Source organism: Poecilia mexicana, unplaced genomic scaffold (genome assembly GCF_051168715.1).
Source record: "Poecilia mexicana isolate PSO_F unplaced genomic scaffold, ASM5116871v1 scaffold_10, whole genome shotgun sequence".
Lineage (NCBI taxonomy): Eukaryota > Metazoa > Chordata > Actinopteri > Cyprinodontiformes > Poeciliidae > Poecilia > Poecilia mexicana.
This window is the reverse complement of record NW_028263379.1, coordinates 20,471,190-20,751,028: the sequence shown is the minus strand read 5'-3', so window position 1 is coordinate 20,751,028 and position 279,839 is coordinate 20,471,190. Positions and strand designations below refer to the sequence as shown.

Here is a 279,839-nt window from a genome sequence, read left to right as displayed (position 1 = left end):
TGTGAAGTGTTGTTCATCAGTTGAATGACCACGGCTCCTCCCAAAGCTCCATAACACTTTGCTTTGTCTTCTTGGATGCTACATTGAGTTTCATGAGTCTTATCTGGAAAAATTAGACAGACAACCTTAAAAGTAAAAAAAAGTCATGCCTAAGACTCCGCAAACTAAATTCAAAAGAAAAACCTTAGAAATGATTTCCAAGAACTCAGATTAGATTATTTTGAGACATGATCTCAGTGGTGTCACACAGTGAAGGTGTCAGGAACTGGAACTAATCTGGTTCCACAGAAAATGAGCCTGATAAAAAATAAAAAATAAAAATCTGACTCGTTAAAAGAATTTAAGAAAAAAATGTGTCAGATTTTCATTTGACATCGTTTCTTGAGAGCAGCGTACAATTCTTTCTACTTCACCAGTATGTGAAGACATTAAAATTTGTTGCTGCTACACAACAGAGTATGACAAAAAAATAAATAATCCAGTAGCATACCTACTTTTGAACGATCACCTTTTGCATGTTTTACATTACATTTTTTGACTTTGCTCTGCTTTGCACTTGCATCTGATGAATTTGTTTGAAAGACAACCTTTTGTGTCAGCATTTGTGGCTTGTGTGATTGTGTTGTGACCTATCTGTTCTGATAGGTTGTGGTATTTATTCTTGCAAATTAGAGGTCAGCCTAGGTTTTATGTGCCTTTAAATAAAACATTAAAAAACCCGTCCTCTGGTAGATGGCCTACTTTATCTACGTGTACGTGCTTGGTTATAGGAACATTTATTTTAAACTTCAAGCAGTTTAAAAGACTTTGACACTGGTTAACACATGCTTTTTTATGTTAAAGATCATTCTGTGGGGAAGCGAAGCTTTCAGCCACATAGGTCACACCATCCATCAGTGTTAGCACCATTGCACCAACTATGCTCAGAGAAACTGCAAAACATCCACCACTAGAGAGACAGTGAACCACAATCCCATTGCTGATCTAACTAATGTCTAAAAATAATAATTATGGTAAGTGTGAAATTGTGAATTATGCTTTACTTAAGCACCAAAACGAGTAAATCAAAGGTTTGATGCCCAGAGTGGACAATGCAGATGCACTCTAATACATGAATAATGTTAAAACTTTACTCCACCAAGTATGTTTAGATGATGCATACATGCACAAATGCGTACTCTCAAGTTTAAATTGGGAAGTCTATGTATGTATAAAACAAAACTCATCTACGGTTGACGAACCTTCACAAAGAGATATCCTCCTTTCTTCTGAGACACGGCTGATCTTGTTCCAAACCGAGCAGGTCAGGTATCCTGACATGTTTTGTTTCAGAATAATGATGTTATTCACAGGATTTCTGTTCACGATCTCTGTGTCTCCGGTTGGTTGTCCATTCAGAAACCAGGAGTACTGAGGACTGTCCCCACCCTCAGAGAGACAGGACACCTTTAACAACTGAGCCACACACTCCGAGATCATACGCACAGACGACACAGGGGCTGAAAAATGCATATAGATACAAACACTGAAATTAGAACAGGAATAATATGTTTTTATATTTTTTTCAGAATGTTATATGCCTAAGAGAAGCCCATATTATAAACAATAATTACCTAAACGAAATATGGTTATTTAAAAACACAAATTTACCCTGAACATGCAGCTGTAGAGTCCTATTCTCTTTTCTTTTCCCATCTGAACCAAAAATCTCAAGCGTATATTTACCACCGTCGCTTCTGTTCAGGTTATTGATCTTGAATGTTCCGTTATTAAGAATAAAGACATATCTGCTGCTTAAGGCATTGGAAATAATCACATTGCTTCTGACAAAAAGAATAATTTGGGTTGATTCATTCGTCATTGATGCTTCCTTGTTCAAAGTGAATCTGTGTTTTTCTGAGGTTTCGTCCATCAGCTTGAAGGCCACAGTTCCTCCCAAAGCGCCATAGCACTGAGCTCCCTTCTGTCTGGCATCACAGTAGGTTTCAGCTGCTGAAGATTAAAAAAAAAAGGTACAAAGAAGAAAAGCTTTTACCCTTTAGTTACTACAGAATCAAAAACAAAGCGAGCTCATTGGAGCATTTGTGTGGGAAACCAGTTTGCTGAAGCAAGCCCACGGTTTCCAGAACTCTTCTTGTGTGAACATAAAGCAAAGCAGAGGATGTTTTTCACTTATGGCTGAGCTACATTGGTAAAAGACAAATGATAAGTGATATTTAAAGCCCAAAACATTGCTTTAAACATGTCACTCATCAGCATCAGTTACAAATCAATGTCTTCAGTCATTTCCTTCAGGCAAAAGTTTCTTCAAATGTAGTAACTTGCTTTTTGCAATGAAATAAATTAATAAAACTTGAAAAACTTACCATGTGACACTTCCAGGAGCACAATCAACAGTCCAACCACAGCTTTCATGTCTCCCCAGGAGCTGCCACTCTGCTCTGTGCAGGTGAACTACCCAGAATGGTGTAAAATGGTTCCTGTTAGTAATCAGCCTGAGAACAGAAGCCGTGGGCGCACAGATGAAAAAGGAAATGATGAGAGCGTGGTCACTTCTCAACCAAAGACGGAACACCTCCCCCCAGCCAATAGTACTGTTTTGTTATGGTAGTACTAAGAAAACCGAGACTTTCTCATGTCTCTGTGGCCACAGACAGTGTTTTTGCGTCATAAACGTGACTGCCTTGCCGAAGCAGTTTGCATTAGATTGACGAGGCTCAAGATAAAAATATTGAGGCATCTTCACCTTGCCCATGGTTTTAGCTTCTTGAATCACAGCAAGAATCTTTTGAGATTGAACCTCAGCTGAGACCTTCCTGAGCGATGGTGCCATCTACTTCTCACAAATCAAAACATATATGTTAGCCTATTTACTAAAATCCCCTTATGTTTGAGAGTCTGCATGCTTGGTTTGTGTCACTGTAATGAACTCGAGACCTATTCACGTCCTGACGGCAATAGAGAAGAGTGGTCGCCATCTTGTGCAGAGTAAACAATGGATGACTATTCTTTTAATTTGGGTTTTGACCTGTTTTAGACATGTTTCCCCCAGAAACCTGTGGCAGTATAACTAATTTAACAATCCATTAAAAAGGGGTGAACAATTACAACAAGGACAAGCGTGATGTTCAGAAAGTTTTCCATATTTGTTCTTATCCTGTTGAGAAGTACAAGGGTACTAAAGTTCACTTCAACCATCGAGAGGAGGGAAGTGGGCACCGGTCTCGATCAGAGGACCAGGGGGACAAATGGATAAATGTAGTTACCAAGTCACTTAATATCTTGTAAGGTAACAGCAACACAGTGCCATCACATGCTGACTTCATTTCTCTTTCTCTCTCTCTCCAGTTTAGTGTTTTAAGCTACATTTTGTTGGACTTCCTGTGATTTAAAAAAAAAAGACAACCATGCAGCTCTTGTTGTTCCCACTAGATGTCCTCATTGCTCACTTTAGACTCCGTGAACATCCGCTCTGCACGAGTAAAAAACCCAATTGTTTCCATTCGCCAACTCATCCTCCCAGTACATCCGCTCAGTGGTTTCATCACGGTCCATTTCTCTGTTTCCCTTCATCTTATTTGGTTTTCTCTTCTTTTAGCTTGGTTATGTTCACTTTTAACATTGTGTATTATTTTAAAATCAAAAAATTAAAAAGTCCAGTCTTCAGGGCATCTGGATGCATAATAACAATATTCCTCAAAGAACTACGATGTAAAGTTTCCACATCACCAAGTAAATAAAATTTTCCGAAGCATCTAAATCAGGCATGAGATGATTTTTATTTTAGGTTAAGAAATCAACCAATCCAACAAGACTCCAGAGCTAAAGATCACAAAGCCAGTCATGATTTAAATGTCATCATGGATTCAACATTGAATTTTAACAACCAAATATAACCTTTAATATCAACTTTAAAAAAATAAACTTTTTCTTTGCAAAACAGGGCACAGAAAACTGGTGCATGCTTTTAATTTGACTGTCAAAGTCCCAGTTATCTTCAGTAAAATTGTAAACAGTCCTTAAATCACTTGAAAATACAGAATTTCAAATCTTGGTCTTTAAAGCACTGAAGAGTCTTCACCCTAAAAACATGTCAGAGTATCGTGTCAGATATGAACCACGTGCACGCCTCCCTACGATCAGTTCTTAACAAGAGGGGCCAGCTTTTGTTTTTTAAGCCCCTGAGCTTTGAAAATTTGAGATGTGCAGAAACTGTTTGCTTCTGTAAATCAAAACATGCTTTTCTTTTGGCATTTCCATAAAGGCTATTTGTCATTTAAATGCTACGATGTCTTAGCTTTTTATTTGTTTAGATTGTAATTTTGTCATTTCATTTTCAATGTGTATTTTTTGTCTCTGATCTATTTGATTTGCCTTTAGGTCACCATGCAGTTGCAACATTGGAACTTTATTCTAAACTCTTGCTGCAGTATTTTAGCTGGTTAACACCACACTTTTAGAAGACATTTAATTTGAGAAAAAATTGCAGCTGGACCAACATCACAGATATTTGACAACAAGAAGGTAAGGAGGGTCCCAACAGACGAGAAGATGACAGTCTTTAATTTAGTGTGCGTGCTTAACGTAGATCTATAGGAGTCAGATCCATTTGCAGCCGTCATTATATGTGGAAGAAAAACACTTAAGGCAGCCAACTCATGCAGAATATTTGCCATGTTTTTATTTCCCAACACTAACAGTCTTACAAGGACAGAAGACAGAAATTAAAATGAACTACAACAAACAAATAATATCAAAATGAAACAGAAAGAAAATTACCAAAAATTCACAAAAGTTACAGAAATTACCACAGGATGACTCAACCTCTAATAGTATACCCAGTAAAGTGTTGTTTTAAAATGGTACAGATTGAAAGCTCCATGTGTTGGTTACGACAAATGATAAAAGAAAAGCTTGAGGTTATTTTGACATGAGCTGACAGAAGTGAAACAAAGTAAACGTGTCAACACACAGGACTTTTTTCCCCTCTTTTTAACTTTTCTTTCTGTCTCTTGTTCCTCTCAGGCACTGTCTGGCTGTTTCACATTCACAATTATTCTAATTATTGTAGATCCACAATAATTAGTTTCACATTCACAATTATTCTAATTATTGTAGATCCACAATAATGTTTGACCAGTCAGTGTGTAGTGGGAGAAAGAAAGCGCCACAACATAAAATCAAATACATTCACAAACCCTGATCTTTCCAAATCCCATTGCATAGTTTTTGGAAACACCTGGGTGCTAGTGCGATGAGAAAATCAGGTTGAAAATCAGGTTGACTGTTAAAAAAGTCAACATCCAAACTAAAGTTGGACATAAAAACTTAGCTAATGAAACTTTAGGCCACTTGCTCAACTGCAAAATGAGGAGAGGAAAACCACCACAATACAGACTGTGACTTGTGTTATGAGGAATTAAACCACAACAAACTAGCTAGGTTTTAGTTCTACAGATTGCTTTGTTAATGTATGCAATATGCAAAAAAAATCAGATTGTTTTGTGATCAGGACTAAGCGATTGCTTCTGACACTGCGTCTTACTAAAGTTAAACTTTGAAATTAAACAGGGAACATTCTGGAACAAGATACAATAAACACGCTATTTACAACAATTGATGCTGAAGGGCGTATTTAATTTCACCAGTGTGTTGATTTGAAGTGATTTAGGCCAGCAAGTTAAGAATCAATAAAATAGAAACAAAGGTGTGGAGAAAAATAAGCTAATGTTTAGGTTTCAGGTCAGTTCCTGATTATAGATAAAGCAGCTCATGTGGGTTACTATAAGGGGTGTTTGAGGATGTGCACGACTTAGTTTCACTGCCTTTAAACTTTGACCTGACCAGTGAAGCTCAGCAGCTGGTTCAGACAAACAGTGGCAAACCAGTTTTTAAAATTTGGATTGTTGGATTTAATCTAATTTATTGATTCTACCCTCAATGTCAGACTTAAACAGGATTGCAGATCTGGGATGGAAACTATCTTACAGATTCCTGAAACTGAGTTTGTGTGGCAAAGGTTCAGAGTTTGTTGATTGAGATGCAACAAAGTTTCTTTATTAAATAAAGCAGCTCAGTAAATTGTAAGTATTGGAACACCGTTAGAGCCAGGTATTTCTGAGAAAAAACTTTCTTAAGACGGTAAAAACCCAGTTTGGGAGTGGTTTTTAAGAGTCCTCTGGTCTGTGTCCATTTCTGATGGTTGGTGTGGTTGAGATTGTCAATAATCGTAGTCATAGGTTTTGTCCTTTGTCTTTGCCTGAAGAAAAAGACATTTTTTATTTTATTTTTTTTTATTTTTACACAAGACGAAAAGAAGTTCCCAAAACATTTACTGGAATTGAATGATGTCGATGTCGGGTGCTTTAGGTGCTACCTTCAATCTGCAACAGATGCAGCAAATTATCAGCACGATCAGGAGGAGGGCGCCAAGCGCCACAATGCAGGGCACCAGGATAGGATAAATGTTTGCTGAGAAAGTAAAGCACAATAAAAAACATGTTAGGTATTGTATAGCATTGGTGACCTAACATAAATCCACCATAGTGCCACAGATTATTTTGTTGTTCAACTAACACTAAGAAAGTTTGCTGTGACTTTTCTAACAGATTATTAATTAACCAGGACATTTTTATTTAAATGAGAACTTCTGACTGGGTGTCTTAATATAAACAGTGTTAACAGGAAACACTATTTACAAATTTAGATGTAGCAGATATGCTAATTACAAGTTATTTACCAGCATTTTCTTTGCAAGACCTTGGCACACATTGATAGGTAAACTTGAAGTGTTTCATTTGAGATGCTAAATTAAGTTCTGAGATCAGAAACGGTGAACTTAAAACATGAATTACTTCATTTCTCATCCAACATTTTGAAACATTTACTGGAGGAGTGAGCTTGCACAACGCTCATTGCAGGGTTAGGGACGTTCACCCTCAGCTAAATAAACCAAAATTATCCAGTGGCTTCAACTCAAACTGTCACGTAACTGAAAAAAATAAAAAAGCAGAGCTACACGCCCAGAGTAACATCTGCTGCAAGTATCTGTTAAACCAGAGCCAGTTCCTGGGACTGAACCACACCTAACCACCACAAGTTTCACAACTTTGATTAATCCTGACAAAAGCTACAAACTTCTACCAAGTCTGAACAAGTAGAGGTTAAAACATTACTAGAAAATTACTAGAAAAGAAAATGTATTCTAAATTGCAAGAAAAGGCAGAGAAACAAGACTTGAGAAATGTGAACTTGCCTTTAACTTGAAGGTTGAATTCGATGCCTGTTAGATATTTCCCATTATTATCATGTCCCTCCACCACATATCGACCTGCATCATCATAGGCCACTCCGACAATCTTGAGTGTTCCTGTGTCGACTGAGAATTCTGTTCTGTTTTTGTATGCATCAGCTACCTGCACTTTATCTTTCTTCAGAGAAAATATTTCAGAACGATTTGTTTCAGCATAAACCTTGAAGCATTTTATCTTGTAGCCGGTTGCATTGGTCAATAACTTGATGTTGACAGATCCTCCGACAACAGGAGAGCACGGAGATTTAGTCTGGATGGCATCACATTTAGTGTCGGGGGGTGGAAGAAATGCTGTGAAAAGACGCATTTAAATAGCATGTAAATTATCTGGCATCACTGACATTACATCATGCTTTTGTTTATTTGTAATTATTGATGTTCTGTATCTTACCATGACTTCCTGCAGCCAATACAAGAAGAAGAATAAATTGCTCCATGCTGCTGCTCCTTTGTTATGTGGTTTAACCTCTTAGAAAAACCTGAGATGTGACAAACACACAGAGGTAGAATAATGCTATCAACCTTCCATGAAGCTCAGCTGTCAGACTGTGCCAGATACTCACAGGAACTACAAAAAGGTGGGGTGTTGCTGATATTTACAACACGGAAGGAAATGAATTCTTAACGGTCTCACTTCTTGAAAAGTAAAAAAAGTAAAAGAAAAAAGAAGCTGTTGGCCTCATGTCATTGCTACATGGTCTTGAGAAAATATGTCTTGCATGTGACAAAGTCTCTCTTTCCTCTTTACATATTACATCATACATATTATTGAACCTGGAGCCACCCGGGTGACAATATTTTAACCGCATGTTGCCAATCCGTCTCGGATTTTCATTTTGTGTACTTACTCTACGAAAAAGAGGAAGAAAGACAAAGGAAGCTTTAGAGATATGACAAGATGAGATGCTTGTAATGTAGTAAAATATGCACAATCTTACTGTGGGAAACAAGTAGACTTCTGGGTGCATGTCAGTGCCAGCCTAACATTTAAGCCTGTGGCTTTTACTGTTCTACCTGCTTACGTATTGTGCCGCAGTTGGCTGCAGCACAAGACAAGCTGAATTTTTATTTTGCAGCATTTACCTTGAGCTCATGCAATGTGGCATTAACCTTAAAGGTGAACAACTCCTCAAATTACATGGAGGTGCGATTAACTAATTGGATCCGTTAAAATAAAGAAAACAAATATATCCCACAGCATGACGCTGCCACCACCATGTTTCACAGTGGGTATGGTGTGTTTCGTCAGAGAAATACTAGGTCAAAGTTTTCCCCCACTTAGTTTTAAAGGTTTGCCAGACATCTCATTAGAGCGCCTCAAACTTGTATGCATGCTGTCTTCTCTACACTCTCTGTGGCAAACAGGACTTCTTTCAACAATTGCTTTTCTTGTCCCACTTTACTATGTTGTATGAGTTTTAGAATACACAACTATTAAGGCTTTTCTCTCTTGCACAAACCTTTCCTAAAAAGGTTTGTGCAAATTATTATGTCTGGGTAGATTCGCCACAATCTTTACCCTGACATGTTTGTTGTGTTCCCTCATTTTCATGATGTTTTTTGTTTACTAATGTTCTGTAAAGATCAAATGTAGCATACTCGGATAAAACTACACAACTATTTACTAATACGGTTGCTATTGAAAGCAATAGGCTGGTATAGATTTTCAAAAGGGGCATCAAAGTAACTGAGGCTAATGCGTGCCACGCTATACAATTTTGAAAATCGTGCATCTCCTCTTGTCTGCTCTGGGTTAATTTGCCTCTTAAATCCAAATAAATGGCATTGACATTTAAGGCACTGCAGTTCACAGCAGATGTGTGGAAAGATAAAAGCACAAACACACAGGCAGCTTAGAAACCTTTGAGCAGAGTGAGAGAGAGCGTGTGGTCTGATGGTGGTTGGGGTTGGGGTAAATGGCGAAGGCATGCAGTCACAGGTTGGAGAAATGGCGAAGGCATGCAATCAGAGGTTGGAGAGTGTGGGTAGGTGAGGTAGGGTTGCTTTTATTTCACATTATAATGTTTAGTAGCACAGTAAAACAAGTGAAAATAGCTGTAGAAGCTACATTACGGTTAACTTTGACATTACGTGACATTGTTGAGTTGAATATCTTTATCCACTTACTAACAATGTAAAAAATACTCACATAATTTTAGGTTTGATATATTTGTCCTTGAGGCAGTTTTGAGATTGAAAAATCATTGATCTGACTTTTCTTATTTGCTTGGGGAGTGATGGCTTCTTCCTCTGTGAGTGGCCTTTTTGTCCATGTTGGTGCAGTGGTTCAGCCACGTAAATTTCTGTTTAAGTAGAAATATATTTTTAAAGAATGTTGGATGGGTTCCTGCTGTTTAACATTTAATATGGAACAAAAAGTACTGAGGTGGGGGAGGCTTATTACTGGATGTTACCAAGGTGCTTATACTTGTATATCCATGCCCAGACAAATGGCACCTTCAGAGCTCTGGAAGTTTTATTCAAGAATGAACCAGATTTTTGGTGGTCTAGTATTCTCTGGACCACCAATTTCTTTTGATTTTTTTCCATGATCTGACACAAGAAAACAGTGTGTGTGGGGAGACCTATACATAGGGCATCACAGATCTGCACATAAAGTGATGTTACACTGTCACCTGAAAGAGGAATACCTTAGAAAAACTTTAAGCGAAAAAGGAACCTCTGAATGTTGGCAGAGTCTTTGAGGAACTGAAGAAAAACAAAAGTACTGTCGGCACCAGAGTGAGTGTAGATTAGTATTGTCTGCCCTTGCTCCAATTGAGGCCTAAGTGCTTCTTGTCTTTAGGCCTGAACTTGGAGCCGAGGAGATTCTCCAGCATCTCCATCAGAAAATGTTTGCAGATAGAAACTGGAAAAAAAAAAAAAAAAAAGATGTTGCAATGCGTGTGGCACAGAGTGATTTGAAGCCTCATCAGCAGAGGAACTGTTTTGGTTCTGGACAACCACTTTCTGTCGGATTGAGGAACATTTTTGCGTGACAGGACAAATGTTACAAAACTTTATTTTGTCCTATGCTGACATTCAAATTATTACACAATTTGACAATAAAAAGTGACAATGAGAAACAGGACATAAAGTCAAACATTCTGCTTTCATTTTATAATTTATCATACAGTTTAGAAATATACTATTTTATGTAGCGGAGAATGCATAGTTTGCAGAATGCCCACAGTTTCAATACTTAACTTTTGGTTGGGGATTATTTTGTTTTAACAGAATGCATGTAATCTGCCATCCTTTGATATTAGCACATGTTTGCATTACTCTTTAGAGAGTGATGCAAAAATGAAAGAGGTTTTCATTTTTACTGACCATAAAGGCTTAAAAATAGACTGTGTGACTGTGGGTTGAAACTGGCAATGTGGCCACAGTTTCAACAACCTCTATGTTTTTTCTTTTTTCTTTTTTTTTCATTTGCAAGCATCCGTCTGTTTGCTGTTGTTATTAAAGCTTTAGCTTTGAGTGTAAATAAGAAAAATCCTTCAGCAGACATGAAGCATGCCTTTTATTATCACCAGGACGCAGCTGCTGGCAATGCAGCCATTCAGGACCTTTATATATTTTTTTTAAGTGCTTTAATCAAGATTATATATTTTCAGTCACATGTTGGAGGGTTATTCCAAGTGTGATGAAGATTCATTTGTGTCCGAGTGAGGAGGTAAGGTCACATGTGTGAGTTTCTGCAAACCAGCAGAGGGAAACCTTCCTCCAACTAGTGAGTCATGATGTTTTATTTTAAAACCAAAGTTATCTGTCAGAAAATCTGACTCTTTGTACAAGATGAATGCCTTTCTTTTCGCATTGAAGACACAGGAGTGTTTTTGTGTCTGTGTTTTTCACTCTTAAACAAACTTTGTATTTATGTTTATGGCTTTATGTGCGTTATGAGAATGTTTTTGAAAAATTCACTCTATTTTTTTTTTTTTTTCTAACAAAAACATAAAATTAAAGTGGATATATGAATTGTTTATACTTGTTTTCTTATGCATTTGTTATTTTTGGTGAAGGAGACGGCCTTGGTGGCATTACATTGGATGACTTCAGTAGTTTCTCACCAAGGTTATGCTTTTCTACTTTAGTAAGTTGATCTACAGGGCCTCGCCTAAGTATTCATATTATTTAAGCTTTTACGTTACAATCCCGATGATTTGTATTTAATGCACAGACAAAGCAACACATAATTGTGAAGTGGAAAGAAAAAGATAAGTTTTCTACCTGTTTTTACAAATAGCAAAAATGTAACGTGTGTATTCAACCCCATTTACTTTGATAATTCTTGTTAACTCTTGTGCAACTAATCCTTCTGATGTCATCTAAACCGAGGGCACCTGTGTGTGATTTCATTACATGTCACATAAGGACAATAAAGTGAATTTTATTTACTGCAAAACATGGTGGCAGCTGCATCACACTGTGGGTAACGATTCAATGAACAGGAACGAAAAAGCTGGTAACAGATGATGCAGCGAAGCAGAGGATTGAGGAAGTTTACTGAATATTTTTGACCTTTTCTGACATACAGCAAGACACTTCATGTGCTTCTCAGATTCAAAAGTAACACAGTGTCAAGTAACTCATTGTCAAGTGAAAGTATGTAAATGTAATGCAAATGACAATAATAAGTAAGTCCAGTAATACACTGAAGGCTTTGCAACAACTGAAAGCTGTGTGAACAGTTTTAGCTCATCAACAAAGCATCAGTTTATTTCTTGAGGTTAAAAGCCTTTTCAATAAGATTTATAAGAAAGCAAGTGGGTAGTATTCAGTAAAGTAATAAACCAATTTGTTTTACTGCTCATTGGGGGAAAACTGTACAGGTAACTAGTGCCCAAGGAAAAATTGCTGAAATTTCAGAAAATACTTTGAATTTTCTATGATTGACTTTTAATCAAACCTTCTATAAAACAATAAAAACAAAGAATAACTCTCTGAAACGAAGCATTTCTCATGTATTAGGCAAATCGTCATAAAAACAAAGAATAAGGAACAGTCACCACTTCTGAAAATGCCCCTTAAAATAAGCCTCTTGGTACTTTCACTATGATGCATTATGTGTTGTTCAACATACTTCTTGATTAATCCCATCCTGTTTAGTTAAAAACTCAATAGCATGTAAAAAATTTTGAATTACCGTATATAAATCACTTCACTCTGCTTTGCAATTACAAATGATGTCTTTATTATTTCTGAATGCAAATTAATAAAATAAAATGTGAGAAATCAAATAATTGTCTGTGCAAATTCAAAACTAAAAATGAACAAGCAGCAGTTGTTTGAAATAAAACAAGAAAATCACGTTTGAGGAAGAGGAGTACATTAATAAAGAGTTGCACAATAACATTTTTATCAGCGATCTTAAAAGCACATCACGACGCAAAATAGTTAGACTTGATCAAAAATTAGTTGCATTAAATTATCAGACTTAATCATGTTTTTTTTTATCTATATTTAGGCAACGCCTCCATCAGCTGCCAAGAGTTCAAACAATAGTTGATTTTGGTTTCCTTTGGTTAACAAAAACAATCTCTTGAGGATCTGAATAAGGTCCAGGTCATGAATGTTGACATTTATTATGATGGTCCCAGTTTTCAGTGTAACGTCTGATAACCTGCAGAAATTAGAAAAAAATGATAAAACAAAATAATGATTAGTTAAAGAAGAAACTTCACATTTGTCACAACATTTCAGAGTTAAAAAAGTAAAGCTATTAATGGACTTTCCTCTGTGGTCACAAAGAATGAAAGCAGTTTAGGTCAAAAGTTTAAAAGTCAAACCATGATGGGGTGTTAATGAAGAAAACTCTTTCTCTGTAATATTATATTCACAGATAATGAATAGAGTGAACTTTTCACTTCAACATATCAACTGACAGAAACGAGCCTAAAAAATGCAAGATGCTTTCCCTGCCAGCATCTTGCACCCTGCTGTTATGTGCTGGACTGTCTCAGAGGCCTCCTTGCACAACCTACACCTTGGGTCTTGTCTGGTGTGGTAGATCTGAGCCTCTATTGCTCTGGTGTTTAGGGCCTGTTCCTGTGCAGCCAGGATGAGGGCCTCTGTGCTGTCCTTGAGTCCAGCTTTCTCCAGCCATTGGTAGGATTTCCTGATATCAGCCACTTCAGTTATTTGTCTGTGGTACATCCCATGTAGGGGCTTGTCCTCCCATGATGGTTCCTCCAGCACCTCGTCCTCTGTTCCCCATTGTCTGAGACATTCGCTGAGCTATATATTTGGCAATAAGTAAAAGGCTAAGCAAAAATCTCAAAGACTTTGGGAAAATATTTTGTGGACTTCTGAGAAAAACCTGGAGGTTTTTGAAAGGAGTTTGTTCCATTACATCTGACCTACAACTAATATATCAGAAAATGACCACCACAGCTACAGCCAAACATGGTTGAGTGATATTATAGGATTGACACACTGCTGTAGGATCTGGACAACTTGTATTATTTCTGCTCTGAAATAGAGAATCCAACAGGAGAATGTCCAGCCGTCGGACATTCTCCTGACTTCTTAAACTCAGGTTGACTTAAGAGGAAGGACAATAATCCACAGCACACCAGCGAGACCACTTCCTAATGGCTACGAAATCGAAAACAAAAATGTTGTTAAAGTCAACTGAGAAGCTGTGGGATGATCACGAAGAGGCACTGCAATGTAAATGTGGGTGAATTAAAACACCCACATCAAGTTTCTCCACTAAATGGTGAATTGTAATTTTAACATTTATAAAGTTTCATTCCAGGAAATGATCTAAGATATATTTTTAAAAATGTAAAAAGTCACTGGCATTTATTGTAAATCCTTGAAGGTCATCGTTATCGCCAAGGGCGTCCTAAGCAGGAAATAATGGTTACTTTCCAGGGTCAAGAAGTTTTGAATCATTTTGCCTTAAGAAATAAAATAACCTTTGGAAAACAAAATCAATCTTCACAGCACTGTATGGATTTAAAAACCCAGCATGTCTTCATCTTGTCAAGCTGTGTTAATGGCTTCAAAATATTCACGAAACTGAAGACGGCCATTACCATCCAAACACAACTGAACACAACTTTACCAAACGTAGAGCGTCTCATTTGTAATGCTTGCAACAACGAGCAGATGTCACTTTTATTAAACATTACCTGTCCTTCTGCAGGGCTTCCTCTTCCAAACCACACAGCCAACCACAATCAAAATGAGAACACCCGCCACTGGAAAGATTGATATGCTGATGGATGGAATATTGGATTTTTTCCCTTGAAAAAAAAAAAAATTAAAAATTAAAAAAATAACATGACATTTTGCAAAATTTGTATTAATCTTCACTTTCCTTTAAAGCATTGTAATAAAATGGCAGATGCTTTTGAAAGCTTTTATGAAAAAAAAATAAGAGAAATGTCTTACAATTTTCTTGTGTTTACTAAATGCTGAATTGTGATTTTAAAATCTATAAACTTCTATTCCAGAAAAACATCTAATATTTATATTTAATAAACAGGTTTTAGAGGGACAAGATTAACAAAATAAACTCTTTGTGAAGCCACAGGCATCTTTTTTTTTAAAACATAAAAATGGAAATAAAACAAGAAAAATAAAAGTTTAAAGAAAAGGAAAAAGCAAACTGATCAGATTAAAAAGTTAGAATATATTTCTGAAATTTACCTTTGACATTGAGGGTGAAACTGAACATTTTCACAATCATGCCAACTGGAGTGAAGACTTTAAAGCTGTACTGGCCTGCATCATCCATCTGTACATCAGTGATCTTGAGCGTCCCAGTGTCGATGGAAAACCCGACTCTGTTTCTGTAGGACTCACGTATTTTCACCGTTCCATTCTTCACAATAAACACGTTGAAATGCTCATCGGGGAGATCCTTTGAAAACACCAGCACATAACCAGTGGCATTGGTCATCAGTCTGAGGTACAAAGTCGCTCCAGGAACAGGGTCGCATGAAAAAATGAACAGCCTGGCATCACATCTTGTCTCAGGAGCCACAGATAATGCTGAAAAAGTTGAAGAAAATGTACATGTAGTCATGATTATATTCTTTAGTCTTTGTGATGATGGTTAACTTACCATGGGCTGTCCCGGCTAATATCACGAGAAGAAGTAATTGTTCCATATTGCTCTGTAAGTCACAGTAAACTACTGAAATAGATCAGCAGCAATCTCTGCTGTCCACCTCTACCAGATGCTGACAAATGATAGGGAGGACTCTTATATGTACAAGAAGGAAGTGGACTAAGTTAATGCACTTCTTCTTTTAAACTCAGTATGCGGACGTTGTTGTTAGGTGTACTCCATCACATGTGAAGTAACGTTGTCCCATTCTGTTGATTAAGAATCACAGAAACTAAATCAATAGATAATTTTGCCAAATGCAGAACCAGTTTGGGACTTTATTTGGTGTAAATTGTAATAAATTGCTGCAAAGAAATAATCTTTTTTTACTCATCTACATAATATTATTAAATCATGAAGTATTTCCCACAATAAGTGGTCAAAAATTCTGGTTATTTTTCCTTTCAACTATTATAATTGGACTCCTAATCTTTCAATAAGGTCTTTTTAAACAGCTAAAACACTCTAAAATCTTCCTTTCTTCAGCAACCCCATTTGAATTATGAAGTTCTCATGTTCAAAATAGAAAAAAAGGAGAAGTAAAACACTGTCATCTGAACAAAGACATTTAAATCAGAACATATTTCTATTTTTGATGATGGAAAATTATGTGTAGACATAATTTTGCATGGAACATCTAAAGAAGCTCACATGAATACAAAATAATTAACCAAAAATACTTTAATCATGTTAATTATTATCTTTTACGTAATTATTGTTCTATTTTTCTTGTATCTAGAAGGACAACAAACTTTAAAATAAATATTTTTTACAGTACAAATGTCTCCAAATTCACAACAATACAGCCCACAAAGAGAAGATCCACTAAAGTAAAGCAGCTGATGGTGAGTTTTTATCTGCGCTTTATATGGGCAAAGGAAGATATCTCAGGAACCTAAAATATTTAGGTGGATAAAACTAACACGGTATTAATCTCATGCTGTTTTGTGGCAGTAATGGTCAAAATTGTACTCAAAATGTTGGGGAAACGTATAACAGGAACAGATTTGGAAATTAACTCCAATGATTTTCACTCCTGAACATAAGCGGGTCAGCAAAAAGAAGTTACAAACGTTTAAACTGTCAGCAATAAAACTATAGTTGATTATTTTGTGATTTTCCTATAGGGCCTATGTGGAGTCATTCTTTAAATTAATTTTGCCGAGACTTGTTTAGAAGGCTTTGGGACACATTAGCACCAGCTGCATTACTTTGACTGTTTTAATTACATGACATTATGTCAGAATGTAAGTGATATACCCCACCTAGCCAAACTACTAAAACCAAAACTGGAAACAAGACAACTGGCGACTCCCCAGCTCAACCAGCAAAGCCAGATAATAATAGTAAGTTCAACCACATGGTTCACCGGGTGGTGAATGGTTTTTGTGTGGCAGATGTAGGAAGGAGCATGTCAGCTTTGAGGTCTTTTATTTCCTGCTCAGCTAATCAGCTGTGGAAATGAAGAGGCAAATACAGTTAATTCATAAAAGACATTTGGGCTGTGATAAAGTTTTCAGAGTTAAACCATCCACTAAACAACACCTAATGAGACTGTGACAATGAGTTATAACCCCATCATCCTAAAATCCATGACACTGTTTTGTTGCAGTGAAACTTTCTCTGACAGCATTATGCAAATATAAAAACAATCTTAAAATTGTATTATCATTGTTTCACGTCCTCCACATGCCACTCTCCTTTCTCCTACTCATATTCCATGTCACTGCAATTGCAGTCTTTTACCAGGTAGGATGACTAAATCTTTGGCAATTACAACATATGGGTAAATCAAATATCTTAGAGTAAAAACAAATAGGCAAACATATTCCTTAACATCCAACACCATCCAATCAGTGTCTCTACTTTCTCAGGTCTTAGTTGTCTTTTAGCTCCTCTTAAATCAGGTCCCTTAAGTTTGACAAGATTACTCCCTTTGCGCAGTTTTCTCTATCTTCAATAGATTTTGCTCATTAGCCTGCGAAAAGAGAAATACAGATACCATTTTAACAATAGAAATATCACTCTGAGATTTACCTGAAGCTGTTAGTCATGATGCTTCAGTACCTGACTTCCACTTGAGGCCCTGCATGGCTTCCGTTTGCTGCAAACGCAGGAAAGTAAGACCACAGTCAGCAGGACGGCCACTGCAAGGCGCACTGAATTCAGGATAAGCAAAATATTTTCTGAGGAAAGAAATCAAAATCTAATTAGTGCGTCCTGTATAATACTCATCACCTCTGATGGTTCACAGAGCAGATGTGACAAGGTCCACTTGGGTGAAATAATGCTAAACTTTTTTTTAACATTAACTTAAAAAAATCAGGGCAATCCAAGAGAAGATAAACAGAAAGAGCATCAGAGGACTAGACTTCACAATCATTGGCACAATAATGAAAGCAAATTCCCAAATCTCTCAGCCAGAATGTGTTCATGAATATTTATTGTTACTGACGTAACTATTAAGTTCAGAAAATACAAGCGGTGAATTTTGAACATAGATTAGTTTAACTTTGATTTATGAAATGTAAACTTTGAGCATTTTCTTTTACATTTAGGGTTTTCAATGATCAAGGAGCTGTATCGGCTTAAACTACATCCTTTAAGAGACAGACATTTTGGTATAATAATGTAAATCCAAAGCAAAAGCAAAAGAGATCCTGACACCCAAAGTGACATTTGCCAAAATGATCTTTTGAACCACAGTCAGTTTCTGTCACTGGACCACATCTAGCAGTCGATTTTATAATGGCCATTTGTTTACAGAGGCAGATACACTTTCAGTGAAAGTCTAAACATTTGCAACTAAAACCTTGTTAGTAGGCAGAAGAAGAAAATGCACTCTAACAAACTGAGTCAGCACACAGATTACCATGCACAAATCTGAGCTTGCCTTTAACTTGGAGGTTAAAGTAGATGCCTTTATATTTTCCATCAGGATCAAAACTCTCCACTCTGTATTGGCCTGTATCGGTCCTCTCCACATTGCTGATCTTGAGTGTCCCTGTGTCGATCCAGAACTCAACTTTGTTTCCTCTTCAATTCTCAGTTGTCCTCGCTTCAAGGAAAACACCTTAAGATCGTATTTGTAACAGCGTAGCTGATATCCAGTTGCGTTTCTCAATAGAATGATGTAGGCTGATCCTCCGACTGTAGGGAAGCATGGGGACGCAGCCTGAGTGAAATTACATTCTGTTTCAGCAGCAACCTGAAATAATGCTGGAAACATTTAAATAAAATGTGAGTTATATGGTAACAATAACATTACAACGCTATCCTATTTGTCTGAATAAGATCAGGATCGTACCGTGAGTTTCTCCAGCCAACACAAGAAGAAGAAGAAATTGCTCCATACTCCTTTGTTATCTGGTGTGACTTCTAAAATATCTAAGAAACTGCAGACAAGCTTCAGGCAGTAATCTCACAGAAAGTTTGTGAAACTCAAAAGATCCACCTAATCTGATACTACGGCAGGCATATGAAGGAAGGAAATGAAGTCTACGGTCTCTGTTCTCCTTTCAATGAATCCAAGTTCAGGCCGTAAACTACAAGTGAAAATATTCATACAACAGGTGAAAATATTCGGACAATAATTTGGTTTCATCAGCTCAAGAATTTCAAAGAACGGTAAAAGTGGAACCGACTGGAGGTTTGTTTTTATTTTGTCCATTAATTAAAGATAAGCATAAACAGTGGATACAAAGATTTGATTTAGATCTGATTTTATGGCAGCGAAACCACTGGCCAGTGTTGTGTGATACTGTTTGACGTGCAAATAAAGCATTTTACTGTAGAGCTGTTTTGATGTATAGACATTCCAATGTACTAGTTTTACCTGAATGCAACACATAAGGACCACCTGGGAAATGTATGCCTGTTTTTCTTTGTACCAGTAAAATTCACTTCCTGCTTGACATGTCTGAGGTAATATATGAGTTCAACATATATTACCTTGATTCAGTCTACCTTTTTTATTCATCATCGCGATGATTGGTTCTGTTTTTTTTAATCTATTATTTTATGGTGGAGGTAATTATTAATCTTGCTCGTTTGCCATCTCATCATCTTGTGGCATCAAATAAGCTCCTACTGTCATCTGCAAGGCTGTGAAAACGTATTAGACTGAATTACTTCAGATTTTGCTTTAGAAGCATTAAAACAATTGACAGAAAAATTGACAAATGCATTTATTTGTAAGAAAAAATTACAGCCAACAGATCTCATTGTTTAAAACAAAGAAAGTTATTTTTGCAAATCAAACAGCTTTATTTTTGTTCACTAAGTTATATAAATTCATGAAATCAACTTTTAATGTTGCTATTTTGCTTAGTTTTCAAAAAAAGAAAAATCTTAAGCATATTCCTGACATATTCCATACTTTTAACAATAGAAAATAAGACAACTCCTTTTCTGTTATGGATCAACAAGTACAATGTTATGTTTCATTCAATTCACTGGAGATTGTTTTATGATTTTATTTATTCGTATTCAGAAGTGCAGCACAAACATATAACTTTACAAACTGTTTACAAAAACCTCTTTTATCTCAGACAGTAAGCTGTATAACAAGTAAATTTAAAATCTACTTAATAGCAAAAACATTATGATATGCAAAATATCTTTGTTTCAGGAGGAGCAGCTTATGTACAAAGTTTTACACACACACACACACAAAAACATTTTTATTACTGATGAAAAATCAAATTGATATTAAGGTAAAAGAAAAACACTAGATAATAATAAAATTATGATAGTAAAAATTTGAAATTAGCTTCCCTAAAAGGAAAAAAAAATGTGTTTGCTACTAATTTGTCTGAATCCACTGCAAAGGGTTTCTCCAAATTCAGTTTGCCAGTCCAAACTCTCTGTGAAGATCTTTACTTTCAGGTAACAATCACATAACCTGGATAAATAAATAAAAAACACACACACAACAACTAATTACTAAGACATAAGACTTAACACATCATTCTACATTTAATAATAGAAAACTAACTAAATCCTTATATATGAGGGTTGTTTTTTTTTAATCAGAAGAAGATAGTGAAAGAATTACCTGTCCTTTTGCAGGGCTTACACATCCAAACCACAATGCAAACTATAATCACAAGAAGAACAAACCCTGAAGCAGTCATGGTGGTCCCAAAGGAAACTTTTCTTTCTGAAGAGAACACAAATTAGGTAATTAGATGCCGTAAAGTATCCACCATTAGTGGTAAGTAATGTTTTCAAGCTGCAGGTTCAAAGGTTGTCATTGCATCATCTCTCCTCTTACTTGCACATAATAATTACATTTTGAACTTCAGCAACAAGGAAACAGGACATAAGAAACTGAATATGATGGGGGGGAAAAAAAGAAAAAAGAAAGAAGAGTGTTGTTATATTCACCTTTTATCTGAAGTGTGAAACTAAAAGTTTTCACAAGGGTTTTGCTCGGAGTGTAGACATTTAGAGTGTACTGGCCTGCATCGTCCTCCTCCACATCAGTGATCTTCATCGTCCCCGTGTGGATGGAAAATTCTGTCCTCGCTCTGTATTCCTGTTGTATTTCTACCTTCCCCTCCATCACAGTAAACACCAGGTTTTCATCCTTGAGAAGCACCAGTATGTAGCCGGTGACGTTGTTCATCAGTTTGATGTACACAGTTCCTCCAGAAACAGGACTGCAGGGGGCTATGATCTGGGTGGCATCACAGTTTGTCTTAGAAACTGTGGCTAGTGCTGAAAAAAATACACAGATAAAGACAAAAAATGACTCATTCTCAAAGTTAATTCGTCAGTGTGATAATGATGATCTTACCATAAGTTCCTCCAACTAACATCAGAAGAAGACAAGTTTTTTCCATGCTGCCAGTTTAACATCAGAAATACAAAGAAATTGAAAAATCAAGATAAACACAGCAACACATTTGAGATGACCCGGTGTTGTTTGCTTGTGCTAGAGGGCACTGACAGGTACAAACAAATATCCAGGAGCATTTTTATACGTCCAACAAAGGAAGTAACTTTGTTTTCAATTCTGCTTGGCTTTAAGCTGTTGTCAGGAGATCTCTACTGTATATAAATCAATCCAAACATAGCGTGACCATGATTTCACAAAATGTTTCAGCCACTAAATGCCAAACCAACTAGGATTTTCATTTCATGCGCATTAAATCCCAAAAAATAATGGAAGTGAGAATCCAGTATATGGAGATCAGTGGCAGCACTCTTACAGGTTTGAGGTTAGTCTGCTGTGCTTCATCACGTGCTGTAACTTCAATATAGGAAGCTGCAGCAAAAAACATGGCCTGTTCAACATTTTCAGCCCTGTGGAGAATAAGCAAAAGCTTGGTCTCTCCGAATGTTGAATCTGAGCAATCAAACTTCTCGCAACTGTAACTATTTTGTAGTTAATTAAGTCGGATTATGCAGAAATGTAATTTTATTTTTCTCATGTGGATTTTCTTTGCTTGTGTTTAACTGTACTTGAATGGCTACAGATATGAACTCATATTAGGGTCTGAACGCTGTGGGTAAGATTGCAGTAGATGCAATCTTACCCACTACGAGTTCTAATTTGTTTACGTTAGCACAAAAATTACTATTTTGGAGTGGGTTCTCTCTGAGTACGTCCAGGAGTTTTCTAAAGTGGCTATTTAGAGATTACAAATGGCAACCATTAATAAAACACATCTGCCCCACATATGAACTTCAGCAGGCTGCTCTGCCTTAATCCTGTATTCCTATAGGTAAGCAGTGAACCCTCCCACCACTCATGCACAGAAAAACACAAAAATCACTCAAAGATGTAGATATTTTCTTATTTCAAAGTGGTATTTCACAGTGAAACTGTGAGGAACCAGACAAAGGAACCAAAAATTGAGCCAGACACAGAGCACATTAAAAAACTATTTATTTTAAATCTAAAACTGGCGGAAGTCAGAAAACTCCTGCAGGAGCACACCAGAAAGAGAGAGAAGACTCTCTGACAAAACTTAAAACAAAAGCCACTAATACATTTTTTTTTTCGCAACACCTGAAACATGTGTCTAATAAGCTTTACTTTCATTGAGTTCACGTCAATGAACATTAAAATGAAGGAAAGCAGGAACTAAATCCTAAAATTCAAGTCATCAGACTGCTGAATAATACATATAATACATCTCTCTGTATTATATATGGTGGGGAATTATTATTATTATTATTATTATTATTATTATTATTATTATTATTATTCAGCTAGGTTAGAGGTCATATTGAGTTAAAATAACAAATAAGCTAAGCATTATTTAATTGAAAAAAGTTTAGTTTCACATATCTTTAACATTTTTGCCACTTAGATGTATTGTGTTACTAAAATAAGAACAACTGGTTAAAATTTACCATTACCTCAAAAATAGTACTTTTTTGTATACCTCAAATCTGCCACTAAGGGAAAAAAACGGCTGATTCATAAACTTATAAGCTTTTCAGTTCGCAGCCATTTGAGGTTCAGGAAAATTGAATAAGTGGTTAAATATTTTTAAAAAGATATAAAAAGCAAATTAGTACAACAAAACTCCTCAAACCCATCGCTGGCCAATATGTTTGCTGTCTTTTCTTAAAAAAAAAAAAAAATCATCAACCATTTTTGATTGGAATAAGGTTTTAATATTAAAAATACTGATATTGAAATGAAAGGTTTCCTTCCAATGTCTAAGCCAATTTAAACAATTGTTTTCTCAAATGAGAATTTAATGTTTCTGATGATTACATACAGAAACTGTTTCCATTGGTAACATCCACATAATAAGATGTTACAATGTGCCTAAATGTCCACATTGTCATTTAGGCACAATATGGACAAAGAGCTGTTCAGGTTGTTTTAAAAAAGATAACTGGCACTATGTGGAGATTGTAGCAGAACTCTCTTACATATAATAAAAATCATATTGCACATAGTTCCTTCTTTACATTTTGGCTCACTGAAACACTGACTTGAAGCTGGGGAATGTACATATTATTAAAAAAAAAGTTTTTCACATATTTGTTATGTCGTATGTCATCATATGAGAAAGATAATATGTGAAAAAAAATCAAGCTCCTCTGCCTTCTCCCAAAGCTTCCAGTGATAACTACAGAAATACACCACTGAGTCAGAAACAACCAATCACAGCCAGGAAGAGAGTCTTAGCCCCTAGAACCCGACGGACCCACCGGTGGGTCCAGCTGCCGGGACCTCGGCTCGCTCTGTAAACAAAGGCTCCACGTGCCTTTAAAATTTTTTTTATTTTTTATTATCCGCTAAAAGAGGCTTTGATCTTTCAAAAACTATTCCGCATAAAGGTTTTGCCCAAAATGTTTTAAGTTTAAATTTATTTATACCCCCTGAGGGTGTAAGAGGTTAGCACTGAAAATCATGCTTGTGTATGTGCTGCTCACAGTCTCCCCCTTTCTCTCTGCTATGTGACAGCTCCTCTCCATCAGCAGAGCATGCCACAAATGCTCATGCCCTTAGCATGGCCACCAATGACGTTGACGCCATTAGCACATTAATAAGAAGCGCTTACAGGTTTTGAAATGAAATGAAATGAAATGAAATGAAATGAGGTTGACTGACAGCACTAAGACACTTCTGCTTGCCCTGATTGGTTGTTTCTGAATAAGAGTGGAAATAATAGCCCTAGGAGGAGGTGGAAGACCTTGTTTCTTTCATGGGTTATCTCTCATACTGTCAGCACATGTTGACAGTTTTAATAAATATGCATTAAACATTTTTTTATAAAAATGTCATACCTCAGTTCAAAGTCTTAGTCTCTTATGATTAAGTGCATATTTTAGGTTTATGTTTAAACCCAAATGTATTTAACTGGATCAGAGGATCTGGTCCACTGCAGCAGTATCTTCTCTCTTATTGTGGATCCAATTTTAAAATGTCTTGATCTTGACCTACTTTATTCTATCTTTTATGATTTCAGTTATATTTTCAGTTTTTATTTCAGTTTTTTGCTTCTATATTTTGTTAGACATCATCCTTGTGTTGAGTCTTCTAAAAAATGACCTGCTTTTGAGCATCTTAAACTTCCTTTTCCATTCCATGTTTTCTTTCTTGTAAACAGTAGCCCAGTTCTCCTCCTCTTCATCTCCCATCCAGGGACCCCAGGCTCCACCGTTTAGTTGGGGGTCTGCCTCTGGGTCCTCTGAAGGGTACCTTACGGGTACCGCTGTCCTGTTGTAGTACACCAGTCTGGCTAAGAGCTGCTTCACAACATCTGGCCTCTGTTCAGACAGGTCAAAACGTTCATAGGGATCTCCAGAAACATTAAAGAGCCACACAGATTTGCGAGGTTTAATGTGTCTCTCCAGGCTCCAATATTCCCTGGGAAAACCTGGAAGAATAGGAGGTGGGATCCAATCTCCATAGCCAGGGTCTCCGGTCAGAAGTTTCCAGTCTCCTGCTCGTATGGAAGCCTGAATCGCGGTATTCCAAATCCCAAATCCTTTCTGCAGGGAGCCGGTGCGTGCATAGTTGTATAAAGGGTCGATATTGTGGAGTATCTCAAATCTGGGAGATTCTTTTCCTTCACTGATGGCCGCCCAGACATTGTGCCCATCAACCCCCTCAGTAAGGGACTCATTGCCACCTGCCAACCCGACCAGTGTGGGATACCAGTCAGTAATATGTACCAGTGCTTTACTAACCCTCCTTTTCTTCCTCAGGAGAGGGCTATGGACAAACCCTAAACCTCGGACACCACCCTCCCAGTAAGTGCCTTTACGTCCTCGAAGTGGCCAATTGCTGCCCCCAGACAAAGGCTGGCCACCATTATCAGTGGAGAAAATCAGGACGCTGTTTTGATAGTATCCATACTTGCGGAGAGCATACGTTATGTTGCGAACAGCTTCATCTACAATGGAGACCATTGCGGCGTACTTCCTACGTGCAACGTTCTGCAGCTCCTTATACGGGTGGATGTACTCCTGAGGACACTGCAGAGGTGTGTGAACAGCTTGGAAGGACAGGAAGATGAAGAGTGGCTGGGACAGAGGATCATGGGCTGCTAGGATCTTGCGAACTCTCTGAGTGTACAGATGCGTGGAGTATTTACCCCTGTGTCTCCAGGCAACCAACTCGCCCTCATGGAGATCAAAACCACAAAGACTGGGGCCGTCACAGGACTCATACGTGTAGTAGTTCATGCTGCCCGTCAGAGAGCCCAAATATGTGTCAAAGCCTCGTCGAGTGGGCAAGCACTCCTTCTTGTAGAAGCCCAGGTGCCACTTGCCAACCATGTGGGTTGAGTAGCCGAGCTGCTGCAGTCTCTGAGGGAGGGTGACCTGGTCGAAGGGCAGGCAGTTGGGCTGGCGTGGACGGATGATGGAGTGCTGAAGGCCAGTATGAATTTGGTACCTGTAGAGATAGACAATAAGAAGGCAATCAGAAAGGAAGAAGTTTGTTATCAATGTCAAGGAGACCCAAAACACTGCATACTGATAGAGACACAAGGAGATAGAAAATGGAGTTCAGAGCTCCCAGATTCCAACCTCGACCATTTTACGTTGGTACATCGAGATGAAAAAAGTAACAAAGTTCAGGCCAAGAAGTTCTTAGGGAGAGAGTTATAAGAACTGGCAGCTCACATACAGATAAGGTGTACGAAAGATAAGGTGTAAGAAACACACTCTGCACGTTTTGCTTTCCGGTAGGTGCAGTAGATGCTTTGTTTGCACCACAGCAACTGAGGGAGTGAACATTATGTAATCAAAAACAAAAAAAAAATAATAATTAACTCTCATTTTTGGCATGGTTTTCTTTTGAGGACCTGAAAGAGGTAAATATGTGACGCTCCACATTCTCATGAAACATTCTGATAGGTTTAACACAGTCACAAATGATACAGAAGCAATTAGGCATTGCTCTGTCACTTCACAAAGCTACTGGACTCATTTTATCTTTTCACTTCAAGAAAACGTATGAAAAGGTTCCTGCTTTTCCTTGTTTTTTTTTTTTTTTGCATTTTGCATTTTTTTTTTACAAAGATCAAACCAATTTGATCTGTTTACAACCCTAAACAACTGACAAAATCCTTAAGATGCAGTGTTAAATCTACACTAAAACAATGAAATAAAATATTTACCCTACTATAAATATCAGAATGGAAACATATCAGTGCTGATATATTGACATAATCATTGCTTCTCTTAGCAGAGAAAGACCATATGAAAAGCTCCTCAGAAATGGTACATTTAGGGTATATTACAAACACAGCTGCTATTTTAGCATTTTAAGAAAAGAAAACTTAATAGTTTTTTTGAAAGATTAATCAACTACTGCACAGATATTAATAATTTATTGTTGTGAGAAGATCTCTTTGCTCAGTGGACATAACTAAATATCAATTTGAACCATTTTATTTTTTAGAATGACATCTGAAAGTAAATGGAAACATCTGCCAGATGTTTACATATAAGATAAATATCTGTTTGCTTCAGGTGAATAAAAATTAAAGAACTAATAGATAAAACACTACCTGCCGGTGATGAGTTGACTTCGGGAGGGTGTGCAGATGGGCTGAACATAATAATTCTCCAGCTTCACACCATCTGCAGCCAGTTTGTCCAGTACGGGTGTCCTAATGTCAGAGCTGTGATAGCCAATGTCGTTGAAGCCCTGGTCATCTGTCATGATAAAGATTATATGAGGAGGTTGCTGGACCGGAGACCGGTCACTGAAAGTTTGGTCAGGCTCGTTTTCCACCTGATTGGGGCTCATCAGATCCCAGCTCAGGTAGCCAAGGCTCAGCAGGCTCATCACTGAGAAACCAGTCAGGGTTGTTGTCGCCATGGTTTAAATTAAAGAAAGCTTGCTGATATTTTGTATGTCGTCAGTAAATCATTTTTGCTGTAAGAAAATATCCTCTCATTAGATGCTGAAATCGTCTCTTGTTACACTTGAGTTGGGGTTGAGCAATTCATAACCTTCCTAAAGACAAAAATACACCTTCATCCTCGCTGGCTCTCCAAACTGTGCCAGCATAAATGAAAGCATTTCACTTTTCCTAGAGGACCAATCATCCCCGCCCATTTGCCTGGCTGGCCCACTGAAAAAATATGAGGCCCCCCTGCCTCAAAAAAAGAATCACACAACACACATAGAGGTATTGCTGCTGTATCCAGGTGTTCATTCAGACTTTACATCATATGTTTGGAGTTATACACAATTAAGCAACGTGGATATTTCAACATTTTTGCTCTTTTCCATGTAAAAGATGTTTTATTGGCTTTAGAAGTTAAGACTTTAAACATTTTGTTCCACCTATGCTCCTTCAAGGTCATGCTAAAAAAATCCGGTCCAATCTTCACAAATTGCATTAGAAATGTTTCCCTCTTGGGTGTATCCGTGTCAGACAGAGAATCTACAGAAAAAGACCTCCACTCACAAAATACCTGCTAGGGGAAAGTTGGTTCTCCGGGTGCCTGTTGGGGCCCCAAAGCCACAATCCCGTACACTGTTCCCCACTTTGCTCCACGGCAGTCACAAACACGTTCCTACTATTCCTGCCGTTTTACGGGGTTGGCAGACCTGAGAGGAGAGACAGAGCAGACTCCCCGGCCTCTGATAACGTCTCTGAGCATGGCGTAAAAGAATCACCCCGAGGGTCCACAGAGCGCAGCGGGACTGCGGCGCTTCAGCTGCAGCTCATGAGTTGAGTTATTGCGCCACAACATCCCTTCTGTGTAGCCCTTCATAGTGCTGCACATTGATTTTGACTGGGAAGCAGGGAATTTGTTCCAGTGAAACTTTTTAGGTTTTATATACTCTTTTTATTGTGTTCATTTTGATATGTTTCACACACTAGACTTTGAGAGACTAATCTATTTTAATGTGTTCTTGAATTTATAATACATTTGTCATGAGACATTTGGCACAAAGCAAACAAAATAAACACAGAGGAAGCAAGAAATTTCTGGACAGGTTTTAGGTTCTGCATGACATGAGCCAGTGGTCAAACCTAGAAAGGAACTGAGGAAAGTCAATACTCACAAGATCATCACACACAGCAGGTCCTGTCAAACCACCTGAAGTAAGGAATAAACAAAACTAGAAAAAACATCAGAATGTGAAAATAATAGCAAACATGAATGCACACATTGCTTTAAATACAGAAAACATAGAAGTAATTCTATACATGTAAATCCAACACTCTGAAGAATTAGTGTTGGATTTATTGTAAATACACTTTGCAATTTGGACATTAGATTAATAAATATTTCGCAGCTGCTTTTATTCATCTTTGTTTAATTATTTTTGCTAAGATCAAAGCTTTAAAAATATGTTTTTTAGAGCTTACTTGCCGGTACTTAGATAGACGATTAAACTTCTACTGAGATAAAACATCCTGTATCTCAAACAAACTAAAGTAAAAGGAAGCACATCCTGTTGTCATTGTTTCAAACCTTCTACCTTTTTGTAGGTTCAGCAGTGACCGTGTTTGAACTACGACAGGAAAAGCTTTGAGTACTTGAAGTGAGTTAAAACTACATATCTTAAATTTAGATGACCCTGTGGAGCATCTTGAAAGGATTTCTGAAACAACACTACAGGCTGTTGTTGCAGTTGAATGTGAAAGTTAAAAAGTAATTAGTGAACTAACTGTTAAGATAAACATTATGGTGTTGTTTTCTAACATTCGCCTTCAAAAGCTTGGGCAAAACAAATTTTTGATGAGTTTTTGGTGGATGTGACTTATGATCACATTACACTTAAAAATGACTTTCCAATGGACTCGAGAAAGTGAATATAGCTACACTGTGAGACGTTCATGGCCCACTTTGTCTTACTACTGTTATGTTACAAAAAATCAAAATGTAACCGATGTGAAAAGGCTTATTTCTCAGAGTACGCACAGTATTGGGTAATATATCATGTAAAGATAAGTGCAATACACTAAAATGCATTGAAAATTCAAAGAGGTTTTGTAAAACCTCAACCTCAAATATTCTGACATGTAGCATGATACAGAGCATCATATCTTAAGTTCAATGCATATTTAAAGTTTGCATAAGACCTGTATTTTTGCACATTTCTGTTTTGATACGTTCTACCACATATAAAACCTTTCTTGCACCTCAGTGTTACTGAGCTTATACATAGCTTACGCCCACATAATGATTGATCTGTTGAAGATAGCATTTGGTAAACACACTGGAAGGTAAAACATCATCCCCTGCAAATGTTGACATTAGGACTTGTGGGTATGGAGGTTGTTTGGAAACCAGAGGAGGTATGGGCCCATGTCCCAAAGAGAGCACAGCTGCGGTTGGACATGTTTTTTAGCAGTTGCAGCGGCATCTTTGGTGTGGAGTGTCCAAGTCTGAGGCATGTCAAACCTGAAAAGAGCAACAAAAAAAATCATAGTTGTGCACTTTAAGTTTTATATCATTATGTTTACTTCTGCTTTTTTTTCTACACTGAGACTTTCTGAACACAGTTGAAAAATCAAGGCAAAGACAGCATTTGCATTTTGTCAGCTAAACATTATGGTTCTTACATAATCCATCTTTGCAGCAGTTTCTGTGTTAAGCAGTAAGCAGCCACACATCGATCTGACATACTCCACAAAATTATTTATTTATTTATTTATTTATTTATTTATTTATTCCGAGAAAGTAATCTGTGATTACTGTGAGATACACGTGTTGCTTCGGACTGTATATCGTTCATAAAATGGTAAATGACTTGTACTTGTATAACTATTTATCAACTCCATAGGACTCCAAAGAGCTTTACACACATTCACACACTATCATTGTACATATATGGAAGTGCTTCTTGTTTTGGAAGACGTGACTCAAACATGTGCATTTGTGTCAAAAAGGTTTGTTTCCTATCCATTTTGAAAACAATGGAGAATCTGGTTGGGATGTATCTACTTTTCATACCTTCTAGATGTTTTACCTGAAAATGTGATGTGGAAAGTTTTGAAGTAAGAAATGATCTCTCAGTCTTTAGCAGCTGTGTCTGTTTTTGGTATGTGGGCAATAACCTCACTCATCTCTAACACCACAAAAGCAAAAATACTGACCTCAAGCATGTGCTCGCATCCAGTATTTTCTTGTCCTGCTGCACATCAACATATCTCCAAAATAGCCTTAGCCTACTAAGAACCCACGCATTTACCAAGAATGTTGTAATAAAAGTATTCTTAGAAAAAAAACAACCTTATTCTGACACCTGCTGGGAGACTGAAAAAACAAACGCTAAATATATAAAATATTTGTGGGGGTTTTGTCATTTATTTCAATAAATATTTGTTTGTCTGATGCAAGACTAAAATGTTGGAAGTGACAGATATTCTTGAAAACCTCAGTTACATACGTACGGAAATGGCGTGACTCAAAGGAAGTCAGCGGTCATGACAGGTGGCCTCATTGATGTCACTAATGAGACCAGTGTGCAAAGTCAGATCAAACTGACTGATTTTTCACTTTTGATCCATTATATGTCAGTTTTCTTTACAGTTCGTTAATAGAAAGCCTGTTAGTTCACATGTACCGATACTTACTATAAGCAATATCTTTTCAAGTAGCAAGAGAATTAAACATACATTTTTGCTCTAAACAGCTTTGACTAGTTTAGAGTCAAATTGTAAAAGATATATTTCACATTAAAGGTGAAGGAAGCTCCTTCAAAATCTTTATAGATTCTCCCAGTTTAGTTCAAAACCCTTCCTCTACAGACTCAAGTGAACTTAGACGTACTTCATAAAGTCAACATATTTCTAATATAGTCTTTATATCTGCCTGCAGCTCCTGCTGCTGCTGCTGCTGCTGCTGCTCTGTGTTAGTCTTCGCTAGATGTTGGTTTTGGCAGAAGGAATCATTAGTGTTACTGAATGCGGCTGCTCCCCTACACTGTGAACACTAACCCCTTTCTAATCAAGAGAGCCCTGCCCGTAAGCCTGGACATTACTCCCTCTCTCTGCTAATCTGAGTGAGTCTGGTTGGAAGTGCTTCTTCTTTCATTTTTATTTCTCAGCATAGAATCAAAAGCTTTCCCTCATTTCTGTTCATCTTATCTCCATGTTATGAATAGTATATAGTCTTTTTTTCAATTGCTGGCAGTTATTTCTTCTTTTTGTCAAGCGTACTACAGAAAAATCTAATAAAAAATGTAATGTCTTCTTCAAAATTGTGCCTAAGAAAGATAGCACTTTGTTGTAGATACCACTGCAAGAGATGTGAGTTCCTATGTTTCGGCCCAAACAAGGAATCACCGTGCATATGGCGCCGCATCTCAACTCAACATCAAGTCCCTCCAAGCAGGTGAGAATGCATGTTTTGGAGCAGAGGAAAAGCAGGTGATGCCAGATCTGCAGCAGAGATAGAGGAACAGAGGTCGGAGTACCCCAACTGCATGAAGGGCACAGCTCTCCTCCCATGAATGGGGTGAGAAACCGACAAACCTGAGGCATGGTAGAGACATTTCCCCCTGACCCAAGTTCCAGCTCAAGTAAACCTTATTAAGAATTTCACTTATATATTCACTGATATACAGTTTTCAAGTATATCTTAAAAACTGTAAATTTGCAATGTGGCAAAATGACAAAAGGCAGTCATGAAAAAAAAAATGGAAAAAAAAAAATAGGATACATTGAAATGAGAAAAATTTACATTTCTTAAATCCCAGTGACAAGACCAGATGAAAACTGGTCATGGAGGCTTCTAGCATCCTGACAGCACAGTGAACTAGATGTTGGACTTTCTGGCAAGTGCTAATTGTCTCTGTAGTTGAGAATAGTGTACCCCCCCTAACATCTGGATAAAGTACACAAAATAATATAATGTATTCTTGGAGTTTAATTAGTGAAAAGCCTTGTAAAGTTTGCGTGGTTATGAAATAATAGTGTGTGATTTACTATATAAAGACATCCTTTAATGCCAGAAAATTAGTGGTTCAGAAACAAACACTCATGCTTATCTTATAATCAGAGTTGAAAGATCATAATGAGTTTACCCTTTCTAGGAATTTCAACATCCACTCATCAGCTGCTTCCGGGTTGGAGCTCAGCGGTGATGCCCTCTCAGATCCAGACCCTTGAGCTCTCCAGGCATATGTTTAACTTGGCTCTCATGGAGCTGAAGCAGCACCTGGCCAGCGAGGCCAGCGGCAATACTTCATTACGACCTTCTTTCCAGTCGTCTGGATTAAATACTGCAAGGATCCCACAGTGAAATCAGACTGTGCATGAGTTTGTGTGCTTTCTGTCCACTGGCTCCGTTATGAAATGATCTAAGTGTTCACACGTCCGTGCAAGTGTTTGACTTAAACCTGTTTTCTAAATTTACTCAGGTGGCAGGAACGGCAGGCTGCGGTAAGCAGATTTCACTGGTGGAAGTAGCAGGTAATTACCTGCAAAGAGACCACAGATGAGCGATGCTAAACACCTGGAATGCAGATTTATGTCCTGGGCTAACCTGTATAAATGTATCTGTTGTTTTGGGACCTCTTGCTATTAAGGCAAAGGGGAAATTTCAATGTCTTTTTTGTCGTTTCTGCTTCATTAGACTTACTACCTGTTTTGCATCGACGCTTGAATAAAATTGAGCTATAAAAATGTGACACAGCAAATTGTATAAATAGTAGTTCCTCAGTCTAAACTTTTGACACTAAAAATAGGAACCAATTCAGCCATTTTGTCTGGCTGAGCTGATTATAATTGTATTCGATAGTGAGGTTAAAAAAAAAAAAAAGGATTGTGGAAGGTGTTGAAATCAATCTTGGTGAGACCCACTGAGCACCGACATTGAATTTGGAATCCAGTCTGTTTGCCTTTCCTGCGTTTCTGATGAATGGGGCTCTTTCAGTTTGCAGCCTTCTGTGTTCTCCCCTTTAATTTGACCTCAGGTCTCACAACCACCTCTCCCAGCCTGGCATGTTCTCCTCCCAGCTGGCTTTATTTTCTCCCCAAACTAATCAGAGAAGTAAGGGTCACATGTTTATCCAAACACACCTGAGAGAGAGGAGACCAGCTTTCCCGGCAGCTCTCTGATTGGATTGTTTGATTGGGTGGTTTGTTGATTGTCTGGCTCAGGAGTAGGAGATTGTTTTTCTTTTTAGCAAGAGCAGAAAAGGTGAGCAAAGCTGAAAATGTACCTATAGAATAACAAGAGTAAGCTTATTTTTAGCTTGTGAGGTGATATTGTAATCTGTTCTTGAACAAACTCATGCATGTGCTTCACTTTTCTCTTTTTTTCCAAGACTTGAAAACTACTCCAGGTGGCATTAATCAGTCTGTGGACTTGACCTCAGTCTCCCCTGAGAGCTTGACATTAGCTTCAAAATATTTTTGCTGTTAATTTTGCAATGTGCTCTCCTCTGAAAAATGAGTAATTGATTCTGAAAAGTAAATTCTTTTTCGTTTTCCTATTGGCCAGCTAACTGGATATGGCAACAAACTCCTCTGACTTCAAATGTGCAGACAACACACACAACATAAATATGTCGATACAATTCTTTTCTAAACTCTGATGCACCTTTTTGAAATTATTTTTGCCTTGTTACTGCAATGCTCTCTTTCAGAAAGATTGATTTTTATGTTTACAATTTTCCAGAATCAAAGTACCAATGTTTTTTTTAACCAAAGTTGATTACTTTTTCAGCCAAGAGAGAAAGCTGACGAGACCCAAATCAGCAGTCAAAGGAGTTATGAATAGTAAATGTTTAGGGTTTGACCAAGCTGGCTCCTTCTCCAGGCCCATAATTTGGATGTTCTGTGGTGGTACCCTTCTATTGAATTTCTCACTCTGTCCCAAACTTTCCCTCAGACGTAAGAGCATCCCTCCATTGTCTACCAGCTACCCTTGCAGAATCGTGGCGAGGCTGGGAACTATGTTTTGAGCAGTCATTGGCCGAAAATCAGGATACACCCTGGAGAGGACAAAGGCCAGCAGTAAAACACACAGCCATGCAGGCACAGACCAAACAGCAGTGTTCTGGTGCTTCCTAAACACGGATTGAAGATGGTTTAAAATTGATTCAAAAAATAACAACTTGTGTTAGAGTTATCTGAATTATTCAGATAATTCAGTTTTTATCTGAATTTGAAATAAATTTAAAACACATTAATTCTGATCTAAACTTAAAGCAATTTGGTTTCCTTTAAAAATGTGGTTGAATAATCCGTGAAATAATAGAAATTGAAAGGAGGAAGCGCCGACACCATGAACTACATCTCCCATCATGCACTGCAGCGGGAAATACATCCTGTATCAGAGTTCAACATGCGGGTTTCAGTTTGAACGAGTCCGTGTACCATGTGGCTAGTTTTAACGACAAAATCCTCATTTTGTAGCTTTCTGTTTGTTTGTCCGTTTTCGCTTTGATCATGTCCGTGAACGCATCACAACAGGAGCTGAACCAGCTCATCTACCGCCATTTGAAGGAGCATGGTTTCCTTTCAGCTGCAGAGGAGCTTCAGAGGCACAGCCCACAGGTCAACACAGTGCACAGACACACTGTTACGTAGATTACTAACGTTACTATTATTTATTTTGCAAAAATGCGCCAAACTCTGCAAAAATGCTGCGCACTTATGAAACACTAATCATAAGCACCAGTGAGTTTATTTTGTCTTTTGGTGCTTTGCACTGACAAAACTTATGTCGGTTCAAACTTAGCCCTCCGATATTTCAGAACAAATAGTTACTTGGATTTAAAAAAAAATGCTTTCTTGCATTTTCTTTAGCAGTTATTGTAGTAATGTCTTACCAGTTCAACAACACCAGTTCACAAAAACTGTATATCATCAGTTGTGTAAATGTAGCCTATTGGGTGTTCTGCAATGTCCATGGGGTATTCTGTTCAAAGAAAATGTACTATGATTTGCAGGACCGTGTACGTGATCCACTGCAGCTTCTTCCTGTGGAAAGAAGGAAAATGATCACTTTTTAAGATAAAAAAAAAAAACCATGAACCTGTAAATTTAACTTATTCAAAATGAAAAGCTCTTTTTAAAAGAATGGTTCTCGCTAAACAGTTTCATCCCAAAAAAGTGTTTACTTTTGTATGAAGAACCTAAAACTATTTGTCATTCAGGTGCTATGGAGTATGAAGTTGCTTAAAAGAAATAAGATAAATTACAGCGAGTCGAAAGTCGTTCTTAAAACTAATTTTCATGAAAACTTCAGTTTTTAAAAGTACCTTTTATCCGATATTTTTCTTCTGATAGAAGTGTACTTACAGTTGTGCAAGACATGGGAGCAAAGAAACTCCTTCATATAATCTGGTTTCAATCAGATCTGTACTGTGTACATTTCTGGGCTGCCTCCTACTATTGTTAAATAGCTGGGTAACACTTTATTTGAAGGGGGGTGAAGAAGACTGACATGACACTGTCATAAACATGACATAACGTCTGTCATGAACATGAATAAGCCTTCATGAATAGTTATGACTGTTGTCATAAAGCGTCATTCGTCATTTATATCATTACTGATATAAATTTGTTATAAAATAATTACTGATTGCACTTTAAAAATGAGGTAACTTTATGTTATTAAAGGTAAAGTTTAAACAGTAATGATTTCTTGGTTAATGTCAAGTTGTCACAACAAAGACATTTTGAATCATGTCAACTTTGTATTAAAAGTGTCATAATTTACCGGATGACGCTTTATGACAACAGTCATAAATATTCATGAAGGCTTATTCATGTTCATGACAGGTGTTATGTCATGTTTATGACAGTGTCATGACAGTCTTATTCAACCCCCTTCAAATAAAGTGTTACCAATAGCTGTGTGCATTTACAATCAAGTTATTGGCATACAGCGCCTGACCCTAATTTTTGGTACCCCAGGAAAATATATTTGTAAATGTATTTGTTGTTGGAATGGCATAATCACACACTAAAATAACAACGCTGCAGTTGTGAAGAGTTTTTTACCGTCATCAACTTTCTCGTTAAGGAAACTTTGTGTTCTTGTTCAGCTCTTTTGTTCAGAATTTATAATTCATGATTACTCTGACCATTGACATTGAAAATCTGAGATGAGCAGCTATTTATCTATTTCCTGACTTTCAAGCACATGCCTCGCTTGAATGACATGTTATTTTCTCTTTCTCATGTTGAGAAATATTCATTCATTACCCAGAAAGAATGGAAATTGTGAGTTATTTCCCAGACAATCTGATGAACTTAAAAAGCAAATGAGCAACAAAAAAACGTAACAAATGTGCCAGTGAAGGTAAAGCTCATACCAAAACTGAGAATGTGTCATTTAAAAGACCACAATCAAAATATATTGGCACAATGTCTGTCATGATTGGTTTCTGTTGTGAGCAATGAGATTTAAAAAATAAATAAATAAAGATTTCTTAGTTATTTGAGATCTTCTAGTATTGGTTTCAATTTTTAATCTATTAAATACAGTAAAGCCAATTTGAAAGATTAATTTTGTCAAAATGTAGATGCATTGAGCCTGTGGGGGTTTATAATATTACATACAAGTAATGTATTAAGAAAACAGAGTACTGGAAGAACTGCTTTTATTTAAATGATACCAAGTTTGAAATACAGTGTGCTCAACTAAAATCTTGATGTTTTAACTTTGTTTTTTTATTTCCTACAGGGGGACTCAAACCCATCAGTCTCTTTATTAGACATCTACAAATCATGGTTAAAGTGAGCCTTTTTTTTTAAATCAAATTAACAGAACGACTATCTCTGGGGATTTTCCCTGCTTTGACATGAACTCAAACTGTTGTTTTTACTCCTGACAGGGATTCAAAAAAGAAAAGGCGTCGGAAATCAGAAAAATGCTCGAAATCAGGAGAAGGAAAGACTCCCTCTAAAGGTGCAGCTTTTATTTTTCTCTCTTACTGGCATTCATATTTTGGAAATTAATGTGGCTCCTTTTGAACATATTTTGTCTGCTTGTCGTTTTAAGCCAAGGCTGCCTCACCAAGGAAGAAGACGGATAAACCAGCTAAAATCCCAGCTTCGCCAAAGAAGGTAAACCTTTCATCTCCTCCTGTGCCACCTCTTCAATATTTTCAATCAGTATTTATTTTATTTTATTTTTTTTTTTTAGTCTGTTCCAGCAAAAAGAAAAAAAAGCGACGAAAAGCCAAGTCAAAGTGTTAAAGCAAAGAAATCTAAGCCTAACACAACGGAGAAAGCCGCCGGTGACGGATCAGACTCTGACAGCAGTCTGGACATAGAGAAGTGGAAGAAAGTACTGGACCAGTTGACAGGTGGGAGAGTGTTTGTGAAGTTTAGTACGTTTTGGCAATGCCAATATTCTTGCTGTGTGCTGTGCATAAGTATTCCTACCTGGTAAAATGTTTTACACTTTGTCATGTCACATCCACAAACTTCATTTTAACCAATTTGTGAAATGGGAGGAATGAAATTGTTTACAAGTAAGAATATGAAAAGTGTGGCATGCATTTATGGCCAGCCTTCCTGAGTCAATACATTGTAGAAGTACAACTTGTGGTGATTACAACTGCAGATTTCATTTGGGTGTGTTACTGCCAGCTTTGAGCATCTGGAAATGAGTTTATCAGATTCTTTTCTGCAAAATAACTCAACTGCAGTCAGATTGGACGCGGAGCACAGGTGTGGACTTTGCCTGAGCCGTTTGAAGACATGATTGCGTGCGTGTGTGACTCAATCTTGTGTCATAAAATGTCAAAAAATATATTAAAGTTTGTGGTTGTAACACAACAAAATCTGAAAAAGTAAATTCAACTCCCGCTTGGTGTTTGAATCATTCAGCCAAATTTCTGTTTGCTGTGTCTCTGCAGAGGCCGACATTGCCAAGATGGAGACCATCAACGCTCTGACCTCTGAATCGCAACCCAAGAAAAAGAGAGCCAGAAAGCCGCAAGTCAAACCTCTGTCCAAAGCCGACGCTCCCGTCCAGCAGAATGGTGAGACTACTGGACAGGATGAACAGGGCAATGAGAAAGTTGAGACACAAACGCCGACAAAGAAGAACGCAGCAAAAAGGAGCAAGAAAGAAAATCCAGAGCCGGTGTCCTCCCCGAGCAAGCAGAGTCCAAATAAAAGAGTAAAAAGTGAAGGGGACAAGCAGGTTTTGTCCGAACGTCCTGAGAAAGATGAAAAACAAACACAATTACAAGAAACATCGGTCCCTGTGAATGCCAAAGATGAAATGGCACATGAAACCAAGAAAAAGAAGAAGAAGAAAAAGAAAGAAAAGGAGGAAAATGGGGACAGGACAGAGAGGAGTGAAAATGAGACAAATAGTGATGGAAAAGACAGGACACAAAAGAAGAGGAGTGAAATCACCGAGCAGGAGGATGCTGGTAAGACAGAGGGAGCAAGGAGAACGACTAAAGAAGGACAGATGGAAGAGAGAGGCAGTGACAATGAGAACATTTCTGAGTTAAGCTTACAGAAAAAGAAAGCAAAAAAGAGGGAAAAAGACAAATCCAGCAGCGAGGAAGGTTTAGCTCAAATAGACACGAAAATGATGGTTGTTGGTGAAGAAAATTCCAAACAACCAGATAAAAAAACAAAACCAAAGAAAAGGAAAGAAAAGAACAATATGGAGGGTAATTTAGAACATATAAGTGTGGAGGAGGAAGAAAGCGGTGAGCAAAACATAGAAGAGAATGCTAAGGAAATGGTAACGAACGAGAAAACCAGCAGTGAGGAATATTCAGCTGAAATGCATAAAAAAGAAAAGAAGAAGAAGAAAAAGGTGCTTTACAATGAAGGGAGTTCAGAACTGGTAGAAGAAGATTTGAAAGCAAATCCAGAGCAAATCATAACGAGTACAGATGAAGCTGGAGGCGACAAGAAAGGCGAGCAAATCGATCAGGGAAAGAAAGCAAAGAAAAGGAAAGACAAAAGGCTTGTGGAGGAAAATTTAGAGCATGAAACTATGGCAGTACAAGAACATGTTGAAGACGAATACAACTCAGAGCAAATGAGTGGGAAAAAGAAATCAAAGAAGAAGAAAAGAGAGTCTCTTGGCTGCAAAGAATTCCCAGAGGAAGTAGCTCAAGAAAAAAAAGCGAAAAAGAAGAATGAGAAGTCTGATGAAAATGATTCAGTCGAAGAAGAGAAGCCAAAAGACGACGACGATCATACGAACAATAAATCTACATTGGAGACAGACGAGGGGAGTCTGGAAATCACAAGTCCTCTGAAAAGAAAGAAAAGTGAGTCACAAGCAGAATGCGATTATGGCAGTGTGCAGTTTCAGTTTGTTTACCTTCATCTTCATTTTCTTTCAGAGAAAAACAAATTAAAATCAGACGAGGCTCCAGAGGAAGCTGAAATTTCTACGCACAACGCCTCCACAACACAATCTAACTCAGCTGACGTCCACAAAAAGGTACTAAAAACACTCGAGATTAGCAGATTAATGAACTCTAAAATGGTCAGTTTCTTTACTGTTCAATCATACATGTAGAGTAACTGTAACTAACCCCTGATGTTAATCTTCCACAGAAAAAGAAAAACAAGAGGACAGAGTTGTGAGAAGAATCGACTCCTTAACCCAGTAGAGGCTCAGAGTGAAGCTACGCATCATTTCTAACCAGAACTACATGGGTTAAAAAGTCAGCATAAAAAAACTTGTAAATAAAATGGACATTTTAATTTTGGTACCATTTGTACTTTTTACCACGTGAAGGTGTGTTTTTACTACATGTCATGTTTTCTGTCCGATCTTTCACCTGGGAGACTTCTACATTAAATTTCTGATCAGAGTTAACTTCATATGTTAGTTCAAGGACTGCAATTAAAAAAAAAATAAAAAGTGTCCCTGTACATTTTTGCTCATCTGTTGATATTTATTCACTCCTCCACCACTAGGATTCATCCTAGTGGCCAAGAAAACATCTCTCAACTATTTTTTTACCATGTTTGTATTCATAAAAATTTTAACTGTTTAGTGTTTAGGGTATTTTTGAAAACTTTATCATAAAAGTTTATTTTGTAAGTTTTGGTGTACGTTGCACATAAATGTTTTAATACAAAATAAATATAGTTTTGTATTAGACTGTACTCATCTTCCTTCTGGTGTCCCATGTAGAACATGCACATGGTAAATTGTTTTAACATTTATTTTCTACAGTATATGTGGAAATTATCCTGTATTTGGTTCTGGTATGTCAAGAATATTGTATAAATTTGTGACTGTGTGCTTGTTCCTCTGCCAACGGCCCTGGGAACTGAAAATATGTCATTGGATTTTTAGCCACAAAATGATCATGCTTTCTCAAATCACATGTTCCCCTTGTGTGTTAAAAGATTACTTTTATACAATAAAAATTACTCTTTTACATAAGATTGGTCTTTTACCCCTTTTTTTTATTTGCCATTGGTGTCAACAAATGTATCTCCATACTGTAGCAGCTTAAAAAATGTTTAAAAAATTCAAGCGTTGCATTATGTGCGTCCGCTAGGCGGCGATGCAGCCCGTAAAGGGAGGTGAAACGACAGCAGCAAGCAAGAGTCCCGGATGTCATGACTGCCATGGTTACAGTTCCTGGTTACACCGATATGAACTGAGCATCTGACGGAAAGTTTGTTTTTGTAGTTTTATACTAAACTGCGTTTTGCTGCCTCTGAAATGTGGAGATTAAACAAAGTTCGCCACAAAGCTGGTGGGCATGCTAACAGCCTGGAGGAGCTCAGGACGAAGAGGAGAGAAAAAGAAAGAGGTAAGACTTTTGGTAGTGGGTAACCCAGCTGTCAGTGGGTGTACGGAAAACTCAGTATACCCAAACTTATTTAGTTTGATTTAAGAAGGAAAGCCACTACACCTAACAAACTGACCGTCTGCAGGTTTAGCCACCTTATTAATGGAGATGTTTGGAGAGTTTGCTGATCTCCGGAGGCTATAAGATGCCAGGAAGGAAATTCATCAGTAGCATTAAAGATGACTCGTGTTATTATAATTTTGTCATTAACACAAATGCGTTTCTACAGTTCTTCATAAAGACAACACCCCTTTAACATGGTGTTTCCATGCATCTTCAGTCTTGTGTATCTCACTGTTTTGTTTTTATTGACGACTGTTGCGTCAATAAAAACAAAAGCGATGTGTTTCCTTCTTGTGTGGTACTTAATAACTAAAGATTGATTGACCTGAGGAGGGTTTGAAGCAATTTTCAAAAGAGTCCATAATTCCACAGTGGGAAAAGGTGCTTACAAGTAGCAACGTTTGAACAATTGCTAATTTTGCCACTCCAAGTAAACAACATCCCACCAATATCAAAGCAATGTTGTGAAATGACAAAAAGCCTAAGAGTTCAATTTCAGGCTCTGTATGGCTTAGTTATCTCTTGCACCTTGCAATAGTCGAAGTTACTATGATACTGTGAAAGATAAATATTGTCACAAACTGGCCACTACACTGGACAAAAATCCTAAACGCAGCAGCAAAGGTACAAGATAAGTGCTAAACAGAAAATAATGAAGGTGTTGCAGTGGCTTAGTCAAAGTCCGAACATGAACTTTATTAAAAATGTTGTGAAGCTAAATGTTTTTTAGCTTTTGTTTTAATTCATGTAAAATGTGGTACGAATCTGAAAACTGATAGGCTACTCCCAAATAATTGAGTTTTAAAGCATTGTGGGGGTCTTATTGTCCTTTCTGCTTCAGCACTGAGGCAAGCCCGCAGAGACAGACAGCTTGTGAGCAAGAGGCTCCTTCTTAATGAAGATGAAGAACAGGACACCATGGAGGTTGCACCTGGGGAACAGGTAAGTTTCGTTAGCTCTGATTGATAATTTGCCCTTAGTTTGACAATATAAGGATATACAGATTTTCGTTCTCCCCAGGATGTGGTCACCTTGTTCCAAAAACTTCAGCATGGCGGCACAGAAAAAGAGGCCTTCTTAAGACCCTTGAGTAAAGCTCTGCGTAACCCATCAGCTCAACTCACCTTCATCAAGTATGTTTTTAACATCCATCACCATAAAAAGTGAATTCAGTCAATTTCACCTCTGATAAACTGTGTGTGTGTGTGTGTGTGCGTGTGTGTGTGTGTGTGTGTGTGTGTGTGTGTGTGTGTGTGTGTGTGTGTGTGTGTGTGTGTGTGTGGACGTGTCCCATCAGGCTGGAGAACAGCATGCACCTGCTGGTCGGCCTCCTCACCGGCTCTGACGCTCGCTGCCGTCTGCAGGCTGTTCGCTGTCTTCATGAGCTCTCTCACTCCCCCCACACCAGCGTCGCGTCCGCCTGTCTGCCCGCTACTCCCTATCTGCTCACATACCTGTCAGGCCAGAGCACCAAGTTCACAGTGGGTCTTCACATGTTCCTTGTTAGTAGCATCATGTTATTAAAGAGACAGTGTCTAGAGTTTCTGCACGATTCTGTCTGCACAGGAGCTGTGTCTGTACACACTGGGGAATATATGCCCGGACAGCGAGAGGGTAAAAGAGAGGCTTCTGGCTCAGGGAATCATCCCAGCACTGGCCGGCTGCATACAGGTGAGCTACAAATAGTGATGGAAAAGTAACTGGATCTGGAGTAATTTCTGTTTATATGTTTGTGCAAAAACCTTTAAGAGCATCAAACCACATTTGGAAAAAAAAAAAAAAAAAAAACAATATGCAAAAACCTGTTTGTGTTTGAACCAGAAATGACGTGCAAAAAAATCTCAAAAGAGCTTTACAAATACATTATTTTGAAATTGATAGATATTGCTTTGTATCAACAATTATTCAGTTGTTCGTTAGATTTTGCATCAGTGAAATAATTAGAGAGTTTGGAAAAGTCTGGAACTTGCTTTTATCATTTAATTTTCCAAGTCTGGATAAGTGAGGCAAAATGTACTTTCCTTAAAAATTTGCATAAAGAAGAAAATTCTTCCTGGGATTACATACTGAGTTATATCCATTTTTTTTTTTCTTTACATATTGATTTTTCTGTAAATTATCCTTCATTCATTTTTCTTCTTAGTTGTATGATTTGCAAATTAATTTAAAAACAATATTTTTTTATCTAATAAAGAAGAAAATATGTTTTCAAAACCCTCTAAAAGTAATAATAATAATGTGGGGTTTTTTCAAACCGATTTCAAGTGTAAAAAAAATGCAGTTTGAGCTTTAAAGAATAAGCATTTAGAGTTTGGTAATTTAGTCTAGAGTAGACAAACAGAAGTGTTATATACACTGCTCAAAAAAAATAAAGGGAACACTCAAATAACACATCCTATATCTGAATGAATGAAATATTCTCATTGAATACTTTGTTCTGTACAAAGTTGAATGTGCTGACAACAAAATCACACAAAAATCATCAATGGAAATCAAATGTATTAACCAATGGAGGCCTAGATTTGGAGCCAAACACAAAATTAAAGTGAAATGTTCCCTTTATTTTTTTGAGCAGTATATATTTTTAATGTTGCCATAAATAAACCAGTTTTCTCTGCCAAACTGATGAATCACGCTATTTCAAATTTGATAGAGAAATGTTTAAATATTTAAAGGCCTGTAAAATCTCTGAAATTCAAATTGTGGAAAAAGCCACACGTGAAATTTTGAGATGGAAAATGTGTAAATTAAAAAAAAGTCTGTTTTCATTTGACATTTCAGAACCACAGACATAACCTGGCAGTGGTGGAAGCTGCAGGCTTCGCCCTCTTTCAGCTTCTGCAGAGCAATGACGCAGCGCAGAAAGTTATCCCGTCAGTACGCTCAAGGCATCACTTTCCTCTTGGAAAATTACAAGTTCTGAACATTACTCTTTAACACATCTGTTAGAGCTGAGTAGTTTTACTGTGTGCATGCAGGACAGTCCTGGCCTCCAGCTTACCTTCACAGCTGCTATCAGTTCTGACTCCTGACCCTGATTTTGGTCTGGCTCCAGCTATCGAGTGTGCATGGTGTCTGCACTCCCTCACATCCAGGTGAAAGCTTTGATATTCAGACACTGTTTTTTTGTTTGTGTTTTTATCTTTGCACATTTGTTTTTACTTGTGGTAATATTTGTTTTCTATCTTTTCTCAAACTTGCATTTAGCAGCTCTGAGGATCACAGAGAGCTGTTGGCGCAAGGGGCCTTGAGGCAGTGCTGTTCCTTGTTAGTGTCGCTAGGTGGTGCTGTGGCTGACGGAAACACTGACCAAGGCTTGGAGCTGGTGTGTAAATTCTTACTTTTAGGCTTTTATGCTGTCACTTGTCACTTTATACTGGATCCTTTTAATGTTAATTTTTTCCTTTTGTCCTATTGTACTATAATTTTTTTTATTATTTGAAATCTTTCTCAGGACAAACTGGACATCACTGTTAGTTTAATTGAAAAAGTGCATCATATATTTTCTTGCATGTCAGTTAATATATAGATTTAAAGTAGCCTTTTTGGTAATTGGTGAACTTTGTTTTTATTTCTAATACTCAAATGTATCCAAGTTTGTCCTGTTATAACTGATGAGTCAAAAATATCCTTTGTAGCTTGTGTGTCCCCTGCTGAGGTGCGTTGGAAACCTCCTGTCGTCCTGCCCTGCTGAAGCTCTCCACTCTCAGCTGGGTGGTGTTGATCTGGTGGCGCCGCTGTGTGAACTTGTTGTTGCCCTCCTCCACACTCTGCCAGCCCTTGCCAAAGAGACAGCCTGGGTCCTCAACAACCTCACAGGTGTGAGCCGTCTCCGATCTCTCTCAGATAAAGTTGTGGAGAACTTTAAAGCATGGGTTGGCTATTTTACTTTTTTTCTAAGCTTTTATCATCTCTGGGAGCATTGTTTATTTAATCGTCTCCAAAAATGGAAGGAGAATGGCCCGACTGTGATCCTTTCAAGACATGGTCATCCTCGTAAAATGAGAACGTTAGAGAGGCAGTCAGATGTGTAAAGGAGCTGTCGAGCTCCACAGATCACGTCGGAGAGTCTGTTGACATGACAACTATTAATTGTGCACACCACAAATCTGGCCTTTACGAGAGTATGGAAAGAAGAAATCTGTTATTTAAAAATCCACAGAGAGTTCAGTATTGAGTTTGACACAAAAAATAACACTAACCCCTTGTATCATCCTTAATGTACCATCCCCAATGTAGGAACATGAGGGTGTCGACATCATGCGGTGAGGAAATTTTCATCACGAGGGACAGGAGTCATGGTCGAGGTCCACAGCTGTCCTTAAAATTGATTAGATATATTATTTGCGATATAACTTACTAAGCTTTGCACAAAAGCAACTTTTTGCAATTGCATTATTTTACACAAAATTAATTATTCTTATCATGCATGCCACACTTTACAGATTTGTAATTGTATAAACAAAAAGAAAAAAGATATGCATCTATCATTGTGATGTTTTGTTCCTTAGTTATTTAGTTAAAATCTATATAAAATACATTGGAGCTTGAGGTTGTAATGTGACAAAATGTGTAAAGCCTTTGCGAGAACAGTAGACTAAGCAAAAAAAACGACATATTTCCTAAGATCTAAGCAGCCGGAAATATCCAGGCGGCGGTTGTTGTGAAATAGAAGAAATGTGTCCTATTATCCTTTACACATCTGAATGTATTTAATCACTTGCAATGTTGCTAACAGTTTATCAAGAAACTACTAGAAATGTTTGGAATAAATCAGAAGCATCAAATCCTTTAGTTGCTGGTCGGTTTTAATCTGTGTGTTTCTCGCCTCTCTGTTCCAGCCCACTCCACAGAATCTTGTTCTGCTCTCTTAACTTTAAACTTGGTGCCGAGACTGTTGGAGCTTCTTCCTTTTTCTCAAGGCATTAATACTATGGTCAGCAAAAACTAAAGCCTTCAGCTGATATTTATTTTACCTTCTCCTTCTTGTCTAACACATAACAGACGTTGTTTGTGTTACATTTAGGTTCTAAGGGTTTTAGCAAACGTTGCCCATAAGAAAAAGGAGTTCTGCGTCCGGCTGGCGGAGCTTGGACTGCTGTCTGCCCTCACTGCTACTCTAAAAATGGCCGACCAAAACGTGGTGACTCTGAGTCTGGAGGTCCTGTTCATGATAATCGTTAGCTGTCCGCGGGTATGCAGGGCCTAATAAAATGCCAAAACATTTCGCTTTTGCTAAGCTGCTGTAACAGTGTTTGGCCTGTTATTACCTCCAGATGGCAGCGCAGTTTGTCAGCCAAGGTGGGCTTTCAGTTCTAGAAGCCATTCAGTACAACAGCGATGGAGAGGTGAGGCGAAGGGCAACATACCTCCTGGAGCAGCACATACTCACCGAAAAATAGTATGAAATAACCTTTATTTACTTTGACTTGCTTGTGTTTGTTGGGGTTACGTCATAACAATATAAGCTTTTTGTGTTGTAGGTGGAAAACGTCACTGGTTCACCCGACCCAGTCCCAGGACAACTAAAAGAAAAGGAAGGATGTTGAGTGATTTGTCTTAACAAGTTGTCTTGTTTTATATTCTACAGCCTCTACAATGTTATCAAATGGCTACACTTACTTTTTAAGTGTAGATTTTTAATATTTATGTTTTTTTTCTAAATAATGAATTGTACACGTTTAGTTTTTTGCTCTGCACAATTTGTCAAATCCATGAAGATTTGACAAAATCTGATACGTAGTTTATGAAATTAGCTTTTTCTACAATGTGTTTCTGTGCTGGTACAGCATACTCAGTGTAATGTATCTACATCCCCAGTTAGCAATGTACTAATGAATACATTTTCATATAATAAAGGTGAAATATTTAAGTAAATTGTAATAAAAGTGAAACTAAACTTATTCTATCTGTTCATTTTTGTTAACTGCGACTTACAGCTTATGAAAACCCCAAATCCGGTTTCTCAAGATGTTACACAAGACCAACAATTTTTAATATAGAAATGTTTTGTGATGGTGATATCACTGTCTCCATGCTCATGGAGGAAAATGGCTGCTTGGACACTGTGGGCAGTCACTGACTCCCTCCACCAGGCAGCCAAGCCACAAAAGTGCATTATTAAAGAAAATTGAGTAGAAGGTAAAAAGTGTGGTAGAAAGACGTGAGCAAACAACAGAGCTATAAAGAGCTTTGAGAAGGTTTAATAAGCAAATAACTTGGAGGGAAATTCACACGGCGCATACGACACAAATCAGATCTTTAAGCGCCACCACACAGATGTCCAAGACGTCGGATACAACAGCACTGTTCCTTCTGTTTCGCCACTCCGGATTACAAAATGACATGAGCTGGCCAAAGGAGAAAAGGGATTGAACTGTTGAGTGACCTCAAGAAATTCCTGGAGAGGATTTTAATTGGCTCCCATTTTAAGTGATTTGTGAAAGGAGAAACTGCAAAAACTGAGGTTTAAGCACGTCATTAAGGACTTTTAAATTAGTTTCATTCGCATATCGATCATTAATCTGACTGCAGTTTTATTTCATTTCGTAAAACCTTTGGTGTCAGCAAAATAAAAAAATGACATTTTCACGCAAAAAAAACAAATGATTTACATAGAGCAATAGTTTTTTTCATGAGTAACGACTGCCTTTAGAGTTTCATAGTTTTAGTCTGTTAGCCCTTAGAGGAAAATACGTCAGAATTTCACTATTCCTCTTTTTATTCACAAGAGTTCCTTCTTGCAGTTTCACAAAAGAAAACTCTGTGTTACTGTCTGCATTGCTCTGATCTATAAGATCGTTTACACTCCTTTCCAGTAGCAGAAACCGGATATTAACATAAACTGTATAAAAATAAATGTGACTTTTTTTTCTCACTGTCTGACAGTTAGAAAAAACAGAATTATTTATATTTTCTAAATACCAGAAGGATGAGTAAGAAAACTGTGTATAAAGGCAATTTCTACATAAATATGTAGGGCCCTTTAATTTAATGTAGTGTGCATCAGATACCAATTTCAGAGCAATGAACCATGTACAATGTATCCATGTTTTCTTGGAGAGCTCAAAAACATCAACTTCACATGTGAGTTATCTACAAAAACTAATTTGGGCTCAACTAAAATAATACCTTTGGGTTTTTGTTTGCCACTCGGGTAGTAAGCCATGTTATCCACATTCAAAATGACCCATGTTTACTGGATAAAAGCGTTAACAAGCTTCGGTATAGTCAGAATATGTTACTTTTTTTTCCCAACAGGTAAACTTCATCCATCTTCTGTCACCCTTGTCCCTCAGTGGGGTCGGGAGGGTTGCTGGTGCCTATCTCCAGCTCACGTTCCGGGCGAGAGGCGGGGTACACCCTGGACAGGTTGCCAGTCTGTCGCAGGGCAACACAGAGACACACAGGACAAACAACCATGCACACACACACTCACACCTAGGGGCAATTTGGAAAGGCCAATTAACCTGACAGTCATGTTTTTGGACTGTGGGAGGAAACTGGAGAACCCAGAGAAAACCCATGCATGCACAGGGAGAACATGCAAACTCCATGCAGAAAGACCGGGGCCGGGAATTGAACCCAGAACCTTCTTGCTGCAAGGTGACAGCTCTACCAACTGCGCCACCGTGCAGCCCCAGGTAAACTTACAGTTAGCAATTTATTTGTTAGAGTAACTTGTGTTTTCCCTTTCATTCTTTCTTGATTTTATTTTGCAACCGTTTCTTTCTCTCCATTCAACCAAGCAGAATTTTTTTTCTTTTGGTGTACATATGTTTTTCTTCCCAGCTAAAACAAAAAAAAAAAGAAAAAAAAATCTTGAATTAATATTTTAGTCACAAAATTAAGATACCATAGATTATCTGGCAATCACCATACTGTAATGTAACAAACATGTTGTTTTTAATCTCTCACGAAATAAAGTTTTTGTTTTATTTGTTTAATCCATGAAAAATATAAAGAAATTAAACTTAATTTATTTATTGGGTTGCAGTTTTGATTGTTGTGGTCTTACATACTGTTCAGGCTTAGCAGTGAACGGCACGAAGCCCCTCCTCTTGTTGGGGGGGAAAAAAAAGGAGAAATCAAATTTCTTGATTTCCTCTGGTGTCCAACAACAACATCCCCTTCCTGTCGTCTTGCGCACCACATCTTATATTGACCTCTTGGTGAGTTACTTCGTGTTTTGTATCACAATTAATGCATTCTTTGTGGCTGTTTATTACTGTTCTGTGCGCAGTAGGTGTCGTATTTCGTTTTCCTGCCTTTTACAGTACTTCCACGCTGGACGAGTATGTTACAAGACCCGGTACAACAAATCCTTGCTCTCTTTCCGCTACAGTACGACGCGGTTGTGTAACAGCTTGGCAATGGAGGAGGAAACCGAGTCAACTGTGATGGAGAGACCAACAGGAGAAAATGAGAATCAGAAGATAGATGAGAGCCTGTTGTTGTCCAGCAAACCTCTGCACCGTTTTGTCCGAAAACAACCCAGAAGCTTTGGGGTAAATTCATCTCGTCGTGAAGAAACAGGGAGTGGGTGTAAATTCGTGTACAGCTGTGCACACTGATTGAATATTTGTTTTGGATTTTTTTCAGATTGTGATTCTGATGTTTGGTTGCGCTGAGGTTGTGATGGGATTTGTGATGGTTGGCAATGACCTGGGTACCTCACTCAGAATATTATATATTCCCTTCTGGCAAGGAACTCTGGTGCGTATGTTTTTAAATGCTAAAACTCAAGAGCAAACCTTGTTTATACAACATTCACAAAAAAAAACATATATATATATATATATATATATATATATATATATATATATATATATATATATATATATATATATATATATATATATATATATATATATATATATATCCCTGCTTTTAGTTTAACTGTAGACAAAGAAAATAGAAGGAAACTCCTGACCAAGCTTTGTTCACTGCTAACTCAGCAATTTCAAACATTTCATTTCTGACCTCATATATTGAGCAATTAACATTGCTTCTTCTATTCTGTGCATTTTTCATAGAATACAAAACGAGGGGAAAATGTTTTTATTTTGGCAGCAAAAGTGTAACATATCAAATAAGATACAACAAAGTCTGCCGTTGTTTTGAAATAGTTTCTTTGTTTTGCTTGAAGCATTTAATAAAAAGTTCATTTTTTTTTTTTATCTGAATTTTAATAATTTTTTTTGTGTGTCATGCTCAAACAGGTTTGAGCACTGTTTACATTCTTTGTCGTAAATATGAAGTCCACAGGGTTGCCCCTTTTGGAGTGGAGCTTGGAGTGAAATAAGAAATAGGAAATAAGAGAAAAAGTGGTCATTTATTGGTCTGTGTTATTTTGATACAGAAATCAAAGCAAAAATTGTGCAGCTTATTTTTAAGCTAAACAATTTTGCATTACATTTTTTATTGAAATAGATGCTTAATATCTCATTAAATTCTGATGTACAAATTTAAGCCATAACATTGTGACATGCAAAAAAAAAAAAAAAAATGGCATCAGATTTCTAAATTGGACATTTAAGGTGGCTTAAACCTTCACATATATGCATGCAAGCTTTTCATAAATGTTGTTGTAAGACAATTATGTGTCTAGAAACACTACTTAATATTCAGTGCCTTCAACATTTGGATTTGTACTTTTAGTCGCTTTGTATTCAAATACCATTTGATAGAATTAATAGAATACAATAGAAAATAGAAACAGCCTTTATTGTCCAGCAAAGGGGAAATTCAGGTGTAACAGCAGCATCAGGTACAAAGGTTCCCAAAAGAAGTTCTTAAAGTGTTAAAAACAGTATAAAACAAGATTAATTATAACAACAATAATTGTATTAATAATAATGATTCTAATTAGAACAGAAAATACTGTGCAGTTATTAGAAATAAAAGAGTCGGACATGAGATCCAAGGGATGTCCAAAAATCACATGACCATAATGAGCTTAGACAAATAGATACATTTATTTATTTATTTATAAAACATAGTTTATAACAATACATTAATTGTTATATTTCTTTTTAGAATGTTTTTATTTATTTATTTATTTATTTTAAGGATTTATGGCAACTTTTTATCCAGCAGATGGCGCCCTTGACACATTACGCTCTAATATTGAATTTTTGTTTCTCCCATGATGCGATACAAGTACATCAGTAGACTTTGCAGAATCATTCAAAACTACCTCATTGTTGTTGCATACCTTGAAAAAACACAAAAGAAAACTAAAAAAAAAAAAAAATAACCTCATTCTCCAGCTAAAGTATACGTGCACAGCACAGCTGCTGCATCACCCAGCTACTTCAGGAAACAATAGATGCAACTCCCCTGTTCAGTGCAAAAGCAGCTATCATTGCATGATATGCCTATGGATGGAACTGGATAAGTAATTCTGTAGCAGAAAATGATTGGATCTTTTGATTGATGTGGATGTTTGTATTTGAAGTTCATTACATGTGGAGTCCTGTCTATCTACACTGAGTTACATCCATCCAAGAAGATGGTAAGCCTGTTGATTTTTTATTTTTTTATTTTTTTTTATAATCCCTGGTTTTAAGATTTAAATACACTTTTGCCCAACTTTATTGCTGACCATACAATCTTTCGTAATTAAACTCAGTTGTCTTTGTAATCTGACTGCACAGGTGACCTCATGCCTGGCCCTGTATGTGATCTCTCTGTTGGGCATTATTGTCACCATATCACAAAGGATACCCATAATCATTTCCTCCACGTGGCGTAGTTGGCATTACGGCAACCATCTGGTGAGCTTCATGTTTACTCTCTTCCTCCTTGTCTGAGTGAATGAAACCCCGATTTAGTATTTTACAGCTATGTGTTTTTTAACCGCAGGTGGCACTTATTTCGGTGGAAGGAATCTTGCTTGCATCTTCTCTGCTTGTATCAGCATTTCTTATCTTCTTGAGCGCCCTCGCAGGTTACGCGTTAAGATCCACGAGAAGTCAGGTAATATGTTCTTCGGTGTTGGTGCCATTTAAAAAATGAAAAGCTAAAATTCATGTTCTACCTTTCAATGCTGAGCCTCTGCAGAGTAACTAATAATGAGTGGAGTATAATATTTCAAAAAAGATGACAACCTTTTGGAAACTGAAAATTAGTCATAGTGGTCACTTGCACAAGATGCCAACATTTTGAAGCAACCATGGCCAGAGTTCAGATTTAAACTGAGAGTAAATATAAAAGGAGAGTATTTGACTCCAATCAAAGTTTAAATAAAAAGCTTTAACGTGACAAAAGTCTCCAGTTACCCTTATATCATCTCAAAACCACTAAAATGATACAGAATTTTATCTGATGCACTCATTAGTGGAAGGAAATACTTTGTGTCCACTGAAAATGTTTTCACTGTAGCTTGATTTAAAGCACAAGATGATTAATTACATCACACTATGAGTTACTAGTCAGTATTGTGATTATGTGATTCCATTTTTAATTATCTACTTTGAGTTGCTGCTGAACTCAAAGTTAAGTTTACATTTCTAATCAATTTAGGCTTTAATTATTTAAACTGTTAATCCAATCCAGTCAAATTTTATAGTGTTTAAAATGCATACCGTTACTTTTTGGCACAGAAAATGTACATCTTCTTATGTAAAGACACAACCTTTTATTTATGTTACTTGTTCTTGGTTTGTGAAAATACATTTTAATGCAATGGCTTTATTTGCCTGTGCAATCATGTAATGTAAATTGCATCCTGTGCGACTTAATATGAAAAAGTCATACATCTTTTTTTTAAATCAGTGAACAATCTGCATCTCAATAATTGATCAATTCACAAATAAGAAACTGTGCATTTTGCAAGAGATTGATTTTTATTTTTACAGTGGCATCTTATAGAATATTGTATTTCACAAACTTCATTTTCTATAATAAACTCTAAAGCGATGTTTAAATCTATCAAAGGTCTAAATTTCTTTGAGTCCACAGTCTGTATTTTGGAAAATTATATATTTTTTTATCTCGACTAACAGGGAAATAAAATGTATTTTTATTACGTACACAATGAGGTAAACAGTTTGTCAAAAAAATCAAATTGAACTGACATTTGACTATAGCAAATAAATGAAAGATAGAAGAAACTTAACATAATTGTATTAAGAAAACATAGTTTGGTCACATTGCTGTCTGTCAGCTGTTGAGTTTTTGTCACTCATTCCTGTTTTTTGTTTTCAGATTGTTGTACAGCATTTTGTGATGCATCCCCAGAGTGAAGAAAAATCGACCTAGGACCAACGTTCTTCATTACTATCCTTTGCACTCACATAACACTGTTTTGTTCACTTCAGGTGTTTTTAACAATTATGTCATGTACAGTATACGTTTATACGAACAGCCATATTTTGGTGGGTTTGCAGTTGCTTTCTTTCCATTTTCAGGGATACCTTTCTCTAAAACCTCCTGAGGTCTTAGCAGAAAATCTGTATTTGTGCCGAGTTTAAATTATACGAAGGTGGACTCGTTAAAAATTTGGTGATTTTTAAAGAAAGGTTCGAAGACCAGGTATCTTCCACGTTATAATTATGCATTGCTGTGTTGACATATCACAAATAATACAAAATAATCAGAGGCTTATGGTTGTAACATGCCAAAAAAAAAAAAAAAACCTCAGGAGGCTCAAGGGGTATAAATACTCTTGGAAGATGCTCTGACTGGTTAATGCCAGATAGAAAAGTGAAACTTTTTCATTGTATCTAAATTTAACCTACAAAATGACCACTTACACCACATCAGTAATATTAGATTAACAATATATTTTTTTAAAAATGGAATATTATTAGTTAAGTGTTTATTCACTGCTGTTAACCACTTGCTTTAGTTTTTAATCATGTAAAAATTTGAACATCTTTTATGGTGACCTGCTTCACATTTTTAATCAGATTATTTTTATTATAACTGTGAATTAACTTTACTGCATTAACTGATTTAAAAATTTTGCTTAAATAAATTTGACTTACAAGTACACAGATGTATTAAAAAAAATAAAATATGCATCGGCATGTCTTTGCGTCATTTTTGTATCTGTATTGTACAATGTAAATTTCCAGTAGACGCCCTAACAGTTGTCATACCATCAGAAAAAAAAAGAGATATAATAGTATCTAACTTTATCTAGTAATAGTTGTGGCTCTAAAATTTGGACAACCAAAAAGAAAGTCAAAAAGTCACATATTTTGTAATTTTCAATTTATTTCCTTTTGATGTTATCAACTTTTATCAACAAAAGCTCAACATTACGCTGGAAATCCTCTCATGTTATTGGTGATGCAGGGGGGCATCAACATTTGGTCCACGTGTATTTTTTTATTTTTTTTTAGTGTTCATAGTATTTAATAGACGTAGCTGGCGGTGTAAAGGGACTGCATAGCAGCCTGGCTGGCTGGGGTGGCAGGCTTGTACTCTCCTTTGGAGGCCAGGCCGTTGATCTAATGGGAACAGAGGAGAGGAGAGAAGGGCAAAGTCAAACAGTAGCATTAATGATCAGCCAAGTTGCATGCGTCACCTGAGTGCAAGGCCGAACGGACGGAAAGATTTTGAGAAATCAATCATTCACGAAACTGCGTAAAATTGAGTAATTCCAGATAAGAAATATTTAAAGTCCAGAATGGCTAATTGATGATTGGGAACTCATCAAAGGCTTCCTGTGTGTCTGAGGCTCACCTTCGCCCTGGTGAAGAAAGCCTCCTGCGCAGCTTTCTTGTTGGCATCTTTGCCCACCCAGGCTGCAAGAGCGGAGGCCTGGAGTGCTCGGCCGTAAGAGAAGGTCAGTTTCCAGGGGCGGTGGAGGGGAACTTGGTTGATGGCGTTCAGGTTGAGGGAGGCCTCCTCCTCACTCTGGCCTCCAGAAAGGAAGCAGATGCCTGGAAAGGTTGCAGAAAAGAAGCACAATTTACAGTTAAAATGTTAAAGTAAGGTTTATATTTTTTCCAGGAGAAGGCAGCTCTCCTGTTGTTTTACTTTCATCAGTTGTTTTCTATGAGAAAGTCCTTGGTGGTGCACCTAATTCTATCTACCTACAAGGTGAAAATAGTAGTTTTCTTCTCTATAAATAAAAATGTAATCTAAACCTAACAACTAGTTTAAACTAATCTGGACTTAGACTAAATGAGACTGAGAGAGAGAGAGAGAGAGAGAGAGAGAGAGAGAGAGAGATCTGTTGCTTCTAACTTTTTACAAGAACCTCACTTCATAAATTCCTAAAATATTCCTTTAACCTGATTCCTTGTGGTTGGAGGAATCAGCTGCAGAAGGCTTACCTGGCACAGCAGCGGGTACAGTGCGCCTCAGGGTGGTTACTGTTGCCAAGGCGACATCCTGGGGGGTGTATTTCTTAGAGCAGGAGTGTCCAGCGGTGACCATGTTGGGTTTCAGCAGAGTTCCTTCCAAGTACACATGGTGGTCATTCAGAGCCTTGTACACAGCAGCCAGGACCTGCAGATAAATACATACACATCAACATGAATGGGCATTGATGTCATGTAATTAATATATAGATGGTGTGCTTTGTGTCACACTCGCCTTCTCTGTGACATACTGGCAGCGTTGCAGGTCGTGGTCACCATCAGGCAGGATCTCTGGCTCCACGATGGGCACCAGGCCATTCTGGAGAAGACAGGGTTAAAACTAATGACATCTAGGTTCGTCTGCTGTCCGTTACTGCAGCTAAAACTGCGACACAGACCTGCTGGCATATGCTGGCATATCTGGCAAGAACATTGGCGTTCTCTGCAATGGCGAGAGCTGATGGGCAGCCGCCTGAGATCTTGAGCACACACCTCCACTTGGCGAAGTCGCAGCCGTCCTTCTTGTACTGGGCGCACCGCTCCGACAGGCCATCAAGACCTAAAAAGGCACAAAACATCTCACTCTGAATCGTTTTTTTTAGAAATATGCAAACCAAAGTATATGTGTTAATGGTAGTTACCTTGGGTGGTGGTCTCTCCATCTGTTCCATTCAGACCAGCTGTGCCTTTGTCTACCTATGTCAATTAATCACACAAGAGTAAGTAAAATCTAAAGAAAATTGCCAACACTCTTTTATTAACGGTCTCAGAAGTTTGCATGAAGATCTCTTCACCTTGATCCCAACGACAATCCCCTTCTCCTTGACGACCTGGGGGAAGAGTTTGCCGCTGTCTGACTTCTGGTAGAGCGTCTCGTGGAAGAAGATGACCCCGCCGATGCTGTTGGCAATGGAGGGGTCGGATGAGAAAAGGATCTCCCGGAAACAGCGGCGGTTCTCCTCCGTGTTCTCCACATTGATTTTCTGCAGCCTCTTCGCCATGGTGCCTTGAGGGAGGAGCGTAGATTTTCAGTCACACATGACCAGCTTGCAGTCGCTCCCTGCGCCAGAACCTCAACCAAGACCGAGACCAACCTGTTGATTCGTCCGCAGCCAGGATTCCCTTTCCTGGAGCGACGATCCTCTGAGCAATGTCAGAGAGCTCCTTCTTCTGCTCCGGAGAGAGGGCTGGGAACTGATGGGTCATCCTTGGAGAACCATAGCGGATTATTAAAATCAACTTAAAATTTTACAGTGAGAGAGGAAAACACATTGCATTTTTACATCTTATGGCAAATGGCTGCTATTACACATCCTGCTTTTCTTGCACCACCTCTCCAGTTAAATATTTGGTCTGCATGATTGAACTTTGGCCTTCAAAACAGATACGTTATTCTGTTTAGCTATGCAACCTGAGTTCATAGTTCACTTTGCAACAGGTTGACCAACGTTTTTTTTCTGCAGAGCAATGACAGCAAAACAATGCACTACAGCTAAGATCTTGATAATATACATGCAATACAATAACTTCCGCCAAATGATATTTGCGCAAATACTTTTGCACTTGATTTCTTGTCACCTACCACCGTGTCAGAATAAAAACATCAATGCAAATTCATATTTGAAAGGAAATTTAAACATTTCTGTTTATTAGCAGTTAACAACAAACCACCTCTACCAGCCTGTAAACATGTGCAAAGTCGCATGCAGACCAAACCCACTTACGATGTAGCAGAGCTGCAGAAACTAGTCACGTTCTGAACAATCCTCACAAATTTCTCAATTGACCAAATAAAAACGAGTCTCACTTGAGTGTTTTGTCAAACTGCGTCGACAGCTGAAGTGACAGACGGCCTCCTTTTTCCTCCCTGGGCTGATCGCGATGCTGAAGAAGGCAGAAAGTGGGTGAAGAGTTGTATTTATTCCTGTTGAGGGCGGTGGGGGGGGGTGGTGCTCATGATGTGGCGGGGGGCGGGCCCGGGGGAGGCGGGTGTCACAATGGAGACGCAATTGGCCCCAGTCAAACCCAAAAAGGCGGGCTTCATGATGATGTTGATCCGCTTCTGTGGACTCCACAGTTCATCGCAGGGCCTGGGATTGAGTTTGGGTTAAAACATGAAAGAGCGCATTGTGTGAGTGTAAAGTCAAAGTCTGCATGAGCGAAGAAATCAGAGGAGGGAGAGCTCCTCCTTCTTTAGCTTTGCAGAAAATGTAACTGGAGACTAGCTCTGCTGCAATGTTGCAATTCAGGTTTTGGATCCCTTCTTCTGGGGGAATTGTAAACACAAGCAAAGATTTGTATCTTGTAGATGTTTTTTTTAAGGATTCTCAAAAGGACCTTTGTTAAAATAAAGATGAAGGACAATCAGCAGCTGCGTGTCAAATTTTGTTTTCATCACTGTACAGAAAACAGATCAGACATGCAGATCTCTTCTCACCATTGGAAATTCTATTTCCTTAAAGTCAATGCACAGATCGGTTTTAAATATTTGTTTATCATTACTATTTTCTTTTGCATGTTATATTTTCATTGGGTTGAAGTTTCACTTCAAATACGCAATCCATACTCAGAGGTAACTTTTTCTGCACACACAGAAAGTGTGCTTGTTGTGACATTCCGAGAAAAACAGCTTTTTAAAACCTGTGTCTTCATGCAGTTTGCTGTATGCATCTTTTTACACCACTACTTTTTTTTTAAATAACTTTTTTATCTAATCCCAAAAGATGGGGACATTTGCACCCAGAGACTGAGATTGATGAGACAGCTTTTACACAACCTGGACTCCGCACCATGTGCAATGTCCTCTTTCTAATTGCAGCTCAGAGTTCAGCCTTTGTGCGTGATTTTATTTTCACATACTTTGTAGATCTGAAAAGTCATCCAAAGAATCTTGCTTGTCCCAGAGGGTGTACATAAGATGATAATTAAAACAGATTGCAGGGGACAATTGCTGGTTTGAATGTTTTGTTGTAAATCCTTTCTCTAGAGTGTCATTCAACTGGTGGGAAATCCTGAATATCCCTGTCAGCACTGAAAAACTGCATATTTCTTGTGTTATGGCAAATATGTATAACGCATAATATGTACGTTAACTTGTACACATGACCAGAATAATGTTGTTTTCACCAGGGGAAACTATTAAAACTGCAGAGCAACAACATATCTTAAAAAAAATTGGAAAAAAGAAAAGATTCCAAATTATTTCAGGAATCCATGTCACTGAGGCTCAAAATGCCTTTAGTTATGTTATGTGGTCTGATGGTCTGATCTTGCTGAAGAATTCTGGACTTTGGTAGACTTTGAAACAAGCAAAGGCTTTAGATAAACTAGTGAGGTAGAGATTGTTATCTGAGTGTGTTTCAAAAACAGGACGATTTCGTCATGTATTGTGTCACGGGCCTTCTGTCTGGGCCCTCTGAAACTGTTGGCACATAAGTTTTGGACACATGCTTGCTGACACAAAAGCAAATACAATGTGCAAAATATCTGCTTTGAGAAATCATCAGACATAAAATATTTATTTTAAGAAAATTGAAAACAATTTGCTAAATTCGAATGTTTTTAGTTAGATGTTCGTTAAAAAAGATCATGCTGTGAAAATAGAAGCATCAGTGAGTTTGTTGTGCAAATGAGCAGACTGATGAGTTTTATATTCAACCTTGCTCAAGCTAAAACATAAATTGTTTAATCTTTATTGAAGAGGGACATACAAAGTAAACTGGTTCAAGTATGGATCCCTGATGAACTGACTAAAGCTCATCATTTTTCTTACAATTTTCTATGCTATGCTAACCAGAGCAAAAAGTGTCCTCTGGTAACCCAAATTTTAACATAACAAGGCTTTTGCAATATCCCAAGGTACCTCAAAAACTGAATTTATGTAGTGAGCCATCTCGCTGCACTGCAATGTTTTGAACCAATTGTAAGTGAAAAAGGTTGTAATTAAAAAAATAATATAATAATAATAATAATAATAATAATAATAATAATAATAATAATAATAATAATAATAATAATAATAATAATAATAATTTCTTATTACAGTCAGAGTAAGACAAAAACACAACTTTGCCCAGAATGATATTGGCACTCAAAACCAGCACTTGTTTTCAGGAAATATTTCTTTGTTAGAAAATTATATCTACACCCTTTATGAAGCTAAAAAGAAATATTAATCATTATCACCAAAGAAATATAAAAAGAAAAGAAAATAGGCCCAAGTAAGGAACCCTGAGGCACCAGATGGGTGGCTCAATTGGCAGTTATAAAGAACTCGACACATAGATAAAAAGTAAACGTTTTTTGTCCTTTAGAATAAATCCTTATCGTTAAAACCCCGTTTATATAACTGTATTACATTACAGAAAATATTGAGATTGAACGCGTTTAGAGCGGCCTCCTTTACTGGAGATGGCGATAGAGAGCGGATGTCAGGTGAAGGTGGCCCCGCCCTCCCTCCAGAATGCTAACATTTCCGTTTCCGTGCGGGAAGGAGTCGTAACATCAACATTTCGAAACAGATTCGGTCAATAACTGTTAACATTTAAATCGGTAAGGGTTTGGTTATAACATTTCATACTGAACGTGTTATCAGACGGTGGTGGCAAATCGACTGTTCAGCTTTAAATCTCTTCAGTTTCTTTTGCATCTGCCGTTAGCAGCTAGCTAACATGCAGAGAGAGTTTCAGGCAGCTTCCCCAGAGTCTGAATGTTAAAACAGCATTGTTTTTCTACATTTATGTTATTATCACTGTGGAGTATTTGGCTTAAAAAATAAAAAGTAAAGCCGTATTGCTAAATTGCATCTGCGGTAATTGTTTGCTTTTGTTGCTTTTAAGCTAGAAGATGTCGGGGCAGAAGCGTCCTGCTGACCCCTGTGGGCCCTCTTCCTCCGGTGCCCCCCCGGAGAAGCGGAGGGAGCGGGATGGAGAGGACGGAGGTCCCGGTGTGAGCGCTGGAGCCGGAGGGAGCACCGCGGTGGAGACGGTCATCAAACTGGGAGGAGTGTCCAACTCTGTGAGCCTCTCTTTTATCTTCTTCTGCAGATAAGATGCATCAGAAAAGTGTGAAGTTTTCATTATTTTCCGATCTGAATGAAATGTTTTCCAGGAGGAACAAGACATCAAAGCTCTGCAAGCTAAGAACCGAAAGTTGGGAGAATCTCTCGATCTAAGACAGGTACACTCATTTACTTCAATGAACGTTTACAACTCTGGACACAGTCAAAGAAAGCTGCACTGTGCTTCATCTGTTGGTTGATTGGCTTGCAGGTGATTGAGGACGAGCTGCGAGAGCGAATTGAAAGACTGGAGACTCGGCAGGCTACAGATGATGCCAGTTTGCTTATTCTCAACAGATATTGGAACCAGGTGAACATTCAGAGAAAGAACATTAAAGAGGAATGGCTTGGGTTAATTTCTTTTACGTGAAGTAAAAACATGTCACAACTTGCCCTCTTTCAGTTCGATGAGAACATCCGACTCCTCATCAGGCGCTACGACCAAACAAGCAGCGAACCGGAGAAATCTCCAACAGGCGAGGGACGGAGCCTGAAGCCGGAAACTCCAGAACCCGACGGAGATTCAAACCAGGAGCGGGCCAAGGACAGAGGTTATTATGGATCGGGCACAGGAACAGAAAAAAGAACAGCATGAATATATTAAACAAATACTAAACCAATCATTTCTTTCCCTGTTTTTCACCCAGGGCATCAAGGAGAAACGTCAAACTCCTTTTTGGCGACACTGGCAAGCAGCACCAGCGAGGAGATGGAGGCCGAGCTGCAGGAGAGGGTGGAGTCGAGCCAGAAGCAGGCCAGTCGTTTGGTGGAGATCTACAAGAACCTGAAGAGCACCTTGGACCAACTGAAAACGGAGCTTGACTCTGGGGGCGGTGAGGGGAAACATGCAGGAGTTTCTCCAAAAAAAATAAAAAGAGGCAATGATGGCACTGCAACAGAATGAAACTTAATCTGGAAAAAAAAAATTGTGTTTTTACAGACGGTGGTCTGAAGCAAGTCGCAATCAAGCTGAACTCCCTCCTGAGCAGGGAGAACGAGCTGCTCCAGCAGCTGACCGAGAACCTGAAACAGAAACACAGTCACATGACCAGCGAGGTATATAGACTTCCTCCTTAGTGGTTGTTCTCCTCAAATCGAGATGCACCAGTCCTGCTTTTTGATTTGACCAATACGGATGAGATTATTTCACAGAGATGGCACTTTTGAAGGAATTATAAGATCATGCCCATGTGGTGTTTTTTTTTTTATTAAACTTTAAAATAAGTATTTTAATTTTTCCTTGATGAATGCAGATCAAGGAAAATGTATCGATTTCTTTGACAATATTTATAGTGAAGATTTCTGTGTATTTTTTTTTTATCATAAATCTTGAAATTTGTTGCCTGTGAAAATATGTGGGGCATCTCACTAGGAAGACATAAAACGGCAGGATGAATAATTTTTGCCGTTTTACAAAATGTAACTGCTTGAAACCTTGTAGAGCAATCTTAAACAGTTGGCTGCTTGTACTGCAGGGGTCGGTTCTGCAACTTTTACCTAGATGTCTGATCTAATGGAGCATCCAGTCAGGTTCTGCAGAGTCCTGATGAGAAACAGATTATTTAATTTGGGTTTGTGGAAGCACAAGCACATGGAAAAGTTGCAGGACATTGGTTCCTGATGACTGGAGCTTGAAGCCTCTGTTGTAATGAAGAGTCCTGTCTCCTCATCAGTCTTTGCTCTCCTTGTCCTTTGCAGTCTCGGTCTTTGGGTCGGGCGGCCAACAAGGCGGACCAGCGCGTCAGCGAGCTGCAGGCTCGGATTGAAGAGCTCCAGTGGGACATGGAGAAGATCCGCCGTCGAGAGAACAGGCTGAATGCCCACCTGAGCGAAATTCTGGAGCGGGTGAGACTGAATTTTGTCAGTAGCTGGATTAAGATGTATGTTGTAGTTTGTGTTAAACTACAACACCTGTGCTGTACAGGTCAACAGCAAAGGCTACAAAGTGTGTGGTGAGGCCAGCAGCGTGTGTGGAACAATCACGATTAACAAAAGAAAGGTTAGGTTTCTTTTTCCTCTTTCATTTATTTCTTCATTTATTTAGTTTCTCAGATTGGTTCACATTTAATGTTTTTTTTTGTTTATTTTATAGTTTGAGGAGATGAACAGTGAGTTGGAGGAGAACACGGAGCTGGCAGAAAATCGCCTCGTTGAGCTGCAGAAGCTCCAGCAGGACCTGCAAAACGTCCAGCAGGAGAACAACAACATGAAGGTATTTCCGTTGTTGCAGCAACGTTTTCAATTCAGTCTTCTGCGTTTCAGCAGCGGAGCTTTGGCTCCACGTTTTTAAAGCTGAACAAAACTCAGCAACTGCATCAACTCGAGCTCAAAGACACTTTGTTGTGATGCTCAAGATACTAAATGGATCTTTGCTGGGTGACATTTTTATCCAGTCTACATTGCCTTGAAAAAGTATTAATACTTAAGTTTTTTCCAATTTTTTTCACATTAAAATCACAAATTAAAACCACAAAAAGATATTTTTTTCAATATTTAACTGTGACATTCTACCAAAAAGGACACAATTGTGAAGTGAAAGGAAATTGTACAACATTCTTAATTTATTTAGCAATTAAAATCTGTTTTGTGGTTTTATTCTGCTTTCCACAACTAGAGATTGAAGTGGTTTCTCGTTGTTTGCAAAAGAGGCCAAGCTCAGTCAGACTGAACAGAAAGCAGCTGTGAACAGCAGTGTTCAGGTTTCACCGTAGAATCTCAATTAGATCCATGTTTGGACTTTGACTAGACCAAGCTAATACATGAATATGCTTTGATCTAAACCCTGTGAGTGTAGCTCTGGCTGCATGTTTAGGATCGGTAAACCTTCTCCTGAATCTCAAGTCTATTACAGCCTTTTACAGTATTACTTCCAGTATTAGCCGGTATTTATTCTGACGGCATGATGCTGCCACCATGTATCACTGTTAGACTGAGAAGTGTCCCGGGAGACTTTCAAGCCTTGAGATATTGTTACAAAACCTATCTGTGTTTTAAATTTCTCCATAACATTATCCCTGCACACTCTGCTGTTCTCCTTGGTCTTGGTGTTGCTAAATGTTCTCCAACAAACCCCTGAGGTCTTAAAAGAACAATTACTGAGACTAAATTACTCACTTTGTCTTTACACTTCATGTTATTTCGTATTGCATTCGGATGCTCCGGGTTTTATTGACGCGTTGGAGTAAAGCCGGCTTCAAACTTCGAAGCCCATGAAACTTGCTCCTTTAACTTTGGCGTTGCATTATTTTGGTTTAAATTTGTAGCCTGTCAAGATATCCAAAGAACTGAAACTTTTCTATGTCATTTCAACTTATTTTTCTTTGGCTTCGTTGTTTGCTAATCATTTTCTTGGTTGCCAGACGGAGCTGCTGAGTCGAGCTGAAGGTTTGGTCAAAGAGTCCTCAGAGTACCGCTGTCTGCAGTCTCAGTTCTCTGTGCTCTACAACGAGTCCCTGACCCTCAAGGCCCAGTTAGACGAAACCCGGGCTCGCCTCAACACTACCAGGACGGCGCGCCTTCGACAGCTGGAGCACATGGAGGTGGGTTAGGTTGGTGCACGAGCGCGTGCGCGCTCCCTCGCTCATGTCGGGGTTTAAAGGCATCCCTGTCTTAACTTCTGCTCGCTTTCATCGTGTCTTTGCGCAGAATGATGAGGTGGCCCTGCAGAGGAAGGTCCGCACTGAAGTGTTTCAGCTGGAAGACACGTTGGCTCAGGTCAAGAAGGAGTACGAGATGCTGCGCATCGAATTTGAACAGACTCTGGCAGCCAACGAGCAAGCAGGTAATCCACCTATCTATCTGAAGAAATGCACCGCTCCCGGTCAGAAACAACCAATCAGAGCCAGGAGGGAGAGTGTTCTTCTTTCGGCAAATGGTCTTTTATGATTCTGCATTCTCCAGTTAATGATTAATTACTTGATGACTATTTCGGAAATCGATTCATCGATTCATCATGATTAATTGTTTCAGCTCTACTTTTTTTTTTTTTTTACCGGTTCATCTTCTCATTTTAAATCGCGCCTTTTCTCTTAGGTCCCATCAACAGGGAGATGCGTCACCTTATAAGCACGCTGCAGACACACAACCAGCAGCTGAAAGGAGAGGTGGTGAAGTACAAGCTGAGACTGAGAGAGACGCAAGCTGAGCTCCACCAGGTAGGTCAGAACGGGACAGCGAGTCAGAAGCTATGAGGTGAAACACCCGAGCTAAAGACGTCTCCTCGTTGTGTAGATCCGCGCCTCAAAGGGCAGCGCCATCCTCCAGTCGCAGTCGAGCACAGAGATGGACGTGAAGGATGAGTTGACCTCTCCTTCGACCCCGGCTATTTCTGGAGAGCCTGTGGTCAAAACGGAGCCGGATAACGGCTCGTCCACACCGAGCAGCACCGGTAAATTACATTTACAATCACGGTAGTTTCATTTTCCCGGGTCGTCGTTGCTCATTTGGATCCGCCTTGTCCTCCTTGAAAGGAATTTCACTGAAAACGGAGCCCGGCATCGAACCGGATGCAAACATAAAAGAAGAGGAAAAAGATGAGAAAAAAGAGAAGGAGGAAAAGAAAGAAAAAGACATTATTAAGAAAGAGGAGAAAGACAGAGAGAGAGAAAAGGAGAAGGAGAGAGAGCGGCCGACCCGGAGCAGCAGCAGCAGTAGCAGCGGGGTGAAGGAGGAAAGGGAGAAGCCGGGCGTCAGCAGCCATCCGGAGGAGACGGGCGGAGATCGGCTCGCCATGATCGGAGGATCCAAGAGGAAAGAGATGGAGCAGCTGAAGATCGTCCGAGCAGAACTAAAGTACGTTTGGAAAGTTGTATTTCCCATCCGTCTTGTGTTGTACGTATAGTCTGGATCTTTTAATGACCTTGCAAATCAGCATCTAGAAAGGCTTTGATCTATGCAGAATTCCGACTGTAGCCGGATTTTTTTCTGAAACTTAAAATTTCTTCCCAATATGCATCTGTAACTTTGTAGGAAAGCCCAGGAGTCCCAGAGAGAGATGAAGCTGCTGCTGGACATGTATCGATCGGCACCGAAGGAGCAGAGAGACAAAGTCCAGCTCATGGCTGCAGAGAAAAAGACCAAGTCAGAGGTGATCATAATCCTTGAGCTGTTTTAATTGTTGTAAAACATTTTTCCCGTTTAGTCTGGATATTGTTCTTAGTTTTACAAAAAAAAAAAAGAAGAGTTTGTTGAATGCGATGTGACAATGCATCTCCTCTTTATTGCAGGCAGAGGAGCTTCGGCAGAGGCTGCGGGAGCTGGAGGAGAGGGAGAGAAGAGAGGGCAAAAAAATGGCGGATGAAGAAGCTCTAAGAAAGATCCGCTCAGTAGAAGAACAGATAGACATCCTCAACAAGAAGCTGTCCATCGCCAAACAGGTCTGAGCTCCACCAGGTCGTTTACATTCACCAGCTTTCTGCCCGGTTCTCTTTTTTTCTCTGTCTCACTTCTCCCTGCAAAACCCGTCAGGAGGAAGACGCGCTGCTGAGCGAGATGGACGTGACGGGCCAGGCCTTCGAGGACATGCAGGAACAAAATATCCGCCTCATGCAGCAGCTCCGGGAGAAAGACGACGCCAACTTCAAGCTGATGAGCGAGCGGATCAAGTCCAACCAGATCCACAAGCTTCTGAAGGAGGAAAAGGAAGAGCTTGCCGACCAACTCCTCACCTTAAAAACTCAGGTGCAACATGAAGCCACGCCTCAGCAGCTCATCTTATATATTATCTCAAATAAAAAGATGCTTTGTATTCATCGAACACTTTATAGTAAGGCAGTGAAGGCCTCGTTAGTCCCTAATAGTCTACTGTTGACAAATTACAGTGAGATCAATTTACTGTTATCTTTTTCATTTGGTTTTTAACTTAAATCATGTTTGAGGTTTATTAGATTCTTTCGGACTCATTTGTTATGGTTGTGATTGACAGGTGGATGCACAGCTGCAGGTGGTCAGGAAGCTGGAGGAGAAGGAGCGCCTCCTGCAGGGCACCATTAGTACTGCGGAGAGGGAGCTGGCGCTTCGAACACAAGCTTTGGACATGAACAAACGAAAGGTAACATGTTGATCAGAAACTTAATCCTTTAAAACTGTGGAGAAATTAAACATTCTAATAGATCGTGGTTTAAAAAAAAACAACAACACGAGTTTAAGTTGGATGACGTCTGTCGCGGCTGCAGGCTCAGGAGTCTGCGCTGCTGTCAGAGGAGCTGCGAGCCCAGCTGGAGCAGGTTCAGCAGAAGCTGAAGCTGGTCAGAGAGGAGGTGGTGGAGAACAGCATCTCCAGAGAGAAGGAGTCCTTCAACGCCCGGCGAGCGCAGGTAGCGACACACACACAGAGGCTAAACCTGCACTCGGTCTGTCAAATGATGAAATTGATGATAATAACATGAAGTTTTTATTTCAATATCGTTACCACTTGAACTGAATGACAAGCGACTGAAGATTATTTCAAAAATAAAGTCCAGCATTCATTTACTGATGCCAATTATAACGAGAAGCTTTTGTTGGGGATGCATCATATGGGTTTAAAATCGATCCAAATATCCACTATTTAATTTAACGATGATAAAAGAAAAAAGAAAGTATTAAAAAATAAATCTCTACCTTTGACTGTAGATCTAAGTCTGTTTCAGGTTGAGCCTGAAACAGACAAATGATGAAAGGAGCTACTTCACTGCACCAGCTGAGTTAATTGGTGCAATCAGTTTCTGAAATGTAAACACAGCCGATGCTCGCAGCGCTGCGCTTCCTGGTGTGCTGTCTGTTTGTAGAGTTTGCAAACATCATCGGAGATTATCATCATTACTGGATAACTGCTCTTAACCTTTCAGCTTGAATGAAGACATTGTGTGAACTGTTTTCAAGAAGGACGCGTGGATTTTACATTTCAAGTGTAAAATCCTTTTCAGTATTGGGGAATTCTGTTCTGCAGATTCCTTGTTTAAATTTTCTCAGTTTTGCTCATTACTGAAATACTAACGCGTTGAGGAGCAAGGGTTTTTATAATAGCTGTTTATAAAATGAGACGCTTGGGTAACTCTTGGCCAGATGAGGAGCAGTCGTCAGTGTTTTGGTGTTGGACATGCAGCCCTGGACCTTTTTGCTGCATGTCTTCCACCTTTCTTGGCAAGTTATTTTTTTTTTAATTATTAATCACATAATCTTTTTTGTTACAGTGCAATAAAATGATTTAGGTTTTTTAATAACATCTGGAATGATTTTAAAATAGTTTTTTTTTATTCAAATGGTTTAATCCTAAATGTCCCAAGTTCTAATCATTTAATTTAATTATTTATTCAATTTGAATTTTACTTATTTATTATCATAATTTATCGCTCTATCATGACATCTCATCTTATTATTTTATCTTCTAATCAGTGATTAAACAGATTTGTATTTGTATTTGTACTGCTAGGTGCGTAAGCTCGTCTTTTATACCAGAAGATGAAGGTCATTCAGCGCCTCACTTTGTGGTAGATTTTCTTTTTTTTTTTCCCCTCACAGTCGATTGTTTTTCAGGAGGACATCTCCAAGCTAAGGAGAAAGATTGAAAAAGCCAAGAAACCAGCTGAGAAGATCAGCAACGGAGACGAAATCCTGAACGAAGAAATTAACGAGTACAAGGTACGCATAAAAGATAGAAAGCTTACATTTATTACAATCTTGTGCTTGACTAAAACATCCGACATAAAAACAGATGAACAGCCTTCAAGTTAAATTTCTGTTACTTTTTTTTTTTTTTTTTTCATAACACCAGCCACATTTTGAAATACTTTAATATTTTGACTCTAACAGCAGTGTCATGGTCAGATTTTCCTAACATTTGTCTGTAAATGAGTCAGTGGTTTTGTGTAATTATGACAAGTCTGAATGATTTGTGAAAGCCTTGTTTACAAGATTTATGACTCGGCTAAAACAACAAAGCCCTAGCTGCTTTACAAATTCGCATGCCTTCATCTTTAAACCACTCAGCCAAGAACCTTAATGGCTGTTGAAGACATTTCCTCCTCTTCTTCCCTTCCCTCCTGCAGGCTCGCCTAACGTGCCCGTGCTGCAACTCCCGGGTGAAGGACGCCGTCCTGACAAAATGCTTCCACGTCTTCTGCTTCGAGTGCGTCAAGACGCGCTACGACACTCGGCAGAGGAAGTGCCCCAAGTGCAACGCCGCCTTCGGGGCGAATGACTTCCATCGCATTTACATTGGCTAAATCCACCAACTCTGCCCTCCTTCAATTGGGATGAATAGGAGCCGTTGCCTGAAGCAAGAGTCGGCACTGCAATCATGTGGTCCATCCTTTCACAGGGTATTAAGTGCAGCCACAGGATGATTTCAGTGATGCGCCAAGTGGAAGACTTTATTAAAAGGTTTTTTTTGCCCCCCTCCTCCCCCCACATAATGACTGAAACATTCCCATCCAGTATCCACTACTACGCTGATGTTCTCTGGTGCAGAAGGAATGGTTTTATACTGAGTGTTGTGTGTTTGTCTGCTTGCTTTTAAAAACGGCATGTGAGAGCAATGGATGAAAAACTGCAGTGAAAAAAAAGAACATTTCTCTTAGTGTTGTTTATATTAAGTGTCTCTTGTTTATTGTACATTTCTTCTTTTTTTTTTATTAGAAATGATTTTCTTGCCTCTGAATTCTTTAACATTTCCCATGTTGCTTTGGTGTATTTTGATGTTCAGCTAGTTATTAAACTGATATCAAATGTGTGCTTCTGATTCCAGCTCCTAACCTTCCACAGCGTAGCTTACACTCTACAGCGGTCAGCTTATCCAAAGCGGAGTGTAGGTGTTGATGTACGCTTGTGTAGACGCCATTTCATCAAAGGGGAATGGGAGATGGGTATTATGTGAAATTGTTTTTGAGTTGTATATGTTATAATAGTATTCCTGCATGTGTGAGAAATCCTCACATCTCCCATGGCAGCCATCTGGGGGTACCTAAATGCGCTGCTAATCTCACAGAGCACCTCTTTCCTTGGGACTCTTCCGCTCAGCTCCTTCAGACTAGCAGCAGCAGTTAGCAAACACCTGGTGGAACTGCACATCTGATGTCATCATGTCAACTACTCGGTGCAAAGCTAAGAAGAACGGTCGTAAATGGCATAATGTGAAGCCTTGTGAGGATACTCTGAAGGCTGACAAGAGTAAACGCTTCTTAAAGAGACAGGCCCAATTTCAAGGCGTCAAATTTATTCAGTTATGCTTAAAACAGACTGGATTTTCATAAGAACTTAAGGTAAAATAGTTACTTGATTGTCCTGGAAAATGGCACTTTATGTCTGGTCCCTGTAGGCGTCAGTTCAGGCACCGTCACCTACTGGCCAACCAGTGTAGGGTCGCAAAATGATCAATCCTGTAATGAGTTAGTGTCTGGATTGATACTGTTATTTAACAAGTTAAAACGTTTATTATATGTAATGACTACTTTGTACCTAAAAACCCCAAAACATCCTTGTTTGTGAATGAATAAATCACTCTCGCTGTCTATAGTCCATAATGCCACGTGCTGCATTAGAAGTGCAGCACGTGGCAAAAAGACTTCAAAGGAAGATAGCGGGGCTGACGCTTTCTGACCACACAAGAAAAGAGCTGGAGCCTAAATCTATGAGCAGTGCTCACATTTGACTTTGTGTGTGTTAAACCACAAGTCCCAGTGTGCAAATCTCTATTTATCCCTGTGCTGCAGAGCTCTCCTCCCCCTCTTCTTCCTCCTCCTCCTCCCTGAAGATCCAGGCGTGTTTTCTCGTTGGAAACAGTCGTTAGAATCGCTTGAAGGAAGGGAGTGGAGCTCAGGAAGGTGTTTCTTATATCCGTGAAGGTTTGAGGAGCGTAATTCATCGCAGTTTACCGTTTAATGCAGGCAAAGGGACACAAGGAGCCGCGAAGCCTCGCTGGAGCCGAAATAAGAAGCTTTAGGTTCACTCGGGTTCGCCGCGTCACTCCCGTTTTCTCATAAATCTCCCAACCAAAGGAAGCCTTTTCACGTATTTCCGCTGTATTTTCTTTTTATTTTTTTTTCTTCCCTCCTGTATGAACCGCTGCGTCCTGACTGCAGATCGTGTGCTCGGACCCCCCGCTGGAAGCCTTTCAACACCAAATATAGCCGCTGTTAATGCAGGGTCGCTCTGGATCAGATTCTGGCAGCGCCGCCAAACATAATTGTCTGGATAATTTGTGATCCCGAGGGGATTTCGTCTAATTTTGCCGATCACTTTGATGATCAGGACCGGGTTTTCTCACGTTTTCCCGCTTGAGATGCACGTTTGAAGCCCGCTCAGACTGCTCCTCACAGAAGCCATTTTTAATTGAGCTTTTGATTTCCGAGCCCCTGCCTAAGGCTCCCCGAGCTGCTCCGGGCTGCAGCGCAAAACCTGTGCGCGCACATCTTGGCACGCCGTTTCCACACCCATCCCCATTGTTCTCCGACAGGGCCATGGCTCGGGTTTGGCTTTCTGTAGCTGCGCTGGTTCTCGGCGTGTCGCTGTGCTGGGCCGGGGGCCAGCAGACCAAGGCGGAGAGCCCGCCGGTGGTCACCCTGCGCACCGTCATCTCGGGAACCTGCCAGGAGATCCAGCGGTACGCGGAGTCGCTGGTGGGAGCAGGAGTGATCCGCTCAGCTGCTGAGGTACAGGAGGAGCCGCGACACACCATTATACACTCTCGCTTTTTTTTTTTTTTTTTTTAATCTCTATTCGCAAATGCTTGTTTTTTTCCTTTCATTCTTAATAATCTAACTCAGCTGTGATATTCTTGATCAAAAAACGTGATTTACTAATTTTCAGCTGTCACTTTTTCTCTTCATCCTTCACGCTCATCCCTCTCTCCATGCTTCCTCGACTTCCTAATCCTTCTCCTGATCCCCTCAACCTCTATATGAAACCATTCACCCATGCACATGCATAAACTCCCACATCATGACCCTACCCCCACCATGCTGTGGCTCCCTTCTCTTCAGAGTGCTGTGTTGTATCTTGAATCAATGCTGGGTCAGGAGAACGTCCAAGCCTTGGCTATGGTAAGAAAACTCCCAAACACTCTACGTGGCATGGTTCCAACTTTGTAAGTGGCGCCACTGAGGGGTTGGGGGTCAGGTGGCAAAGGTCAATCCTGTGAATTTGGTGGTACCCAGTTGTCTGGATGTCATACTGACTAAATATTCGTCAAGCATGTATTTAAGAGAGGGAAGTGTAAGATTTGCTAAGCTTGCAATAATTTTATTTATTTTTTTTGTAGTTTTTATTTTTTCATGGAGCCATTTCTACTATATACTTCTGGCTACTCTTTCAAATGAAATACGGTCTCATAGTTAGGGTTTGAAATAGGAAGATTTAGAATATTTAGCCACACATACGTTTGTGGGAATCAAGATTTTTGTTTTTCTCTAAATCTCAAGTTCTGCCACATCAGTCTGTTTTAAACGACTAAAACTCTGCCAGGGAGTTTAGGTCCATTGCAACCTTTCAAAAGACTCTGAAACTTTGGAGCAGGGCAGTTGGAGCTAAGCCCATTCAACACCTGTAGTTGAAGCAAAATGGCCTCTGTGAAGTCATCGCCGCCTCATTTGCGATATTTGCATGCGAGCCTGCAGCCTCTCTCCCTGCTGTGAGCTTGTGCAGATAATATTTTTGTTTTTTATGTGTCACTAGATAACAAACTTGCTCACTGTGACTCAGATGGCAGATCTCGGAATGTAAAAATCCACGGTGTGCGTGTGCGCGCACAATCCCTGGCATGGAAATTGCCTCGTTATGCAACCAAGAACACAACAAAAAAAAAGAGCAAAACAACGTCTCTCCAACTGAACCTGGATAAGCGAGGGTTTTGAGTAATAATAGCAAACACAACATCTCTGCATGCAGCTCTGACTCAGCGCAAGTAAACATAATGTAGCAGAGCAACTTCAAGGTCTGACAGATAAAGTTACTGTATTCAGTTCAAGCCTTTCTGTTCTGCCTCCCATCAGCTTTTGATATATTATTAATGTCATACTTTTGTGTCCTTTTGTTGATATAAAACCTTCCACTGGAGTTTGCACAAGCATTCCTCAGGCTACAGTGTCATCCTCCATCCGGCCATGCAGCCCACTGTAAAGCCACACTGTGATATTAAGTGTCAGATGTTAGGACTTGTGCGAACACTGTGCATGGTCCATGTGTCACTGTGCAGTGCAACAGGTGCAGATAAGACCCCCCTCTTCCCACCCTCAGTCCATCTGACTGGGATAACCTTGAGCTTACAGGACAAGACTGTTCTGCATCTGACTCTGGTGTTGTGAGGAGACACTCTAAATGAATAGAGAGGGATTCCTCCCAGCTGTCTCTCCTATCATGAGGAGCAGCACCTCAAGGCCTCTTGCTTTCACGGGCTCGTGCTGTAAATCTCTGTCTCGGCGTGATAAACGACTCTGTGCCTGGCTGTACCTCCTCTTTGTTTTGCCCCTGCTTGATCAGAATGTTGTCTGTCTTCTTTGCCGCGAAAACATGCCTCTCACTCTTCTCCCGTCTCTCTCTCCTGCCCGTCTCCGCCACAGTTTCTGTCGACCGCAATCCGATTCTTGGCTGAGGGAGCAGCCAGCGGCCTGAACGTCATCGCCGTTTACGTCACCGAGATCCTCAGAGTCACAGGATTCGATGGTGGGTACCAGGATTGTTTGCAGCTGAGACACTGGTGTCTGTGTGTTTAGACTTTGCTGCTTTCTCAGCTTCGGTGTGTCGCTCATTACATTTTTTGCATGCTGCAGTGTGATAAGTTTCTGCGCCAATCAGAGTAGAGCTTGAGAGAAAATATGCAGCTGGACCTGTGGGCAGTCAGGCTGCCACACCTTTTTAGGTGCGAGTGCTGGTTCTGTCCTGCTTTCTCCAGAATAAATAAATAGCAAACCCTAAAACGGATTCCTTGTCTTCACAGTTGCAACGCTGCCACGCTTCACCCCGGAGGGCGTGACCGCCGTTGCCCAGTGGGGCCTGGTGGGCCTCATCGCCTACTGGATTCTGACCATCCTTCTCCGTTTGCTGGTTGGCGTCTTCAAGCAGCTGTTTTGGGTTGTGAAAACGGTTTTGGCTCTCTGGCTCTTCGGACTGATTGTGACCGACAAGCACGCCTCCGCAGAGACGACGGCAATTCGAGTGGGAGTCCTGGTGCTGGTGGTCGCCCTGCTGACTCTGTTCACGTCGAGCTCCGAGAAGACTTCCGGTTTGGAGAGCCGGGTTAACAAACTGGAGGGGCGGCTGAGGGCAGTAGAGAGGAGGAAAGAGGAGTAGAGTGGGGCGAAGGTTGGCGTTCATGCTGGTGGGGAGAAGTGGCAACATTTAATGATTTCTACATTTGTGACAACTTTGAAAAATAAAGTTATCTCTGAGATTTTTAATCAGAAATGTCCCTTTTTCCACTTTCAGATAAGAAATTGATTTACAGAAATATTAGAAATATAGACATTGTAGAACTTACCCATGTCTCAAAGTTAGCAGGAAACAAACGTGGAATGCAACCAGTAACTTAAAGATAAAGCCAAACCGTATTCTTAAAAAGATAAACTACAAGTGAAGTGCATGAATGACCAAAGTACTTTGTATGTTAAGTAAACTTTTAAGTTGACTTAAGGCAGTGTACACCAAGTCATAAACCATGATTCAAAGTGCTATACAAGTTAAAAAAAAATATATAACTTAAAAACATAATTGTGCATTTTAGAGATCTGGTAAAAATGCAAACCACAAAGAAATAAAGATAAAAGAATGAAATGAAAGAGTAATCCTTGACTTTTAGCAGAAACCTGCAGTAAACAAAAATGTATTCAGTCAAAGCCTAAAGACCATTCAGCTTTTCAGGAAGTTCATTCCACAACCAGCTCCAGCAGATTAAATGAGTAAATTGTCTGGTAATATTTTCAAGGTACTGGTATGCTGATTTATTGGCATTCATTAAATGTTAAACTTTTAATTGTGCTCATGCCTGTCTCAGCGTGAAATGTGCTGCACGCAAAGCAGTCAGTTGAGCTGGACACGGAGATGCGATGAGTGTACCGCTTTCTTCTTCTCCACCCGAGTCAGATGCAAAAGTTGCAATTTTACTGGCCTCAATTTTGTTTAAATAGAGCAAACAATAGACGCCAAAACCGCCAGAATAATGTTTAAAATGTATCTTTTATCTCACAGATGTAGTTACATTTGCTTTGACAGTACTGGGAGGAGTAGACACAATGGACCAAATAAAAACTTCTCAGGGCTTCATTTGGCCTGAAGAAAAGTTTGCATACACAAAACAAACTAGTTTTAGAAGATTTTTACAGGATAAACTGACACATTTAAATATCCGCAAATGCAACTAAAATGTCTTAAAATAACCTGATTGTGGCTTTATATGCTGCACTCTGGACAGGAAATTGTTGCAAAGACCTTTTAATCTTTGTTAATGCACTCATGACACGGCTTTAACAAGGAGTGCAGCAAAGAGGTACTGCTGTGCTCAAACTCCACATTTCGATGGAAAAATATGTACAGAGATGAAGAACTACAATAAAGCGAGAGAAAAACTCTTCCGTTACAAGTCTACGACTTCCTTAAGGTTTTCCCTTTCAAAAGCTTAATACTGACCTTTCTAATCAAATCTAACAGTTTTGACATGCTTTGGTTTTTTGCCCAATTGGAAAGTCACGTTTCACTTCCTTGTAGTTGTGTTGAAATAAATCTGAAGAATGTGGATCTCAGCTTTGTGAAATGCGGAAGTGCCACAGCTATGAAAACAGTCCCACAGCATGATGCTCCTATCCTCATGCTTATCTATTGCTACAGCATTCGCAGGTTTAAAAACCTCACCTTGAATAATTCAAATATTTTTCTTGCCACTGTTTAATTATCTTTTGACTCATCTCACCATGAAACCTTTCTACCAAACTCAGAATGTTTAATGTTTATTATTGAAAGTCAAAATTGAATATGTACATTTATGTCCAAGTTGACTGTTCGTGACCAGAACAAATAAAAAAAAAATATGTGAGATTTCCATCAAAGCTTTCAAGCAAGAAAGAAATTAGGAAAATCTAAGATCATTGTAAAAGTGCCTAAAGTATCCAGACCAACAAGATCTCAGCAAGATAAAGAAAAATGTATGAAAATAAAATCATTAATATACTAAAATATTCTAATCACAAACTGTTACCATTTTGTATTTAGACAACAAAGTGTTGAACACTGATTATAGAGGGAATGAATTCTTCAGACACATGCAGGCTTTGAAGAAACCAACCAGGCGCGGACTCCGTTAGGCAAAATTCGTCTTGAGGGAAACTCTCCATGTTCTCTGAAGTCCTCCAGTCTTAAACTGGAGACTTGCAGAAATTCTTATCAGCTAATTATGTTTTGATTTTTTACATGGCAAAGGTTTTATTTCCTTGTCGGAGGTGTTTTAGCTGAGCTAACAAAGGGAATGTAGGGCACAACTCCCTCTTGTGGTTGACAGAAGGTATATGTTGAAGATGTGGGAAAAAAAAATGTTGCGCTTGTAAATTAGACTGGTGATATAAAAAAAACTGGAACAAACATGTTTACAGATGCCCTATTTTGTTATGATACAGGCGGAGCTTGAAATGAAAGGGACCCATAAGGGTGAAGTGTGAAGGATTCATCTTTTGTTTGTTCTTCATGCTGATTTAATAACACATCTTTTGACATGTCCTCCAAATACAGTGACAAGTAGTATGTTTGAATGACATTTAATTCAGCAAAGTAAAATGTACATAGTGTGTTGAGATGCAATAGTGTCTTGCAGCTTAGAAAAATCAGAAAAATCAGTCGTCTGTCTGAGAGTTTGTGCTACCAGTTTACCACGGAACCCCTGTAAACTAAGAGGTTCATAAAAAGCTAAGTGTCTTGCCTTTGTTAAGGCTTAAAACGTCTGCAGCTCTAACTGTGACCTAGTTTGCGTGCCTGTGTCAGTTGTGGTATTGGTGGCATGACTAGAGAGGGCTGGGTGCTGTTCAGAACTGGGTTGGTGCTCGGGTGGAGGAGGCCCATCTGTAGAGGGACAGTTTGTTACTGCTGTGTTAGAGGCCATCATTGGTAGAGTTTAAAATGTTGGAGGCAGTCTGGTGGTTTCTATGGAGCAGAGCAACATGGAGGAGTGCCTGTAGTTACTGCAAAGAAAGGTAACCACTTAAAGGAGGCTTTTTCATCCAGCTAAAGAAGCTTTAGTAAGTATTTGATGTGCTGCTTTCTGACTAGTTTTGATTAGCATCAACTCGTTTTATTAGGCAGTACTTGCTTGAACATAATTTCAGTCAAGTGCACATTGTTTTGTTAGAAAGTTTTAACATTATTATTCATATTAATGATAGGATGATCATGAATAAAGTACATAAAGTACAAGAGGAGGAAAATTGATATGTAATGTTTATTTTCTTTATACTAACTATACAATAAGAAACCTTAATGCAAATGTAGTACTTTATCCTTTTTGATAATAGACTTTTACTTAATATTGACTGAGGTGGCTAGAGTAGCCAAAAAGTTTACTCAAGTAAACATAGTTAATACTTCAGCATATTTTTACTTAAGTTGAATACTTTTTAGTATGTGCTAAAAGAACTAAATATTCTAAATATATAGTTATATATATATATAACTAAATATATATATATATAACTATATATATATATATATATATATATATATATATATATATATATATATATATATATATATATATATATATATATATATATATATATATATAGTCTTAGGGATCAAAGAGACTGGTGTTAAAACTATTAATCCCAGAATGCTTTGGATTAAAGCTACAAAATAACTTTTACAAAAAATATGGTTTATGCAAATTTGCTCAAACCGTCACTGTGAAGTCTGAGCAGCACGTACATGAGAGTAATTGACAGCGCTAAGATCTTCCTCGTATTTCTGGTTGGTTGTTTCTGACAGAGCATTTCTGTAGATGACAGCAGAACCACAGGACAAGGCAAAGGAGCTTGATTTTTTTTTTTTTTTCGTTCTACAGATTATTGGCCCCTAATATTATAATGTAACAACAATGATAGTTTTAACAAATATGTAAAAGCATTTGTGTTTTAGAGAAGCTACATTCTGCAGCTTTAACTCACTTTCAGTTCTACGAGGAAAAGGAGGAGTTTCTCTGCATGAATATGTGGCATCACATTTTAACAAGAACTTTATCATCTTATCCATCCTGTACCTTCCTCCACTTCACTGGCAAAAGAAGGACTGCTTAATACCAGAAGCCCTGGATCCAAGTGTATGGTCCAGCATCTGGGTATTCACTGACTGAATCACCCTTTTCCCTGGCTCATTTAAAATTCTGCAGAAGAAATCTGAATTATAGATACACCAAAAAGACACACTGTCCTGAGAGAGAAGAGGTGCAGCTTTACACACTTTACACGTGGGCAACCTGCTTAAAGTATTCAGAAAAATATGACATTTCAAAAAGTGGGAAAAAAAATTATTGTTATAGGGAATTGGAAGGCCAGTTTATTAAGGCTTGAATATAAAGGGACATCATTGCAGCGTTTAAGAAATGTCAAGTAAAATAAACCCGTCACACTTACAAATGTGTTTAAAATTGCTGGATTGCATACACTATTATTTTATGTAACCAAATACATAAAATGTTTAAATGGCACACAAACAGACTTTCAATTGCATTTTTTTGGTTCTAGAGAGGTAAGCAAACTTAGCAACAGGTCCATGCACTGAAAAACGCACAAGAAAGGAGGGGGGAGATAAAGCACCAAAGCCACACACACACCTCAGAGCTTAAACATTTAGAAACACTGTCATCGAAGCTCCACATTCCTGTCATCACATCAAGCTTGTTGACAATTTTACTTCTTTTTTTTTTTCTTTCTTCAATTTACTTGAACATTTTTCTATTCAAACCAAATGATAAATTTTACTTGAGAGCAGTTGATCTCACCTTCAGTTCACGTTCACTGGGTGTTGTTTGTAAGGTCAACATGTCAGATTAATGAACAGTTTTGAAGTTCAATAATTCGATGGAGTAACTGAGGAGGTCGTCTTTAAGTTGAACCACTCAATAATTTTATTTATAAATAATTTTATAAGTAGATATATTTCTATATTCACAAAAATTCAAAATCCTTAATGGTGATTTTCACTGTGTTGAAAGTGAAAATTAAGTCCTTTTGATGTAGCAACAAGTTTCAAAGAACAATAATATACAGACACGAATTACATACCAATGTTGTACAAAAAAAACTGAGTATGGTAAAAAAAAAATTTAAAAAAAAAGAGCAGCAATTAATCCTAACATCAAAAAGTCTCAGAGAAAGTGGTGTATACAGCAAAAAAAAGTAAAACTGTAACAAGGGTAAAAATCTACATCTACGCTCCTTTGAAGGCATTTCTAATATAGTGATTTCTTTTAGATATTCTTTGAGATGCATTTATACAACTGTTAATATGGCAGTTTAAACATAATGTTTTTTACCTGAGAAAACACAATTTAAAAGTAAAAATTCAATACAATCTCATTACATTAATCAGTTCATATATAAACATAGATATACCTGTATACCTAAACTATTTCATAGCTCATGCATCAATTATATTAGCGATTTACAACCTTTTTCTGAGAGTCCTGTTCTTGTCCAGATGATCCCCAGTGCTAGCAGATCTTTTCTAATCTAATGTAAAAAGCTCCATGTTTGACATTTTCTCTGATTGCGTTGTTCCAGCACACAAGCTGATTTATGATGCTTTGTCTACTGGCTACAATAATTGTAGTGAGTCATTGTGTTCGCAGTGAATCGGATTTGCACTTGAAACAGTTTACAGATGATATAAAGTTGATTATTATTATTATTATTTTATTCTTTGGACTTGCCTGATGAGATCTCTACTAAAAATAACGACATGTAAACAGAGTCTGGCGCCATCTGTGGGTGACATCGGAGTGCATGCCGTGCTGTGAGATTGCACGACATTCATGTTCTGGCGAGAGAGAAACGGAGGGTGCCGATATTTACCTTCCCCATCCCGCTTAAGCGGATTATGTGACCTCATACATTCGTCACCTAACAACACACAGGAAGAAAGCACAAATCTTTTTACCAAAACCTGACTACACTTCGATCAGAACACCTTCACCCTGTTAACTTTTAGCTTTCAAATGCAAAAACCAAATGCACAGCACGAGAAAATTCTGGATCAACTGGTGGGTTCTTGATGCAGTCTTGGTGGCACCATCTGTTCCAGATGCAACATGCAATCTTGAAATTGTAGAGGTTAAATGGTTAAACTACTAAATTTGGAAAAGATTTTCTCATTGTTTTTTAGCTGCTGTCTTTTTCTGCTTAAAGATGTCATATGTATATTCTAAAATGTATATGAAGCATTTTTATTTGCTTCAACCTAAACTCCACTGCTGGTCTGGACCAATAGTGGTTTGTCTCAGTCTTGATTAAATTTAACTGAGTCTTGGTGGTGGGCTGCGATTGTACCAAATTCCTGGTGTGGATTATTGCCCCAGTCCGTGCCTGCTTATACCTGATTATGTGTGATTTGTGTCTTTTTATTATAGGCAGCGTGGTCCCTGGATTCTTAGAAGGCCTCTGGAGAAATAAAGCATGAAAAGTCCAGTAGAGGCTGAAACAGCTCCGTCAACACAGCGCTCGGAAGAGTGTTCATAAAAAGTTCAGCTTATCCGAGTTGTAGACATCACAGGTCGGCGCATCTGAACTGAGAGGGGGAGCTGAGGGAAAAGCCAATCCTTTTAGCTGAAATCTCGGCTCGGCATCAGGGAAGAACGCGTCTGAGCTGAACGTGGGAGCTGCTGCAGATCCCTGAGGCGCTGGAGGTCCAAACTGAAAACAGCAGTTTCAAAGAAAAGATAAAGCAGGAAAACAATTAAATGTGAAATGCCAAAAATGTTATTTGTAACTGTGTTTATGTACCTCAGAAAGGGGAGGGTATAGACTAGGTTCAGGCTGTGGTGGGTTTACACTGGCTGGTTGTAGAGGATAGACACTGGCAGGCTGTGGGGGGTACACAGCGGCGTTAGGCTGCAAAGGCTGTAGAACAAAAACAGAAATAGTGAGTCACTACTGCAAAGATAGGGAAAATATGCAAAGATAAATAAATACAATAAATATTTATAAACAGCAACAGGGATTATTGTCCATTTTCAATTAATTTGATTAATTAGAGCAATGGTAATGCAGAACTACTGAAAATGGCACCTATTTTTTTGAATGTTAATGAAAAAGAAGACAACGTAACCATTCTTAGAATAGAATAGAATAGAATAGAATAGAACAGAATAGAATAGAATAGAATAGAATAGAATAGAATAGAATAGAATAGAATAGAATAGAATAGAATAGAATGATCTTTTATTGTTCCAAAATGGGGAAGTGCAATGCTTGCAACAAATATATCATGATATTGGAGAATTTGAGTCACTTTGATATTTCAGAATTTTACGTGATGCTGCTGTAATTTATTAGCAATAATCTACAGTTACTTAACTTCTACCATGTTTTACCTTAGCTCCTCTCTATAAGCTCACATCAAAACAGTCCATTCTCTTTAAATGAACTCAGCAGTGGTTTTCTGAAAAGTTGCTGGATTGTTGGTGGTTGTTCATTAAAAAAAAAATTGTGTTTCATCTACAACTAGAGGTTGTTTTAAGTTTACAAACTGCAGCAGAAACGGACATCATTCGTTAATTAGGGGTTTTAAACTTGGAAGATCATCAGAAGCCCTTCAGTATCAAACCTACCGGTTGTTCAATGGAAACAACAGCTTGTGTGTAGGCTGGAGGGTTTACTGGATAAGGAGTGTAACCTGAAGATGTTTGAATCGGGTAACTTGGTCCTGCTGGCCGACTTGTACCCTGCAATTGAAAGCAGAATATTAAAATAAATCTAAGCATTTTATGTAAATTTACTGCTCCTGCAGTGATTTCTATTTGTATTACAAACTTCTCCTTTATAGTGAATGGAAGTGGGTGTTCGACTTTATGCCTTTATGCACTTATGCACTTATGCTATTGATAAAAATATCTTAAAATAAAGCTATTTAAGCAAAAAAAAAAGAAAAAAAAAGAAAAAGAAACGCTTACATGATAATACACTGCAGGAGGTGGGGTGGCTGAATCAGACTTGTCCTTTTTAGGGAAATTTTTATAAGAGTTTTAATCATGAAGTAAAACACCTGATTTTAGAGTCAATTTAGATAAATAAATAAATAAATAAATAAATAAATAAATACATACATGAAAAGTTACAGCAGATCCTTCTGTAGCTGCAGATTTGTTCTTCTTACAGCAACATTTCCTTCTGCAACAGAAACAGCAACACAGCCCCAAAACAACAGCAACAACAGCAACAACAACATATGTGACCAGGTGATGCGAGACTGTGGGAACACAGAGATATGAGGGCAGACATTAGTTTGAATGATCACTGATTTTCTTTTTTCAACATGAAAAATGTAAATGTGTTGTGCCTCACCATGGCCGTCAACATTCACATGGGCAGATAACGCCAGGTTGCCTTGTGGGTCTCTGAACTCAAAGATACCAGAATCCATAGCTTCTACACGTCTTATTTTAATGCCATCACTTTGAATACTAATTCTCCCAGAGAACCTGTTGCCATTGTTGACCAAATCGCCATTTTCTATTATTGTTACTTGTCCACTTGTTTCTAAATCTTTTTTAAACGTCACGGTCCACGGTCCTCCACTCCATGGGCTCATAATAAGAAGATTCTCGTTCACTTCTGCATCGTAGGAACGAGTGTTCTCTGTTTGACAGATTAGAGTGCAGAGTAGTATGTCATCTGTGCAAGTAAAATGGAAAAATCTTTCAGGATTCTGCAACAAAGATTCTAGTTTTACCTTTCACGGTGAGAAATACCCTTCGACAAAGAATGCCTTCTATGCCTCTGAAGTTATAGTAGCCGTTGTTTGCTTGAGTGACACCAGAGATTGTCCAGAAGTTGCCCTGGACGTCTCCTCTTGTTGGCTTACTCAGAGGGTTGTTTAAATTCCACAGGATTACTGTCTCCTCTTCTTTGTGAGGTGAAGTGTATTCCACATAGTGAGTCGCGGTAGGTAGCCGATACGACCATTCATGCATGTAATCCTTGATGATCTTTTCAGCACAATCTGAAAATAAAAATTAATAAGTTCAACCGAACATACAATACAAAACATTGCTAGAATGCTGCAAGCTTTTAAAAGGTGATTCTGTTTGGAAAAAATCAGTGAATTAAATTTAAATGATCTTGTTAAAAAAAAAAAAAAACATTTGGTGACAGATGATGGTTTCAAACTCGGGGTACAGAAGGACCACCGAAACCGCTAATGGTTGAAGCAAAGAATAAATAACTGGCACACGACTGTGTGCAAAAACTAGTCAGACATGATGATAATAATAAAAAAGGACTAATTCAATGCAAAACTACAAATGGATTCGAGTAAATTCAGCCATTCAAAATGTAGTGACTAGCATGTTAAAAATTTTAAGAAAAAAAAAAAACAGGTTCTTGCATGACTTAAAACAATATAGCTTCAAACACAGATAAAAGTGTAAGTACCTAACTTGCCAACTGTCACCTCAGATTTATGTTTTATTGCAAGTGAAATGTAATCATAAACAGGAGAATAACAGGATGAGGTTTTTGTGGTGGCAATTTCTATTGACTGTTGATAAATGTAATTAAAAAATAAATTAATGAGCCCTGCCGCAAAATGATTTGAGAGGTTAAACTACATCAAATAAAACTTTGAGATTCCAAAAAGTCCATTAAGTCTAATATACTGAACTAACGGGATCAGGTTGCCACCAGTGTAGAGCTTGCAAAAGAATAGCAGACACCAGGTAATTCCTCATATACAGAGAGGCAGAAAGTCTTTGAAATGATTCTTGGTGATCAAAGCAACTAACCAGCTTTTGTTTTTATCTATTTTATACAAAAGAACACAGCAGAATAATAAAATCACATGTTGAGTCATCATTTGGCAATGCAAAGAGAAGTATGAGGTTCTCACCTTTTATTTTCAATTGCAACTCATCAATAATTGTACTGCCATATGTCACTGAATAAATTCCTTCATCCTTTTCGGTTAAATTTGTAAGCCTGGTGTTATACATGCCAAATTTCAGTCGTGGCTCCTGTGCCTGAAAGACAGAAAACACAAACAGGTTTATTTGGGAGAGAGAACACAACCAGCTACACAGACATTCAAAGTATTCATAGCCCCTAAATCTTTCCCATCTTGTCACTCTACAACCAGAATTTTTCCCATTTGCCCTCATTCCTTCATTGTAAAATAGCACAGGCTCAGTCAGTCTACACAATCGAGCAGCAATGGTTTTGATCTTTTAATACACCTAATGACAATGTGAGTGTCAAGTTCATTTGACAACCTCACCATTTGCATGCACAATTATTCCCAGCCTACACCAGAACAGCAACAGGCAGTTCACCTTCCCATTTTCCATCAGTGTTTTCCTCTTGCCTCCATTTCTTGGAGTAAAATACAGCCCTTGTTGAATATTTGGTTGAAGGTGCATGGGAAATTTAAGGTCACTGCCATAACAAACGTCGTTCTCATTTAATGTAGCGGAAGGACCTGATGAAGGAACAAAAGTGTACAGAAAGAGGAAATTCTGAGTCTTGTGGTAAAAACTAAGCAAGGTTGATTAACCAAAAAAATAAAATAAAAACAAAGACCATTATTTCAAGAATGTTTGATCAACTTTCCTGAAGATGTTGTAAACTAAAAGACATTAAGTATTTTTTTTTTTTATTTATCGTAACAATGGTTATATACAACTTTCCTGACACACCCACTAAGGACACTGCAGTAAAATACATTTTTGCTGAGTCAGTGGATTTTTTTTTATCTCAAAATATTATTAAAAATTATCTTAAAAATGACACTTCATAAATAGTTCAACTCTTTACTAAGAGTTTACTACTTATAAATTCCCCTATTGCAGTCGAGTATGATGTTATTTTGATTTATTTTTTCTAAAGTACTAATGAGAAGTATGCTGGCTTATAGCTTATGAAAAAAGCCACTTTAAATATTGTTCAATAAGTTCACAAAAATATGAAGCACACAGTTTATCCAAAATGTATCGTTTTTCTGTAACTTGGAAGTTCCATCAATAATTGTCTTATTTTCTACCACTAGATGGCGCACAGGCAGGTTACAAACAGGACACAGTGTCCTGATCTAAATACATTTTAAAACTTTAAATGGATGATTGTCAGAATTATTATTAACTGTTCAAAGTCCTTTGAATAAATAACTCTTGGACGGTGAATTAAGTTTATCTTAAATAAAACTATATAACAATGTAATGTAGCTTGATTAGTAAGGTTTTCCTCACCCCAAAGCGCACAGAAGACTGTAACCAACAGTATCAACATCTCCTGAAGAGAAAGACGGAAAAACGAGATTTAGAGTGCACTGCGTTTCTAGTTTATTTACATTCCCCAAAGCAAGTTTTGTAACACAATAAATAAGTCTTAACAACCATTTTGTGTTGTCTTCGATGGCCAGATCTTCTCAGATCTTCTTCAAAAGGAGTCCAAAACACCGAGCGAGACAGACGAACGAAAACATCGAAGAACATGTCACTCTAACACATATCCATCCGCCAAAACTCATCCCGGAAGAGGTTGAGGGCCACTGGAAAAAACAAACAAACAAACAAACAAACAAAACAAAACAAAAAAAACAGTTTAATCTCAGAATTCTGAGATCAAAGTCAGAATTTTTTTTTCGGCGGCCCTAATCTTTTTCCGTATTACGTAGATGCGACCACGCCCTGCGGAAGCTTTTACATCACTTACTTTCATCAACCTGGCTGGAGTTGAAAGAGGGCAAAGTAAAGTTAATGAACAAATGAACAAAAAATAGTGCAAACTAAAATTATTCCAAATCTACAATCATCTACAGTGGGTTATTATCTATGAAACTCTTTCCAGTAATTTTCAATAAAGAATGTGGGACAATAATTATGACAGAAGAACTCGGCTAGTGTTCACCATCACAGAATCAGATGCCTGTCTGGAAATATAAAAAAAAATGAGTAACATTTTTTTGAAGGGGTGTGCATAAGACTGACATGACACTGTCATAAACATGACATAACACCTGTCATGAACATGAATAAGTCTTTATGAATGTTTATGGCAGTTGTCATGAAGTGTCATTTGGTAAATAATGACACTTTTAATGCAAAGTTGCTCTAAAAGTTTCATTAAAAGTCCATTAAAAGTCCCAACTTTCCATGATTTTGTAAATTATGATAATTTAATGCAAAGTTGGCATTTTTAATGGACTTTCAATGCAACTTTTAGAGCAACTTTACATTAAAAGTGTCATTATTTACCAAATGTCACTTCATGACATCTGTCATAAACATTCATAAAGTCTTATTCATGTTCATGACAGATGTTACGTCATGTTTATGACAGTGCCATGTCAGTCTTATGCACACCCCTTCAAATAAAATGTTACCAAAATATAGGTATGCCTCGTGATTGTGTAATTTTCTGAAAATTAAAAGTTGCATTAATCGTTTTTTTTTCTAGATTAGATTAGATTTATATATTATTGGCTTTTATCGGATTTATTTATATATATTTGTTGACTGTCTAGTTTTGCTAAATGTATACATGTTGATTATCCAATACAGATTGAACAGACAAAGGTGTTTTTTGTTTTGTTTTTTTTTTTTTGTTTTTTTTTTGTAAATTACTTTAAATATTCTCTTGCAGGTGCTTCATTTTGCACTGTGCTTTGTCTTTTCTAGGCTTTTAATGTTATCGTACATGAATCTTCATTTGTATCTAGTTTTAATATGAGTTTTCTGTATAATACTTGGCATCGTTTGGGAAAATTGTCAATGTTCATCACTGTTCTCAGTGGTTACATTTTGGTTTAGCGCTAAATCTTTTGCGCTATAGAAGTCAAACCGTGTAAATTAAGTTCAACATGTCTGTGCATACACTTTTTACGCTGGCGGTGACGCATGAAACGGGATCACGTGGTGCTTTTGTGTGGCAGCGCCGCTGAGAATCACACTGAACGGCGGTGTCGATCGCCATCAGGGGAGGGTGGTAAGTGCGCATGCGCTTTCTGCAGACGAGGCTATATCATCCTCTTATCCTCAACCATATTAACGCTGGAATATTTCTGCGTAGGTGTTTACATCCAGGCTGCAGGTGAGGCTCTGAGACAGAGAGATCATTTGTTGACCGTCAGTAATCGGTGTGTTGCTTCGCCGTGAGTGATGTTTGAATGACGGGGGAGGGAACATGTTTGACACCTGAGTGCCCGTGTCTCCTAACAGATGATGGAACCTGATGAGTGACAGAGCATGAAGATGCTCTGTGAATTTTTTTCGTTTGTTTGTTTAACGGGGTAGATTGTCTGCGCAGAGAAAACCACAGAGCTTGTTAGTCAGCCCCCTCCTCAGGCAGCTTGTTGATTGATGAAGGCATGCGGTGTTCAGACTGGTCGCTTGTTTTCAGAGCGGAGAGTGCATGGGCATGAATGACAATTATGTTTACCAACGGAACAACCTGCCTTTTGCTGTGTTTTACAGGACAAAATGCACTCTTACGTCTTCTCGATCCTGCTATTTGCCCTTCCTCTTTCTTCAGGTAACATTGCGTTTTCGTTGTGGTTATACTCATTTGAAGACCAGTTTTCATTTGTGACCTTTTAAAATAAAATAAAGAATAATTGTTGCCCATTTACTACATCAGTGTAAGTTGTTTTTTAATTTAACCGATTAAAAAAAAAAAATTATTGAAATGCAGGGCTGGCTCAAGGTGAATGGGGCCCAAATCAGAACCTGATTTAAAGCCACCACAAATCTACCGTGTGTAAATGAAAAGAATAGATATTTTATTGTTACACAGTGAATTTTTGCTCAGTGGGTGAACAAATGACAAACAAAACAAAAAATGATCATGACGGTCTCCTCAATACACTTAACCACAGACAATGTAGAAACAGCATCAACAACAACATCCTCTGCAGTCAGGCCTTCCCTCCATACTACCTAATTATGTTACAATATTATCAGGATGCGTCTGAAATGTGTCCTGTATCATAACACTATTGTTGACAAACATCAATACACAAACACAAATAAGCAGAATTAAAAAAAAGTACACATTGTATAAGTAAGATAATCAGATGACCAGAACCCTTAATGATTAATATTACATGCTTATTTTCAGGATTGACTGATGTACAAAAGCATTTTGCAACTTAACTATATTAAACTGAGGAACTCTGTATAGTTAACCAGATGTTAACTGTGTGTATTAATGATTCAGAGTGTGGTCAGGATTAGAAGGGATGTTTTTGGCTAATCTCACTATAATGCTGCATGTTGTGCATTTAGGATATTATGATTTAGAACTAAGTAGCTAACTAACAATTATTCTTCAAAGTGACTTTATCTTCCCAGTCATTGTGCATTATTAATAAAATAGTCACTGTAGATGGTGGTATTCTAGAAAATGAAAAAGAGATAGATAGATAGATAGATAGATAGATAGATAGATAGATAGATAGATAGATAGATAGATAGATAGATAGATGGATAGATGGATAGATAGATAGATAGATAGATAGATAGATAGATAGATATGAAATCCCCATATGAAAGAGACTTTTTTCTGAATAGTTATATAAAACAAATAGGGCTGTTGTAAACGAATATTTTAGTAATCGAGTAATCTATCGATTATTCTTACGATTAATCGAGTAATCGGATAAAAAATAAAATAAAATGAAATATTGGTAAATCTGGCATAATACCGGTGTTACTATCAGATATCAATATCAGTCCAATTTTTCATATTTGAGCATCCCTAACAGTTGCTTTCTTGTAGTTTAGAAAACTAACCTGTAACAATAATAGCTCACTTTCTAAGTTAACCAGAAGAAAAGTTATAGAAAAATCTGAAATTATATTGAATTTAATAACAAAGAGGCAGGCTCACAAATATGCTTATAAAAAATGTCTACAATCCAGCTTTTAGTTTATGTATTCATCTTCAGTGAGTTTAATAGATTAATTAAACTCACTGAAGCCACCTAACCTGTCACGCTTTGGGTTTGAAAATACGGGAAATGCCGCCTGGAGTGGGAGGAGAGGGCGAATGAACGAACATGGGGTGGAGGGGAGGAAATAGACCAGCGGACTGACGAACAGTTAGACCGGGGGACGAACACGGGGGGAAGCAATACGGGATATTTACGACACCTTCACTGGTCACACTCAGAAACTCATCTACCAGCCATGTACGATGCGCTCCGCCACCCGTTTCTTCAGACCGGGATATGAAATTTATTGTGCGGTTCGTCGGTAAAGCTACATTTACACGGTAAGCATCAGCTACTCAGCCGCCCGCCCTGTTCAGGCTATCCGCTCACCTCAGCGCTCTTCCCGCCGTTCGCTTTCAACCAGCAGCCCCGGAGGAGAAATGCTGCCGTACTCCAGGCATCCCCCCAGTCATTTTAAGGTCGGGCATTATCATCAATCAATAAAATCCCGAGACTTAGCTTTTGTCAACAACTCAGAGGCGGAAGTGAGAGCTCCGCGCAACGCAAATGAAGTCCCGGCCGGAACACAGTGCGCTAACTAATAAAACATAAATTAACGAAGCTTCGAGGCAGGTAAATTTTCCTCGAGGAATTTTAGTAATCGAGGTACTCGAATCATTCGAGGAATCGTTTCAGCCCTAAAAACAAATGAAATGACAACTTATTGTTCTACACATCGAGTCATTTTTATTGTTTGCAAGTTTAGTCCAAAAACTGTAAGCTGCAGCTTAACATAGTTAAACTATGAATTTTTAATGAAATGTTTTAATACATTTATTTAACCTAATCTAAAACAGGATTTTGGTCTTTTCCAAAACCAGATCTTAGGAAATAAAGACTGATTGTCTAAGAACTGCTTCTGGCCTCAAGGCCAAATTATGCCTATAAATAGCATCCCTAATCTATGTGTTTTGTATGACATCTTCACTTTGTGCTTGATAAGATAACTAATAGTGTTAATAATACTCCCTACAGGTTGGGATTTATTAGGTAAGTGAGTATTTTTGTTGCTGAACATTTTCACCTACTGAATGCTTTCTCATTATTATACTTCTTTGTTTTTTTTTCTGTTCTTTAACAGGTGAAAGGGAGAAAGTTCAGACTGTGTGTGTTGGGAAGGAGTTTCGACTGCCGGTGGACTCCACATCCAGAATTGTGACGTTTACACCGGACTCTGAGGGGCCGAGACAAGTCCTGCTTGAAAAAACCACAGTGAGTGGAAAGTGTGTCACTGCTTTCCCCTGTGCTTAAGATACAAACAGGTTATAGTACAGCCAAAAAGTAGAGTGCTTTTTCCCCATATCAGAGCTGTGCTCTACTCATACTTGTTGCTATATTCTGCCGGTCTGTCTGGCATGGTTAACAATCCTCTGCAGTTCTTGTCCTTATTACAGAGATTTTGCCATTTCTAAACAAACAGAGGGACTCCATTCCCAAACAGTAAAGCCAGTTAAAAAATGAGGTGTAGCGAACTCTTCAATTTATCCAACAATCAAAGTTAATATTGTCCATTATTTATATTAATTATTTAAATATTAAATATTCAGATGACGTACATCTTGTTTATTTACTTTTGCTTCTGGGAGATGTAGAGGAGCAGAGTGGACTGTTTTTTCTCTCTCTCTCTTTATCTTCAGGTGAAGGATCCACGTTTTGAGTGGACCAGAGATAAGACGTTAGTCCTGAAAGAAGTGACTCTCAGAGATCAGGGACTTTATGCCAATAAACTGTCTGTTGGCTTCACCTACGAGACCGTTCATCTGATTGTTTCAGGTGTGACAACGTTTAGCCCCGGGCTAAATTAATCCATATATATTTCATCTGGCAGAAGACTCATTAATTATCAGTCACTAGTTCTTTGGATTGATGTATTAAAATGTTGGATTGATTTGGTGTGATGTACGTATCAGATCTACTTGTATTCCTATATTTTAGTCAAATAGATGCTTTTTCTGCGACATTGAGCTACAGTTCTCAAGTTAAGCTGACTTGCTTTCTACCTTACATCTTCAGAATGCATTAAGCCGTACCGCAGGAACTATGGAGAGACCTTTGAGCACGGCATCCCTGAAAATGGCTCTGTGTTGGAGTTCTCCCCTCGGGGTGCGCCGCCTGAGGCCAGGCCCATCGTGTTGTGGAACCGCACAAACCCTGAAACGTCGAACGCGGGACGGGGACGACTGCTGCGTGGGGGCAAGGTCTGGGCGGCAGAGAGAGTGACGCAAGCAGATCAAGGCAACTACACCATAAAAGACGATGACGGGAACGTGCTGTCTCGCAGCACCCTCTCCGTTCGCGGTGAGAGGAAACAAAACGTGACTTGTGTTTGTTGTTTTTTTGTTTGTTTTTTTGTGTGTGGTAATAATCATGTTTTGTCTTTCTTCTTCCATCCTAACCCTAATATTCCCCCGTCTATTCATTTGTCATCCATCCTTCTTTTACTCTGCATACTTTTCAGGGTACTCCTTCAACATTACACGTTTCACCAAGGAGTCTCTAAGCCTACCCTTGTTTCTCCCTGTCCATCATGCCCATCTCATTTTTACCCCAAGTCGAATTCCAGATGAAGCCTCACTGGGTCCCTTTGACCCCAAACCTCCTCGCGGCCCCATTCAGCTGCTTCGTGAGGGCCAGATAATAGACCACGACCTGCGCTACAGAGGTATCATCTCTCTCATCCGGAACGGATCAGTACACGATGTCGTTATCACGAGACTTACGCCAAGGGACGACGGGCTGTATGAAATCAGAGATGGGGATGGAAACATTGTGTCCTCCACCTACTTGCATATCATTGGTGAGCTGTGTTGTGTGTTTCCCCAATTTAGATATTTGAGCTTAAGCTTTTCTCCTAATTTTCCTACTTCTGTGATGCTTCCAGAAAAAAGGGCCACTTGGCGAGCCCTCTTCAAGTCCATCAGTGTCCCTTCTGGCATGTTTGTGTCTCTGGCTGGTTTCATCTTGTTCATGAAGCGCTACCCGAACTGCAGCGTCTCACAGATCATTACCGGCATCAGGACAAACCGCACGCCTCCAGCTAATCCGCCAAGAGTTAACATCCAGGTAGGAGATTCACTAAAATCTGCACGTCATCACTGTGACCGCACTGGCACACCATCCCCACATCATGATGGGACATACATGTTCTCGATTTATGGTGTAAGGATATATTTAGTGATGTACTTTTCAAACAGCGTATGGTTTATTTAGCTTTTCAGATAATCTCAAATGTTGGTACTACTTATGTTGTCATGCCGACATTTTGCGCTGATCCTTGACATTCTCTGCATTAGATGCCTCACCAACCTATTTTAGCATTTAGCTTGGGGAATTGTTTACTGCTTTGAACCTCTCCACAGCATTATCAACTGGATTTTATTTACAGGTATCAGAGTAGAGCGGGTTGAATCCAAACGCATGCCACACATTTCCAATTTCTATCCATTATTTTTTTCCTTCCATTTTTCCTTCCTTCCATCTTTATTTTCTTTCTTTCCTTCATTTGCTCTCTCACTCACTTCTCAAGTATGTACTACTTGATTATCAGTGAGACTTAAATATCATATTAATCCTAGAGAGAATCAAAAATGCTGTTTTCAAATTTGCCCTTGCGATAAAGCTGTAAAACACCCAACACAGCTAATTCAACAGTGGAATGAACTTAATTGCTACAAAGTGAAATTAGATCTAAACTAAAACTGATGCACAAAAGAGAAGAGAAGCAGTTCTTTTGTCTGGTCAATTTAAATGCCACGAGTTCATGCTTGTCTGTGTTTCTTATTGCAGGAGTACAGTCAGCCCCTCCCACAGCCCCCATCCTATTATAGTCACTGCGAACAGCCTCCAACACCAAGAAAATGGACCCCTAGGGCCAGTCCGGTTCATGCTGTAAGGCAGATTATATTATTGAAACAATTTAATCTGAATGAATATTCAGATTAAACATTTAATCTTGAACATCAAATGTTTGTACTTACAGGGTTATACTCCTGTTGGGTCAGGGAGTCCGAGAGCAGACAACCAGGAGGTACAAAGACAAACGCCTGGAAGCTCACCCCTTCGTAATTTGACCACTGAGGTAAAGATGAGCTTTAGTTGTGTCTTCTACATGATATTATTTTTTAAAAATGTGTCTTCATCCTTCCCTAGTTGGATAAATCCAACGAGGAAGACGAGAAGATTTCCTTCTCTATGCCTGGGGGCTCAGACTGCCTCCACTCATCTGAGGACTGCGTCCAGTTCCAGATCAAGAAAGACAGAGACGAGCAAAGAAGGAGCAGATCAAAAGACTTCTTTTCCACGCTGCCGCTGGACGAGGACAGCTCAGAATCCTGCAGTGTTTACACCTCGAAGAAATTGGACTTTTTATAAAACGGGGACGAAGACCAGGAGTTAACGATGCAAAGTACAGATGGAATTCCATTCATTGATTCTAAGAAGACATCATGGCACTATTTGCACAGTTTTAAATCTTTGGTTTGTACTGATTTCTGAACCATGAGGGAAGTGTTGAGTTTCCTGTCTGACTTTGCACTGGTGAATGGTGCTCTTAAAATATCCTACTGTTATCTACCTCTAAACCCTCAGGACAGATATGATCTGCACTGTATTTACTGAGTGTTTGTGTTCTGTCATCTCCAGGGCTATAATATCAAAAGTGTGACTCTAAAGTTGCAATAGAGAATTCAGATCACTTCACATCAACATAGTATGAACTGAAGTGCTTGCCAATCATGCTGACTCTTTCCCTATTGTTGCTACGGTAATCGTCATTATAGATATCCTGTATGTCCTGCAGTTTATGTATGTTTGCAGGTGTAGTGGTTTTACCTTTGAGAAAACTGTAGTATAGACACATGGCATGAATCTCCAAATATTGTAACAGCAAAGCAAGCAGTTAATCTTTGAACCTTGTATACTAGAAAAATAACTATGTCTTTAAGTAATCCTTTATCTAATAACAAAGTCTTATCTCTAAAATAAAATGTATCTTTAACAAACATATCTAAAAGTTATTTTTGTGCATGTGTATTTCAATAAATTATTTAATGGAAAGGTAAATGTATTGTTATAATTTATTTTACTAGGAATCTTTGATGGAAAGTTATATATTTTTGGTGTTTATTTCTGCACATTATGATGACTATGGTCGACAATTAATGAAAATACAAAGTTTTGTGGCCTACACAATCCTGGGAAGCACTTTTGACTTATCTGTTAAACCACTCCTTAAACCATAATGTCCAGAAGCAGCAGAAGCATTTGAGGGCCAAATGAAAAAAGCCCTGAACTGTTGCTCAGTCTTTCGAAGTTTGAAGCCCAGACTGAAGTAAATTTTGTGCTTAATTTTTACAATTAAGAAAAAAATGAAGATGCAGACACCCATATTACTTTTGGTCCAATTTTTCACGTCCAACTTTATTCCCACTGCACATAGCCTGATGATATACTGTTTACACATCTGTGTGAAGCAATCCTTTTTATTGCCCAGTTTTCTGAGAAACTGAGTTTGTGGTTTTCTATAATCATCAAGGCTAGCTAAAATATTTATGCAAAATATATCAGTCTGTATGCTATGAATCTAATACAGTAAAATATTTCACACTTTAACTGAGTTAAATAAATTCCGTTTATATTCTGGTTTATGTTGATTCACCCTTAAAGTGTCGTAACAATTACATTTATCTGACAGTAGAGGGCAGTGCAGAAGCAGAGGTTTGAGTTTTGACGTATGAGGAAAACAGCGTAGAAGACTTGATATCAGTTCCTTTTATAGCGGCAATGAAAGGACAGCGTGCCACTTACGATTTTAGCAAAACATAAGTTAGGCATACATTACCGAATTAAAGCTATCAGGTTCGCAGCAAGCATATTTCACTATTAGGAGGAGAGTATCAGTGCTGTGTTGAGAAGATGTCTCTGGTTTGTGCAAGTAAGTCAAACTGTATCAGTTCGTGAGACGGATTCAGTATGTTAGCTTATGCTAGTAGCTAATGTGGCTAACGTTAGCCGCCATGCAGACCGCCTTCTACCTCGGAGAGTTTTCTCAGACGCGTTTTATGCCTTATTATTGCTGTAGTTTGAGTCATAATAAGTAAATACACTTTTCCCCCAGTCTGCAACGAGGTACCGGAGCACCCGTGCATCTCTCCGGTGTCCAATCATGTGTTCGAGCGAAGGCTAATTGAGAAGTACATCGCTGAGAATGGGACGGACCCGATGAACGGACAGCCGCTGTCCGAGGAGCAGCTGGTGGACATCAAAGGTAAAAGCTTCTGTTTACAAATCCAAATTAAACAAATCCTTCATAACTAATGATGATTGAATGACATTAAATGTCTAAAATTGTTTATAATCAAGTATGTAAAGTGAAAACTCTGTGATTTTTTTTTTTTGTGCGTTTGTTTCAGTGACCCATCCAATCAGACCAAAGGCTCCATCAGCTACAAGCATCCCTGCCATTCTCAAGTCACTTCAAGATGAGTGGGTGAGTGCTGCAGTCAGAAAATCTACTTATACTTACTTATGTTTCAGATACTGCTTTTCATCACCAGTAATTATTTTGCATCTGTAAAGTTTTAAATGGAACAGGAAAGACGAGTAATTTAATACATAACCTTTGTCAACAGTACATGTTACTTGAGTTATTTCTGAAAGTCATGTTAGCAGTTCCTGTTAATGAGCAGCTTATACTAACTAGTATTTTCAGAACCAAAGTAAAAACGGACTCAGTCTCCTGCCTTGTGTTGTGTTGTAGGATGCTGTGATGCTGCATAGCTTCACTCTGCGGCAGCAGCTGCAGACGACTCGTCAGGAACTCTCGCACGCCCTGTATCAGCATGACGCAGCCTGCAGAGTCATCGCTCGACTCAACAAGGAGGTCACTGCTGCAAGAGAAGGTCTGCTTATAGATGGCAGCAGGGATTTTTGTTTTAAACCAGCTTTGTATTTTGGGACAATATGCGTTTGATAAATGTGATAAGCTTCTTGTTTTGTGTTATGAAGGTTCTCTTAGAAACTTTTTCTTTTTTTTAATTTACAGCTCTTGCTACGCTTAAACCACAAGCTGGACTGGTGGCTCCTCAGTCTGTGCCGGCCTCCCAGCCAGCTGCTGCTGTGAGTAGCTTGGAGTTTACTAGTAAAGGGTCTTAATAATAGCCCCTCATCTTCATGATTTTTATTTTTTTTTACACTGAGATTGAATTATTCCTTTTATTTTTAGGGTGGTGGTGGAGAACCAATGGAGATCAGCGAACAGGTGGGAATGACCCCAGAGATCATCCAGAAGGTAAGATCTTTCTCACTTCAGTTCAGAGTTCATTACGGTTTTTAATTTTTCTGATGCGTTTTAATCGTGTTTTCATTCGCAGCTTCAAGACAAAGCTACTATTCTCACCACAGAGAGAAAGAAGGTATTTTTGCTTCTTCTTATGTAGCATTTTCTTCTCCAGTGGAGGTGCAGTCAGTGCTCCCATGTTGTGTAAGCGCTGTACTTTATCTTTCCGTTTCCTTCTATTTCACTAGAGAGGAAAAACTGTCCCAGAAGAGCTGGTCAGAGCTGAAGACCTCAGCAAGTACCGCCAAGTGGCCTCGCATGCTGTAAGTGTGGATTTGGTCTGGTCATGAAGCTCGGTGTCCTCTCTGGATTATTTAGTGTCTTTGATAGCCACAATCTCCTTCTGGTTTTACTTCAGGGCCTTCACAGCGCCAGCGTTCCTGGTATCCTGTCCCTGGATGTGTGTCCCTCGGACACCAACAAAGTGCTCACTGGTACGCTGAAAGCATCTGTCGTCGTTTTGCTTGCTTTATTATTTAACCAGAAATTTTATTACACATTTTTAATTCCCCGAAGACTCTGACGTAAACCTTGTTGTTTTGTTTCCAGGTGGCGCTGATAAGAACGTGGTCGTGTTCGATAAGAACGAAGAGCAGATTGTGGCGACTCTGAAAGGTCATGCCAAAAAGGTCACCTCGGTCATTTACCATCCATCCCAGGTGACTTTCTTCTTTATGAGTTTATGACTTTTATTTAAAAGAATAGTTGGATATTTAGAGATGCCTGATGTGAATTTCATTCAAACCTGTTTTCCTCTCCAGTCTGTGGTCTTCTCCGCCTCTCCTGACGCCACCATCCGTGTGTGGTCCGTTACCGGCGGCAACTGCATTCAGGTGGTGCGAGCCCACGAAGCCGGAGTCACTGGGCTGTCTCTGCACGCTACAGGAGACTACCTGCTCAGCTCCTCTGAGGATCAGGTGGGTTTTGCTGCATGAACACACCTCCAAGTTGTACTGCTTCACTATATTGACCTGGTTGTGTTTTTACGTTTCAGTACTGGGCCTTTTCTGACATCCAAACTGGTCGAGTCCTCACCAAAGTTACTGATGAGAGTGCTGGCTGTGGTAAGTGTCTCTGTGGATGGTTTTATGTGTGAAGTCTCCAGGTGAGCACTGATTGTTCTGCTCTTGGTTCCACAGCTCTCACCTGTGCCCAGTTCCACCCCGATGGTCTCATTTTTGGCACCGGTACGGCCGACTCCCAGATCAAGATTTGGGATCTGAAGGAGCGCACCAACGTGGCCAACTTCCCCGGCCACTCCGGACCCGTGACCTCCATCGCATTCTCTGAGAACGGATACTATCTGGCCACAGGTTCGTTCCACTTTGCACTTGATTGATCTTATTCTTCTTTTTTTGTTTGTTTTGACTCTACATTAGAACTGAAAAGTTTCAGGCACATTTCTAGTTATTAGGAAACATACTCAACACAACACAATGCCCTAGATGCAGCATCTTAGTCTAATAGCTTAGTAGCTATTTAGCTAAATAGCTGTTATGCAACTGTCTACATGTCTTCAATGTCATGCAGACAATTGAAGGCTGTCTGTCTGCATGACATTTGATATTTAGTTTAAAAAGATTAAATGTAAAGATCAAAATATAATAAACAATCTAGCTGTAAATGTATCTGCTTTTGATAAATCTTATTTAAAGTAACATAACTATGCCATGTCCACCCTATCAAGTATTTTGCTAAAATCTTGCCAAGTGTGTACTTTGTGACTCATTTTTATGTAAAGATTACCTATATCTGTTTTAGGGAAAAAAAACACAAGTTACACAGTGAATGTTTACTCCCATGCATTGTAACAAAGTACCTATATATCTTTGAATACTCTTGAGTTTTTCCACATTTTATTTGAAAAAGATTTCCCTTATTTTTCTTTCCAGGTGCCCAGGACAGCTCTGTGAAACTGTGGGATCTGAGGAAACTGAAGAACTTTAAGACTATATCTCTGGACAACAACTACGAGGTAAAAATGGCTAATATTTCTCTTTTCTTAAACATGTCAGTGTTGAGAAATTGCTGTGTTTGAAGAGAAGTATTTCTAGACTTTGTCTGGAGAATTATTCCTATACACAAAGTATGATATTTTGGTTGCTTGCAAAAAGCACTCATCCTTCATAATTGTGACTTGGAAGAAAAATTGTGTGGGTTTTCTAAATTAGAAAGGAAGTCTTTAAGTTGGGTGTTACCAGTTTTTACTAATAACCTTGAAACTAACATAATTACAAATATTTGTAATAAGTTGGAGCTGACTATGTTTTAGTCCCACTAAAATACAGCTGCTTTGTGAAAAGATTAGCAAGGCTCTTGGTTTGCAACAAGTCACTAACGCTGTATAAATCAATTCCACACATGGTGGTGGGGATGATGCAGAGGAAGGGAGGCTGGTACAAGCTGAGAACCTGTTAGAGGCTGTAAAAGGCTTGAAACTGGAGCAGAGGTTCTCTTGGCACCCTGAACACACAGTCAGTGCTGCAGTGGAAACCCTTTCCAATGTAATGTGACCAAATGAGGAGAAACTCAAGCGGTGCGAGTACTTTTACAAGACGCCGTCACAGAAAGAGAGATGGTTTAAACCTGATTCTAAGCAAGTCGAGAGAGCAGAACATATTAAAAACAAAAGGAGCCGTAATTAAACATTATCTGTGTTTTTCTCATGATTGTTTATTAATTGATGCATTTATTGCTAGAGGTGATGCGTTGTGAAGGTTTTTTCTTGTTTAGTTTACTTATTTCAGTAAAAAACATGAAATATTTCAACACTTCATAAGTACACGGCGTACAACATGGGACTGTCAGTGAAATCTCTAAATTGGGCACTGAGGCGTTTTAAAGTTTCCTTGGCAGAAGCATTTTAATCAGTTAAGAGACTGAGTGAACCGCTTCCAGTTCTGAAACGATCCAGCTGTTTTCCACTATGTCACGTTTTTATTTTAAGCTCCACACACTCTGCCTTTAGCTCAGTGTTTACCATAAAGATGCTAGGAAAACCTCCGTCCTCTCCGCCAGCTGCCGGTAACCAAGTGAAAACGCATTTCGGCGCTGCAGCACCCGACTGGTTGTAGTTTTCTATTTTGAAACTGATTAGTTTTTGTTTCTCTTTCAGGTGAAGTCTCTGGTGTTTGATCAGAGCGGTACCTACCTGGCTGTAGGCGGGTCTGACATCCGTGTCTACATCTGCAAGCAGTGGTCCGAGGTGCTCAACTTCACAGGTGAGGAGACGAAGTGCCAATCATCAGCTGTTTGTGACAGTAAATCTAGATATTCAAATGGCTATTATTTTTTTCTGTTTACCTTTCAGACCATACTGGTTTGGTGACTGGAGTTTCCTTCGGAGAAAATGCCAAGTTCCTGACATCTGCAGGAATGGACAGAAGTCTCCGATTTTACAGTTTGTAGAAAGAAAAGAAATTCAGGATGAACAGGGGAGGACAGTCGAGAGACGTGTAACTGAGTAACATTTCCAAGCACAGTCATTTAAAAAAAAAAAAAAAAAAAAGTCAATGTTAACTATACTTCTGATGTTGTGTTTGTCTTTATATCCAGGAAAGCAAGCACATAGAAATACAGCAGTATGAGCATAACATAACTTGTTTGTTGGTTTTGAGAACAGTAGCGATCAGGAAATTTCTGTCCTGTTTGCCAACTGGTTTTATTGGTTTTATTGGTTTTTATTATTTCTTATTTTTGTTGTTAGGGAGGTTTTAATTTGCTCGTGAAACAGTTCAGTGTGCTCTTCCAACAACTATATCTGTTGGATATAGTTGTTGTATAGTAAACTAAACATTGCTTTTTAATGTAGACCAGCTTCATTGCTGTATCCATAGGGAAAGATCAAATTAAATCTGTAGTGATCCTACAGTAAAATACCGACAGATGTAGAAGATTTGTTTTTATCCTTCCCCCTTGTTTGAGTTGTCATTAAGTTTTTGTTCCATTTTTAACTTTTTTTTTCAGTTGTACATTTGCCATTACCTACTGTTGAACCTGATACACCTCTGCCTTTGATGATAAAATAAAATATCTTTTTCAAGTTATGTTGTCTACATTTTAATTTGATGTACATAAATCAGTGACTTTATTACTTTTAAGTGTATTTTTTAAATTGGGGCAAGTTGGTTTGGATAGTTTTTCTCTCTCGTTAAATCATTTAAAAATACATTTTGAAATTATTCTGATATTTTTGTCTTGCTGATCTGAAACAAATTGTGACACGAAAAGACAAAACAAGAAATCTATAAAAGGGGAGAAACTTTGTTCACGCCTTTCAAGTTTATATGTACACCACTGTTAAAAGTGCTTTACAAGAAAAACAGAATTGCGTCCAAAGAACTTAAATGAATATTTAAAAAGAAAAAAATACTTTTTGAATTTAAGCAGTAATATTTGCTTTTTTACTAATATTTTCAGTCTTCATTTTTGCAAGGAGCTGCTAGAAGGTTTTGCACATATAAGGCTCAAGTTATTTCCAGAGGCGAGGAAGAGGAAGATGGCTTCCCGTTGTTTCGTTCTGGTCCTGAGATCGCTGAGAGATTAGGTCTGATGACCTGAGGGGTCTACATGGTTATTCATACCAACCTGTCTTATTAATTGTGAACCAACCCCACCAAAAGTGTAATATGAATTGTTTTTGCAGTGATAAATATCTACACATTTTATATGGTGTTAAAAATAAGTATAGATGAGATTTAAAAAAAAAACCTCATTACATGAAAAATAAAAGTGACCAGGAATTTGATGAATATGTCTTTTTGGTTAATTAAATGAGAGGAGTTACTTTTATGTTGCTAAAATTGTGTTTTTTTTATTGTCTGGAATAAACTCAATTATTAAATGATTGACTAAGTCAAATTAAACGATTTAGAAGGGCCTGCCAAAAGGGGTATCATCTTCCCTTCTTAGGCGACCCATATATTTAAAAATATATTCCATTAATCGAGCTTTTGAAAATAACATGTTTAAAGCAGGTAGAGCCCATGTCCCTGTATTAAAAATGTTATTGGTCTAAAATTACCTGATCTTAAGTGTGTATTCAGTACCTGTAAGTGGAAAAACGTGTCAGTGTGAAATGAATTTAAATAATGTTTTTCCCTTAAATGAATTTTTCAATAATGTTAAACATAAAAGTACAGGATGAAGTATGGCGTTGGCGCCATTACGACAGGACAGGTTATAATATATCACTGCGGCAGAAAACGTCGCCCCCTAATGGTGAAACTAGGGAAGATCAGGAAATTCCTGGATCACGTGAGTCCTGGGGTAACGTGACTCTCATGAACGGGAAATGGGAGCCTAGAGAACAGAACTCACCTCGGAACCTAGAAACACGTCTCCACTTTGTCCAGGTTTGTCCATCGGTACCGTCCAGGACAGCCACAGAGAGTGTCCACAGGAGACACAGAGGGATCCAGGCGAAAGACAGGTGAGACAGCTCTGATTTAGCTTTGTTTACTGCTAACCGGGAGCTACTTTTCCCACCTTAACTGGTGTTATTATCCCATTTAAAATCAATGTACTGTAGATTTTTCTTCCCATTTTTCTCAGTACGTTAATAATGCGGTAAGTTGATTAATTTGAAGATTTTGTTTCATTGCATTGTTCCTCTGGAACTGAGCTATGGTGAAAACGAAACTCAAAGCTGTTATTTGTGAAAGAAAATGTGGGAAAAAAAAAAACTATCGACAAAGTCTTTATCCCCAGAAAAAGTTTCTTTTAAGATTAATTTAGTTTTTTGTGTCTTGTCATGCACCTTTAATTGTATTGGCTATCACACAGAGTTGTTTGTTAAATCAATTTCTGTCAGATGATTTCTGTTACCCACCTTAATCGAGCAGGACAAACCAGACCTTTCAAAACTCCATATATATATATATATATATATATATATATATATATATATATATATATATATATATATATATATATATATATATATAATTAAAGAGACCAAATATATGTTGGTACATTTTCCTCAAACATCTCAATCCAGTTGAGATAGAATAATATACTTTATATATCCATCAGGTACATGATTGTTTTTTTGTTGTTGTTTTTTTAATCATTTTTGGACAATAAACCAATAGAGGAATTACACATATCGTATTATTCACATACATTTGCAAAAATGGAAATTCCACCTGATGATCACCACAGCAGGACCTGCTGCTTCCTGTTTGTAAGCGTCCACCCATAAAATGCTGCCTTGTCAGTTGATCTTTTAGTGCACCAGCCGAAGCCAGATCCTCTTTTTGGACTTTCTTTTTGACGAATCTATGCCTTTCTGTCCTTTGCTTAATAAGAAGCATTCATATTTTTTGCCCAAACAACAGTATTTGGTTTTGTGTTGTGACTTGAAAGTGGAAGTATTATTTTTTTTGTTTTTTTTTTCTCTGTGCTTGCAGTTATGGGGTCCCTGTTTCGAAGTGAGGAGGTGTGCCTGGTGCAGCTCTTCCTCCAGTCCGGCTCGGCTTATAACTGTGTGAGCGAACTGGGAGAGCTGGGATTGGTGGAGTTTAGAGATGTAAGTCAAATACAGTCATCATTTTTACTTTTGCATCAACATGATATAGGATTTTTTTTATTCGCAAGTTGCTGATTGATTTTTTTTTTTTTTTTACTTTATCCTCATTCTATCAAAACAATTTACTAATATTATCATTGTTGAAAGAATTGCCTTCCTTTCAATTACTCTCAGTTGAATGGTTTGTTAGGCACGTCAACATTTTCTTTCCTTCTTTTGTAATAAGGTGAACACAAATAACCCCTCTTGCCATCTTCCTCTTTTCTGTATCTTTCTAGTTAAATCCAAACGTGAATGCCTTCCAGAGGAAGTTCGTCAGCGAGGTCAGGCGATGTGAAGAGCTCGAGAAGACGTTTTGTAAGTACCGACTCATTCACTCATACAGGCACGCTGTGGTAGAGATGCGTCAGAAGTCTTAAAATAGATTCATATATTACACAGGATCATAATCTCACTGAAAAATAGCCTGAGGACAGTCACTGAGTGAGGGGGGGGGAAAATGCCATGTTAGAAAATAAGTAATAATTTTTGAAACCCTGGTTACTATTAAATAATCGCAAATTAAGCATATTAAAAAGTTGAGTGTAGTTTCTGTAGTGAAATATATATTGTAATTCCTCTCTCAACCATTCTTCAAAAGACACGATAACCTGCCTGTTATTGTGTATAGGTCAGTAGTTACTGACCTATAGCTACTGAGAAAGTAGCTACTTGACCTATAGATACACATGCAAACAGTCAGAGTAATAATCGATACTTTTAAAACAACTGGAATGTGAGATCGTTGGATGAGGACCTAAGTCTACCTTCCCACCACTCACAGTCAACAGGAAGTAAAAAATCTGCTGGGACTTTAACTGGAGATGTGTTCTTTGGTCAGATTAAAATTGAGCTTTGCTTTTTTTTGTAACAAAATGTCAGGATCTGGTTCTCTTCCAAAGGCTCAGGCATGTGCAAGAAGTCATGAAATCTTTGAAGCATGCTGACTTTTTAAATAAAGCCACGTTGGGCTCGAGTTGTGAATTACAAAAAGCTGATCACAGGGTCCTTCAGCAGGATATTGATCCCCCATCAGTTGGATATTGGGGCCATGCTAAGGCAGAAATAGTTCACCTACCACAGGATTAACTTTCCTCAGTGGCTGCCTCAGCCCTCGGATATGAATCCTGAAGAGATGTAGCGTGACTCTTCTGTTTCGGGAGTTGTATATTTTAATCTATTTTATGTTTTGACATCGTCCCTCAGCCTTTCTGGAGCAGGAGATCAATCGCTCCCTGAAACCGCAGCGCCCCCTGGCCCCTCCGAGCCCGGTGCCTTCGGCCCCTCAGCCGCGTGAGCTCATCACCATAGAGGAGGAAAGTGAGAGGCTGGCGAGAGAGCTCAAAGAGGTAAAAGGAAAAAAACACGACTGCGAGTTGGTGCTGACGAGCTTCTGTTGCGTCTTTAGCGGCGTTGTGATGTAACGTTTGATGGGGCGTGTCCCGTTTGTTTGCCTCCAGGTGTCCAGGAACAGAGACAGCCTCCGGGCTCAGCTCACGCAGCTCTGCCAGTACAAAGGAGTCCTGACCCAAACGCACTCGCTCACAGCCTCGCAGGTCTTTATACACGTGATATCTAGACAGTGCTATTGGAGTTTCTTCAAAATGACGGAGCAAAAAGTAAAAAAAAAAAAAATTTCCACCTTCCGTTGACAGGCACCACCACCTGTGTTGGAAAGCCACGGCCTGTTTGATCACCGCCAAGATATCCGCCTTAGGTAGATCTCTGCTTTTTCTTCTTCTTCTTCTTCTTCTTCTTCTTCTTCGTCTTCGAGCGATGCACAGATCAATCAGCCAAACATCAAGTTTGGCCAATTTTTCCATTTATTTTATCTGATCTTTGATCTGCAAGTCAACACCTGAAAAATCTTACTTTTTTTTTTTTTTCCCTACTTCATAAATGCAATAAAACTAAGAACTCTGTCCATTTTCAGGCAACAAATCAATCATTCAACAGCATGTGCTTTGGGTTTGAGTTTGAGCTAAATAAAAATCAGAAATGGATTACAGAAACATTTGATGTATGACGGGGATAGTTTTGTAGTTTCGTCATATAACGTTGCATTGAAAGCTGTCAAAGAACACACAGGATATTTTCTTCTGTTTTATGTGTTGTTCTCTTTTTTTTTTTAATGAATCAGCAAGCTTAAAAAATTTGGATACTAACATCAACCAAGAAAACCTTGATTGGTTCCTCTTTAGTTTTTCCTCAAAGATGTTAGATGTTTAAAAAAAAAAAAATCCCATCTTCCTCTCTGCCTCAGCTTTGTTGCAGGAGTGGTCCATCCTTGGAAGGTGCCCTCGTTTGAACGGTTGCTATGGCGGGCGTGTCGCGGTTACATTATTGTGGATTTCAGAGAAATGGATGAACGACTTGAGCACCCAGACACGGTAAGAGCAAGTAAGAGACAGAACCTCTTACTTTAGTTTCATGTAGATGTAACATGTTTCTGCCTCTCGGTCTCCAGGGGGAAATGGTGCAGTGGACCGTTTTCCTGATCTCGTTTTGGGGAGATCAGATCGGACAGAAAGTGAAGAAGATTTGCGATTGGTGGGGAAACCTGTGCATCTATCAGATTCTTTATTTACTTTCTAGTTAAAGTATTCTCTCATTTCTGATCAGGCTGATTTGTTTGTTTTTTTTTTCGTCGAACAGCTTCCACACGCAGACATTTGCATACCCAGAGAGTACAGCCGAGAGAGAAGACATTCTGAAGGACCTTCATGGTCGGATTGAAGACATCAAATCAGTGAGTGTCTTTTATTTGTTGCGGCATCAATACCAGCATTTCCTCTTTTCGGAAACCCCGAAAGTACCAAATGTGTTTAGACTGTGCGGTAATGTTCCTTTTTTTTATCTTCTCTGGGCATTATGTTGCTAAACTCCCTGCTTTCACTTCCTCGTCGCGTTTTTCAGGTGTTGTCTCAGACCGAAGCCTTTCTGCAGCAGCTGCTGCAGCGAGCCGTGGCTCTCCTGCCTCAGTGGAAGGTCCGGGTCCAGAAGTGCAAGGCCATCCAGCTGGTGCTGAACCTTTGCAGCCCCTCCGTGACTGACAAGTGCCTGATCGCCGAGGCCTGGTGTCCCACCGCCAAGCTGCCGGAGCTGCAGAGCGCCCTCAGAGAAGGAGGGGTAAGATGGACGGGGCAGCAAATCAGAGACGTGCAATGCTGCCGGTGGTAAGATTTAGTAGAAAAATAACCGATGCTCTGCCTCTTCTTCCATCTTCAGAGGAAGAGTGGCAGCGGCGTGGACTCCTTCTACAACCGCCTGCCCTGCTCCACCCCTCCTCCCACTCTGTTCCCCCTCAACTCCTTCACAGCCGGTTTCCAGAACATTGTTGACGCTTATGGAGTGGCCAGTTACCGGGAGGTCAATCCAGGTTTGTCTCTGTCATTTTATCCATCGGATGACTCTGTTAAAGCAGAGATGGATCAAAAGCAACCGAGTTGTTCAACCGTTTTCTTCCCTTCCCGTGCCTCTGCAGCGGTGTACACCATAATCACGTTCCCCTTCCTGTTTGCTGTGATGTTTGGGGACGTGGGTCATGGATTGCTCATGTCTTTGGCTGCCCTCTGGATGGTCCTTGAGGAGAAAGACCCCAAACTCAAAAACAACAACAATGAGGTACACTTCATTCTTTAGATTCGTTCTCCTTCGTCTCTGGTAAAACATGTGCATTTAGAGCATAATCCAACTTTTACTTCAGCAATTAAATTTTTTTAATTGATCTTCGTAGAGTCATAGTTAGAAAAGAAGATATGAATGCACATTAACTGGGTCTGTTTCTGCTTTAATAGGTTCTTGAACAGTTTTAGATTTTATCTAAAAGTCATATTAAATGATTTTTTTTTTCATGGAAACTAGAAAAATAAATAAAAAATCACTGCTAAGCTATAGTTATTGAATTCAATTACAAATAAACGCTTTTTTCTGAGTTAATCTCTAGTTAGAGCTTATATATCCCGTCTGTGTTCCATCCATCCATCCATCATTTTCTTTACACCCTAATGAATTGGAAATTGGCCAAATGACACATAAATCCAATCAAACATTGCTCTTCCGAAAGTGGTTTTAATTAGTTTAAGACATTTGGAGTGGGGCATTCCAAGGTTTTGGCTGTAAGCGAAACGTGTTTCTGTTTCCAGATCTGGAAGATGATGTTTGGAGGACGATATCTGATTCTGTTGATGGGCCTCTTCTCCATCTACACGGGAGCCATTTACAACGAGTGTTTCAGCCGAGGCATGAAAACCTTCAACTCGGGGTGGCACGTCAGCCCAATGTTTGACAAGAACCTCTGGAAGTGAGGACAAGTCTTTAAATTTCTCAACAACGTTTTTCTTTGTTTCGTCACTAACCCACCGCGTTTCTTCAGCTCGTCGGTGCTGCGGGGGAACCAGTTCTTGTCCATGGATCCCAACGTGACCGGGGTTTTCACCAGCCCGTATCCCTTTGGGATCGACCCGGTACAGCCGACAGATGCCTTAATCATTTCTTTTTAATGAAATACCGAATGGAAGCCAACCTTATTTTGCCTTTTTTGTGATTGTTGTCAGGTCTGGGGCCTGGCCAATAACAAGCTAACCTTCCTAAACTCATACAAGATGAAGATGTCCGTCATCGTCGGCATCATTCACATGACGTTTGGAGTCTGCTTGTCGTTCTTTAACTATTGGTTAGTGATCTGGTTTATTTCTCTGTTGTTCTTAAAAAAAAAAAAAAAAAAGCCCATATCCTCCTCTCCCATCCGTCTGGCCCGGTTTCTGTTTCCTGCGGAGTTAATTTTCACTTTCGTCTTGGTGTTTCTCTTCAGGCACTTTGGCAAGATCAGCAGCATCTTCTTTGTGCTGCTCCCAGAGCTGTTCTTCATGCTGTGCCTCTTCGGGTACCTCGTCTTCATGGTGGTCTTTAAATGGATCGTCTACACGCCCGCTGAGTCCAGAATCGCTCCCAGCATACTGATCCACTTCATCGACATGTTCCTGTTCACAGACAACCCGGAGAACCCCCAGCTGTACACGGGTCAGGTGTGTGCTCCAACACAACAGCCACATATGTAATGGAGGCCATTGCCATGCATAGACATGCGCTCATTTTTTTTTCAGCACTCAGGAAGATGCTGGATTTATTTTTTTCCTGTTCTGCTTGGGATCTTTAAAGTGACAATATTACATATTGTTTTTTTTTAAATATACATGTGGAGTTTTGATATTTGCTCTGCTTTCCAAAAACTATTTGCATCACTTTACAACCACAAACTACAACGCATTGAGGCTTTATGTGATAGAATAACATGAAAAGATACATGATTTTGAAAGTGAAGCAAAATTATAAATGTTTTTCAACATTTTTGTACCATCAAATTCTGTGGATTCATATCCCGCTGCCTATGTTGTATGTTCTATGTTGTAGAACCGGTAGGAATGATGCATCCAGACGGATGTATGTGGCATTGTGCATCAATGCTGTGTCTTCGCCACGCTTGAGCATTTAATTTTATTTTTTCCGTACTTGTACTTCAATGTACTTCATGCTTGTTTCACTTGTGTGCTTGAGGGTTTTTTATTTTATTTTATTTTTTTCTGTAAACGTGATGCTGTTAATCAGATATCAGATTCCAAGTTTAATGGAAGCACATGAATCCAATTATATGCTCATCCGTAACAGCAAACAGTGCTGCAGTTGTTGCTCGGTTTATTAGAGGGAACGTGTTTACTACTTTTCCAAGGTATTTGTATAAACTAACATGAGCAGATTGGCTGCTGTGTTGTTGCTGTTATTGAACATGTTTTTGTTCTCCATGTGCAGCTTATAGTTCAGAAGGTCCTGGTGGTGCTGGCCCTGTGTTCAGTCCCTGTCCTCCTGCTGGGGAAACCCCTGTGTGAATATGTCGCGTTCAAATCCAAGCGGCGGCGACACATCGTAAGTCTTAAGGGTTCAGCGAGCTTTATCTGTTTTTTTTTTTTTAGACTGAAGTGCATCGTTTGCTAGATTTGGACTCTTTGTGATATCAGGATGAGGAAAGACAGCCGTTGGTGGCCGAAGACGGCTCTGTCAACACTCGGCAGGGGGAGGTGGAGGGCGGACCGGCTGACGAGGAGGTAACTGTGATTGAATTTCTGAAGCAAGATTCAATTTTCTTTGCTGCACTCATGCTTCTAATTTGACGATCCGAACCGCGTCGCCTGCAGGAGTTCGATGCTGCGGACGTGTTCATGCATCAGGCCATCCACACCATCGAGTACTGCTTGGGCTGCATCTCCAACACGGCCTCCTACCTGCGGCTCTGGGCCCTCAGCTTGGCTCACGCACGTTAGTACTAACACACACACACACACACACACATACGACTTCCTCTTTTGGAGTCAAACCTGCCCGGTCTGGTATTCATCTGTTTTTCCAACCAGTCGTGGCTCCGTGACTGTGAGTCACCGGTGTTGTCTCCACAGAGCTGTCAGAGGTGCTGTGGGTCATGGTCATGCGTCTGGCGCTGAGGTGGGAGGGCTACGTTGGGTCGGCTCTGATTTTTGTGATTTTCGCCGCCTTCGCCGTGTTGACCGTCTCCATCCTCCTGGTCATGGAGGGGCTCTCGGCTTTCCTGCACGCGCTCCGTCTGCACTGGTAAGGATGTGAGGAAGGAAGAGAGAAATGCTTCACTGAATTTATTTTTCACAGATCGTTCTGGTGATGATTTGGCAGTGAAATCGGAGCCGTGTGTTTCGTTAATTTTTTTAAATCCTTACATCATCTCTTTCGCAGGGTGGAGTTTCAGAATAAGTTCTACAGCGGGACGGGCTACAAACTCAGTCCATTCTCTTTCAACTCTCTGATCCATGCTTCAGCTGCTGTATGATGGGCCAAAAAGTACAAATCAGTTCAATTAACTGAAGTATAAGTGAATCTTAATGGTATTCTTTTGCCTGTATGCCATGAAATGGTTAAATTAATTTGCACAATAATCATGATGAATAATGCTGACTGTTATTTTTACATCAATAGGAAAAAAAAAAGTGTCCACTTGATTATGACGTTACTGTATGAAAATACACTTTCGGATCCCCTTCGTAATATTTTAAACAGTGTTACACGATGCTCTCTAATTGAATTAATTGCAAACATGAATTATGAAAAGGGAAAGCACATCTGCAGATGAGTCTGTTTCGCTGTTTAAGGGAATCCGACACTGATGACTTGATGAATGTTTCAGTCTGAATGATATTCATAAGCCAAAGACTCCTTCCCTCATGATCATGTCCCAACATATTTAGTGCCTTATTGGAGCTGTTTATGTAGGCGTTATGTTTAGATCACAGCTACAAAACCTTTCAGTTGGCATTTTGTCTTTTTTTTTGTTTTTGCCATTTAACTGTATACATTTAAATAAATTGAAAATTAAATAAAGTTTGTTGTCTGATTACTTTTATGTGAAGTGTTTTTTTCTTTTCTTTTTTCAACCTGTGGACTTGCTGTTAATTCACACTTTCTGTTGTAAAATGTTGGTTTTATCAAGTGATCAAAAATGTGGGAAGTACACAAGTCTGGTTACTGTAACCCTAAAAAAAATAAGTCGGCATTGAAAAATCTTATTGTTCCTACAAAAAAATGCACTGTAAACATTTAAATGTATTTCTTAAAGCTTTCATTGAAGTTGACAAAGTTAGAGGTTGAATCTTGGCACATTATTAGTAGTTATCCATGTTGCCTTTCCTGTTGTTTCTTAAACATTTTAAATTTTACCTTTTTTTTTAACTCGTGTACATAAACGTATTCACACCCCGTGAACTTTCCTAAAGTTTATATTTATTGGGATTTTATGTAATAGTCCATCACAAAGTAGCACATAACTAAGTTAGAAAAAAATATACAACACTTTAAAAATATTTTACAAGTTCAAATCCTAAAAACAATAAGAAGAAAAGCTTGGTATTTGTATTCAACACCATTTGTAGCTTCAGATTTTGTTGCCATTCAAGCTGCAAATCTTCTACGGTATCCTACTACCAGCTTTGCACAAATCGATAAAATTTTCTCCAGTGTCCTTGACAAAGTACACTTAATCAGATTGAATTGAGAGTCTACAAGCAGCAATTTTCAGCTCTTGTCACATTTTCTCAGCTGGAATTTGGGTTTTGACTCGGCAATTAAACATAAAAACATTACTTGATCTAAACCTCTTTATTGTAGTTCTGGAATTATATTCATGGTCATTGTCTGCACCAGGGGTCCTCAAATCCAGGCCTCAAGGGATAGTGTCCAGAGATTTGTTTCTCTCCCCTTCCCCATCTTCATATCAACACAAACCAAACTCCCCTTGAATGATTAAAGAGAGGAATTTCCAAACCATGATGCCCCCACCACCATGTTTCAGGATAGGGATGGTGTTCAGGGTAACAGCGTCTTGCATCCAAATAAATAAATTTGGTGTTAATCTAACCAAAAGGGCTTCCTTATTGTCTGAAGATAAATTTTAAGAAAGGGTAAATTTAAATGTTTTTTTCCACTTGTTTATAAACAATTAAGCATAAAAATATACATATGTTACACAAAGTTATCCCTCTCAAGTCTCTATTTTTCAAAATAATCGACTGTTTCTATCCGTGCTTCTTTTCAAGTAACACCCAGTCAAGTGAACCGGATATTATTGGAGTCTCAAAGATGGCGCTCCCTCTGTCACGGTGAAACCTTATAAAATAGTGTGTATGAAAAGGGTAGTTGGTTTGAAATTATCTAAGGGCACAAAGTGTGTCTAGATGTTCACGGATAAACTGAATTTGACTGTCTAAGCGGAGTAGAGGTCAAACAGAGATGGCTTTGAGGCAAATTAATCGGAGTGTTCGGCTGTTGATGGGTCAAATTCAGCGGTGCGGTTCTGGTGTCGCTTCAAAGCACTCAGGTAAGTCAACAAATAGTGCTGCTGTCATTGAGTCGCTGCTGTTACTAACTGGTTAGCTGTTCCTGGTACCAGCTCGGTGTTTGAGTCAGGCTGCAGCTCGGCCCGAGCCCACCCCGAATGAAAATGAAGCGGTGAACCCGACCTTCGTGAACAGAAATCCGCGGAACCTGGAGCGGATGGCGCTGGCTGTGAAGGACCGGGGCTGGAAGACCACCTGGCCTCACCAGCAGTTCTACCACAGGTAAAAAGAGATCTTTGGGTTCCCCCCACCCCCCTTTTAAAGTGGGAGTTCCCAGTATGTGATGTTGAGGCTATTTCAATGTCATGATGCTCTTTGAATCTACTTTGCCTAAATATTTCTCCAAATGTTCACGGTAAAATACTGATGTATTTTAGAGGCTATGTTACACATTAACTTCAAAGCAATCTCAAGGGACTTTTGACACCTCTCAGGAGCTGGAAAAAAAGGCCTTGAAATGAGACATGAACTACCTGGATGATATTAGAAACGACTTTAAAATAAAATATTATTATATAGAAGATAATTCTTTGTTTACAGCGAGACTCTGAGAGGCTGAAAAGAACAAAAGCCTGGAAACTGAAATGATGAGAACAAAGTTAGAGGATTATTTGAGTTTTAATCTTCCCCAGAATCAAAAGATGGACTTTATAGGACCCTAGAAATAGGACTTGTTTTGAAATGTATCAATAAGGTGTGTATTGGACACACGTACAAATTATGTAACGGAATCCACAGCTATACTATGAAACGACAACTATTATTCATAACAGGGGAAAGAAAATGTTTCTTTCCCCAGTTATGGAAATTTAGCCAATTTTAGTAATATCACCTGACTGTTGATAATATTATTAATACATTAATTATCCATGTAATTAAAACAAAGTATGAAACATATTGAAACAAAAACTGTATGTACCTTTAAAAATATACATATAAACATACATGTAAGCTTGCATAGCATGTTTGTGTTTATTCCATTCATATTAGGACTTTTATAGGTTTTATCCACTCACTGGGGACTTAAGTGTAATATTAATTTTGAATTCCCCCTGATTTAGCTGAACTGTTCATTTTCCAGATGAAGGATTGGATATTTTGTTTGTGTGTGGATTAGAAACACCCATAATAAATGTAAACTTGTGTACCCAAATTAATTTTTTTCAAAGAACAAAGTATGTTGTTTCATCTTGCGAGAATAAAATTTTAAATAAAAAAATACTCTCTACACCATCTACTTCTGTTTTGTTCATCTTTTCAGGTTGATGTTTTCTCGCAGCCAACGTCACGTCACAGCAGAAGTGTTCTCCTGCACTTCTCCCGTCCCAGTGCTGACCTGTTCGACCAAAGAGTGGGCCGTGAAGAAGGAGCTGGCTTCCACAAACTGCGTGGCGGCGTGTCAGGCTGTGGGCGAGGTGCTGGCGCATCGATGCCAGCAGGCGGGCATCATGAGGATGGTGTACCGGGCCATTCCCTGGACGTACCGATCCGAGGGAGTGAGTGTTGGCTGCAGAATCTGATGGATTACTTTGTTTTTGAAAGCCTCGTGTTTTTTTTTTTTGTTTTTTTTGGTGCATTTCTTTGTGTACTAACTACAGGTGCTGGTCATAAAATTAGAATATTGTGATAAAGTTCATTATTTTCCATAATGTCATGATAAAAATTAAATTGTCATATATTTTAGATTCATTGCACACCAACTGAAATATTTCAGGTCTTTTATTGTTTTAATTTTGATGATTTTGGCAAACAGCTCATGAAAACCCAAAATCCCTGTCTCAAAAAATTAGAATATTATGAAAAGGTTCTCTGAACGAGCAATAAAAATAATCATCTGAATCAACAAAGTAACTCTAAACACCTGAAAAAGATTCCTGAGGCCTTTAAAAACTCCCAGCCTGGTTCATTACTCAAAACCGCAATCATGGGTCAGACTGCTGACCTGACTGCTGTCCAGAAGGCCATCACTGACATCCTCAAGCAAGAGGGTGAGAAACAGAAAGAAATTTCTGAACGAATCGGCTGTTTGCAGAGTGTTATATCAAGGCACCTCAGTGGGAAGTCAGTAGGAAGGAAAAAGTGTGGCAGAAAACGCTGCACAACGAGAAGAGGTGACCGGACCCTGAGGAAGATTGTGGAGAAAAAAGCGTGACGGACTCGATTTCAAAACGTTGGAGAAATGTGTTTTTTAAAATACGTTTGTAGGGGAAAAAGAAATCTGTCTGCATGCATCTGTATTCACAGCACCTTTGCTTAGATTTTCACATGATACATGTTCATGTTATTTGACTGTATCTAAAAATAGATATTTCAAATTTAAATTAAAATATAATATAATCTAAAATACAATGACTTGAATTATATTATTGTATATACTAGGTCATGCCTGCAAGTATTTTGAAGATCCAGCAGGTGTCAGTATTCAGTGACAGTATTCAGTATTCATCAATAGTTTTTTCAATGTGTCCAAACGTTTCATGACTCCTCATTAACCAATCACTAATTCACACTGTTTCAAAGTAAATGCATATTTTCAATCTCCTTCTTTTTGCAGGTTCAAGCCTTCAGAGCTGCAATGAAGCAGGGAGAAGTCATCCTCAGTGAACCCAGAAGGAAATATGTTGGGACCTAAATTTGAGCATCATTTGTCACATATATTGGTATCATAAATTTCATTGTATGTAAAACAGGTTCTGTTATTACTGTACAAATAGTTACATTAGAGAGACAACAGCAAAAGGCAATATTATGAGAATTTGAAGAATAATGTCTTTTGTCTGATGAATAAATGTACCTGATCTCTTGTGGTTTAATAAAGAGACTAGATGTTTGGAGTGTGATTTTTTTATTTGTCACTCTGAATGTTTCGTAAACGAGAGTGAGGTGGAGAAAGCCAAGAACTTACAACAGACCAGCTTTGGGTGCAACTTAAAGTTACCAATCACGGTACAGTGCAGGGCTGCCTCAGGCAGTGTGAACAGTGTGGGATTATAAAGTGCATGTAAATGCTTTAAATTTGTGCACATGCAGGTTTAATGAATTACGCCTTAGCTTGGTTGTACTCAATAACACCAGCATGAAATAATGTTCCACATCAGCATCTGGTGGATAATGAACTGATAAAGTTCATATAAACACACACACACAAAAAAGAAACCCTGAACAATTTGGTCTCACAGGCTGGTATATAGTCACAAAAACATGCACCCAGATCACCAGCAATTATATACGGATATTTATGTATTGTAAATAAGCACAATCTCTGGAAGTCACATTGATGAAGCCAAGTGAGACACTGTAGGAAAAAATACAAGATGGGACAATTTCCTCATAGTAAAAACATAAAAACACCAGCAAATATGTCATTCTCAGGTTGAAGGCACTCATGCAGTCCTGGTGTACACATTAGAATAAAAATAAAATGGTCTACAATTGTTCCTTACATTAGCTTTTCATTTAAATATATTCACTGGCATGTAGAAAAACAGTTTGGCAATCAGGCATGCGCCATAAAACTGGCCTTTTAACGTGGTCCGTAACGCACAGCTTAGATACAGTAAAATCCTTCCATAAGACATCAAGAAATATCTTTTGGAAAGAAAAAGATGCGAAGAAGTGGGAGCTTGATGCCCGGTGTTTGCCAGAGAACGAGAGATTACAGGTATTGCATAGAGCTCTCTGGAGTGTTGAAGGGAGAGCTCCATGAGGGCAGAAGGAGGCTCTGGTCATAATGACAGCACTTTATAACCGTAATACCACTTAGACAGACTGTGACATCAGCTATGCGAAATCCTGTCTGCCACAGGTACAGCAATACTGCAGAAAGAACCTCATCAGACCAGGTATTAGTAGGAGCTCAGATGTGCAATGAAGGGCTGGTGAAACGTAAATTATAGCTTCAACAGAACTTCCTTGGCATGTTTCCTGGGTTCATCACCGTTGGGATTTCCTTTATTGATCCCCGTCCCTCTTGTGTGCTTCTGATAGTCCCTCTCCTTGTTCGCATTGGTGCTTGCTCTGACCACTGTCTGGCAGGGAGCGCGGCTCTGGTGACACATCAACACATGCTTTTTGGTGTGTGAGCCCCCGTCGGCCGTGGCTGCGCCTCCGCTGCTTCGGAGAGCGTCTTGGACTGCCAGGAAGCTTTGGACAGAACAAACAGTTTTTTGTTTTGAACGTCTATAATTATGTGGGGCTCAAACCAATGGAGGTCATTTTACTGAAAGAAAAATATATATATACTGAAGTCTTTCAATTATATAAAATATGGAAATGCTCTACTTGGACATTTTCAAATTACATACATTAATGATCAGGAAGCAGGAACAGTGTTTTATCAACTAATCCTGCTTTAAACTTCTCCACAATTTCATCCCTGAACTCTGTTGTGTTCGTTAATCTTCATGATCACCAATATTCTCCAACAACTTCAGAGGCCTTCATAGAACAGATTGATCTATGATGAGATTTGGTAATGGGTTGCACTGGATTTCATTTAGGGGTATTGAAGGACAGGAGCCCTTTTACTTACAAAAAATAAAGACTGTATTTTCTTTCCCCTTTCAGAATGATAAGATATTTTGTGTTGATCTGTTTAAATATTTCCTAATATCTGCTGGTGTGACTTTCAAGTGAAAAAATGTTTGCCAATTCAAAATATTTATACCAGATAAGCTCTGGAAACTATGAGGAACACAATAATTATTCAGTCGCACTATTTTTTGGTGCATTTCTCTGAAGAGGAATCACAGGAAAGCTCTGACCCAGAACAGTTTCACCAAGTTACATTTCCACAGCTGGTGCTGAAAGTTCTTACTTCTGTTTCTGAATATAAAACAGAAACCCGTCCCTAATTAAGTACTAAAACAACATTTCTTTTGCTTTGTTCTTACACAAAGTTCGAGCATTGTGGGTTTTCTTTAACGATTATTTTACGTAAGAAACATGATGCCATAACTGATAAAATTTACCTGTCGGTAGACAAACTGAATCTGTATGTTTGCAGAAAATTCCAACAAAATTTGGCCCCCCAGAAAAACTGAATTTTAAGAAATAATTTTACTGAAACTAAACTGTAATCAGGATGAGAATAAGCATCTTGTTTACCGGTTCGTGTCTGTTATCCATGTCATCTAGTTCGCTTATGGACTGCATGAGGGAGAAGAGGTTCATCCTGCCACTGCGGCTCACACTCGGAACAACCTTTAGAATAAAGAGACGTAGTCAACCATCAACGTCTGCAGCTGCGTCGTAGGTGAAAAACCCTCGTTGGCTCACCTTGTCTGGTTCATTTATAGTGATAATGGGACTTGCTCCTTCCTGCCTGGGAAGTTGCAGGGTGTCAGATTGTGGACTTGGTTCTTCAAACACCTGAATGTGTTTGAGAATCACACGATATCAGTCAGTCAGTTTTAAAATATTGAAGAATTTTTTTTTTCTTTTTTTAGAAATTATGAAATTACTTCTTCCTCTGAATTATTTTTCTCATCCGGGCTGACTGAATCTTTTTCATCGACATCATCCTCCTCGTCTTCATCCTCATCCTCGTCCTCCTCATCATTGTCCTCTCCTCCTGGCTTGTCGACCTCCTCTCCCTTGCTCTTTCGGACTGACTTCTGTCTTGGCTTCCAGAGAGCGCTGTGACGCTGCTGGCTGCAAAGACAAACACATCACAGCTCCTCAGTTTCATTAAATCAGAATGGACAAATATTTATATCAGCTGTTTCGTACGCCGTCGGATCCCACCTTGCGTTCAGGATACCGCTGTAGGTCTGCAGCTGCTTCAGAAAACCGTCATTGGGCTTGACGATGGAGCGCCGATCCCTAACGTAAGAAAGCGCCTCATCCAGAGACCAGTGCTGCTGCTTCATGGCATAGGCGATCACCGTGGATGCAGAACGGGACACTCCCATCTTACAGTGCACCAACACCGCCTGTCCGCTCTTCCTGTGACACACAGAGGAGGGACAATCACTCAAGAGGCTGAGAGTGCTGCAGAAACCGAGGCATGACTACAATATAACAGGTTTTGAAGAGAGATGCCGCTTACAGGGGGAAACTTCTGACGAGTCGGATAAACTGAACTCAGAGTTTCAAAAATCTCTAAAGTAGAATAAGCCTGAAAAATAGAGAAGTTGTCATTGTCTCTTTTAGTGCTGATGCGTAGGCCTGTTACGGCAACAAATTTTACTGAACTATAAATTGTCTCAGAAACAATGATGCTACTTTCTGGAACTGAAAGATATTTTAAATATCCAAAATAAAACACAGCAACCAAAAGCAATAAATTAAACAAAAATAAAAAGCACATACAGTATAAACCATAAATAAAATGGACTATGATGTCTAAACAAAATCACCCTTCAATTTTGTTTTCTAATTTCCATCAGAATGGAAATTATTGAGCTCATTTTAATTTATCAGGTGATTAACTGATTAATTGCTTATTGCGACAGGTTTACTGATGTGTCAGGAGAAATTTCAGATCAAACTACGTTCTGTTCATTTCAAATTGCAGAGGTGGCCTAGATAAAAAAAAAATAAAATTACTTCATACCATCAACGTACTTATGTCAAAGTTTGTCTCAGAGATTATCTACCTGTGCCGAGGGTTCAAATAAACCCAGGACAAAGTCCAAATTGCAACACATCTCATCTAAATGTTATAAACATGAAACGGGCCGACTCGTCGCCTGAATGGAGACGTTTTGTCTGGTCACGGAGCTTCTCAATGAGAATCATCAAAGGGCTTTGGAAATTCATGGAAGTATAAATAATGGTCAGATCTACTGGCCAGAACATATAATCAGGTTTTGTACTTGCCATTTTAAAGCATTAATAGTTTTTACTTTTTGCTAAATAGTTGTCTTTGGTTTGTAATTTAAGAAAGCAGGCTTGTGTGGGACATATTTTTCCACCATATTTGTGGTAATAGTCAAGCTATCCTAATGACTTATCAGGTTTCAAGACAGCAATGAGCGAGTTAAAAAAGTAGCCCAATGTTAAAATATTAATTTAATCTGTTTACAGATGACCAATTCTGCCTAAAAGTTTTTCTGAGACCTATTGTTCACATTTTTGTGTGACTTCCAGCTAACCTAAAATAACAGAAAAGGAAGAAGTGAAAGTGCGTCAACACAGAGGATCACATTTAACAATAAGTTATGAGTAGATAAATTAGTTTTTCCCACGTATTCTTGTCTGCTGGCTAATGTGTTGATTCCAACTGTTTGTTGAACACAAATTAAAATAAATGTAGTACTAAAATTACTCACACCCCTGGCTGTTTGAAATTTTAAATGATTTTCTTTCAACCAATAAGTAATTTATCTTAACAATGGGTTTTGCATGCATTTTCAGAGCAGTCTTCACCCAGAGTGGGTCGAGACTTAAAAAAAAAAAAATGCATCAATAAAACCCTAATTTAATGTGTTGTAAATCCTCACTGATGAGCGCACATATGCTTTATGGCCAGCATGGAGCGTGGTGGAAATACTGTGGCAATAGCAAACCTCCTCACTATCATGCAGCCCGAACTGTGAACTCTAGGTGTTTGACTTTAAACTGTGTTTGGTGAACGAGCTCCACCTTGCAGAGTTGATGAAGTTGTACGTGTCCGGCCAATGAGAGAGCAGGTCGGTGGCCTCCACATCATACACTCTGATGTTCATGTAAGTGAAGGATTCTGGGAAAAAGTTGTCAATCTCCCTTGTGACATTTAGAATGTAGCCGACGCTGAAAAACAAACAGAAGCAGATCAGTGGCTCAGCAAAGCAAAACGCATAGCTCTGAGTTACACACGTCGTTAAACAATCTGACACAGAGACATGTAGACAGATCTGTAGGGATTAGTTGCAAGCAAGAACACCAACTTGTTTTTCTGTAGCTCCTCAAAGTTAGCTGCGTTCCACTCAGAGCCCTGAAACAACGATAATTTCAAAAAGAAAGTTAGTGAAACAGACAAGAAGGCGGAAAGGCTGTCTTCCCTATCGCTGTCGACACACAATCTCCCACAAAGGGGAAGTTAGGGTCATGTGACAACATCCTGGCGAAAGCTCGTTCCTGTCAATTTGTTGACCTCTGTAGCAGGGAAAGCCCTCTTTATGGTGGTAAGCTTTACTACAGCCTCATGGTACACAAACACTCACCAGGTAAAGGTAATCGAATATTTTTGAGGGTTTGTCCATCTGAGCCATGGTAACCAAGATCTCATTATCAATGTACTCCTTGTAGGGTCTCATATCAAACCCTATCCTGGACTCCAAATTAGTGTGCACCTGCAGAAACAAATAAAAAAAAAACATTAACAAAATTTGCACATTCGTTAAATATTTAACCTCCTGCTGGTCTGAGAACTGCAAACCTCTTCTCGGTCCTCTGTCCGCACATCTTACCATTTTGGACGTGAGGTTGTCCAGGTCTTCGGTCCTCATGATGTCTCTCAGGTGCTCTTTGATGAGCCTTTCATTGGAAACTCTGTCTACAGAGCTTTTCAAACAAGGAAAGAGAAGCTTTAACACGCTGTGACATATTTGCATTGCACAACAGGAACAGAGGACAAACAGTACAACTCATTTCAAGTTTACAGCTGCATGGAGAGGTGAAACATGACAAACTAGAAATCAGTCACAAAGCACGATTACAACTAAACGCTAATCAACCTCAATGCAAATAGACCAGTTCAGATGTATTTAAGAACAGTTGCAAATGTAATCATTATCTGCTGTATCTGCAGAGTAAGAATTGTTTGTAAATAGAAAGTGCCTAAATGCACTTTCTATTCAGATAAGATTGTTCATGCATGACCTACTTGTTGTGGAGCCGTTTAAAATGGCTGTATTTCAACCTTTAACTAAGTAAACAACATGAAGACAGTTTCCTGTTCCACCTCTGGCTGGAGTGTTTCAGATCACTAATCTAATATAAAATGAAAGTAAAAAAAAAGAAACAGCCCTCTAACCTTTGTCCATTACTGTCCCTGCGCACCGACTCCAGGTCGTTCATAGCCTCCCACTCGTTCAGGCAGAACCGATCGGACTCAATTTGCCGGGCGTAGTGCTGGGCCCACTCCAGGCCACATCCAGGGATTAAGGCTGCTTTGACTGCCCGCTCGCAGCAGCCGTGCAGCACCTGCAGGATTGACCTTAAAGGAGACGAAACGGGTGGAGAATTTAAACAAGTAGTTGGTGCAAGCAGATAGCTCTAAATACAGATGCTAATCTAAAAAAAAAAAAAAGACTACAGTATAATCTATGACTGCATGGTTGTGCCTGTTCTTTACGGTCCCATTACTGCAAATGCATTCACGCCATTAGGGTTTTTCACATTGGGTCAGGACCAAGCGAGGACTGGGATGCTAATCCTCAGAAAACAGCAGGAAAATCGCTCACTGGGCTGCGAGCGATCGAACAGAATGCAGAAACAATTAGCTTTTAATTTCTTCAAAGAAATGACATAGATCCAAGACTACATTTTTCTTCTGTGGAATGTGGTAGCTTGAGACCAATGTGTTGTTACCACAGACCAGTGGCCACTGCAAGGTGTGAAAACACCTCCAAAACAGGTTAAGAGTGTAGTTGGGGTAACAGGTAGGCACTTGATGAAACTTTCCAAAATGTTTTTGTTATTCCAGTTTGACTCCGTTTTCTGAGAACTGGCATGAAATAAAAAGCACTGAAATGCCTGGGGGGCTAAAAATGAAATTTGAGCTCATCCTGGCCTCTCCCTGAAATTCCTTCTTATTGTAGTTTTTACTTCTGTGGTATCAGCATGAGAACTCACCACATGGTCTGCATTGAAACTGGTTTAAAATTTCTGGTGTCCTCTGCTGACGTCACACTAAAACCACTGCAAAAAGAAAAGCAAACAAACAAAAAAAACAAAAAAAAAACAGATATGAACTCTGATAACAAACTCCAGAGAAGACACAGATAAGGAGGAAGAAAAATCTGATAAGAAACAAATGCTGGAAAAACACAGGCAGCTAGAAAGGGCAGAAAGACGTTTTCACTGCAAATTAATGACATTTCTGGTGAGCAAAGTGAAAAATGAAAATGTGAAGGCAGCGAGAAAGAAGAAAAACCGACACAGCGAGAGGTGTGATCCGGCCTTATAAGGGGTGAACGCGCTGGTGCGACATGGCAACCGATCAAAGCCTCTTGTGTGACACTCAGCATGTGACGGTGGATCGGTTAATACACAGCAGACAGCTCTCGCACCACGTGAGCCTGGATGTTTCAGCCTGTTTCCCAACGCTCCTCTACAGACACTTGAACACTTGATGCTTTTAACGCGACGGCAGAACCACTAAAGCTTTCAGCTGCTGAACTCTCCGTGAACACACGAGCTTCATGTTTATGTAAGAGGTTTTGAGAGAGTGAGCATGTGTAGTTTATAGCAAATGAGTCAACTCTATAAATAACATGTCTCTGGAAGCAATCCCAAATACCAGACTGCAGACTGAATTCACTTCAAGTCCTTCAGTCCTACATTTTTAAAATGTCTCTCACCCATCTCCGTCCAGATACACTTGTGTGTCACTCCACACTGGCAGGACCAAGCCGATGGTGCAGTGAGTGCTGCAACGAGACACGGTGCAGGTAAGGAATTTGGATTTGGCAGGGTTAAAGCAAACTTTGTTATCCTGTGCACTGCCTGTGGAACAGTACACCTACCATCTAAGTTACCCTCACCTCTCTGAGCTGGGGAAATCCATGCCCAGCAGAATGCTCTCCTGTTTGCTTGCCAGCGTGGAGACGACGATCAGATACCTGACTCTGACCGGGCTGACCGACTCCAGCTCCACCGCCTGGGTGTGACAAGACAGAGCCACAGGACTAGTCAATGCAGAAAAATAAATATGCTTTCATGACGCCTGATGGAACCAAAAATATTTATCTGGCTCTACATGTTACAAAGTATCATAAGCTGACTTCTCTCCTTGAAAAACTGTGAGATAAGGTAGGAAAACATCAGGCTAAAGGAAAAAGGAAGATCATGAACCATATCCATCATATCCACAGTGTGAGGCCGCCTGAAACATAGCTAAAATCATAAAGCCATTTTTCCAGAACAGAAATAACAAATTAGCTTCAGCAAAAGCTTTTAGTTTTTTTCAATCAAAACCTCAACCTTGTAGCTGGTTTAATACAAAGTAATAAGCCTAGAAATTGAATTTTTAAGGAGTGATTGTAAGACAAATTCTTCCCATTCTTCAAGTTTTAGGCTTTACTAATTACATAAATAGCTCTGGAAAAAATTAAGAGACCACTGCACTGAACCCCTTTGAAAACCTCATAGTTATTCCACCAAATGTTGATTTCTGAACTCCTCCAGAGTTAAAAAAAATTGGTACTGTTGTTTCTAAATTAATATGAACTTGTTTTCTTTGCATTATTTGAGGTCTGAAAGCACTGTGTCATTTTTATTATTCTGGCCATCTCTTATTTTTTTGCAAACAAACACTAAATTTTTGCTTGGAATTTTAGAGGCATATTGTCAGCAGTCCACAGAATGAAAAAGATGTTCATTTTACTCAAACACACACCTATAAAAAGTAAAATCAGAGAAACCGATCATTTTGGGTGCTGTGTGTAACATGCATTTCAACACCGGGGCTCACCAGCTTGATGGTGTCTTCCGGTCTGAGCTGTTCAAGCATGGCATGGAGGTGTCTGTGCTGTGTCTCTGACGCTCCACTGCCTTTTTTCACAGGAGAAGTCACATCTTGGGAAGAAGTGTCATGTTTGATACCCCGAGCATTGTCATCTTCCAGCAGAAGGACAGCTCCTTTAACGAGAGCAAAGCTCTCTCTGGAAACAGACAGACACAAAGTGATTAGTTTTATATGACTATGTTAAAAAAAAAAAAAAAACATGTTAGGGTTATTGGAAAATGAGTAGATATTTACCTTTTCTGAAGTCGTCCTCTTCTTTGGAAGCTTTCATCCTTCAAAGTAAATACATTCAAAAGAAAACCTCATAAGAAAGGTGGCAGAGTAATATAGTCAAATTCAACAAATTAGAATATACGTTACGACAAAGACTCACTTGTCAGATTAAAAGCACCTTTTGAAAATAAATAAAATTGTCTTTTAAAGTAGCTTGTTGCTTTGATGTAATATTTTTAATTTAAAATGTCATGTTTTCATTCACTGTAAGTGGAAAATCATCATAATTAACAAAAAGAAAGGTTTCAAACATGCATCTGTGTCTAATTAATCTATATAATGTTTTGACCATGAAATAAATGGGCTTTTCAGTGATATTATGTATAGCACCCATTATGCTTGTGCATGCTGGAGTCATTTTCAGCCAAGGTTCTTGGATGAATGTACACGTGTGTTAAACTTTCCCTCCTTTCATTTAATCACGACAAAATCCAAGAATAATACTTTTCTTTTGCAGTTTTTATTATTTCTTCCTTCAAACTCAAAAGTTTACAGTATTTGACATAATTACCTTTAAACTGTATGACTAAAGTCAAACAGTTTGGATGTCCTTCCACAAGCTTAGTGTGCAACATATAATAGTTTGCTGGAGTTTTGCCCCACTCCTCCTGTCAGAACTGAGTGAGGTTTGTAGTCCGCCTCGTTCGCACACACCTTCATTCAGCTCTGCCCACATATTTTCTATTATAGATCAGGGTTTTACGATGGCCACACCAAAACATTTTGCTGTCCTTCACGGGGGCTGCACGACTATAGACAAGCAATATGGAGTGCTATTGGTGAATAATGCCATACCAATATAACAATTAAACAATTCAACAGAGTTTACGTCTTTCTGCTTTGGGTTTGTAGCAAACAGATGTGAGATAATGAGCAGCTGAAAAAGATACATAATTTAAAAAAAAAAGTTTAATATTTCTATCTCTAAAACAAGATTTTACTGAAAAAGTTGCTTCTGGACGATTTGGGAACTAAAACAACCTACGGTTTTTTTTCATGACATAACCACTTGGCCATCTTCTAATACCTTTCTACTCTGCATTAAACAAATGAGTCAGTTCTTTGGGATAAACATGCTGTGCATATTGCACCTCCCCCTTTGAAAGACTCGTTTGTGCCCATGTTTTAACTTCACGAATGAGGCTTTTGATACCACCTTAATATTTCTACGTAATCTGATTTCTTCGTGATTCTATGTATTTTGTGAAGTGTGCTAGTCCATCCTGCCGCTAACTGCTAACCGATTCTGCCACCTCTGTACTTCACAGCTGGAGCGAAGCTCTCAGGTTTACAAGCTTCTCTCTTATTCCTCCAAATGTAACAATGGACATCATGGACAAACACTTTCATTTGGTTTCATCAAACCAAAGGACATGCCTCCAAAAAGTAACACTTGCATTTGCAAACTGTAATCTGGATTTTTAAAAATCTTGCTTGTGGAGTGACGGCCTCTTCCTCGTAGAGAGGCCTTTCAGCACATGCTGGTACAGGACCTGTTTCACTGTGGGTAAAGACTCTCTATTACCAGCTGGGGTTGATTCACACCAAACAGAACCTGTTTCCTTGTGAAACTGTAAGGTGGCAGGACATTTTCAGACTGTTTATTCTTGTCCGAACAGATCGATGTGGCACCTCGAGGAATCTGGAAACCAGATTTGTGGAGGCACTTGTCTTTTCTTATTTATTTAGATTTTCCCAAGCTGCCTCACATGGAAATGGTCTGAATCATGCCTTAACACACATCCACAGGTCTGCCACAACTAATACCAATGTTGTAAATTAAGTTAGCAAAAGCAGACAAAGTTTTAAAAATTGCTAAAGCAAAAAAGCAAATCTTAGTGCGTGTAAACTTTTGACTTTGAAGAAAGTTGAATTCAATTATTCAGTCAGAATAAATGCATTTATGAAATAAAAATAATTTCAAATCCTTTTTTCTAATCCTATCTGAGAATTTGTATATTTTAAAAACAGAGCCCATTGTAATGAATGCACGAAATGTTTTCCCTCTTTTACAGAGGCTAATTCTTACAACACATATTTTCATATATACTGCATTCTCATTTTTATAGTTAGCCTAAATAAAAACGTTACACGTTGATACACACTGCTTCAAGTGACCTCCCATCTTTCTTTTCTGATTAAAGACAAACAAATGGCAAACTAATTCTGCTGTTTTTTTCATCGTGAACATTAAAGAGAAACATATTACTTATATGTAAACATCGTTAAAATGGAAGCTGGAGGTGGGGTTTAACTAAACAGCCAAATTATAGAAGAAGAAGAAGACAAAGAAGAAAAAGAAGAAATATAAAGATGAAACATGTAGCAAGAAAAGAGAAGGGGTGAGAAACAAGAGAGAAGTAGCAGCAGCACTGGAGAAAACGAGTTTACATGGAAAGAAACATGAGACAGTAACGTTACCTTTTACGCAACTGACAAGTCCAGACAGAGTCAAGAAAAGAAAATTAAAGAGAAGTGGGCAGGAGCCAGGAGAGGAACGATGAGGAGGGGTTGAAGAAGGAAAACAAAAAAGAAAAAAAAAAGGAGAAAACAAGTTAAGATAATTGGTGATTAGATTCTGTGACAAAATATGCAAAGAATGAGACTTGGAGCTGGAGTTAAGTCATTTATGGTTTAGTGGGCGATGATAAAGAACAGAACAGTCAGACTTTTGACATTATTTCCATGACTGTGTGACAGAGAGTGAAAGAGAGAAGATAGTGGAAAAACAATGGTCAACAATAATGTGTTTACATGATTATGTGCATGTGCTTACCAGCTTCAAAAAGCATTCAGACAGAAATAACGCTATTCATTTGCTTCCATTAATGTTCTCTGCGGTAAGATCAATCAGTGAAATCAAATCCTTGGTTAATGAATAAACAAAGGGCTCATCATCCTTGTGCGGGTGACCACAAAGGGACACATTCAGGGGGTTGTTTTTTCTTTCGTCTCCCCCCCCCCCACACACACACACAGAGACCTAACAGGTCTCTGCACAAACAGACGCTCCGATCGATAACGTAAACAACTGAATATCTGAGGAGACAGTAAACATGGAGATGGGTAGAGACTCACGGGGGAGGTGGAGATGGATGGGATCCTGTGCAAGGTCAACAGAGCCATTGCACAGTACAAGTCTTACTCCGGCGGGCCAGTGGTTTCTGGCAGGCCCAGACAGGTTCTGCAGGTTCCTCAGCCAACAGCAAGCCGTTGGTGCTAGGGCACTTCTTTCTTTTTTTTTCTCTGAAATTGCAAGCAGATAATAAGGTTAGATTAGATACATTAAATAACATACATATGCTTTTGTTTACTGTGTTTTTGATAACACTACACTATCCAGAGCTTTCAAACGAGTTATATCTTTTTATCTTTCAACATGGCCAAAGGTCTAACCTCATAAGAAATGGCTGAACAAAACTGTCTGGGCAACAACACTCCTGTCACTGTAAAGAGGAAGCCGCTTTTGAAGAACTGATGTCGAAAAAAATGCACAAAGCTGCTCAAGAAAAAAATGAATCTATTGCAAGTAAGATGAGAGCAGTTGGAATTACACAGCTTTTAATGCTAATGTCAATTTTATTTATATAGGACATTTCAAACAGCTCATGCCGCACAAAGTTCTTCACAACCTAGATGCAACTAAGGATAAAATACTTTGCAGTGGTGCAATGAAATATGAAAGAGCAATAACAACAACTAAACAGCTGTACGAAATAACTTTTGGTTCAACACGTACTAAAAGCCAGCACATAACATGAGTCGTCAGAAGTGATTTCATGCGAGGCAAAAAAAAATAATAATCCAGAGTAATTAATGTGGTAAGGCTATGGAACATTATTTTGAAAGATCAGATGATGCAAATTTGCCTCACACATCTCTTACTCTTAAAACCTTCTTTCATAATATGCAGCCGTGAGTTTCTGTAAGATGCTATAACCAGAAATACGCTGAATCTGGGCTGAACCAGATTATCAACTTTCTTTGACGCCTGACCTGTGAATTTCTTTGACTAGGACAAAGAAAAAAAAAAAGAACATGCTATAGTGTGCTTGATACAGGCAAGGACTATAAATCCAACAGAAATTCAAGAAATGATAAAATCGTTCCCATTTATGCAAAGCGCAGATGTCCTAATGTCTATCTGACATTTTTTTAAGCTCAGAAAAAAGTGCAGTGAAGTACATGTTGTTTTTCTGAAATGAAAATGGTGGAAGTTCTTACTAAAAAATTCAGCTTGTCAATATTTTATCTGCAAATCCTCTGTTCAAGGGAAAATTTCCAGACTATAATCTCTGGCTGATTTATCAGACTTTGGAAATGTTGGAGCACTTTTCTACTATAGAGCTATTTCAGAACATTTATAACCTTCATCTTAAAGTGGTCATAATAAAACCATTCCCAAATACTATATATGTTTGAAGATTAATATGTCAAAAGTCCTAACTGAATTTGAAAAAAAGGGTTAAATAAGAATATATATATTTTGAGAAATAAAAACTGATCGTTTGACGACCCTTACTGCACAAGCATGGTGTTGGTTCTATGATGCTTTGGGGTTGTGCAACAGCTGTGACAGAAGGAGCATTATAAGTTGGCAGAACTGACCTGAGAATGATCTTTCAGAGTTTCCCTCAGTATATTATAAGCCTGCCAGGCCACCAGGCTTTACTTGTGCCCCCACCAGGCTAAGCATTGCTTCTTCTTTTTTTTTCAGTCTTTTTAAAATACTTGCATTTTAAAGACTTAATAGTTGGTGTTCAGGTATTGATCTTCCAATATTTTAATAACACATAATTATCAAAATTTTCTGTCAACTTTAAACATTTTTTAGCTCAAAAACATGATGGGCGCTGGATGAATGACTGCCCTAGCACCCAACCACCAGGCTTAGCAAGTTTTGTGGGGGAAACCTTGTCTGTCTTTACAACAATATACTCCTATCACAAAACCTATTGTGTAAAAAAAAAAAAATCCAGACTTCTTTCTGAAACGAGCTTACTTATCACTTTTCTTTTTAGAGTTTTCTAAATATGATTGACAATGCAGCCAGCACAACATCCTAAATGAAAAAGTTTTTAGAAAGAAATAAGGAACATTTAAAAATGGGTTATTCCTTAAAATATTCTACAAATAGTTTGTCATCTTTTGTGTTCTATTATTTGGGATTCAATTTACCATTTGCATATAACAACAACTAAAATGCTGAACGCTGATCAGCAGGTAAAATACTGAAGAACTTTTTTCCTAATTTACTTATTCAAAGCAAACGAAACACATCCTGTCACTTCTGATCTACAAAGGCAACAACAAACAAAATATACTTTGTTGTTTTGAGCTTTTTTCCCCCTCAAATTTCCTATAAATGCACTGCAAATACTGCAGTTCAGTCTTTTAATGCGCACACTGAGTTACAATGATGAATGCAATGCAACTAATTCATTTATATATAACTTTTAAACCATTGGGCAACATTTCTGAGCTTAAACTGACTCAGTTTATAATAGCCTAAATATAACATGTTACAAATAAAGGGAAGTAAAAAAAAAAGGTTACCTATATATTGATAAGTTTACTTAAAGTAGACTGGTTAAGCAAAGGAGTGAGTAATATCGGAGGATGTCAATAACTGGGCAGCTATATCAACAGATGACAATAAATACAGAATTTCCTGGCCAGCTTTCCCCGTTATTCATGCAAAGCACAGTGTGTACTGTGGTCTGCCGCCCATCACTGTATGAGCAGCGGAGCAGCGCCTGCAATATACGGCAGAAATTACGCTTTTTAAGCCCCCGGCCCTGCTGATAAATTATACTCATGTTGTATTGCTGACATTTCGCCGTTTCGTAAATAAGCAGTTTGATTAACAAGTGCGCTAAAAGTAACTCCGGGGTTCGTCACAGCAGCAGAACAAGCACGCAACAAATCAGCAGCGGAATCTGTGAACCAGCTGCAAGCAGGTCGAGCTAACCCAGCCAGGCTTTACTGCTGCTCTCCAAAGGCAGCGGGAATGAGAATCCCTTACTAGAAATAAGTCGATATCCTACCTTTCCAGACTGGGTCCTCCGCTCTAATTTCCTGTTTTGGCGTCTGGGTAAGCCTTCCGTATCCAGAGCTCCTTATTCCGCCCTCTGCTGCCGTCGACAGACCATTTACAGCCGAGCGAGCGGCCGCTGCTCCGCCGGGCTGGGCAGGAGGAGGAGGAGGAGGAGGTGGTGTTGGTGGTGACGCCACTCACAGGAAGCCTTTAAGAATAATGAACCCGTTTAGCAGTCACTTTACTCACTTTTATCAGATAGACGATTCAGACGTTGAGTGGAAGGAATATGTCAAGTGTTTATGTATAAACTTTCATGTATCTTAATGGCATTTTTATGTTTCAGACATTGGCAGAAAATATGTGTTTTCAAAATGCCTTAATTGGAAGTAGAAGTCGAACGTGATTTAGATTGTATTTAGCCCAATGCACCATCTTTTATAGCTGCAAATGTTTTTGGAGCGTCTCCTCCCTGACTGCTTTGTATCGGTGCTTAGCAATCTGCCAGATTTGATAGCGAGCACCAGTGACACACATTGGATTTAGGTCAGGAATTTCACCCTCTGCTCAAGACAAACATATCCTCAGCATGATGCTGCCACCATTGTGCTTCATATAGGAAAAGGCGTGAATGACAAGGAACCTATCAGCAAAAATCCACAAGAATGCTTGAGTTTAACATAACATTTATATTAACGCAGATTACTATTATTATTATTATTACAAAAATAAAATAAAAAGTACAGAATTATTAAAAACGTCTAACATGATATCCTGGAGACCAATTGGAACTAATAAAAATATCTTGAAATAACAAAAAAACATAAATATTGCGATCAAACAACATATTTAAACGTATGAAAGACATAAATATTTACTTTTCATTGCAACTATCTTTAAGTACAAAATAGCCAATTGTGTTTACATAAAACAATGCCGTTAACTTGCTTGCTGTAATCCACATGTACTGGATATCTTACTGATTAAGATAGTTTGATTTCTGTCTGAATATTATGTTTCGGAAATTGCGCAACGCTTTTCTACTCTAATGAGCTCAAAGTGTTTTTTTTTTCCTCACAATCTTCACACACTGAACTAAAGTGGAAGCAATTTGCTGCCACGGGGGTTAAAGACTCTGCGCATGCGCACTAAGCATAAAATTGGGCACTTCCTGTGTCGTGCCCGCCTACCGAAGAAGTGGTGCAGCTGACTGAAGGTTAAATGGTTTTAAAGCTGCAGCCGTCGGTCGTTTTCCACCCGAAAGAGAGTTCAGAGAACTTGTGTTGCTGAACTGTAATGAAAGCAGTGAGGGGACTGATGAAGGTTTTCATAACGAGGCGCATCCCTCAAGAGGGAACGGAGATCCTTTCAGGAGCGACTGGCGTGTAAGAAGAGTTTTATAACAGTCTCAATGAACAAGCAGCATAACAAACTAAAAACCTGCTAGTTAGCGCTCACGTGTATTGAGATAATTTGACCCCAAGTTACATAAAACGTCAGCATGTTTGCAGTGCTTTCATACGATCTTCTACTGACAGTTTTTTCAGCTGAGATGACTGTCTGTGTTCATTTAGTTTACAGTAGTGACAATAAATCCCATTGTCATTTTTACCTTCATTTCTGTCTCCACTCAAACAGTTGTGAGGTGTCTCAGTGGGACTCGGATGAGCCTGTCCCGAGGGCAGAGCTTCTTAAAGGAGTCCACGGAGCTCATGGTCTTCTGTGTTTGCTGTCAGACAAGATCGATGCTGAGGTCCTGGATGCTGCAGGTAGGCATCGCTCTGATAGCAGCACCATGCAGTCATCCTATTCACCTAATCTGAGCAACTATCCACATGAATCTGAGAATAATACATTTGTGTGACATGATACCCAAAGTACATCCCAGGGATCCTTTGTAGCTCTTTAAATGTTGGTTAACCACAAATTATGTCTTTTATTAATATTATATGTTTTTTGCTTTCACTCAAAAGCAAAAGTAGTGCACCTAAACATAGGTAAATGTGGCTAAACTTAAAGTTAGAGGGACTTATATGGTTGTTGCTGAGAATTGTTTAAAAAATCGAACTAAACCATTAAATAAAACAATAAATGGAAAAATATTTTTATGTTTCTGGTATACAGCGACTTACAGATGATTTTTTTCTACAAAAATAGAACTGCATTGCTCATTTCCTTAAACTCTTGGGTTAGTTTATCACGGTGGCAGATGTCAGTAACTCCGTTTCATTTACATTGCCTTGAAGAAGTGTCCATTCAGCTCAAACCATCACAGTTCACATATTACAGCCACAAACTTCAATGTACTTAAATGGATTATATGCGAGTGAGCAACACAAAGCGGTAGGAAAAAGAAACTTGTTTTCAAAAGGATTTCCAAACAAAAATGTGGTGTGAATGTTTAAGAAAAACATTCCCACTGCATGATTCTGCCACTTCTATGTTTCACAGTGTGGATGATGTTTTCACAGCGACGTGCAGTGTTAGCTTCCAGCAATGTAGGAAATTTCAAACTCTGTTGACTTATTAGGTAACAACTGGAGAGAACTGGTTGCACTGTGTTTTATTCAGCGGTATCAGAGTAGATCTATGCAAATGTGTGACACATTTTTAGATTAGAAAAAAAAACCTTTTGAAATCATGTTTTCTCTTCCTTTCACTTCACGGTCGTGTGCTGCTTCATTTCAGACCTCCCCCCAAAAAACACATATAGGTCTATGTCTAGGTCTATCACTCACAAGGCACTGTAACTTATTGAAGAATTTAGTCTATTTTTTTTTTCTCTGATCCAGTGTTAAAACAAAGTCTGCACAACATTTCAGCTGCTCCCTCTCTGATTTTAGGGCCAAACCTAAAAGTAATCAGCACCATGTCTGTGGGATTCGACCACTTGGCTCTAGATGAGATCAAAAAGCGGTGAGCTTCAGTAAATGAAACAAATATACTGAAAGGAAATGTTTCACGCTTTCTCAGCTTTTTTTTTTTTTTTTCTTTCCCTTTTAACAGCGGCATACGTGTCGGATACACTCCGGATGTCCTGACCGACGCCACCGCAGAGCTGACCGTGGCTCTGCTCCTGGCCACTGCTCGCCGGTTACCAGAGGGAGTGGAGGAGGTCAAAAAGTTAGCCTCACTGGGTTACTTATTTATACTAATTACTTTTATTATTTGTGTTTCTGTTACTTTCTAACCTGAAACGGCAGCAGCTGCCTGAATTTACTTTCTTATTAGATAAAGGTGTTTCTCTTTGTCGTAGTGGTGGCTGGAGCTCATGGAAACCTCTCTGGCTGTGCGGTTATGGCCTGTCGGGCAGCACTGTGGGGGTCATTGGACTGGGACGCATTGGTTTGTTTTTCTGTTGCTGCTTGGAAGCTGGAGATCTACGTGGCAGATTCTGTGGTTGTCCAAATAACATGAAGTTATATGACTTGACCTTGTAAACGTGAGACTTTTGGTTGCATATTTTGTGATCAGGTATGGCCATAGCTCAGAGACTCCTTCCTTTTGGGATTAAGAGACTGCTGTATGCCGGAAGGACTGCTAAAGCCCACGCCGCAGAGGTGAATGGAGAGTTTGGTAAGAAAACCATTGGAAGTGATACAAAGTGAAAGTGGGAATTAAGGAAAGTCTGGTGAGGAGGAAATGGCAGCGCAGACAAAGTTAAATTTTTAACCATAGTACCAAGGATTAGTTTAAAAATTAATTTGTGCATTCGATCATCTGCGTTTTACATTTATTTCCGTCTCCTCTTTGTTGGGCAGTTCCCCTGGACACGCTTGTGTCAGAGAGTGATTTTGTTGTGGTTTCCTGCTCACTGACACCAGAAACTCAGGGCCTGTGTGACAAGGCATTTTTCAGCAAGATGAAAAAAACTGCAGTGTTCATCAACTCAAGCAGGTAGACATTTAAAGGCTGCACAGGAGGGCCAGACATGCAGATGCAGGCCGCCTTCTGGTATCTTTGCTGCGACGATACATGAGGATGGCGATGTAACTAGTTCTTTGTTTTAGAGGAGCTGTGGTGAACCAGGAAGACCTCTATGAGGCTCTTAAGAGCGGACAGATAGCTGCAGCCGGCCTGGATGTTACAACACCTGAGCCTCTCCCAACAAACCACCCGCTTCTTACCCTGAAAAACTGTGGTAAGTACAAAAGTATTTATACCCCGTGAACTTTTTTCACATTTTGTCACTGCAAATTTCTGCCAGTAGTGGCAGCTTGGTATCAAGCTAACCTACAAACTGAGCTCCAGATTAGTGGTATAGACAGAAAAATATCTGTACAGTTACGAAAATATTTCTCCCTCTTCTTTTTTTCATTCCTGTTATCTTCTCACAACACAGCTAGTAGTTTCACACTAAGTTGCAGTAAAAAAAAAGGCTCTTGTTACTGTGGGCTTAACTTGTCTTGAGGAAAATTCAGAAACCAAAACATCTGAGGCTAAAAAAAAAATAAAACTAAGGCTTTGAAAATTTGGTCTCAAGGCAGATCTTGAGAACCACAACACTCTCCTTAAACACCCAGCCAGACATCTAACGGTTTACAGCAATTTATTTTCATGTATTAGAATGGTTCAGTCAGACCTAAACCTAAGTCTATCTTATTTAAAAATTGATTTGCACAAATGCTCTCTGTTCAGTCTGCCTGAGTTTAAGCTGTAGGCTTAAATTACAATTACAGTATTACAATTATTGCAATTACAGCCTGCAGCTGTAATTGCAGCAAATCTATTCTATTTAGTCATTGAATCAGGCAGGCTGCATACATACGTGCTACACCTTTCAGATTTTTATTTGCAAAGAATTTTTAAAAATGGCATAAATAAATCATTTTACTTCCACTTCACAATTCTGCACTACTTTGTGTTGGTCAGTCAAATAAAAACCTCCACAAAATGCACTGAAGTTTATGGTTTACAAAAATGTAAATGATTGACCTTCATTTTTCTGTCCCCTTTTCCTTGTGCAGTGGTGTTACCTCACATAGGCAGTGCCACTTACTCCACCAGAGGCGTCATGTCAGCACTGACTGTTCAGAACCTGCTGGGAGGTTTGCAGGGCTTGGACATGCCAAGCGAACTCCGCTTATAGACTGTGAAAAGAAACCGCCGTGCCTACCGCTGCTTCATGAAAACTGTACAGGGAGGTAGAAAATAGTGGTGGGAGTCCTAATGCAGTCTAGACATGTTCTAGCACCTTAAGAAGTTGATTTGATCACTCTAGTAAATGTAGTAAAGTTCTTCGAAAGAAGGTTATGCACACCCTCTGTGTCTAGTCAAAGAGTCTTACTATTCGTATTTTTTTTTAATTGTACTGATCTTTCATCACACCGTCTGAAATAATATAGAAATAAAGTTTTACTACCTTGTTAAGATGTTTCTCTTATAAAAAATGTGCATTGTACATGGTGATCAGTACTTTATTCAGACATTGATGTTGCAGATCTGCACTTACTAAACAGTAAAACGCTCCTGCTCTGCATAGAGACCATTCTTTGAAGAAAAGAACTGAACTGTCATTTAAAAATACAAAATTGGTGCTTTAGCATCTAATTAAGCCATAGAATTAAAAGATGACCAAATACAACATGTCTACTCTCAGTTTTTTTCACTTCTTCTGGTCTGAGTTATGGTGTCTTCATAGCATTTTCACAACATTGCCTTCATTTATAATAACCACAACAAGAAATCATACAGTGTAGAACAGGAAAAGACGTGAATTTATTTTATTTCATATCAGATAAAGTTAAGAATTTCACGAGTTCACTATGATAAATGTTCATGATTTCGAACAGAGTGTGTATTTTTTTTTTAGCACAGATTAAAGCAGAGAGTCTGAGAAGGCCTGATCGTCTTTAAAGTTCATGCAGGTGTTTTTTGAGTGTTTATAGAGGTGGGAGGACTGGCTGAAGCGCTTGCCGCACTTTGGACAGGGATAGGGTTTCTCTCCAGTGTGGACGCGAATGTGTTTCTTACAGTCCGTCAGGTTCATGAAGGTCTTGCAGCAGATCTTGCAGGCGTATTTCTTTTCCCCTTCCACCAGCAGCACGTGGTCCTCAGCAGCCGCTTTCTTGCACTTTGAGAGTACATCCTCAGAAGCTCTAGTCAGGCTTGGCCTATCTGTGCCGTCACCTGCTGTTCCAGAGGGAGTGTCTGTGCAGGATTCTGATCCAGGCAATACTTTAGGGGCGATGCGACGGAAAGCCGGAGCCCCAGAGTTTTTCCCGGCCCTGGAGGGTTGGACGAGCGAGGTGTCCAGACTGAGACTCGGTCTGATGCCGCTCAAAAACCCTGCCAAGGAGTTCTGATTGGGTTGGAGGATGATTGTGTCACTGAATCCAGAGCTCTGAGTTGGGAGAATCTGCTGCAAAGGGACAGGGGTTACTGGAAAAACAAGAGATGAAGAGTCAGAGGGCTGGACAGAAGACGCACTTGCTTCTTCTACCATTTGACTCTGTGTTCTTGCATCTTCGGGAGCTGTAGGAGCATCACTGGCAGCAGCAGCAGCAGTAGCAGCAGCTGTCAGACTAGCTAGAGTATCTTCTTCTCCCAAAGCTCCCATTACACTTTCACTGCTGGGATTGAGAAAGCAGGAAAAGGCAAGTTCAGAGAAGCTGTCCAGGCCTTCACCGTCCACTGTGTCCCCACCCAGATCCCCAGACCCTGTCAGTGTATCTGTGTGAACATCTGTGCACAGCTGTGATGATAATGTTACACCATCAGCCTCTGCTGGGTCAGCCATGTTCATTTTTTCATCACCAATTTGCGCCTCTAGTGGTGATGGAGGAGAATTGTTTGGTATTTTGTCTAAATCATTGGAGTAGGAGCCTATATTTTCCATTTTCACCTCAATCAGTATCTTTGGCTCATCCTGCTCCTCTTCTCCAACTTGAACTTTAACCCCAGCGTCTCCATCTGTATCTTCAGCCTTTTTCCACACTCCTGCCCCTCCTGTGCTGCTGTCTGACTGAGTTGGCAGCTGGATTTCTTCCAACTCCCCCTTAGTTGCCTCATATTTCTCTTCCTTCTCGTCTTCATCGTCACCTCGGTTGTCCCATTGCCTGCCAGTCGTCTTCAGGCAGCCTGATGATGATAGATCTTCTCCACCTTCCTCTGTGCTCCTGGTCACAGTGGGTGAACACTCTTTGTAGCTAAACATCCTCTTCTTGTCACCAAGGAGCTCCTCATCTGACTTTCGTTTTTGTCTCAAAGATGGTGCTGTGAATTGTTCACTCCTCTCCAGGCCTTGGCTTTCATCCTCTCCAGACTGACTCACCTCCATCCCCATATCCTCTATCTCAGAGTCTTCCTCTGTGGCTGAGGTTACCAGATGCTGTGGAACAGTTGCCACCTGGGAGCACAGACTTTGCTGCAGCTGGTGCTGCTGCACTGACCTCCAGCCTTTAGGTGCTGAGGCAGGAAAGTTTTTCCTGGACAAGTGCAGTTTGCAGGCCTTGACCACAGCATTGAGGTGGAGATGGGATGCAGCCAACAACACGTCCATCTCATTGGAGGCCCCTAAGGAGAGGGTGGAGGTGTAGATCATGTCCAGGAGGGTGGAGAAGGCCTCTGGTGTCACAACCTCCGGATCCAGCTCCATCACATGGCGGGCTCCTACTTCCTGAGCTCCTGAGCCCTCATCGATGGAGCTGAGGAGAGCCCTGAAGTGAGAGCTGCTGGCAGCCAGGATGGAGCAGTGGGCCTGGAAGCTCTGACCTCCAACCACCACCACACAGTCACATAGTTGGCCATGCAGGCGCTGGTGGTTGAGCTGTTTGAAAATATGCTGGAAATGTCCTGGAAAGTCCATCACAGCAAGTGGAGCTTCTTAATTAAGAATATTCGAGCATCCGTTGCGTTATAGAAACGATATTTATACGCAGGTTACTAATATTGTCCACATCTCATCTTAATGCTGCTTCCTCAGCAGACTCACCTTCCTCTCTTGTAATGAATAGATAAGTGTTGTCCTCGGCTTTCCCGGAGATGCTGTGGAGTATGGGCGGGCCTGGATCAACAATAACACGAAGGGATGCGGTGCAGACTCGAGCTTTACCTCCAAAAAATAGCAATAGGGTCAGTGTCAGCACATTTCTCTCTGCTGCTGAAACACTCGATTTATATCAAGTCCCATGCCTCTCTGTGATACCATCGCTACTTAATCCAGAGCGCTCACATAATCGCATCCATTGTCTGAGCCTCCCGTCCTTTTGCAGTCTCATTCATTGACTTTCAGCTAACAACACCGCCCCCAAGTGGTAAACTTGAGGAAGTACATCAGAAAAAAAAAATCAATTTTCAAAAGGCAAATAAAATAAAATAAAAAATCGACAAATAGAAGAAAAAATATCAAACTCAAGAAATAAAAAATGTTAGAAATGTGAAATTCTTAAACTTGTGTGGTCAAGCGCAATATATTTGCAAAAATCTACAGTAATATTTGAATATATGTCCCTTAAGTTTCAAAGAAACAAGCAGGTTTGTGAATCTTCAAACTCCTGGAGTAAATTTGACCAGAAATGGATTGACTACTCTCCTTATTAGAAATGGTAGAACCATGAAACTATCAAAGGGGCAGAATCATTCATTTGACCCATAAAACTTTATCAGCAGATATTTGATTGTCTGCTGATTGTCATCAGCAAATTTCAATCTTGATTGATGTGGCTTTTTTTTTCTTGTTTGGCATCTTCTCGATCCATGCTACTAATAAGCTGGGTTGGTTAACTGTGGATGTCAATATTTTGGGATCTTCCAGTTTGTCAGACTTGAGCTCTGGTAGTTTCTGAACATCCTAAACAATGTTCTTTGTTAGGAGGATGACAGTTTGGGTCTGACTGGTGAACCTTTCACACAAATGGGCGTTTTTACCTGATCGCAAACACACATCGCAAGAGGTTTATGAAATGGATTAAGTTAAACTGAGCTTGTAGAATGATCCTTACTGCATGATCTACGCTTGGAAACTGGGTGTGTGGAAAGAAACTCATTTAAATGAACTAACAGAAACAGTGTTTAATATCCAACCAGAATAATACTAGAATCATGTTATTTAGTATCCACTGCAGATGCAACTTCCTAAGGGACATTATGAAAATGTATGGCTGGTCAGTAAAACAACGGAAGCACAATATAAAGTATTACATAACTACAATAATTAATTTCACACCTTTAAATGGACACAATCAACATAGTTTATTTGTTGAATAATCACACTGGTAGACACATTACCAAAAGACAAAGCTTACATATTAGAAAATAAGACTAAAGTTCACAAACTGAACATGAGAACAGCAAGAGTCTCAGATGAAGCCAAGGAAAAATATTGGTGGTTTTCCAGAGATCCAGGAACAGGCCGATTGGCTTCATGAGGAGGTCATCGCCGTCTCTGATGTAGGAAACTGTGGATGGAGGCATGGACCAGGAAACTCGACTCATATGCTGTCCAGTTTCTTTAACACATATGGGGCTGTGAACACAAGAAGCATAAAACATAAATAAAAAGAGAATGAAGGGAGTTTCACCAGCTTTATGCAGCAAAGAGTAATGTGGGGCTACCCGTCTCCCACTTGATGCTGCACACTGCCAACCAGCTGGCTGCCAAAAAAGTACTAAAGTGCTTATTTGCTCACGAGAACGATAGATTTGCCTTGTTTGACATATTTTAGTCAAGAAAAAAATATCAGCTTGCTACAGTTGTATTAGTCTATAAACATCAGAATGATGGGAACACATCTGCGCAATATATCAAGTTCCAAGTTAAGTGTGTAATTTCACAATCGCAAAGGACTGCTTGAAAGCAACATTAGGAAACTTCTTATATTTCTGGTGCAATGCATTCAAATTATGTTTACGAATAGTATAAATGCCAAAATTCACTTTTCCTCTTCTATGTCCACACCAAATGGTCATATTAAAGAAACTAGAATATGAGTTCACATGAGGCTCATTTGTTATTTTAGATTTAAAGTGCCTTTTTGAAAATAACTTTTATGCAGATATTAAACATACTTTTCACTGAGTCCATATTTCTGTTAAAAACTATGTTTTTTAAATAATTTTAACAGTGACTTGATGTAATATTTTAATCTTAAATGTCATGTTTTTATTAGCTGTGAAAGGAAAATCATAACAGTAACAAAGGCTGAAAACATTAGTAATTAATCTGTATATACTCAGTTTCAATTAGTGACCCGAGTAACTGAAATAAATTAACTTTTCAATAATATTCAAATTTCTTGTATGTGTCGCGTCTATATATTTTAATAGTAAGTAGCTAGTGTGGTAGGGACGTCATTATTTGTGGAAAAAAGGGAAGACCCTGGAAAATGTGGGTTTAAATTCATCGCAATATTTAACAATAATATCTCACAGTCGCATGTTTTCCCAATATCATGCAGGTCAAAAACTGGTAAAATATTCTGCCTAAAATGAACATATTGTGCATTTTGATTCAGTATTTGTTTCAAAATAAAAAACAATAATATTAATAATACAATTCTGTGCAAACATTAAACGCACAAAGCTGCTTTTAACTTAGATATTACTTAGAAACTGAAATAGACGGATTCTCAATGCCATTTTTGTCTGTACTCACTGGCTCTGAGCAGAGCGACGTAAATGAGGAAATTTCGTAACGACGAGATGACGTCTTCCCGCATTTTCTTCTTCATCTCCTCTGGGTCCATTTTAGGCCCAAGTCCTTCAAGTTTAAACATTTTTGTTGTGGTTTTTCCTCAGATGTATTATCTGGTTGAAAATTTCACCTTCTTCTGCCTTCACGTGAAGCGGAAACGCGCAACCGGAAACAAGGACACCGAGCGGTACGGTGCGCACGGAGGGACAAACTAATTCCCGTTTTCTTTTTCTGAGAACGTCACTGCCCTCCTACGGTGAACACAATATATCAATAATTATTTTCTCAACAAGTATCATATACGAATTGGATAGTGTCTTTTTGATTATTTGGTTTTTCTCTACTTAACCAAGTAGTTTTCATAGGTTAGTTTGGAAAACTTTTTTGTTTGTTTGTCTTTTTGTTATGAGTAAAATCAAGATATGATTTTGCTCATATGTTTAATTGAAAAATAGCAGATATGAGAAATATGTTTGGGTAAATTCTTTACTGTATTATTGTGTGTAATGAAGTTAAATTGTTACATGGAGATGGAAAAAATAGGCCAATGTGAGGAACTGGTAAATTTTGTATTATTGCTGACACTGACTTCATCTTATTTTCTAAATTTATTATTCAATTCACCTGTTACTGTCAGTGTCTCCTACACATTTACTTTTTTATGTGTTATATTTAGTTTTAGCCTGTTCCTAGCAGTTGTTTTTTTCTTTTTTTCCAAAAATGCCCAAAGTATACTAATACAATTCAACAACATATTGCGGATTTCTGGTGATCAAAATTGGGATGCTGTGTTTTGTCTTTTTTTTTATTATTTTTTGTTTGTTCATTATATTACACAACTACTGGTGTTTTTATTGGGTTCGTTTTTGTGTGTGGATAGGCGATAAATCTCTTCCTAATGGAGATATTACATTTAGGTTTGTAGAATATTTTGCTCACACAACATTTTTTTGAAGTCTTTGAACAAATGGCCTTTAGAACTGAGATCTCTGGCTTTGTGATAACCACTCCCAAACATTGATCTTGTTGTCCGTAAACTACACTTGCAACTTATTTTGAGGTCTTTGCTTATATGTGCAAGTCCCACTTGTTCACAAGCTTTAACTTCCAGGCTGATGTCTTGTGATGTTGCTTCAATAAATCCACATAATGTTCTTTTCTACACAATGTCATATATTTGAAAATGAACTCTAGTACCTCCTGCAAATCAACATACCGTGTTGCAGTCACCTCTGTACTTCAAAGATGGGAACATGCCCGCAGCCTTGAAGGTTTTCCCCATTTCCTATAATATTATGATAATCATTATTACCAAACACCTCAATGACAGCCTTTTTAAAGGCTTTTATGACAACAATGGCCTTTATTTATCAGAAGCTGGAGAGGAGGAAAGGCAGAGTGAGAATAGAAAGCCTTGCTAAAAATGACTTGAGGCTGGGAATCCAACCGAGGACAACATTGACGACTGCTCTGCGTCATTATGAGCGCATGTGAAAACTGAAAGAAGTAATAATATAAACAGTTTTGTGTTTTGCACAAAAATACTTTCATCTCTGGGCCACAGAGAGTGTCGGTTTGAGTAGTATGACTGCAACAGATTAATCTCCAGGCATTTGGAAATTATGGTCAGAAAGACTTGAAAGAAATAATAATAATACTACTAATAAAAAAAACATAAAAGAGAAAAAAATACTTATCAAATAGAAATAATTTAACTGATCTGAAACATGAGAGATTTAGACTGACATAGAGAAAATAAAAAGTCTGTGCGGTTTTTATATTATATGCAAATATCTGGTTCAAGTATGCACAGTAAAATCAAATCGTCTTTAGTTAATTTTGTAATAGATATAACTGGTAAATAATAGGGCATTATTTATTTATCAATTACACATTTATGGTAAGGGGAGCTAATTAATGAAAAGGGAAGCTAATTAAATTAAACGAAGCGCTTATATTTATTCAGTATCATTGAATTTAGCTTATTCGTGAATATTTATTCACTATATTTAAAAGACTGTTTGCTAAAGCAAAGGCGGAGATATGAGGGAATGATATTGCATAAATAAGCATTACAGTTTAAAAGGTATTAAGTTCTCCCAACAGCATGAATTTTATTGTTATCTTTTGGGTTTTATTTTTAGTGAAGGAGGGGCGCGGGTCCTCCGGACAGACAGGGATGGAGGCAGGGAGGAGAGACGCTGACAGAGGGAGGGGGTGGGTTATTTCTGAGCTCAGGGCCGCGGATTAAAGCCGTGAGAGCAGTCCCAGCGCGATGACAGCATCCAGCGTATAGCCACCACCAGAATCATCCTCTGCTCCGGCTGGACGCCGTGGATTTCTCGCAATCAACCACCATCCTCTCACCCCCCTTTTGAAATTCTCCGGATCACCGATCTTCTCGGGAGGGGGATTAAGCCCCCCTCCACACACACCCCGGACCGTCTGTCTGTGTCCTCCTCAGACCACGAGGTGAGTCTTCTCGGTATTTCCCGGTGTTATTGTCTGATGGAGGGGAGCCGCTCGGCTGGACGTGACGCACCGGCGGCACCTATCGCCTCCAATCCTCGCCGTTCGTTTTAACGTTTACGGCGTGGAGCCGGATCACGACGTGACGGTCACTTGCAACACCGACTGCGGGTTACACCCGGTGTGTCTCAGGGTTACGAGACATTTAAATCCGATTAAGATTACAAACGAGCCAACGAGACACTGACCCTTTTCCCCCCTTCTTTCTTTGTTCTGCCCACATTGGGGCCACGGTTGCGCCCACCTGTCTAAGTTACTGTTTGGTCAGTGAGATGAGAAACATGTCGATTATTCTGAGAGCATTATAAAGCATTTATGGGTGAACTCGCTCTCACATCTCGGGTCAGTTAGGTGTTAAATATGAGTCAGAATTACGGGCAGCATTGAGCTGACCAATCAACCATATTTAAATCGCCACATTCGCTAACACACATGGCTGGTGCAGCAGGAACGGAAACCCACGCTCTGGTCTGCGCAGTGAAATCATTGGAAACGCACGGACTAAATCCTGCCGGATCACACATTGTGGGGAGGAAAGGGTGGGATGGGGGGGTGATGTCAGGATCTGGGTTGTAAAACATTTTGAATGGGCGTAGGCGATGTACAGCCATAGTAGGACGGTGGTCCCCGTCTTTTCTCTCCCTCTGTATTTGTAGTCGTATCCTTTAGCTATCAAGTCACATTTTGTTCTTCTTGTGCAACACAACTAGACCGGAACGATGCGTTTTGCTGTTCTGGGGGCCTTCATTTAATGCATGACATGATACAATGTGAGCGCTCACAGCGGTTCAGAGTTCTGCGTCCCCCCCCCCCCCCACACTGCCCCCTATCCTCATCCTCATCGTCAGAGCATGCAAGTCGGTGCTCCTAAAATAAATAAATCAGATCCGCATTCTGTTTTGGTTCTGTCATGCAAAAATGGATGCTCGGTGTTTTGCTTTCGTTCTTGTGTTCCCTGTGTGTGAGCGCGCGTGTGCGCTCCAACTGCTCCAGGCTTTGTGCGGTGTGATTCAGGAATGTGTGCTATACACAGCATGTGATGGGAGGTCATTGTGCCGAAGGAAAATCACGACGGGCAGAACTTGCACATCAGGACAGACTTGATGCTTTCACGGCAGCGTTATCCCTCAATCTACTAGCGCTAGCTCTGTCCCACTTTTTGCAGCCAGCTCTGCTCTTCCTCCCCCTCCCCCGCCCCCCTTCGCTCCCTCAGTCTCCCTCCATGTCTGCAGGCCAGACTGTGAAGCAGGGATGATGATTGCTGCTCCAGTCTACTCAGAGGTAGATCAGCCCAATAATAAACACTCCATACTCCTGAGCAGAACTGGTTGTTGTTTAAAGTAATTTGCTAATCTAATTCATGCAGCAGGGTTAAATCATTGTATTTAATCTGTAGCACAAACTGTGGCAGTTTGACCCCTGTGAAGGAAAAAGGGGGAGATGACCTCATTGATGCCACAGCTTCATGGTGATCGCTGAGTTGACTGGCAGCAGTGGTGCCGCAATGTAGGCCAACTCTGTCTATGACTGGATGACATCTTGGAAATATAAGAGCTTTCACTCATATTGTAAACATCCAGACATCCAGATAAAATAGGTAAAAAATATTAATTTGCTAAATTATTCTAGATGCATGAATTGTAAAGTATAAATAAGTGTCACTATTATGCAGAACAGCTACAAGGATACAGAGAAGAGGAATTACATTTTTAAAAATGAATAAAGTAGAATAACATTTACAGTTAATTTAATTCAAGAAATGAATATTAATTTTTTTTTACACAGACTTATGTTTCAAGTATTGACTTGACTTTTACTTATTTATGTTTATCTTGATCACTAGCTCTCAGCTAACAAAATTCAGTTAGTCAAAACATTTTGTTATTACATAAGATGTCTTAAGATACGCTCATTGTTTAAAGACTTCACAATACAAAAACACAATGTTAGGATCTCTATGATAATGGAAAAGATTGCTGAGTTGACACTTTTCCAACAGACAGTCATCGACACCGTCAACAAAATAAGCAACGAAAAGTCATTGCTAAAGAAGCTGGTTTAAAACATACAGCCTGTATCCACACATGTTAGTGCAAGGAACAAAACATTTGATTGAAAACAATTCTATTAGTGAAAGACACATTAGTAAAATTGGATATGAAGACTTCAGTTATTAAATAAAGGAATTACAATATCGGAATGTGACAAAATAAAGAGAAATGCTTAAAGACAAAAAAGTATACCAAACATAAAAGTTTCATACAAATAAGAAATGATTTCAATTCAAATTATTTTCAAATTCAAAATAAAAGCTAAAAAATAATTTAAAAGTTGAATTATAATAAAGTCAGTTTATTCACAATCCACAAAATAATGTAGGAATGAAAAGCATGTCTCCAGTTTACTTTTAAAAATGGGAACACTCTTCAGGGAGCGGTAATAAAACTTGAATCTCCTGGAAGGTTCGCACAACAGAAACAGCTTCAACAAATAATATTGACTGAGTCCAAAAGAGCTTTATTATCAGGTATCATTGCATTTTTTTCCCCCTCTTTTTCATTTCTGTAAATGTTCTCACTGCTGAGTTTTAAAGTAGCTGTAATTGTGAAATAATTTGCAATAATCCAACCTGCAACTGATCAAGTCATAAAGGCATGATTTAAAAAAAACAAGCTCTGGATCGCCTTCAGAAAGTAATTGGTCCTACTGATGATAAATTACAGCATGCAAACAGCAGAGGTCTAAATTAAAAATTACCCCTTAGTTTTTATACTTTATATAATGTTCCAGGGCCCATAGATCTTAAACTGCCTCCTGCAAACTCAGTGACCCTCATATTTTATTTTCTTCAAGATAAGCCTTTATTGCATAGCTTTTTAAGGATCTCCAGACTTGAAGGAAATTGACACTGGCTAAAATTAAGACAGATACCTTAGACTTGCATCCAAAGACCTTCCTCAGACATCAAGATGTTCTCAGTGTGGGTCTGTCTGCATGTCTTTTCATCAACGCTCAGAACCGCTGACAAGGATCTGTAATGATATGTGTCGCATTAAATAACGCATTATTTAATAGTTAGCTGGGGAAGCACAAATCTTGCCAGGCCGCCAGTGAAAAGGGGAAATGAAACAACTGGCGTACAGAAAGCTCGCCGCCTTCATCAATCTAATGGAGCGAGCTGACGGACTGAACAAAGACGAGAAGATGTGATTATGTCTGGAAAGCAACAGACAGGGAAATAAGCTGCAGAATTCAATAAAGCAACAGTTGCAATCTTTCCACCGATGAAGATAAAACAAGGCTCATAAAATAAATAGAGCTTTTTGCAGATTAATATGTTTGGGACAGTTTTGTGCGATTTAGTTGCTGGAAATGGCAAAAATATGTTCTTCTAATAAAGATAATCGATGCCAACATAGTTTATAGCAGCGACTGAGCTATAGACCAAAGAAAACTGATTATTAAAGTTTCTCACAACCCAAATTGTGAAAAGTGAAATGAAATGAGATCTGGACTTTGACTGAGCCATAACAAGACACGAACATGGTTTGATCTGAGTCTCAAGACTTTTGTGGTCTCTAACAGTTTCTTCTGTAATTGTCCTGCATTTAGCTCCATCTATTCTCCTAACAACTCTGAAACCTTTTTTTTATATTTCGTAATTAAACAACCATTTCATGTGGAAAATTTAACAATACTTATTCTTCGTTTTATTTTGCAACATATTCAGCACAATGTTAACTTACTCACAACAATAAGCCTTGAATAAAAAAAGTAGAAAAGGTGGATTTCTCATTCCTCGATGAGACATTTTCCGTGCCGCCTTCATGTTGTTGCACAGCTCAGCTGCTTCACATAAATTCAAATTCCCCAATTCACCTCTTGCGATACGCATATTCACACGTACTTTGGGCCAAGTGTGCTGCTTCAGGACTCAGTGTTCCCAGAAGTCTGTGTCCAACTTTATTGGCAACAACTGTGAGCTTAAATGAAATGTTGAATTGCTGAACCAACCCCTGCTGCTCCAGCCCTGAGCCTCCTGTGGTGCAGCTGTGTCCGGTGTGTTGTGCTCCACCAGGGAGGGAGTTTACGCATATACGCTTGTTTGTGATTTGTGGGACCTGAAGTCCAAGTTTTATGTCACCATCGGGGCCCGTCAGGTTTGTGGACCCTAAAAAAAAAACAAAAAAAAAAAAAACATCCTGCAAGTTTAAATTAGGCTTTGCGGATCGTGAATTTGTTTTCGTGTTAAAGGAGATGAGGAATGGATTATACTATGGGGTGTCCTCTCACACGTGCCAACACAAGGATTTCTGTACGGAACAGTTTGTCAACACCTTGCAGCGCTCCACATACATGAATAATGTGTCCAAGTCTTGAATAACCTTTTCTTCTTCTGAAGTTTGTGTCAAAGGTATGGTTTTCTTCCATGAATGCTCAAATATCCCTCTTAAATTTAAATACAGGCTTTGAGTAGGCCAATCCAAATCCTTCATATGTCAAAACATTATTTATTTACTTTTATAAATTCAGAGGTGGATTTGCTGAATTTTCCCTCTAAATTGTGCTTGAGCTTAAACTAGTGGTGTGACGTTCTCCTTTAGGATTTCCTGGCGGAGAGACAGATTTATGGTTTTATCAATTACAGGAAAACTTCCAGATCCTGAAACAAAGCAAACCAAGACTAACATTACCACCACCAGCTTTGACTGTCGGTATTGATGTTCTTTTTGAAATGCAGTATAAGTTACACATATCAAGAAACACAACTTTTAGTCAGAGTCACTTTTTGCCTCAACCAGTCCATAGGATATTTTTTCCAAAAGTCTTGGGGCTTACCAAAATACGTTTTGTCAAATGTTTTTGTTAACAGTGGTTTTTGCCTTTAAACTCTCCCACGGATGCCTTTTACTCCCCGTCTCTGTCTCATTGCTGAATCACGAACATTAACTTTAACGATTGCAAGGCTTTCATATTTGATAAAAAGCATCTGCAGGAAGAACCTGAAATTGAACACAGCTTTCCAAAATAAACAAAACAAAACAAACAATTCCAATTAATCCCAGATTAAGCAAGGTGGGAAGTATTATTCTCATGCAGGGCCAGGTTGTTTTGCATGGCTCTTTTTCTTTGATGAATGAATTAATCATTCAGAGACTGTGATGTATATTTACATCTTTGGCTGATAGCAACATTTGTTTACAGTAGGAAAACTGGCAAGAATAATTTGCTTGGAAAAAAGTCACCAAGTCATCATATAGGAGCGCTTTTAATAGACTCCACTGAGCAAACAACAACTAATGAGCTTTTTGCTAGTAAGAAATTGGACATTGATGAGTTATTATTATGCACAAACCCAACACTGGTTCATTTCCCGAGTTTATAAAATGCTGTATAGCAACAATAGTAATAAAATCAACAATAAAAACAAGATTTGAAAATTAAATGAAAAAAGAGAAAAAAAAATCTTACTGTTGAATCTGAAGTAATACAATTTCTGAAGTATATAATCTCAAAAACATGAGATTGTTCAATCATTTTTACACTACATGTAAGGTTTTTTTTAAGAATGTTTAGTTGTTTTTAGCTCTATCTCTTTTATCCTCCTGACTATAGGAGGATAAAAGTAGTTTATTTTTGTCCTCTGTAGAGGACAATTTCTAAACTTGAATATCTCCCACCCCCTGCATTCTACTGAATTAATTCCTTTTGGTATCTAGAGAGGACATTTAGGGCTTTTCAATGATACCACATGTGAAGGGGTGGGAGTTTTGTACCTTTTTCTAATTCATAAAAATGGCATTCAACAGTAATAACACATTTTATGGGAAGAGACAAAGTAAGTGCATAAATATTCTAAATACCTTACAAAGACTGTGGGATTTTACAAAAATGGTGATTGGACAATACTTTTTTTCCTGGTAGTCAGGAGGTTAATGTAGCAAATTCATTTAGCCAGTAATGGAAGTTGGCCAAGGCTTTGTTAAAGAGCAATTTCTTGATGTTTTTTGCTCATTTTAATGGCCTAATTTTACTTCCAAAGACCGCGTCCGTGCAGGGTTTTCTAGCCCGCTGTGACCCCGAACGACCCCGGCAGCACTAATTGGGTTCAGAACAGTTTTCTGTTCAGCAGGCTCCACAGAAACTACACTTTTAGTACCACCTCTGAATCCCCCGAGGAGCGAGTGGAGTCACTTCTATGAAGTGCATGTGTGCTCATACCGGGGGCTGAATCACAGACTGTTTTGCCACAGACAGAGACACATTGTGTGGGAAAATGAGCAGTAAGAGTGGGGGGTTGGTTGTCTCAGAGAAACGAGGCACAGACATAGAAACAAGAGGACTGAGACAGGCTCTGATTGCCGAGGGGCAGATCCAGTTTTTAACCTCCACGTGAAGCTACAGGGAGAACGACCGAGGGAGTCTGACGCAGAGATTTACGAGTGGCAAGCTTGGGAACTTTAAGTCCCGACAACAGAGGGCTACGTCAAGATTGCATATTGATTCGGATGAGGAGCAAACTCACCATATGCTTTCTAGATGCACAAATATACGCGAGTCAGGTTTGAAATATAGGAATGCTAACATATCTTCCATTTCTGCAAGTTCAGAGGAAGAAAGTGACAGTGTTTCAGCTGCGTTTCTACTGTTTATTTACTGACCAGATACTGATTTATTAGTTTCTCTTGACAGGCGCTGTTTGTTCACAGATGTTGGAGCAGTCCTCCCTTTCACAACCCCCTTTTTTCCTCCAGTCCTCCTTTGCCTCCCACTGCAGAAACTTTTGTTCTTTCCCCCACAATCTCCTGTAGCTTTGCTCTCTCAATTCTTTGCCCTGCCCTTTTCACCCTCTTTAAAATTCTCCCCCCTTTTGCTTTCTCGCTCAATATCCTGCCCTTTTTCTCCTTTTAGTTCCCCTAGCTAATTCTTCTTTCTGTGCTGCTGCCCCTTTCCTCAGCCCCTCTACAGTCTCCACCTCTCCATCGCTTTTCTCCTTCTTCAAGCCACTGTCCTTGTTGCCTGTCTTGGCAGAGGGGCAGAAGGAGGCGTTTGGAGGCTGAGCTAGCTGCATTAGGTCCATGTATTATTCATGTGCTCTGCTCTATGTGCGCCTTGGTCCTGCACTGGCTTTTCTAGTGGGACACATGGGCCTCCTAAAGGAGCTGTGTGTGGGCCTGATTGAAGAGTTACATGGATGAGGCAGTCATTTTCTTGATTTGCACCCTTTTTGCACCAAAAGCAGACCTCACCGATGAACATCGAAGGACAAAATTAAACGTTTTCCGCGTATTTATTTTTATTCGGCTGCAAAGCATTCCCCAGGCGTGTTTTTCTCCCCAAACCAGAGGCCAGCTAAGGCTTCAGCCATATCTGCTCTGATGCTTGTATGAAAGATTTGTCTTCTTTCACCCCTGGCCAAGATTTCTCTTTGCCAGCAACTCTCTTTCCTCTAAACTGCATCTTTTTTGGCTTTCCAGAACACTCCCAGTAAAAACTGTTGACTTAAACTGGGTTGTATGAAAATTTAATTTAAGCATCCAGACATTGTAAGACGGAGTGCCTTGTTTCTACAGCGCCGTGCAAAGAGAAAGACGGAGAGGAGGATGAAAGAGAGACAGAAAGAGAGAGAGACAGAGAGAGGGAGAGAGAGAGGGAGAGAGAGAGAGAGCAAGCAAGGGAAGCCTTTGGGACTTAGAGGAGGGGCCTCCTGGAAAACCACAGCCACATAGCTGCTTTGGGCTCACATCTGCTTTGGCTTGACATACTTGCATTTCACCATTGAAAACATCAACAACTGGAATGTAGCTTTGTTACTTATAAATAGGACTCAAATATAAATCAGATATACCTTGTCTAGTTCCAAATATAAGCTTGGACATGCGCTCCATTTATAGATTTTGACGGGTTTTCCTGACAGCCTTTTCTTCCCGCACAGGTGGCAGCGCCAGAATAAGATTGGGGCCCCGATGATTGCAAGGACCCCTGTCCACCCTTTTTCAGCCAGTCCCGGAGGGGTCACAGAGCTGATGTCTCAGAAGACACGGGGGCATGCATGTTTTGGAGTCCTGAAGAGGCAAGCTACATCTCAGTGAGTGACGCTTTCACTAACGTTTAATCAGAACGTTAACCATCAAGCTCTTTGGTGAGACATGTGGAAAAATCTGAAGCTTCTTAGAGAATGTTTGTGATTAAAATTCCCAAACCACATTTCATAACCTTCAGGTTGCTCTTGTAATTTATCACAATTAATTTCAGGGACATGCAGGCTGAAATGCTGGGTCAGCATGCATTTCTTATTAATGCAAGTGCTAACTAGCTGCTTTGGTAAAGCTGGTGGTTTCTGAGAACAAAAGCCACTGCTGGGGTGCATGCATATAAGAAAAGGCCGGCCGCCTCAGCTGCTGCTGCTGCTCCACAGAGACTGACATCGGAGACGACTACCTGACTCTGCAAGGACAGAGAAGGTTATAGAGCAAAAGGAGAAAATGAAAGACACGGGTGAAGAAGCAGCAGCAAAAATTACAGTCTTGCTCAACAATGACTGGTGCATTTAAACACAAAAAAGCCACTTCTACGAATCACCTCTGAAACGTCTTTCTTGGACATTTTCAGAATTTATCACATTTTAACATATTTTAAAGCACTTTTATGACATAGACAAACTCAAGCTGTCACATAAATGTAAAGTGGAAGGAAACATGTGCAAAAGTTTTTACAAAAAGAGGTTTGGTGCGAAATTGCATCTATAATGTGTCACTATTGCTGAGTCCCAACTACTTTTTCCTAAATAAAAATCCTGTCTAAACAATTGCCACACAAAGTCACCTAATTAGCAAAGAGAATCGACCTGTGTGTAATTTAATCTCAGCATAAATCTGGAAGAGCTATGAAGTTCTTGTAGGTTTGTTAGAGAACATCAAGATGAAGACCAAGGAACGCTCCAGACAGACCAGGTTCAAAGTTGCGGAGAGACTTAAAGCAGAGTTAGGCTGTAAAAAAATATATTTTGCTAGTTTCACAGCGTTCTGGTCTGTTCAGTTCAGTTCAGTTCAGTTCAGTTCAGTTCAGTTCATCATCTGACAATAGAAAAAGTCTGGAACAAATACAAACAAAATTAAAAAAAAACAGTCCACTGAATCAGAGCATTAGTCACAGAAGCATCCAGTAGGTCACTGCTAAATCATTGTTCATGATCAATTAGTTTATGTCAATATTGGATATTCACGTGTTAACTTCTTCACATTTTGAAGCGTAAAAACCGCAGTAGTTTATTTAACAAGACCAACAGAAAGTAGTGCATGACTCTAAGGTCAACGACTTGTTTTTCTTTAATAAATAAAATCTGAAAAGTGTGGAGTGCATCTACTTAACCCATCTGTGACCATACTTTGAATGACAGAATCATATTTTTGCTGTGATTTCAGCTCCAAGTGTTTTGGAGTACATCTACCTTTAGTGTCATCTGGACACTAAAGGTTAACCCATCTGTGACCATACTTTGAATGACAGAATCATATTTTTGCTGTGATTTCAGCTCCAAGTGTTTTGGAGTACATCTACCTTTAGTGTCATCTGGACACTAAAGGTTTTGCAAAAATTCCTCAAGCATAGTGAGATTGGATGGAGAGTCTCTGTGAATAGCACCTTCTTAAAGTCTTGCCACAAACCTGAGTGTACTATTTTAAAGATGTTAGAATGCTTCTGCAGCCTCTTTGTGCTGATGTGTTTTTATAATAGTTACATAACATCTTGAATGTCTTCAGTAGGAGCCAGAAAGTGTTCTGCGATCAGCTGCATATGATGCAGATGCCATTATTTTGTGCCTCTTGCCTGATTGAAACCGGCACAAGTGTCCGTGATTACACTCGGTCCCACATGGCCATCTGTGTGTCGTCCCGCCTCACCCAGTCCTCCTCATCCACATCAATCTGCTTCAATCCGGATAAGCAGGAGGTGCTAAAGTGACACCCTGACCAGTTCAGGCCTGTGGCCTATGAGGGCTTTTAATCCTCTTATGGGACAGGACTACTACAGCTGCTAACACAGGGAGAAAAGTTAGTCAGCATTGGCCTACAACCAGCAGAATGAGCTTAAACCCTGCTGTTTGGACTCACAGCAGCACTTCTTTGCATCAACTATTGACTGCTCTGCAGTGTCTACTTTTTTCTTAGACCTCAAAGCACAGTAGGGTAATTTCGCTGAAATACCCCAAGCTTTACTCATTTATTGGAAAAGGCATGTTTTTTAAAATGCTGCGAACAAAAGCGGCACGCCGCCAGAAGTTTGGTGTAAGACTTTCAAGATTTGAACAAAAGGCTTGGCTTGAAGAAGCTGGCCCGCACATTTCTGAGAGCTGATCAAAATGTCTTGGCTGAGTTTCTCAAAGGATCGTTAGGATCCAGGAACGCATCCATCATCGTTAGCCACATTGATCAGGTCTGGGTTGAGTCTCTCACCGTTCTGGCCAAATATTCTGGGTTTACTTAATCTATTGGTGTACAGAGGGCAGTGAAGGCATCAGGAGTAAATAAAGATTAAAAGAAAATAAACATAGCATGTATTTATCCATACGTCCAGAGGCCTGGACGTCCTTTTCTCCAGTCGCTTGGGCCAGCTCTTGCAGGGAAATCCCAAGGCGTTCCCAGGCCAGCTCCAGCGTGTCCTGGGTCTTCCTCTGGGTCCCCTCCTGGTGGGACGTGTCCAGAGCAAGTCATCAGTGAGGCGTCCAGAGCAAAGCCATGTTTTAGTATTACCCTAACCCCCATCCTCATAAACAGTTTTAACAATTTGTTGCATTGCAAAACCTCAAACATCAATTAATGTTGTAGGTGTTTTATTTGATAGAACAACCTAAACTACGGTATAATTTCAAAGGAAAAGAGAAAAGGATGCACATTTTTAAAATGATTTGAATGTATCTGAAAAGTGTGGAACATGGTTGATCAATATCTCCTTCCATTACAATTGCAGCTCCAAAGCTTCAGATGTTCAGGGATTTGTACTTAGAAATGTGGACAATTTGTAAAGTAGCTCAAGCTCAATCAAATTGGATGTTAATGTCTTGCCAAAGATTCTTAATTGGATTTAGCCCTGGACTTTGACTGGGTCAGTCAAATGCATGAATGTAATTTGCTCTGGTTGTATGGTTTGGGTCATTGTTCTGCTGAACGATGAATTTCCGCCCCTGTGTCGAGTGCTTTGCAGCCTTTGACAGATTTCCCTTCAGCGCTGACCTTTAACTAGCTCCGCCCATTTTTTCATCAACTCTGACCGGTGTTCCTGTTCCTGCTGAAGGAAAAAAAAAACATCCATCAGAAGGTTTCACTCTGAGCATCATGTGTTCATGTTAGTCCTCTGCAACACTTAGTTTATTTTTGTGCGTGCTGGTCATAAAGTTCACGCTAGAGAAAACACCGTCTCTAACGTGTTTTCTCCGTGTCCCCTGTGGTTTGTGTCAAACACAAACGGGAACGTTTACGACTCAGTTCTTGCCATTCTTCCACAAAACCCTGGTTTGACGGACAGTCTTCCTGTCAACAGATTCTTCTACCTGAGCTGTGGATCTCTGCAGCTCCTCCAGTCACTGTTGTCCTCTTGCCTTATTGTTGTTCTCTTGTTTGTCCTATCAGTCTTTTAGTTGGTGACCACGTATCGATCAGTTTCACGGAACGGCTGGATTTGTGAGGAGATTAAATTATAGGTGGACTTTATTTACTCAAAAGGCGACTTCTAAAAGCAATTAGTCAACTTTACTTGAGCATATCAGCAGATTTTTATTTGCAAATAAAAATCTAGGAATGATGTATCTGTTTGCTTGTACTCTAAAAGCCACACAATACTTAAGATCCTCTGGAGTTTGTGGTTTTATGGAAAACCTCAAGACGGGTAAATGGTTTTGAATGGCACTGTAAATCTGATTTGACAGCTCCGAAAGTTTTGCTTTCTAACAAAGGCTGAACATAAACATGTGTCGTGTAACGTGCTTTGTAAAGTATATTTTAAAGAAATAAAGAAATGCAAATTAACTATCCGCCGTCTCTGTTGCCGTGTATCAAATGGCTGACAGGAGAGAAAAGTAGTCGAAGAAACAGAGTTGACTTTTGAACTGAAGTCAGCGCCGGACAGCTTTCCGCCCTGAGGGCCAAACCGAGCCCCTGCATCAGTCACCATGTCACCACAGCTCCCCGCTTCAAAGGGCAAGCTAAGCATAAAAATGCACAGCTGCTGAGCTGCAGCAAACATGCAGAGTGTGGCACATTTGTTGACATTTCTAATGCAAATCCTACCATTGTGTGACGGTTCAGTTGCTGCTGATCGAGTCATGTGCCGTTGCTCATGCTAAATAAGCTCCACCCAATTCTCCTGATAGGACTCTCTTTTACATTTTTTTTTTTTTGTTTATAACCGTTTATTTATTGCTCTCAAGCCAGACAACATTTGCTGCATATAAAGGAGCATGGATTTTGAAATGTCCAAAAACAAACCCAATGAGTGGCTTCTAATTGATTTGATCCTTCCAGATTCTTTCATCCTTTTCCCACTTGTGCTTTGATTCTTTGTGGTCATGTCAGCAACTCCCAACCATCTCACCTCACTCTTTTCCTATTTTTTGTTTCAGATAAATGGAGGAGAATGAGCGATGCAGGAGCAGGTCTCCAGCTCGGAGGACCAATCGGGTGCAGCAGGTGGTGGGAACAATAATTCGACGCACTCGAGAATCTCTGAGCAGGTAACGGGAAGAACAGGAGGCAGAGAAGATTGTAAAAACAAAAAAAAGTTTTTTAAACCTGAGAAAATTTCTAGAAACCAGAAAAAAAAAGATAGAAAATAGCTGTGGAACAAACTGTGTGACGGGTGTGTTTGCAAAAGAACAAACACCAACACATCATGTGTGTCTGTAGTTAAAGAAAGGAATCTTTTATGTATTCAAAAAATACGGGGAGCTTCAAATTCTCAGTCCTAGGATCATTTGCAGATGTCTATCGTTGACAGTTTGCTGCTTTGTGTGTTGCAATGCAATGAAGGAAAGACAACAGATGTGACCCGTACGAGGCAATTGTTTCATAATCAAATCAAACTTCCTAATTCCACTTTAGGAAAAGAATCCACAAGCGGAAAACATATTTTAGAAAGAGGCCTGTCTTCCCAGGAGTGGACGTCTCAGCAAATTCAGAAATTTCAAATCACCCAGGAGGAGCCGCATCTCAGCCCCTACAAAGCTTAGTTAGCAAGTTTGTGAGTACAATTAGAAAAAGACTGAGTAAGTAGGGCCTGTTTGGAAGAGTGCCTGTTGAAAGCCTCTTTTATCTAATTAATATGGGAGCTAGACTTAGGCTTGCAAGATTGCATCTAAATGAACGATCAGACATTTGGAATAATGTCCTTTGGACAGATGCAGTAAAACTGTCTGGTGGGTTACAACCTGAACATGTTGCCAGTCCATCACTGGGACATACGGGACAGCCAGTGGTGCACACACACACACACACACACTCTTACATTGGGGCGATGTAAAGAGTCTAATTAACCTGGCCACAAAGCAAGTTTGGTAACAGCCAACTCAGCATTTCAGCAAAAACACAATCAACTGTCAAACGTGGTGGTGGTGGTGCAGCCACAAAATAAGCAAATAAATAATGAACAAAACCCACAAAATCTAACCAAACGATGTTGCAAAGAAGACTGAGGTGAAATTCATCACCAACTAATCTATCCACAAAAGAAAATGCGTAAAATTGTTGCTGCTTACAGACGCTTCTAAGAGCAACTTTATTCAGTTTTGCAAAACTTTCCTCATAACGAAGCAAAGCAGAAACTGATGATATAAAGCTGGGGGAATTTGAAGGCTCGTTTCTTAACCTGGTGTACGCACAGAGTAGATCTCCACCCACACCCATACAAAAAGACGCATACCACATTGCCGAGTACATATTCGATCTCTGACTGTCCCTCTCACACACACCCCTCAGTAAGCCACAAATATGCGTTTAATCGCTCGCCATCCTCTTGTAGTTGTCGGCGAAATGCTTTCTCTTTCTTGGTGCAGGAGGAAGCAGATACCAGGAACTCCTACTGGTAGATGCTCTTGGGAAAACTTTGCCATGTTGTCTTCAATTTGACCAGAAGGCCCAAAGAGAGGATGGCACTGTTAGAGTTGAACGAAGGTGTTTATTTGTCTTTATGTGAACGTGAACTTCATTCTGCTGAGGTGACTCTGTGAACTGCAACATAATTTATGAAATTTAAATATACAGTCAACTCAAACTTTTTGATCAAAAGCATACCAGACATCAGATTCTAATGATTTTCTTCCTTGAAAGTTAAATTCCCTCTTTCTATGTAACAAAATACTTCTTCTGAAGTTTTGTTGACTGAAGTGTTGATGTGAGACAATCTATTGACTCGAGGGCGGCTCATTGTAGACGGTCTTTGTGCATGGAGTCATTCTGCTGTAACGCATTTAGAATGTGGTTTAGCAACATTTTACCAAAGGGGAAAAAAAGAAAGAAAGACTTGCCTTTCTAGATGACAACATGTTGCTCTAAAGTCCTGTTTCTGTTACTCAGCATTAATAAACATCACAAAGCTATGTTTATTTTTTTTACCTGCGGGCATGAAATCCTTGCCCATTTACTGCTTTTGTACAGAGTAACTTTTTTTTTTCTTTTACTGATACTACTGATCACGATAAAATCCCCAAACTATGCCTCTTAACGCAGGGCACGCTGGATGTGTTTTTATATTATTTCCCTGCATTTTATTTCCATGGTTTTGTTTCCTAAAGACATAGCCTCCATTAGATTTTCTGATGTTACTGATTTGCTAAAAAAAAAAAGAAAAAAGAAATAAAAAAGTAGCCAATAATACCTTCCTTTGCATGTTTCGCTGAGTTATTTTGGAAGAAGCTGCTGGCATCAAATTTAAAATAAAAGCTCCCAGATCACATATTCCCCCATCCCAGGCTGCTTTCTGCAATTTGCTTTAGAAGGAATCCTGATTTGCAGTGAATAAAAAAGTTCTTGAGGTTTATTATGCAGTAATTCAGCAAGGCCTAAATAATTTGTTACAAAAATGTATTTACGTTTTTAGCTAAGAGGGGCTGATTCATGTGTGTATTAGTACCACAAACACTCTGAGTAAGTGCTTGTGTAAGTATTTTTAATGTTTAAAAACAAAACAAGTTAAACTTTCCAGCTTAAACATCCACACACACTAAAAACACATAAGATGTGTAAGAAAAGGAGTGAATACTTATATGGGGCAGTGAATTGTTTGCTCATTCTTCTTTGCATTGTGGCTCAAGCTACGTCAGATTGGAAAGAGAGCGTCGGCGAACAGGACCTTTCTTTTTGCCACAAACCTTCAATTGGATTTAAGTCTGGACTTTGACTGGACCCTTCCAACACATGAATATGCCTTAATCTAAACCATTCCATTGTAGCGTTAGCCACATGCAGCTTGTTGTCCCCGTGGCATGATGCTGCCACCATCATGTTTCTCGTGTTGTCAGGATTACGACAAATGTTAGTTTCCTGGAACACGTGACATTTTACAGTAGCATTATCTATCCACCTGTTTCTGTCCTTTTGTTCCTTTTTTTGTGTAGATTTCTAAAGGAGAGAAAAAAAACATAAAGTCATGTTCTGGATACCTTGGAACTGGACAAATGGACAGATATTACAAGATTATTTGACTTTCAAGCAAAAAAAAAAAAAAAAAAAAAAAAAAAAAATATATATATATATATATATATATAACCCCCGCCCCCCCATTTCTTCTGAAACTATAAGTGACATAATTAATTCCCAAATTCTTAAAGTGTAAAGTTTTAAGTGAAAATATAATGCAAATGGTACATTATATAAAAAAAAGAAAATTAAGAAAAATTATAAATATATTTAGTATCTGTGGATGTGTATTGCCACCAGATGACCTGTCCTCCTTTCTGACCTCCTCAGAGAGCGTCTCCTTGGCGATGGGCGGTCGCAGCGCTCCAACAGTCTGTCCAATCAGAGCTTCCAGGCTAAACTGACGCTGCAGATCACCAGAGACCCCGTCCTGGACCGGAGCACCGGACATGGCTTCACTCTCACCACAGACAGCCCCCTGCTGGTCAGGGATGTTGCCCCAGGTACATGCTGAATGATTGCGTGTGCATATGTGTGTGTGTGTGTGTGTGTACATGCATTTGTGAGTGCAGAAACACAAAAATGTGACTTGCTGCAGGCAGAACACAATTGCATAAAGCAGGTGACTATTTGGAGAGAAGAATTAGAAAACAATTTACATTCATCCACATAGACAAACACACGCACGCACGCACGCACGCACACACACACACACACACACACACACCCACACACACACACACACACACACACACACACACTGAGTCTCTCTTGGCCTTCACCCATCATGTTCGGCATTGTGCCAGAGCAGGCCACATAAACAGCAGAGCCACCTGCTCGTCCTTCCTAAATTCAATCACTTTTCATTTAGACCTCTCTGATTGGAGGTATCAGGAGGAGGTAAGACACGAAGATGCTGATCCATCGCTTTGACGTTGATCTTGTAAAATAAGCTGATAAAAGGCCTAGAGGAGACTCCCACCATGCCCTCATCTCTGTAATTGCTGTCTGCTGCCAGAGAAAGATGGTGAGAAGGTGAAAGGGAGGTGATAACTGGGGACATCCAACAGAGAGCGGGATTTGTCAGCAGCGAATAAATTAAGTGCAAACACGACATGAAAAAAAAAAAAGTGTGCGAAAATGTAAAGGACGGCAGAGGGGAGAGATGCGTATCGCCTTTGAGGTGGGAGGAGTCAGAAAAAGAGTGAAGGCCAGAGGAAATTATGAGGAAGAATGACTTAAAAAATAAAGAGGAAGAAAGCAGAGAGATGAGGCTATAGGAGAGGAGGGTGGAGCTGCGCTTCAGTGTGTGTTTGTGCGAAAGCTCGCAGCATTCCTTCAGAGGCTAAAGCACGAGTGGCAGGCAGAGCAGCGCGGAGCCGTGTGCCTGTGTGTGTCGACAGTCCCATATGTTCTGTAGGCTTGGAAGTGACTGTGCGTTTGCTACAGAGTGAGATGGAACTGCTGTGCCTCTCTCTAGCCTGAAGACAAATGAGTATAAATAACTAGAGTAGGCAGAGCAGAGGCGAACTGGAAGAAACCCAGAATAACTGTAACCCCTCACGTCCTGGAGAGCTCAGCCCAACACTGTTGAGTCAGCCCTGTTCAGTGAGCATGTGTGCCATTCTGTGACGTGTGCTTCTCGTGCACGTTTCTGCAGCCAAGGGTTTATGTTCAGCGTGTGTGTATGTGTGTGTGTGTACCACAGGGAGCCCCGCAGATGGGATCCTATTCCCAGGAGACCAGGTGCTGCAGATAAATGATAAAGTGATGGAGGATTTGAGTGCAGAGCAGGTGGAGAACATCTTGAGGTGAGACCATCTATCTAAGGTTTATGGCAGAGCGGAGCGATGACTAAATCCACCATCTGAGCTGCTTCATGGTGACGCTTTCTAAGAGTGTGTGTGTACCATTCACGTTTACATTTGGATGGAAGACCTCTTGCACCTTGGACAATTGTTTATACCCCTTGTGCTTTTCTATATTTCACCACGTTGCAGTATTTTATTTCAAGAAAAGTCAAAGAAAACCTGGTTTTCTTTTTATGCATGAAAATGTAAAACCTGTGCTCAACGTTTTATTCTGTAATACCAATAAATAAAATCCAGTGTAAACAGTGGCCTTAAGAAGTTCTTTAAAGAGTCAATTCAGTCCACCTGTTTGTCATTTAACCTTTATATAAATCCAGGTGTTGTGTGAAGGCCTCAGAGGTTTGCTGGAGAACGTCAGAGTGCAAACAGCACCATGAAGGAGCACAGCAGATAGGTCAGAGAAAACTCTGTGGAAGACATGGATGAAGCAACATGCAGGGGCAGTTCTGGAGCAAAAACCTGTTCAAATATAGAAAAGTTTTTAAAAAGGGGAAAGAGGTCCAACTTCACACAGGACCCTTCAAGCACCACTAGACATACAGCCAAAGCTATTCATGTGTTTGAATAGTCCAAAGTGCAGGTCTAGAATCTTTGTTGAGCCTTCAAAACTTAGTTCATTCTGACTGCATTTGAACTATTTTGCACAGAATAAGCATACATTTCGATCTCAAGATGTGCAAGGTGTTGACATTGACAAAAATGTGGAAAAGTTAAATGTGTACAAAGGTGCAGAAAGACGTGTGCGCGTCCCGTGTTCTTATTTGTTGGTTTTGTCCACACAGGGAATTGGAGGATTGCATTAATGTGACTATTCTGCGGCACATGACAGTGAGTACAAAGAAAAATCTCAACACGTTAGCGAGGTCATTTGACATTTGAAACTGTTTATTTTTTTTTCCTAACATGTGACAGTAAGTTTGCATATTCCCTCATTCTTTAAACCGAATTGCAATGCAGAAAATTATGATTTCTTTAAAACAAGTTGCGTTCTCAGATTCCAATTTTCTTATTTCACTGCTGGCTATACGATAAGCTTGTCTCATTGATAGCTCTTGTTTTGCAGAATCCGAAGTCATCCATAATGTCAGCAGAGAAGAGAGCTCGTCTGAGGAGTAATCCAGTTAAAGTGCGCTTTGCAGAGGAGGTGGTGGTCAATGGGCACACTCAGGTAGAAACACTTTCTCTGACAAAAAAAAAAAAAAAGACCCTACCAAAGAAGAATTAATGAATAATTTTTTTCTGGATGGTTCATTCTCACATTTGAAATGCGTTGTGTTGTTTAATTACATGTCTAACTGCTTCCTCTTTCTTTTTTTTTTCCAATAGGGAAACTCTCTTCTCTTCCTTCCTAATGTCCTGAAAGTCTATCTAGAGAATGGCCAGACCAAGGCCTTCAAGTTTGACAGTACAACCTCTGTGAAGGTAGGGGTTTTGGTTTTCACCATCATTACAGCCCTCTGAGCTCAATGAGGCATTTTCATTAAAGATTTAGACATCAGCTAGTGATAAAAAATTAGGTCCATGTTGTTGCCCAAGAGACCCAGATGAATCTTAATCCTAATACGAGTCAGGCATTTTGAACATTGATATTGTACGTCATGAAACCCAATACAAAGGTTCAGAGGCTTGGGAACCAATTCTGTGATTATTTAGCCATATACTTGGATCATTATCCTGTCGAAAGACCCGATGATTGGCACAGCTTTGGTTTTCTGAAAAAGCACGTCTTTCTTTTTTTTTTTTTTTCCTTTCGAGAAAATCCGGTGAAGGGTTTCGCATGCAAACCAGCGTGAGTGAGTCACTGCTGTGAACAGGTTTCTAAGGGAATGTGGGTGTGTTTTGTAATTCGTAGTATGTTCACTGGCTGCAGTTGCCCAAACTCTCTTGATTATGGAATGATAATTACTAAATGTGTCCGGAAGAGGTTGCATGTTAGGATAATTGTTTCCAAAACTCACCACCAGCGGGATTAAGTTTATTTTCACTTTACAACGTCTCTCCTGCTTGGATTCACTTTTTTTTTTAAATTCCCAGCCAGGGGAAAACTGATGAGGGCCGGGGGGGGGGGCAGGGGGGGGGGTGAGATCGTCCATCTGGCATCAACAGACTGGGAAAAGCAAGTTTGTTTTAGTTGGTTGAAATTTTGTTTTTCCGTGTTTCCAGGACATTGTTCTGACTCTGAAGGAAAAACTGTCCATCCGGGTGATTGAGTACTTTGGTCTGGTACTAGAGCAGCAGTATAGCATCACAAAACTATTGCTGCTGCATGAAGATGAGCTCATACAAAAGGTAAGGGATCTGCACTCTGCAGACAAACCTATATGCACCCTGGGGGGGCAGAGAAGAACGGTCACACTATAGCTGAGTGTCGGTGTAATGCATGTAGGATCTGCTATGTTTTGTCTCCACTAGGTGGTGCAGAAAAAAGACTCACATGATTACAGATGTCTGTTCAGGGTTTGCTTCATTCCCAGAGACCCCACAGACATGCTGCAGGAGGACTCCTTGGCCTTTGAGTATCTCTTTTTGCAGGTCAGAGAAACCTGTCAACAGCACTACTTATATACTTTTTTTATTCCGCTTTAGTGACTAACTTGGAGAAACCTTCATCTATCATAAAGTTAAAGAATCGACTGTATGTACTTTGTTTAGTTCACAACTTCAACCAATGGGCTTTCTTTCAAAAAAAAAAAAATTCCCCAAAACTAAGAAATATAATCATCAAAGCTGAAGGATTTGTTAGAACAGCAAAGCTGCACCGTGAATCTCTCTGATCATTTCAAGACGGCCCCAGTCTCTTATGATTCTCTTCTGTCGTGTAACAATTGCTTTACTCTATTCCTGCACCTCTTTGAGTCTCTAGTAATCTTCACATTTGCTGTTCTAAGCAGTCGCCACTTTGATGACGTAGCTCTGAGGCTTCTTTGTAAAACCAACATATGCGAAGCCATACACAGTCTGTGCATATTTTTCATTGCACAATAAAAGCCACAGGAGTGCCACTTATGTCATGCTGATTTAATGTTTTAAAAACAGTCTTTGCGTCCTGCTGTGCTTGTTTTCCCTGACAGTTTGGAGTTCCCACTGTTGGTTTTACTTAGAAAGACTTCTAGAGTTGCCAATGTGTTATTTTTCCCCCCAACCTCTGCCGTATAGTAGATGTTGGCGGTGCATCAGAGCACAAACAGCTTTTCAACATGCATGTGTGTACGCAGTGTCCGTTCGCATTTGACTGTGGTTGTTGATGATTTCAGAGTGTTGGAGATGTGCTACAGGAGCGTTTTGCTGTGGAGATGAAGTGTAACACGGCGCTCCGTCTGGCTGCCTTGCACATGCATGAAAGACTTGATAGTTGTGGACAGACCCGGACTTCTATCAAGAGCATTACGTGAGTCTTCTGTGTGCGTCTGGGTCAGTTTGAGGTCACAACACGAAGGTCGCTGCTGGCTCTCGTTGATTTTGATGATCTAGAAAGCGAGGCGCTCTGCTGCTTTCAGGATTATGACTGAAGATACTAATTTATTAATACGTCATTTATTAATGTGATGGAGCATATTGGGCATGTGTAATGAGGACAATAGCCTAAATGCACACCAGCCCCAGGGATCTAAAGCTGGCATGTGAGGATGTAATTGTGTTTTTTAAGTGATACAGAAGGTAATGGCCTGATTTTAGGGTTAAGGAAAGGCCAGGAGGTTTATGGGGGATTGTTGGTATGGGGAAATGTCCGATACAAATTCTGGTGTTATCTGCACTCTTTCATTAGTATTGCATATTTAAAACAAAACTTTTTTTCCCCTGATGACTAATAAAATCTAGTAGAGGTACTCTTAACAGCTTAGCGTGGAGCGTTCCGCTTTGCATCTTCAAGCAGATGTTCACGAAAACACTTCAGTTTTTAGTGCCTTGTATAAAGCAAACATTTTCTTCACTCATCCCAAAATATATACTTTCTGTATACAAACAACCCTGAAATCCTCCAGGTTGCTTTATTTCTTTAAACTGATTTAACTCTTAAAGACAAGCGACCATACAATTAGCAGTTTTCCGTGCAATTATGCGAGAAAAACAACATGCTTTACATTTACTGACATGCATGGAAAGGTTTTAACAGCTCAAACTGGTATGCATGCTGGAATCCATGCAAACCTTCTTGTCAAACAAAATCCAGTTAAAATTGCTAACAAGGGTAATGTTAGCTTCAGAAAGCAGACTGCTGAGGGTTTTGTTTTACCACGTAAGAAGATAGTTGCAGTTTTTATTATTTAACTGTTTATTAAATAAGTATGTTGATGTTGTTTTCAATTATAAAAGTGCTTCATAGTTGCCTTTACAATGACATCTTCTTTGTCTTAAGTCCTTTTATAGACATCATTTATTCTTAGTAATAAGTCAAATAGTGCTGGCAACCAGATCACTTTTTTGTTTATAAGTTTGATTTTCATTCCTCTGTGTATGTGTTGTTGGCAGGAAGGAGTTTGGCCTGGACAGCTTCATCTCACCCACGCTGCTGAGCAACATGAGAGAGAAGGACCTGAGGAAGGCAATTAGCTACCACCTCAAAAAAATCCAGTCCCTTCTTGAGCCACGACAGAAGGTAGACAAGGAATGACAGATGACTGACAGAAAAAGCACAGAAGGCCGTTCGTTACAGATCGTGCCTGTATTGTGAAGGCTTTGGGGAGCATTTTATTTTAGCTGTTAATATCCTACGCGATTAAAGACGTTAGAAAATGATAAGTAGTGGGCAGCGGAGTACTTAAGGAGGAGCTTATCTGCTTAGACTGTCAGAGAATTTCTGATTTGATTTTACTATATTTTCTCTCTTTTTTTGTTAACTTTTGTGTTCCAGGTAATATCGGCTACGCAGGCTAGATTAGCCTACCTTACTCAGCTTGGAGAACTCATTTCTTATGGTGGACGGTCTTACACAGCCACAATGATGGTAAGAACCTTTTTGTTCACTTGCTAAAATACAAGCACTAAACACTTTACGGTGTACATCATGGTAGTACTGCGTTAGGCCCTTATTTAGCCTCTGACTTTCACTTTACAATCGTAATTATTTTTGGCATAAGGTAAGGGAAACAAATCTCAGAGATGTTGGTCTATGTTGCCATCGTGACATCATGCAGTTGCAACAGATTTGTCTGTACACATCGAGGCTAAGAATCTCCCATTTTCACCAAAATGTGCTCTGGATGATTTACATCTGGTGACTACGGAGATTTGACACGTGGTACACTAGGAAGTGTTCATCAGAAGCTGGGTACACTGTGGCCATAAAGGGATAGACATGGCCAGCGACAACACTTACGTAGGCTGTAGCATTTAAGCAAAACTCTGTAAAGCCAAAAGATGGTTTTGTATGAAAATCCCAGAAGCTCAACAGTTTCTGATATTCTCAAAACAGTATGTCTCTGAAATCCAGTTTCTTACCAGTTGTGATATTTGGTTTAAGCTTCAACAAGTTGTCCTCATTCCATTTAGATGTCTAAATGAAGTGGTTTGCTATCATATTGAAATAAACAGGTGTGCCTGTTAATACGCCTTATAACTGTGATGTCCTTTTGTTGTATTTTTGTGTGCTTTCACCTTTGCTCAGCTTCAGGACAGGGAAGTGATGGTCAGCTTGCTAGTAGGTGCCAAGTATGGATTGAGTCAAGTCATTAACCACAAGATCAACATGATATCCACATTGGTTGAGTTCAGCAGCATCAGCAAAGTGGAGCTGCTATCCGAGTCGGATAAAGTCAGCCTGCTACGCATTTCACTGCATGATATGAAGGTAGGAAAGACACGAGTGACTCTGTTCATCCAGATGCTGTATAATTCATAAACACGTTGGCAGAGACATTGATAAAGACATGCATATGCACTTAGCGTTCTATTTTTGTGCCAAATTTCATGCTAGAATAAAAGTAGGTCAAGTATGCTTCCTCGAGTTCAGGAATACGTAACCTTTGGGAGCTAGTGTACATGATAATTCTCTAACACAAAGGTGACAGTGTCTCCTTCTTTCTCCCACTTCTCCGCCTTTCTTTTCTTACCCTTTGGCTTTCATCGCCTCCGTTTACCTAATGTTCTCCAATGCCCTCCCCTCTCTCAGCCATTTGCCTTACTGATGGATTCTATGGCTGCCAAAGACTTAGGGTGTCTGCTGGGAGGCTACTGCAAACTCCTGGTGGATCCAAGTGTTAATGTCTTCCGTCTGGGGCGCCCGAAAGTCAGGGTGCACCGGATTCCTGCTGAAGAAGGTGTGTGTGGGAGGTTCGCCGTAATAGAGGGAGTGTGCTATGAATCCCTAACAAGTGAGCAAAAAAATACCTGTTTCACTTAAAACCATCACTTTCTGGCTTTGGCCTTTTTGACATTTTCCACATCAGATGTCAATATACTGTAGCCTCCTGAGACCCACAGAGTTGTTTACAGAGTTATTTTTCTCCTCTGTAGAGGCCACTGTCCTGAGCAGTACAACTTATTAAATGTGTCCAAACTCTAAAATCATATACTGTACTTCCAAATACATACAGTAGCTCTAAAAGGCTTGCAAACACGTTAAAAGGGCTGGTGTTTGTGGTGTAAAAAAATTATAATCAGACAAACCTTTCTGTAAATAATGTAACATTTATCCCCAGCAAATCAACTAAAAAAACAAATCTGTTTAAAGGAAAAACAAAGATGTCATAGTGAATTTTGTCCAGAGTGTAATCTCACAGCATTATATTTTTAGAACAAACGAGGCCTCACGATCATCAAGAAACAAATAAAATATACTTTAGTTGTAAATTTCTCAAATTTACAAATAAATGAGCATTTCTTCCGGGTTTCAGAAGGGTATATCATTAGGCAATACATGTATGGATAAAGATAACTGCTGTGATATCCTATTATAATTGAACATAATTTTCTTCAACAGTGTGCATCCATAAAACTTTAAACTGTGCTTATCTTCGGTTTCTGCATTAGGTTATGTGTCCCGCTGCTGCAGTGATTCAGATGACTCCACAGATAATGACGACCCAATGGATTCTCAGAGTTACAAAGGCTCAGACCCCGCAAGTACAGACTGGGAGGAGAGAAGAAGAGGGGAGGAAGAAAAGAGAAGAGAGGAAGAAAGAAAAGAGAGAGAAGAACACAAAGGCAAACAGGAAGTAAAAATAATAGTTACAACAGAAGGCAAGGAAAACGAGAGCGAAGAGGAAGTAGGTGCAACAGGAAGTGGTCTACGTAAATTTAAAGTTGTGGATGAAGAAATGAACCTGGAGACCAGCTGGTATCACACTGATCCAAGAGTTACCAGCAGCTTCTCCAGCTTGTCCAGCAGTTCCTTGAGCACTGCGTTGGATGAAAGCAACGCTGCAGCCAAAGCCCCCTCTCGCCTGGATGCTCTTCGTGGATCAAGCCCGGGTGAAGATCCTTCAAACATGGATGTGCACCACCCGTACCTCCTTGAGCCAAAGCGTCAAGGGCCCCTGCGACCCACAAACCTAAACTACCGTGGCAATGATAACTCTTTCCTCTGCTTCGCAGAGCTCTCCAAGGATGATTTGTTACCTAGTCCGGCGGGAGCTACAAGTGATGACGATGACGATGATGATGATGACGAGGAGGAGGAGGACCTGGGTATCCACAAACTCAGACGCATATCTAAGATCCCTAGTTCAAGAGATCTGAGAATGATTGACAGCACACCTTTTGAACGATTGCCCATTAAAAGAAAGAAAAAGACTCCTCCCAAAGTCCCAGTAAGAACAAGTTCAATTCCTGGAAGTAAATCAGCACAAGTTGAGCACCGCCTGTCTAAAGATGAGGACAGTCTCTTTCTTACTCCTTCGCCGAACCCAAAACCAGCTCTTTTGTTAAAGGACAACGTCTCAGAATCAGAAGATGAGTTTTTTGATGCACAGGATAGATTTACACCACCAGTTCCAGATTTGTCAGGTTTGTTCTAGAATTTTTTTTTCACGATAAGACAACTTTTATTTCATTCTTTGCGAAGGTCTATTGATGCATGCACAGTCGTTTTAAGTCAAAACATCTAACAATTATTTCTTTTAAAACCTCTTTTAGCTGTATAATAACAGTCTGTGTATCTTCTTTGCTCTTTTTCTCCATCTTTTACAGATGCTGAGCTGGCTGATCGGCGAAATGCCAATCGTTCGAGTGGAACCTGGAATAGTCTTCCATCTTTCCAAGGAAAAGAACCATCATCTCCCCTAGCCAGTAAACCTCGATCACCTAAAATGAAGAAGGATTCTGAGTTGCTAAAAGATTCCACAAACCAACTTGCTCACCTACAACCGAGTGCTTCAAAGTCATGCCAGAAACCTGAAACAAAAGTCAAACCACCGCTGGCACCTAAACCCCAGTTGCTTCCCAAACCTCAGATGATGCCTCCCAAGTCACCCCAAAAAGGAAGATCATATGCCCAGTGCAATGGAGATGCCTCCGGACATTTGTCTTCTGAACTTTTGGAAATGGAGCCAGACACAATGGAGTTCAAGTCTGTCACATTAGGTGGATTGCCTCTTCCTTCATCAATGATTACAGCAGTGAGATGTAAAAAACAGGCAGTAGCCAACACAACACTACAATCAGAGGAAAAGACTAACAAACAGGAAAACAACTTGCAACTAAACAAAAATCTGCTGTGTGAGAATGGATCGCATGTTCTTACTAGTGACAAAACATTCATTTCGGATAAAAAGGAAACAGCAAGAACTGATGAGAAAGTCAATGGATCTAACGTTCTAACAAAAAGTCCACCGAGCTTACACTCTATCCCTCGCTCCAATTCGGGCACGAAGCTAGCTGTTCCTCCACCGGTTCCCCCCAAACCTACTTCTTCCATCGGTTTTCATCCATTATCTTTACCTGCTAGCTCTCCTGTGTCTCCCACTGATCCAAATAAAGGGATGTTTAAGGATACTATCAGTACACCCAATGGGATCCACCCATGGAACAATCGCAATGGCAGCATCCAGTCAGGACCTAGGAGGGTTTCTCTGAGCCATGAGAGCCTTTCACCAAAAAATACAGATGCGCCGCTCACTATTACCACCTCACCCACCTCAGTCGATTGTAAAGGTGTTGGAGGCCTTGACAGCAGAGAACCTGGTCGATCTGGTTCAGGCTCTGATCTGAGAACTAGCTCCTCCAGCCTTGGAGGTAGACTACCAGCTTCTGCTCTGAGAGGAAAGATCCAGTCTTTGCCATGGTACATGACTCGTTCCCAGGAGATTTTAGGAAATCTGGACTATCCTTCCACGAGTACCATCAATGGAGACACATCTGGCTTTGGTTCAGGTTTGTCTGTAGCAAGTGGTTTGTCAGACTTAAACAAAACCCCTGTAAAGGACAAAGAATCAATAACCTCAAAATCAGGAAGTAAAGGAAGCATCTTAGATGACGGAGCAGAGGTTGTCATCGCAACCATCAAAGAGGCTCCAGAAGTAAGTTCACACATGAAAAAGGCCAGTGGAACAAATGGCTCACATCCTAATCTGAGTTTTCGAGATAACAGTCCACACAGTGGCAGTGTTTCTTCAGAGCAGCCGCAGTCACGGCCTCATTCAGCTGTTGGCCTGGGAGGCGTGACAAGCATGCAGATTGGAGGGGACTCACCGACCTCCTCTGGAGCAGACACTACTCCTCCACAGCAACATCGGGAGTCTTGTGGCTGTCGCACTGTTTACGCCAACTGTTTCAGTGGAGACACTGAAGATGGGGTCAGCTTTGACGAGGAACTCACGGTTTATGAGTTCTCTCGCCGCATACGCCCCAAACCTGCTCAGGCGTCCTCTCCAACGACACCCTCTCCAAAACCCAACATTCTGTCCCTTCTGAGGGACAACCCTCGGCCACTGTCTACTTTCTCCACCGCATCCTCTGAACTGAGTCCTCTGGTTTCTTGTCCAGTTTCACCTACGGTTTCACTCAGTGGTCGTCTTCGTTCCCTTACCAACAAGAACTATGGAGGGCTAAGGGGCGGCTTTGCCTCTCTGCGTGAAGATATAGACCAACTTCTTCTTGTATTAGAGAAGGGGGCACTTGACCAGGCTCAACAACTCTCAAAACTGGAGAGCACAGACCTAAATCACAATGGAACAGAAGACAACACTGCTGTAGGACAGAGCTGCACTGGAATGAGTCCCATCATCATGACAGAACCTGAAAGGAGTCTTCTCCAGGCAGAGGCTCGCCGACTAGCGTCTGGATGTCAGCGAGCCACACGTGTTGGCTGGGCTCCAGATGAGGCTCTGCGCTCTTTAACCACTAGCTTCAGCGCACTGGTTCAGCTGTCAGCCGCCTGCCTGAAAACAAACCCCTGTCCTGGTTGCGATATCTGCCATAAAGCAAGACGTGTCAACAAGGATGAGGACGACGACGGGCAGCAGCCTATGGACAAGTTGAAGGAGATAGTTGGTCTGTACCGAGAGTTTGTCGGGGCCGTTGAAACAGCTGGGACTGGTGGTGTGAATGGTGGTAGGAGTGTGGGGTCTGGACAGAGTCAGGGAGAGGAAGATGGAGTGCGGTTGCTTGCCAAACGCTGCACTTTGCTCATCTCATCAGTGTTTGCACTCACACAACTCTTCCGGACATGCACACTGGAAACCACGGACACACCTGGCCGTGTACCACTCAATTTTTGACCCAAACCTTCAGACTCCAAGACAATGGACTCCTGAGGGGAGACAAGAAGAACCTGCACATAGCAAATTGGTTTGCAACGCCAGTATTTTTGTACAAGTGCCATGCACACCACAACAAATTACATACACACACTGACACCTCACATAATGCCAGAGAGAAGTCTGCCTCTCTTTGTAACACATGGACTATGCATTTGTACATATGAATTTTATAATTACTTTATTCTTATTTTATGATACAATATGTGTATGTATGTACTGATTATCCATGTACGTATTTATGTATTTATTTTTACAATGTTTGCACCATTTTCTGCCATGGACAGATCTCTGGTGAGTGAAACTTAAAAAAAAAAAAAAAAGGATGTCACTGGATTTCTTTCTTCTTCTTTTCTTTTTTTTTTAAATTTTCCCTCGTCTTTGAGACAGTATTATGTTACCTTTTGCTGCTTTTGAACAAAATCTTCACTCTTCAAGGTGTAATCTGTAAATTGTCATTTTAATAAGTTTATTATTGCAGTATGGTTACTGACAAGACTTAGAAAATATACTTTATTACAGTTTTCAACTACAATAAATAGCTGTTTTGTTTTTATATGTGTAAGGTTTACACCTTTTTAAGGGTTTGGTTTTAAACCTCACAATCACAAATAGATGTGGTACAAAACTCTATTACACAGCAGGGAGAGCACTTTTGACTGTTACAGATTGCACCTTTTGTGAGACATAACCTTGTATGAAGTGTTTTTTCCTGTCTTTCCCACTCCAGTAGTTTCTTTGTAATATTCCCATTACCCAAATATATGCAGTATTAGAACGTTCTTGTTTTCATCCAAACGCCTCCGTCTATGTATGTTGTCTGGGTATGTCGGGATGGGGGCTTAGGCAGTGAAACAGTGGACCTTATTTATGTAGTTGGCACAAGGGAGACTGTTAAACTCTGTCCAGATGTAGCAAAGATCCAGTCTTAAAAACACTGAGCCACAAATATTCCTTGCTCTTCGTCCTCTTTGTACACCACTTTATCAATAAAAACACTGACAGATGAACTGATTAAGGTCAGAATTGTAGATTTACATTTTGTGTCCAACCTTAGTTTACGCCTATGCAAACATAAACCCCTCGGCCCCTGCACACTGTGTGCCATTTTTTATTTATTTCCATTCTAACATTAAAAGCAACACCACATGCATTATTCTTGTGTAAACACATTGGTTTTTTTTTGTTTTTTTTTACTTTGCTTGGAATGTTGGCTTTTGGTCTTGCTTTGGAGAAACTTTCTGCATCATGATTTGCAACAACTTGCAAGATTTGCATGACATTTGCATTTGTCAAATGTAAAGACTGTTTGTACTGATCTCTGTGAATCGCCGCTAAAAGGATTACACTGCCTGATCAGTTTGCTGATGTGAAGCGTTCGCTAATCAGCTCGCCATTTCACAAGACGTAGCCAGCTCCCTTGATGAGCCATCCACCGTGAAGGATTTACTTGAGCCACTTTTGAACAACAGGAAGGCACTTAAGACTGATCAGTCAGTAGCCGTTCCTGTAAATATGGTAAGGGGATTTGGCAAAATGAAGTCTGCTTAAGCATTCAGTTCGCTGGTGAGGAGAAGTATTTCTATTTTACAAAGTGACGAAGGAAAACGCTAAGGGTATGAAGGCAAATCTCCTGATTGAGACTTCCAGCTGCCATTTTTTCTGGTAGCTTTATCAATCATTGCACAAACAAGCCATTCTATGATGCTCCAACTGTGTTTTGTCTCTTTTTTTTTTGTTCATCAGACCGGCTAAAAGAGCAAGAAGAGTCTGCTACACTCTTCTGTTTGTACGCACATAGTTTCATATGAAACATTTATGTGTCTCTACACAAGCTGTCCCTTTTCCATATTTACATCCAACAAAGTCAATGTAACAAGAATTGTACTGTTTGGGAATAAAATACACACTGACCTTAATGTTGTTTCGTTTTACTCGATGTTTGTCTCTGTTGATGTGTGCATCAGCGAATTCAGGTGCCTGGGATCTACTCGTCATACATCTCATTTATGACATTGTAAACTTTAAACATTTGAAGTGAAAATAACAAGAGGAATGCATGTGAGGGTGAACCTGAAACTTCGCTATCGTGCCGTTTTGACATGTCTTAACCTCTAATGCAGTTAACGAGGATTACTGTTGGCTTTCTTTCCCGGTGTTAACTCGCTTTCCCGTCTGCTAAGGCAGCGTTTATCTGTGAACTGAAGCGTCTCTCTTTATCCTTGGTATCCTTCTCATCTCTTACTCCTTATTCCAAGAAATCCGGGCAAGCATTTTAGCCTTGTGTTATTAAAAACACTCCTTATGACATTGAAGGCAAAAATGTTATCCCTTCAAATTCAAATGACCCCTTGATGACCATGTCAATGTGAGCAGCAACCAGGAGCTGGAAGGCTTTGTAGCTGCAGCAGCTCAACCCTTCTGGAGCCAAAGTCCTCACATCAGATTGTCCTTAATCTGGTTTTTATGTGTTGATGCAGTCACCTGAAGAGTAACGATCATTAATGTAGACTCACTGTCAAAACTTCTTCAGTGATTAAAAAACATCAAATATATTATCACAGCGACGCTGTTTTAGTCATTGTGTCGGGAGTGAGTGCCAAGTCTCATCTTTTCTACGGCACATGGTTGCAGGTTGTGCGAGTGATCAGAAAGCAGGGATTAGAGTGTATCTCAGGAAAAGGGCAGGTCAGGCAGGTGGTGTATTGTACGGTGAGGCTCAGTGGATACAAAGGGTTTGGTATAGATGTCACAAATGCTCAGAAATCTTTCATTTAGTTTCATCAGCGACTTTGCTCTGATTCCTCTCAATGCAATTCTTTAGAAGACTTCACAAGTCACCTAATTAGTTAATATATTTTACAGCTGTTCTGGCTCCTCTGAGGTTTGTTAGAAAACTTTGGTGATCAAACTCCTTTAGGAAGACGAAACACAGCTGACAGGTCAGAAGTAGATTTGTAGAAAAATAAATCAAGGTTAGCTTATAAAACATCTCAAGCACTGTCTAAATCTACAAACCTACCAAGAAGTGGCAAGTCGCCTAACCTGACAGAGAGGCATTATTCACACAAGCGGCCAAGACACTCCTGCCACCTCTGGTGTTGAACTCTAAAAATCTGACACTCATGCAAGAGTTGCAAAAAGAAAGTTTAAATAAAAGCTATATATAAAAAAAAGTCCCATATTTAGAAAACAGCACACCCTGCACACAGCCCCACCACTAACAGTTTCAATGTTGCTATTAGTGGCAACATTATGCTCTGTAGATGTTGTTTCTTCTGCGTTCTAAAGGGAGTCATCAGAATTGTTAGACAAATTGAGCAAAATACTAGACTGCTTCAAAAGAAATGGGATTGGGGTATTTTCAGCAGGGTAACTACTGACAATACACATCCTAAGCTATAAATGAATGGTGTGTATAGAATAACTGTGTTACAATGAGTCAGGGAAAGTCCAGGTCTAAATCCAAATGAAAATTAATGGCAAGGCATGAAAAGTTCAAGTTCACACTCCATCTGAATGAGCTATTTTGCAAACAGAATAAAAGCCTCCAGATGGGACAAACTGGTAAAAGCATAAGGTGATGCAACAAAGGATTGAGACCCACAAAGCCTGAATACAAGTGGATGTAAAAAATATGTAAAAAAATACTGCAAATCATGCATTTTCTTTCTACTTCACCCTTTTGATGTTCGTCACATTAAATCCCACTAAAATAGGTTTATGGCTTTAACATAAAGAGGAGGCAAGAATACTTTAGGAAGGCGCCGTCATGTTCATTTTTTTCCCACAAGAAAATGTAACAATTTTCCCATTTATCCTGAAACGCCAATGCAACAAATCCGTTTTTATTTATATCAAAGACTTGATTTAGCTGCAGTGAATAACGTTACAGTTTCAGAGTAACGTACTGACTTTCAGAACAATTACAGGCAAAGTTATTTAAAACCAGCTACAAAAGCTTTTGTTTGAAAGGAGAAACAAAAAAAAAAAAAAAAAAAACCTCATGTAACCTTGAACATTGAGGGGAGGAGTGAAAGGAGAAGCAAAACATTTGAAAAAATTAGGCCAAACGGTCCATTTTACGTGGCAGCTTGAGCTTTTTGTGCCACTGAACATTACCCTCTGCCCCTGTCTTCACCCTCCGCCATTAATCTTCAGTCTCTCAAATGTCCAAGCAACGTGCCTTTCCTCTTTGGGCTGCCAGGCACGCTCAGAACCGTGGTGTGGTGGTGGCTGAAACTACTCAAGCTTGAAATCTGAGCCCATTATGTCAACAGATGTTACAGACGGGGAGGAGAGTAACCGTGAGGGGAGAATATATCAGCAGGAAAAAACAAGAGAGGTTTCAGAATCCAACTGGGGAGAATGAGCATTCAATAGTACTTATTTCAATGTTTTGCATTATAGAAAGGGTCCAAAACCATTGAAAGGAGCAAAGGTGCACATCGAGATTATTGTTGGGTATATTTTCATGTTGTTCACAAAGTCTAAATATAATTTAATTCCTTTCAAAGAAAAAAAATAAATTGCAAATATGGGTGTGGATTGTTTAGATTCAAAGAACTTTTGCCAGTGGCACTTCAGAAAGCAGGTAAAAAAACAAACAAACCACAGATTAACTACAGACGCACCAATCAACTTTAACAGTTTCATCACTGAGACCTGACTTATAATGTCGATTGAGTTTGAGTTTGTTTTCCCAGAAGACAATAAAAAAAGTAGCTTTGAATAAAAACAGAAAGGGAAGGAATTACAAGATCATTGGCATTAACACCTTGAAGCGTTTATCTTTAATCAGAATTGGACATCAGAGTGTATTTTGCTAGTTAAAGACTGAAAAATCAGATTAGAGTTTTGATGCACTTCATGAAAAAAAAAAAAAAAAAAACTTACAATATTTTGTCCTGATGATGACCAATCAGTTGATCAAGAGAAATGGCTGATCAGAACCAGCCAATTGCACTAATTGGTGCATCCCTAGTTGTAACCCTGACATTTCCATATTTTGTGTCCCATTCCAAAAATAAGTGAGAAATTTCATAGGCATTAAAAATTGTATATTTTCAGCATGAGCTTGTAATAAGCGGCAAGTGAGAAACAAACAGGCAAAAGTCTAAGAATCTCCTCTTGACAAATAGTCTCTGGACATTTCAATGGTCAAAAGCACAAAAGTGTTTAAGTGGCAGAAGTTTAGCTTGAGAGGGAAAGTGCTTTTGGTCGACAGAACAGAGGGATGTCACTTTCAAAACTCCACAGCACACGGCACATACAGAGAAACACATTTTTCTACAAAACAGTGAAGGAAATCAAGTGCTGCTGTAAAAAAAAAAACACTCCTCAGACCAAACAAGGGCTTACCATTTGGACCCTGGCACAAAGGATGTGAAGGCTGAAGTGTGCATCTTGATTTTATTATGATTACAACATTGAAAAGTAACAATGGCAGGTGGTTATCTTACACTCTTAGCTGGCTCCTTTCTTTTCTCTTCTCTCTCAGTCCTGGAATAACAGAGCCAGACATCAACCACACAGACTTTACGTCGCCAAGTCTCTTTCCACACACCTCCCACCTCTTCACGTCGGCGTTCCCTTTGAATACATCTTCTATTTCCTTTCATAAGAGCTTCAGTAGCAGCTCGTAGGTGGCGTTGATGATCCCCCAGGAGATCAGTGACCGGTGGTAGTTGAGATGGGCTCCTCTGAAGAGCATGACCACGCTGCCCCCCCTCTCCCTCCACACCGTTAACAGCACCTTCCGGCACGGCTGGAAGGCTCCGCCGACTTGAGACTGAGCCCGCGCCTTGACCACGTTTAGCGGGTAAAACATAATGCCGAGAGCTGCTCCCAACACCCCTCCGCACACAAAATCATTTACCAAGTGACCTGCCTGGTTATTAGCTTCTGGCAACAGCTCCTTGATGGGCCCGCGCAAGCCGAAGAACAGCACATTGCTGGGACCGTTACGGAGGAGTATGGGCACGAGGCCGCGGTAACACTCTCGGACGCCGTACTCGGTCACAAGTGTCCGGAAGGTGTGCGCTGTGTTGTTGAAGCGCGCATGGTGCCGATGATCCTGCAGGAGAGTCTGAACGCGCTCAAACGGCGTGAGGATGGCTTCTGTGGTTCCTGCCAGCGCCGCGGCAAAGCTTCGCGTGACGAGCTCTGGCACGCCGCTGCCGCCAACGTGGTTTTGCAGTACCCTGGAGAAGTCCTCGTACAGGCCGAACATGATGGCCACTGTGGTGCTCTTCTGGAGCAGTGGGGGGAGCAGGCCCCTGTACAGATTCCTCAGCCCGTCCCTCTGCAGCTGCTGCACCGCCTCGGTAACCAGCACACCGTGCAGCTGCTGGCGGAACAGCACTTTCTGAATGGGGAAGGTCACCAAGATGTTGGTAAAGGCTGCCATGGAGCCACAGACGTAGTGCTTTCCATGAGAACCCAACTTGGCGCCGAGAATCCCGTCAGGCAACAGGGAGGAGCCTCCTTTTGTCAGGCCGGCCCCGGGTTGAGGTGTTCGGGTCGGCTCGGAGTCCATGGTGCTGACAGCCATGAGAGGCTCAGTGCACTGGCTGATCCTCCGGCATCACATCAACTCTGTACAGCACTGAAACAATATGTTAGAAACAGGCATTACAGCATGTTTACAACAAGTACATTTATGTGAAACAACTAAAACATTTTAATTAACTCATTGTTCTTTTTACACACAATGTAGCCTCAAACATATGTATTTTACTGGGATTTTATGTTATTTATCACAACAAAGAAGCACACAACTCTGATGTATTGATTTTATTTTGTATTCTTATATTTTCTTTTTTAAATAAACATCTGAAAAGTGTAGTGTAGATAACACATGTTGTGCCTCTAAATAAAATTCAGGACAACCAGCAGCCCTCACAAGACACCGAACTAAGTGTAAGTATAACCGTTCTGTGAAAACATCAGAGGTTTGTTAGAGAACAATAATTAGTGAACAATAATGAAACCCAAGGAGCACAGCAGAACAATTAGGGATAAAGCTGTAGGAAGCAAAGTCTTGCTAGAAAACAATTTCCCAAGCTTTGAACAACATTAATCATTGAACATGGTGGTGGCAGCATCATGCTGTGGTAATTTTTTTTCTTCATTGCCAAAAGAGGGAGAGAAAAAAAAAGCATTTTCTGAAATTTGTGTATTCTGCTCCTTCCACTTCACAGTTGCACATTACTTTGCAGGGTTTCCCCCAGAAAACTTGCTAAGCCCGGTGGTCGGGGCGTCGAGGCGGTCCACCGGCGGTCTACCGTGTCTTTGTATTAAAAGATGTTAAGTTGACAGGAAATTTAAAAGTATTACCTTGTAATTATATGTTACGGGAAAACATCTCCAGTTTTAATCTGCTATTTAAACCCACAACTAGTCTAACGCGGCGGGTTTTAAACTCTTATCTAGAGTTCTCTAAAGGATCATAATTCCTCACAGTAAGTTGATGTAAATATCCATAAAGGCCAGCCTGTGTCCAGTTTGAGTGAAAGGAGGCGCAGCAGCAGCGTGCGAGGCAAAGCGCAGAGGCAAAGCGCAGAGGTGCCAGCTGTGTGAATGGTCCGCGCACTGTCGGCTTAATGCATAAACTATAAACCTATCTATTATAAACCTATCATTTAGGAATACATCTGCTCTGCTAGTGAAATGCTCAGAGCAACAGAGACACTTGCAGCCCGGCTTTAAAACAAAAAAGCGATTTTTTTTTTTCTTCTAGAAACGTAAAAAAGTAACCCTTAGCCTGGCGGCGGGGCTAGTAAAGCATGGCGGGCCGCCAGGCTTATAATACACTGGGGGAAAAACCCTGCTTTGTGTAATAAAACAAACCAACAGGCTCACTATCATATCCAGTCACACCTGCAATATAAACCAACAAGTTTGTTATATTACAAAAATGTAAGGAGTATCAATACATTTGCAAGGCACCTTTTAATAAGCTACGTTTTTACAACATAAACTGGGACTTAACAGTATGTACCAACTCGAAAAAATACTCTTAACTTGTTTTAAAGACATTTCAACAGTAGTATCGCCTCATTACATCTGAGGTGATTTATTTCACGAGTTTCTTTTTGCATATCTGGTAATAATAAAATCATTTCATGTCAACCATCATCTGACAGAAATTAAACTGTTACAACCAGACTAACGCCTGTACAGACAAGCAGCCTCAACAGCCGACTGATAAGGATTATTGCACAACGGACTGATAAGTTAGGGCCAAAGTCATAGGAAGGGCCAGGACAACTATAAAAGCATCGACACAAGTACAGAGCTGGAAGCACCGTACATGTACAGTATTAAATGAATCATAAACATTTAAAACTATTTTTAAACACACTTTTCCTCCTACCAGAAGCAACAAATCAACTCCAGTAATTAAAAAAACACATTTGAAAATAAATGTCTAGAAAAGTGGAGAATTAAAGCACTTTTTTATGTAGTAAAGTACAAGAGGCAAAATGTCTTCACGTTATCTAAAAACAGATTATGAAGACACCAAAATATCAAAGCAAAAATCTTTAGACACAGTTTCAGGTCAGAACATGCGGGTACTATTAACCATGACACAGTAGTTTTCATGCAGGTGTTTTGCCCTGAAGATTTCTACTTTCCATGAATAAATACAGGCCAATTTTAATTTCAGACCAATAGTTACATGTGCATTGTTGATGCTGCAATTCTTGCCATGCTGCTTTTGAAAATAATCATCTTTTGTGCTTTGAATATCTGCAACTTTGCCACAATTGGCAAGATGCTTCTCTATATGCTTGCTGATTAAAGAATAGAACTACAGGAATTTTGCCAACTGCGGTAAAATTACACAGGAAACCCGTTTAATAGACTGAGACAAACCCACACTCATATTGTGTCACACTTGGATCTTTTATTCTTCCCTCTATGCAGCAAGTATTATTTCTCAGGAGTTCACAAACATGTCCAGTCACGCCTGTTTTCCTTTTACACACGTAGTGTGGCCTATCTAAACAACATTTTTCAGTTACAATAATTCAAAACCATTAGTAACTTTTGTGTGTCTGCATACCAATAATAATAACAACAAAGATTATAAGCAGCTATCATGCTTATCCCAATAATCACACAGAACGCTAAAGAACTTAGCAACATAAGCTAGTTCAACCCTGCTCTTTCTTGCCTCCTCGTATTGATTTTCAGTCAATACATACTCAGAAAATATTGGGACAACGCTCAGAAAACAAGCCACAATCCACAGAAAAAATACCTGTCTGCAAAGCATGCTAGGTTTGGCACAGTCCAAATGGTCAGGTGCTGATTGACGGCTGTTTTGAAGACCCCAATGACAGCTACTCAGTGCCAAGCAGTAAAGTAGCCGCTTCCCTCCAGTTAAGCTTATAGATGAGTGCTTACCTGCTATGTGCGCTGATCGGTTGCTGTCCTGTACCTGGACAGGTGGGTCGGTTTTGCAAGGTAAACAGGCCAACGCTGTGTAGGTCGTGTCTGGAGTTACAGCAGAATTACGTGTCGTGACACCAAGGAAGCTTCTGCGCATGCGCATTGCTACGAAATTGAATCTACCGTTAGGGCTCACACAGATTTAAGATAACATTTTATACTTTTGAAACTCATTTAATTAAGCTTTTTGACATAGTTAATGAGTAGTATGGTTTTACCAATTTATCTACGTGAGTTCGACGCACATATATACATTTATCGCGCTGTTTGGAGACACTAGCTAACTAGCTGTGCTAACTCGGTTGACCTGCTTGACAGCAGTGTGCCGTAAAGCAAGATTACTGTATCCATAGTAACGTTCCAGCCGCGGCACCTATAGACATGAATGGCGGCACTGATGGGTTTGTAATTTAAAAAGACACACTTCAGTAGAACTACTGTTTTATCCATGCTCTCAGAAAGAAAAAGAAAATGGCTTAAATTGGTAGTTTTAGTTCAATTGCAAGTATTTTTACTTGGAGATTTGGAGTTCCTAATTTAAAGATCAATTTGTTATTCAGTTGTTTGCACTATAAATAACTCTGTGTGTTTTTATATATTAATACCCTAACTTTCTACCCTTGTTTCCAAATATTTCTCCTTAAATAATTTTATGAATGTGTGTCAATGTTTTAACTGGAGCTTCTTATAATCACTTGAACGTTTTGACGTCAAATTATAAACTGTCAACAAAGTCTGCGATTTGCTCATTGAACAGAAGGTGGCGGTGGGGCACCTTCTATATCAATTCCAACTATCTTTAAACAAATAGAAGAAGATGTTAGCCTTCTTCTATTTAGCTAGGCTAAATCGAAGCTAGCCTAGCTTTGGCTAACTCACGGTGGTTTTTAATGCTTTATTATTTTCTAAGTGTAGTATTTGCTTTCTATATTCATGCAAGACGTATTTATAATTTAGAATTTCTGTATGGCCTGTTATTGCATAGATATCAACTTAAATTCGGGTAGCTATAGCTAGCTAAATAACGTTTTTTTTTTTGCTAGCAGTTTATTTATATTTTGCAGAGAGCGGCTATCTGTCGTTATTAGTCTTTAATACAGCCGTTAATGTATTTGCGCATGTGGAGAATCCTTGTCTTTGCCTCAGTCTCGACTGTTGGTGTGGTTTCTTTGTTTATTAGTCTAATTTAATGAAAAATAATAGATTAATGAAATGTCGGCGCAAAAAGACTGTGAGTTTTTGGTTAAAAGAGCCCGGGAGTTGGTTTCTGATGATCCCTGCGCGGCCAAGGCATGGCTAATAACAGCCAGAACCCTATACCCAACAGATTTCAACATACAGGTAACATTAAGCATCCATTTGTAGCAGAACGTACCTCTGTCATGATTGCTTAGAAGCTCGTTTCGCTTGCTGTTTTTACAGTATGAAATGTACATCATTGAACGCAATGCAGAGAGGACAGCTTCGGCTGGGAGACTACTGTATGACATGTGAGTTACAGCACGGGATTCAGTTACCATCTTATGTCCAGCTTGTGCTAAAAGTTGCCAACCATGTGTTCCCCCAATAGGTTCATAAACTTTCCAGATCAGCCGATTGTGTGGCGTGAGATCAGTGTCATCACAGCTGCCCTCCGCAGTGACTCTCAGGACAAACATGCACAATTTCTAAGAGGTGAGACAACAATACCTTGCAAAATAGGAATACTTATTGAACTTTTATCACAGCTTGTCGCACCACCACAATAAACTGCTTTCATTGGGACTTTTGTGACACACTAACATAAAATAGTAGATAATTGAAGAGTGGAACGAAAATAATAGATGCTTTTAAATTTTCCCTTTTTTATATATTTCACACTGAAATACTGAAAAGTGTCCTAAGAACCTATTAAACATTCTAGCAGTACTTTATAGAGCTGCCTTTTGTGGCATTTGTAGCTTTTGTTGTATTTTGAGGGGAAGTACCTACCAGTTTATGGAAAGTTGAGGATTTTCTCTATTCTTTTTTGCAAAATTATTTAAGCTCATTGTGTACAGCATTGTTTAAAAGTTGTTTCACAGATTCTTATTAAGATGTATCACTGACGACCATATGTGTTTGTCTTTTTCCCTTGCCCAGCTCTTTTTGAGACGCTGCCTGGCCGTGTGCAGTGTGAGATGCTGCTGAAAGCCACAGAGCAGTGCTTCAACACCTTGGAGAAGGCAGAGATGCTGCTGCTCCTTCTGAAGCGCTTTCCAGAGTCTGTCGTCCAGCACGGGGTGTGCAATAACACCTTTCCAGCAACTCTTAATGTTTTGAGATGTGAATCCAGTGTAACCTGTTTAGTGGTGTGCTTTGTGTTGTTAGGTCAATTTAGGCGAGACTTTGCTGGAGGCAGAGGCATCAGAAAATGTGGAGACTCCTGTCAACTGTTTCAGAAAACTTTTTGGTCAGTAATGGTTATGATTAAAATCCATATAATCCAAGCCATTTGAGGGAGAAACATAATTTTTTTTAACACAATTTTCTATTTTTGTAGTATGTGATGTCCTTCCCTTGGTCATAAACAACATGGACATGCGTCTGCCTGCAAGCCTAATGCAGAAATATATCCTGAAAGCAGCTGAATTCTACATCGGTTATGTTACCCGTGGACCTTCATCTGATGTGCAGTTACAAGGTACACCTTCCTGCCAACATTTTGCAGATCTATCATAGTTTCTATGTTCTTACATTGTTATTTGCCTTATATTTTTTAGGTAGCCAAGATGGTGCAACTCTAAAGTCTCCTGGAGTGTCTCGTGGCTCCCAGCGGTTTGTGATTGATGGCCTGTCTGAGAAATCGTCAGTAGTAGCAGAACCTTGGGAGAGGCTGCTTGATATCGTCACTGTCGTTGGTGCTCGCTGCGAGTGGCAGGGAGACAAAGGACAGAGGTAGCCGCCCTTTGACTCACTCAGACAGAATCATGAAAAATATCCAGTAAATGTCTAATTTATAATTTTTTTTACTCTTTTAGAGACTCTTGCGGCGTGTTTGCACAGGAAACAAATTTTGGGATGAAAGTTTTTATGCAACTGATAAAATATGTGGTCCTTGTATCTGTGTGTGCTAGGAGTTACATCGACATGCTGCAAAGAGTGAAAGAGTTGTGTCGCTATCTGCCTGGTCTTGAAGGAGAAACAAGGTCGCGCTACTGCAGTCAGGTGGTCATTTGTGCTGCACTCGTCCTTTTTCGCAGTGCCTTTCTCTATGTCTCAGCTGTACAGCCGTCACTGTTCCAGGGTCAGTCTCTGTGCTCAAAGCACTTAAAGTTTGCTCTGTCTTTTTATCATCTTATAAGTTTATATGCGCATTTCTTTTTTGAAGGGGTTGGTGCAATGACTTCAGGACCATGGATCCTGGTGGAGGACTTGAGTTCGGTGTACAGTGATGTGGAGGTGGACAGAGCAACGTTGAAGCATGCACATAAGAAACGCAAACTGGCTGACGGGAGAGAGAAAACAATGGTCAGAACAGATTTAAGATCTTTTTAGCAAAGAAAGATTGGTATATTTCTTTAAAATACTGTCTTGGCACTAAAAGGAGCACATAAACGCACTCGTAGTGTGATTTCCATTTTTTTTTTCTGGACATATTATTGTAGAGCTCCGATGATGAAGAAGGTTTGGGGAAAGGCCGTGGCCGACACATTCTGGTCAACAAGACAGAGATGCCCAACTGGTCAGAAACACTGGAGAGTTTCCGTACAGCGAGGGAAAGTTGGGACCTGCTCCATTCTCACGATGGTCTGGAAGCTGGTAATGGATTCCTGTGGTGTTTTTGGGTTCCATATTCTCTTCACCTAGATTGCTCTTAAGATCAGACAATTGAATCACTATTTATTTAAATGGACTTTGTTTCTGAATGTCTTTTAGAGTTCAAGAAGATCTGTGCAGCATGGAAGATGGAAAGCTGGCTCTGGTTCAGAATCTTCCTCTCTGACATGATTATACACCAGGCAAGGATCTTGCTCAAAGCCTTGTTCGCTTACTTTGTCAGCTGCTCTGAACTTACCCACAGCATATTTTAAATGCAGATATTTACTTAATATCAGGATTTCTGCAAGCTCCTAAAAGTAATTAATTTAGTAGTTCAATCCATGTTTTAGGCCTTCAAATATATTAAATAGTTTTAAATTAAATGTATTTAAGTCTTAATCGTGTGTGCTTGTTTATCATTATATCCTATATTATGATATGTTTATTCTTTGGGGGTGGTTGAGATATGTTCTGGTAGCATTGTATTGTTGTATAATTTGTAGTTCTTACTGAAGAATTTGTTGTTTTGCTGTGACAAAACTACAAGTCCCACGATGTAGGGAAGCAATGAACCCTGGAAAAGAACAGTTTACTAACTGCTGTAGACACTTGTGGCACATGCCAAGGACATTGCAATTTAAGTTTATTAGGGCTTATTTAACTTGACTAAGTAATCAGTAATAAGTTAAATAAATAAATAGTTATTTGGTGATTAAGTTATTGTTATTTTTCAAAATTCCTGTAGGTCTTAACGCAAGTCAAAACTGTTTAAAAAGATCTTAGATTGTCCTGAATTTAACTTGCCAATTGTTGCAGAAATCCTTTGACATATTGAAATTAAGGGGAATTTAACTAGCAACTAAGACGTATATTTAAATGTTAATATTGTGTAGTGACTAGAGCAAATGCAATAAATTATGAGGGCTGATTACACTAAGTAGATAAACATTTGCTTCATTATATATCTGTTTATTTTTTCCATGCCTGCCTTACAAGATTTATTTGTCTGTACTAATTGTGTTTGCATATGGTTGTTGCTCCCAGGGCCATTATCGCAAGGCCGTCTCCAGCCTGCATCAGATGGCGTCAGTGCAGCAGCCTCAGCCTGCACAGCAGAGCCCCACAGGCCAGGCCAGCCTGGAGCACCACAGGGCCCTGATACAGCAGGCATCCTGCCACTATGCACTGGGAGAGTACAGGGTAAACATATGCACACCATCTCACTCTACTAGTGTTTCGGTCGGTGCATGTTGGTAAGCATGCATGGGTTAGTTAAAAAATTTGACACAAAATGCATTCAGTCTTCAATCTTACCGTCTTTTAGCACTAAGCTCTGGTTGAAAGGTCTTTTTCAGTTTGTATTCAGTTGATTGCGTAACTTTGTGTTTTTTAGGGATATTGACCTAATATATAACCAGTTTAATGTCACAATAATTTATCAGCAAAGTGCCATGAACTTTGTCCTAGAAAGAAAACTAACAGCACTTGACCTGAAGGTGGCAGTATTGGTTAAAACTACTTCTTTAAGGTCATGTTTACCAAATTAAATTTTGGTTGAGAAACATAATGCACAATTACATTACAAGTGTAACCCTCTGGAATTATAATGGAAATTGTCATCCATTTGGTAAAAATGTTCCTGTTGGTGCACTTGGTATCTTTTTTGCATAAAATCTCTGTTTCAACAAACATTTTGGAACTTAACTTTCAAAATCTTTTTTAGAGATTAATAGAACACTATATTTCAAGTAGTTTTTGATTTGGCCAAATTTTGTGACTTATTTGAACTGCAGTCACAAAAGGGAACCAATTTTAGCATTAGAAAGAGCATAAAAAAGTTGGCAATAACCTTCTACTATTTTGGTGACCTGTCCAAGGTTTACACTGCCTCTCGCCTGTTGACTGCTGGAGATAGGCACCAGCCTCCCTCACAACCCCACAAGGATGACCGTGTTATTGGATGGATGGAAAGAAAAATATTTTCTCCTGTTTATTTTAATGAGCCTTTGCATCTTTATATACACTGTGTTGTATTTTGTTGATCAGATGGCCTGTGAAAAGCTCCTAGATGTTGTGAGTGGGCTGGTTCCCCCAAACCAAGAACTGACCAAAGCACCAGAAGATGTGAGCAGAATCAAATCCAAGACCAGGAAAGGCAAGCATTATAGTTTTATCCACATATTCTGATTATTAGTGGGTTTCAATTTGAATTTCTATTAGATAGAGTTTAGGCCATCATGTTATTGGTGGAATATTCCTGACTGAAAATAACAGGTTTTCAGTATTACCATCAATATTTTTAACAAAAACATATCATGATGTGTTTGAAACGACTTCCTACCCATCCTGTAGCTTACTAAGTCTATTTAAAAAAAAAAAGAAAAACTTCTTACTTTAGCAAGTGAAAAGCTTTTTCTTTGTTTCCACACTATGAATATCAGTGGTTTTCACAATTGTTAAGAAATTCTTTTATGTAAGAATGGGAAAAAAAAAATCATCTTTTCAGCTCTTCTACAGTGTTCACTGAAAGAATTGGGGATCGTATTAGAAGAAGTTTTAACCTGATGTTTGTAGAACCTTGATATACTTTCAGTGTTATGAAGAGTTCATGCCTTGTAAGTGACATAGATTACTTCCTTGTTGAAGATGGATTTATGTCCTGAAATGTCTGTTCAAACTCTGTACTATTACAACCATTCAATACATTAGATTACAGAAAAGTAAATTTATTCCAGTAACTCAATTCACTGAGTTAGTGCAACACATTGTACAGATTAATTGCACACAGTCATGTTTTAAAGCCTTTGTTTCAGCTTATGAAAACACAACATTTAGGAGTAGAATATTGTATCTCATAAGTAAGTGAAAATGATGGTTTTAATGTAGAAAGTAAATATATGATGAAAATGTTTAATTAGTTAATTACTCATCCAAACAATTCTTCTATATCTGCCTAAACTAGGTAATGACCTACGGTTGCTTCCCTGCACCAGCAGAGCTGTGTTACCTTTCTGTCTCCAGCTGATGCTTGCTTGCTTTAAGGTACTTGGATTAGTAGAATATTTGAAATGACAACCACTGATTTCTTTCAAATGTGATGCTTTGATTCTTTTTCTTCTTTTTTCTTTGATTGACCAGCTCAGAGCCTTCACAGACAGCCGTGACGACCTGTCTCTCGGCCATGTGGTGGTGCTGCTGCAGCATGACTGGCCACAGGGAGAGATGCTGTTCTTAAAGGCTGTTGATAAAATCTGTCAGCAAGGGAGTTTCCAATATGAGAACTTCTTCAACTATGTCACCAGTATCCTTATCTGTCACTGCAAACACAATACGGTCAAAGTTGTTAAGGACACATTTGCGTGGCCTGTTTGTTCATCGGCTTTTCTGTCATGTCCGGTATGTTGGTTTACTTAAACTCATTATTACACTCAGACATTGACATGCTGGAGGAGTTTGCGTACTTGCGGACTCCAGAGGGAGGGAGAATTCAGCTGGAGCTGCTTCCTAATCAGGGAATGCTGATTAAGTAAGGGGCAACCATATGGAAGTTTTCCACTTTGCATGGTGACTCTGCACTTCCCCTTTCTGTTGATGTTTTTAATGAAAGCAGATTAGCTACACAGACTTGGCTTGTGGGGAAAATTGTTGCTTTGGACTAAATGAACTGTTAATGGAGCCACCTTATAGATAGGAGAACAGTCCCTTGCAAAAATATTCATACACGTTTAACCTTTTCACATTTTTTTCTCATTAGAACCACAAACTTCACAAAGCTCTATTAGAAGTCTGATAAGTACAAGTGGAGTTAAAGGAAGTTTTTGGTTTACTTGCAAAATGCTATATGTGGAAGAAAACTAACAGTGCATCTCACCCTGCACACACTATTTCCCCAGTGAAATGCGATCATGGTGTTTTTCTTTAGCAGTGAAGGGACAGCTGGTCAAAGTTAATTTGAAGATGCATTGAGCTCAGTACAAGAAGTCCTAAAAGATCTTGTTAGAGTCTGCAAAAGACTTGAGACTCTGGCAGACTCTCTAGATCTGCAAAGCTGTTCCAAGCTACCTCACAAGATTTGCTCCAAAAGATTGATTCAGGAAGGCTGAATACATCTGCACACCACACTTCCATCATCATTTCCCTACATTTCACAATTATTCAAGTCTCTCAGAAACATACACTGATGTTTCAAATAGTAACCTAACAAAATATGAAAACGTTCAGCTGCTGTTAATATTTTTGTAAGTGACTGTATGTGCTAAGCCATAAAGCAATATTTAAACTCTCTCTGGTTCATTGCTGTAGCAGTTGTAGATTCTTAAGTTAACTCTCACTGACAGAGTTGTTGAATGTTGCTGTCCCTCAGGAACCCTAGCCCCGCCCTGGGGGTGGAGTTAAATACCCTTCTGCTCCAAGGGGTGCAGACAGTGGACAGGTACCCCAGGCCCCTCCTCCCACAGTCCCCATCCCGCCCACACCAGTCACCCTTCCTCCATTCCCAGCTTTAAGGCTTGTCATCCCCTCCCCAGTTTTAATTTGGGACATTTTGCATCAAGAGTTGGTTGTTCTTTGATTTCCTGTTGCTGTTTGTTAATTTAATTCATTTCCCCTCTTTTCTGTGGTCATCAATGTTGTTGTTATCAGAGGATGATGTCGGTGTTTTTGCACAGTCAGTTTAGTTTTTTTTTTTACAGTTCATAGCAATCTCATCCCATTTGTGGACATGTTTTTATAGCGTTTTTATTTACAATACTCAACATAAGTGGTTTAATGTAAATTGTCTTTGTGTGTGGAAGGAACGAAGCAACATGATGTTACCATGACCGTGTTTTTGTTGTGTTTCTCATATTAATGTCAGTTCTGTCCGTCAGTATATTTTTGACCGTTTGTATGTTTATTTTTTTTTAATCATTTTCGTCCTGCAGACACCACACTGTGACTCGAGGGATCACCAAGGGAGTGAAGGAGGATTTCCGCCTGGCCATGGAGAGGCAGGTGTCACGTTGTGGAGAAAATCTACTCAGTGTGCTTCACCGTTTCTGCATTAATGAGAAAATAATCATCATCCAGTCTCTTCCTTAACACCTGGCTTTTTTATTTGCACAGATTTAGTGCAGTTGGACTTATATTAGAACTCAAACAGTGGAACTGTTCTCTTCTCAATTTATCAGTTTGGGATAAATTTGGGTGTCCGTTGTGCTTTTTGTCATTTTCAGAGAACTGTAACCTTCACAACCTTCACACATTTTGTGTAGGTGTTGATGTCGAGTAAAGACTCAAATGCTTTTTGATACTCTTTATTGTTTTGCTATACTGTTTTGATCAGACTGTATGTTTATATTGATGTTGCCATTAAATGTCTGACTGGTTAAAATGCAGATAATACATCATTTCATGTCATGCAAGCATATCTATATAAAAATGTAATTCTTCAACGTGAAAAAAAAAAGAAGCAGAAAGTAAAAACTGCACGTTTTTACCAATGCCAAAGCATAAGTCATTCCCAAAATTTCTACTGTCACAAAATAACAGGAAAAGACTTTTCACAATCACAGCCAGCAAGCATTTCTATTACATCAATTAAACGGGGGTGCGAAGACAACACAGAGCAACAAAACCCAATTTATAAGGACTTTTAAAAAATTTTTATCTCGTCTGACATTTCCAGGATAAATATGCTTTTCCATTATGACCTGAACACCCCACAGCTGTTTTGATTCATGGTTTCAGGTTTGGTCCTGATGCTCACCTTGGAAAGCACTGTTGTAGTCTAACTAATCTTTTTATTACACTGTCCAGCTCACACTTCCTTTAGTGCTCATATGCACTCCAGAAAAGTACAGAATCTGATCAATATATTTTGTAGGACTGGCTAGTATTGAATAAGAAAACGTAGTTTGGGGAAACATCTATAGCTCCACCTTTTTTCCCTGTCCCATTATTCACAAGTTCCTTGGATCAGTCTGTCCAATCGTCTATTAATTTGTTTGTTCATTTAGTCCCTCTGTTTTCCAACTTTTTTTTCTATATGTAAAATCTGACCAAGGTGGATATATTTGCCATACATTTATTGTGGTCTTCTGTATCTTACTATAACAATCAGCTAAACTCATCTTGGTGATTACGGAGTTACTCTTCTGTTTCTGCCACCAGTTTACTCGGCAGGTCAGCCTGCAGAGCAGCCCTCAGATTAGCCCAGAACAGCCTGTGTTTGGCTTTGTCCTGAGGCCATTCCAGGTACGTGTGTCGTTTCATCATAGACTTAAGCTGGTAGTACTTGGACGGGATCAGATACTGGGGCAGAGGTTCAAGCAGCACCAGCACGAGGCTGTCCGACCCCTGAGAAAGACGTTGATGGCTGGCGAAGTAAAGCTCATAATGGCACCATTCACTCTTGACAAAGTGAGCGGAGAGCAGAAACACTGAGCGGCGACTTTTCTCCACACATGTGATGATGTTCTCCATAATTGTTTTCCCCGGCACAAAGTCTTTTTCATGGTGGCAGATTCTGAGCCCTCCTGCAGGACCCTCGAGGTTCAAAAGCAGGAAATTCTTCACCCAGTCTGCGTCGTGCTGGCTGTAGGACACAAAAGCATGGAACTCGATGCCCACCAGGTCTTCGGGTCGAAGCTGCCGCATTCTCGCTCGATGTTTGGCTCTGGTCCACTGCCAGATCATGCCCATGTACCAAGGCACATCCAGACGTCGGCACAGAAAGAAAATGCTGACAATCAGTACTACTGAAGGAACCAGGATGGTGGCTGCCAGAAGGCTGGCGCTGCAAGAGATCTCAGGAATCTGGAAGGTTTCTAATGTGGAATTCCTGGCTGCTTCGGGGTAGATGCAGTGGTAGCCCTCTGGCCATTTTAACAGTTCAAGACCTGAGTGGCCACTCTTATATTCGGTCTGAATGCCGAGACGAATGAAGTGCCTCAGAGGGCAGGTGCAGGTGAATGGGTTGTCACTTGCGTCCAGGATTTTCAGATTAGGACATCTTTTCAGATTTCTCAGTGAAGGTGCATGGAGGGAGTTTGACTTCAGCAGAAGCTCAGTCATTTTTGGGAAGTCATCACATACCGGCAGATCTCGGAGCCTGTTAGCATTCAGATTCAGAGAAGAGAGATTTTGCAGTTTGTGGACTAACTGTGGTATTACAGAAATCTGGTTGTTCTGTAGGTCCAGTGTTTCAACCCCTTTTGGTAGACAATTAAAAACATTATCTGTTAGACCTCCAGAAGAAAGATTCATAACAGTGATGCTCGGTGGCCACTTACAATAAGGGGAACCGTCATACACAAAGGAGTTGATACTGAGGTCCAGGTGTCGCAGAGATTTCATGTACTGCAACCTTTGACTCACTACTTGTAGGTTCTTCAGATTATTGCCTACCAGAGAGAGATTTTGTACGTTGCCCAGGGTCTCGCATTCAACTGTTTTTTGACCTTCGAATCTGGAGAAGATGGAATCAGACAGCGCGCAGAAAGAGAAGTCCAATTCAAGGATGGGGCTCTGTTTTTTCGGACACGTCATGTGAATCAGTGAAGTCTCTACGATTGCACAGTGCTCTACTGGCAGGTTGATGAAAAAGTTGTACAAGGCTTCCTGAGAGAAAAAAAAGGAGGTTACAACGGCTCGTGTGGCTGTGAAGGACCGCATTGAGGATGTCTCTGTCACAGGGGTGTCTTTAATTGGGGGCTTGTTTATTGCCACATCAGAGGCGCTCAGTTGGGCAATGGATGTGTACAGAGTGGCATTTATTAATTGAGTTAAATCGTCCCAGTCAATTACAATGTTGCTCACGGAAAGAGAGCGAGTGGAAATTATGGCTCTTTTACTAAGCTGTGTTTTTGCATATTGGTAGCCCCCACTTATATTCCTCACTTCGACTTCTACAAAAAATGACAATGCATCAGCAAGCAATTCACTCTGGGTTATTTTTCCACCATTTAGATCTACTTGAATTTTTTCAGCATGAATATCCATTAAGCTGTTTGCTTCATAATCAAGTTCCTCCTCCAGAGAAAGGGTCAAGCGGTATAACGTCACGTTAGCGATGTTCTTGAAATCCCCCAAGCTGATGACTTTCGCTCCAAGTGTTAAACTCTCCAGTTTTCTTAAGAGACTGAACTCTCTTCCCAAGGTCATGTTCTCAAACTTGTTCCATGCCATGTTCAGCACTCTGAGATTCCCTGTAAATGACAAGTAACGTTGCTCTGACAGGTTCCTCAGCACGTTGTGCGACAGATCCAGATTCTCTAGAAGCGGCGTGTCATGAAACGTCTCTGTGTCAATGAGCTCCAAGCCATTCCACGACATGTTCAGGAACCGAAGGAGGGTTGTGTTTTTAAATTCCCCTTTGTGGAGCTGATGTATGTGGTTGCATGACAGGTCGATATATTCTGCAGCAAGAGGCAGGTCTGTTGGGACAGAGGAGAGGTTTCTAGACGATCGGTCTACGATGCTGTCATGGGTTGAAGTACACATCTGCAGCATCACCAACACGGCCGCTGCCCAGAGGAATGCAGTCGATGGCCCCATCGCCTGTCTGGATAAATGGAAGATAATGTGGATTAATACCACTGTGACAGTGTCCCTGCAACATTTCCTGCTTACTTCACCTTGATTCAAGTTTTTAATGTAGAAGAAACGTTTAATGTATCCTGCTTTTACTTAAAGCCTTTTGAAACAAACAAAAAAAAATACTTCCAACTTAAACTTTTTCAAATATTGCCATGTTACAATTGGTGTATCCCATTGGTTCTCCTGTAGTGGAAGGAAAGTAATTTGTGGTCCCAATCATTATTATTATTCTTGCTTCAGAAAATACTGGAAGGTGCAGTTTGTATGCAATCATGTGTGCACATCTCACTCTATGGAAGTCTGTGTTTCTCTAACATTGCTGTACATGTGGATATTTAATATCAATTTTAACAGTACTGAAAAAAATAACAAGATTATATACCAGAACTCTCAAAACCAAACAGCAGAATATCACTCAAGTAAGAGCAGTGATACTTCATGATAATATTACTCAAGTAAATGTAAAACAATACTGTGATGATGCATTTAGTCAACGTTATTTGCTTTGGGATGCAATCCAACGTGTCTCTCCTGACATGTAAGATTATATGGGATGAATGTTTTACCTTTAAACAAACTAAAGTTAGTGTGGATCAAATAATACAACCCTTTAGTACATTTCTTCCAAAACATTACTCCAGTAAATGTAACTAAGTAGTTACTACCCACCTTTCACAGACTAGATATTTATATGTGCACACAGATCTGACTGATACTTGCATGGTTTCATTTTAGCAAGATCTAGTAACACTAGAGGACGCCATTGTCTCACCGACAGAAAACTAACACTGTAGTTAATGGAAAAAAAAAAGAAACGTTCAGAATTGTTCTTAAAGAAACTATCACGACATCAGTCAAATACACTCAAAGAAATGAATCATTGACTTAATATAATTTTTTATATATTGACTTGTATCAGGGCTATATACTATGATCATTACAGGAATTTATTTACAGTTATATCATAGTAAGTTATTCTGTAGCAAACATTGGTACTGACTGAAACCAAATAGCTGAATATACAACCATATAACAGTTTTTCATGATTTCCTTCATGCTAATTATACAGTGAATTTTGGAAAACAACCCTAAATATACAGTAAGTGCTATAGTGGAATGGTTTAGATTATAGCTTGTTGTGTGTTAGAATGACCCAAACAAAGTTAGAACTAAAACCAATTATGAATATGTGACAGGACTAAACAAAACTACTGTTCACAGACACTCTGTCCAGAACTGTCGCACTGAGCTCGAGCTATTTTACAAAGAAAAAAGGTAAAAACTGCAGCTTGAATGTGTAAAGCTGTTGTAGACATAACACAAAAAACTGTAGCTGTAATACCATTTGAATTAAAAGCACTTCATACATCTTTGGCAAGCATATTATTGTAAAAACAGAGGAAATAGTGCACAAACCTGAGCCAGCTTCAGATGCCTTTTTAATCCAAATCTTAGTCGCAGAAGACTGATTTTTCAAAGATGGGGAAAAAGTGCAATTTACTCATAATAATGTTGGTTTTTCCACAAAATGGGTGGAAAAAACAAAAAAGGTTTCTCAAAAGACAAGCATCAATTCTACTGTTGGATTGGCTTCTGCTCCTTATTTGTAATAGTGTTGCACTAAATAGCCACATTGATGTGAAACAGATATAGAAATGAAAGCTCCTCTCTAACCAGTTGTGCCTTTTCTCTCACATCCCCATCCCGTTTTCACTTCCTGTTTTATTTACAGCACAGAGTGACAAAGAAAACTTCTTCCTCTTGACAAGACAGTACAGATACAGAAATCTGATTATTTTAGTGCTTCTGAACATTCGGTTCTATTTTCTTTAATTATTAAAATAATTCATTTAAGATACCTTCCTTCATCATTTTTAATGGTCTAAAATTAAAAAATCTTTTGTTCATTTCCAAGAAAGGTGTCGCAACGTAAGCTTCACAAATGACAGATCAACTCAGTTTCAGCAGTTTCCATCCTTTAGCGTCATGGTGACCCAATAATGGCAGTGGGGATAGTAAATAGACATTTGTCACTTTTTAATTTGCTTACGCCTCGATCCCTTGAAGCAGAGTGACTGTGTTGTTTACCTTACTACAATCTCTGCCGCTGGACAAGGTGGAATCATTTTTTGATGTGCTTTAACTGTGATGGAAAGGCCTTTTTTTATTTTTAAGACACACATATCCCAGCAATTTCCTCTGCCACCCTGTGCGATTTTTGCCTTGGGTGACTGACTGGCACATACACAGAGAGGAGAGCTAAATTTAATAAAGTCAGATAATGCGGTGTGTTTGTTGTCACCTGGTACCATTAGGTCAGATCAGGGTGGGAACACTGCAAACGTCCTTACCACCTCTTACAATAAGAAAAACAATGAAAAAGGAAAACACCTTGGATCATCTCTTGTAAATCGGCTAAAAATTAACCTAATTTGTTTATTCGTCATGAACATTTGGCAACTATTAATTCAAACCTCATCACTAAGAAGGGTTTCCAGAGGAGTATTTCTTCAGGATCAGAGTACAAGCTAATTATTGACACGAGGATGTTCTGTGTAGAAAAATACCCCAAAGAAGAACAAGTCATTAATAATACAGTCACAAAGTGTAATGAGGTCTTACTCTTTGCTTTTACATTTGATGATATAATCAGACTTTTCTATTACTTTGCTTAAGTAAGAATTAATCTGTTGTAAGACAATAGCAGCTTGCTTGGGTATGAGTCAACCTTTGTATGTGTGAATCTATGTTGCAGGGAGGGGCTGAGTGGGAGCAGAAGTACACAGAGGGAGAGACAGATAGGGAGAGACAGACCAGGTTGTCAGATGGACACAGCAGCACCTTGAGGCTTCCAATGTCCCTCTCTCTTTGTTTCTCTGTTTTTCTTTCACTTACAATGGATCTACGTTCAGCTAGAAAAGGACTTATCATGGTGAAGCTGACTGGCACCTGCTGTCTTCAAAGTGGATTTTAAAGACAAAGTGGACTCCTTCAGTATGCTGAACCATCCTTCCTGTCACACACACCTTTTGGTTTCCCTTCTGTTGTTGACGTTCGCTTGGGACCGGGCGGTCTGTTCTCCTGGGGAAGGCAGGAGTATCTGGCAGCGACCTAAACCGAGCCCCATTAGCAAAGACCAGTCTTTTCTTCAGGACACCTTCCCCCCGGGGTTCATCTGGGGCTCAGGTACATCGGCCTTCCAAAATGAAGGCGCCTGGAACCAGGATGGGAAAGGCATCTCCATTTGGGACCATTTCACCCACTCCTCCACCAGTGACTATTTTCCCAGAGAGACTGCAGATGTGACAAGTGACAGCTACAACTGCTGGGAAGAAGATGTAGAGGCACTGGGATATCTCGGTGTAAGATCATACACTTTCTCCCTTTCCTGGCCCAGACTTTTCCCTGAAGGCAATGCCACTGGCGAGCCCAATGCAGCTGCTGTGGATCACTACAGTCGCCTCATAGAGAGGCTGCTAGAAAAGAAAATTGAGCCTATTGTGACTCTCTACCATTGGGACCTACCACAGGTGTTCCAGGATCAATATGGAGGCTGGAAAAATAACACGTTAGTGGAGCTTTTTGAGCAGTACGCGACGTTTTGTTTCAAAACGTTTGGGAGTCGTGTTAAATACTGGCTCACAATGCACAACCCGTACCTGGTGGCCGTGCAAGGGTACGGGACAGGCGTGCACGCTCCTGGAGAAAAAGGGGGGGTCTCCGGCTCTCTCACTGTAGCCCATAACCTGATTAGGGTGAGTCGTGCAGGGTTACTCAACAACTTTCTTTGTACAGTTTATAAGATCACACACACAGTCTGTGAGCAAACTTTGAACTCCTACAGCTTTATCATTTTATGATAGTCAATGAATGTTTATATCTCCAGAAAGGCTGTTAGGTCACAGGACAGAGTAGCAAACACAGACCAGATCGGTGGTCTGTTACTGACTTTTACAAGTCTCTTAATCCAACATAACTACTGCATACAATTAAGGCAATAATCCACAAAACATCCCCACTCACTGGTGGTTTTATCTTCCTGACGATTGGTTGGCTATATTCATATTGACAGGTTTTGTGATAAGTAAACAAGACACTTAAAGAGACACTGGGGTCAAAGTCCACCACATCAGCACTTTTGTGGTGGAGGGAATCTGCGTGTGTGTGAGTGTCAGGAAGTCACGGAGATACGCCTCATTAATACTCACTTACGTTTATGCAGTCAAGCACAGCTGGTCCGCTCCCAGCTAACACCAAGCAGATAGAATAAGTAAATAGTGATTTTCCACTTCCTCATACTGATTAAAATGCTGTAACAAATGTACTTCTTTTTCTGCCCTATTCAAAAAAAATCTATCAAGCATGACATATTAGCTTGATATGTCATGCTAATATATCATACATATCAAGCGAAATATGTATGAATATCAAATCACTTATTTTCTTTAAATAAAGGATTTGATGTAGTCTTGTGTAGAAAGCCCTGCAAAAGTATTCCCCTTGAATGTTATTTGGTCAGAGCAAAGGAGGCTAAATACAAACGCATGCAATATTTTTAAGATGAATGAAATATATTTTTTCCACTTTACAATACACTGAAGTCTGTGGTTGTAATTAGACAAAGTATGTTCAAAGTGTAATCATACTCTTGCAGGCCACTGTGTATTAATATTTAAAAAGGTATTTAACATTTGTTTTGTTTTATCTCTATTTAATATTTTTCTATTTTAAATAGAGAAGTAGAGAACAGAGAATAAAGTTTGTAACATTTTAATATTGCGAGATTTTTACAAAATACCATAAAATCTATTCAGGCTGTCACATGTAACAGGTATCCAGGTAAGATGAATTTTATTAGTTGAACTGCTTTTGTACTGTTTTAGTATTTTGCCAACAAATTAACAACATCCTTACAGAGTCTGTATTGTTGTTTTTAGGCACACGCCAAAGCATGGCAGACATACAACAGTCACTTCCGTCCAACTCAGAGGGGTAAAGTATCCATTGTTTTAGGTTCCCACTGGGTTGAACCCCACAGAGGCCAGCCTACAGCTGCCAACGTGGCTCTCTGTCAGCAGTCCATGGAGGCCATTCTTGGATGGTTTGCTGATCCCATCTTTGGTGCTGGGGACTATCCAGTCTCTCTCAAAATAAAATATGCCGGTCTCATGCCCATGTTCACCCCTGAAGAGAAGCTCTGGGTGCAGAAAACAGCTGACTTTTTTGCTCTGTCGTTTGGGCCAAACAATTTCCGTCTTGGCCAGAACCTGTTACACAATGGGCAGAGCATCACCCCGGACCTGCGACGCCTCCTGGGCTGGATAAAACTAGAGTACGGGAACCCAAGCGTACTGGTGGCAGAAGGGGGGTGGTTCTCTGACGCCAGTGTTGGAAGAGAAGACACAGTTGCCATCTACCTGATGAAAAGTTTTATCAACCAAGTCCTACAGGGTAAATATGAAATCTCTTGGATCTAAACTCTTAAATAGCACATCTAGTTCTTAGAAAGTAAATACTGAAGTCTTTTCATTTTTATTTTAGCCATCAAGTTTGATGGTGTGCAGGTGTTTGGCTACTCAGCCTGGTCATTGTTGGATGGATTTGAGTGGAATTATGGCTACAGTGTAAGAAGAGGTCTTTTCTACGTTGACTTCAATCAACCAAACAGAACCAGGGTTCCCAAGACCACGGCTCAATACTTCAAGCAAATTGTCACTGACAATGGTTTTCCAGCTGATGAAAACTCATCAACAGATCTTAAAGGCCATTTTCCTTGTAAATTTCACTGGGGGATAGCAGACTCTACACTGCAGGTAAAACGCATCGTTTTACGAGTTACAATTAAAGAAAGCAAAACAAATTCTGGTAGATCATTCATTAATTGTTTTCTTAATTATTTGCTGCTTTGCAGGTCCGGTTCCACCCTTTCTCCCCACAGTTTTCTGACCCTCACGTATACAGCTGGAACCTCACAGGGGACGGATCGCTGCAACCACTCCCAGGGGTGAAGCTTAACACCAGAACTGCCCAGTGCACAGATTATCTGGCTATTCGCAACCATCTCCGCTTGTTTGCATCCACTGGGGCATCTCATTACCGCTTCGCTCTTAACTGGTCTCTCATTTTACCCGAGGGAAGCCGCTCAAATGTAAACACCGAAGCCCTGAGGTAGAGCTCAACAAACACACAAACCTCTGAGTGTGGATGGAAAGAGTCTGCTTACTTTAATTTAATAGATTTTAATGGAAACACTTTTACAGCGAAAATTTTAAGTGTCTTACAGAATATTAATATTACATTAAGTTTTGACATTTTGTCACAGTACAACTTGAAGCGCCTGAGTATTTATTATTATTATTTTTTTTCTTCTGATAAATGGTTTTCAGCATATTTTTTCCAACAAGTAAAACTAGAAATTGTCTTGCGTGGCTTGCATTTGTATTCAGTCATGTTTACTATGATACCCTAAAATATAATTTAGTGTTACCAGTTGCACTGTTCTATCCATCAAACAAGAATGGAAAGAGTAAGGCCTCATAAAGGCTAGGTATTGATCAAATAACCAGTCAAAAGGAAAACTATTACTCTGGAGAAGCTGCAGAGATCCACAGCTCAGGCAGAAAAGAACAACCCCAAATTGTTTGTTACAGAGAAATGGCCTTTATAGAAGAGTAATAGTAAGAAAGTATTTGTGAAATAGATGCCATGAGAATTTCCCTTAGGTTTTTAAATCTCAATCTTAAATTGGTTCAGCCCCTAGTAGGACAACAGCCCTAAAGAGCTGCTATAGGACAGTTTAGATGAAAGCATATTCATGAGCTGGATCATCCCAGCACAGTTTTTAGTTTTATTTTTGTAAAGGATATTTGATAAAAATATTTTCCTGTCCCTTCACATTAATTCTGAACAACTTCCCAGTCTCCACTGTAGCAGAGCATGCTGACAACATATTGTTGCCACAGCTACGTATTAATATGGAAATGGTTTGTTTTGCCTCATGTTATTTACATTTTTATTAGTCTAGTGCATAAACTTGCAAGAAATACATTGAAATGTGTTGCAATATGTCTAAATGAGAACCACTTTAAGGGATATGAGAGTCTTTGTAAGGAACTGCGTTTCCCAACAATTAATTGACCTTCCTTTTTCTCAATTTGTCATCCAGAGTGCAAAAAATAACATATTCCTCTATACTTCCAAAAGGTACTACCGCTGTGTGCTGACAGAGATCAAGAAGCTAAACCTGGAAGCTATGGTCATCCTGTACCATCCAACACACAGAGCTCCGAACTTGGGTTTGCCAGGGCCACTGCATGGGTCTGGCGGTTGGCTGAATTACACGACAGTGGGAGCTTTTCAAGAATATGTAGCACTTTGTTACCAGGAGCTGGGTACCTGGGTTCACTACTGGATCACCATCAATGAGCCAAACAGACTCATAGATATATATTCCAATGTCACAGAGAGGCATCAAGCCGCTCATAATCTGCTAATAGCCCATGCCAAAGCCTGGAGGTTACATGAGAGGGAGTATTTCGGTGAACAGAGATCACTGGTGTCTCTCGCTCTACATGCTGATTGGGCCATCCCAGGTAACCCTTTTGTAGAGTCACATACAGTGGCAACAGAAAGATTTCTGCTGTTTGAACTTGGATTCTTCTTGGATCCATTGCTTGGGACAAGAGATGAGAAGAAAAAGGGGAAATACCCCTCTGAAATGAGGGAATACCTGGATGAAAGAGCAAGAGTATTTGGACTTCCCAAATCACCTCTTCCTCATTTTACCACAACTGAGAGACAGGAGCTCAATGGGGCATTGAGTTTTATTGCCTTGAATCATTTTACAACACGTTTAGTTTCTCCAAATCCTCACACACAGGACACCCTCCAAAGAAAACCAGCACCCGAGCATGACTGTGTAACTTTCTCAGACCCCACCTGGCCGTCCTCCAGCTTGGGGCAGGCTCTGGTACCCTGGGGTCTACGGAAGATGCTGAAATGGGTGAATCAGAGGTATGGCAGAACTCTGCCTATCATTGTCACAGCCAGTGGGATTGATGACCAAGCTTCATTTGAGGATAACCTCAGGCAGTATTACCTCAGGAGTTATCTACAGGAAGCTCTCAAAGGTAAGCTACCTTGAATGTCTTGTGGAATTATTGGGTGTAAGAAACACATGAACAGACTTTTGTTACGGATGTCGAAACAGAGATCTGTCCCCCTGGGTAGTACAGCTTTAATGACTGTATTGGTTCCTGCCATAAAAGTCAGACTTAATGAGATGGCATGAACGTAATCAAACCATAAAGGAAGGGAGAGGCAATTGCTGAGGCTACAGCTCTGATTATTGTTCCATATTTTGCTGATAGTGAACCATACAGTGAACCAATTTGTTCCCATGTTGGATAATGAAGAAACCCCTCAGAGTTAAAAAAATAAATAAATAAAACTCTAATTTTTACTTTCTCTTTCCTTTACTCTCAGCTTACCATCTTGATGGAGTCAACTTGCAAGGTTTCTATGTGTGGAAGCTCCAAGATCGACATGCCCCTCTGTTTGGTCTTTTCACCTCAACCCAGCACCAATCCAAAGCCAAGGCCTCTGTCGCATTATACAGAGAAATCATCTCTAACAGTGGTTCTTCTAACAATAGCACAACGCAGCCGTGTAGATTCACTGAGCAGCAGGAAAAATGTTTGACGTGTGAGTGGATGTTGAAGAACAAACCAATGCTGGTCTTTGGGGGCTGCCTTCTAATAACGTCTGGCATGCTAGCTGCACTCATCATCTTCATTGTTATCAGCAAGAGGAATAAAAAACACGACAGACGGAGGAAGAAGAGGAAAGAGAACCGAAGGAGAAGAAATAAAGCATCAGCATATTGCATATGTCCTGATGTTAGATACTAACTGTAGTAAGGACCTGAATTTGTACCAGAAAAAATGCAGAGAAGAACCACAAAATCCACCTGTGTCCATCATTAGTGTCTACTTTTCTTGAAGTGACAAATGAGTTCACTTGTAATGTATGTCACAAAACATGTCAAAACAATTGTTCTTAGATAGTCACGACAAAAAGAAAGTATACACTGTGTTTTAACTTTTTCATATTTTGTCACTTTGCAGACATAGACTTCAATGTACTGTGTTTTTTTGCTCTACTTGATAGACTAGCAGATAATGGTGAAATAGAAGGAGCACAATGTTTCTTCTTTGTTTTTGTTTTTTTTTCTAAAAGCAAAAACCTAAAAGGTGTGGCCTACATTTGTAGTCAACCAATCAAAGCAATGGTTTGTATCATCCGGGGTATCTTTGCATGTCTGGAAACTGGATGAAGAGAACCTGTGATTATCCAGTTCTAAATTCTGCCACAGATTCTAAATTGGATTTTGTGTCAGGGAGGGTCAGTGTAGCACATGAATATGTTTTTATCCAGACCATCTCATTGTAACTTTGAGTGATCTTTCTGCAACTAGAACCCCTACTCTATGCCAAGATTTTTTACAGTATCACCCCAAATTTAGCTTAATTCATCTTCCTAGCCAGCTTCCCTGTCACTAGTGAGGAGAAGTATCCTCACAACATATCAACGTGTTGATGTCAGTTTTTTATTGGCATGTTGCTTCAAGTCCAAAGAGTACATTCAAGTTTGTGCTTGTGAAATGACCAAACATGAAATCACTGAAAAAGACTGTCTTTTAACCAGGTTCTAAAAAAAATTAGTCTACTTCAAGTGTGTGATTACTTACACCTTTACAGATTACTATACTGACAATTTCTAAACCTGCCTAAGGCATTCAGTACTGAAAACAACATGAAGTAACTTCATGAAAATTGTACATTTATTATAATGTTTTTGTTGTGTGTGTGTGTGTGTGTGTGTGTGTGTGTTACTCTGATGTAATTTTTTATTTAATTGTGTGCAGTTCTAGTTTTTATACGAAGAAGTCTGGTCGTCCTTAGTCAAGCGTTCGTCACGCTGTGTAATTCTCCTGGGATGGAACAACAGTGCCATCTGGTGTTATTACGTGATTCTGAGATGAAACAATCATTCTGGAAGTCTGCTGTGAGAAAAAAAAACAAGAAACATGAAATGCAAGGTCGCAGCAGATCTTTGAAGGATTTAATGCAACTGCACCGGAGCCAATAAAGAGTTCAGGCTTTTTATAGACAAAGAAGTTGCCAGAAGGAAACTATGCATGAAAGACGTGACCCTGTTGTGTTTGTTGAGTTTTTGTTAGTTTTTGTCACTTTTAAACTTCGGATATGAAGTGCTGCTAAACTGTACAGTGGGAAAATATGTGATGAAAGAAAATTTGATTTACATAAAATAGCTTACGTTTCCCAACAAGATGGTGTACATTCTTTTAAAGTCTGTGGGATTAAAAGTAGAAAAAACATTTAGCCTTTCATGTAGATAATTGTAATCTATATTGTTATTTTGACTACCTGTTATTTTACCTAATTTATTTTAATTATTAATAAATAATTTTTTTAAAAAATCAGAGTTTGGCTTTTTTAAATAACATGCAAACTGTTAAACACGTTATTTCTTATTTTTATCTCATTTTATTATTTGTTATATAACGGCTCTTTTAATTTAGTCTTTTTTAGGTTTAGGTAAATAAATAAATAAATAAATAAATAAATAAATAATAATAATAATAATAATAATAATAATAATAATAATAATAATAATAAAAATAATAATGGGTTTTCATTGTAAATTGATCTACCAATGGGAGGGAGCGTTGACGGTGTTGATCACATGACCCTGTCTCCTCTAGACTGCATGCAGTTTTTGGTATTAAAATGTTTTCTGTTCTACCAACCATTGTGTTGTTGCTGCATATTTGAGATGACAGACTCACATTAAGCTACTCCCCCCAGATTAAGCTTCCCACCAACTTCGGGGACCGACGAGACAGGAGGCGAACAACGTTCCGGCTGTTATTTTTGAGATCGTGTATTTTAAAAAAGTCAGGAGCTGTTGTCGGTAAAAGCAGCTAACGCTAGCTGACTGGTCGGACTGGCGACGAGGCCCCAACCAACCAACCGGACGGGAACACTGGGGGAACCATGGCCAATATTGCTGTTCAGAGGATAAAACGGGAGTTCAAGGAGGTTCTGAAGAGCGAAGAGGTTGGTTGTCGTGTTTGCCACTCTGAGTCGTACCTGAATTTATTTCACTTTCTGTGGCTGAATGAGTCACAGACGCTTGCTCACTAAAGTGGCTAGCTGTAAGCTAACTGTATCGGCTGTGATAATAAGTGGCGACAAACGTCAGCTCACCATAATGTGCCACTGTGGTCGTAAGTGTAGAGAGTAACAGTTGCTTTAAAATGGCCCAACATATTTTAGCTTACAAAGTTTCTTGAGGATATTGTTAAGTAGGGTACCTTCTGTGGTTGCTAAGCTAGCCGGGGAAATCCAAGCAAATGTTGAGAGTTGTATTAATTAAAGCACACATCACCCACGTGTTATCGTTACCCCAATATATAACATTTGAAATAAATTTGAAATCACTCTTACACATAGAGCTGTGAGTATGCAACAAGTTGTGGGCAACCTTTCATAATCCTGATGCATGAGTTGGCAATTAACGAGGGCTTGTTTATGACAGCATGGATGGTTAACTGCCAGTGTTTGCTCTTTTTGCTCTTCCAGACAAGCAAAAACCAAATAAAGGTAGACCTGGTTGATGAGAACTTCACAGAACTCAAAGGAGAAATAGCAGGGCCTCCTGACACGCCATATGAAGGTGAGGTAATTTTTAAGAGACACTGCCAACTTTTGGTGATAATAAATAATACAAAAAAATTACATTGCACAACTTTCTTGACATTAAGGTGCCATCGAATTGATATTTTGAAAAACTATATATTTTCAAAAGCTGAAATCTATGGATTGTTTTTAGGTGTTGCCATGAATCATTTTTCAAGGCTTTTTAATGGCTACAATAAAGGACAACTAGAAGCTGAAGCTTATTATGCTAATGTTTGTGAGTCACTACCATGTTTGATAGCATTAAACTGTTCAAACTAGTGTGGTAGCAGCAATGTAAAAGACGCTAAGCTAAAAAGCTACTTTTAGATGAATTGCTGTCAATAGCATGCTATCTAACATTGATTAAATTTATTGGGTTTTCATAAAATGTATTCAAAACAATTTTAGTTTCATCCCTCATACTATCGCTCTTTTAGCATGTTGACTAAGTAAATTAATTAATGGAAATGGAAATATATCGGCTTAAAATATATGAAAAGCAAATCTTTATTTTTCTAAAATGCTAACATTAGCAAGAAGGCTACTACCACTGGTATATTGACAATGTGCTCCATCTAGCATGGAAGCTATAGATTGTAAACTTGAATGCTATTGTTACCTCAACAGATAATTGATCGACATTGATTCACTCTATTCTGTTTAGAAACATTTGCCTTTAGGGCCACAGATACCTTAAAAACTAATGAGAGAAAAGTTCTAAAAGTACCCAGATTTGAAGGAGGGTTTGGAGAAGAGTTGTAATTAGGGTTGGAAGTAGGGATTTAAGGAGCATTGGGATTAGGGTTGCAAAGAGGGTCGTTAGGAGGGTTGGAAGGGGAGTTTTAACTACGGTTGAAAGGGTGGCTGGAATTAGGGTTGGAATTAGCTTTGGCGGGAGGGTTGGTAGGTATTAGGGTTGGAATTAGGGTTTCAAATGAGGGCTGGAAGAAAAGTTGGAAGGACGGTTGGAATGATGGTTGGTGTTAAGGGTGGAAGGGTTCAGTTGGCGTAGGCTTTGTGTGAATTCATATCTGCCAGAGTGATGCATCTGTCAATCACCGTTCTTCTTCTTTACATTCTAATTTGACACGCTTGAAGACATGCCAAAAATAAATTGTGCAGCAAAATGATTTGTTATTGTTGGACAATTTATTAAGTGCAGAGAGCTATATTTAATCCCTATCATGATCATCATCATAATGTCAAGCAACTGCTTGGATAACAGTTTTTGAAAGACCACAGGGTTTCAAGGGCCACACATTAAAACTGCTTGCCAAAAAATATATTAGGCCAATGAAATGGAGTTTAATTGTTGCTGTGCAACATTTCCTTTAATTGCAATCAGAATCCATTTTGGAATATGCCGCAGTCTCGTGTTAATGTGTGCGTTAAGAAAATGTGCATGTGTAGCTCTACTATAAACTAAAATAGCAGAATTGATTGTATAGCAAGCATCTTTGCAAGATCTGCGTGTAAAATTGAATTACAAAAGTAATTGCATTATTGCTGTACACGTCAATTATGATTTAGAGCAGTTGACAAGACTTTAATGGCCCTCAACGACAAAAACCAATGTTTTCTTTTTTTTTTCTGACTGACGAGATCAGAGTTATGGAGACTTGCTGCTTGTTGCTGTTTTTTATGTTCATATACACCCATGGATATGTTGTACATTTATCTTTGAATTAACCTGCATAGCTACACATTGTTTTTATATATAGTATATTATTTTTTCTTAATAACACAGTATTGTTTTCCTGTTTTGAGAATACATCCTTGCTGTAGAGTATTTTAGAGTTTTTATACTTTTTACCTTTGGGTGATTAAACATGTCTCCACACATAATTTGCTGCTGTGTCACCTGAATTTTCCCACTGTGGAACAATAAATGATGACTATTCTTTGATGATGTAAAAGAAAAGACTGGTGAATAAAATGTGGATTTACTGGAACCAGTATCGCTTCTGCAACATTCCTGACCTTTTGTATAGTTTTGCAGCACTACTCTTTACTAAATCAAGTTTAACATCTTTCATCTGTGTTTTAAATTTCCTAGATATTCCAACCTCTTTCCTTTATTGTGTTACCGGTTCTGTTTTTGACAGGAGGTAGATATCAACTAGAAATTAAAATTCCAGAGACGTATCCATTCAATCCACCCAAGGTAAGGTTTCATTTGTTTTGTTGCGACTAACGATCTTCCTGCTGCGTAGAGAAATTCCCGTCACTCTGCTCATCCGTGCGCGTCTCCTTGCTTCTTTCAATACCTCAGGTGCGGTTTATCACAAAGATCTGGCATCCCAATATCAGCTCAGTCACAGGTGCAATATGTCTGGACATCCTTAAAGATCAGTGGTGAGTAAATCATTGCCAAGATTTTAAGTTTTTTAAATATTTTTTCCAACTATGTAAGATAGAGTAAAGAATTAAGGCTAAATAAGATAATTGTGGCTCTTGCACATCTTCAACCCATCATTTCTAAGATGCATCGTAAATGTAAAAATATGAGGGAACGAAACACTGACTCATTTTTCATTTAAACAATCGGCAGCTGTTCATAATTATTGAAAGAGAACATGATCGGATGTGCCATGTAACTTAACAGCATTATAATCAATACTTGTGGCTCGCCTTTTAAGTAAACATATCCTGTGGAGAATTATGTGTTCTTGCCGAGGTTCCCATCATACATTGCAGCTCGATTTCTAACACTGGTGGAGTAAATCAAAACCTTAAGGGAACAGATGGACTACAGCCATGCCAACAAAATGCTTCCTATAGTGAACAGAGCGAACCGATCCCCACCATGCAGAATAACGCGACGGGGGCCTGACGTGTTTATTTCCTCTGTGTATCATTGCATTTGCACTGCTGATTTGCTTATGCTCCTCAGATGGTCTATATAATTAAGTATTGCTGTTGGTAATACCTCGATTATTGGCAGTTTTCAGTTGAGTATTTTGCTACTCTACCTATAATAATGGAGCTGATTCAAATGTATCAGTTTCTGCTTCATCTTGTATAGATTTGAATGCGCCACTGAAGCTTGGATGGATGGTTAATCATACTGTTGAGTGCACTCGTGTGTAAGCACATGTTTTGTTTGTCGTTTCTGAGCTCTTCTAGTTCGTTGCTCATTGTGATGATGTTTCAGGGCAGCAGCCATGACACTGAGGACGGTCCTCTTGTCATTACAAGCCTTACTGGCAGCAGCAGAACCAGATGATCCACAGGATGCTGTGGTAGCCAATCAGGTGTGTGTGTTTGTTTTTCAGTTTTATGTATGAATCTGTAGTTTCCTAAAATTCACTGTTTGATCATATTAAAACATGAACTACCCCCTTGTTTGTATTTGTACTGAAAACTTTTTCAGGTCAAAGTTTTTTCATTTATTATTTCTGACTTCTTTCAGCATAAACTATTAAAACTTACAATTCGACCTACAACTTTTTGTTTTACCTCATTTCTTACAGAATGACTTGGACATTTTTATACTTTTTTTTATGTAAAAAAAAAAGTTTGAGCTGCTACATCCCGTTTATCAGTTCATGTATGCAGTGCATTATTCAAGTAAGGTGTACAAAACTATGGTCTGAGGATTCCCTTACTATAGTCTGGGCTTTAAATGCATTAGCTGAACTTTAATTTGTTTAAAGGTTTAGTTGAATTCTTTCTGACAAAGGTAAAGATATGAACTTTTCTCCGGATTCTTTGGATGCGTAGGCGTTCAAGACCGTCAACTTTAATGACACTCTTATTGCCTTTTAACAGGTTTCTGGCTAAATATGTCTGGCACGCCATTGGGTACAAAAGATCGACTAAAACTTGATTTAAAAATTTATTACGAGTAAACAACAGAGTTTAATTCATCCTTCAGGTATTTTTGGCCTTTTGAGCAACGCATAAGCAATTTTTTTTATTTCATATTTCATGTGCTTTCTTTTACAACATGAGACTGCATTAATTAACGTGCAAATAAATGTTGAGGGCTCACAGCACCAGTAATGATTCTAAGTTTATAAAAAATAATTCTTTGATGCACTTTTGGGATGTAGTTGTTTTTGTCAAGGACATAAATTAATCCGTGATTCAGCAGTAGAGCAATTTAAACTTTAAAAGAGCAGATCTGGCTTCGTGCCTGCATTATTTTGAACTGAAGACTTTGTTCTTTGTCCATTTGAAAACTATTAGCTGCTATAAATGCTTTTTGACTGATGAACTGGGTCATTTATGTAAAGAACTACTACACTTTGGAACTTGAGCAAGATGCATTTACTTTAATAATGTGTCAATAATATAGAAGTACTCAAGTGTTTATAAAATCTTTACTAAAAAGGACATTGCAATTGTATTTGCTTTCATTCTTTTTGTAGGACCTAATAAAATGACATGTTTGTAAACTTCATGAATTTGGTGGCATAAAGTGGCAAAGCTGGCAATTTTTTCCCAACTTGATATGATCCAAACAGAGAAAACAAGATGCCTTTTAGTTGAAAACAAGCTGTCTGTTGATCCCCCTTCCATAAACTCATTTTTTTGTTTGTTTGTTCACCCCTCAGTACAAGCAGAATCCAGAGATGTTTAAACAGACGGCAAAACTCTGGTCTCACATCTACGCAGGAGCTCCCGTCTCCAGTCCGGAGTACACACGCAAAATAGACAAACTCTGTGCCATGGGCTTTGAAAAAGTGAGCATGCCTCAGTAAACTTTTACGTTTCTCTCTTCACCAGTGTGTGTCACGGCGCTGCGTGACACTGCAGATTAAAACCAAACCTTTGTTTTTGTCTCCAGAATGCAGTAATAGTGGCGTTGTCGTCAAAATCCTGGGATGTGGAGACTGCAACAGAGCTCCTCCTCAGTAACTGAATTTTGACACCCGTCGTGTTCCTCCTGATCCACACGTCTGTCTTCAACTATACACGCCCTCTTTCCTCCAAACTCCCGCTGTCTGAAGGCGAATCCTGCTCGATCCTACCCTCTGTTCTACATCGGACACATTCCCCTTCTCCTCTCTATCCTCACCGTGTGACATCTCCTCTGTCACGTCTGCTGTATCACACTCCAATCATCTGCTCTGTCAGCTCTTACCTCTGGTTTCTTTAAGGCCACCCAACATTCCACTTAGTGATACAATCAGAAATCCACATCTAACTCCCACTTGGAAACAAAATAGAAACCAAACCCCACCCACATCTGTCACTCTGTCCCAGTTTTCTGGCTCTGTCCAAAAAGCGGCTGTTAGCGGCTTATCCTTGCCTATGCAGTGCATTTATTTTCATTCATGCTAACCTTTTCTTTGTAGAGGGTCAAGCCATTTAAAGCAGCTTTGTTTTAGGTTTTGCTCCTGATTCTTATTCAATAAACTTTTGGCTTGTTTTCCAAAAAAAAAAGAAAGAAATCCGTTCTAAAAATTATTGCTCCCAACTCATGGGGTTCAGTGTCTTTGGACAGTTGAAACGAAATCAGTTTTTTGACATCAACAGTGTGGTGAAAACTGAGAACATCTGGCTAACGATATATTGCAGTGTCGGTATATTTAATCTGAAGAAAAGATGAGCATCGGAGTAAACCCCAATCACATTTTTTGTTCTGTCACAGAGGAGGTCAGCGCCGACTGTAGTACACCGTGTAGGTGGGCTTATTCTGCGTTCTTGAAAACAACTCATTAAGCGTCTTGCAGGTGTTCTCACAGTAGCCATCCTCATGCCAAGTTTCTCCCCCACTCCTCATCAGTCAACATCTGGCAGCTCCTGTTGGAGATTCCTCTCCTCCACTTTTGCCACATAGCTTGAAATAACTTTTCTTCATCTGGCCTTCTCCTTTTCTTTTTAAAACACTTTTATTTAGGAACATGGGTGCATTTGATTTCTTGTTTTTAATCTGAGAGAAACAAAATTGATGTTCAACACAACCTGTGACAAGTCTAGAATATGACATCTTAATTGCATCAACAAATAAATGTCAATGACTCATCTGTAAATAAAAAGATTAAAGTCTGTGTAAATTAATCTGTGCTCTGCTTTTTTTCCCTGTTGAAAATGCTCTTTGTGCAAAAATATTTAAACCTCAAACATCGTGTATATTCAGCCTCCTGAGTCATTAGTGTGTAGAATGACTATTTGCTGCAACTACAGACGAAAGTATTTTGGGATATTAATCGATTGTTTTGCACCCTTTGCAAAATGGCTCAAACTCAGGCACATCTGTAAAATTTTCAAGTCTTGCTGCAAAATTTTTTGAAATTAGATTTGGAATTTTGACTGCATTCATTCTAGAAGGTGAACGTCAACATCTTTTTAATGTGAAGATATTTAAAGTATATAAAAACCTATTTCATACACTTATGCATTTCCTTAAAAGGTTAACCATAACTGTTGATAAACAGATGATTTATTTATGCTCACGGCAACCTTGGTTTATACATTTAATTGCTTCTGCATGCATTTGAATAAAAATCAAGGCTGACGCTCTACAGTAACTCAGGGATTCAACTTGCAGGGGTTTACTTTGCAGTAAAAATGGTGCAAACCCTTCAATTAAAAAAAAAAAAAAAAAAAACATTCAGCGGCTAAGCATATCCTAAATTGTGTGGAGTCATAAAGCTGCTTTTGCATTCAGCTCATGCACAGTATCCTTTTTAAGAACTTTGAGAAGGACGCTTGTGAGCTATGTCCAGTTTTCAGGTTTTTGCCTTTCTTTTGTTGGAAACAGAAGGTGCAACAGATGACTTGTTTAATACCAACTTGTGCCTCTGAATCCATCCACAAATCCTGCCAGTTAAATGAACCTTTTTCACCTTGCTTGCACCAAATACCACTCTATAAAGTGATGAGATGTTTGGATTTAATTTTACTGCTCTGCAAAATTCATCCACCCCCAGGCCTGTTTCTTCTGTTGCATATTAGATGAGTTCACAAAATTGAGCTCTGAGGCTCAATATTGCTATGCTGTAAAATTTGAAGTTACTGTAATCCAACTTTTGAATTCATCCTGTCCATAAAAAAAATCTATGTAGAATTTTATATACACTGATCATGGCTGCATTGAATTTAGTTTTTTTTTTTTTTTTTTTTTTTTTAGGCGAGTGATTTTCTTTGATTTGTTTTTTTTTGTTTTGTTTTTTTTACTATATTTTTAAATTTATTGTGGGTTCTTTCCATTGACTACAGGATCCAAATTATACTTACAGGCTGAAGTATATATACATTCATCCTGGGCAGATGGAATTGTAGAGAAGAAACACTACCTCTAAAGTCTTTGTCTACTCAAATCAACATCTACGCTGGTAAAACTTGAAGACTGGGTGTTCCAACAGGGCAGTGATCCCTGACATATGTCAGTTTCAGCCATATATGACCTTTACGATGGCCTCAGAATTGCTGCTGCAAACGTCTCTTAAAACAGTTTTTCCGATAAATTTGAGGTCTAAATTGAATAGCCTCATGATGAAGCCCCTGGAAAACAATTATACCAAATGAGATCACTTTAAAAGTAACGTATCTCACATTTCTCGCCCCTTTTTTTCCTTAAAGGGTTTTATAATGTTGCATGCGCAGAGCGCTGGCCCTCCTGGATGTACGGCATAGTTGAAAGGAGAAAAAAAATTCTGTATGTGTAGTGAGGCGATGATTCGTGGGCATCCTGTTTCCCTCGCGCTGCTGCTGCTGCTATGTGATAGCCAGAGTTTGTTTCCGTGTCCCCGTCAGCCAGACATGCTGCCTCCCCCGCCAAGCAGTGAGAGCTGCAGGGACGGCCAGATGAAACGGTGCCCCGCTATCTACAACTGAGTTCAACTGGGGTTGAACGGGCATCATGTAAGCGTTTCAGGGGAAGGAAGCTGTTGGATTTCTTCTTTAAGTTACCTTAGCTTTGATCTGGGAGATATCTAGAGATGTTCAGGACGATCCAGGTGATCTGTTTGACAGTGCTGCTCCCTGAAGGTGAGTTGGGAACATTGTGTTTTTCTCCTACACATTTGGCTTTTCTTATTTTATTTTTATGTTGTTTTTTTTTTTGTAGTTTTTATAATCAAATAGGTATAGTTTAATAGGCGCACATGGCATTTATGCCATTTGTTTGAATGATATGTTGTTTAAAAATGCAATTTGAGTATAGAAGTTGGCAACAATAAAGAAAACATTTTCCAGTGTTATGAAATGATAACCCATGATCTACAGCTTGGAAAAACGACAATTTGTAATCGTCTCATCTAAACCAGAACCTCGTCTTATTTTGCCCCTTCAGTGGTTTACTGCGCTCAGGGCCAATATGCCCAGAAGCTCCTGAACGACCTGATGGATAATTACTCCAGCGCCCTGCGGCCTGTGGAGGACACGGACAGAGCGCTCAACGTTACCTTACAGATCACCCTCTCTCAGATCAAAGACATGGTGGGTACTGGGTTACGAGCCGGTCTCATAAGGTACTGTGCACTAAAATGCCACATATTCAGAGTTGGGTAATAACTAATTGCATTAACTCACATTTACTTGAGTTACTTTTTGGAAAAACAAAAAAAAAAACAATGCATTTTTAGGGGTATTTTTATTGTGCTGCAGTGGGACGGCCAAGTCAAGGATTGAGGCCTCCGTTCGTGAGTTGCAGGCTTCGTCCCCGTGCTGCCGCTGTGCCCTGTGCTGCACTTTTTGCTTTTACTTGAAATTTTATTACGAAGTACACATTTCTGGATAGTTTTCCCACTGTGAGTAACTTCACTGAATGAAGAACAAGCTTGTTCAAGCCAAAAATTCAGGACACATGTCCAGTTTCTATTAAAGTTTCATACGTTTTGCTTTATTCCAAATAAAACAAAACTTATTTGGATTTTTTTTTTAAACCTGATTTTGTAATTTTGTTTTTATTTTTGTCCTCAAAATATAACTTTATGTTTTGGTCCATCTGATTATTATGTAGTTTTTAAATGTTAAATGATTGATGTTTTGATCAGTTACTCGCCCTTTTTCACCCAATGCTTTTTAGTCTTACTTGATTAATTTCTTGGATGGCTACTTTTACTTTCGCTTGAGTAAAAATATTTTGAAGTTGTGCTACTCTTACGTGAGTACAGTGTTTTCGCTGCTCTGCCCGCCTCTGCACACATTAAAGCGTTCCACATAGTAAACATTTCCACTCTGAAGCAAGTAAAGCGTTTAAAAATCCCAAATGATCCATCTTCAATCATAGTTTTGCATTCAAAATGTGATGATTCTGGGCACAATGTTTTTCAGTAGCATGACAAAAATAACAATGCTACTCGCTTAGTCACATTGCTGTAAAACATAATAGTTCTGATTAAATTAATTTGTTAAAAGCAGAGAAAACACAACGAGCTGAGATGAATCACATGAAAATAAAACGGATTGCTTGTGCTGAATGTTCCAGAGGGCGAGTTTTCCCTGAATTATCGTCACTGCATTGATGCAGCAGATCCCTCGGAGCTTTAACCACTGGTGGTAATAAACCAGAGGCAGACCCTGTACCTGTTAAAACCTCCCTGTATGGCCTGCTTGTACACAACTGGTTCAGATTCCCGTTCAGGTTCAGTGACGTGTCACCCACCCCTCGGTGAGTCACCAGCTGAATTGTGAATGCGTTTAGAGAGACCGCGCACCACCTTAATGTAATCTATCTACCAAGCTGTGTGTTGCTGCTGGCTTGTTATATCAGAGTACACATGAAAGAGAGCTGTGCAAAACTCTGAGGGTGTTTTGTTACTCGATGCGGCTCTTTGTTCTTTGCTTATGGGCCCTCTTTCACCTGATATTGATAGACGACTCTGGACTTCTGTTGTCTTGAACGTTTCAGTGTCTCTTGCCAAGCTGTGTTGTTGAGCGTCAAAGAAAGAAATGAAGGGCTCGTGTCTTTTGTTGCAACTTTTGCAGGATGTTTAGGGCACTTCTGTTCTTGATTATGAATCAACATAGATTACAGAAAGCATATCAGGATCTACAGCAGGCTGCTGTCCTGCCCTGACAGCCCCCAGACTATAAAGTATTAATGCCCTTGAATTTGTGGAAGTGGAAGCAAAAATTTGCTTAGCTTTCATTGCTTCTTATAAGTATAAAATCTGCAACATATGGATTGAATTTGTATTCAATCTTTCTAACTCTGATGCTCCACTCCTGAGTCAACACTGCAAATAAAATCCCCTTTATTGCAATTTACAGCTAGAACAGTTTTAAAGTTTGTCTCTATCAGCTTTGCACACCAGGAGTCGGATTGGATGACGAGAATATGAGCATAGATTTTTTTTGAGTCTCTCCATACATTCTCAGATGGATTTAGCTGTGGACTTTGACTGGGCCATTCCAACACACGGATCTGCTTATCTAAGCCACTCTGGCTGTTCAGAGTCGCTGTCCTGCTGGAAGGTGAAACTTCACCCCAGTCTAAAGTCTTTTAGAGACGTTTAGCTTCATCTTCAAATCAAAATGAACAGATCTTTATTATTATTACTTTATAATAATTCTTACACAGTTGGTATTTATCAGGTTTAAAAATACAGTATTTAACAAAAAAACACACAATAGACAGACAGTAGTCTTCCAAAAAGATTTACCCACCTGATCTGTGCATCACTGCAGCTCCTCCAGAGTCACCATGCTCCTCTCTGCTGATCCTCTCATTAATTGTCTCCATGGCCTGGCCTGTCAGTTTAGGGGGACAAGCTTGACTCGGTTGGTTTGCAATTATAAGACACACTTTCCACTTTTGAATAATGGATTGAACAGTTCTTTTTGAGATGTTCAAAATTTGTGGTATTGTTTTATAGCCTAAGGTTGCTTTATACTTCTCCACAGCTTTATTTCTGATCTGTCTATTGTGTTCCTTGGTCGTAATGACACAGTTTTTTTCACTAATGTTCTGTAATGTCCACTTCCATGTGAAGTGGACGGAATGGAAGATTCTGTCCACCGAGATTAGATATAACTTATTACAGATATTAGATCTAGCTTTAAATATTTTGCTCTCCCCATGCTTTTTCACTGTGAGTGTTTTTAAATAGCTTTTCTCATCTTTGTGCCTTTTTATGCGTGTGTGTGTGAAGGACGAGAGGAACCAGGTGCTGATTGCCTACCTGTGGATTAGGCAGACGTGGCACGACGCCTACCTGAGATGGAACACAGAAGACTACGACGGTCTGGACGTCATCCACATACCCAGCAGTCTGGTGTGGCGGCCCGACCTCGTCCTCTATAACAAGTACGCCAGTACGTCGTCCAGCGCCAAGACATGTTCACGCCAGATATCCATCTGAGAGAAACTGTGAAAATGTTCTTGGTGGCCTGTTTGGATGAAATATCACCAAAATTACACGTTGATTGCGTCGTCCATTTTTAGTTATTTTGTTGGGAGTCAACTTTTCTTTTCTACCTTCAGAGCTGATGATGATTTCTCGGGTCCAATGGACACCAACGTCAGGCTGCGCTACAACGGAGAGATAACTTGGGATGCTCCTGCCATCACTAAGAGCTCCTGTGTTGTGGACGTCTCTTACTTTCCATTTGACAGCCAGGAATGCAACCTCACCTTCGGTTCTTGGACGTACAATGGCAACCAGGTGAAGAAAGATGGGGGTTTCGTGCGGGACTTATTTTCTGTAGTGACACATTTGTAGGTATCTGTCTTCTCAAATTTCAGTGCGCCATTTCTGCTTTGTCATCCATCTCTCCACTTCCAGGTGGATATCATTATGGGCATGGATAGTGGTGACCTCTCTGATTTTGTGGAAAATGTGGAGTGGGAATGCCACGGGATGCCGGCCACGAAGAACGTGATAATGTACGGCTGCTGCTCTGACCCGTACCCAGACATCACCTACACTGTGCTCCTGCAGCGCCGCTCCTCCTTCTACATCTTCAACCTCCTCCTGCCGTGCTTCCTGATCTCCTTCTTGGCTCCTCTGGGATTCTACTTGCCCGCAGACTCTGGGGAGAAGGTTTCCCTCGGGGTGACGGTTCTCCTGGCTCTCACCGTGTTCCAGCTCATGGTGGCCGAGAGCATGCCACCATCAGAAAGTGTGCCTCTCATAGGTGAGAGTGTATTTTTATTGTTGTGTGCACTGAATAAAGTATCATTCTGTTCATGTTTGCACTTGTTCCACAGGGAAGTACTACATTGCCACCATGACCATGGTCACGGCCTCCACAGCGCTCACCATTTTCATCATGAACATTCATTTCTGTGGCGTAGAGGCCAAACCAGTCCCACACTGGGCCAAAGTGCTCATCATCGACTACATGTCCAAGATTTTCTTTGTCTACGAAGTGGGCGAGAACTGCGCTTCTGGCTCTTCTTCGTCATCATCTTCTCACTACCTCCAGGATGACTTTTGCCACCCGCAGGTCAACTCTCACATTCACGCGAATGGAAAACCCCTGGGCCCTGGCAGCCAAGAGGACCAGCAGCACCACCACAGGTACCCGCGGCCCCAGCCCTCCAAGCAGCACCAGCAGCACAGAGTGAAAGTGCAGCACCACATTATGAGAGAAGAGAGCAGCCATCTCTCCAGATCCGCACCTGGAAGGTATGAAGGCTCCAACGGTAAAATCACAACGAGCGACTGCTGCATGGAAGACCAGAAGCCTCCAGGTCACCTGGAGGACCAAAACTTTCCATGCTGTCCTGAAGACAAAAAGCCTCCACCTCAGGGTCCCACCGTGACCTTTGGCCCCTGTGTGTTTTGCAGCTTTGGCAGCGGGTTTCCTAACGTGGACACCAAGCTGGTCCGCAACGTGGAGTACATTGCTAATTGTTTCCGAGAGCAGAAGGCCACATGTGCCAAGGGGGCAGAGTGGAAGAAGATTGCTAAGGTGATGGACAGGTTCTTCATGTGGATTTTCTTCGTCATGGTTTTCCTTATGAGCATTCTCGTAATTGGCAAGGCGAAATGACCAGCCGGTGTGGCTGGAAATCAGACCCAATCAACGCTCTGTGGTCTGATGCAAACTGACGATAAGATCGTATCATGGTCAACATTTGCTGTTGTAAATGTGTGGGAGTTGATTCATAGGGGTGGAATATTAATGAAAAAGATAGAAAATGGCAGAGAAAATTTGTTCTCTATCATTAACAAGCAATGTGTGCTATACATCAACAAGAAAAATGTTGAATTAACAACGAAATGGCATTTTAGACTTACAGAAGATTTCTAAAATTTCCATTTTGCAATTCAAGACTTAAATTGTCAGATATCTCTGATCATTACACGTTTTATGTGATTTGATCTGTTATTTTTTTTCTCACAGTGTTTAGGTTTGGCATCTTTTTTTTTTCTTGTTTTTAATCTTTCTGTCTTGAAATAAGGCTTTTGGTTCGTTTCTGCCCAGGTAACTTCTTGTAATGGCTCTGGTTTAAGAGTGGCTTACACAGGAGGTGTGACCTAGTTGTAACTCAGGTTTTATTCTTGGCTCTTGAGTCTCTGGCCACAACCACGACTTGTTAACCGTCCAGACGTTTTTATTCAGGATGGTTTCACTAGCCTGTCAATGGTATTATCATCACCGATGCGTTCGGGTTTTCTGCCATATTTTTCCTTCCACTCAACTTTCCATTAACGTACTTGATGCAAACTCTGAACACCTGTTTTCCTATGTATGACTGTGATGCCTATAACATGATATTTCTGCATCAAAAAAAAATTGTAACATTAAAATTTTCTGATTGACAAAATTTTAAGTTTTTGTTCAGCTGTAAGTAAAAAATAATCAAAATTAATAGAAATAAAAGGTTGAAATACAAAGGAAACTCATCAGGGGATCCCAAATAAAATTTTCAGTTCATTTTGCTGTTGCAACTATATAATTATATCCATATCAGAATACTGTGATCTGAACCTCTTTGTTGCAAATAAACTTTCAACATCTTATTAATTTGAGGTAAGGTTTTTCAGCTTGTTATGTTAGGAGCATTCCTTCATTTTCTCATTATCTCGAAACATCAAAGCCCTGTTTTCTGAGATTATGGGATGATTTTCTTTCATTATTATTTTAATGCAGAAAGTGTGATAGTGATGCTGGCAGGTGGGTGAAAACATAAATTTCGGTCATAGATTACATCTGAGTGTCGCAATAGTGATGCTGAAGGAAGAAGCCACACATTTTGAGACATTAATCATCTTTCAATCTTCTAAGCAATTTCTAGTCATTCTCAGTTTCAGTCTATCCATGTTGGTACAAATGTATTTTTTAAACTGTCTTTCATTGTCAATGCATATCCAGATTTGGAGAAAAAAAAAGAAGACTTTGTACAACCTCTGTTTAGTGCGTATTAAACTTGTTAAATTCTTTGCTATTCTTCTCCAGCTACACAATATGGCCAGTTTATGAAAGCAATATATTCATATATTCCTCTAGTCTTATTGATAATTTATTTTCCCAAGCAATCGAGTCCACACGTGTAGCATGCCGACACACTCATAGTTTTGATTTGAATGTTCGTCATCGTCTGATCACTGACTGAACACACGTGGGTGGATCTGCTGTCAAGTTAAAATATGACCAGCGGAGACAGCACATGTCTTATTAACAACTCTGAAATCAGATGCCTCAGGGCTACGAGGTGCTGCGGATCCACAGAATCATTTTTCTGTTCAAATCATCCAGTGAATAGTTAATGAGCAAGCTTTGTTTGCTGCTCTGCCAGCACAGCAGTGAGGACGTAAGGCAATAGGGAGCATCAATTATGCAACACAAAGTGTACACTCTTACACCCCCCCACTTTAAACCCTCTCCCCCCCACCCACCTTAAACTTTGCAAGTCCTTTAAATGTGTCGGCGTTTTTGTGTTTGTCTGTGTATGCACACATGAATCCAAGGCAGGACAAGGATAAAAATAAAGGGCTTGAGGGCAGAAGGAATGATGGGATGTTGAAATAGCTTGAGAAAGAACGCAGGAGGTTTTAAAAGTTTTGAGGCACCAGACCAAAGCTTAACAGAGCTATTTTTTTATTTTGTATTCTCCTTCGTTTTTCTTCGTAAACCATGTTTTCTGCGTGTTTTAAATGTGCTTTCCTTGGCTTCAGTGGCCCAAAGAGCATTGCTCCAGACTTCTTGTGGTTTATAACTTTGCAACCATACGCCATGATGTCAACTTCTCTTTTTTAAAAGAGGCTTTCTGCTGGCAACCGTACAAGTAGATTTGTCCAGGATTTTTTCAAATTATATTTTCATGAACTTCAACAATTTAAATGCTAACTGGGGGCCATAAAGTCTTAACTTCGCCTATTTACATTTTTAACAGTTTCTCTGAGGAATTTACAATCTGACCTTGAGTCAAATTTATTCATCACAACAGGGACTATTTTAGCTGTTTTCAGTCTGTTTTTAATGTGAGTTGAGATTATTTGCAATAATTAAAACCTGTTTTCAGATTAATGAGCAGAAACATTTGCTTCCCAAAGGTTATTGCTCATTCCTTTCCGTTTTGACATTTTGTTAAAACTCATGCTTCAGACAAAACTTCTACTTTTGTGATTTGATTAGCAGCATTTGGCTGTGACTTTTCTTTTTATATAATTTTTTGCCAGTGTAATTCCATCTTTAGAATAACTCTAAAAGTTAAATTTCAAAACATTGACACATTCACTAAAGGATCTATGATTATAAGTGTTAGTCATTTCTCTTGCTTCACTGCTGCTTTAACTCCCAGCAACAAAAAGGAAATTACAATAAAAAGAAACACAAGCTCCTAGTTATTCGAAAGGAAGAAAAATATCGACCGCTCTCATTTGAGATTTCCCCACAATAGCCAAACCTTACAGTAGAGGGCGCTCATTTTTCAGGCATTATTCTCTTGCCCTCAGGTTTACTGCAAGAAGCTTGACATGGCACCATAGGAGCATCAGATTTTCAAATAGTTCCCAATGTGGTTTTATCTTCTAAATTGACCCAGTGTAACTGTCTGTTCCCCGCTCCCCAAAGTGTTTAAACGAGGGCAAATCACGTCACATCCACTCAAAACTTTCATGAAAACTCTAAAAGCTACAAATGAAAACCGAGTTCATGTGTAGAACATGCTTTGGGAGCAGGCAGTCTGCTGTTTTATTGTGCTGCTGAGTATTTCCAGTGAGGGTCTTTCCCTGCAGTAGTCTGCATACAGAAATGAGAAGAAGCTGTTTGTTTGATTCATCCCGTCCCACAAAGTGATTACTATGCTGAGCCGGAGTGTAAGCTATGTAATCTGAACAAGCAAAGCAGCTGGGTCACTGAGGAAAAGACTGGTGGGATGAATTTTCACAGCTTTATCGTGTCTTTATATTTAGGTTTATACTGCAAAGTAGCATCACTGGGATGATATTTTACCTTAAAACGCCAAAGCATGCAATTTGTGATGAAAATATTTCCAGGAGCTCTACTTCTTCAATTAATTTGATTACTTCCTAAATTTGCTATAATGAGTAAATATGTTACTAAAAGAATCATACACTTTCGCTATAAAAATGTGTGGAATATGGTGTGTCTGTTTTTTCTGCTTGAGGAGAGATTCGACTAATTCTGGTAAAGATTATATCCTTTAGATGCTGAGTCCAACAAATAAAGGAGGAGAAATGCGATGAGATAGCAAGAAGAATGCGCACCTATATTGTTTTTGACAAAACATACAAACAAAACATCATTCTTGTTTTCACTTATTTTGTGACAACAAAACAAAAAACTCCTGGAATCTTCCTGCACAAGTTTGTATGTACTCCTGGGGTGTGTGGATTCTCTCTGGGTACTCCAGCCTCTTCTCCCAGTTTGGTTAATTGGTTGCATAAATTCTCTCTGACATATGAGACACATGTGATTGTACATTCACCCATTCACACACACATTCACATGTCTGTCTCATATTGAGCTTTTTAGTTAAATGATTTTTTTCTTTTATTCTAAATCATCCAGGGGTAAAAACAGTGTTGGGCTTCCCTATATATTATGTAGATAACATAGATGGAGGTATTCTGTGTCTATATTTCTATCATTTTTTTAAGTCAACTTACAGCTGATGAAAACTTAAAATTCACTTTTATGGAAAATTTGAATAGTACAAAAATAATGACTGAACAGAGCTGGTGTATTTGTCAAACATATATCTGTAGTTCCCAGATAAAAACATATATGATCAATAAAAAAAAAATACTGGTCATAATATTCAGATTGTAAGTATTTCCTTAATCCTTTCTAAATATTCATACATGTCATACCAGACAGACTGCAGAAATTTGTGCTACTTTGTCTTTGGAATATATGTCATGTACTTGCTTTTAGCCAGTCTACCAAGAGAAAAGAGTTTACGTTCATGTCATGCATTCTGCATCTTATGGTTAAAACATATAATAGAAACAGAAGAGTGATTGAATCATTTAAAATCAAAACGTTAAGGCTCTGTGAGAGCTGTCTGCTGTTTGATAGCAGAGAAAGACAGGGCGCAGCTCAGCCAGTGTGCTACAACTTATGATAACTTAAGCCATGCAAAATGAAACATCATTAAGAAACAAAACCCTTTGAAACTACTGCTAAAGTCTGGAGTTTATATATATAAAAAAAGAAAATGCTGTCTGTCTTTTCTAAAAATCCCATGGACATAAAAATCAGCATGTGAAAGAGCAGATAGTGATGCAAACAGAGCATCTTTTGAGTCTTATCTATTATCTAACAGCTCACCTGCAGGGCACACTGCAGTAAGCCTCAAGTCAGCCAGCACCCAGCCTGCCAGAAATGATCAAATTTACAGTTACTGTCTAATTTTTCAGCAAATGTATGTGCATGGGCTAAGGTAATATTTTCATGCAGCTTAAGTCTGTAGATGCTCAGCTCTGTTCTCCATGTCCTGTTGTTGTCCCTGTGGCGCTCCAGGGGACCGGCGCTCGGGGGCGGGAGGGTCTTTGGATCTGTCTCCCTCGGATCTCTGCATTTGGAAGCACTTAGTCTGCAATGTGTTTGATTTTTGACAAAAATCCTTGACCTACATTTGCATAAAAATGATCTCCATTTTGTGCATTTTGTGTGTTCTGGATATGAGGGTTACTAACAATGCTCCAATGACTTCTTCTATCGATTTAGTTAGACGCCCCAGTTTGCAAGTTAAACCTATTTGATCCCTAACAGAATGAATCACCATTTCAAATGATAATTAATTGCTTTGCTGCAGTTATTTGACAGGCTGAATTGAATGTGGATAGATTGATGAAGGGCATGTGGAAGGGACAAAAAAAAAATGCTTGACTGACCAGGGGGAAATGTGTGAAGCTACAAATCAATTTTGCCCATAATCTCTTTACTGGCACTAGGGTGGGGTTTGGGTGACTGAAGTCACAGGGGTGTGTAATCATCATGTTGATAAGGGGAGGGAAGTGAGCCAACTGCCACTGCAGGAGGAGAGGAAATCGATTTGATGTGATGTCAGTGGATAGAGAGGTCAGGTAGCAGGAACACCCTCATAGGCATGAAGGTTTTCTTTCACACTTGATATTCATCCACTGAACTCAGATTAACTTGATCTACTTATTCCTCAGTTTATGCAGATCACATTCCTCATTACCTGTTCCATAATCGTGTTATAGTGGATGGAATTTATCAGAATTGTAAGCTTAACAAAGGGGAACTTCAGCATGTTTATTTGAGAATGTCATATTTGAGAATATACATATTTTCTCATCAGGATTTCCTATTTTACTCTTTGAAAGAAAAGCCTGTTAAACTCAAGTCTGGTTTGTCAGTGTGCTTGTGAGATTATTTACCTTGCCAAACTCAGTTCCAAAAAAAAAAGTTGACTTTTGTCATTGGAAAAAGCTTAGAAATGTTACAGCGGGCCATTTGTATATAGTGGAATTAAATCCAAAACCTTCTAAAATCAGTCTGAAGAGTGAACATATTTTTATGATCAGTAATTAAGGTAAAACAAAAACAAAAGCAAACACCTAACAACAGAAGACATGCTCACTGGATGGAGATGTTTCTTCAACCCATTTGCTCAAACTCTGTTTAAGAATTTCATGGTTGATTAGTCAGGAGGGATGTGACTTAATCAATCAGATGTGGATTTATGAAATGTGTAGAGTATTCACCTTTACCTACCAGGAATAAAAGTAGCTCACTGTAATGTCAATATGTGATCGCTTAATTTTAACAAAGAACATTCAGATTCATAGCTTGAGACAGTGAGCAGCATTTCAAGTTAAACTTAAATCTTAATTATTTAAAACATTCTCGTATTTCTAAACTAAAAATACAATTAAAAAAATCTAAATACAAGCGTTTTAAAAATATCCTATTAAAACACATGTTTTCTCATTCACAAGAGAAACTTTCATTTATTCTGTCAGCCATTCAGATAAACCTAACAAAGTTGAATTCTATGATTTCTGATCCTGGACGACCACAAAGACGAACGGTTGTTTGCTTTGAATGGACATTTGAGTGACTTGGAGGTTATGTAGGTTCACATTCACATCTGAGGTATGCAAGAATTTTTGTTTCTTGTGTCGAATTCGCTTGGAAAAAAACTAATTGATATTACAACCCCTTTATGAGAGATTTGTATCTAGTTTGTAAATTTATTATATCTAGTATTGTTACAGGAACAACTTAAAATGCATTTTCTGCCAGATGGGTTGTATTTATTTATTTATTATGTTTTCTGTTCGGTCACACAATATTTTAAAATAATACAACCTGAAAGCCAAGCTTTACTTTTCTTTTCGTTTCAAATTTCTGTTGCGTAAATTGATTGAGTGACGACACGATCCACCCACAGTGGCAGCCACAAATACAGTAAATGTGCACACACGTATACACATAATGCCTTTGTATCTTTACAAGGAGTTTGCATTGACTTCCATTTCATTTTTCATTTGTTTCTGCACCCGGACCCTCACCCTAAACCTAACCATTGACATGCCACACCCTAACCTAACCTAGTCTCAATTCACATCTTAGTCTTAAAGCTTTAAGAAATGAACCCCAAAACAGCACTTCTTTTTATTATTGAGTTGTGGGTCCTCACAATGTAGGATTTGATGGAAAAAAAATGGGCCTCACCAGGTGAGGAATGCTGAGATAAACTCACAAACACACACACACACACACACATTACATGTCATGCTTCTAGTGACTGATCCAAAATTGAGTTGAGATCAAGAAGAAGTGCTTCAGCAGCAGAAAACGTATAAAGCAAATGCTAATGAGCTCTGCTATTGATCTTGTGAGTATTACTCCTATCTACACATAAAGGTTGCTGGCTACGCCATGTTGGGGCCTAAAAGTTCTGGCCTGTTACTATGATCACCCATTTATACAAAAATAATGATGACTCTGATCTTGATTAGACTTTTTTTTTCTTTGACCTTTTATTCGTTGAATCACTTCTTCCTGCTTGATGAAGAAGGTCCTTGATCGTTGAATCAGAGGCAGATGACAATGTCAAGGTTTGAATCTCATTAGTTGCTTATAGGACTTGCTCTTGTCCCTGGACGTGTGCTGCTACACGCGCCTATGCAAACTCAGTTTTATGAGTCTTTTCCATTTGAAATTTAATTGAGCAAACAATGGAAGTGTCTGTTCATTTCTATTTCTTTGTTTCTCTCTTCCTTCGTCTGGTTTCTGTAGAGTTTCTGCTTCATTGTTCAAAATGTCCAGCTGGACTGCCAGACTTTACAGACTGACGGTGGCCGCTGCTGTCTCTTTGTAAAAAGAGTCTTTTTGGACAACTGTGTTTTGCTGGTGTTTATAGCATGACAGTCTCTTTTGTCCTTGACCAGAAGCAAAAAAAATCTACAACTTGTATGCCCCTTCAGATATTTAATTGCTGGAAGGACTGAGCATTTTAGTCGAAAAGGGAATGTGTAACCTAAGTCAAAGACTTTTTCTTCACCTGTCCGTGTTAGATTATACATCTAACAGTGAGTTCACTGAGGCAGAACATTGTGAAACCAAGAAAAAAATAAATAACCTGGCAACTGTATCTAGGTTCAGTCTAGCACCAGGAATTTGTTTGACTGCAGTCAGCATCCGTCAGTGTTCGTTGTTGAAGAATTGAATGTAAGCAACAACAAAAAAAACACACACACACACATGAGCCCCAACACAATGCCGTTGGAGGACAGATTTTGTTTTATTCATTTCAGAGAATTTTCTGTTCTCCCGTCTGGTGAAAACCCTGCAGGGTGGCTGCTTGGTGAAAATATCTGGTGTAAGGCACGTAGCTAAAGAAATCTCTGTACTTTATTCAAATGGCTGTTTGTGACTCAGTGCATGTGACCTACTACAGTTTGGCCTCTGTGGACCCAGCTGTCTGGACCTCCTCTGGGGGTTTGTTTTGCAGTGTACAGTGAGCGTTTGTCTCCTGAGGGCTTATCTTGAAGACCTTCTGCAGAAATGCCTACAACTGTAAACCTAAGAGGCCATAAAGGCAACTCCTAATGTTATATGCCTGTGTTTATTCAATTTAAGATAAGCTCTATCACATGGTCGCATATATTTCTGTCCCCCTTGCGTGTGTGTGTGTTTGTGTGTGTGTGCATGTGAATGTACCTGCAAGCACATCTGTCTGTTTGTCCTGCCCTTTAGGGGATGCACTGTGTGCATTTGGCTGGAACCCAGTGAACAGTTTGCCATGATTTGTTGTGATAAGCGAACAGCAGTGTCTCGGGATGTCGTACTGAGTAAGTTTTCTGGTGAAAATAACACAGGAGGCGACCACGCTTGTAATAGCCTCACTGCATGTACATAATCATTTAATTAATGTGGTTTCACGCTTCCAGAAATGCATGAATCTCATTTCCACCTTTTGTTTGCTCCTCTGCGGTAACGTAAAGAGATTTTTTTTTTCCTTCGTGCCCATTGGACACACACGTCGGAAAGCCTTTTTCTTTGCATTTACACTGTGTAGTGAATAAACAGCATACCCACAGAGGGACTTCGGAGGCAGCTGCTCTTTAATCCTGACATGATACGCTACATGCTTTTGCAGTCTCTTCCATTTTTTGGAAGTGGAGAGTCAGACGGATGGGAAATATGTTTTAGGTTTATTTTAAGAGTAAAAGCAGAAGACTGTTGAGTAACGGGATAGAGCTCTGGTTTAATGTTTCAATGAAAAAAAAAAAATCCATGAAAAATTGCTATTTATGTGACTGGTATCTAGAAAAGGACAGGTATGGTACTCTGATATGATAGCTGTCAATTACAGTACTAGTTTTCTGTGCTTAAAATTTACATGTCATATCTAGATTTTGATGCGTATATACACATAAGTAGGGTACTAGAACATAGACGACCATTTTAACAGTTACTGTTTAAAATTAACAAAACATGAGGGGGTAAAAAACAGGAATGATGATAAAACATGAGGACAAGGGATCCTAAACTATGGTGAAAGTTCAACATAACTGAGTTTTCTGCAGCTTAACTCACCCTAACATCAAAGAAAGCACCTGCACTACACAGCTGGTTATCAGCTCAATAACAAATCTGATGCTGGACACAACCTGGACTCTGGTGCACTTTCATGTTAAAGAGAAAGGACTATAATAACGGGACGAAGGCAAAAAAAATAAAATAAAATAAGTGAATGCTCAAATGAATCCACTTATTCGTACCTGAGCGAACAGACCAAAGCCTTTACCAATTACGAGAGCTAATTTTATATTAATAAGTACTGCAAACGTCACCTGCTGGACAGCAGATAAAGATAACTCGACTGCTTTAAGTACACTTCGTACAATATTATACACAAAGATAAAAGGATTATCTACAGCAGGCTGAAAATTGGTTTTCTGCTGTCCAGACTCGGTGTACAGGTTTTGACTTCAAACGGTCTTTTGAATACATTGCATACAAACACAACACTTTGGACACACAAAGGATTTGGAGTGAAAAATCTTATTTGGCGTGGAGAAGAGGGAAAAACAGGTTTGGTTCTGCTCTGGAGCATTTGTTGCCATGGTGACAGACAATGATAAGAAGAGGTTTATGAAGCTATGGTTACCTCAATTAAACCGCTAATTCCGCTTCATAGGAAGCTGAACAACGGACATTTTCAGGAAGGACTGAGTGAAAGCAGTTTAAATAATGATGAATCAAACGAGCAACAGGTGAGTGTAATTAACTTCATGTTCTGCTGCTGTTTGGGGAACGGACAGAGGAGCTGTGGGGAAAAGGCCAACTGATTCAGGATGAATGCAGAAGGACACAGGGGGAATCATTGAGAAGAAGAAAACCCAGTAAAAATGACCAAAGACTCTGACAATTTAAATACCAAAACCTAAGGACGAACATAAATAAAAGAACACCAGTGCTGCCATTTGTGCATGCGTACAATGAATCAGAAGTATTTGTCATGGTAAAAATAAAATCTAGACTGACGCACGTCACATGCAAACTTATTTTTGCTGCCACTCATAATTATTTGATGTATCATGTTTATCATGCCTCATGCTGTTAATGTGGTCGGCCGTTTGATTTCACGCCAATCCACCGCGAACACAACAAATGACGGAGCGAAGGAGGCAAATGAGCGAACAGATTAGCTCTAAGCAAGCTTTTAATCAGGAGGAAATTAAACCCCTGATCTAATTACATTATCTTCACAAAATTAAATCACCATCAATTATGATGGTTTTCAGAGTCTCTCCTGCTGTTTCTCTTGCTAAATGTTTGTTAACTATCTTTTCTTGTCATTTGGCGTTATCGTTTGTTTTTAATAGCATAGATTCGAAAACGGACAGGAGTAAATTTCTGTGACATTCCCTGCTGAGATAAAAAAAAAAAATTCTTGCTTGGATTGTTAGATTCTGAGTAATGATGATGTACAGACACATCATTACTCACACAAATAATTAGTATTTGTAGGATCCTCAGATTACTCTGCCATCCTTCAAGCTATCCTGGAATTATTTTCTTTCTGAACAAATCAAGAACCGCTAGAGGACATCATGACTGATTGTCTTACTCAGCCAATAGTGAATGGTGAATTTTGTTGCTGTATTATGTAAAAAGAAAACAACAGAAACTGAGGAGTTGTAAACAAGTTTATAAAACATTTTTGCGTAAATCAAATTATTGTAAAGTATGCTAAAATATTTTGAAGATATTTCAGAGTATTTTATGTTATTCTTGTGTGTCAATATATAGTTTATCTCAAAATGATTAAAATATTTGACGTCCACAAGGCAAATTAATTTCCTCAATTGTTTTGCCAGTTTCCTTTTTGCTCTGCTTTATTTCTCTGTTCCATTCACAATTAGGGAGGAATAATGTTTGGAAGAACAATTCTAAAACAATAAAGTGATCTGAAGTCTTTTAATGCATCTTGCAGACTGTAAAAGCTGATATAAAAGTTGATTTGTGTTAAAGTTTTGCCCTTTCTGCACAGTATTTGATTCTTTATTTTGTTTTTCATATTTTGTGTGAGTCTGTTTGCTGTTATTGTCTGCTAGTTTCCTGCTGTCCCCATTGTGGGACGATAAAGGATATTTCTATTCTATTCTATTTTATTCTATAAAAACACATAAACACACCTAGACTGAATCAAACTACACTTAGTGAGTTGCCATTAAATCAACATGCCAGGCATTAAATCAACATGGCAGGATAAGAAGGCAGTGTTTGTGGAACTTAAGTATTAAAATACTTAATATATATATATATATATATATATATATATATATATATATATATATTTATATATATGAGCGTGTCCTACTGCCAGTGTGATGAACGTTATTTCTGTGTCGTAAAAAGGCAGATTCCCTGCAGGGCTGTGAACCAGCTATTAGACATCGGAGGTTTAAGCTGCTACTTAAATCAAGAGGTATCCTCTGGGGGAGATTGGCATGTACTTTCACCCCACATTCAACACTCCATAAAGAAAGAATCTATAGACAGAGGAGGGCCTTTTGGGGCTAATTCTCTAATGTTCTAGTTGAAGATGAAAACATGCTCAGAATACAGAGCTATTGTGTTCCGGGTGAACAGTTTTAGTAAGTGATGTCGACTTTGTACATAGATGACAGACATAATACTTTCGTCTTGAGTGAAGGCCTAAACACAGAAGACACGCTAGCATTCAGAAAGTCATTGGCCGTACAGTTCTTGCACGCACACACATGTACACTTGTACTGTTGCCCAGTGAAATATGGCCTCGGTTTGGAATGAATAGGTCTCCCCATGTGTTGGTGGCAGGTCGTTACTCTGCATCCGTCTTGCTAGACAATAAAGCGTGAGCACAATGAGGCGGTCTTTAGAACGCTCGCTCCCCATCTTTTACACCTCTGGCTTCTATAAAGTTCAACCTTGACAGAGAGAGAAGGGGTGAGTGAGAGAGAAAAGGTCGACAATAAAAAAAAAAAAAAAAAAGGGTCACATGAGTATATTGGAAAAGAAGTAAGATGAAGAAAAAAAAAAGCTATATATAGACTTGGATGCCTCAAGCACATTTGGTCACAACGAAAAGAGAAAATGAGGTTTAAATTTTGGGGAAGGTGGAAATAACTGGACTGATGATGTAAAATTTAGTAAGGCAAACACATAAAACATGACATATGACATCACCTGGCTTCTGTCCTTTTAAAAATCGACTTTAAAGGTGCATTTGGTAGACACAGGTTCACTGAATTCTCTTTGATATATTTCTCATGATACGCAATTCAACCCATACGGCTGTCGTCTCTAGTTCGCTTACTCTGGGGAACAATGTTTTAGTATGGAACAGTTTATTGAAGTCCTAAACAAAAACTAGCATATTTATTTGGTTTTGATATGACTTGGTGATCATTCACACTCTTCTATCTTCAGTTGCAGTTCAGTTCAGTTTTGTGTGGACAAAAGCACAGAGATTAAGTCACCTAGTCTTTAATAACTTAGTACTTTGGTTAAACTTTGCAAAACCCTCTACTTAAATCCAGGCTGAATTTCAGTTTTAATCCTACTGATCAAATGTACCTAACTTCTGGATAAGTTCACTTGTTGGTTCGACGGTTAAGACATTTTCTTTGAGAGTGAATCTGTGTTAGCTTTGATGCGTGACACCTGAATAAAAAACTGGCAAAACAGAGTTGGCATGTTTACCTTAGGCAGTTCCTCCCGGCGGGACTCTGTTGCCTGGCAGCTGGGTGGCTGGAAATTTTCCCACACTCAGTTTAAACCTCGGAAAAAGAGCAAGTGGAATTTGAGGTTGCGAAGGGGGCAAGAGGGAGGACAAGTGGATTGCCACAACCTGTCTGGGAAATCGACCTTTGCGAAAATGAAATTTGGGGCTTGTGGAATGAATATTAAGTGCTTGCTAATTCCTTGGCTGCAGCATGAACCCCTTGAAGCATTCTGGCTTTTCAGCCTATTAGCCCAGCGGTGAGGATGTGGCAAGCTGTTGCTGCCATGGAACACCATCTGCCTGTAATGCGACTTGTGCCCTTCAACCCTCCTGCAGCGAACGGTGCTGAGGGAGAGAGAGCGGAGACATGAAGAGAAAAAGGGGGAGAGGGATAATTGTAAAGGAGAGGTACAGACATAACTCAAGCTTCCTCCCAGGTTTAATTAAGTAGCAGCAATGAGGTTATGACAGGGCACCCCTGAGCTACTATCTGTGTCATCTTCTGCAGGGAAAAATCTCGCCTTCTTACCAACCAGATGTGCATTATGCCTACAGCAGACCTAAAAATAGGATAACACAGAAGACATGCAGTGTTTTTTGAAGTATTAAAAAGATCAAGTAAAAAAAGGTTCACAAACTTTGTTTGGAAGAGTTTACATTTTGGGGTACTGTAACCTGTCTGTAATTAGACCAATTTTAGTGTTGTTGATTTATAAGTGGAGATCATCTAAATAACACATTACAATACAATAAATTTCAAGGTAATTATTTTGTTCTTAAATATCCCAAAATTAGTCCATAAATTTATTTGAAACATTTGAGCAGAATAAAGAAATTTGAGTCTGGAAAAAAATATTGAAAGAACCAGAGAAGCATGAATCCCTTAAAGTTTATAGTGGTCATTTTTTCTAATATAAATATTTTACTGCAAACAATGCCACATAAAAAACACACTTTTTTTCTTCTATTGTGCTCTGAAAATGTCAACAAACCAATTAGCAGTGCCTTTTATTTGACAGTGGAGACAAATGATAAAACGTGCCTCCCCTCCGTCACTCTCTGTGACGTCCATGATATGTCAAAAGATGACAGAGAAAGGAGGAGATCACAGAAGAAGTTAAGGTGGTGGAAAGGTTACTCCTGTTGAACAGTGGAAACATTATTTAAAAGGCTGGCACCATGACTTTTTATACAACTTTCGATTTTCAGATGTTTCAGACCGATACCTTAGAATAGTTAAAAGCACGAAAAGAGAGAAATCGATATAGCCAGGAAATGCAACTCAAAGTTACAGAAGAGTGGTAATGTTTTTAAATGTCAAAGTTGAGAACAATTGCATGCAACACAATTCAAATTTGAGATTATGGAGTGAAAATTTGCATAGCAATTCATCCAGTGAAGAGGAGGAAGTCAGCATAAACACTAAATGAAGAAGCACCTTGGAGATCTAACAAACCGGCCCCCTAACAAATTTAAACTTGACATTTAACTGTTGACACAGCTTTTTCAATAATTTTTTGACAAATGAAATCAATAAAAGGATTAGATAATGCTTAGATTCTTAAAGGTATAGCAAAAAAGGCTCTCTTTTTTGTATTGCTAAGAATCATCCCCTTATCCAGCCGAAAATATCTGGTTGATTTTGTTATTTTTTTTATCTAGTCTTTGTTCTATGTACAGGACTCTGCAGACCCACATAACACGCAACCTTCCATACATAGTACTGACTTTTTGAGATTTGGCTACAAAAATTGCATTTAAAAAAAAACAACCAAAAGGCCACACATATTTCATAGTTTTATATTTATGGGTTTAAAACCAACATAACATATTGAAAAGAATAAAAAGCAACTAGAATATGTCTGTCAACCTATTTCTTTATGCATAGAAATAGGTTGCCTGAAGTGCAGCAGGGCTGAGGATACTTGAAATAGAAATCACAAGCGTTGTTTCTTTCACTGCTGTACGTAAACTAGATTGCACTTAGAGCATATATATACCAAGAGCACCGAAACCCTTCCCAGATATACTTCTAAAGCCCAGGCTTTACCTTGTGGTGCTGCCAGATGTTTTATGGACTGGGTGCCCCACTGACAACCAATTAGACCACGATGTGTATGTGTATGCATGTGTGGGTTGCAGTGCGTGCAACACCACAAGGCTGCTTCGGTTGGGTGTAAATCCTCCTTCTGTGTACAGATTTAATCAGCAACTCCTCTCATCCAGCGATCGGACTGTAAAGGTCACCTGTTGGGACAAATGGTGTGTATTCTGTGTGTGACTGGGTTTATAAATTGATTTTGTACCAGTTATTTCTATTAAATCAATTTGACACACTTTTATTGTCTATGATGGCGGCCTTCCTCTCTCTCCATCCCTCCGTTTTGGTCTCCTCTAATCTGAGCTTCTTGTTCCTCCTCTCCTTCGTTTTCAGTCTTGATGAAGTCCAAAGTTTGCTGGGGAATACAGGCTTCTCGTTAGTGAATCGATTAGGTTACTGGCGGGTCAGAGCTTCTGCCAGGATCCCCACTGTTGGGAAAAACTTGCATTCCAAGCTAAAAGCTGAGTTGCTTCCCACCAAGCTCCTTTGGGACAAGAAAGAATGACCTCTCTGTTGACCTTTCTAAAGCTTTCTATCAGTTTTATTTAGTATTTGTGATTCCACCTTGGTGAAAAGACTTTGGCAACTGAGACTAGTTTTCTTAGACATAAATAATTTATTTGTCCTTTCAACTAACATGTCTGAGCCATAAAAAAAACTGTCTGACTGGGAAAGATTTGAGAGTTTAATCATAAACTTAGAGCAACACATCACAAAAACAAGATTAAATCACGTAGAGTTTCAACACCACTGCCACCTCAATCATCTCTCCTTCTTACAGGTTCATCTCGGATTTTATGAGTTTTAATCAGACTTTACATGTGGATCTCAATAAATTAGAATATAATCAAAAGTTCATTTAAATGGATGAAGAATTTTTAATGCTGGCATTTTCGACTACTAAAAAGTCCATATACTGCACAGTTTAAGCAGTATATTACTTGTCCGGGTTTCCTTTCGCATGAATTTCTCCATTGATACATTGTAGCGTGGAGGTGGCCAGCCTGTAGCTCAGCCTGTAGCTCATTTTCACTGATGGCTCTGGAGCCTCATGTTCCACAGACTGTTGTTTTGTGTGTGGAGACTCTTGGCGCATTGAGTCTATGCCTTAAGAGTTTCCAGTAAACACATTAATGAGGCTGGCCTCGTTGTCCTCTCAAGGCTCCAGTTATCTCTTGTTCTTTCTGTGCCTTTATCTTTTTGAAACCACAGTTTTTCAGTCCGCTTAACTTCTCATTAAAATGCTTGGATGAAACACTCTGTTTACAGCCAACTCCTGCTGTCGCAGTGATGTTTTGTGGCTTACGACATCTTCCCCATGATGTGGGTTATAACATGCCCAAAACGTAACATTTCAGTTTTAAACATCTTACTTAGGATCTCCTTTAATATATTTTTTTTTTCGAAGAGACTGAATTTTATCTTTCCCTTAACTGTGAGCCGGGATCATTATAATTAAGAGAAACACATGCTTGAAATATATTACTGTTCGTGAAGGATTGTGTTTGGTTTCACCTTCTTTCTGAACTGATAGCTGCTAACGTTTTGATGATATTGTAATTTATTGAAACGAAAATTGCAGTCTTTCCACGATGGAGGGCGTCTCTGCCCTCACCGTGACCCACACAGCCTTCGTCATTGCACAGAATCATAAAGGGAGCCATAAAACACGCAGCCAATTTAGTTTTCTCTCAGCAACTCAGCACATGCTCAAAGTGAGGGGCTAAAACACACTGTCCCCACCGACAGCTGCAAAGAGTGTAAGACACAAAATTGAAAAAAAAAAAGAGACAAAGATTCTGATGTGTAAGAAAAACTAGGAACACTTTTGTTGGTTTTTGAATGACTTTACTGGCAGTCTGTTTCTTTATCTTCTATTTGAACACATCTGGCACACGACTACAAAGGGAATATCAGATTTTTTTTATGAGAAAAAAAAAAAAAAGGATGATGGCAGTAAATTCCCAGAGACCTTTGTGTTGTATATATCACACAGTATGAGCACGCATTAAACCCGACAGTCTGCCGAAATCTCAGCTGCATGTAAATATTGTTGGCTGAGGATGCGCTCCAGTTAATAAAGAGGAAGGAGTCTAAGGTGAGACTTTTTAATAACTGGGAAAGATACCCTTCGGCATGCTATTTTAAACAGAAATATTGCGGAACGTTCTTGAAAGCAAAGAAACGTGTGTGTCTGTGAGCATGCGTCACTGATAGCTCTGGTAAACTTTTCACTGTATGTGTACGCTGCTTAGATGTGAAGCTGATACACCTGCCGTCTTTTGAGAGCGGCGATAAGAGGCTTCAGAAAGTGCGTCTTATCCTGTTGATCCCCAGGTGTTCTCTGTCTGCTGTCAGCAACCCTGTGGAGTTCATACTGCACGGAAATGGAGGCAGCACTCTGTGCTCTATTGTTTACATACTGCTTAATATGCAGCGTCTTGCCAAGGGAGTCACATCTCTCGACATCTTTCCCATTTTTTTTTCCATGCTTCAGCCACAAACCTTGGTGGATTTTAGAGGGATTTTATTTGATAAAGTAGCCGCTTTTCAAGTGGAAAGATAAAAGGACTGAACTTTTCCAGTTATGTTGACCACTCAAAGTGCTTTACACTACGCAACATTCACCCCGTTGCATTCACAAATTTATACATGCAAATCAGTTTAAGTGCCTTCGACATGTGACAGGAAGAAGCTGGAATCAAACCCACAACCTTCTGATTGCAAAAAATAACTACTTTACCCGCTGGGTGAGAGGTAGGATACATCGGACAGGTTAAAGAAGTTTTTTTCCATTTTTTTATTTTTTCTACTGTGTTTCCTGGTCTTAATGATGCTGTTTGTTTGCTAATTTTCACTAAGAAACCTCCGAGGCCTTATTTCTACCAGGATTAAATTATACACAGGTGAACTGTATTTTCTAATAGAGTGCCTTCTGAAGGCAATGCATTTTATTTAGGATCAACAAGGGGGTGGAAGATTAATTTAATTTGCAAAAACTTCAAAAACACACACACACACATCTTGTTTATTTTAAAGAATTTCATTACTTTACATAAAATCTCATTAGATCTCTAAAGTCTTCAGTTGTGACATGATCAGTTGCAGGAATGTTCAAGTCATACTTTCACAAGACATTTTATACTAAAAATGCTTTGCAGCACCATAATAGTAAAATCCATAGTTAAACTTACTTTTTGTAATTTCCGTAATATAATTTGCAATTCAAGCCAAGCCTACCCGTTGATTGCATGTCCTTTATACAGGAATTGTTTACATTCTTCACTGAGGAAAGCATAAAATTACATTCGGCTCTGCAGCAGAACCTGTTGCAGGACCTCTCACAGGGCTCCACAGCCCAGAGCAAACTGGATGCTTTGGTTGCACAGCAGGGGGGAAGGATATCGATCCCACCTTGAAGTGTGACTGCTAGACCACCTGCTCTGATGTAGACATGCACACTCGCACTCAAACATCCACACTGTATAACCGGGAGTCTCCAGCGTGTCTCTTCTCCCAGCTCTCTGGCATGATGAGGCTTTACGGATGCTGATTATCTGATCTCATGTACCATTACACTCAAGCCTGTTGTGTTCCTTAGAGATTGCCTGATTTTTAATTAGAAATGCAGAAGTTGCTGCGTGGTTCTCTGACCCGTCCTTTGCCGTTTTGCATAACTGAGTAGGGTTGAACTTGGTTATTACTGCTGGATAAAACCTGCCAGAAAGGGCTCTTTTGTTGAGTTTCATCATATTTTTAGGGATAGAGCTATTTTCAGTCACCAAATCATTCCTTCTACTCTGCATATTGCTTTTCTGCTAATCAGTAGAATGCTAATTAGTACCCATGAGCCACACTCATTAGGCTCAGTCCATCTTGTGCTCTTGAATGCTTTTCTGTCTCGGCGTAGGCTGGGCTCTGTTCATCAAGCCGATGGAAATGGAGTCTCTTGGTTGGTGAAAATGTAAACCAACTCCTCTAATCACACAGCTATTGATTGGCTCTTGTCTTTCTGTGAGCCGGTACAGATCATTTCAAACAGGTCTTGTAACTAATGAAAGGTATATATTGAGTAGCGTGCCTCAGTGGAGTCATTGGTCTCATTTCAGGGTCTTTATGTAGGCACACGCATTGACAGATGTTCAAGTGAAGACACGTACACACACACGTAGCTGTGTTGGAGTAATGCACCCGTCCGAGGGTATCAAAAGGTTTTTGCCTCATGTCTCAGATCCATCATTTTCTTGTCTTAGTCTGTCTTTCCCAGGAAACAAATTTCTCATTTGTTTCGAGCTAATTTGCCTCTCGTAAGCAGGCTCTATTTGTTATTAGTTGAGTATTAACTGTTTCTGTCTGGCTGTAGTTCTTTAGAAACAGAGAAATCCAACTTCCAGTGATGAAAGTCAAACTGCTGCAAGCAATGACATAAGGAAATCAACAAACATGAATAAACACGAATGCTCTGGAGTCTGTTTCAGTTCATAGAGAGCGTTAACATTTCACAAATATAAACTAAATAGAAGGAACATTTTTCATCGGAATGTTTTTTTCGATAGTTTCCATGGTTTTGATGCTGGTGCACTTTATCTGTTCGTTATTCACACAGGAGAACGGGGATGTGCTAAACAAAGCCACGCAGAATGCCAAAGTCTGTCAGAATGAGAAGGATGAACCAAATCCAGCCAACTTTGTGTAAGCCTCATTGTCCTGGGCTTCCTGCTTCCTTCTCAGCCTTCGCTTTGCCAGGCTGTGTGTTTTAGTTTTACACTGAAATTTTCTTCAGGGTACAACTGAAGGAGATTTGGTAGGAATTCAATCACAGATTCTACTTCATTTATTCTTTTTTTTTTTTATAATGAGAGAAGGTAATGAAGGAAAACAATTTTTATGCAGTTTGCATTGCTGCTTTCTTCATATGTTTTTTTTTTTTGTCAGTATTTTTTCGACATGAAGTGCTGAGGTCTTGTTTTACTTTAACCATTCTTGTGGACGTAAATGCATCTAGACTGAATCCTCTCTGCAGCAAGTTACTCTGATGTTCTGGCAACGCTGCAGGCTAGTATAAATAAAACACAAGTACTATTATTGGTATTGATCACACTGTCTTCACACAGATGCTTGTGTGCAATTTAGATGTAAAATAATGCACGTGTTCGTCCAAAAAACAAGGAAAACATTGCCAATGACAATTTCTAGCCAGTATTTAATTTTCTTTCTGTATGGTTATTTTATAAACAGCTGAAACAAAAATTACAAAAATTATCTGTAAACATGACACACAGTGAAAGGCCCACTTAATGTGGAAAAAAAATGATTAGTTTGCAAAAGTACTATCATCGTTGTTTGCCAATATTGGATAATTTAAACATATTTACTTATATATTGTAAAGATAATGCTCATTGAAGCTGCTTGCTTGAGGCTGAAAAAATATTCAATTTGCTGCTTTTCTGAGATTAGTTTATCTGTGCCTCCAGTAATTTGCTTAGTTTACTTCTTTGTGTCACTTTTTTTTTTTTACATATCAGTCTTGAGAATTAGACGCTGTGTAAATTTGTTTGAAAGGATTTGGATTTACCGTTTCAATTTCAAGTGTGTAAGAATTTTCTCTCTTATGAAGTCGGGTAAATGGGATTTATTTGGTATTTGTTGCATTTTCTATTCATAGGGTTTTATCATGTTATAAAACCTCCTTGCCTGTTTATTTCACAGAAATAAAATCAGCTTTCGTTTCCCTGACTAAGAGACTGTTCTCTGTTTTTATGTCCTCTACATGAGAGGAAAGGTAAGAGGAGTAGACGTCTGCTTTTACCGGATCTGCAAGACTCCTTAAACCTCAAACCAGAACAGTTTCAGGAAGTCTTCATGCCTCATCTTTTCTTATATTCTGCATGGTTTATGATGTTACTGTCTCACAATATAAAGTCTGCTCTTACGCCTTTGATGCGAGTTATTAAGCCATCTTACACCCAGAGGGGGTGACGGAGCTCACTCTCACTGTTGTGCCTGCTTCTCTTTGGCCATCCATCATGTTTTTATACCTCCGCAGATAGGAATGAAAAGATAATCAAACTGCTGCGACGGTACCTCAAACAGGATTTTTTCCTATCCTCACCCCCAATAAACTCATCTAATCAAAAGTTATGGTGGCACTCTGAAATGCACCATAAAAACAGCGATTAAATAAGTGTTTGAATGCCGTCCTGCTTATATCAGCTGTCATAGCTGTGCACAGTAAAGATCCTGATAAGCCCTCAATGTAGGAACACCTGGAGGCAATGAAGTCATTCTGAATGATTTGTCTCTGGCTTCATTTTAAGCAAGCGATGGGATTTTTTTTTTTAAATACAAAATTTGCAACAAAGTACTTAAAAGCCTTGAACTGTTTTCACATCTTGTCACATAAAAATCACAAACTTCAGTGCATTTTATTACCAGTTTGTGGTGCTAAGCCAGCACAAAGTATAAAACCCAACTATCAGATGGAAGCAAATTGATACATGAGATTCAAAATGTTTTGTAGTTAAAAAATCACCAGATGGGGTGATCTGGCGCATGTGTGTTTTAGAAAGGTCAAATGGGAAACGTGACTCAAAAAAAGTCTAAAAATAATTTATAATTTGGAAATTTTTCATGGCCAAACAATGAGTCGAAAAAATTTGAACAAGAGGCAAAGGGGTCAGGGGTCATTTCCTGTTGGCAGGAAATGATTTTTAACGTTGATGGAAAAATGTATGCTGTGTTTACTAGCAGCTAATGCTAGTACACACAGGGTCAGCTACAGAGGAGTTTATTTATGGTTTGTTTATTTACATTTGGCACAAAGCATATAATCCATCTGAATGACAATAAATAAATAAATAAATAAATAAATAAAGTAATTAATTAATTAATGGAGTGGGATGCTGAAAAGCTACCCTTAAATCTTATTGAGAGGTTGACCTTAAACAAGTTGTTTGCTCTTAAAAACCCTCAATTGTGACTAGATTAAAACAATACTATAAAAAAGAGCCTGCCAAAAGGTCTCTATAACAATTTGAAAAAATAACTGACCATGTATTATCAGCAGTTCTTCCCAGTGTTAACAAAATTCCTTATTAAGTTTACAGGTTAACTATTTTTTAATTAAAAGGTAAGTTGCTTTGGATCTCCATTTTTCCCTTGAGAAATGGAAAAAAAAAGAATCTTGTGTATGTGTGTTTTACAAAGTTTTACCGAAATATTTAACTGAGACACAAAAGCATAGATAGGTGATATCTGCATTGTAAATTGGCATTACGCTAAAATCTGAAATTTGTCTGTTAGTGTGAAGTCATGATTAAAAACTGCACCTCTTGATTGAGTTCATTACGTTTGTTTTACCTGCTATTAGATCTTATAAGCAGTCTTCTGAATCTAATTGAATCTCAAGCAAATTGTAATGTAAATACACACAAGGTATGCTGCTGGCCTCTAAAGAGGAAAAGCAACAGAGAACAGAAAAGCAACCTTGTCCAAATTCAGGAAACTGCTTCTCTTAAGTTGATCCACAATGTCAGGGAGCAGAGTTCAGTTATCCACCAAGTGTAAGTGAGTAGGGATTATCCCTAATACCCTGAATTTGTCCTGCCTATTGATGTAATCTGCAATTATAAAGTCTTTCTCCATCACTGCAATGGAGTAGTCAACAAAATACTGTTATTTACACCCTTTGAACTGAGCCATAGTTTGTCATGTTTCACCTATTGGTTACGTATTATAGTTTAATTGGTAGAAAAAATCACTGCAGCCTGATATTTTAATGGGGAATCAAAATAATCTTATCGTTTTACTTATTTTTAATTGAAAAATCTGGGGTGCATTTGAGTACAGTCTTTATTACTCAGATACCCCAAAATAAAATAGGGTGAAATCAAGCATTTCAGAAGTAACCTGTAATAAACAAAGTCCATCTTTGTCATAGCACAAACACCAATGTTTACACTGTTTTTCAATGCTTCCATGTAATGCATGTAAGGCACCTATTGCTCTACGCCTAAAAACAACACAGAATAATTAATTTGGTGTTAAGAGATAAGCGTTTTCTACTGGTAACGAACTGCCACGAAGTATAAATCAGATTTTTACTTTTGTGTTGAATGTCTGATTTACAATATATTTATCACTGACAATCAAAAAAACAACACTTTTATGCAGAATTCATCAGCTGCACAATTCTCGTTACATAGATAAGTAGTATTTCAAAAGAGCAGAACAAATTTTATGTTTTTGAACAATAACAATTTTTGTTGATAATCTGTTGCTAAGAGATGAATGTGTTTACTGGTAACCAAGTGCCACGAAGTTAACATCAGAGTTTTACTTTTGCAAAGTTTGCCGACGGTAAATGTCTTGTATCTAATTAGGTAAGCATTATTTCGAAAGAGCTTATGTTTTATAAACTATATAACTTGTTATTAATTTGGTTTTAAGAGATAAGCGTTTTCTTCTGGTAACGAACTGCAACGAAGAATAGATCGAGATTTTTACTTTTGTGTTGAATGTGTGTTTAATATATTTACCACAAATGACAAAAAAAACAAAAAGAAACAAAAAAAAAAAACTTTTCTGCAAAATTTACCAACTGCACAATTCTTGTTAGTGTAAAATAAGTAGTATTTCAAAAGAGCAGAAGAAATCTTATGTTTTTTTAACAAAAAGAATTTTTGTTGCTAATCTGCTAATCTGTTGCTAAGAGATGATCGCGTTTTCTGGTAACCAAGTTCCACAAAGTAAACTTCAGGTTTTTAGTTCCACAAAGTAAACTTCAGGTTTTTTGTTTTGCAAAATTTGCCAATGGTAAATGTCTTGTGTCTAATAAGGTAAGCATTATGTCGAAAGAGTTTATGTTTTATAAATTATATAACTTGTTATTAATTTGGTTTTAAGAGATGAGCGTTTTCTACTGGTAACGAACTGCCACGAAGTACAAATCGAGATTTTTACTTTTGTGTTGAATGTCTGATTTACAATATATTTATCACTAATGACAATAAAAAAAACAACACTTTTATGCAGAATTCATCAGCTGCACAATTCTCGTTACATAGTGTAAGATAAGTAGTATTTCAAAAGAGCAGAACAAATTTTATGTTTTTGAACAATAACAATTTTTCTTGATAATCTGTTGCTAAGAGATGAATGTGTTTACTGGTAACCAAGTGCCACGAAGTTAACATCAGAGTTTTACTTTTGCAAAGTTTGCCAACGGTAAATGTCTTGTATCTAATTAGGTAAGCATTATTTCGAAAGAGCTTATGTTTTATAAACTATATAACTTGTTATTAATTTGGTTTTAAGAGATAAGCGTTTTCTTCTGGTAACGAACTGCAACGAAGTATACATCGAGATTTTTACTTTTGTGTTGAATGTGTGTTTAATATATTTACCACAAATGACAAAAAAAATAAAAATAAAAAAAACAAACAAAAAAAAACTTTTCTGCAAAATTTACCAACTGCACAATTCTTGTTAGTGTAAAATAAGTAGTATTTCAAAAGAGCATAAGAAATCTTATGTTTTTTTAACAGAAAGAATTTTTGTTGCTAATCTAATCTGTTGCTAAGAGATGATCGCGTTTTCTGGTAACCAAGTTCCACAAAGTAAACTTCAGATTTTTAGTTTTGCAAAATTTGCCAACGGTAAATGTCTTGTGTCTAATAAGGTAAGCATTATGTCGAAAGAGTTTATGTTTTATAAATTATATAACTTGTTATTAATTCGGTTTTAAGAGATGAGCGTTTTCTACTTGTAACGAACTGCCACGAAGTACAAATCGAGATTTTTACTTTTGTGTTGTGTTTTTGAACAATAACAATTTTTCTTGATAATCTGTTGCTAAGAGATGAATGTGTTTACTGGTAACCAAGTGCCACGAAGTTAACATCAGAGTTTTACTTTTGCAAAGTTTGCCGACGGTAAATGTCTTGTATCTAATTAGGTAAGCATTATTTCGAAAGAGCTTATGTTTTATAAACTATATAACTTGTTATTAATTTGGTTTTAAGAGATAAGCGTTTTCTTCTGGTAACGAACTGCAACGAAGAATAGATCGAGATTTTTACTTTTGTGTTGAATGTGTGTTTAATATATTTACCACAAAAGACAAAAAAAAAACAAAAACAAACAAAAAAAAAATTTTTCTGCAAAATTTACCAACTGCACAATTCTTGTTAGTGTAAAATAAGTAGTATTTCAAAAGAGCAGAAGAAATCTTATGTTTTTTTAACAAAAAGAATTTTTGTTGCTAATCTGCTAATCTGTTGCTAAGAGATGATCGCGTTTTCTGGTAACCAAGTTCCACAAAGTAAACTTCAGGTTTTTAGTTTTGCAAAATTTGCCAACGGTAAATGTCTTGTGTCTAATAAGGTAAGCATTATGTCGAAAGAGTTCATGTTTTATAAATTATATAACTTGTTATTAATTTGGTTTTAAGAGATGAGCGTTTTCTGCTTGTAACGAACTGGCACGAAGTACAAATCGAGATTTTTACTTTTGTGTTGAATGTGTGTTTAATATATTTACCACAAAAGACAAAAAAAACCAAAAACAAACAAAAAAAAAATTTCTGCAAAATTTACCAACTGCACAATTCTTGTTAGTGTAAAATAAGTAGTATTTCAAAAGAGCAGAAGAAATCTTATGTTTTTTTAACAAAAAGAATTTTTGTTGCTAATCTGCTAATCTGTTGCTAAGAGATGATCGCGTTTTCTGGTAACCAAGTTCCACAAAGTAAACTTCAGGTTTTTAGTTCCACAAAGTAAACTTCAGGTTTTTTGTTTTGCAAAATTTGCCAATGGTAAATGTCTTGTGTCTAATAAGGTAAGCATTATGTCGAAAGAGTTTATGTTTTATAAATTATATAACTTGTTATTAATTTGGTTTTAAGAGATGAGCGTTTTCTACTGGTAACGAACTGCCACGAAGTACAAATCGAGATTTTTACTTTTGTGTTGAATGTCTGATTTACAATATATTTATCACTAATGACAATAAAAAAAACAACACTTTTATGCAGAATTCATCAGCTGCACAATTCTCGTTACATAGTGTAAGATAAGTAGTATTTCAAAAGAGCAGAACAAATATGTTTTTGAACAATAACAATTTTTGTTGATAATCTGTTGCTAAGAGATGAATGTGTTTACTGGTAACCAAGTGCCACGAAGTTAACATCAGAGTTTTACTTTTGCAAAGTTTGCCAACGGTAAATGTCTTGTATCTAATTAGGTAAGCATTATTTCGAAAGAGCTTATGTTTTATAAACTATATAACTTGTTATTAATTTGGTTTTAAGAGATAAGCGTTTTCTTCTGGTAACGAACTGCAACGAAGTATACATCGAGATTTTTACTTTTGTGTTGAATGTGTGTTTAATATATTTACCACAAATGACAAAAAAAAAAAAACTTTTCTGCAAAATTTACCAACTGCACAATTCTTGTTAGTGTAAAATAAGTAGTATTTCAAAAGAGCAGAAGAAATCTTATGTTTTTTTAACAGAAAGAATTTTTGTTGCTAATCTGCTAATCTGTTGCTAAGAGATGGTCGCGTTTTCTGGTAACCAAGTTCCACAAAGTAAACTTCAGATTTTTAGTTTTGCAAAATTTGCCAACGGTAAATGTCTTGTGTCTAATAAGGTAAGCATTATGTCGAAAGAGTTCATGTTTTATAAATTATATAACTTGTTATTAATTCGGTTTTAAGAGATGAGCGTTTTCTACTGGTAACGAACTGCCACGAAGTACAAATCGAGATTTTTACGTTTGTGTTGAATGTCTGTTTTGCAATATATTTATCACTTTTCTACAAAATTCATCAGCTGCACAATTCTTGTTAAAAAGTGTCAGATAAGTAGTATTTCAAAAAAACAGAACGAATTTTATGTTTTTGAAAAATAACAATTTTTGTTGCTAATCTAATCTGATGCTAAGAGATGAATGTGTTTACTGGTAACCAAGTGCTACGAAGTGAACATCAGATTTTTACTTTTGCAAAATTTGCCGACGTTAAATGTCTTGTATCTAATTAGGTAAGCATTATTTTGAAAAAGTTTATGTTTTATAAACTATCTAACTTGTCATTAATTTGGTTTTAAGAGATAAACGTTTTCTACTGGTAACAAACTGCAACGAAGTATGAATCAAGATTTTTACTTTTGTGTTGAATGTGTGTATTTACCACTAATGACAAAAAAATTAACTTTTCTTCAAAATTTACCAACTTTCACTTTTGCAAAATTTACCAATTGTAAATTTCTTGTGTCTAAGCAGATAAGCAGTATTTTGAAACAGTTTATGTTTTATAAACAATATTACTTATCAATTTAGTGTTAAGAGATAAACGGGTTTTTTTCTGGTAACAAACTGCCACGAAGTACAAAACAAGATTTTTATTTTTGTGTTGAATGTCTGTTGAGTCACACACACACACACATAGTATTAAAAAAAATCCTTTCTCACCCTTCCGTAGGTGGACTCTCTCATCCTCTGAGCTCGGGTCCTCTACCAGAAGTCTGGGACCTTGAGGGTTCTGTGCAGTATCTTGGCTATGCCGAGAACTGCACATTTCCGGACTGAGATGTCTGATGCTGTTCCTGGGATCTGAGATGTCTGATGCTGTTCCTGGGATCGTGTGGTCCCTGCGCTCCTTGGGTGCGCAGGGTGAATCCTAGCAATCTGCGGCCTCTTTGCCGGGAGTATCGGACACCAGCTGATGGTGTAGACCCGCCGATTTCTGCCAGGATCGGTTTGGTAAATGCCAGGTCGCTGACAAATAAAACTTTCGTACTTAGGGATTTCTTTTCTTCTCATTGATTGGATGTTTTATTTATAACAGAATCATTGACAAGTGGTTTAGGTGACTCCAGCATTTGTAATGAACTTGTACCGCGGAACTGCGGCTATTTTAATGCTCCAAGGATGTCGGGGTCTGGTGGAGGTATAGTGACTGTTTTTAAAAGTTGTTTTACTTGTAAACAGTTACCTCTGGCCTCGTTTAGTAGCTTTAAGATTAGCCTATTTGAACTCGGCAGCTCTCACACTGTGCTGTGTGCGACAGTCTATTGGCCACCAAAGTACAACAAACACTTTAGAAATGACTTTTCTGATTTCTTGGCTGATACCATGCCAAAGTATGACCGAGTTCTCATTGTTGGTGATTTTAATATTCATGTCTGTTGTCCTGCTTCACCTATGGCATTTCTTAATGTTATCGATTCTTTTAATTTTGTCCAGTCTGTGACTGGTGCTACCCAGGAGCATGGTCACACTCTTGATCTGGTTTCATCTTATGGTCTACCAGTTTTTAATTTAGTGATTGGTGACTCATAATTTTTAGACCATATGCCTGTTTTATTTGAGATAACGCTATCCTGTGCTAAAGCTAAAGCACGCGCTGCAGCTCTGTTCTGTTGTGTTCCGGTCATTCCATCACCTTTGGAGGTGTTCCCCACTTTGATCTTCCAGTCCATATTCTGCACAGATGTTTCTGTACACTATGCCCACCACTTGGTTATGTCGTTCCATGTACGCTTCCCCTGCCAGCATCTTGCACCCTGCTGTTATGTGCTGGACTGTCTCAGGGGCCTTCTTGCACAACCTACACCTGGTAGGTGTACACCTGGTGTGGTAGATCTGAGCCTCTATTGCTCTGGTGTTTAGGGCCTGTTCCTGTGCAGCCAGGATGAGGGCCTCTGTGCTGTCCTTGAGTCCAGCTTTTTCCAGCCATTGGTAGGATTTCCTGATATCAGCCACTTCAGTTATTTGTCGGTGGTACATCCCATGTAGAGGCTTGTCCTCCCATGATGGTTCCTCCAGCACCTCGTCATCTGTTCCCCATTGCTTGAGACATTCGCTGAGCACATCGTCCGTTGAGGCTTTGTCCTTGATGTATTTATGGATCTTGGATGTTTCGTCCTGGACAGTGGCTCTCATACTCACTAGTCCTCTGCCTCCTTCCTTACAGCTGGTGTTTAGTCTCAGGGTGCTGGATTTGGGGTGGAACCCTCCATGCATGGTTAGTAGCTTCCGAGTCTTAACATCCATGGTATTTATCTCCTCCTATGGCCAGCTAATTATTTATTTATTTATTTTTATTTTGAACAGACAGAAAAGACAGTCAAGAAAGAAAAAAATAAAAATAAAATAGAATGAAATAAACTAAAGAAATGAAAGGTAAAACAAATTATTATGCCCAAGTGACATGCAAATTTTATATTTTCTGTTCGAAAAGGAGCAGGTAGAAGATATAATATCTCATATTGTCCTGCCCCTTTCATACTTATCAATTTATAATCAATTAACTGTCAAAACATCAAAACGAGACAACTTGTTTCCACTTTACATGATATTTAAATATGTACCAATTAGAGATCGATCGGTCACCGATCATAATCGGGCCGATTTCCGTGAAAAAGTGCATGATCGGTGATCGGCGATCATTGGCTCTTGTTGCCGATACCGATCACCTGCTTCTCACTTCGCAGCCTGCCTGTGCAGCTGGTCTCCTTTTTCCTTCACACTGCGCAAACGTGCAGCAACAAATCCTAAGCGATGTGGAACTATATCGCACTGAGTGAATGGGGAAGTTTGCGTGTTGCGGCGGAAAATTAAAGCACGTGGGGTGAAGCAGGTCAAAATGCATCAACACAACGAATCTAATATGGCATAAAAACAGTGCCATACTTGACGGAGTTTGGCTACATCGAGGCTCACTGCAGTAAAAAAGACATACGGAGCGATCAGATAGCAGGTAAAGCAGCGCACAGCTACAAACACTCACCCGGATTAGCATGACGGTCAGAAAGCTAAACAAATAACCTGGAAAATTATTTAAGTCTTCGAGCTGCGATGTAAGACGCTAGTTCTGCTCTCGCTGTTGAACCGCTGCTACGCTACAGGTAGTAATATTTGACAGACGGAGCTTCACTTCTGCTCCACCTGGTAGTGACTCTCACACCGAACCTGCTTAAAGCTACAGCATCTAACTTAAAAAAAATACATTTTACATACGTATTAAAACTTTCGCTGTCCTAACATGAGACAGATAATCTCTAAAAAAATAATCGATCTCCTCCCTGATCTGCATAATTACTCCGCTCAGTCAGAAACAGCCACTCAGAGCTAGCAGTAATCAGCTAGCCGCCATGCTATCAGGAAGTTTTCATTCAGTAAATCTGGATTGTTTATTGTAATGGAACCTGTTTTTGCCTTTGAATGTTAAGTTTTATACTTGAACTTCTTGGCAATGTTGAGAGGTTTTATTTGGGCTCTTAGCATTATTTAGCCTCTTCAGAGCCTCCATATGTTATCAGTCTGTTAAAGATAGTATTATCAATAGCAGTACAATTTGCACAATGCCTGTTTTGTTTAGTTTTCTTCTTGAAAAAAGTTATTAAAAACAAGTTTTTGTCTAAATTAAGGTGAATTCATGGTTCCTTTTTCCACATAATGTAACCGGTAGGGTTTATGATAAAAAAAAAAAAAAATAATAATTATGTGATCGGTATCGGTGATCGGCCCTCATGGGTGATCGGTATCGGCAGGAAAAAACCTGATCGGCACATCTCTAGTACCAATATTTAAACTCTATTTATATCCTCAATAGCATTTATAGACTTTAAAACAGTCATCTTATGGAACATATTTTGCAATAAGCTCCTTTTTAATCAGTTTTTTTTAAGCTGGTTTATATTTGTACTTTTTTTGAACTCATCATTCAATCCTTATGATGACATCTCATAATAAGATGTCATGATTGGTGGTATCGAAGGCCTTTTTGAGATTCAGAAAATACACGAATTGCAAATTTCTTTTTATCCATACTGTATTCCTGCAGGGTATCTGATTACTGGTAAGGCGTAGCTGCATATCGCACGGATCTTGTTTTTGCCATTGAGCTTGTTTCTCAGGACTTGCCTTATTTGTTGGAGGTATTTGGCTGTGGCTCCTTTCCTTGTGACTTCATTCAGGTTGCCATTTGCTTGTGCTATTCCCAGGTACTTGTATCTGTCCTCTATGTCTGCTGTTGTTCCTCATAGGAATGAGACTCCTTCTGTGTGGATGACCTTTCCTCTCTTTGTGACCATCTGACTACACATCTCTAGTCCGAATGACATCCCAATGTCAGTGCTGTAGATCCTGGTGTTGTGGATCAGTGAGTCGATGTCTCGCTCGCTCTTGGCGTACAGCTTAATGTCATCCATGTAGAGGAGGGTTAGGGTTACATGAATGGTGGCCCCATTCTTGAGTCGGTATCCGTAGCCAGTCTTGTTGATGGTTTGGCTGAGGGGGTTCAGATGCAGAACAGCAGTGGACACTTGTGCAAGGGCTTTGCAGTTTGCAGTATATAATTATATATATTAAATTTAAAAAAAAAAAAAAAAAAAGGTGTGCTTTGGTGGCCCAGGTGTTAAGCACATCCTACATATGTAGGCCTTAGTCCTCGACGCAGCTGTCACAGGTTCGATTCCCGGCCTTGACGACCTTTGCTGCATGTCTTCCCCCTTCTCTCATTACCCACTTTCCTGTCAATTAACTATCAAATAAAAGCCACTAGGGCCAAAAAAATCTTTAAAAAAATCTTAAAAATAAAATATATATAAAAAATCTTAAAAAAAAAAAAAAATATAAAAAAAATATATTAAAAAAAATAATAATAACCTGCAACTGCAAAGCACTTGCACAAGTGTCCATCAAATTCAAATGGGGCAGAGATCAAAAACTCTGGAAAGAATCATAATTCTTTCCAGGAGACGCTCTGCCCCCACTGCTGTTCTGCATAGGTCTGAACCCCCTCAGCCAAATCATCAAGAGCCATCCCGTCCTTCCAAACAGACTCCAGGATGGTGGCTCATGGGATCCTCCCGGTCAGAGCCGTCATGCACTCCCGCGACATCTGCCCCCGACCCGGAGTCGGTGAGGCACCTTCTGTGGGAGTGCAGCGCTGCTGTGGACCTGTGGGCAAAGGCCAGCTCCTTGCAATTCCCATACTTGCCAGCAAGGGAGGTCCTCGACACGCAGCTCGTGCTGCACGGGGTGAGCCACCGAAAATGTGGCTCACCGTAGCCACCATATGGACCTCCAGAAACTTGCTGGTAAGCAGGCGCAGGCAGATGCCCCCCCGTGGCTGTGATCCGAATGGCGGCAGCAAGGAGAAAAACATACAGAGCTACAGGTGGCACGCCAAGGACACAGCCACAAAGAAGAATCGCCTGCGCCTCTTTGGACGAAGGAGCCGGTGCTCCACGGACAGAGGTCCCAGCAGCAGCGGCCTGGCTCTCCGGGTGAGGCAGGAGGGAAGGAGCAATGGGGGAGGAAAGCCCCTCTGAGCACCATCACTGTTTGGAAGAACGGTATGGCTCCAAATTTCAACAAGCTACGGATACCGACTCAAGAATGCAGCCACCATAAGTTTCCTCCTCTACATGGATGGCATCAGGCTGTACGCCAAGAGCGAGCGAGACATCGACTCACTGATCCACACCACCAGGATCCACGGCACTGACATTGGGATGTCATTTGGACTAGAGAAGTGTGGCGGATGGTTACAAAGAGAGGGAAGGTCATCCACACAGAAGGTCATTACTCCCAGAAGGAACAATAGCAGACATAGCGGACAGTTTCCAGTTATTCCCAGTTACAAGTACCTGGGAATACCACAAGCAAATGGCAACCTCGATGAGGTCACAAGGAAAGGAGCCACAGCCAAATACCTCCAACGAATAAGGCAAGTCCTGAGAAGCCAGCTCAATGGCAAGAACAAGATCCGTGCGATAAACAGCTATGCCTTACCAGTAATCAGATACCCTGCAGGAATAATTAGCTGGCCAAAGGAGGAGAGAAACACCACAGATGTTAAGACACTCGGAAACTACTAACCATGCATGGAGGGTTCCACCCCAAATCCAGCACCCTGATTAAACACGAGCCGCAAGGAAGGTCAATAAGGCAGGTGTTTCCTTGAGTTTTGGTTTTCTAAACTGAGGAAACCAAACCTTTAGAGAATCCTAAAGATCTTTATTGGAAATAAAGGCCCCTCTTAGAGGATTAAGAGGCAGAGCGACCACAAAGCTGATTTGTTGGATTCTGTGAAGACGTTTGCAGTCTAAAGAGGAAATCCCACCCAATTCTAGAAGAATGGGTCTAAGTGGTTCCAGCACACAATCTCCTCCTCAGGGTGAATTGTTTGAAATAAAATGCTGAACATAAATCTTTTGTTGATAAATTACAGGCCTTAATATGTTTAATATTTCATAAAAAATATTTCTTAAAAGGATCAATCAATTAATACCTTTTATTTATAAGGGATCCTTTCATACTAAAAAGCAGCTCTAAGAGCTGTACCAACAATTAGCCCTCAGGTTTCTCTGACAAACTTTTCCACAAACAGGAGCCATAATACTGGATGGATAATAAATGACTAAAACTATATGATCACGTAAAAGATTAAAATAAGATTCATAAATATAAATGTATATGTATAGAAAACAACAAGGAAAATGACAAAACAAACCCTAATCAATTTCTATTTGCTTTTTCTCTTTCCCTCTGTCTGAGCCTCGCGGGGTACATCTGACCTCTGACCTCAGCTCCTCCCATCTGTCCTCCCATGGACCAGATGATGTCCCTCCTACAAAACCAGCCAATGAAAATGATCAAGAAGATCTGTAAGATCAAGAAGACAAAAAGACCTCCATCACCTGCAGGGGACAACTGTCAGTCTCCTGTTGGGCATTTGGACTGAAAACTGTGTGAGACTGAGCTTTAACAACCTCCGCTGGTCTGCTGTCCAGTATCAGCGTAGAGGAAGAAAAGCTAAACGTGCTTCGGAGCTGTGAGAGAAGAAGACTCTGAACTGTTGACACTTGTTTCATCTGTGGACAACATGGACATTTCCTGAGGGACGATCTGGACAACCCAAAGATCCAACACCAAAACCAGTTGGACTGACAGGAAGCCGGAGGAGAGAGACGGGGGAGGATTTGGCTGCAGCAACGCCGAGACCGAGTGGGGGAGAGGGGCGAAAAGGAAGGAACAACCTGGATCCACATCAACCACTGTGAAGGACGACCTGTCTGTAATGTCCATCTATATCTCGACTTTAAATCTGTCACAGCAACAGAGTGAGCAGCAAAACTTCACTCTACCAAGTATCAAGTACTTCAACTTTTGACACCAAAGAGGACAATGTCCAGAGCACAAGCGAGTTTAGATGTTTCTGAAAGGCTCTCCACTCAAAGAACTATTGCTGGTCCACTGGCGAGTGACCGAAGCGGAGAGTGAAGATTTACACTTTTCTGACAGGAGGTAACAAATCCTCCTGAGCAGACAGATGATCAGTGTTCTTGCTCCTGCATTTTAAGAATATGTAATGTCTTAAAATCTATGGGATAATTTTTCACTTCTCACCATAAAAATTGTAGAAATGTCCTTTTATATAAGACTCATGTGTTGTCTCTGCCTGGCAGAGCTTTCCATTCAGAACTGCTTCATGATTGATTGTCCTCTGAGTTGTGCACAATTCATAAATAAACCTGATTGAGTGATTTTACCTGAACAGTGTTTGGTAATAGTTTTTTTCCACAACAATGGACAAAAACTTTAAAGGCTCTCAAGTAAAAGGCGTGGCGGTTTTAGCTAATGTTGGACCCAGGAGCCCATGCTAACATTAGCATATTAGCCTGCAAAGACTTTTATGCGTCATCTTTTTAAAGAAAAATCAATCTGTAACCATATGTGCGAGTAGTAAAGGCATACATGACATGAAAATATACTGAAGACAAATAACTCACCTTTAAAGAAGCTCTGTTTCTTCCAATGTGCAAGTCCACAAACCTTCTGGAAGCTTCCCACACTTTCCTGCTCATGCGCAATGCTGAGCTGAAGCATTTACTCCAGTAACAAAAATAGTCAAATCCAGTTTACTCAAAATAATGTAGTGTTGTACTTTTCTCAGGCCAAACATGTACATTACTCACATTACTTGAGTTGAATAAACAATTTCGTGAGACTTGAGTAAAGCATACAAACCTAATTTAAGTAAGAATAGGTATTGCCTTTTAGAGTGTTCTAGGCACAGCCAAGATACTGTGCAGAACCTCAAGCTACCAGGCCTCTGGCAGAGGACCGAGTTCAGAGAATGAGAGAGAGAGAGAAGACCACCTGCGGAGGGTGAGAAGGGAATTTTAGAAGGAGGTATGTTCATACAGGTAATAGTATATGAAGCCACCATTTACAGCTACAAAGTAATATTGTGTGACTGCAGCGAAGCACACCGTTTTATTATGGCATTAAAAGATTTTGCGATGATGGTTCTGGAGGACCCAAAAGCAGGCATAGGGATGCAGATGTAGAGCAAAAAAAAAAAAAAAAAAATTCAACAATACAAAATTAAATTTTCAAAAACCAGTCCCAAAGCCCAAGAGTCCGACAATGTAAACTGACAATAATGAAAGCAATTAAATCTAAAAATAAATCAGGAACAGTATCAAGCAGCATAGAGCAGAACGGGCGGATGAACTAGTAATGAACAATGAAAAGCGGTGACTTTCTGCTCTTATAATGAGGGAGGAACAGAATGACATTGAATGCAGATGTGTTAATCAGGGGATTAGGAGAGCAAACAAGCAGACTATGGGGAGATGAATAAGACACAAAGAAATTACAAACCAAGGGGAAAGGACTAACAATGATCTGAGAGAAATAAACCCAAATGCATATGGAACCAACCACAAGAAGAAAAAAAGGAAAACCATAGAAAACCATTTTTTTTGTATGATTTGCATTATTCCAGCATATTGATAATAATGTTGTAATGGATCAAGAATAATACATACTGTTGAAAGGCTCTCTGTGTTTATAAATTCATTTTTTCCTGTGGTGCCTTTTAGTTCTCCCAAAATTTCTTCCTGTCAAAGTATGCTGGATGGGCGGTTCAGCTTGGGACAAGACTTGGTCAGCTCATCCAGGGGTCATTGGGAGGCTGTCGCTGTTCCTCTGGCCTTTGTGTGGGTTACTCAGTTTGGAGAAGTCTGTCACCACCAGGGCCTTTTATCACCTCCTCTGTTAAAGTCAGGCCCTGGCAGGGACAAGCATTTGGCCTTGTTAGACAAGAACTGCTGTTTGGAAAATAAAAAAAAAAACTTCCTGCGTTGGAGTTTTACTCTCAATAGAGTGACCCTGTATCCTCATCTGTCCTGATGGCCTTTTTGTTGGTGCTTGTGATGCACGTAGCATTCTCCTGGTTCATGTCTACAGTAAAAATGTAAAGGATTGTAGACAGGGAAGAGGAAAAAAAGTCTTTATTTTTATACTGTTTTGTTTTTCTGCTTGAGAAAATGTAGACTGCTTTAGTGATTTGCAGTAAAACTAGATTCATACTAACCTGATATGAATTCAAGTTTTTCAAATGTTCAAACTCTGAGAAGCAACAATATAGTTATATCAGTAAATATATAGTCTCAGGGATGTTGTAGCCTAATTTGACATAGCTGTGCCAGGTTACCTCAGGGTCTGTTGAACATTTTCAAAAAATTGTGGCACATGAGCGTCACAACTTAAAGACAACATTCATACAGCATTTGCCACTATAAAATAATTTAGGGAATTGCTCGTACTGGAAAATGATAATAATGTTCTGCGTGTTAATCTCATGCTGCACTACGCAGATGCTCTGTCTGCATTGATGAAGGTTTAGTCACTTCAGCATCCTAAATTCTGATCAGCATCCTAGTACCCTGATTATTAATTAATCAGACTTATTTTGATTAATTAATAAACAATGCCGCTCTTGGGAACACTCAGACGTTGTTCATAGTGTATTGAGCATTCACTTTCCAATGGTCAACTATTAACTAACAACATCAACAAAAAAAAACAACAAAAAAAAAAAAAGACATAAAAATGAAATTAGTAACGTTCCTGTCCTTTTGCAGCAATAGAGTATGGATTTTACCTTTTATCCCAATATATTCATATTATAGAAAACCCGCAAATTAAACAGCACCTCACGTTGCACAAAATTAGCTTTATGTTTGGCTTCATGGAAAACACATTTTATATATTGAAAATTATACATAGCAAGATAAAAGCCAGTGTGGCACAAGTTTGAACCCAACCCTTCTTGATGCAGTAGGTACAAGGCGTGGGGCTCAGCTGAGGGAAGTGCAGCGGCAGCCAGGTTTGGATGACTGTGGACGGAAATAGGAAATTTAAAGGGAATGGCGTTGTTAGTTAGTGGAGATGGAGAGGAAGTGAGATTTACTGGGGCGAGGAGGATGAACGGGAGGCAAAGCTGAGTGTCTGCTGAATAATTCAGCGCCCCCTGTCTGTACAAGTTAGCATCAATGAAACTCAGAGCTTCCCCACTGACGACTGCATAATAGAGCCACCTCTGAAACCAAGTCTAACTCGGTGCACCGCAACATATCTGTGGGAATACATGGATGCACTTTGTGCTTCGGACAGTCACCCACACACCTGTGTACACAACTTCTCCTATATATTTCTGTAAATGCTAGAAAGAAATTAGCATTGGAAAGTTCAAACAAGGACTCAAAGAGCAAAATACACGCAGAACTAACTCAGGCTTCATGTCCCCAAAGTGTACACTGTGCTTGTGAATAATTCAGGCAGTGAAGAGAGCAGTGGCTTGCAGTGTAAGCTGCTGCTGAGACAGCAGGTGACCCTGCATCCAGCAACAAGGACATAGTGACTGTCTGCTCTCCTATATAAACATTTAAAGCCTTCGCATACCAACTGGTTTTATAATGTCCAGAACAATGTTGCTTATTTTTGGACTCTAGAATCTTCTAGAAGCTTATGGATGTTCTGGTTTTCCTGAATATACTATGGATCTGATCTCAAATGGTGGGAAATGCTCCCTGTGGTCACCTTGGGGAGTGAGTTTCATACTATTCATATCCAGTGGGTCTCAAAGGGTGCAGCTTATTTTTATTTTCCATTTGAGTCTTACCTTGAGTAATAAATCCCTCTTCCTTTGGCCATCTTGGCTCCGAAAGGGTCTCAGGATTTTCCACATGAGGATGTTCTGAGATCTTTAGAGAGAGGAATATTCTTCACCTCAAAATCAATACTGGAAGTACTACTCATGCACATAGGACATATTTTAGTAGAGACCCTTAACTCTCCTGCCCAGTGTTGAAATTCTTTATTCCGTTTTGTTAAATATTTGGACAGTGCCAAAAAAACCCCCAACAAAAAACATATCCATCTTATTATTCTCTAACACAGTGTTTCTCAACCCTGGTCCTCACCGCCCCCCCATCACCCCCCATCCTGCATGTTTTACGTTTTTTCCCTTCTGCTACACACCTGAATTATATCTCTGTGATTAACAGGCTTCTGCAGCACTTGATGGTCATGCAGTCATTTGAATCAGCTGTTCTGGAAAAGAGGCGCATCTAAAACATGCAGAGCAAGGGGGGGCGGTGAGGACCAGGGTTGAGAAACACTGCTCTAACAGCTTCCGGCTCTCCTAAGATGCACCTTAAGTCAACCTGGAAAGCTGACCCAGAGGTTATATTTGCTGGAAAATATAGAAGACCTGGGGGGGGGGGAACTGAACACTAGAATAATTTAGTTTTAAAACACCTGCTTGAGGTTGAATAGAAATGGATTGGTGGACAGGGCCAAGTCCTGGACGTCTCAGGGGGACAGTGGTGAGCGAATGCATACGCTCCAGAGTTACCTTAATAACCAAGAATTTCAGGCAAAAAAGTGCCTAAAGTGATTCAGACATATGAACCAGTTTAGAGAAAAGTTATTGACATAAATGTTATTTTCTTTCCCAGTTTGTTTATTTTGGGTGACTGTTTCTTTGACGTGATTGGTCTCAGATACATCGTTTTGTTGGGAAGAAAAAGATCTTGTTAAACAGACTGGCCTCCCATGGGTCACTCCCAACCCCTGAGCATCTGTTTTAAACACTGATTAAAAACGTAGAGAAGTATAATCTCAATTGTTATTGGTATGAACACAAAACATAATACATTTTCAAAATCAATAAGTAACTTATCAACACTTCTGACATCAACTCATCCCTTTTAAATTTACTTAGGTAAGGTTTTTATTTTTATTTTAGATTCTTGTTTTTGTATTTACTAATCTAGTCAAGAATGTATTATCTTTTAAAGGAAACACAGCTGACGTTTGAAAAAAATAATCAGGTTAATGAAAGGTAAACATGCTTACAGTGCAGGATATTATTTCTTTCAGCAATGCTCATTAAAGAGTTACACTGGGAATATAACAAGGTTATATCAGCTGGTTAATTAGTCAAATTTCCTCCCTGAGTAAATTCTGCAGTTGCTTGCGTTACAGACATGACTATGTCTTTGTTGGCAGACAGGGAGAAACGCTGCTGTGATCTTCTGCTGGGAGTGCAGTGTTTGTCTCACCAACGGTAACATAAATCGGATTAACATAGGTGCATAGACTTTGTTTTTTTCTCTTTTTACATTCTTTAGGTGCCACTATTTAATTTTGATTTGGTTTTGTCCTGTAAATTACACAGAGCCCTAAGCATTCCAGGAAAAATGTTTGACTTAATTTTTTTTCATAGAAATGTAAATAACTGCGTTTGTAGGCCTCCAACCAAAAACATGCTCCTTGCTTCCCCCTAAACACAAAATTGCACATCTACTAAAACACAATCTAATATGGAGCTCTGCACCTTCCATGTCACCCCTTTTAAATCCAAGCTGTCTGTTGTCATAGAGTTCATCACAAGGTGTTGTCCTGCCTCCTGTTCATTTCCCCAGCTCCTTTCTTCTAGAGCAAAGTTGGATGGGCTTCAGCCACTGTTCAAAACATTATAAAAACACCTACTCAGCTTGTATCATCTTGAAGCATCCTGTGAACATAAGCACTCCTTTGTATGATCGATATTTAAAAGCATTTAATTTCTATTTGTAAATTTGATCTTATAATTTAATTCAATCATTTTGGGTTTCCTCTCACTAACTTTTCACAATAATTTGATGAAATTTTAGCCTGCTGACAATTATTCCACTACAATACCGTGACTGATTTCACTGGACGTTCCCATGTAGTTTGTATGTGGGTATAATTGTTTGAACAGATGAATGTGACGTCTTAGTGCATCTTCTCTTAATATCTGTGCAGGTTTAGTTTGTGATGGAATGATGTCACACAAGGAAAGAAGTATGTTGTGAAAAAATAGAGATGATTTCATTGGTTCCCCACAAATTTTTTTGACTCTGTGCGCAGTCCGTGCGGGGTTGCAGTGACCCTGTGTGCGCTTTGACAAGTTTTTTGTGTATGTGGTTTCATAGACTGACGTTGTGACTGGACAACCCCCCACAAGCTCCCCGCTATCTGATCGGGACATTTGCAGCGGTCCTCCTGAGCTTCGCGTTAGGACCACAGGAAGGTTAAAAAAAATATATATGTCATGGATTCTTGACTTTGACAAAATTTATTAGTATTATTTCTCTCAACTTTCTCATACACTCACTGCGATGTAGAGCGGGGGCGGGGGGGGGGGGGGGTAACCATTTACAGCAAAAAGGCTAAGTAAGGGTATACTCTTACCGAGGGATTTAATGGTGGATATGGAAACTTTGAAGACTTTTGTTGTTTTTTTTTTACAATGTTTTTCTCCTCACTAAATCAACATATTTTGCAATAGTTCCCTTTTTTCAGCCTACCCTTATGTATTGAAGTCCAGCTGATATTAGCTGCTTAATTAGCTGGGTTGTCTTTTCAGGTAGGCAGTCAGCACTCGGCTAAATTTAAGTCATCTTCCATCACGCTGACTGGCAATATGAGGCAACATTTGGGGAATGGGCAGCGCTCTGTCACTCTTTACTCCATGTAGCTGCAGACTTTAACACAGGAACACCAGCAATTTGTCTGTCATCTTGGTAAAGCTTTTTAAAACCCTTTTGCCCTTAATTATAAATCAGTCTCTAGTTTGGGTTTAGCAGCTCCACAGCGGACAAGAATTTGTACTGGCACGACAAAAACCTGATATATTTAAATATCAATCCTTCAAATATAGATGCAGCAAGGCATGCGTAGATGTTGCAGGAGCAGTTGAAGGCACCAACGTTGTTTGCTGGTAACAACTTACGCAAAACTAGGAGAAAACACGACACCAAATATTTAGGTAAACTCATCCGTTTTGACAGATGTTTAAACTCTGACATCAAGAACAAATTGGAAATTATGAAGCTGAATCAAAATCCCACCTGGCATCAAATGTTTGCCCTCAAAAATGATTTCTGGAGCTAATAATGTCAATCGCTGTTTCAATTTCTTTGTGTGCCACAGTCAGAATCTAGTCAGACTGCTTATATTTACTAAGTGGGATATAATGGATTTTATAATACAAACAAGGTGAAGAGCAGAAACAAATTACTCCACTGGCCAGTCAAGACGCTGCTTGCTGTTCTCCTTTTGGTAATGCATTTATTGTCACAACAGATTACATTTACATGGTGTAGAGATGGGTGACAAACAGAAATGAAAGGGTTCACATCTCTATTGTGTTTTGTGTCTTCTTTTTTTTTTAACTTAAATAAAACTGCATTCACAGAGCACACACTGGGTGCAGGTGATGGCCCCTAGCCACAGGAGCACCATATAAATTCATTTATTTATTTTTTTTCTCTGCCTACGTTTGTGGTCTTGTGGATTTGCATGTGCATTTTCGTGGTGGGCATACAGTAGAGGAACCTTTTTCTTTAGGTTTAGGAGAATGAAGGTAATTTTTTCATGTATGGCACATATTTGATTTGTTTTTGTGCCATATAAAGAACGGCAAACACTTTTTGTGCTGTGGTGTTTTTTTTTTTTGGCCACAAATTCTTCACATCTACCAAATAAAAGCCTGGATTTGGAATCGTACAATTTCCTGAGCAGTTTGTCAAGTTTAAACAGAAGCGATTCAACATTCTTGAAATCTTAAAACCATTTCTCTGTAATATAAAAAATTTACAATCTTAAGCCTTTAAATGCACTAAAAACTACTTTGTTTTCCTAACTCATCCATTGAACAAGCTAAAGAAAAGAAATACAATCTTTAATTTGTATTTTTCTTACACACAGGGCTATAGACTTTCGGTTAGGGGCTGGACGCTCTGGTGCCAGTGTGAATTTATTCATGGACAATTAAGGATGAGTTATGCAGAAAGCATTTCTATTTTGTCTTTTCTCTTTTTTGTGTGTATGTGTTCACAAGTCTTCTCGTCAATAATCTCACCAAACTCATATTTATCATTCCCCTTCAAGAAAACATGCAAAAAACAAACCAATCTTTAATCCCATCTTCTTTCACCAATCTCTCATCTCCCATTAGTATTTATCTACAAACTTTGTGCTCGCATTTCTTTCTTTCATTTACATACACATCATTAATACAATCTCTTCATTCTACATGAAATGGTTTTTGCTTTTTGGTCTGTGGGGCACGTTTTATACCATTTGGTGGGCAGCTGAGGGCTAATGAAGGGTTTCGACTGTTTGATCTTGGATCATTTTGTTGTTCTTATGTAAATCTTTTGTGACAACAGCAAGACTACGCCCTTTTCTTGTCCTTGAAGGCTACTGTCGCTCATCCAAGTCAACAAGTTTAGAATAGTACAGAGATGAAAAGAAAATAATTAATACCAATGAGTTCCTCCATAAGCAGTCTGAGAGTAGAAATGTGATATTTATTTTATTTTTTTTCTCCCACCTGGGTCATCCTCTGTGTCAAGTGAAAGTTTATGTAATCCATCAGCAGAAGATATCCACATCCAGGAAGCGTTTTCACTCGGACAAAGCTCCGCTTGACCGTCAAAGCTCAAACAGTTCTGCGACCTCTCCGGTCCCTTCACACATAAACAGGGCTAGTTTGTTTTTTTTTGTTTTTGTTGTGTGTTTTTTTTTTTTTTTTTATATATATTATCAGGCGCTCTTTCCTGCATCCGCCGTCGTAGTAAGTATACTGTATGTACATCATCTCTTCCAATGTCTGGTACTTTAAGTGTTTTTGTGGTGGTTGTGAGAGTGGCATCCAAACTGAGGTGGGGTGCAATGCGGTGAGTAGCGACGGTCATTGCTGGGGCAGTTCTGACGGCTGTTTCTTGGGTTTCAGAGTGTCTATGAGAGACTGGACACTGCGTTTAACACTGGTGGTCACTCGGCGCGTTACTGAGTCTGAAGAGGGAGATGAGGAAGAGCCAGCACGCTGAGAGGGCGGCCGTGCCACCAGACACTTCTGGTACCGGAGCTGAGGAAGAGGAAGAGGGAGGGTGTGAGTGAGTAAGAGCGTTTAATGAGAATTCAGCTGAAGACCTTATTTACTTTCTTTTAATTATTACTCATGTGGTCTGTTATCAGTAAAGAACAACATTTTTGGCCCCACATTCAGTTTGTTTAAGGGAAAAGGCTCAGTTTTCCTCATGTTCAATTTTTTTTTACTATAAGGATCAGATTTTCTAGAAATAAGGTGTTTAAAAAAAGCGGAGGAATTTTATATATACTGAGGCTGAGAACAGTGGTACCTGATTCACCACCTTAGTATTTTAAGAAACAGCACTAATTATTAAAAAAAAAAGATAAAATATTTCTCAAGATAATGAGATGATTCATGTGGTCACAACAAAACAGATATGAGAATTTTACTTATTTCCAGATGACTGGATAATGAAGCTGTTAAGAATCTCATAATAATGAGACAAGGAAACTTAAAACAAACAAACAAAAAACAAACAAGCTCACATTGTCTCGATAGGGTGAGGTAATTAAACTTGTGAAGTCAAATTTAGTTCAAAGTTATGTTATCTCACTACACTAGAACTGATATCATGACAAAACAAACCTGAGGTACAAGATACTGTGTAATGAGTACAAAGGAAATTTAAGGCTTTCTTATCATGATAAAAGAAAGTTAAAAAAAAAAAAAAATCAGATCTTATTAATATTATTATAACAAAGCCAGTGCAAGGTTCAGTTATCTTGATATACAAGGATGACAAAATCGTATTTATAATAAAACAAGCTGGAGGTCTTGATCGAAATCTTGTTTGACATTTTCTTAAGCAGTTTTGTTTCTATTATGGTTGTCTGTGGTTCTGGTGATAAAGTGGGAGCTTCATTGCTTTAAATGCTAAGAACACACTGATACTAAACTACAAGCATTCTAAATATGCATGTAAATTAAAATTCAACATTTATCCTTTTTTGTCCAAAATTCAAAATGAAATACAGTATTTCAAAATTGGAGTCTGGAAAAGGGTCGGGAACTCTGACAGATGACACAGAAGAAGGCTGCAGTTCAAACGTTTAGTTTCAGGACTTACCACACAAGCCGCCTGCACCGCCTCCGACACGCTGCCTGCATTCGGGTCACACCAGAAGACGTGACACTGGAAGTGCTGGTTCCCAGTGTCCATGATGAAGGCAAACGTGTGCACGTCCCGTCCCACGCCCATGAAGGACAAAAACCGCACACGGCACTCCACCAACACCTCCTCCTCTTCCTCCTGTGCAGCCATCAAAGAGGAGAGTCAAAGCTCTAATCTGCCTCTCTTTTTAATTGATAAGCCTATTCTCATCTTTTATTTATTTTAAAACCCCTGGTTAGTCACAAAACCCCCCCTGCCTTCTCTTTGATGACAGCCACGGTGGTGTCCGCAATACTTAGTATGACAGGGGTCCATTCTTCTTTGCCTGTGGATGACAGGAGGTTTTCTATGGCCCCGTTAATAATGTCCATACCTGGGGACGAAACACACGATATCCTCAAAACACTACACATCTACTAAAAAGTCTTTTTTTTTTTTGATGAGAGAGGAATTCAGTGTGATTCCAGCTTTACCTATTGGGCGAGACACATATGTCACACCAAGATAAAACACATGGAACTTCTGCACCAGTTCAGTCTTTGGCATGGGGAACTCTACAGAGAGAAAACACACATTCAGACATCCACAGCAAGCCTAATCAGAGGACAAGATCTGATTTTTCAAAAGAGGAGTGCACACACGATAATTGGCTTAAAGCTGAGAAATAAACAAACACTGAATATTTTAATATTTTTGCTCTGCTGTTGACATGATTAGAGCATAAAAAAAGATGGAGGCGCATACTGGATTTTGGAGGACTGACTGTGTGAAAGCTCTGCTGGCACCTGTTTATACTTTGGCCTGTGGGCAGAGATGACTGCATAACAAAATAAGTGATCAAAGCAACCATTTGCACTTCAATCAGCGTACCACGTTAAAGATCTTCGACTCCCAGGAAGCAAATCGTTGACACAATAGAGTGTTCGCTCAACAGGGCTGGGTTGATTTCTGACACGGCAAAATGACACACAATACGAGCGCCGAAATAATCAAAAACTAACAAAAGGGTGTGTAAAAATAAATAAAATCAATAAATAAGGGATTTTAGAATCATAAAAGGCAAAGTTATTATCTGTAGAAAACAGATATTTAAACTGTTGCTCAAAAAAAAAAAAAACTTAGCGTAAACTAGCTTGGAAGATGGACTCCGTTTTAAGGAACATGCAAAATGGAGATCAGAAGAGTGAGGCAATTTCTGGGATTTGATAATATGTTTTATTGCTAGACTAACCATTGTTAGCTGTATAATCCTGGTTTTACAGCTTACAGTTTGTGGGTGACCTTTCTATTGACATAGGGTCTTTGTTATGGCCGCAGACTTTGCTGCTGTTCTTAACCCATTTTGTAATTAATTTGATGGCATGCTTCTTACCACTGTCCATTGGAAAACCCATTTGTGTTTTATTTCCTGGCTGATGTCTTGAGCTTCAGTATTTTTGCAGAAACTTATTTTTTCATGATGACATCTATTTTAGTCCCCTCACCCTGATGTTGTACGTTAGGACAGTGTACAGACCTTCAGGCTTCTTTTTGACATCATTGTCTGGGTTTACTACATTGTTTAATGGCATAGTTTTCTATTCTACAATGCCATTCTGCCAAGAGGATGGATCTCGTAAAGTTTGGTATTTACTGAGGTGTTATTTGTTGGGGTTTATAAGAACCAGTGCTTCAGAAGCAATGACATGGTTCATCCATTATGAGCTCAATATTGTTCACTGAATTTTAACAAATGACAATTCTTTGAGTTCAGAGATGTGAAGCTTTGCAGACGCAGGGGATCATTGGGTTATATTTGATCTTGGGGTCGAGGTGGAAGCTGTGGAGCACCAGGCATTTCCCTAAAGGAACTGTTATTGGATTTTAATGAGGTTGACTGTCTCCATAAGTGAGCTGCTGTTATGGTTCTTTTATATTCTGATTCCCTCTGTGGCTTGCCCTTAACACTCTGCTTACATGCACACCAGCTGAGGTTATCGCAGAGGACTGGTTGTGCTGGACCTTTTCCTCTTTTTCTCCAATAATTACTTAGGACTGAGACAAGCAAGCAGTGGGAATAAGCAAACAAGGTTATGAACAGAACTATCTATAGACAACTGTCCTTTGTATACACAACTCTTCTTTGCTGCTCCTGAGACAACAGGAGCATCCTTTCCCAAAAAAATAAGAGCCTAGACATGTTGGAAAAACTCTGTAATGGGAAAACAAAAGACTACAATGTGGAGATCTTCCATGGCTGACAAATAATATTTTTACACGAGGGAACTACAAAGAAAATGAAAAGAAAATTAGTCTGCGTGTGATATGTTGAATTCCTTATGTTGTGGGGGTATAAATCTTTTCAAACATTCACATTTAGGATTTTCTCTTTCTTCAGGATTGATGATTATAATTTGAAGCCTTTTGGATTAAAATAAGCAAGGGCAGATAAATAAATGCTAAGGAAACTAATTATTCTGGAAATGTTATCAAAGTATCCTCTGAAGTAATGGAAATGTGTGTGTGTGTGTGTGTTTACCTTGTAGGGGCACATCAGAGCCATTCTGGGAGGAGCTGCCAGCCGCAGCTTTAGCACTTTTTCTTTCAGCCATAATCTGAAAAGAAATTGATATGTGAAAAAGGACATGAAGTGAGAAACAGCAAACCAAAACAGAAGTAAACAAAAGAAAGAAAGGCCTGGGGGAAATTATTAAAAATTAAAAACGGAAGAATATGATGACCAGAATATGAATTCCAAGAGAGTAGGGAGGGACGGGCAAAACTTTCAGCAGATAACAAGAAGGCTAATGTTGAACCGGAAAGTTGCTTTGTTTTATCCCTAAGATCTACCAGGAAACCAAAAGACAAAACTTGGACACAATCTTATATCTGCAAAATGTTTTATACAAGCTTTCAGTCACAAAACTCAACAAGCCAAAGTTATTATTTTTTAAGAAAAATCTGGCATGGAAAAGGTTTTCAGTTTTTCAGAAATCTAAGAAGACATTCTCTAAAATAAACATTTTGGTTTTAGAAAAGAAACAGCCTTAATTTCCCACAAAGGGGGAAATTCAGATTTTAGTAATGTTAGCCACCATCATCACTATTCGCCAATATAAAATGTTAAAGGTGGTTTAAAACTTTTTATCATAGCTGAAGCACAAAAATAGAACATAAATTTACATAAGGGTACTTAGATTGTTTGTTCAATTGTGCAAAAGTGCAACAAATTCAACAAATTTGAGCAGAGTTTCCTATAAATTTAGAGTTTTATACAAATTATGTGCCTCTCTGAATTGTGTTTTATTAATCAGAAATGTTGGTTCAAAGTGTAAGTATGGTAATTTGGTGCTTGCTGAGAATAAATGGTTTGAGTTATTTTCATGCTGACTACAAGAAAATACGTAAATATATCTCCTTCATTCGCACAGATAAAATAGATACTGCCCTCTTTCCGGTTTTGGGGCCACAGCTCTCTTTCTTGGAGATGTGCGCTCTTTAAAGAGAGTTGAATATTCTGCAAGGCCTCTGCACCGGGCCAGTGCGCTCTCTACAGACCCTTGATAAATTGCAGGCGTCATTAATCAAAGTCGACAGTCTGTCTGCAACTCTGCTAACAGGGGAGCCTAAAAGACACACATTCACTCTAAGGCACAAAACGGAGTGCAGTTCAATGTGCTGCTCAGCCGCGAAACTCAGGTCACCAAGTTTGTCCCCTGCAGTAAAGAGAAAACCACCAGTGTGTTTAAAATAGGTAGTTTGAGGGTATGACTTGTGGTACCGTGTAATGCACAGAGATAAAGATACTTTCTTTGCTTTGGGATTGGAAATCTAAAAGCGTGTAAAAGAATGAAAAACTTATTTTTTTCTCTAAATGGGTCATCATTTCTCTTAGGAGGAACATCTGTCATTCCACAAATTCATCCTTTACAAGGGCAGCACTGACCAGAGGACGGGCTAGTTTTCATAGATGCTCTTATGAAACCACACACTTTCGCCCATATGAGCTACAATGTTTTCCTGGGTGAAATGTTGTCTTGGGCTGGGATGATTTGTAGACCCATTGCTGGCTGTTTTCACACATGATATTTACGTGCAGGTCTTACAGAATCCCATTTCGGAGTTTGCTCATGTAAAAAGGATCATCATTGCTTCACAGACTGAAGCAATGACTCGGAGAAGATTTTAATAACAGGCATTAGGATTAAGGTAGCATTCACAGCTTTCTGTTTGTGAGATGAGAAATTGGCCTTCGTTCACGTGAGATCGCTCATACCGGCAGACGGCTTTTTAATGGTTGCGCATATCTGTAGGTGCTACGCAACAGCTGGAAAGGTTGTGATATCATCATGGTTTGATTGCGCATTCTAAATGGTTTATGACCTTCTTGTTTTTCAGCCCAATGTAAAGGTAAAATGTCATTCTTGTTTCGTTAAATGGAGCTGATATCTGCTGCAGAGTCACACATCAAAGTATCTCTAATAAGAAAGCCACATTTACTTTCTGCAGCATTTCTATCTTTCTTTGAGAAACTGCAAAAGCAACATGCACATTATTCACAAAGCGGTTTTAGGAGAATAAACTGGACTGCAGACAGTAGATAAAGGGTTACATACTAGAAACAAACCTTAAGCACAACACAGTAATCACAGTAAGTAAACAGAGTAAGTGAACAGAGACAAGTTATCTTCATGAAAATGAAGATGGTGGACGATCAAAGTTCTCTTTGTGCCGCTCACACAAGGGAAAGCTTGTTTAACTCTTTTAGCTTTTGTTCTTACACATTTACCATTATGTAAATGTGTAAGGCTACAGCAGTTGTAAAAACCACCACCACCATGACAAACTGTTCTCCTCTCAGAATAAAATGCACCGATTCAAAAACGGATTACTCACTTCAGTGTGTGAGATGAGCTAATCTCTGTGAATGCAGTAGCGGTAAAGATCATTACCTTGGAGCAGATTTCGTGGAGACTTGTGGCGATGGCTGCGGCAGGAGTATCACATCGAAACACGTGGCACTTCAACACCCGTGTGTTTTTGTCTCTGGCCACATAGGCAAAATCCCTGAAGCATGGTTGGAAGACACAAGAACGATCAAGGGTGAATTTTTAACGCAGATGTGACAGAAAATCATTATCAGGATCAATTTTCCAAATGCACCTACACAGTGGGCCAACCAAACACATTTCTTCAACAAAAGGCCAAGAAGAAAAATCTCTTTAATAAAGGTTGTTCAGTGATTAATATCAATAAGCTGGCCTTGCTTAGTAAATGACATTTAATCACACTTTGATTAAACATCTATAAACATTTATTTTGAGTTACTTTACATTCTCCAAGCACCCTCAACAGTTTTGAGTTATTATTTAATATTCTATTGAAAAGAACAATCACCTAAAACATATATTGTTATATAATAAGGAGAAGAATTGGGCGGGTTAAATGAAACGCAGCATTCATTGCTTCTTAAATAAAGTATTTTCTAAAGGGGTGTTCAAGTTATCACAAATATGTGTTGAGTTTATGTATGTTTTGATAAAAACTTTAACGCTTTTCTGCTGTTAGTTATATCTGGCACAAAAAAAATATGAAGTGTGTGTGTCTTTGACTATTTATTCCTAAACTATATCTACAGGTATTACCACTATCCACTGAATCTCATCTCAACATTGCTCTGCTGCACTGAGATGGCCTTCAGTGTTGCTTCCCCACACCGTCACATTGGTTTCACCAAAAGCTGCATGACATTGGTAGAAAAGATTTGTTTTTCAGTGGGCATGAGTCAAACCAGCAACCTTGCTGCTCAACCAACAAATGCATTTTTCTTGCAAATGTGGCATCATTTAGGGACACAGCTTTTTAATAATATAATACTGTCAAAAATGATTGTTACAAAAAAATAAAAATAAAAAATCAACCAGACACACATTTAATTACTTCTTGTTTATTTAATCTTTAAGGGTAGTTATTAAGGAGGAAGCACATTTTCACGTTTTCTTATGAATTTATTTATATACAGCACCCTCCAGAGTTTTTGGCAGCTCTGAAAAAAATGTGTAGACAAGTCATTCTATAAATAAGCAAATATCAGATGGCTGGAGGATAATCTCGAACTGAAAAAATATATACTTTTCTATTATGTCACCTTGACTTTGTTTTACTTTACTTTTTAAAAATGGATTGGATTGTCTAGCAACTTTTTATTCAGTATTTTATCTTTCTGTTTCCCCGAGGTAGAGATATGATCTAACGCCGATGCTCCTCGTCACTCTGCAAAATGGGGAAGAAAAGAGAACGTGCCATTCAAGGGTCATAGATATATTTTAAACTGATCGAGAAATGGTTTCAAGAAAATAATTAACTGGCTTCAAGTACCTTTATCAACGGTCAAGGTGATAATTTTAAAATAAAACTGAAAATGTTGCTAAAAGAAAGATGTTTTTTGTTTTCCAAGTGAGGGGGATGGCAGGAGATGTCGAAAAAAATCTCCATAGCTCACACTTGGAGAAGAGTCAAAGTCTTTATAACAAAGGGACTTTGAGCCACATCTCTACCAGGGGGGGAAAATAAGGATACTGCATATTATTGTTTCATTCAATTGTGCAACTTTTGTTGTAAGATATTTGCTATTTTCATTAGACAATCCTTTAAAAGCTTGTTTTAGCCCTTTGAAGTAGTTTTTTTTTTATTTTATTTCCTTAAATTTAAGCCTAAACCAACTAAAAATAAGTTTAAAAAGAAAACAAAAAATTATAAAAGAATCCATGTCTCTTGATGTAGGCTTCTGGTTTACAAACCACTTGTTCATCAATTATTCTTCCGTAGATTTCTCGATAAACACGTATCCCCGTGATTATACGTGTACTGTTCCCATCTACGTGCTGTCAGAACGCTGGCACATTTGACTTTTCTCACCAGCGGTTCCACGCTGCGCGGTGACATTTGGTTTGACAGTGAAAGCAGGCGACTTATTCGAAAACATCAAAAGAGTTTGTCCTTGGATCTGTCTTCTGTTTTGATACGAGGACCTCCCCAACTATTCCTCCTGCATCTGTTTGACTCATAGATGCTTTAGCAATAGTTTCACCCATTGACTTTAAAAAAAAAACAAAAGCAAGCTGCTGCACTTTGCATCATGGTGAGTTTACGTCTCTTCTAGACATTTCTTGGTTAAGGTTTGCTGCAATTGACAACGTTGTTCATGGGGAAATATTTTTTTTGTTTGTGTCGTCTCATGGGGGCTTTTGAAGAAGTCAAACTTGCTTGATTTAAGACAAGCATGATTTTTAGTCTGTTTTTCTAAACCAAAAATCACAGTTTCCATCATTCTGACAATCCAAGCCCACATGCATGCGTGTACAAAGGTGTGTATGAATGAGCCAAAGGAGACTGCATGCCAGGAGCATCGCAGCAGTGCCACATGGCTTAGGAAATAATAATAATAAAAAAAAAGTGATGAGATGAGACTTCAGGGAAGAAACTCCTCTGAGAAAGAAACTTTATGCTGAGAGTGGGTGGCAGATGAAAAACAGCAACACCTGGGAGGTAGGACACACACACACACACGCAGACAGGCAGAAGATGAAAGATACACACATTTCTTTCTCATTAACAGGTGAGACAAGCTGCAAAACAAAACAAACAAAAAAGACAAGTAGGTGGATGTGCTGCCAGCTTCGGACGGAAATGACAATGAGTAATTAAGCAGGAGGGCGTGAGGACATGAAAGGAGGCCAACTGGATGGCTGTGGGTCTCCAGATGCACACAAACATCTCCGCTCGCGCGCCAATGAAACCACGGACACAAACAGAAATATGGCATCTACAGCTGGCATTTATCACAGCGGGCTCTTTGTGTTTATGAGTCCATTACCCAGCCTGTCTCCGCTGCTTAATTGTGTGCTCACACACTTTGGGTCGATAATGCTCTCCGCCTGTGGCCTGGGAGGAAAGCGATAGGACGCGTCTCTCCTTCAGGGACGTTTGAGGGGTGCGTTGTCGAAAGCAGTATGAGCGGCCTTGCCTCTGATGCCACAAATGATTCTTTTATGACTCCTGCGCCCTCTCTGAGGGATCGCAAAGCAACGAAACACCATGCAACTCTTAATAGGCGGCAGCCTTCAGTCGGTGTGACTTGCAGGTGATTTACCACCTACGGTAGCTGCTGCACTCCACATAACTTGGGGCAAAAGTAAAGACACTGATTTAACTCCCAAAGTGACAAGCAATGGTTCCACAGCTGGGCGGCAGCACTCATATAAAGATTGTGAGAGGAGATACGTAGATCACGTCTTTAGTAAACCAATGAAAGATGTTACCTTTCTCTGTGTCCCAGGAAGCGTGGGGAAGAGGCGGGGATTTGGGGCAAGGAAAGAGAAGGTAAAGGGTTAGAGAAACATTAATGCAACATCCTGAGTCAGAAATCATCCTGTCAGTATCACTCAGCTCTACATACTTTTTATTTCAGTGGATCGGTATTATTACACAGAACACCTTTCCTGTGCGATGTGCCGTCACACCACACCGCTACACAAATGCGCACAAGATCGGCTTGTTTCAACTTGGCTTCATCTCTTTCATCCACTCTGCTTTCAGTCTCTAATCGTCCCTCTGCTTTCATCCTCCCCCTGCGTCTCTCAATCCTCTGCACACTTTTTTTTTTCTTTTCAGAGCAGGAGAAGCTCCAGACAGAAAGGAGATCCAACACGAGATGATTGATATTAATGGCATAATGCGCCACAGTGCACCACGTCTTCTAGTCTGTGATAGTCTATTATCGGAAACACAACAAAAGGTGCGGCAGAAACCTTTTCCAGGAACCACGTAGGTTTTCTGGGGATTTTCTTTTTCAGAAAACAGCACCGGCAAGGAGAAACTACATTTTGGAAGGGATCTTGAAATATAATTGGAGCTTTGAGATTGGAGGGCTGATCAGTTTTAGATGGTGGAACAATCCAAGCATTTTGTTTCAGACACACGCCCCTGGTTTCAACTCCTATATTGTTCAAATTATTTGTTAATTTTAAATCATATCACAAAAGTTAATGGATGTTTGTTGTGCGCAAATACATCATGTAAACCAAATATTAGTGTATCAGATCACATCAAATACATTGAAAGCTGCACAGATCATATCAATGTATCAGAAACATTGATATGATCTGTGCAGCTTTATTGGAAAAAAAAATAAAAAGCCGTATTTAGGGATTTATACCAGGACGTTCATGATATTTTACATCTATGTTCAGAGAAACCAACTTTTTCTCACAACTCCACAGGATTAGGGATTATTTACATATTTATGTGTAAATGAAGTAGACACAAAAATATGTAGATGTTTACAAGCTTTCTCAGACACCAAAGTGAATTTCTTTCAGCTTCAGATCGTAGCTGCTTTGAAATAATCACAAATTGCGCTTAGTGAATTTGTAATCCTCGTTCTGATGCGTTCTCCTTCCCGCTCAGTTCAAAGGTGAGTAAACACAGAAGTAAATGCTGGCATATATAATTCATAGGTAGTTATGGTTACACAGTTCCACATGGTGTGGAGTGACGATACAGAAGTTATAAAGTCTAACTGCTGTGACATAATCATTGGGTTGTTTTATGGCCGGAAATTATCGTTGCGACCAGAACTAATTTTCTGACTCACACGCTTTGGAGTTGAGATTTGGGAAGTTAATTTGAAATCTGTTCTGGATACACACTGTCACAGTTTTAAGGGACTTTAATCAACTTTTTCCTCATGACTGCCATTAAAACAACCCGAGGTGAACGCTGCATTCATTTCATTTCACATTCTGGACTCTGCTGTTGAGATTTACATCAATCTGCATTCCCTAGTAATTGACACTAGAGCAGCAACTCACCTGAAGTAACTTACTGCACCATAAGCAGATGTAATTGATGTAAACACCATAGATTTGCAGTGCTAAACAGAAAGCCCATGTTGCGTAGAGAAAGCAGACCTAATTCTGACACATTCCTGCCTTTGATGATCCGCTAAGCAGAAACAGCAGGCACATTCTTTACAGCAAGAATCCGATCTTTAGAGTGTCAAAAGTGCTGCTTCAACAGGGAGTCCCCTGCATCCGCTGTATCCACACACACGAGAAAAACCTATGGAGGCTACATCGGCATTTACAGCTCAAAACGTCCACACAAGTTTCTCTCTGTGATTAAAGTTTGAATCAGGGACTGTGACACTCCGTTCGGTTTTACGTTCTGAGTCCATGTCTTATTCACTCCCTGGTACTTTTGGTTAAATCAAATACAACTCTGAATACTTTAAATCCTATTTCCCCATTTCCCTTAAGACATCCACATTTCTCCCTCTCCAATATGTTTGAAATTTCTTGTTCCTGAGAAAAAGAACCAGATCAAATTCAGAGCAGCTCTCTGCCTTTCAAACAACCAGAACTCAACCTTATTTGACTTTTGCAGCAAGACTGAGGCAACGTTAAACGCACCTCAACATAAATCTTTTTGTATGATTTTGCCAACACTCGGTTAGAAGTGCACTCATTTACCCTGGTCAGACTTATTTTTACGTCCAAGTTACTAAGCCATCATTCTGTGGCCTCAGGCCTGTGATCGCTCATTGAAAATGCCACTACAGCCAGCCAGAGTAATCCAGCACAGTGAGGTGATGATGAAGAGCAGCAGCAGGAAACAGTACTGACATTTACAAGGTAACTGTGTGGAAATTCAAAGCCCAGGAAGGTAAAATTGTACATGATGTCAAAAGTATCCTCAAAGGTGGAAAAAAAACAAAACAAACTAATCTGATATATTAGATTTGAATAATTTTCTAGAACCTGGTAAAGATCATTGAGACATTAAGACAGATTGAGGAACCCACAGGAGTACACACTGCAACACTCTCTTTAAACTTGACATTTCAATCTACAGTCTATTTGGGGTCTAATTTTAAAATCACAGTCGATTTCATTATACCTTTTAAAGTTTTCTATTGTGTTTTTAACTATGCATGATATATATTTATTACAAGTTATCTTAATGAATATTCCTGAAGTTTGTGTATTTCCCCTCTGGGAATGAATGAAGGGATTGTCAGACTATCCGTCTGTCTATCTAATAGTGAATAATTTTGCCCATAATAAAAATCCCTCAAGCAATGATTTGTATGCTCCTCACTGTTTCCCCCAAGTACGCAGTCTTTGGGAACACTTAAAGGAATCATGAAGCTTGGTCTGCTTTCCTCCCTTAATTGCTTGTTTACGCTGTCTGCATAATTATTCCCCAGAACATTTCAATAAGCAAGAGGAAAAAAGCGGAAGAATCCCAGTTTCACACCAATAACACAAAAGTGGTAAACGTATAACATGATGTAATTACCTTTAAAACATTAAAGCAAAGAAATATTAAATTACTGCTGCTGCTGAAATACTATAATATGTTGAATAAACTGTTGCTGAATTTAATAGAGGTTTTCTGACTAAGGCCCAGTGCATGCCAGGAGCATATGTGAACATTTAGGAGGAACTCTACTGACAGTAGAATCAAGAAAAATACCTGCTATTTTGTAAATAATACATGTAATATAAAGCTAAAAAGTTTCTCCCCATGGCCCTGTAATGATAAGTGGATATAGGCAATGGATTGATGGCTGATTTGTTTCTTTAATAAACGTAAAAGGAAGAGTCTTGTGGTATATAATATAGGTGGCAAATTGGAAAAACTTTAGGAATACTGAAAAAAAAGTTAAAATGAGTAAATACCATTCAATATATACATATGACAAATGCCAAAACTTTTGTGATTCTCCTGAGGACTTGATTGATTGTGATTTGCTTTAAATATTCTTGGATATGATGAAGCTTCCTATAAAGCCATGTCCATCTTTTCAATGATCACTCCGAGGAATTGCACATCCTTATATCTATGAGTTACCGATCTATCCGTATCTAAAAGGAAGAGAATTTAATTTGGCGCTGTGTGGGTTTTAGAAACACAGTTCAGCCACACCTCAGACTCAGAATGAATGACACACAGACATCATAGATGTCAAAGGAGATTTCGGTTGGGAAAGTCTAGGGAGCCGAAACATAAAATCTCAAGACAGGAGAGCGATAAAGGCAGGAGGCCAGAGAGCTAAAATGAAAAGGTGGGAGTGGAGGAGAGAGAAATGAAAACGAGATGCGAGACCCTCTGAGGCCTGGATGGTGTAGAAGAAGGTGGAGAGAGAAAAACACGAGGCCTGAGATGAAAGGTATGAAAGCACCAAAGCAGGGGGATGAGTTAAAGCAACACTCTCTACACACATGTGTCTTTTTTTTTTTTTTCCTCTCTGTGCTCCACATATTTCCAGAGCTCAATAAAGGTTGACTTGACTCACTACTACCAATCTCTCTTTGATCCTGAAGGCTGTGGGGCAGGCTCGCCCAGAGAGGACGTGCACGAGTCGATGATTAAATGAGGTCACGGCTGCAGATACGCGGGTTGAACCGGGCTTGTGAAAGTCGCACAGGGCTGTCAGCGCATACAGCTCTGACATCAGTCACCCACCATGATAGCACTGACAGCACTGTGTGTAGTAAAACTGAACAACGAAAGGAGAAGCTCGCCACTGCTTACTGAAACACTGAGTCGTCAACGCTTCAGTCGTTTCAGTTGGCGTAGATTCAGACAGATTTATTTGGTTTTGAACATTCGCACTGATTCAATCGGCAGAAATAGGATTCTAAAGGTATGATGCACTTAAGAGAAAATAATAATGCATATTTACAATTTCACAGCATAAACACAGACATTTTGAGTAGCGTGTTTCAAACTGTTATTCTGATACATAAACTGAAACAAAATGTTGTATGAGGAATATCTGTCTGAGCATTCTCAACTAAATCAATTTATCGGTAATAAGAGTAATAGGTGGTGCTGTTTTTGACTACCCACCATAACTGTTTATATTTTGTATCTGAAAATATTTCCAAAGAACCAGATGCTTTCTTCTTTGTGAGGATTTAGCTTGTTTTCAGACAGCTGACCAGCAGTGCTCAGCAATACTTGAAACCACCATGTTATTCTGTGTGCCATCCGGTGAAGAGAAAAAAGAAAAAAAACCCTGATCACTTTGGCACTTGCTTTGCTATTAAAATGACTTTTAAAATGTAGAAATGGCTTGGGAAAATTAGTAAACATATATGTTAGAATTAAATCAATTTTATTGATTAATCAAATTTTCTGTTTTTGAAGATTTGACTTTCAGAAAATCTGCATTTTTTTCCCCGCTGATGCAGTTTCTTTGGTTTCCATGGTTCAAAATGATGTCAGCCCATCCAGTAACCACCATCTTGTTTGTCAAGCATATTTTTTATTTGCCGTTTTGTTGCCATCAGGAAAGGCTGTGATAAAAGTATTTTTTTTAAATAAATATTTTCTTTAATTTGTATTTTCCTTTAAAGGAAAAAAGTAAAAAAAAGTAGACAGTAAAACTGATTAATTAGAAATTGGACTTCATATAAGAAATAAATATAAGAATTTATATTCAAGACATGTTGCCCAGCCCTAATGGTCAGTATTTAATATTGTAAGGTTGATGCTTGAATGTAAATTAACATTTGATGTGGTTTAGAGTTAAGATGAACTCTTATGACATTAAACTTTTGAGCAGCGTCAGCAGCAGTAGGTTTTCTGAGGTTTTTACACTTGCTTTACCCCGGTTAATGGCGGTTTTACTGTTTTCCAAATTAACTTGTTAATGATTCCAAGTCATAGCCTTCAGGACTTCTTTGGTTTAGCCAGAGCAGACGTTACGCGTCCATGCAGCATGTGAGAATGTTAATTTCAGTCATTAGAGACTTAACTTCGACGAGAGGTGAAAGACTTGGAGAAATAACTCTCTGCTTCACTCCAGGAAAATTTTAAACCATCTCTGCCTCTAAATCATATTACCTGGTCTTTCATGTCAGCCCAAAATGTGCTCAATAATTTGGATGAACTATTTTTACAGGCAGCAGAAAAGATTTTTGTGTCACTATTTGTAAAACTTTTTCAGAGGCATGGCTTTAAATATCTGGTGCTGAAATAATGTGGTAAAAACCAAATCATAGTGAAAACAACACAAATTGATTTTTGTTGTTTTCACTGCAACAGCACTGGGATGCTTTGGTTTTTACTGGGGGGGAATAGTTACATGTAATTATTCCCTTTATTCCCCACCTGCTCCGACATCTTCCGTCTGCTCTGCAGCTTCCAGAATCACTCAGAAGAGACTGATGTCTCTTCCAAACCATCTGTCACTTACACACACGCTCACGCACACACTCACACACACAGTATATCTTTCTATCTTCACAAGGACTTTGCATCGACTTCCACTCATTTTTCATTCATTTCTATATCCTCACCATGATCCTTACCCTAAACCTAACAATTATCAGTATATACCTAAACCTAACCTAAACTCTATTAACTCCTCAGTCCTAACACATAAGCCAAAAACAGCACTACTTTTTATGGGGCTTTGGGCCCCATAAGGAGCAGTCGGTCCCCACAGCGCAGCATGTGTTAGGAAAATGATCCTTACAAATGCAGCAAATACAAGGCCGCACACACAAATGCATCACACGGACTTCAATTATCAAGCTACTTGTCAGCTTGTCTGGGTAGCTTTGGTTATTATGCTAATGCACATACATATGCTAACTGTGCTGCCAAATGCTGATCTGCAATGTCTGAGCAGGAAGCTCTGTGGTACTCTAGTCAGCGAAAAAGTAGACAGAAAAAGCAACAAGAACCAGGTGAGTGTGTGTTATTGATTGAAGCTAAAGTGGTTATTACTGAGAGTATTAAGATTTTGTTGGCCTACATCCAAACATGGATCCAATCCACATCCAATACTGGAATGTGATGAACTTGCCACACTGAAACATTGGGTGTTTTCCATAAATAATCTAGGACAGAGGAAATTCCCCCTCATCATGCGGGACATTCACAACTCCATACTAATAATTTGATAGTATTCTCGATGTACAAGTGCAACACATGTATGTAGTTGAGTTTTATTATCTGAATGTTTCACAAATCGTTAAACGACACACTATTGAATCAAAATTAAATATAAATAATGTTTGTGGTCAAACTGAAACACAAGATTTAGAGTGTATTTTAAATGCAGGGACATTATCGGCCCTCTTTTCTCAATATTTAGTCCAACCAGTTGCCTTCAGGAGACCCCTAAATAGTCTTTTATAAATCCAGGTGTTGTATAAGAGCAATAGTGAACAAACAGCATTATAAAGACCAGTGATGCAACTTTACCTCTCACCCAAACTGAACATTTTTACCGACAGACAAAACATAACTTGTCGGAGATAACCATAATTTTTCGTAAAAGTAAAAAGTATGGTTTACAACATCTTAATGTGGGTGTATTTTTCTTCACCATGGAAAGTGGCTGGGTTAATCCTATAAGAAAATCAATTTAAGGTCAGAAAAATCAGACTAGAGCAAAGGTTCACCTCCCAACATTACAACAACCCTAAAGACACAACCAGAGCCACAACAGATCATGGATTCACAGCAGTGTTAAAAAATTCCAGTCTTCTGGGGCTGGTGTACCATAAAATGTTTAGATGTGTCTCTGCTGAAAACACCCCAAAGAAATTATTAGGTAATTAGCAAGACTCTGTAGAATCTGATGACATGCTGAGGAGCTAATTGAGCTATTTTATTCTGCTGTATAGGACGGGTGATGCATATAAAAGTTGCAAGGCAGTCCCCCTCCAGGGCCATAGTTTGAAACTCTTGGTTTAGAGCCAAAGACATTACATTTTGAGAAAAATCCAGCTAAAATCCAGACACAAATCAAATAGACTCTCTCTGGCTACACTTCAACATCTGGCTGAGAAGGAGGTAATTTAAAAAGAAAATGTTCAAGGTCTAGATATGCAAAGCTGACAGCGAAATGTCTTTTGAAGACTTATAATTGCAACTGAAGTACAATTGAGTAAATCATAAAAATCCAAATAAAATACATTGAATTTTGTTTGTAACATTAGTGCTGTTGTAGAGTAAATTCAAAGGCTACAAATACATTTGAAAAGCAAAACGAGTTCAAATAAAATTATACGTACTGGACTATAACCTACTTCCTAAAATGCAAACTACCCCTTTAATGGTAAAACGTCGTAGTGACAAGGGGTTAAAGCTGAATCTTTCAGTTAATAAGCAACATTCAACAGCCTACTGTCCATAATGTGATAGCTGAGACCGACAAACCCCTCTGTGACCTGCTGAATTAGTCACAACCCACAACCATTAGCTCTAATGTATATTGTCTGTGCGTAATTACCTCTCTACGCCATAAACGTGTTTACAGCACCAAGATGAGCGGCAAATTGAGCACCTGGGGGCCAGAGGAGGCCCCCGCTATTACCCTGTGACACACATTTTCTTCCTCTCTGCTCTCACTCCAGGCGAGCAGACCGACACAATCACACAAATTCGCAGATATTGCCAAGAGCTGAGAGGAACCGGTGCAAAAATGAAATGGACGCTTAAAAGTAAAACGGCTGTTTATGGCATTTTAAACGGCACGCTGCTCTGGCTGTGTGATCTAAGCAAATAGCTGCTGTTGTTTACAACAGCAGCCACTTTGACTCAGCTTGATAGATCCTCAATAACTGCATCATTTGATTTACAAATCTGGCGGGGGAAAGACAAAAAAAAAATAGTGTTTTATCGAAGGTGGGGGGAAGAAAAAAAAAAACATACACGGATACACACACACATACACACACACAGTTTATATCGATGCAGCTTTGTGACCCAATTCCAGGGATTCAATGTGGCACTAAGGCAACCAAGAAGGGAGGGGCAGCATGCAGAGGAAGCAGCCATGTGTCAACAATCATTGCGTTTTATTACATATTTAATAGCAGGGATGGTTGGGTGGGAAAGGAGTTTTAAAGTGAGAGATGTCAGGGGGGGTGAGGGGTAAGGGATGCGCTGTGTAGGTGGGAGAAGGAGAAAGACGATGTCCTGCAGTTTTCTCTGCTCTTGATCATTTATACATCACACCACTCTGGAATATGTGATTTACGTTGTTAAGAAACTCGAATATTCTCTATTCACACAAAGCTTCAGTGAGATGTCATGTCAGATGGACGCCCCCATTCATGTTTCCTACTGATGTGCGTGTCTGTGTGACAGCGGCAGAGAATGGAAGCATGCAGAAATCTGGAGTCAAGTTCTTCCAAGCTTGGCTTACAGAGTGGTTTAGATCGCATGGTTTGCATGTAACCTAATTAGCTGCGTGTGCCATAAATCGTGTTCCCTGCACATGTGAGATGCAGGCGTGTTCGTGCTCTTTCTGGTCCCCAGGTACGCTGAATCCCTCGCAGTGTTGTTCACAGGCAGAATGCCTGGAAAATTTCTAAATGTTTGCTCTCATTGAGAGAAGTATCAAGCAAGAGCATTTTTCAGTCAGCAGAGAGTTTTGCAGACTTTGCAGAGCATGTTAATATCTCAACCAAATGAATTCCACTGGCCCAGATTTTCAGTGAGTAGAAATATGTCTGCATTTGCTTATCTTCCTTTAAAATTTACATAACAGGATGACCAGGATGGTTAGCAGACAGCTGACTGAAAGTTTCCTCATAGAATATATCAGATATTTAATATGCTAAAGCTGCCATGAGATGAAACTTGTTCAATGGCAAATGTGCTTCTGAGTAGTTAAAAGTTATGTGTAATTTTTTAAAATACACTCTGCCTAAACACAGCAGTGTCTGTTTCGAAACATAGTGGTGGCAGGATCATGATGTTGGGATTTTCTTTCCTTTACAGGAACAGAGAAGGTGGACAGAGTTG

The 279,839-nt window shown here is 39.2% G+C and overlaps 28 protein-coding genes and 1 long non-coding RNA gene across 36 annotated transcripts in view; 15 read left to right on the top strand and 14 right to left on the bottom strand.

The window, feature by feature from the left end:
- The window catches only part of LOC106920302 (pregnancy-specific beta-1-glycoprotein 1-like), a 4,203-nt gene extending 1,697 nt beyond the window's left edge, over positions 1–2,506 (bottom strand). Inside the window, exons 1-4 of one of the 2 annotated variants that reach the window (XM_088009615.1) lie at positions 2,367–2,506; positions 1,651–1,989; positions 1,242–1,499; positions 1–103 (exon numbers count right to left, since the gene is read on the bottom strand). The exon at positions 1–103 is cut by the window's left edge and continues 224 nt beyond it. In XM_088009615.1, the coding sequence (XP_087865741.1) occupies positions 1–103; positions 1,242–1,499; positions 1,651–1,989; positions 2,367–2,415 (749 nt within the window). In that variant the 5' untranslated portion in view covers positions 2,416–2,506. Of the gene's footprint in view, positions 104–1,241; positions 1,500–1,650; positions 1,993–2,366 lie in introns of both variants that reach the window. The other variant, XM_014991228.2, reaches the window with a different exon arrangement.
- A 2,150-nt stretch (positions 2,507–4,656) lies between these two features.
- On the bottom strand, positions 4,657–8,005 carry LOC148157099 (uncharacterized). Of its 2 annotated transcripts, none has more exons than XR_015764480.1 (5): positions 7,704–7,868; positions 7,256–7,603; positions 6,377–6,471; positions 5,099–6,259; positions 4,657–5,032 (listed from the first exon to the last, which is right to left on the bottom strand). XR_015764480.1 is itself a non-coding variant. In XM_088009613.1 (5 exons), the coding sequence occupies exons 2-5, from the start codon at positions 7,747–7,749 to the stop codon at positions 6,221–6,223; spliced, it is 528 nt and encodes a 175-aa protein (XP_087865739.1). In that variant the 5' UTR covers positions 7,750–7,791; positions 7,876–8,005; the 3' UTR covers positions 4,657–6,220. The 2 variants fall into 2 exon arrangements, 1 of the variants encoding a protein (XP_087865739.1); XM_088009613.1 differs by adding an exon at positions 7,876–8,005 and having other exon boundaries at positions 4,657–6,259; positions 7,704–7,791.
- Positions 8,006–12,262: 4,257 nt separating this feature from the next.
- LOC148157098 (uncharacterized) lies at positions 12,263–15,889 on the bottom strand. The gene is made up of 4 exons (XM_088009612.1): positions 15,396–15,889; positions 14,978–15,322; positions 14,458–14,571; positions 12,263–12,941 (listed from the first exon to the last, which is right to left on the bottom strand). Exons 1-4 carry the CDS (start codon positions 15,439–15,441, stop codon positions 12,922–12,924), a joined length of 525 nt encoding a protein of 174 aa, XP_087865738.1. The 5' UTR covers positions 15,442–15,889; the 3' UTR covers positions 12,263–12,921.
- A 2,451-nt stretch (positions 15,890–18,340) lies between these two features.
- On the bottom strand, positions 18,341–18,942 carry LOC148157097 (uncharacterized). Its single transcript, XR_015764369.1, has 2 exons — positions 18,748–18,942; positions 18,341–18,659 (listed from the first exon to the last, which is right to left on the bottom strand). It is a non-coding gene; the product is annotated as an uncharacterized LOC148157097 (long non-coding RNA).
- Positions 18,943–19,901: 959 nt separating this feature from the next.
- On the bottom strand, positions 19,902–21,547 carry LOC148157096 (uncharacterized). The gene is made up of 4 exons (XM_088009247.1): positions 21,241–21,547; positions 20,829–21,161; positions 20,497–20,601; positions 19,902–20,343 (listed from the first exon to the last, which is right to left on the bottom strand). The coding sequence occupies exons 1-4, from the start codon at positions 21,284–21,286 to the stop codon at positions 20,324–20,326; spliced, it is 504 nt and encodes a 167-aa protein (XP_087865373.1). The 5' UTR covers positions 21,287–21,547; the 3' UTR covers positions 19,902–20,323.
- A 791-nt stretch (positions 21,548–22,338) lies between these two features.
- On the bottom strand, positions 22,339–27,407 carry LOC106920327 (arylsulfatase I-like). Its single transcript, XM_014991268.2, has 2 exons — positions 26,933–27,407; positions 22,339–25,812 (listed from the first exon to the last, which is right to left on the bottom strand). The coding sequence occupies exons 1-2, from the start codon at positions 27,244–27,246 to the stop codon at positions 24,414–24,416; spliced, it is 1,713 nt and encodes a 570-aa protein (XP_014846754.2). The 5' UTR covers positions 27,247–27,407; the 3' UTR covers positions 22,339–24,413.
- A 5,070-nt stretch (positions 27,408–32,477) lies between these two features.
- On the top strand, positions 32,478–40,202 carry LOC106920324 (uncharacterized). The gene is made up of 10 exons (XM_014991263.2): positions 32,478–32,571; positions 33,523–33,536; positions 34,814–34,897; positions 37,035–37,087; positions 37,186–37,259; positions 37,353–37,417; positions 37,497–37,659; positions 38,215–39,600; positions 39,676–39,776; positions 39,893–40,202. The coding sequence occupies exons 1-10, from the start codon at positions 32,478–32,480 to the stop codon at positions 39,920–39,922; spliced, it is 2,064 nt and encodes a 687-aa protein (XP_014846749.2). The 3' UTR covers positions 39,923–40,202.
- Positions 40,203–40,841: 639 nt separating this feature from the next.
- Positions 40,842–47,114, top strand: tmco6 (transmembrane and coiled-coil domains 6). 3 transcript variants are annotated; one of them, XM_014991261.2, is made up of 13 exons: positions 40,842–41,109; positions 42,053–42,153; positions 42,232–42,344; positions 42,509–42,692; positions 42,778–42,882; positions 43,993–44,084; positions 44,190–44,306; positions 44,419–44,536; positions 44,850–45,030; positions 46,053–46,147; positions 46,238–46,405; positions 46,488–46,612; positions 46,695–47,114. In XM_014991261.2, coding segments are annotated over exons 1-13 (1,491 nt in total). In that variant the 5' UTR covers positions 40,842–41,018; the 3' UTR covers positions 46,696–47,114. The 3 variants fall into 3 exon arrangements, with proteins under 3 accessions (XP_014846747.2, XP_087865737.1, XP_014846748.2); XM_014991262.2 differs by having other exon boundaries at positions 40,845–41,109; positions 44,422–44,536; XM_088009611.1 differs by lacking the exon at positions 46,695–47,114 and having other exon boundaries at positions 44,422–44,536; positions 46,488–46,613.
- Positions 47,115–49,290: 2,176 nt separating this feature from the next.
- LOC106920326 (uncharacterized) lies at positions 49,291–54,245 on the top strand. 2 transcript variants are annotated; one of them, XM_014991265.2, is made up of 7 exons: positions 49,291–49,382; positions 49,556–49,718; positions 49,813–49,926; positions 51,671–51,727; positions 51,870–51,989; positions 52,078–52,191; positions 53,422–54,245. In XM_014991265.2, exons 2-7 carry the CDS (start codon positions 49,584–49,586, stop codon positions 53,473–53,475), a joined length of 594 nt encoding a protein of 197 aa, XP_014846751.2. In that variant the 5' UTR covers positions 49,291–49,382; positions 49,556–49,583; the 3' UTR covers positions 53,476–54,245. The 2 variants fall into 2 exon arrangements, with proteins under 2 accessions (XP_014846751.2, XP_014846752.2); XM_014991266.2 differs by having other exon boundaries at positions 49,294–49,382; positions 49,488–49,718.
- A 172-nt stretch (positions 54,246–54,417) lies between these two features.
- On the bottom strand, positions 54,418–57,486 carry aldob (aldolase, fructose-bisphosphate B). The gene is made up of 9 exons (XM_014991264.2): positions 57,337–57,486; positions 56,624–56,736; positions 56,324–56,535; positions 56,171–56,225; positions 55,928–56,088; positions 55,765–55,848; positions 55,503–55,677; positions 54,907–55,106; positions 54,418–54,671 (listed from the first exon to the last, which is right to left on the bottom strand). Exons 2-9 carry the CDS (start codon positions 56,733–56,735, stop codon positions 54,576–54,578), a joined length of 1,095 nt encoding a protein of 364 aa, XP_014846750.2. The 5' UTR covers position 56,736; positions 57,337–57,486; the 3' UTR covers positions 54,418–54,575.
- Positions 57,487–59,952: 2,466 nt separating this feature from the next.
- On the top strand, positions 59,953–69,298 carry rnf20 (ring finger protein 20, E3 ubiquitin protein ligase). Its single transcript, XM_014991256.2, has 22 exons — positions 59,953–60,080; positions 60,368–60,545; positions 60,639–60,707; positions 60,800–60,898; positions 60,992–61,139; positions 61,236–61,421; positions 61,529–61,644; positions 62,287–62,433; positions 62,513–62,587; positions 62,681–62,800; positions 63,948–64,127; positions 64,234–64,369; positions 64,621–64,742; positions 64,819–64,975; positions 65,058–65,379; positions 65,557–65,674; positions 65,814–65,963; positions 66,055–66,267; positions 66,512–66,637; positions 66,762–66,902; positions 68,104–68,208; positions 68,616–69,298. The coding sequence occupies exons 2-22, from the start codon at positions 60,375–60,377 to the stop codon at positions 68,790–68,792; spliced, it is 3,078 nt and encodes a 1,025-aa protein (XP_014846742.2). The 5' UTR covers positions 59,953–60,080; positions 60,368–60,374; the 3' UTR covers positions 68,793–69,298.
- A 1,016-nt stretch (positions 69,299–70,314) lies between these two features.
- LOC106920322 (uncharacterized) lies at positions 70,315–73,965 on the top strand. Its single transcript, XM_014991260.2, has 3 exons — positions 70,315–71,216; positions 73,122–73,224; positions 73,499–73,965. The coding sequence occupies exons 1-3, from the start codon at positions 71,025–71,027 to the stop codon at positions 73,849–73,851; spliced, it is 648 nt and encodes a 215-aa protein (XP_014846746.1). The 5' UTR covers positions 70,315–71,024; the 3' UTR covers positions 73,852–73,965.
- A 4,669-nt stretch (positions 73,966–78,634) lies between these two features.
- Positions 78,635–85,462, bottom strand: LOC106920319 (uncharacterized). Of its 2 annotated transcripts, XM_088009610.1 has the most exons (11): positions 85,133–85,462; positions 84,986–85,028; positions 84,074–84,219; positions 83,635–83,764; positions 82,480–82,749; positions 82,092–82,385; positions 81,854–81,996; positions 81,701–81,745; positions 81,359–81,472; positions 80,532–80,648; positions 78,635–80,441 (listed from the first exon to the last, which is right to left on the bottom strand). In XM_088009610.1, the coding sequence occupies exons 1-11, from the start codon at positions 85,229–85,231 to the stop codon at positions 80,262–80,264; spliced, it is 1,581 nt and encodes a 526-aa protein (XP_087865736.1). In that variant the 5' UTR covers positions 85,232–85,462; the 3' UTR covers positions 78,635–80,261. The 2 variants fall into 2 exon arrangements, with proteins under 2 accessions (XP_087865736.1, XP_014846740.2); XM_014991254.2 differs by lacking the exons at positions 84,986–85,028; positions 85,133–85,462 and having other exon boundaries at positions 84,019–84,159.
- A 683-nt stretch (positions 85,463–86,145) lies between these two features.
- Positions 86,146–93,789, top strand: LOC106920318 (uncharacterized). Its single transcript, XM_088009608.1, has 12 exons — positions 86,146–86,828; position 87,145; positions 87,212–87,269; positions 89,704–89,718; positions 89,810–89,940; positions 90,366–90,501; positions 90,742–91,026; positions 91,187–91,525; positions 91,610–91,791; positions 92,515–92,616; positions 92,708–92,806; positions 92,878–93,789. Exons 1-12 carry the CDS (start codon positions 86,734–86,736, stop codon positions 93,097–93,099), a joined length of 1,665 nt encoding a protein of 554 aa, XP_087865734.1. The 5' UTR covers positions 86,146–86,733; the 3' UTR covers positions 93,100–93,789.
- A 687-nt stretch (positions 93,790–94,476) lies between these two features.
- prpf19 (pre-mRNA processing factor 19) lies at positions 94,477–100,110 on the top strand. Its single transcript, XM_014991251.2, has 16 exons — positions 94,477–94,660; positions 94,844–94,993; positions 95,139–95,215; positions 95,486–95,627; positions 95,771–95,844; positions 95,951–96,016; positions 96,099–96,140; positions 96,253–96,327; positions 96,423–96,498; positions 96,614–96,723; positions 96,826–96,981; positions 97,059–97,128; positions 97,204–97,377; positions 97,957–98,039; positions 99,180–99,285; positions 99,375–100,110. Exons 1-16 carry the CDS (start codon positions 94,642–94,644, stop codon positions 99,470–99,472), a joined length of 1,518 nt encoding a protein of 505 aa, XP_014846737.1. The 5' UTR covers positions 94,477–94,641; the 3' UTR covers positions 99,473–100,110.
- Positions 100,111–101,326: 1,216 nt separating this feature from the next.
- Positions 101,327–110,049, top strand: tcirg1b (T cell immune regulator 1, ATPase H+ transporting V0 subunit a3b). Its single transcript, XM_014991250.2, has 21 exons — positions 101,327–101,495; positions 102,475–102,593; positions 102,872–102,950; positions 103,839–103,981; positions 104,093–104,188; positions 104,288–104,349; positions 104,896–105,022; positions 105,100–105,182; positions 105,288–105,381; positions 105,549–105,761; positions 105,861–106,011; positions 106,117–106,256; positions 106,778–106,935; positions 107,008–107,098; positions 107,189–107,307; positions 107,446–107,659; positions 108,441–108,554; positions 108,647–108,733; positions 108,824–108,944; positions 109,082–109,253; positions 109,392–110,049. Exons 2-21 carry the CDS (start codon positions 102,477–102,479, stop codon positions 109,483–109,485), a joined length of 2,475 nt encoding a protein of 824 aa, XP_014846736.2. The 5' UTR covers positions 101,327–101,495; positions 102,475–102,476; the 3' UTR covers positions 109,486–110,049.
- A 1,210-nt stretch (positions 110,050–111,259) lies between these two features.
- On the top strand, positions 111,260–114,378 carry mrpl18 (mitochondrial ribosomal protein L18). Its single transcript, XM_014991249.2, has 4 exons — positions 111,260–111,525; positions 111,598–111,766; positions 112,806–113,040; positions 114,099–114,378. The coding sequence occupies exons 1-4, from the start codon at positions 111,438–111,440 to the stop codon at positions 114,174–114,176; spliced, it is 570 nt and encodes a 189-aa protein (XP_014846735.2). The 5' UTR covers positions 111,260–111,437; the 3' UTR covers positions 114,177–114,378.
- On the bottom strand, positions 114,373–129,704 carry si:ch211-203d1.3 (protein phosphatase Slingshot homolog 3). Its single transcript, XM_014991247.2, has 17 exons — positions 129,539–129,704; positions 126,570–126,737; positions 123,453–123,490; positions 123,165–123,354; positions 122,236–122,351; positions 122,053–122,121; positions 121,325–121,390; positions 120,504–120,686; positions 119,938–120,031; positions 119,692–119,820; positions 119,416–119,462; positions 119,132–119,278; positions 117,290–117,490; positions 117,007–117,196; positions 116,822–116,914; positions 116,651–116,746; positions 114,373–115,687 (listed from the first exon to the last, which is right to left on the bottom strand). Exons 2-17 carry the CDS (start codon positions 126,615–126,617, stop codon positions 115,496–115,498), a joined length of 1,899 nt encoding a protein of 632 aa, XP_014846733.2. The 5' UTR covers positions 126,618–126,737; positions 129,539–129,704; the 3' UTR covers positions 114,373–115,495.
- A 985-nt stretch (positions 129,705–130,689) lies between these two features.
- On the top strand, positions 130,690–135,112 carry grhpra (glyoxylate reductase/hydroxypyruvate reductase a). The gene is made up of 9 exons (XM_014991245.2): positions 130,690–130,913; positions 131,167–131,297; positions 132,372–132,444; positions 132,535–132,651; positions 132,785–132,873; positions 133,003–133,104; positions 133,290–133,425; positions 133,539–133,669; positions 134,496–135,112. The coding sequence occupies exons 1-9, from the start codon at positions 130,825–130,827 to the stop codon at positions 134,615–134,617; spliced, it is 990 nt and encodes a 329-aa protein (XP_014846731.1). The 5' UTR covers positions 130,690–130,824; the 3' UTR covers positions 134,618–135,112.
- Positions 135,113–135,219: 107 nt separating this feature from the next.
- On the bottom strand, positions 135,220–138,561 carry LOC106920312 (zinc finger and BTB domain-containing protein 5-like). Its single transcript, XM_014991244.2, has one exon. It carries the CDS (start codon positions 137,333–137,335, stop codon positions 135,347–135,349), a length of 1,989 nt encoding a protein of 662 aa, XP_014846730.2. The 5' UTR covers positions 137,336–138,561; the 3' UTR covers positions 135,220–135,346.
- Positions 138,562–138,695: 134 nt separating this feature from the next.
- On the bottom strand, positions 138,696–140,343 carry tomm5 (translocase of outer mitochondrial membrane 5 homolog (yeast)). Its single transcript, XM_014991226.2, has 2 exons — positions 140,123–140,343; positions 138,696–138,994 (listed from the first exon to the last, which is right to left on the bottom strand). The coding sequence occupies exons 1-2, from the start codon at positions 140,241–140,243 to the stop codon at positions 138,960–138,962; spliced, it is 156 nt and encodes a 51-aa protein (XP_014846712.1). The 5' UTR covers positions 140,244–140,343; the 3' UTR covers positions 138,696–138,959.
- A 1,974-nt stretch (positions 140,344–142,317) lies between these two features.
- Positions 142,318–172,803, top strand: frmpd1b (FERM and PDZ domain containing 1b). Its single transcript, XM_014991241.2, has 17 exons — positions 142,318–142,633; positions 150,627–150,779; positions 155,310–155,420; positions 158,650–158,822; positions 160,028–160,130; positions 160,973–161,018; positions 161,254–161,358; positions 161,517–161,612; positions 162,354–162,479; positions 162,603–162,722; positions 163,445–163,578; positions 164,661–164,787; positions 165,043–165,135; positions 165,796–165,978; positions 166,300–166,501; positions 167,160–168,134; positions 168,318–172,803. The coding sequence occupies exons 3-17, from the start codon at positions 155,314–155,316 to the stop codon at positions 170,843–170,845; spliced, it is 5,118 nt and encodes a 1,705-aa protein (XP_014846727.2). The 5' UTR covers positions 142,318–142,633; positions 150,627–150,779; positions 155,310–155,313; the 3' UTR covers positions 170,846–172,803.
- Positions 172,804–174,716: 1,913 nt separating this feature from the next.
- Positions 174,717–180,629, bottom strand: slc25a51b (solute carrier family 25 member 51b). Its single transcript, XM_014991237.2, has 2 exons — positions 180,299–180,629; positions 174,717–177,491 (listed from the first exon to the last, which is right to left on the bottom strand). The coding sequence occupies exon 2, from the start codon at positions 177,435–177,437 to the stop codon at positions 176,502–176,504; it is 936 nt and encodes a 311-aa protein (XP_014846723.1). The 5' UTR covers positions 177,438–177,491; positions 180,299–180,629; the 3' UTR covers positions 174,717–176,501.
- A 321-nt stretch (positions 180,630–180,950) lies between these two features.
- Positions 180,951–189,494, top strand: ints10 (integrator complex subunit 10). The gene is made up of 17 exons (XM_014991236.2): positions 180,951–181,684; positions 181,766–181,833; positions 181,914–182,017; positions 182,465–182,604; positions 182,693–182,774; positions 182,865–183,005; positions 183,085–183,259; positions 183,439–183,608; positions 183,693–183,832; positions 183,970–184,123; positions 184,241–184,323; positions 185,168–185,323; positions 186,170–186,278; positions 187,086–187,165; positions 187,262–187,424; positions 187,556–187,649; positions 189,046–189,494. The coding sequence occupies exons 1-17, from the start codon at positions 181,556–181,558 to the stop codon at positions 189,200–189,202; spliced, it is 2,145 nt and encodes a 714-aa protein (XP_014846722.1). The 5' UTR covers positions 180,951–181,555; the 3' UTR covers positions 189,203–189,494.
- tlr1 (toll-like receptor 1) lies at positions 189,405–194,339 on the bottom strand. The gene is made up of 2 exons (XM_014991232.2): positions 194,117–194,339; positions 189,405–192,665 (listed from the first exon to the last, which is right to left on the bottom strand). The coding sequence occupies exon 2, from the start codon at positions 192,656–192,658 to the stop codon at positions 190,250–190,252; it is 2,409 nt and encodes an 802-aa protein (XP_014846718.2). The 5' UTR covers positions 192,659–192,665; positions 194,117–194,339; the 3' UTR covers positions 189,405–190,249.
- Positions 194,340–195,696: 1,357 nt separating this feature from the next.
- On the top strand, positions 195,697–201,764 carry klb (klotho beta). Its single transcript, XM_014991231.2, has 6 exons — positions 195,697–196,455; positions 197,638–198,151; positions 198,242–198,513; positions 198,612–198,868; positions 199,904–200,829; positions 201,185–201,764. The coding sequence occupies exons 1-6, from the start codon at positions 195,697–195,699 to the stop codon at positions 201,607–201,609; spliced, it is 3,153 nt and encodes a 1,050-aa protein (XP_014846717.2). The 3' UTR covers positions 201,610–201,764.
- Positions 201,765–203,464: 1,700 nt separating this feature from the next.
- Positions 203,465–210,474, top strand: LOC106920305 (ubiquitin-conjugating enzyme E2 K-like). Its single transcript, XM_014991230.2, has 7 exons — positions 203,465–203,841; positions 204,367–204,460; positions 206,571–206,629; positions 206,738–206,820; positions 207,620–207,719; positions 209,025–209,153; positions 209,258–210,474. The coding sequence occupies exons 1-7, from the start codon at positions 203,779–203,781 to the stop codon at positions 209,330–209,332; spliced, it is 603 nt and encodes a 200-aa protein (XP_014846716.1). The 5' UTR covers positions 203,465–203,778; the 3' UTR covers positions 209,333–210,474.
- A 1,540-nt stretch (positions 210,475–212,014) lies between these two features.
- LOC106920304 (neuronal acetylcholine receptor subunit alpha-9-II) lies at positions 212,015–218,333 on the top strand. Its single transcript, XM_088009747.1, has 7 exons — positions 212,015–212,041; positions 212,173–212,231; positions 212,685–212,856; positions 215,514–215,668; positions 215,846–216,026; positions 216,147–216,498; positions 216,572–218,333. The coding sequence occupies exons 1-7, from the start codon at positions 212,015–212,017 to the stop codon at positions 217,357–217,359; spliced, it is 1,734 nt and encodes a 577-aa protein (XP_087865873.1). The 3' UTR covers positions 217,360–218,333.
- A 40,748-nt stretch (positions 218,334–259,081) lies between these two features.
- Positions 259,082–279,839, bottom strand: part of apbb2a (amyloid beta precursor protein binding family B member 2a) — a 41,642-nt gene continuing 20,884 nt past the window's right edge. For both annotated transcript variants that reach the window (XM_088009602.1, XM_088009603.1), the window contains exons 9-14: positions 266,954–267,068; positions 264,541–264,616; positions 262,496–262,576; positions 262,280–262,395; positions 261,978–262,160; positions 259,082–260,905 (exon numbers count right to left, since the gene is read on the bottom strand). In XM_088009602.1, coding sequence (XP_087865728.1) covers positions 260,729–260,905; positions 261,978–262,160; positions 262,280–262,395; positions 262,496–262,576; positions 264,541–264,616; positions 266,954–267,068 — 748 coding nt within the window. In that variant the 3' untranslated portion in view covers positions 259,082–260,728. The remainder of the gene's footprint in view (positions 260,906–261,977; positions 262,161–262,279; positions 262,396–262,495; positions 262,577–264,540; positions 264,617–266,953; positions 267,069–279,839) is intronic.

Coding starts and splice junctions, on each gene's coding strand:
- LOC148157099 (XM_088009613.1), bottom strand. CDS start 7,749: ATGGAGCAATTTATTCTTCTTCTTGTATTGGCTGCAGGAAGTCATG. Junction 7,604..7,703: donor ATTGGCTGCAGGAAGTCATG/GTAAGATACAGA, acceptor GTCTTTTCACAG/CATTTCTTCCACCCCCCGAC. Junction 6,260..6,376: donor GCATCTGTTGCAGATTGAAG/GTAGCACCTAAA, acceptor CTTTTTCTTCAG/GCAAAGACAAAGGACAAAAC.
- LOC148157098 (XM_088009612.1), bottom strand. CDS start 15,441: ATGGAACAATTACTTCTTCTCGTGATATTAGCCGGGACAGCCCATG. Junction 15,323..15,395: donor ATTAGCCGGGACAGCCCATG/GTAAGTTAACCA, acceptor CAACTTTTTCAG/CATTATCTGTGGCTCCTGAG. Junction 14,572..14,977: donor TTTCACCCTCAATGTCAAAG/GTAAATTTCAGA, acceptor TTTTTTTTCAAG/GGAAAAAATCCAATATTCCA.
- LOC148157096 (XM_088009247.1), bottom strand. CDS start 21,286: ATGGAAAAAACTTGTCTTCTTCTGATGTTAGTTGGAGGAACTTATG. Junction 21,162..21,240: donor GTTAGTTGGAGGAACTTATG/GTAAGATCATCA, acceptor TATTTTTTTCAG/CACTAGCCACAGTTTCTAAG. Junction 20,344..20,496: donor TAAGCCCTGCAAAAGGACAG/GTAATTCTTTCA, acceptor TTATTTATCCAG/GTTATGTGATTGTTACCTGA.
- LOC106920327 (XM_014991268.2), bottom strand. CDS start 27,246: ATGGCGACAACAACCCTGACTGGTTTCTCAGTGATGAGCCTGCTGAGC. Junction 25,813..26,932: donor AGTCAACTCATCACCGGCAG/GTAGTGTTTTAT, acceptor CTATCTCTACAG/GTACCAAATTCATACTGGCC.
- LOC106920324 (XM_014991263.2), top strand. CDS start 32,478: ATGCCCTCTCAGATCCAGACCCTTGAGCTCTCCAGGCATATGTTTAAC. Junction 37,088..37,185: donor ATCTACAAATCATGGTTAAA/GTGAGCCTTTTT, acceptor TACTCCTGACAG/GGATTCAAAAAAGAAAAGGC. Junction 37,260..37,352: donor AGGAAAGACTCCCTCTAAAG/GTGCAGCTTTTA, acceptor TGTCGTTTTAAG/CCAAGGCTGCCTCACCAAGG.
- tmco6 (XM_014991261.2), top strand. CDS start 41,019: ATGTGGAGATTAAACAAAGTTCGCCACAAAGCTGGTGGGCATGCTAAC. Junction 44,537..44,849: donor CTGACCAAGGCTTGGAGCTG/GTGTGTAAATTC, acceptor TATCCTTTGTAG/CTTGTGTGTCCCCTGCTGAG. Junction 46,148..46,237: donor CTCAAGGCATTAATACTATG/GTCAGCAAAAAC, acceptor TGTTACATTTAG/GTTCTAAGGGTTTTAGCAAA.
- LOC106920326 (XM_014991265.2), top strand. CDS start 49,584: ATGGAGGAGGAAACCGAGTCAACTGTGATGGAGAGACCAACAGGAGAA. Junction 49,719..49,812: donor AACAACCCAGAAGCTTTGGG/GTAAATTCATCT, acceptor GATTTTTTTCAG/ATTGTGATTCTGATGTTTGG. Junction 52,192..53,421: donor TAAGATCCACGAGAAGTCAG/GTAATATGTTCT, acceptor TTTTGTTTTCAG/ATTGTTGTACAGCATTTTGT.
- aldob (XM_014991264.2), bottom strand. CDS start 56,735: ATGACCCATCAGTTCCCAGCCCTCTCTCCGGAGCAGAAGAAGGAGCTC. Junction 56,536..56,623: donor GGCTGCGGACGAATCAACAG/GTTGGTCTCGGT, acceptor TCCTCCCTCAAG/GCACCATGGCGAAGAGGCTG. Junction 54,672..54,906: donor CTTTCTTCACCAGGGCGAAG/GTGAGCCTCAGA, acceptor TGTTCCCATTAG/ATCAACGGCCTGGCCTCCAA.
- rnf20 (XM_014991256.2), top strand. CDS start 60,375: ATGTCGGGGCAGAAGCGTCCTGCTGACCCCTGTGGGCCCTCTTCCTCC. Junction 60,708..60,799: donor AATCTCTCGATCTAAGACAG/GTACACTCATTT, acceptor ATTGGCTTGCAG/GTGATTGAGGACGAGCTGCG. Junction 66,268..66,511: donor TCCTCACCTTAAAAACTCAG/GTGCAACATGAA, acceptor TGTGATTGACAG/GTGGATGCACAGCTGCAGGT.
- LOC106920322 (XM_014991260.2), top strand. CDS start 71,025: ATGGCTCGGGTTTGGCTTTCTGTAGCTGCGCTGGTTCTCGGCGTGTCG. Junction 71,217..73,121: donor TGATCCGCTCAGCTGCTGAG/GTACAGGAGGAG, acceptor TCTCCGCCACAG/TTTCTGTCGACCGCAATCCG. Junction 73,225..73,498: donor CAGAGTCACAGGATTCGATG/GTGGGTACCAGG, acceptor TTGTCTTCACAG/TTGCAACGCTGCCACGCTTC.
- LOC106920319 (XM_088009610.1), bottom strand. CDS start 85,231: ATGTTCTTCGATGTTTTCGTTCGTCTGTCTCGCTCGGTGTTTTGGACT. Junction 81,997..82,091: donor TGTGAATGTTGACGGCCATG/GTGAGGCACAAC, acceptor GTGTTCCCACAG/TCTCGCATCACCTGGTCACA. Junction 81,473..81,700: donor CTCCTGCAGTGTATTATCAT/GTAAGCGTTTCT, acceptor TTTCAATTGCAG/GGTACAAGTCGGCCAGCAGG.
- LOC106920318 (XM_088009608.1), top strand. CDS start 86,734: ATGCGCTTTCTGCAGACGAGGCTATATCATCCTCTTATCCTCAACCAT. Junction 90,502..90,741: donor CGTTCATCTGATTGTTTCAG/GTGTGACAACGT, acceptor TTACATCTTCAG/AATGCATTAAGCCGTACCGC. Junction 91,792..92,514: donor CGCCAAGAGTTAACATCCAG/GTAGGAGATTCA, acceptor TTCTTATTGCAG/GAGTACAGTCAGCCCCTCCC.
- prpf19 (XM_014991251.2), top strand. Junction 96,141..96,252: donor TCACCACAGAGAGAAAGAAG/GTATTTTTGCTT, acceptor CTATTTCACTAG/AGAGGAAAAACTGTCCCAGA. Junction 97,129..97,203: donor TGATGAGAGTGCTGGCTGTG/GTAAGTGTCTCT, acceptor TTGGTTCCACAG/CTCTCACCTGTGCCCAGTTC.
- tcirg1b (XM_014991250.2), top strand. CDS start 102,477: ATGGGGTCCCTGTTTCGAAGTGAGGAGGTGTGCCTGGTGCAGCTCTTC. Junction 102,594..102,871: donor GATTGGTGGAGTTTAGAGAT/GTAAGTCAAATA, acceptor GTATCTTTCTAG/TTAAATCCAAACGTGAATGC. Junction 103,982..104,092: donor TGGCGAGAGAGCTCAAAGAG/GTAAAAGGAAAA, acceptor GTTTGCCTCCAG/GTGTCCAGGAACAGAGACAG.
- mrpl18 (XM_014991249.2), top strand. CDS start 111,438: ATGGCTTTGAGGCAAATTAATCGGAGTGTTCGGCTGTTGATGGGTCAA. Junction 111,767..112,805: donor CACCAGCAGTTCTACCACAG/GTAAAAAGAGAT, acceptor TCATCTTTTCAG/GTTGATGTTTTCTCGCAGCC. Junction 113,041..114,098: donor GGACGTACCGATCCGAGGGA/GTGAGTGTTGGC, acceptor TTCTTTTTGCAG/GTTCAAGCCTTCAGAGCTGC.
- si:ch211-203d1.3 (XM_014991247.2), bottom strand. CDS start 126,617: ATGGCTCTGTTGACCTTGCACAGGATCCCATCCATCTCCACCTCCCCC. Junction 120,687..121,324: donor GTTTCAATGCAGACCATGTG/GTGAGTTCTCAT, acceptor GTCTCCTTTAAG/GTCAATCCTGCAGGTGCTGC. Junction 119,279..119,415: donor GAGGAGCTACAGAAAAACAA/GTTGGTGTTCTT, acceptor TTTGTTTTTCAG/CGTCGGCTACATTCTAAATG.
- grhpra (XM_014991245.2), top strand. CDS start 130,825: ATGAAAGCAGTGAGGGGACTGATGAAGGTTTTCATAACGAGGCGCATC. Junction 132,445..132,534: donor CTAGATGAGATCAAAAAGCG/GTGAGCTTCAGT, acceptor CCCTTTTAACAG/CGGCATACGTGTCGGATACA. Junction 132,874..133,002: donor CATTGGACTGGGACGCATTG/GTTTGTTTTTCT, acceptor TTTTGTGATCAG/GTATGGCCATAGCTCAGAGA.
- LOC106920312 (XM_014991244.2), bottom strand. CDS start 137,335: ATGGACTTTCCAGGACATTTCCAGCATATTTTCAAACAGCTCAACCAC.
- tomm5 (XM_014991226.2), bottom strand. CDS start 140,243: ATGTTTAAACTTGAAGGACTTGGGCCTAAAATGGACCCAGAGGAGATG. Junction 138,995..140,122: donor CGTCGCTCTGCTCAGAGCCA/GTGAGTACAGAC, acceptor TTGTGTTCACAG/CCCCATATGTGTTAAAGAAA.
- frmpd1b (XM_014991241.2), top strand. CDS start 155,314: ATGGAGGAGAATGAGCGATGCAGGAGCAGGTCTCCAGCTCGGAGGACC. Junction 161,019..161,253: donor CTATTCTGCGGCACATGACA/GTGAGTACAAAG, acceptor CTTGTTTTGCAG/AATCCGAAGTCATCCATAAT. Junction 161,359..161,516: donor TGGTCAATGGGCACACTCAG/GTAGAAACACTT, acceptor TTTTTCCAATAG/GGAAACTCTCTTCTCTTCCT.
- slc25a51b (XM_014991237.2), bottom strand. CDS start 177,437: ATGGCTGTCAGCACCATGGACTCCGAGCCGACCCGAACACCTCAACCC.
- ints10 (XM_014991236.2), top strand. CDS start 181,556: ATGTCGGCGCAAAAAGACTGTGAGTTTTTGGTTAAAAGAGCCCGGGAG. Junction 185,324..186,169: donor ATGCACTGGGAGAGTACAGG/GTAAACATATGC, acceptor TTTGTTGATCAG/ATGGCCTGTGAAAAGCTCCT. Junction 187,425..187,555: donor CTTCTTCAACTATGTCACCA/GTATCCTTATCT, acceptor TATTACACTCAG/ACATTGACATGCTGGAGGAG.
- tlr1 (XM_014991232.2), bottom strand. CDS start 192,658: ATGGGGCCATCGACTGCATTCCTCTGGGCAGCGGCCGTGTTGGTGATG.
- klb (XM_014991231.2), top strand. CDS start 195,697: ATGCTGAACCATCCTTCCTGTCACACACACCTTTTGGTTTCCCTTCTG. Junction 196,456..197,637: donor TAGCCCATAACCTGATTAGG/GTGAGTCGTGCA, acceptor TGTTGTTTTTAG/GCACACGCCAAAGCATGGCA. Junction 198,869..199,903: donor GTAAACACCGAAGCCCTGAG/GTAGAGCTCAAC, acceptor TACTTCCAAAAG/GTACTACCGCTGTGTGCTGA.
- LOC106920305 (XM_014991230.2), top strand. CDS start 203,779: ATGGCCAATATTGCTGTTCAGAGGATAAAACGGGAGTTCAAGGAGGTT. Junction 203,842..204,366: donor AGGTTCTGAAGAGCGAAGAG/GTTGGTTGTCGT, acceptor TTGCTCTTCCAG/ACAAGCAAAAACCAAATAAA. Junction 207,720..209,024: donor ATGCTGTGGTAGCCAATCAG/GTGTGTGTGTTT, acceptor TTCACCCCTCAG/TACAAGCAGAATCCAGAGAT.
- LOC106920304 (XM_088009747.1), top strand. CDS start 212,015: ATGCGCAGAGCGCTGGCCCTCCTGGAT. Junction 212,042..212,172: donor GAGCGCTGGCCCTCCTGGAT/GTACGGCATAGT, acceptor TGTCCCCGTCAG/CCAGACATGCTGCCTCCCCC. Junction 216,027..216,146: donor GGACGTACAATGGCAACCAG/GTGAAGAAAGAT, acceptor CTCCACTTCCAG/GTGGATATCATTATGGGCAT.